Here is a 249,819-nt window from a genome sequence, read left to right as displayed (position 1 = left end):
GGCACAGTAAAGTGATGCGATCATTTCTTGCCACAGAAATGAACAAAGCATGGCGCTGTAACATATGTTCTATGTGGATGCTCCACACCAGTCCTTGACTACTGGCTTAACCACACAAAGAATGACATTGTGCCTCATCATCTGTGTACTATACAAGGAATGAGCTCTTCCAGAAGGGAAATATCCACAAGATTCTTTGAAATCATAGTCAACCAATACTTCGATGAGTTATGATGAATTTGTGAGTGTTGCAGCCTCTGACCACCATCTGCTCATGACTTTCTTCCCTTGCTTACGGAGAGTGATGATCCCAGCCTGATGAAATGTGTTCAGAAAGATTACTGCCTTCTTTTATCTCCACTGACTGTCGACAGCGAGCTACTCATCCTTTGCGTGCTTAAATAGTACCACCTTCCAACTTCAAGCTTGCCGAGTATGATGATTGAGTCAACTGAGTTATACCTTCAAAAGAGACAAGAAATTTCAGAAAAAGAAAGTGGAAAAAGAGAATGAGATTATACTTCACACATAAAACATCTCCCAAGAATCTAACATATATGTCTTGTGTTAAGATATATGTGACCGTGCACCTCAAAACGAACATAAAGTCGCACACACTGATTTTGCGTGAGGACTGAAAATAAGTGAAATTAGTCAACCTAGCCGAACATGACTTTTCCATATTTTCTGAAAGAGCGGGTCTTCTTTTACATTATGTTAAAATTTGGTATCATAAAACGGGCAGGAAAGTGTTTTTTTAGCAGTTTATCTCGAACATTTTTGGTAGAATAGCGTGATTAGGTGTGTCTTTAGAATCCCTTTTTCAGTTCTGAAAAACCTTGTCCACACTCTTCACTTTCAACTCTAATAACTTTTAAAAAGATAGTGCTACTGCCTTGAAAGTTGGCATTAATTATGGACAGAATGTGTTAATGAGGCATGCTTAATTTCAGTGTAATCTGATAATCCCTTCATTGTTGTTACTCTGGTGGTTTACTTCCTGTTTTTGTCCCATTCATCGCACAGCCAGCACGGTTTGGTAAAGATTAAGCGCTTGAATAGACACTGTACTTCAGAGCCTCTTTTCTCAGTTCACAGTTTTCCTGAGTTTGTGCTTTCTTTCCAATATTTAGATAGGTTAGGAGAGTCCATTTGATTTGAGTTATACATCATTTTAAAGCTTAAAGTCTGCTCCTTCAGAATATGGTCTCAACTAAAAATTCAGGTCTATCGACTTTTTGTTTGTTTTGAGGTGCAGGGTCACATATGCACTGAGATGTTAACCTCCCCATATTAAAGAAAACAAACAAACAAATAAACAGGAAGATTTGACATAGCAAATATGAAGACTCTTGTGAAGGCCTATTTCATGCATTACAATAGGCCAAAAGACATCTGAATTAGGTAGACTGCTGTAGTTGATCATTATCAGAAAATGAAGAACATTTTCATCTTTTAAGCAAAGTGAGACTATATATGAGATGATGTCTCACCTCTTTATACACAGAATATGCAATAAATAAAAAAAAAATGTCCTTTCAATAGAGTAAATTATTATTTATAGTCAAACTGCATTGCAAAATTACTGCATATGAACTGCCATGAAGTTTTATTTTCTCATCATTATGTTTTGCGTTATTATTCTTATGTATTGTAAATATGTCTGTGCAGCTCTGCATTCATTTGTAGACACGTGTGCTTTTCTGCCACCATATATCTGAAATTAAAATTTGCTTACCGGTAATTTATACCTATTGTGAGAATACCAATTGGGAAGTAAAAATTGGTATACACATGTTCTTGTGAGTTGGTTTGTGTGTGAATTCATTAAAATTGTGTGATACATTTCCATTAAGCGTTGTACAATCATTCAATCATATTTCAACAGTTTAATGTATATGGCTTTCTCAATATCTTTAGATCAATAACAAATAATTACCAAGTGGCTAAATTCTTGTACGCAAGACAAATCCAATGCTCCAATAACATAATGTTGATATCAGTGCAAGTTCTTTTTTCTTACTTAATTGGTTAAGACACCAATAGCTGCTTTCAAAAAAAATATTAACTTCAAATGCCAAACTGACACTAGCTGGTGTTCTTGCATGACATACGCAAGAACCCAGAATATATAAAGCATTGCTTTTAACCCTCACTATAAATTGTCGAGGAGGGGGCTAGAAGGTCCCCCTCGGCATTCCTAGCAATTTCGTCTTCGCAGAAAAACTATGGCTGTGATGTTTCACAACTTCTTCATTTCAAGTGTCTGCCGCATTCTCCCTTTAGAGACCAAATTTTAGATACCCAAGAGGAAATTGCATATAAAATATGTACATGCATGTCAGACCAAGATATGCTCAAAAACGTGGTACAGTTGGACAGAAATTTGTGCTTTCAGTCAAATTTCAAAACAGCATGATTATTTTTGCTTTTCTTGATTAAAATCAACGAATAACGTCTTTTCATGCTCTGAATACTGTCAACTACAAATTGCAATCACACTGTTGAGATCTGGAGGGGGGGGGGGGGGCTGGGAGGAGCCTAACTAAGATTACCCCCATCCCTCCCTTCCCCCTCTTTTATCTTCCTAAACAGTTGAGGTTAACACAATGATAGTAGTTTGGATGAGTTCACGTACTCAATGAAACACTCACCACATAACTCCTTGTTTTTTCAGCTACAGAAGAGCTAATGCACGTCAAGGAGATTGGCACTGTCTTGTTGAAGCATGGCTTGGCAATGGGTGGACTGATAGTCTCCCTCTTAATGTCGATCAATTCCCCAGCTGATGCATTTCTTGAGCTAATTCATGGTAATAAACACAAGAGTCAACCTTTCATAACTTGATTACACTCAACATCAGCACAGTGGCAGGTGACAGATGCAGGCACAGTGGCAGGTGACAGATCTCTTTTCTCTCTCTCTCTCTCTCTCTCTCTTCTTTCGATCTTTAAAATAACAACAACAACAGGTGACAGATCACACCCCCCAACAACAACAACAAATAAAGTACTAAACCCAGGACAATGATATTCCCTGAAAGTATGAAATAGTCAACATCCCCAAGCATCTATGACTTGAAAGCCTGAAATTCATCAAACAAATCATATTTGTAGGGGTTTTAGTGCCCTCAAGCACTCAATAAAAGAGCCTGAAGATAGAGTAATGTCTCAACCTCATTCACACACTTTGAGTCATTACTGTCAAGAATAGTATTTTCAATGAGGTAATATTCAGTAAACATCACATGACAAAATGTCTGCATATGAAATTTCATAAAGTTCATATGCTAATTCATTAAACACTATACATGTGCATGAGTACATGAGAATGTAATGTGCATTACATTCTCATGTACTGCAACTATCCCTTAAACCCATAAACTGCACACATGAAATTTGTAAACATGTGCGCATTTCTGTCACAAGATTTGGAAATAAATATTTGCTTAATTCATGTCTACTGAAAGATTACCAACTGGAAAGTGAAAACTTAATGTAAGCATGTACTTGTGTATTTCTTATTATTTTTTATATTTCAATTTATTATCATTCATACAACATAAAGTTTTGACTGAATCTTAACACAAGTAATAAACAATACTGAGTGACTAACTCTCCCACACAAGACAAATCTCATGGTGTAACAACCTACAGTTGATATTTCCAGGGAGGTGGGACTCAGTATTGCAGGCTTGACTTTTGACCTATTTCTGTGGTAAAGGCGCCAAAAGGTGGTAAAAACAAAAGAAGAAAAACATGTTATCTCAAATATTAAACTGTTTCTTACTCTGTAGCTGTTTGTTACTGTATAAATTCATTACAAATTGTGACTCATAATACATTATATCAGTTGATGTACTTGATGACATACTCACCACTTAGCTACTTGCTTTTCCAGATTTTAATGAGCAAAACACACATCAGGAAGATTGGCACTGTCTTGGTGAAGCATGGACTGACAGTCTTCCTCTCAAGTTATGTCAATACAGTCCCAGGCACTTTTTGAGCTACATCATGGTGATAAGACACAATAGAAACTTTAAAAATTCGATTGGACACAACTTCAGGACACTGGTAAATTACAGATCACAACCCTTTGCCCAAACAAAAAAATAACAATCACTGTGGAAACTGAAATTCCATGAAAGTATGAAATAGTCAACATCCTCAGACAGCAATAACTTGACGTCCAAAAAATCATCAAGGCAAATGATTTTGAGGAGTTAAGTGATTTAGAATAAGGGTAAAAGATCTATATTAACCTTACAAAGTAGCATTCAAGGTTTATTGGCTTTGACTTGTGCCTACTGACTTAGGGATCACACACTACTCAGTCAACCTGAATGAAAAACAAAAGCTTGTTAAATTGCCCATAACCGCCTATGATCACCGGTCATACTGTCTACTTACTAGCACAACCTTTTTGAGTGAGTGGGAGAGGGTTGTAGGGAGAAGGAATGATCACATATTATTGTTTTGTTACGAGAAATAGGAATGGGAAAGTGAAATGTGATGGCCAAGAGGAGTATGATATTAGTTACTGACAAATAATAAACTTCCAATTGGGACACACATACATAATACCTCTACATTCATATCCACATTAGATATTCTGCAGACACAACATACTGTTAATAGTCTAAGAACTGATTCAGCCAGCAAAGTGAAGAAAAATAAAACATGTTACAAATATGCCACCTGACAGAAATTTGAACACCTCAAGATCCATTTTCATCATCTTGTGAGTAAATGCAGTTCACTGTATATTTTGATTTTCTGATTTTTCCTTTTTAATGGCATACATATTGGTAATACACTAACAACTGTTGTCAGCCCAAGATATCTTTACATTTATCTTATCTTTTCTGACATGACGTACTGCTGCTATGGTCCAGGCTAACATCACAATCTTTCTTTGACTTTATTACAGCAAAGTGGTTCCCAACCCTTTCTACTGTATTGATTTTAACTTCACATTTTTTTTTTTTAATGTGACCATACACAGCCATGTCGCTGTAAATGAAGTTGCGATGCCAGTGCTTATCAGTGCTTATCAATAGATATTCTTTGCCTAAGAATTCAAAACATAAGTGAACTGGGGGGGGGGGGGGGGTAAGTAACGTGCCCCATGTGCATTGTATGTCATTATGTGAAGATTAAAGCAATATGTGAAGAATTTAATAAAGAAGCAAAATATTATGCCTTTGCTAGTAATATGCTGGAGAAATACTCCAAGTCTATTAGTTGATAAGTAAAACTGCTCTGCTGTTCCACGAATCCCCAACGTACTGATCAACATACCTATATCATGTATATTTACATATATGCATGGATTCCATGATCATGGAAACTACCAAAAAAGAAACAAAAATATTACAGAATGACTATCCCAGTGACCTGTCAATTTTCCATGTCCAACCATAGATACGGCCAACATAATCTGTACCGGTGCCTCTGTTCCTTTTCATCATTGTTTGGCCTTGCATTGACTATAATTTTCAAGTCTCACCTTAAATATGCACTTTACAAATTTGATAATTTTCAGAATTATGAGGGTAAATACTAGGTATAGATTCTACTGTACTGTCTAATTACTAAATTAGTCTTTTGCATACTGTAACGTTAAACAGAATAGACTCTACCAATATTTAGGCCTATTCCTACTTGTTCACAATAAGCAGGTCTAGGTCTACTAGTCTATTCATAGGAGCCTACTACTAGTACAAAATAAGGCTCTGATGTACCAGGTAGTTTGGTTCTGTGTAATTATTCAGATTTGGTCATGGATAAGACGGTACATCATCAGCGCCTATAGTATAACCCACAAGGCCACATATCCATTATGGCAATCACGACGGGCGCGCTCCCCCAGAGCTTCGGCGGGCCACACCGTCAGGAAAAGTGAAAGTACAACTACTACAAGGCTGGAAGACGGACAAGTCGAGTAATTTTGGAGTGCATTTTCTAATCGTGTACCTACAGTTTTCGTATTAACTGAAATTCTGTATGACATGAGACACATTAGTGTAGTAGACAAATAGTTTGTATTGCTATTAATCAATATCATGGGCGAAAAAAAAAATCAAATGAACTTACTGTCACAGAGGGGTGCAATGTCGAATAAATTCAGAGTAGGCCTAGGTCCGTTACTTCGCGTGCGGTGCGGTCGCGGTCGGTACAGGGTACGTCTACATGCCTTCAATGGGCATGCAGTCTGCCACAGCCAACGTTAGCTTACTGTACTCGAGTATATCATAATCATATGAAAGGTTATTTATTGTCAATGGTGATAAAAATGATAAAAAGGCACGATTTGTAACAATGATAGATAAAAGATAATGATAATGTACTGTTGTCTGTAGACTGACTACTAAAGTATAGACCTGTATTACAATTTTTATTTTTATTTTTTTAAAAGGATATAAAGCCTTGCGCACGGCTAACTTTCCAGTAGCCTGGCGGGGCGTTAGTGTGCACTTGACTACGTGTATTAACCAGACGTTACGTGTGCCTACACCTCGCGTAACGCGTGGTGGAGTACGTGTAGTGCCAGGTACAACCACACGTTACGCCAGGGTACGCGTCGCGTAACGTGTACCCACACGTCGCGTAACGCGTGGTTCACCACACGTAACGTGTGGTGTGGGTACGCGTAACGTCAGGTCAGGCTTCACTGTGCAAAACCCATAGGCGAGCCCGACCTGGCGTTACGCGTACCCATACCACACGTTACGTTTGGTGAGGCACGCGTTACGCGACTATGGCAAGCCATACGGCTCACTGCGTCAGGTCACTACACGTACCTCGAAACACCTACGCGTGCCTGACCACACGTAACGCGTGGGTACACGTCACGTTACGTGTACCCACACGTCGCGTAACGCGTGCCCACGCCACACGTAACGTGTAGTGTGGGCACGCGTAACGCCAGGTCAGGCTTCACTGTACAAATTCCATAGGCGAGCCCGACCTGGCGTTACGCGTGCCCCCACCACACGTTACGTGTGGTGGGGGCACGCGTTACGCGACGCGTGGGTACACGTAACGTGACGTGTACCCACGCGTTACGTGTGGTCAGGCACGCGTAAGGTTTTGGAAGTACGTGAGGTTTCTCAAACACCTCGTGTGGTCCAAAACAACTACACGTGCCTAACCTGACGTTACGTGTACCCACGCGTCACGTTACGCGTACCCACACGTCACGTAACGCGTGGTCAAGCACGCGTAACGCGACGCGTGGGTACACGTTACGCGACGTGTACCCTGGCGTAACGCGTGGTTGTACCTGGCGCTACGCGTAGTCCACCACGCGTTACGCGTGGGGTAGGCACACGTAACGTCAGGTTGACTACACGTAGTCAAGTGTACACAACGCCACGCCAGGCGCCTGAAAAATTAGCCTTGTTTCAGGATATGTTTTTGTTTTTTAATCTGCTATAGTCGATACGTGTCTAAATATTTTTGATGAGCTGATATAACTTGTGTAGGGGAAAAATACGTGTCTAAATAATTTTGATGAGCTGAGATATCTTGTGTAGGGGATGAATATCTAAGTTATTGAATTATGATTTCATTATTTCATTTGGAATGAGAGTGTTTTGCTTTTTTACTTTGTGTCTTCTAAAATGAAATCGATACTTTTTAGTGTAGTCTGTTGAATTTTAATGAATAGGCCTATGGCGTTGATTTCACAGATTATGATTTTTGTGATTGTTTCTTATTTTTTATGTTATATATCCTATATGTGTAGGCATTTGTTTCATGTTACTTTCATTTGTTTTTACCGCTTCTTCAGTATACTGTTCTTCAGTATTACTTTGCACTGTTCCTTACAGTACCTGTACAGTATTTGGTCTACATAATGGTGATGAACATAGATGCCAGTTACGTTATTGTTTAATTTAGGTCGTTGGCTGAGCAATTAAATTTTTCCGTTTTAACCACAACTGGAAACTGATTGTTTGAGGAGAAAATGAAACAACCGGAGAGGGTCAGTTTAGCCACAGAGAGACTGAGAAAAAAAGAGCAGGAAAAAGAAAGGGAGAGGGAGATCGGAAAGGAGAGGAGAGAAGAGAGCTTGTGGAGCAGAGAAAGGCAGAGAAAATTTGAGCTGCTACACACTGATGGACACAGTCACTCACACCTTACATACACACATAAACACACACACACACACACACACACACACACACACACAAACGATCACATACATACAATTCAGTTTTTTATATTACTTGATTACTACTTTCACTTTAACTTGTGGATCTAAGGAATATGGAATCTATCAGAAAAATTTGCCAGTTTCCAAGATTCCCCCTTTTATCACAATCACATGCATCAGATAACCATCACTGTCTTTCATGCAATCATTTCAACTCACAACAACAAAACAATTGTTCTCCTATCAAATTTTACAATGCTTTTTTTAATCATATTTTTAATGAAATCCCCATTTTAATTATGTAATGCACATATCAATAAAATACAGTAATGCAATTACTGCCATGGTCCATATACTCATGCCACTTCTAGTATGTACCAATGAACATGCTTCTGATTCTTGGTCCAATTTCAGTTATATGTATTACAATGTGTACTTGAAATGTTGGTTTTGTTGCAATAACCTAATACAAGGCTGAACATTATCCTTGGTCTAGGGACAACAGTAATAGATGAACGGCCGGGTCACTGAAAATTTGTGAGTATTTCCATTGTTCTTACATGTCTTCCTTGCCTAGAAAATGGAAGTAGATCTCACGGCTCACTAATTGCGTGTATTTGAGCTATCGTCAAGTGTTGGCAGATCACTATTACTATTCACAGTTATTGAAAGTTATTTCTAAATTGCTTTGTTACAGTCATTGTGTGCATGTCGCAGTCTGTAAACAGTGAAGGATAAACATGTCACTCAAGGAACCTGGCACACCATTGCATTGTTCCCCAAAATCATCCAATTGGAAACAATGAAAACAAACATATATTTGGAGAATGAAACTATTCATTAGCACCACCAAACAAAATCTGGTGAAATTTTGTCACAGCTCTTAACCTTGCGACGAATGTCCATATCTGCGACAACTTTTACTCATTAATCAAACTGCTATACTTCTGCATTGAAAATCTTTTTATTAGTATTTTTGCAGTGGTTGTTTACTTTTCTTTTAAAGATTGAATGTATCCGACATAAGCTATCTATACACACACACACACACACACACATATATATATATATATATATATATATATATATATATATATATATGTGGATGTATAACACATGTACACAAAATATAGATATATGCAGTGGCAGATCCAGGGTGCGCAACTGGCCTACACCACCCCCCCCCCCTTTATTTTTCGTTAAAAACACAAGATGTAAAAAGAAAAAAATGAAATGAAACCTGAAATTGGCACCAGGAATATTAGTTGTGCCCCCTCCCCTTTTACAGAATTCCTGGATCCACCCCTGATATGTATATTGACACATACATATCTAACCCTCCTCCCCCCCCCCCCCCCCCCCCCCACAAACCCCAAATTGTGGCAAGGGGGTGACCAATGTTGTACAGAGGCGGATAAATGTTGGTCTGGTCTGTTAGCTTCTCTCTGTACTGGTCGGGGGTTAGGTAATTACATAGACACCAATCATCATCAACTTTCAATCCCAAAATTTTAAAAGGGGCCTAATATTTCTCCACAGGGGTGAGGACAAAATATAAACAAGGGTTCAATTTTATATAATTAACTCTAATGCTTCAAACAGCATATTTATTCACCGGCCTTCCCGTAGGCCTGAAATAATGAATGGCTCACAAACAATTTCCTTTTTACAACTCATGACACATTTTCTGCAAATGTATACGGAACGACATTTTGTCACCCTAGCAACACTAATCAATAATACATAATATAACTGGACCTCTCTCTCGCACTCATCTCTTTAATACTCATTAACAGGAGACTCTTTACGACCATTTTACTCTACGGAAGGGGAAGGGGTTTGGTTAGTTGGGTAAATGAAATGAGTGGGGGTGTGGCCATTTAGCTCGACGTCTGTTTGGTCGACTCATGAAGACCTCCGCATGTCGATCTCGTCATCGTCGATGAGCTGGGGTGTCCAGTCGGAAATCTGCCCTTATCACAAACTCATCAGCCGGTTCATCACCAGGGGCGTGGGGAGTCCAGCATCAACACAGTCGCTGTTACTTTACTTTGCCCATGGACCTACTACAATAGGTCCATGCTTTGCCTCAGTCGGATGGAACGCTCCAACCATCATGACCATGACGCCAACAAACCAGTTGTCGCTCGAGTTCATTACACTCTGACTTTGGGCGAGCCGAATGAAATCATGTGAACAGTCCGATTAACATCATCGTGATGACGCTCACAGTTCTATGTCAGCGAGGTACACAGTGTCAGTGCAGGTTAATAATTAGTTTGGAGAGGACATGGTGGGTGAAGGAAGGGGGTTTCCAACTCTATCTGAGTGGTCTCCAACCAAAAATCTGCTCCTGTCTCCTCAAGCTTCACACAACTCTCAAAGTTCCAAAATTCTCTGACGCTCTTAATTGCTTCTCTACATAATGTGTAGGAGCTCGGTCAAATTTTGCTTGCCACTTCTCTCCTCTCAGCTCAGTCATTCACTAAGCTTGACACTCACCAAGTTTTGACACTCACCAAGTTTTGACACTCACAACTCTCAAACATGCTCTTTTATACCTAATTAACTATTCACATTTTCTTTTCCTACCACTATTTCATTTGGTTAAATCTGATCTTTGGGAGTGGTCTCCACAAAATAATTAAACCCCCATTGGTGACATGTCCCATTAGCTCCTCCCATTATTTTCTATGCAAAATCTTCTGTAGTGTTTCCTGTCAATTTCCGCTTGAATAATTATAATTAACGATATCAAACAAGGGGCAGGAGACAAAGAGCCAGTGCCCGCATTGCTCACCAATGGTCTCTAATTTGTTTGACTACTTCTTAAGACACCGGAATCAGTGCACATGAAAATTAGGGTGTGAGGCGCCTCCTCACACTAGTTACGTTCAGTTATTTGGAGTGGGGCTCTGGTGCTGAAGATTATGGACCTGTTATGGGGGAGTTGATTGCTAAACTCATAAACTGCTGTTAATCACTCTTTTCTTGGGAAGGGGCATTGACGACGAGAAAACAAAGGTAGTCTGACAGGAAGCAAAACAAAGGATTTCATCAGGGACCTCCCTGATTGCATAAACTCAAAGAAGGGGGCTGTATAGGGCTGTGTACTTTTGCGTCACCGGGCAATTTTGTGCGCTAGTAGCCACTGGGCTACACATACATGCACATATAAACATTCTTATTCACATAATTATGTCATTTGTTATCTGTGGCTTTCGCCATGTACAAAGCACAACCACAGTCTGCATATTTGATGCAGTCACATCATTAGTCATAAAAGCACATGATTTCATTACACTACTAGTATATGAGAAATGCATTATGCCCCACTAAAAAAATCTACTTGTTGCCAAACAATCATCTTGTCCTTTCCATACTGAATGCTTATATACATTTTACACTGTAGACCAAGAACAAAGCTGCGTGCACAATCACCATTTTATACACCGTCCCTTTAGTTAATGCTCTCAAAGTGAAAGAAATCGTCAGTTTTGAGTTATATTAAAGAGTAAATTCCAGAATGAAAGCACATCGTAAATTTGAAAAGGTAGATAATGAGAATGCATGCCTTGCTGAGTTTTGAAGAGACAGTCATATTATGTTACTCCTCAGAGATAATATGAAAGAGTTGTTCAATGTAAAATAGCAGAGCCTGTGAAAAAGTGCTAAAATTGAAATTATTTGCAAGACCTCTAGGACAGTTGGAGTTTCAGAACTGTAGTATACAATTTCACTTGCAGAGACAAACAACAACAACAACAGAAATCGATATTGACCTGCTATTGTGATTAGTTGCATGGTCAGATTATTCAATATAAGGAGCCATTACCGTCACTAAACTCTCAAGAAATGTTGAAACTAAGGCTCCCATTTCTGTGCATCAACATACCCTGGACATAGGGCACAGTTAAGTGATGAGATCATTTCTTGCCACAGAAATGAACAAAGCATGGCGCTGTAACATATATTCTATGTGGATGCTCCACACCATTCCTTGACTACTGGCTTAACCACACAAAGAATGACATTGTGCCTCATCATCTGTGTACTATACAAAGAATGAGCTCTTCCAGAAGGGAAATATCCACAAGATTCTTTGCGTGCTTAAATAGTACCACCTTCCAAGTTCAAGCTTGTCGAGTATGATGATTGAGTCAACTGAGTTATACCTTCAAAAGAGACAAGAAATTTCAAAAAAAAAAGTGGAAAAAGAGAATGAGATTATACTTCACACATAAAACATCTCCCAAGAATCTAACACATGTCTTGTGTTAAGATATATGCACTGAGATGTTAACCTCCCCATATTAAAGAAAAAAAAAAAACAAACAAATAAACAGGAAGATTTGACATAGCAAATATGAAAACTCTTGTGAAGGCCTATTTCATGCATTACAATAGGCCAAAAGATATCTGAATTATGTAGACTGCTGTAGTTGATCATTATCAGAAAATGAAGAACATTTTCATCTTTTAAGCAAAGTGAGACTTAATATGAGATGATGTCTCACCTCTTTATACACAGAATATGAAATAGATTTTTTAAAAAATGTCCTTTCAATGGAGTAAATCATTATTCATAGTCAAACTGCATTGCAAAATTCCTGCATATGAACTGCCATAAAGTGTTATTGTCTCATCATTATGTTATGCATTATTATTCTTATGTATTGTAAATAGTCTGTGCAGCTCTGCATTCATTTGTAGACACGTGTGCATTTCTGCCACCATATATCTGAAATTAAAATTTGCTTACCAGTAATTCATACCTATTGTGAGAATACCAATTGGGAAGTAAAAATTGGTATACACATGTTCTTGTGAGTTGGTTTGTGTGTGAATTCATTAAAATTATGATACATTTCCATAGCGTTGTACACTCATTCAATCATATTTCAACAGTTTAATGTATATGGCTTTCTCAACATCTTTAGATCAATAATAAATAATTACCAAGTGGCTAAATTCTTGTATGCAAGACAAATCCAATGCTCCAATAACCTAATGTTGCTATCAGTGCAAGTTCTTTTTTCTTACCTAATTGGTTAAGACACCAATAGGTCCTTTTAAAAAAAATAATAACTTCAAATGCCAAACTGACACTAGCTCGTGTTCTTGCATGACACAGGTAAGAACCCAGAATATGATATAAAGTATTGGTTTTAACCCTCACTATAAACTGTCAAGGAGGGGGCTAGAAGGTCCCCCTCGGCATTCCTAGCACTGTCGTCTTTGCAGAAAAACTATGGCTGTGATGTTTCACAACTTCTTCATTTCAAGTGTCTGCCGCATTCTCCCTTTAGAGACCAAATTTTAGATACCCAGGAGGAAATTGCATATAAAATATGTACATGCATGTCAGACCAAGATATGCTCAAAAACGTGATACAGTTGGAAAGAAATTTGTGCTTTCAGTCAAATTTCACAACAGCATGATTATTTTTGCTTATCTCGATTAAAATCAATGAATAACATCTTTTCATGCTCCGAATACTGTCAACTACAAATTGCAATCACACTGTTGAGATCTGGAGGGGGGGGGGGGGGGGGGGGGGGGGCCTGGGAGGAGCCTAACTAAGATTACCCCCATCCATCCCTTCCCCCTCTTTTATCTTCCTAAACAGTTGAGGTTAACACAATGATAGTACTTTGGATGAGTTCACGTACTCAATGAAACACTCACCACATAACTCCTTGTTTTTCCAGCTACAGAAGAGCAAATGCACGTCAAGGAGATTGGCACTGTCTTGTTGAAGTATGGCTTGGCAATGGGTGGACTGATAGTCTCCCTCTGAATGTCGATCAATTCCCCAGCTGATGCATTTCTTGAGCTAATTCATAGTAATAAACACAAGAGTCAACCTTTCATAACTTCATTACACTCAACTTCAGCACAGTGGCAGGTGACAGATCACCCCCCCCCCCACAACAACAACAAATAAAATACTAAACCCAGGACAATGATATTCCCTGAAAGTATGAAATAGTCAACATCCCCAAGCATCTATGACTTGAAAGCCTGAAATTCATCAAACAAATCATATTTGTAGGGGTTTTAGTGCCCTCAAGCACTCAATAAAGGAGCCTGAAGATAGAGTAATGTCTCAACCTCATTCACACACTTTGAGTCATTTCTGTCACGAATATTATTTTCAATGAGGTAATATTCAGTAAACATCACATCACAAAATGTCTGCATATGAAATTTCAGAGTTCATATGCTGATTCATTAAACACTATACATGTACATGAGTACATGAGAATGTAATGTGCATTACATTCTCACGTACTGCAACTATGCCTTAAACCCATAAACTGCACACATGAAATTTGTAAACATGTATGCATTTCTGTCACAAGATTTGGAAATTGGTATTTGCTTAATTCATGCCTAATGAGAGATTACCAACTGGAAAGTGAAAACTTAATGTAAGCATGTACTTGTGTATTTCTTATTATTTTTTTATAAATTTTAATTTATTATCATTCATACAACATAAAGTTTTGACTGAATCTTAACACAAGTAATAAACAATACTGAGTGGCTAACTCTTCCACACAAGACAAATCTCATGGTGTAACAACAGTTCATATTTCCAGGGAGATGGGACTCACTATTGCAGGTTTCACTTTTGACCTATTTCTTTGGTAAAGGCGTCAAAAGGTGGTAAAAACAAACGAAGAAAAAAATGTTATCTCAAATGTTAAACTGTTTCTTACACTGTAGCTGTTTGCTCTGAACAGAAATATCCTCCCATATTCCATGTACAAGAACCCTGAACCTCGTGTAAATTTACAGGTTTACTTACTGTATAAATTCATTAGAAATTGTGACTCATAATACATTATATCAGTTGATGTACTTGATGACATACTCACCACTTAGCTACTTGCTTTTCTAGATTTTAATGAGCAAAACACACATGAGGAAGATTGGCAATGTCTGGGTGAAGCATGGACTGACAGTCTTCCTCTCAAGTCATGTCAATACAGTCCCAGGCACTTCTTGAGCTACATCATGGTGATAAGACACAATAGAAACTTTGATAATTCGATTGGACACAACTTCAGGACAGTGGTAAATGACAGATCACAACCCTTTGCCCAAACAAAAAAATAACAATCACTGTGGAAACTGAAATTCCATGAAAGTATGAAATAGTCAACATCCTCAGACAGCAACAACTTGACGTCCAAAAAATCATCAAGGCAAAGGATTTTGAGGAGTTAAGTGATTTAGAATAAGGGTAAAAGATCTAGATTAACCTTACAAAGTAGCATTCAAGGTTTATTGGCTTTGACTTGTGCCTACTGACTTAAGGATCACACACTACTCAGTCAACCTGAATGAAAAAGAAAAGCTTGTTTACTTGCCCATAACCGTCTATGATCACCTGTCATATGACATTTTTGTGTGAGTGGGAGAGGGTTGTGGGGAGAAGGAATGATCACAGATTGTTTTGTTACGAGAAATAGGAATGGGAAAGTGAAATTTGATGACCAAGAGGAGTATGATATTAGTTACTGACCAATGATAAACTTCCAATTGGGACACACATACATAATACGTCTACATTCATATCCACATTAGATATTCTGCAGACACAACATACTGTTTATAGTTTAAGAACTGATTCAGCCAGCAAAGTGAAGAAAAATAAAACATGTTACAAATATGCCACCTGACAGAAATTTGAACACCTCAAGATCCAATTTCATCATCTTGTGAGTAAATGCAGTTCACTGTATATTTTGATTTTCTGATTTTTCCTTTTTAATGGCATACATATTGGTAACACACTAACAACTGTTGTCAGCCCAAGATATCTTTAACATTTATCTTATCTTTTCTGACATGACGTACTGCTGCTATGGTCCAGGCTAACATCACAATCTTCTTTGACTTTATTACAGCAAAGTGGTTCCCAACCCTTTCTAATGTATTGATTTTAACTTCACATTTTTTTAAATGTGATCATACACAGCCATGTCGCTGTAAATGAAGTTGCGATGCCATATAATGCTTTGCACGGCGTCTGTTCAGGCTAGTGATCAGTAAAATAGTCTAGTCTAGGAAGATTACAGTGCTTATCAATAGATATTCTTTGCCTAAGAATTCAAAACATAAGTGAACTGGGGGGGGGGGGAGTAACGTGGCCCATGTGCATTGTATGTCATTAATTATGTGAAAATAAGCAATGTGTGAAGAATTTAAAAAAACAAAATATTATGCCTTTGCTAGTAATACAGTATGCTGGGGAAATACTCCATGTCTATTACATTCGTGTTCCACGAATCTCCAACGTACTGATCAACATACCTATATCATACATATTTACATATATATATATATATATATACATGGATTCTATGATTCCAAAATATTACAGAATGACTATCCCAGTGACCTGTCATTAGCCAATTTTCCATGTCCAACCATAGATACGGCCAACATAATTTGTACTGGTGCCTCTGTTCCTTTTCATCATTGTTTAGCCTTGCATTGACTATAATTTTCAAGTCTCACCTTAAATATGCACTTTACAAATTTGATAATTTTCAGAATTATGAGGGTAAATACTACGTATAGATTCTACTGTACTGTCCAATTAGTCTTTTGCATACTCTTATACTGTATGAGTGTAACGTTAAACAGAATAGACTCTAGCAATATTTAGGCATATTCCTAGTCCTACTTGTTCACAATAAGTAGGTCTAACGCTAGGTCTACTAGTCTATTCATAGGAGCCTACTATTAGTACAAAATAAGGCGCTAATGTAGTTTGGTTCTGTGTAATTATTGAGATTTGGTCATGGATACGACGGTAGATCATCAGCGTCTATAGTATAACCCACAAGGTCACATATTCATTCATGGCAATCACGACGGGCGCGCTCCCCCAGAGCTTCGGCGGGCCACACCGTCAGGAAAAGTGAAAGTACAACTACTACAAGGCTGGAAGACGGACAAGTCGAGTAATTTTGGAGTGTATTTTCTAATCGTGTACCTACAGTTTTCCTATTAACTGCAGTTCTGTATGACATGAGACACATTAGTGTAGTAGACAAATAGTTTGTATTGCTATTAATCAATATCAAAAAATCAAATGAACTTACTGTCACAGAGGGGTGCAATTCAATGTCGAGTACATTCAGAGTAGGCCTAGCTAGGTCGGATACTTCGCGTGCGGTGGTGCGGTACAGGGTACGTCTACATTCTTCAATGGGCATGCAGTCTGCCACAGCCAACGTTAGCTTACTGTATATCATATGAAAGGTAATTTATTGTCAATGGTGATGAAAATTATAAAAAGGCACGATTTGTAACAATGATAGATAAAAGATAATGATAATGTACTGTAGTCTGTAGACTGACTACTAAAGTATAGACCTGTATTACAATTTTTATTTTATTATTTTTTAAAGGATATAAAGCCTTGCGCACGGCTAACTTTCCAGTAGCCTGGCGGCCCCTTAGGGTACACTTGACTACGTGTAGTAACAAGCCGTTACGTGTGCCTACACCTCGCGTAACGCGTGGTGGAGTACGTGTAGTGCCAGGTACAACCACACGTTACGCCAGGGTACGCGTCGCGTAACGTGTACCCACACGTCGCGTAACGCGTGCCTCACCACACGTAACGTGTGGTATGGGTACGCGTAACGCCAGGTCGAGCTCGCCTATGGGCTTTGCACAGTGAAGCCTGACCTGGCGTTACGCGTGCCCCCACCACACGTTACGTGTGGTGAGGCACGCGTTACGCGACGTGTGGGTACACGTTACGCGACGTGTACCCTGGCGTAACGTGTGGTTGTACCTGGCACTACACGTACTCCACCACGCGTTACGCGAGGTGTAGGCACACGTAACGTCTGGTTACTACACGTAGTTAAGTGTACATTAACGCCACGCCAGGTTACTGGAAAGTTAGCCTTGTTTCAGGCTAAAAGTCTCAGTGCATATCTATTTAAAATAATGTTTTCACCAGAGCAGATATTCTGTCGGATAGGGGTGATATGATTGCAGAGACTCCAACTCTCCCGTTTTCGACGGGAGATCTCCCGCCGAAAACACATTTTTGCAAAATCTCCCGTTCTCCCGTTTGAGATTTAATTTCTCCCGCCCTGGCTCTGTGTCTCCCGTTGGAAAGGATTCCTTAGTTATTGCTATTGTATGTTGAAAAAAATAAGCCTTAGATAGCACCAGAGAGCATCTAGAACCCTAGGAACTTCGTGCTTCGCACACATCAACTTTGAGTCTCCCGTTTGCTAGGAGTTTCAGGCGGGAGAATCTCCAGATCAGAAGGTGCTTTGGGTTGGAGTCTCTGTGATTGCTGGAAATCTGTTCATTCCGATTATGGCATGGTAACGGCAGGCCTCAGGGGCATAAAGAAAGGATGGGGGCCGGGGTGTTTTTATGAAAATCTGTTGATCCATGATCTATAAATAATAGGAAAACTTAAAAACAGTTTAACAAAAGCAATACCAGTTTGCCATGGTGACTTGTATATTGTCATTTAATTGTTTTAACAGACTGCAATTCTCCCACAGTAGTAATTACCAAGTAAATGAGAAATAATTCTACCACAAACATTTATTTATAAAAGTATCATACTTTACAAAGCTTCCTGAATTCCCATGCACAATAAATATGACAAGTCGTCTTTGTTATAGGCCCTATATACCTCCTTGCTTTATATGACAAAGTAATGCCTACCACAAGCCCTATGCTATCACAGTGTGATTGTAGTTCCTTTATCGAAGTGAGTAAAAAAAAAAGGAAAATGAACATAAAATGACATAATATTAAATGAAAAGTAAGAATTTAGGCTAAGCTTCTGCCCGCGGTCTATACAATCGGGATCGGAAATTATACAGGATTACTCTCTAAAAAAAAATCGAGTGAAAATATTCACTCTTAAAGGAGTGAATACAAAAAAAGAGTGAATTTAGAGTGAAATTGGAGTGAATTTTGAGTGAAAATGTTCATTTTCACTCATTTTGGAGTGACCACAGGGATCACTCGAAGATTTTGGAGTGATCCCTGAGGTCACTCTAAAACGAGTGAAAATGAACGTTTTCACTCAAAATTCACTCCAATTTCACTCTCAATTCACTCATTTTTGTATTCACTCCTTTAAGAGTGAATATTTTCACTCGATTTTTTTTAGAGAGTAAATGGGGAAACTAGATATAACCAGACATAATATATGCCATGACAATGTAAAGGGCTCGTGCTTATTACACCATGATCAGGGCGTGGACAGAAGGCTTGCACTCAAACATACACTAGGCAGGGATGCCAAGTTAAAAAAAAAAAAAACCAAAAAATTATGAGTGAGATATTCATTAATCGGCATCTCGGCATGCGAATATGCGCGCGAGCAAGGGTGTGGGAGGGGATTTGCCCCGGCCCCTCTGTGGCCAGAGTAGGGAGCTTTTTCAATTTCATCAGCTAGGTGCATACTTATAAGTGACTATCTTTTACTTATTTTGAAAGACAAAAGGGAAATATACCTTCATTTGCAACTATCACTTTAATCTTTTGAGCTATACTCATTATTATAGGCCCAAGTTCCAGACTTGGCCCGATGCGTGAGAAAAATGGGTGCCATGCGTGAGATTGTGAGATTGCCCCTAAATGATTGAGTCTCACGCATGCTTGAGACTTGATGGTAGCTCTGCATATAGGCCTAACATAACCGCATTATTCAAGATGGCACAACCAAAGAGTTTAGTCAGGAGAGATTACACATTACATTCGTATATGGAATCAGAGTGTATACTCTTTGGGCACAATTTAACACACTGATTCCATGTACGAATGCAATGTGTATGCGTTAGGCTGCGTTCACATAGAACTATTCGGTATTCGATATTCGCTATTCGCTATTCGCTATTCGCTATTCGAGCACCGAATATACACCATCACCCGCACCGTCAACTCACCATCCCATGTAGTGAGGATTTCTTCCTCCTACATCGCAGCAAATCTTATTAACAATTTCTAAACTGCATCAGAATGTCAGTCTACATGCTTATTTTTGCTAAAGGGCAAATCCAGACCAAAACTGTCATTATTTTATAAACGAGAGACGGTATACGCTGCAAGAAAATCGAACAAGCTCGATTCCCACTTTGCTATACTTTTCGCAGCTATTCGTACTTTCGAATAGTGCCCTCTTATGTGAACCGGTGTGAGGAAATCCTATCGTTGGATTCAAGCTATTCGCGTGCCCTCGAAAAAAGAGCCCGAATACCGGAATAGTATACTTCTATGTGAACGCAGCCTTAGACCTGACTGCATAGCAGATCACAATACAGTAATACAACGTAACGTCTTGTGAATAGCACCCTCTTGTGGCCACAGACGCATGATTGTACGCATACGGACTGTTATGCCATGAACCAGACACAGGCAGTGCAGTAAGGATATGCATAACCTTTCCAAAACATCACATTCTGGACACATGGACAATCGCACAACATCCGCTATTGACCTGGACATACAAATAAAACTTTACATATGGCTTTATTCCTATATACTTTCACCACCTGTTGTGGGTATATTAAATTACTAATAATTGGGGAATTCATCAGAATAATATGCCTGTATTCGAAATTCTCCCTCTCATCTACCTCACGCTTAGATTATCAGAACTGGGATGTAATAAATCACCATAATCACGTGCATCATAATTATATCAGTAGCTATCTGTCTTTTTTCTTCTTTTTTTTTTGTTGCAATCACATCCGCTCACAGCAAACAACACTAAAACGAAAGATTTTTTTCTCTCAACACTGACAACGTATAGTTTTACTTTGAAGGCGTTTATGTGTGAGAATGTACTTGAGAAATGCAATATGTGGTACACGTCCTAAGAATAGAGTAATACAATAATTACCTGAAAGTTCATAATGCTAAATGACAGTAGTTGCATGCTGGAGCCCATCCTTAAACTGCAGTCTAACTATTGTTGGTCCAACTTTATCTATTTTATTCTTCTAAACTGGTGCAACGCGTCATACAAGGCTGGACATTACGTCGCCTCAATGGAAAAAGGGGTTAACGCATCCGAGCTACGCGGGGCTGCGCGAAAAAAGTTTTCGAGATAATCGACTTTAAAGGTTTTTTGGCTTCAAAATTGGGTTTAATCAAGGTTGATTCCTTCATTTCTTATATATAGTGTAGATTAACGATTAATTACTTTACAAGCGTACTTTCAGCGATAATCCTCATTAAATCTTTGAGTAATTACAATTTTTCCATTAGTAACCTTAATACAGCCATATCTTCGCGTGCTTTTGAATGGCAAAAAGGGGTTAACGCTAAAGCGCGCGTCGATAACCCCTTCTTGCCATTTAACATCGCACGAACTGACGGTGTTGAAAGGGTACTGTCACTCCATAACATGTGTGCATTAAGTTTGTCTGTACCCAATAGTGATTTTAACGTAACTGCTAGGCTTTATCAGTCGTGTCTTTTATATACTGTAGTGGGGCCTTATCCCCATTTTATTACTGGAAAATTCTAAATTATAGGATTCAATATATTGTATTTGTGAGAAATGCATTAACCCCATGCATACCAGACCACATTCCTAAGAGGACATCAATCGCTTTTTAGTATTAAAATTAGCAACATAAATTTCTTCATTTCTAAGTCAATTCTATGAAAATGTATGCTTTGTGTATACAATATGGCATAAAAACATGTGGCAATCCTTTCCAATCGAAAAAGTTGCCAATTTGCACCTACAACAGTGTATAGAATTATGTTGCCAATTTAAGGATTTGCAGCTTATTTTGCCTTTAGATAATTCCTGCAAGCTATTTCAACATATTTTGCCCGTGACAAAAGGGGATAATATTTTGCAGCATTGGTTATTTCATTTGGTACATAATTCATAATTTTTAAAGAAAAAAATAATCAAGAGTTACGCATAGATAATACATGTATATTGTACGAGAAAATTTTGAATGTGGTCTGGTACTAAGCACAGAGATAGTTTTGGGAATGAAAAACAGAAAATAAAATAGAACTTGCTCTTTATATCTTAAGACATTCTCGCAAGTGTTTCTAAATAATTTTCACGCTTTGAACAAATATTAGACTAACGATTTATTCATAGTTACACCTTGTAAACTATAGCTGATAATGTGCATGTATTCATTCGAATGCCCTCGAGACCATTCTTAAATAACTCACATAAATTATTTAGAAATTAATGAAGAAATTTAGAGCAATTACTACTGCTCAATGACTTGGCACAATGATCATGATCAAAATTAATACTACAATTTTTTGAGAAGTATTTTTCAAAGGTTTTCAGATTTATCAAAGCTATCTTTGTGCTTTAATGGTCTAATGTAGCTGACCAATGAAATACCAACAATGAAATCAAATCAAACACCATGTATGTTCAAATGAGTTTATTATATATATATATATATATATATACAGCCAATTAACATTTAAATTGCGGCATCGGTCTACCTGACATGACACTTTTAAGCTATATATTCAAAATTTGAAGTCGATAAGTCACGCGAAATTCAAATAATACACATAAACAATACATGATTGATAGTTCTTGCTCAGACAATTGACATGTTTATTTCTTGAAATAATAGGTTTCTGCGTATAATTTGAAAAAAAAAACAAATGTTGAACATATTATTCATTATTGTAGAAGATATTTTGGAAAATATTGTAATAATATGGTAAAAATAAGGACTTCACACATCATTACATAATTACAAATAGGGACTGTAATACAGACTAATATTTGTTTCGAGGTATGAAAAAAGGTCGTTTGAAATTTAACGGCATAATGTTTTGCGTGTATACATCAAGATTCCAAACGTGAAAGCTTCAGATTGTCTAAAATTACATTTTAATCAACTTACGATGTTGCATAGCTATTCAAGGAACGAACCATCTTTAAGGCAGTTAATACAATTAAATTCATTTTATTTATTTTCTCAAAGTTACCTCATTTTTCCACAAAATGACCTCTGTGACCTTGACCTTTAACCCAATGACCCCAAAATCGAACCAAAGTATTATTCCCCCCCCCCATATACCCTCATACTAAGTTTGATGTCAAACCATCACGGTTCTTGAGATATTGAAAAAAACAAAATGGGACGGACATACGCACGGATGGACGACCCGAAAACATAACGCCTGCGGCCACTTCGTTGGCGGAGGCATAAAATATGAAACAATGCTAAATATCAAAATATTATTCACTTTCTTGTTCATGCTGTGCAGATATAGTTACGAAAGTGAAATCGACAATTAGATTAATACATTTCGAATAATACACAGTGTTGCATCTATGCAGGACTTGTGATGACATTCTGCCAGGTATATACTCGCGTCTCTAACTATGATACTTTTTCAAAACTTGTTGACATTTTTTTACTGTTCTTGCCTTTATTTACATTAATATGAATTCATGCTCTCCTTGCTGTCATTGCATCGCAGAATATCCAAATGCTAATCACAATTATTAGTTATGTTGTGAAAGTAGTCTAAGAAAGTGAAATCGTGGCATTTCAAATTGCAACTTAGAAATCAATTTTCAAACAACACATTTGTAATTTTGCAGGGCATGTCACATTCTTCCAATACTTACATTTCAAAAAATAAAGATAATGGTGTAAATTAAGCATAAATTTTCTTCACTTTGGGCGAAAAACCCCAAATCTCATCAAGTTCATCGGAATATTTTGAAATACAAGAAGACATGTATTCAAATTTCCCAAGGTTTGAGGATTTGCAGATTCGATTCAATTCGTTTTGTAATTTATTATGATACAATTGTCACACAAGCACACATTATACCAGGTATTTCTGTAATTATTGTTAGTGTCCTTATTTGCACTTAATTTTGAATATTTCGAATTACCAATGGAAAAACAGAATTCCTAGAATACATTTTAATTTATCCAAAAATGTGTACATACTTACTGTATTTTCCAAGTACAGGCCTACGTGTTCAATCTAAGTAATGTCCAAGTCCAAGTCATTGCATTCTCCCTTCAATGTGGTGCCCTAGTTGGGCAAAACGAAGTAAGCGACAAAAGTGATACTCCTTGTAATGACCAAAATGTGTCTCAAATTTGCAAGGGCATCAATGGAATATCACAATGTATAACCTATTATATCTCTGAGCAAGGTGAGTGTTTGTGCATTAAATTTGACTTGGAAGAAGAGCACATTAGGTGTAATATAAAAACGTCAATTACTCAAATTTGGATGGTATGTCTCTTGATTCCTTTTACCAAAGTAAGGCAGTATGAAATCTAAAGTTCCATTCCATATGCTAATAGGCTCTAATGCAGACATCAGGTTGGCTCATGTTATATACTGTATGTGTATCTCCGCCTTAAAGTTAGAAAGTCCTTTTGCAGACTTCCCTAAATACACCAAACACTGTATACAACTAATGATACTAGTATTTGGATCATGTCTGTGAAATGTCAAAGTCGCAAGATGTGTAGAATTCAAACGATGCACAAGAGTACTACAGCTGTATATGTATTTGTACTGTCGTCTGTGTTCAAGCCACAACAGTAGGCCTACAATATGATTCACTCAGTGTTCGGATGTTTGATGCATGTGTCCATCATTTTCCTCCTCCTCGGATTCATCACTCTGAGACTGTTGTACCTCTGTCGTGAGGTTTTCATAGTAGCTGTGATACATCGATGGGATAATGTTGTCCTTGCACAAACTAAGCAAATCTTGCTTCTTTTCCCTTGAGAGGGCGAGATGTTGCTTGTACAACAGAGGCAGACGCATGTCATTTCTTCGACTTGAGCCCGAGACGCGAACTTCTACGAAGTCTTCGTTGAAACCATACTTTATTTTGATGACAGAGGGGTCTGTCCTCTGTACGCGGATCTGACGAATTTTCAACCAGTTGACGGGATTGCCAGCCCTGTCCTTCTTCATGTACTTCACACAGGGTGTTGTCAACTGACGCAGATCAAGGAAGTCCTCTTTCGTCATGTGGGTAACTTCATACCGATTCCTGTTCCTTGCTGTTTGAATAACTGGTATCCACTGGTCGGGGTGATGGATTGTCACTCCCCTTTTGTTCCTTTCGATGCAGGAATGCATCGCGTCACATTCCATTTGAGTATGTCCGCTGATCAAGAATTTATGGTCAATGATGGCAACATTAGTGTGCAGAACTGCATATAGCAAAGTGCAAGCTATAATTCTGTTCCGATTTTGGCCTCCACAGCAGTCAGAAAAGAAACTTATGTGTGTGGTATCAGGATCAAGTGACTGCATGAACTTTAAGAGGCATGAGCCAATCTCACATGCTCCCCGCTTCGCTGTAGTCTCATGCCAGACAAAGCAATTTCCACATGCAGTAGCCTGGTTGTATACAGTGAAATTATACGTAGACATTTTCCGCTTGTAATAGAACGAAGATGTCTGGCCATAGGGTGTAGTCAAGACCTGTTGAAGATCAAAAGTAAAGGAGCTAAAGATTGGATCGATCTTTGCTCGTTCCTTGTCTCTTTGTTTCTCTTCTCTTGCACTTTCCTTTTCAGCAATGTGTTTCTTGTAGTTCTGCTCTTTAACTTCCCTTTCTTCCGGAGTTGAATTATTGAATGAAGCACATGTGTTACATTCATCTTTCTTCGGATGATGAAATCCCAAATTATATTGGGAATTGAAAATGTTTCTATACACTGCGAAGGAAACTGGTTTCGATACAGACGATTCGTACATTGCGTACATCTTGGAAACGCTTAAAGAAGGGTCCAGATATTTCCTTTTTGAAGACGCACGACAGTAATGTGATTCAACAACAGGAAATGAATCAATGTGTTCACATACTTTTTTAACATCTTCTTCTGAAGTTTTGTTCACTGACGGTAACTTTCCCCTCCTGTCTTCTCGTGCAAACGGGCCTTCATACTTCTTCAATGTATACTCAATAAGCTTGGAACCAATTCCCAAAGTACTGAGAAAGAAATGTTTGCACACTCGTTCCCTTTGTGATGTGAGCGGGAGATGGTATTTGTACATGTGACGCACTCGCTTCTGACTTTTTCTCTTTTTTCTAGGTATTGCTTTGGACCGAGAAATATGGTGATGAATAAAATCTCGCTGACGGGTGTAGGAGCCCGTTTTCCAGTAATCCTCGAACAATGTTTTCCTGTCTTCATCAGAGAACTTAGAGAAGCACTTATGGGGACATTTTGTGTTACACTTCTTTCCTATCTTTCTGGCAGGGATTGTTTTATTACGTACAACATATTCCTCTCCCCGATTACGTTTTCTTGACTGCTGTCTTTTCTTCCATTCTTCTGGATTCCGTTTTCTCTTCCTCCCACGTTTCTGAAATAGAAAATAACACATGATTAACTCTTTCTTTCTCCTTGCTACAAGTAGCACACAGAATGTAAAAAGGAAATTTGTTTCATAAGTTTATTGTAAAAAAGTGGGAATATACTGAAGGTTCAAAAATAATCCACAGAAACATGTCAATATGCAAGTGAAAAGTCAATATTAGATATGGGCCATGTTTCGTGAATACAAAGGTACTGTCCTACACTGAACCGTTTAGCGTCTAAAAACGTATGCGTTTTTCAGCGAGTTTACAGACGTAAATTAGAGGTCGAAAAAACGGCACGAGGCAGTTCTCATATTAGTTTCCCTAAAATTCTGCAACAGTAAGTAATAATGATAATAATGATTGATGAGATTTGTAATGCGACAAATCCACTCTGTAGAATGCTCCACGCGAAAATAGAAGAGTAAGATAGAAAGTGAATTATTAATACAAGGCATGGGTAATCAAAAGGTAGCATTAAAGAAGTGAGTTTTAAACTACTTTTAAAGGACTCTGATGAAGAGCAAAGTTTATCTAACTAAAAGGAGATTATTCCATACAGTGGAACCAGTCTGATCCTTGTGTGCCCCAAGTTGTAGCGAATTTTGGAATTTAGAATTTAGAAACTAAATTTCTGGCGCGTTTGCAATGGACTTGATTGTAAGCTATTGCAAGTCTGTAATTGAACTACAGTACATAACCCGTGTATGAAGAGCCAATCACACTTTCCGAAATAAGCAGTTACTAAGTGTAGATAATGATTTGACAGAGATTTTTGTTGTTGAAATACTGCTCATATTATCATAATTCATGACACCTTTTATATCATATAATCACCTCAGACTGACTGTCTTGAACCTCGTGCATGTTATCTTCATGTTGGGTATGCTGACCCTCTTGATGCTCGAGGGAGTCACGGTCACCTTGATCTTGCTCCGTCTCATTTATTTCATCCTTCGAGTGATATATGGAGACAAGAAGCCAACGTAAGAGCATTATCTGAATATCTAACTGGACTCAGTAAAACAAAAAGAAACAGAGAATACAAAAAGGGGGTTAAATTTTTAGCAAAGTTTTCATTAGCCTTTCAAAAGCTTTGAAGGTGCCTGTGATGACATGTTAATAGTTTTAACTGAAAGCCCATGCTGTCTTCAGGGAACTATGTTATAAATTCACAAATCTATGAATTAAGAATAAAAAATATCGCTTTTATTCAAAACACGGGAAGAGGCTGCTATCGTTCTGCCTGGCTAAATTTGAAGGAGCTTAGTCAATTGCCGTTATGCCATCAGGAGAAATAAGCAAAATGCTAGCACAAGCACAATTGATATGATTGTTTTAATAAGTTGTGATTTAGAGGACTTATTGATAAGGAGAGCCTTAAAGACATTATGTCCCTTTTGCATTGAATTTGTGTATACAATTGGTGTAAAACAATAAGGTATATAATGAAGAAGACACTGTTACAAAAACCTTTGTGTAGTTTTTAGACCTGTAGGGTCTTCATTTGTGAAGTACAAACTACCGTTATAATTTGAATTTATTTTTTCTAACCTCGAAAAAATATATTAGTCTCTGACACAGTCCTTTTTAATTATTTTACAAAATATTGAATAATGTCTTCTATAATGTACATTATGTTCATAATGTGTTTTGTAATTTAAATTACACACAGATAACTATTATTTCAAGAAACAAAACTTCCAAGTGTCTGAGCAAGACTATCTCTCATGCACTGTTTACGTGCATTATTTGAATTTTACATGATTTAACTATTTCACATTTTGAATATACAACCTGCCCACCATGCTCTAGGGTTTACAGATGTTTGGATGGTTTTCTGCTGATCTGCAAAAAGGACGATATGTCTTTAATTGTGTGATTGCTTGTTGTCACACTGATTTATATTTGAAAGAGAAGAAAAAAATCCGTATTACCTTCTGCTGTTCAGCATCATCAAGGTTAAGTGAGACCTCCGGGTCTGGCTGCTCACGGTCGCTTCGCTCTCGCTCGAAGTCTGCATGGTTAAGTGAGACCTCCGGATCTTGCTGCTCACGGTCGCTTCGCTCTCGCTCGAAGTCTGTAACATCCTACATATATATAATTATATATATATAATATATATATATATCAGAATCAAACAGAAATTTAATTCTCATAAAGAACTAAACGCAATTTCAATTATCTATAATTAGTACGAGTCACACACAATGCATCAAAACATATCTGGTTTCAATTCCGACACTATTTCCGTTTACATGTGAACGAAGTGTTGAAGATTTCTTGTTTAGTTCTTATGCTATCTGCATTAGTTTGTTCGCAAGAAGAAATCAATATTAGAAATATTAGTTCATTTCCATTGACTTAAGTTTTTGTTTGATTTTGATTACAACATAGAAACATTAGAAATAATCATATGTTGTGGTACAGTCTCTGAAGAATTAGAATAAATATTGACTGGCAATGTTTATCACATTCAAGTTCATGTATGCATGTGTATATTGAATAACGAGCTCCAAGCTTACTGTAAGTCACCATGACAACATTTTTTATGAGAAGTTCATGAAAATAACAATAGTATGTCAAGGTCTGTCTACTATGTCAAGTATGTGAAACCTCACGCGGAATTATTGGTGAACTGTTAGTATTTAGTTTCTTTTTGATATTTTTAAATTAAAGCTTAGACTTAACGTGCTAACTCTTACCTCCCAAGCTTTGCCATCGTGACAACTGCAAGGATCCTTTGCGACAAAATGTTCATAGCAGATCAGCTTCCAACATGTCATACATTCCTGGTAAACTTCACGAGTACATCCTCTATTACAACAGAACATAGGTAGGCCCTGTTGCAGTTCATACAACGACTCAGGAAATGCTTGACTTATATCCAAGAAAGTACCTAAAATGGAAAACAAGTTAACACTCGTTGCCGAATTCCAATCACTTTAACTTTTCATTTATATTTCCATTCAATTGATCAAATGCCTCTTTTAGTAAAACAACTAATTACTTTGAATGATTCCAAACACATTATCAAATGTCAGTTGCCTTATTGCTCACTTGTGTTTTAAGGGGGCGTGGCTCATTTCCATTTTGGAGATGGCTTACTTCAAGTCTTCGACAACAGATTCATTTTCATGTTTTCACACTAATGAAATTATAACCTCTTCGCCGATATGTTAGAGAGGACTTGTATGTTGTTTTATCTTACACTTTCAAATCAATATTCCCTTATGACCATGAATTAGGTAATTACGTAGAATGTGACAGCCAACATTGTTTTTAACTAACTGTTACCAACTCATGGCTTAAGTAATACATAAATTATATTTCACACAAATAATACCCCACCGTCGTTACCAAGAAAAATGGGGTAGCACTGGAAAATGACATATGCCACTTATTCATATTAATTCACTTCCAAAATTTTAATAAGATTTTGTTGTTGATATTATAACCATGTGATATTTATTTAACTGTAAGAACGTATACATGAATTCTGTATCGTGTCTGCTTTGCTATCCTGCTCCTTAATTCAGTTTCCGGACTGCATACAATAATAATTTTATTTCACTAGGGTTTGCAGACTTGACATCGAATGGATGGTCATAAATGGAATTTAACAAAATTGTAGATGAATTACCCGAACTTGTGTCGATTTTGTTTTCTTTTAAGACACATACTGTCATACAGTCCCATTTGTAAATGCAATAATATATAATTTCTATTCAAGCAACCTGACCAGTTAAATTCAAGCCATTTACATTTCTCTAATTCCCATAAACTCTGGCACATGCCCATAAAACGGCTGTGCGTTCTGCCAATAATAATTTCTTATCATATATATCCACTATTGATCTTTCATTCAGGCTATTCGCAAAGTATATGTTGGTTGACAATTCTTAATCTTAATTGAGTACCTTTTGGGGTCAATTCTGGTAGAGATGACTCATCTCCACCATCCTCGTCATTAGTATCTGTTCCCACCGCTTCCTCAATAGAGTCTCCAGAAAATTGCATGGGCTCAGTGTCCTGGTAAATGTGGTCCATTCCTTTAAAAAAATGTTACAGAAAACTCTAGCATTTAGTTCATGTTTCCTTTTCAACAAATTATGATAAAGCAATTGGATAGGTTTCACGAAGTGCTAGCAATTTGTTATCATACGCACTGCTGCTAATTAAGGGCTTCACAATCGGTATGTGATCGCTTGCGATTGCTTGCGATCCTGTACAAAGTATACTATCAAGAAATAATGGCAATAGCGATCGCACAACCAATTGTGAAAGCCCCTTTCCCCAGACAAAAGGGGTAGCCATCGAAAAATTACATGTGCCACTTATTTCCTTTCATTGTCTTTCAAAATGTGAACAATATTTTGTTGGTGATATCATAACCATGTGATATTTATTCCAACTGTAAGAACGTATACATGAATTCTTTATCGTGTCTGCTTGGCTATCTTGCTCCTTAATTCAGTTTCCAGACTCCATACAATAATCACATTTATATCACTAGGGTTTGCAGATTTGACATCGAATGGATCATCATAAATGGAATCTAACAAAATTGTAGATGAATTACCCGAACTTGTGTCAATTATATTTTCTTGTCAAGACATATACTGTCATACAGGCCTATTTGTAAATGAAATAGATATATAATTTCTATTCAAGCAGCATGACAAGTTGAATTCAAGCCATTTACATTTATCTAATTCCCGGAACTCTGGCATATGCTTGTGAAACGGTTGTGCTTCTGTCAATAATAATTTCTGAACATCGTATATCCACTCTTAATCTCTCATTCAGGCTATTCGCAAGTTATATGTTGGTTAACATTTCTTAATCTTAATTGAGTACCTTTTGGGGTCAATTCTGGTAGAGGTGACTTATCTCCACCATCCTTGTCATTGGCTGTTCCCACTGATTTCTCAATTGAGTCTTCAGAAAGTTGCATGGGCTCAGTGGCCTGGTTAATGTCATCCATTCCTTAAAAAAAAATGTTACAGAAAACTCTAGCATTTAGTTCATGTTTCCTCTTAAGTATATTATAATACAAGCAATTGGATAGGTTTGACCAAGTGCTAGTCATTTGTTATCTATTATAATTATGTCACAGGAAGACTTTAGAATACGCAGTAGAATACTATAATGAACCTGTCCCTAAAAGTATTTTAAATAATGCAGATAAATTCTCACGCTCATTTAAATTTATGTGTGTGCTAATTTATATTTATATAAACACACTTTGTTCAGTCAATTCTGCCAAGGACAGCTCGTCAGCATTACGGTAGTTGGTTATGTTCATTTTTATCATATTTCATTGACCAGAATGACTCAAATCCAGACCTGCACTTTGTTGTGATCAACATCCATGGACGAATTAAGCTAGGCAATTACAAATTGGTATAGTGCAATGTGTTTTAATTTTTATTTTAAATTTTCCTTTCCATACCTGGCTTAATCAATTCTGCTAGGGGCAAGTCGTCGTCGTCGTCACCACTGTCGTCTTTGTCACTACCATGTTGTCTGGGCTGGGTTATGTGGTTCTTTCCTGAAAGAGTATGCAACAAATCACTCGAAAACAATGGCAATTTTTAGAATGTTTTCTTCCAGCAAATCATAATACAAGCAGTTCGATAGGTTTGACCAAGCTCTAGTCCTTTATCATAATTATGCTCTGGAAGAACTTCAGAATATGCAGTCAAAATAGTATAATGAACTTGTCCCTGATGTTAATGGAATTGAATATCTGTCAATGATTTTTTTCTTTTTTTTTTAAAGAGGGAAATTACAAGCACGTTACTCTCTACCACTTTACCGTAGCTGGTTTTTTTTTCTGTATATACCTGGCTTGATCAATACTGCTAGGGGCAAGTCATCGTTGTCGTCACTGCTGTCGTCTTTGTCACCACGATGAAGCACTGATTCATTCTTGGCATCGGTAGTAGAAAGTTCCTTAAGTGGGCCTTCGAAAAGTTGTCTGGGCTGGGCTGTGTGGTTCATTTCTGAAAGAGTATATCAGAAGAGAAGTGTGTAAATAAATATTGGCAGAGTAGCACAACGTTAACCAAGGTACACAGACCATACGTGTTCTAATTGTTCAGGAAATTATTGCACTCGGTCCTTACACATGTTATTGTTTGAACTATACAATTCTGGTTTTAACAATCAACTTTTTTGGATTCTTATTAAATTTCTTGTTCTACCATTTCAAATCTTATCTTTACTTAACACTGGCCGATGACTTTTGTTTTGAACATATTAATTGTAATACTCACTTTACTCTCCTTATCAAGCTGTGACAACATCTCAGTCTCAGCTAGTTGTATTTCAAATTATTACAATCACATCAACACACCGAAGGTGACTGAGATTAGTTCCATTAATATTGAATCCTTTGTTTTCGTTATCCTATCATTTTAAAGAAATACATTGGTTGATATGGAATGCCCCAATACAATCTCGCACAAATCATTACAAACCTTGTTGGGTTGAATTAGCACGAGGAGACTCCTCTTCTTTTTCGATGTAGGAGCTGGTACTTGGGGCTTCATCATCACTGCAGTCATCATCATAAATTTCCACAGTGTCTATAATTGTCGCCTTCCAGATGTCCTTCCTCCTTTTACCACATTTCATTGCTATTGTATTCCCTGGTAGAGGAAGTCCGATACATTTCACCTCACTCAGTTTGACGACATTGCGGGATTTATCTCTTTTCCATTCCACATACATCAAGAGGTCAGTTTCAGGTCCAGGGTGAACACCACTGTCACCACTGACGTCTTTGTCACTACCATGTTGTCTGGGCTGGGTTATGTGGTTCTTTCCTGAAAGAGTATGCAACAAATCACTAAAAACACACAGGCAATTTTTAGAATGTTTTGTTTCAGCAAATTATAATACAAGCAGTTCGACAGGTTTGACCAAGCTCTAGTCCTTTATTTTAATCATGCTCAGGAAGACTTTAGAATATGCAGTAATAATGGTATAATGAACTTGTCCCTGATAATGTAGATTAAATGAACTTTCAATTTCACGCTCACTTATCTCTACATAAGTGCTAATTTATGTATATTACACACCCTGTTTAGTAAATTCTACCAAAGGGCAACTCATCAGCATTACGGAAGTTGGCTATGTTTATTTATACATTAAATTTTGATTGACGAGATCGACTCCAATCCTGCAATTCGTTGTAATCAACATACCTTGAAGAATTAAGCTAGGTAATTTGAAAATGGAATTGCATATCTGTCAATGATTTTTTTTTTTTTTTTTTAAGAGGGAATTTACAAACACGTTACTCTCTACCACTTTACCGTAGCTGGGGTTTTTTCTGTATATACCTGGCTTAATCAATACTGCTAGGGGCAAGTCATCGTCGTCGTCACTGCTGTCGTCTTTGTCACCACGATGAAGCACTGATTCATTCTTGGCATCGGTAGTACAAGGTTCCCTAAGTGGGCCTTCGAAAAGTTGGCTGGGCTGGGCTGTGTGGTTCATTTCTGAAAGAATATGCAATAAATCACTAAAAACACTGGCAATATTTAGAATGTTTTCTCTCAGCAAGTTATAATACAAGCAGTTTGATAGGTTTCACCAAGCTCTAGTCCTTTATTGTAATTATGCTCAGGCAGACTTGAGAATGTGCAAGTAAAAATAGCGGGATTTATTACTTTTCCATTCAACATACATCAACAAGTCAGTTTCAGGTCCAGGGTGAACTGGATGAGTGAAACATACAAGTATTTGAGTACTTTTAGAGTACGGTAATTGGGTTAATAGTTTCTGCCAAACTTCATTTCAGTTATTTGCTCTAAAATTAATAGATATTAATCTGCATTCATGCCAAGGAATAAACACATAGATATTCCGTTTAACTTTAAATTACATTTAGCCACTTAGCTGCATACTAAAGTACATCACAAATGTTATAAATATTACAAAATTATTACAAATTAAAAGACGGAGCGAATAGCATTCTTATACATCATGACATGGAAATGTCATATAACATTCCCCTCCCCTAACATTTGAAATTGAATATATCCGGCAACAAACGATGGATCAATTTTAAATGGCATTTTCACCCTTACCATCAGACTTGTTCTCCAGAGGCCCTTCCATGCTGACGTCTATATGATTGTACTGTGAGGCTTCCAGTAACAGTTAAATGGTGTCCTAAAATGATTTAAGAGGATACAGATACAGAAGATTTACATATATTTGATATTTTATATGGAATTCACGAGCCCACTGTAAATCTGAAAATGGTATAGATCTAAGGGTTGTCCAAAAGGTCAAGTAAAGGGGGTAGTTTTCAGGGCAGCTGGACATGTCATGTACGCAACGTGAATACTGAAAACGGTATGAAATTCAGTCATAATGGCTGTCCAAAAAATTGTATATTTTTGTGCTGTTACGTACTTACGGTCCACTCCAGTGTCATTTTTTGTTTTGTTAAATGCAAATGGACAAATGGATGGGTTTACGCAATGCAAATGACGTTTTTTTAGAAAAATAGAATGGTGTTCCACGTCTAGATAGAGATCTAGACAAACTCAAACTACAGTAGATCTAAAGACTTAGCATATTATTGAGGTAGTGGCTATTCTTGCGACGAGTCATCGCTCGCACAGCCACTGACTTAGCCACAGTCGGTATTTTGTGTATCGCGAGATAGCTAGCGATAGACGAGTCTACTTGTCTAGTCTCTAGTAGAGGCATAGATCAATCTACTCGTGAAATAGGCCCCATCACTACAAATACATATGATATGGGACCTTACATGCTGATCGATCATAACTCTCTATATCAAATTACTGATCGCGCTCAGAACCAACAGATGTGAATTGTACAGACTACAGCTAGGGCCTACAGGATTTATACGGCAGTGGGGCTGGTGAGCACAGTATCATAGATCTACTCGTGTTTACGACCCCACCAAACGGCGTTTGCGCGCTGTTACCACATTGGTGGGGCTGATATCCACCGTGCATCTTTTATATAACCCTAAACCTAACCTATCAATATGTCGCGATTTCCTTAACCCTCGGCCTTGAATCAGTCTCCTACATGTATATCAGGATTTCCCCAACCCTACCTAGGCCGTGAGTCTGCCTCCTTATCGCGATCTTCCTAACCCTAGGCCGTGAATCTGTCTCTTATATCGCGATGATCGATTCAAGTAATGGGGCCGGAAACACGATTTTGCCTCTCTAACGTTAGAATCTAGAAATATTACCTAACGCTAGATCTAGATTTTACACAAAATAATGAATGGGGCTGTGCGAGTGACGTGACAATGTAGGACTTAAGTTCGAAGCCGATATCGACCCTACCCGTGATCCGATCTCGCTCAAAATTTGGAAGACTGACTTGATGTTTGAGAACATTTCCTGCGAGTGTAACTTATTTAGATCTAGATCTAACCACTAGTGTTAGGTCTACCAACGTATCTAGAGTCGAGCCTCTAAATGTTAGGTCTAGAAATTTCGTGAAATTCTACTCGGGAGAACATATATTATGAGCATGGATACGAAACTAAATTAGCGCCCAAACTAACATCTAGATCTAGGGTCTATACATATCTATACATATCTATATTCTATAATATTAAAATTATAGACCAGATCTAACTTTAGTCTCAGACTAGATTATAGTCTAGGTCTATCTAACTACTTACTAACTTAGATCTAGAGTTTCTAGATCGAGGTCCAGCAAATCTAAATTGTAAGTAATCCTATGAGAATCATGCTGCTAATTCTACAAAAAAAAAACCAACAGCAATTAAAATAGTGTTAACATAAAGTCGTCTAACTTAATTAGATCGGCATTATCGTGAAATAAGTCCCCAGTCCATTCACTGCCGTTTATTTCGTCAGTGCTGTTGCCCGTTACCCTCTCCCATCGACTTTGTATACGGAGCGAGCGCACGAGCGAGGTGAGTGGTGGCTGATTTCACGATTTGGCCCTTAGATCGATCTAGATCTACTAAGGTTTATCCTTACCATTTTTCCGATTCGTCTGAACTCTGACGTTCGTCGTCGATCACGGGTAGATCTACGGAGTATGAGATAGTTGACGTCCTTCAATTCAGCAGTCCAATGCAATTAATGATATCATATTGAAGTCAATTTTAATACCGGTAGACTCTGCGTACTAACCGTACCCATTATGCATACTGTACATGTACATATACATGGCATATTGAGCATGCAGCCGATGCGCTAGCTCATCTCAGGCGGCGCGCGCGCGCGCGTCAGTACAGTTAGAACGACGATAACGCCTTTTCACTTGTCAGGACGCATTGCAAGCGAAATTACGAGAAAGCGTTATGTGGTTGTGCATGAACGATAACCCCTTTATGCTTCTCGTACCATGCTTTAGGCAAGAGAAGCGAAAGAGCGCATTCACGTTAACCCCTTTTTGCTACCACAAAGACGTGCATACGGCACGTTATCGCCTTTTTCTTTTGGGATTTTTTACAAAATTAGATCGAATTTGACATATCTGTTGATATGAAAATGTAGCTCATGCCATCTGCTTTCGAATGACAAATTTTTATTTTCTTGGAAAATTTGAGCCCGAAGGTGCGCTAACCCCTTTTTCCATTGAGCCGACGATTACATTTTCGCCGTGGCCCCGGTACAACAGAGAAAGGTGATCGGGTCACAGGAATCTGTGAGAGTGTATTTGCACATCTTCCTTGCAAAGAAAAAGTGAAGAACAACACATAGGTCACATACTGCATGCATTCCAGCTAGATGCTTCTCGACAAGACCAATGTTACCAGAGCACCATTAGTCTCCCATGGCCAACCTCGGTCTGTTGTGATACAGCCAAACCCGCTATTCCTTTTTTCTCTAATGGCCAAATTGGACAATAAAATTATCTATTAATGACAAAAATGGACGTATGTATACCCCCAACGTTAATAATTTTCATGAACATAATGTGTCATGGGGGAAAAAAACTGTTCATATCTCAGTTCATCATATTGATGTGGTATGACTTTATGAACTTTGTCAAAGTGCATGTTATTCGAATTATGTTAATGACGCCATTTAAGCACTTTTTCATAGTAATATACTTATACCATGGTACCTGCCAAATTTGACATTATTATCATGGTCCATAAATTGCATTATTTCTTCATGAATTTCACTTCGTAGGTATGGCTTTCTTTCTATCTTCAAACTCACAAAACATTTATGAAACCCTTTGCTATACCTGCAGTCTCTTCACCTAATTTTTATGACTTTTGACTGTTATTGACCGATATTTGATGACATTTTGTTTTCTTCCTGTTTAGGGGCATTCAAAATATTAAATTTGATGCAACAAGAAACATTTATGTTCAGCCTTCCCTAATGGACGCACAGTCATTGTGTACTGTGTACTTGTAGAAAATAAAATGATGTGACCGTGCATCACAAAACCAACAAAAGGTCGCAACCCTTAATTTTACATTAGGACTCAATGAAACGCTCATCTGTTTCACCATTCAGTGCTGAAACATGCAGGCAAACCAGATCAATCTTAAGTCTTTCACATACACTATTTCTCATAAGTTTGGGGTCATTATACATGCATGGTAAAGTGTGTTTTCAGCAGTTTTTCTACAACCTCTTTTTTGTTGTAAAGTGAGGGAGATCATTTAGTATGTTTCAGCATGGAAATCCCATAGCATCTTCCAAACCCTTAGACACACTCTTCGCTTTGAACTGTAACAAGGAATGCTACTGCTTGTAAAGTTGGCATCAATATACAATAGCCTGGACAGAATATGTTACTAGAGCATGCTCTATTTCAGCTTAATCTGATAATGCCTTCGTTGTTGTTGATCCTGTGGTTTAGATCCCGTTTTGTCCCATTCCACGGCACAGCTATGTATACTGTTTGGTGAAGATTTAAAAAGCGCATGAATACACCCATTACTTCAGATCTTCTTTCCTCAGTTCACACTTTTCAACAATGTGTGATTTCTTTCCAATAGTTAGATTAGTTAGGAGAGTCCATTTGAATTGAATACATCATTTAAAGCTCAGAGTGTGTTCTTTTAGAATTTGCCCTAAACCTAAGAAATTCATGTCTTGTGACTTTTTGTCGGTTTTGAGATTCAGGGTCTCAAAAAGATAAATGAAAGAGAAACACAAAAGAAAACCGATATCATTATCTATGTCTCGTATTTATCGCATTTGAATTGTGCTTCGATATCGTATATCATTCCTGCTTAATGAAAATAAAGAATATGTCATTGTTTTTCTTCGATGGATAGATTCATGTTTGGTAGACATGCCGATATCAATGTACACAGGAGCGGATCCAAGAATTCCATAAAAAGGGGGGTCCATTGGCTGACGTTGTCTTTTCATTTCTATCGTTTTAACAAAAACAAAATAAAAGAGGCGGGACACGCTCGGTGCGCCCACCTCTGCTGGATCCCTAACAGGTACATTAATGTAGATTGAATTGATGAAAATGTTCGGTTCTTTCCAAGTGCTAGTAGAAAACCTGCAAGGGCTTCAATCTCTTTGGGCCTGTTTTTACAAAGCTAAAGCCCTCACTATGATAATACAACTGCTATACAGATGACATAAGCAGATGCCACTGTCGGCATCTAATGACAAGAATTCGCCATGATAGGATGGAGTGGTATGAAAGAAGCTTTCTGAATAGCCAGCATCAACGCAGACTCTGTTATGGTGCGTGTGTTAAAAACGGAAGACTGAGTGATTTTTCAGCACCATCGTCGAAATTATGGATTGTTTTGTCCACTTTTTTTTTTCGTATATACGGAGCCCAGGGAGAGACATGTGAAAAAATATTTCTATTTCATCAAAGCAAGATATAATTATCTCTTATCAGATGAGATATTGTGTCATTTTGATGAGATATTTTCTTAATTTCATGAGAGTAGCAAGTCAGTTCTTTTTAAATGCGATTATTGACAATACCGGTATTAAGCTACACAGAAATTGAGTAGTTCCATGACATGGGTCCAAAAAGAAAGAATTTCGACCTTCTGCCGGAATTAAACTGACCTGAAAGAAAAACAACAATAACTAGCAATCTGCCAAATAGAGATTCAAATTGGCAAGTGTTTATTATGTTAGTTATGATTAGGACGTATACAGAAAACTTCAGTTGATTGTTGTTCACATGTATACCACATAATACATGTACATGACGGCACAACTCAAATTTATTACCAAAAAATATACACAAAAATGAACGAATGCAAATCATAATCTCTGCAGGCAGCACATGCAGCATACATAATAATATTACAACTTGAATTTCTACAGTGCATTTAGAATAAAACTTTCATGTTATCATTTTCATCAACAAATATTTGTGGAAGAAGAATTTGTAAATGGCTTTATAATTATTATTGTGCGTGAATTACAATCCAAAAATACTGAATGATAGACGTGCCACTCCATGGTACCGTTTCATGAAAGTTGTCAGAGCTGACAAGTTGTTAAGTCTAACTAAATTGATGAAACATCCCCCAGGAACCCATACCATAATTATGTTTTTTTTTTCTTTATCATCCAATTAGAAACAATAATACAAAATTAAATGGTTCAAAGACAGAATCTCCCGCATCACATCACCTACACAGGATATCTCAGCTCATGAAAAATAATTAGACACGTATAGTCTATAGCAAATAAAAAAAAAAGACATGTCCTGAAACAAGGCTAATTTTTCAGGAGCCTGGCGTGGCGAAGTGTACACTTGACTACGTGTAGTCAACTTGACGTTACGTGTGCCTACACCTCGCGTAACGCGTGGTGGACTACGTGTAGTGCCAGGTACAACCACACGTTACGCCAGGGTACACGTCGCGTAACGTGTACCCACACGTCGCGTAACGCGTGCCCACACCACACGTAACGTGTGATGTGGGTACGCGTAACGCCAGGTCGGGCTCGCCTATGGGTTTTGCACAGTGAAGCCTGATCTGGCGTTACGCGTACCCACACCACACGTTACGTGTGGTGTGGGCACGCGTTACGCGACGTGTGGGTACACGTTACGCGACGTGTACCCTGGCGTAACGTGTGGTTGTACCTGGCGCTACACGTAGTCCACCACGCGTTACGCGAGGTGCAGGCACACGTAACGTCAGGTTAACTACACGTAGTCAAGTGTACACGACGCCACGCCAGGCTACTGGAAAGTTAGCCGTGCGTAAGGCTTATAGCCTTTTAAAAAATAATAAAATGAAAATTGTAATACAGGTCTATACTTTAGTAGTCAGTCTACAGACAACAGTACATTATCATAATCTTTTATCTATCATTCTTACAAATCGTGCCTTATTATCATTTTTATCACCATTGACAAATTACCTTTCATATGAAATAAGCTAACGTTGGCTGTGGCGGACTAGACTGCCGATTGAAGACACGTATAACGTAACTACAGACAGACGTATGGCAGGATTGTACCGCACGAATTGCGAAGTAACGGATCTACTCTGGGCAGTGTACTCGACATTGCACCCTTCTGTGACAGTAAGTTCATTTGATTATTTTTCGCCCATGATATTTATTAATAGCAATACAAACTATTGGTCTACCACACTAATGTGTCTCATGTCATACAGAATTGCAGTTAATACGAAAACTGTAGGTACACGATTAGAAAATGCACTCCAAAATTACTCGACTTGTCCGTCTTCCAGCCCTGTACTTTCACTTTTCCTGACTGTGTAGCCCGCCGAAGCTCTGGGGGAGCACGCCCGTCGTGATTGCCATGAATGGATATGTGGCCTTGTGGGTTGTGTATAGGTAGCCTATAGGCGCTGATGATGTACCGTCGTATCCATGACCAAATCTCAATAATTACACAGAACCAAACTACATCAGCGCCTTATTTTGTACTAGTACTGTAGTAGGCTCCTATATAAATAGACCTAGACCTACTTATTGTGAACAAGTAGGAATAGGCCTAAATATTGTTATTCTGTTTTCAGCAAGTGTAATACAATGTAACGTTAGATCTACATGTTTGACGTACGACAGTATGCAAAAGACAAAAATTAGACAGTACAGTAGAATCTATACCTAGTATTTACCCTCATAATTCTCAAAATTATCAAATTTGTAAAGTGCATATTAAGGTGAGACTTGAAAATTATAGTCAATGCAAGGCCAAACAATGATGAAAAGGAACAGAGGCACCGGTACAGATTATGTTGGCCATCTATGGTTGGACATGGAAAATTGACAGGTCATTGGGATAGTCATTCTGTGATTTTTTTTTTCTTTTTTGGTAATTTCCATGATCATGGAATCCATGCATATATATGTATATATGTATGATATAGAGTTCTAGGTAATGTATGTTGATCAGTACGTTGGGGATTCTTGGAACAGCAGAACAATTTACTTATCAACTGATAGACATGGAGTATTTCCCCAGCATACTAGCAAAGGCATAATATTTTGCTTTTTTTTTAAATTCTTCACACATTGCTTATCTTCACATAATGACATACAATGCACATGGGGCATGTTACTTTTTCCCCCCAGTTCACTTATGTTTTGAATTCTTAGGCAAAGAATATCTATTGATAAGTACTGTAATCTTCCTAGACTTATTTTACTGATCACTAGCCTGAACAGACGCCGTGCAAGAATGCAAAGCATATGGCATCGCAACTTCATTTACAGCGGCATGGCTGTGTATGATCACATTAAAAAAATGTGAAGTTAAATTCAATACAGTAGAAAGGGTTGGGAACCACTTTGCTGTAATAAAGTCAAAGAAAGATTGTGATGTCAGCCTGGACCATAGCAGCAGTATATCATTTCAGAAAAGATAAGATAAATATAATGATATCTTGGGCTGACAACAGTTATTAGTGTATTGCCAATATGTATGCCATTAAAAAGGAAAAATCAAAAAATTAAAATATACAGTGAACTGCATTTACTCAAAGATGAGGAAATTTGATCTTGAGGTGTTCAAATTTCTGTCAGGTGGCATATATGTAACATGTTTTATTTTTCTTCACTTTGCTGACTGAATCAGTTCTTAAACTATAAACAGTATGTTGTGTCTGCAGAATATCTAATGTGGATATGAATGTAGAGGTATTATGTATGTGTGTCCCAATTGGAAGTTTATCATTGGTCAGTAACTAATATCATACTCCTCTTGGTCATCACATTTCACTTTCCCATTCCTATTTCTCGTAACAAAAACAATATGTGATCATTCCTTCTCCCCACAACCCTCTCCCATCACTCACACAAAAATGTCATATGACAGGTGATCATAGACGGTTATGGGCAAGTAAACAAGCTTTTCTTTTTAATTCAGGTTGACTGAGTAGTGTGTGATCCTTAAGTCAGTGGGCACAAGTCAAAGCCAATAAACCTTGAATGCTACTTTGTAAGGTTAATCTAGATCTTTTACCCTTATTCTAAATTACTTAACTCCTCAAAATCCTTTGCCTTGATGAATTTTTTGGACGTCAAGTTATTGCTGTCTGAGGATCTTGACTTTTTCATATTTTTCATTGAATTTCAGTTTCCACAGTGATTGTTGTTGTTGTTGTTGTTGTTTTTTTTTTTTTTGGGGGGGGGGGGCAAAGGGTTGTGATCTGCCATTTACCACTGTCCTGAAGTTGTGTACAATCAAATTATCAAAGTTACTGTTGTGTCTTATCACCATGATGTAGCTCAAGAAGTGACTGGGACTGTATTGACATGAATTGAGAGGAAGACTGTCAGTCCATGCTTCACCCAGACAGTGCCAATCTTACCGATGTGTGTTTTGCTCATTAAAATCTGGAAAAGCAAGTGATAGCTTAGTGGTGAGTATATCATCAAGTACATCAAACCGCTATAATGTATTATGAATCACAATTTCTAATGAAGTTATACAGTAGGTAAAACTGTATTTTTACGAGGTTCAGGGTTCTTGTACATGGAATATGGGAGGATGTTTCTGTTCAGAGCAAACAGCTACAGTGTAAGAATCAGTTTAACATTTGAGATAATTTTTTTTTTTATTTCTTTTTTTTAGCACCTTTTGGTGCCTTTACCAAAGAAATGGATCAAAAGCCAAGCCTGCAATACTGAGTCCCACCTCCCTGGAAATGTCAACTGTAGGTTGTTACACCATGAGATTTGTCTTGTGTGGGAGAGTTAGCCACTCAGTATTGTTTGTGACTTGTGTAAGGATTCAGTCAAAACTTTATGTTGTAGGAATAATAATAAATTAAAATATAAGAAATAATAAGGAATACATAAGTATATGCCTACATTAAGTTTTCACTTTCCAGTTGGTAATCTTGCAGTAGGCATGAATTAAGCAAATATCAATTTGCAAATCTGGTGACAGAAATGCACACATATTTACAAATTTCATGTGCGCAGTTTAAATGGGTTTAAGGCATAGTTGCAGTACATGAGAATGAAATGCACATTACATTCTCATGTACTCATGCACATGCATTGTGTGGAATGAATCAGCATATGAACTTTATGAAAGTTCATACGCAGACATTTTGTGATGTGATGTTTACTGAATATCAACTTACCTCGTTTAAAATGATATTCTTGACAGTAATGAATCATAGTGTGTGAATGAGGTTGAGACATTACTACATCTTCAGGCTCCTTTTCATGTTCAGGCTCCTTTATTGAGTGCTTGAGTGCACTAAAACCCCTACAAATATGATTTGTTTGATGAATTTCAGGCCTTCAAGTCATAGATGCTTGGGGATGTTGACTATTTCATACTTTCAGGGAATTTCATTGTCCTGGGTTTAGTATTTTATTTGTTGTTGCTGTGGGGGGGGGGGGGGGAGGGGAAGGGGGTTGATCTGTCACCTGCCACTGTACAATCAAGTTATGAAAGGTTGACTCTTGTGTTTATTACCATGAATTAGCTGAAGAAATGCATCAGCTGGGGAATTGATCGACATTAAGAGGGAGACTATCAGTCCACCCATTGCCAAGCTACGCTGCAACAAGACAGTGCCAATCTCCTTGACATGCATTTTGCTCTTCTGTAGCTGGAAAAACAAGGAGTTATGTGGTGAGTGTTTCACTGAGTACGTGAACTCATCCAAACTACTATCATTGTATTAACCTCAACTGTTTAGGAAGATAAAAGATAGGGAAGGGAGGGATGGAGGTAATCTTAGTTAGGCTCCTCCCAGGCCCCCTCCCCCTTCCAAATCTCAACAGTGCGATTGCAATTTGTAGTTGACAGTATTCGGAGCATGAAAAGATGTTATTCATTGATTTTAATCAAGAAAAGAAAAAATAATCATGCTGTTGTAAAATTTGACTGAAAGCACAAATTTCATTGCAACTGTACCACGTTTTCGAGCATATCTTGGTCTGACATGCATGTACATATATTTTATATGCAATTTCCTCCTGGGTGTCTAAAATTTGGTCTCTATAGGGAGAATGCGGCAGACACTTGAAATGAAGAAGTTGTGAAACATCACAGCCATAGTTTTTTTGCGAAGACGACATTGCTAGGAATGCCGAGGGGGACCTTCCAGCCCCCTCCTCGACAGCTTATAGTGAGGGTTAAAAGCAATGCTTTATATCATATTCTGGGTTCTTGTGTATGTCATGCAAGAACACCAGCTAGTGTCAGTTTGACATTTGAAATTATTATTTTTTTAAAAGCAGCTATTGGTGTCTTAACCAATTAAGAAATAAAAAACTTGCACTGATATCAACATTATGTTATTGGAGCACTGGACATGTCTTGCATACAAGAATTTAACCACTTAGTAATTGTTTATTATTGATCGTAAGATATTGTGAAAGCCATATATACATTAAACTGTTGAAATATGATTGAATGATTGTACAACGCTTAATAGAAATGTATCACACAATTTTAATGAATTCACACACAAACAAACTCACAAGAACATGTGTATGCCGATTTTTACTTCCCAATTGGTATTCTCACAATAGGTATTGGTAAGCAAATATTAATTACAGATATATGGTGGCAGAAATGCACACGTGTCTACAAATGAATGCAGAGCTGCACAGACATATTTACAATACATAAGAATAATAATGCATAACATAATGATGAGAACATAAAACTTTATGGCAGTTCATAGGCAGGAATTTTGCAATGCAGTTTGATTATAGATAATAATTCACTCCAATGAAAGGACATTTTTTTTAAATTTCATATTCTGTGTATAAAGAGGTCAGACATCATCTCATATTAAGTCTCACTTTCCTTAAAAAATGGAAATTTTCTTCATTTTCTGATAATGATCGATTACAGCAGTCTACATAATTCAGATGTCTTTTGGCGTATTGTAATGCATGAAATTGGCCTTCACAAGAGTCTTCATGTTTGCTATGTCAAATCTTCCTGTTTGTTTGTTTGTTTGTTTGTTTGTTTGTTTTCTTTAATATGGGGAGGTTAACATCTCAGTGCATATATCTTAACACAAGACACATGTTAGATTCTTGGGAGATGTTTTATGTGTGAAGTATAATCTCATTTTCTTTGTCCACTTTCTTTTTCTGAAATTTCTTGTCTCTTATGAAGGTATAACTCAGTTGACTCAATCATCATACTCGGCAAGCTTGAAGTTGGAAGATGGTACTATTTAAGCACGCAAAGGATGAGTAGCTCGCTGTCGACAGTCAGTGGAGATAAAAGAAGGCAGTAATCTTTCTGAAGACATTTCATCAGGCTGCCGGGGTCATCACTCTCTGCAAGCAAGGGAAGAAAGTCATGAGCAGACAGTGGTTACAGGCTGCAACACTCACAAATTCATCACAACTCATCGAAGTATTGGTGCTTGACTATGATTTCAATTAGAAACTTGTGGATATTTCCCTTCTGGAAGAGCTCATTCTTTGTACAGTACACAGATGATGAGGCACAATGTCATTCTTTGTGTGGTTAAGCCAGTAGTCAAGCACTGGTGTGGAGCATCCACATAGAATATATGTTACAGAGCCATGCTTTGTTCATTTCTGTGGCAAGAAATGATCTCATCACTTAACCGTGCCCTATGTCCACGGCATCTTGATGCACAGAAATGGGAGCCTTAGTTTCAACATTTCTTGAGAGTTTAGTGACAGTAATGGCTCCTTATATTGAATAATCTGACCATGCAACTCATCACAATAGCAGGTCAATATCGATTTCTGTTGTTGTTGTTGTTGTTGTTGGTCTCTGCAACTGAAATCGTGTACTGCAGTTCTGAAATTCCAACTGTCCTAGAGGTATTGCAAATAATCTCATTTTTAGCACTTATTCACATGCTCTGCTATTTTACATTAAACAACTCTTTCATGTTATCTCTGAGGAGTAAGATAAGATGACTGGCTCTTCAAAACTCAGCAAGGCATGCATTTTCAATATCTGCCTTTTCAAATTTACAATGTGCTTTCATTCTGGAATTTACTCTTTAGCATAACTCAAAACTGACAATTTCTTTCACTTTGAGAGCATTAACTAAAGGGACGGTGTATAAAATGGTGACTGTGCACGGAGCTTTGTTCTTGGTCTACAGTGTAAAATGTATACAAGCATTCAGTATGAAAAGGACAAGATGATTGTTTTGCAACAAGTAGATTTTAGTGGGGCATAATGCATTTCTCATATAGTATATGAAATCATGTGCTTTTATGATTAATGGTGTGACCGCATCAAATATGCAGACCGTGAAAGTGTTTTTTACATGGTGAAAGCCACAGATAACAAATGACATATGTGAATAAGAATGTTTACTAGTATATGTGCGTGTATGTATGTGTCAATATACATATCAGGGGTGGATCCAGAAATTCTGTAAAGGGGGGGGGGGGGCAACTAATATTCCTGGTGCCACTTCCAGGTTTCATTTCATTTTTTTCTTTTTATATCTATTGTTTTTAACCTAAAATAAAGGGGGGGGTGGTGTGGGCCATTTGCGCCCCCCTAGATCCGCCACTGCATATCTATATTTCGTGTACATATATATATATTATATATATATGTATATATATATATATATATATATATATATATATATGTGTGTGTGTGTGTATATAGATAGCTTATGTCGGATACATTCAAACTTTAAAAGAAAGGTAAACAACCACTGCACAAATACTAGTAAAAAGATTTTCAATGCAGAAGTATAGCAGTTTGATTAATGAGTAAAAGTTGTCGCAGATATGGACATTTGTCGCAAGGTTAAGAGCTGTGACAAAATTTCACCAGATTTTGTTTGGTGGTGCTTATGAATACTTTCATTCTCAAAATATGTTTGTTTTCATTGTTTCCAATTGGATGATTTTGGGGAACAATGCAATGGTGTGCCAGGTTCCTTGAGTGATATGTTTATCCTTCACTGTTTACAGACTGCGATATGCACACAATGACTGTAACAAAGCAATTTAGAAATAAATTTCAATAGCTGTGAAGAGTAATGGTGATCTGCCATCACGTGACGATAGCTCAAATACATGCAATTAGTGAGCCGTGAGATCTTCTTCCATTTTCTAGGCAAGGAAGACATGTAAGAACAATGGAAATGCTCACAAATTTTCAGTGACCCGTTCATCTCTTACTGTTGTCCCTAGACCAAGGATAATGTTCAGCCTTGTATTAGGTTATTGTAACAAAACCAACATTTCAAGTACACACTGTAATACATATAACTGAAATTGGACCAAGAATCAGAAGCATTTTCATTGGTACATACTAGAAGTGGCATGAGCATATGGACCATGGCGGCAATTGCATTACTGTATTTTATTGATATGTGCATTACATAATTAAAATTGTGATTTCATTGAAAATATGATTCTCAAAACAAAAGATTGTAAAATTTGATGGGAAAACAATTGTTTTGTTGTTGTGAGCCGAAATGATTGCATGAATGACAGATGATGGTTATCTGATGCTTGTGATTGTGATAAAGAGCAAGGTAGATAAAAAGGGGGAATCTTTAAAAACTGGCAAATTATTCTGATAAATTCCATATTCCATAGATCCACAAGTTAAAAGTGAAAGTAGTAATAAAGTTATAGAAAAAACTGAATTGTATGTATGTGATCGTTTGTGCGTGTGTGTGTGTGTTTATGTGTGTATGTAAGGTGTGAGTGACTGTGTCCATCAGTGTTTAGCAGCTCAAATTTTCTCTGCCTTTTTCTGCTCCACAAGCTCTCTTCTCTCCTCTCCTTTCCGATCTCCCTCTCCCTTTCTTTTTCCTGTTTTTTTTTTTCTCTCTCTCTGTGGCTAAACTGACCCTCTCCGGTTGTTTCATTTTCTCCTCAAATAATCAGTTTCCAGTTGTGGTTGAAAAGGAAGAATTTAATTGCTCAGCCAACGACCTAAATTAAACAATAACGTAACTGGCATCTATGTTCATCACCATTATGTAGACCAAATACTGTACAGGTACTGTAAGGATCAGTGCAAAGTAATACTGAAGAACAGTATACTGAAGAAGCGGTAAAAACAAATGAAAGTAACATGAAACAAATGCCTACACATATAGGATATATAACATAAGAAAAAATAAGAAACAATCACAAAAATCATAATCCGTGAAATCAACGCCGTAGGCCTATTCATTAAAAGTCAACAGACTGTACTAAAAAGTATCGATTTCATTTTAGCAGACACAAAGTAAAAAAACAAAACACTCTCATTCCAAATGAAATAATGAAATCATAATTCCGTAACTTAGATATTCTTCCCCTACATAAGATATCTCAGCTCATCAAAATTATTTAGACACGTATTTTTCCCCTACACAAGATATCTCAGCTCATTAAAAATATTTAGACACGGATCGACTATAGCAGATTAAAAAACAAAAACATATCCTGAAACAAGGCTAATTTTTCAGGAGCCTGGCGTGGCGTCGTGTACACTTGACTACGTGTAGTCAACCTGACGTTACGTGTGCCTACCCCACGCGTAACGCGTGGTGGACTACGTGTAGCGCCAGGTACAACCACGCGTTACGCCAGGGTACACGTCGCGTAACGCGTACCCACACGTCGCGTTACGCGTGCTTAAGTACACGTTACGTGACGTGTGGGTACACGTAACGTGACGTGTACCCACGCGTTACGTGTGGTCAGGCACGCGTAGGTGTTTCGAGGTACGTGTAGTGACCTGACGCATTGACCCGAACGGCTTGCCATAAAGGTGGGTCGCTATCTATCACGCTAGCGATATTTTGCTGCACGTTTATACACTACGCTACGTACATTGTACGGTACCGTAACGATTCCACTGCACTCTCGACGAACAGGCGCACTGCTCAAGTTTGAAATAGAGGCGTGATTACATGTACTCATTCATTGGAATTTACCCTTTATTCAAGCATGGTGAAATGATAGCAATGTAAGAAGTGAGTTCTTGTTAAATGTGATGTTTTTAAACAATCGACCGGCTGGGGGTTTTGCCGCAGTGACCGGCCCCACTTACTCTGTTCTGTGTTAGGTTTCCGCACTTCTCATTGCATTGATTTGTGTGTGTGTTGCATTGGACCTTGTTGTAGTAAAGATGTGTGAGGTGTGATTATGCGAGATGAGAATGCGTAGCCACGGGCTGGCAGTGAAGTGAGGTACGACATATGTCATTGGATTGAGCTTCAAAATTTATAGAGCATACGCCAATTGTTTAGAATGATTTGTATTACAATGGAGCAGTGAGAATTTTTTTTTCAAAGTCACAAAAAAGACAATATTCAAACTGTCGAAGTAAACTGAGAAATAAAACACCCAACCAAGTCGCCACTGTGAGTGTGACGCCAGATTCACATAAATGGTTAGGCCTATGCAGATCTGGAAGTAAATTTAATGTTAGATACAGGTAGACAACTAGATCTGGTGTGGTAGTAGGAGTAATGTTACCAGATACAATACTTACAGAGGCTCAGAGCTCCTGCTTTATGGATTCAGCAATGTTCAGTGAAAAAAAAAAAAAAATACCGTACTGGATCCCTCTTGTCTTGACAACTAGGTAGGAGGTTAACTACTTACCGTACTCTTGAAGGTTTGAATATCACCTATGCCAGTGAGCACAGGATTCATTATCATTCTTTTTAGGGTCCATTTCCCAGCATCAATCCATCCCATTCTCAATCATTGTTCCATGTTTTGTTCTCTTGTGCATATTGATATGATTAAATTTCATATTATATGTACATGTACGTTTGTTATTGTGGAAGTAATGAATGTCTCTCTACACCACCATAAATGGTATTAGTTGCATGCTATTTAATGAGAAAAGGTAATGAAAAAAAAATCATGGTAGCCATAGCCAACAGTCTTTGCTTAAATTGTTTCCTCATTAACTGCTCATTTGTAAACTTAGATGTCGCTGGAATTCACCGGACTTGACACACGTACAGCTCTAGAGAAGCTCAAGTCGGCCATTGCCAAGGAGCTGCAAGCCTACGAGGAGGAGACATGGAAAGAACAGAGCTGCCTTTCCTCACTCGGTCGTCCAGCAAGTTGGCGACTCGACCCAAGGGCATCGTTCCACTGGACGAGTGGTGTCGCTATCGTCATCGCCATCGTCCTGCTGCTCTTCTCTGCTGTAGTTCACTGGGACCCAAGTCTGATCCTAGAGAGCAGCATCCTCCTTGCCTACTTGGTCTTCAACACCTACCTCTCTGGCTGGGACTGCAAACTACAGCACCGTGAAATGGCAGACAGGATCAGAGTACTTCTCAAGGAACTGGATGGTTGGTCCTAATAACTCACTTGGCTTCCTCCTTAAAGTCATCTGTAATGCAATAATAATTGTAGAAGTTGCTGTAATACTGAGGAACTCGGACTAAAAATTTCAACAGTAGCATCACATATTCATACCAGTTTCCATAGCAACTGGACAACGACCAATTAGCAACAAGAGTTGGTCATCTGTGTTAATTGTAATTACAATAATCATCTATCAAAAAGCCATCATGGAAAGCTAGGCATTGCTGTCCTTACTATTTATTTCCACTGGAGATTATTTCTTATTCATGTTTTCTAGTTGATGAATTTGTGTGCAGTGTATCACACGAAATAATCAGTTACGCCTTTTTTTCCTGTTTAACAATAAGAAACTCAGTACCTCTAGACAGGGAGATGTGCCGAATGAAATTGAGAAGTGCATAGTCTTGTATGCTCATTTATATTTTATAATCACGTACATAATCTGCACATCAATTCAAATGACTATCAATCAGTATACTCATGTACACTTGTATGTATTTTCACATGTATCATTATGTCACACTGAAATTTCTTCCCACATGCTGTATTCGAGTACTTATACTCATTCCACCATCATTCATTTTTGTTTTATGTCATTGTGTTCACCAGAGATAACATCAGGAGACATTGGATGGAAAGCCGAAGACTACATTCCGCTGTTTTGCCCACAGACCAACTCAATCATGCTGCAGTGGACGTACAGGGATGGTCAGCTGGTCAACCTGCCCTGGACGTTGCTTGTCACGGATGACATCATCATGATGCGACCAGGAAAAGTCGCACCAACTCACATCAGAATATTTTCAGTGAGTCCATAATACATGCAATGACTGCTCCCGTATCATGTGTTAGTAACTGCCATCTTTCACAAACTTGAATATATTTGTTTAACTCATTCACATCCACAAAACTATTCCATGGGCATTTTTTTTTTTTAGGTCATCAGTCCATTTGTTTTACTGTATACGCCAAATATTTCGCAAGGTTTTTATTTTCACAAATTTTGGGAGTCAGGTGCTATTCGTGAAATTAAAGACACACAAAAATAATGACTTTGATCCTGACATGAATGTGACACACATGTATACATTTCTCCGTTCAGTGCAGTACGTCACGATCGTGAATTTAGCCACTCACGAAATCATAGGGAAGTCCCGATTCGCGAAAATTTTGACTCGCTAAATATATGGCATGCACAGTACTTGTGAGCAATACTGTATACGCTGAATGTTTCGCGAGCTTTTTATTTTTGCGAATTTTGCCAGTCAGGTGCTGTTCGCGAAATTAAAGACATGCGAAAATAGTGATTCTGATCCTGATATGAATGTGATGCACACTTACGTTTGCAGAGACTCCAACCCCAAGCACCTTCTGATCGGGAGATTCTCCTGCCTGAAACCCCTAGCAAACGGGAGACTCCAATTTGATGTGCGCGAAGCGCAAAGTTCCTTGCGACCAGGGTCCAGCTCTAGGGTTCTAGATGCTCTTTCTTGCTATCTAAAGCTTATTTTTTCAACATACAATGATATTAAGTAAGAAATCATTTCAAGCGGGAAACACAGAGCCAGGGTGGGAGAAATTAAATCTCAAGAGGGAGAATGGGAGATTTTGCAAAAATGGGCTTTCGGCGGGAGATCTCCCGCTGAAAACGGGAGAGTTGGAGCCTCTGCGTATGCATGTCTCCGTTCGTACTCCATGATCACAAATTTAACCACTCTCGAAATCGTCGGGAAGTTCTGATTCGCGAAAATTTTGTCTCACTAAATATATGGCGTACACAGTACTTGTGAACAATATCTTCACACATCATCTGGTTGTACATTATATGTATTTATGACTATCCGATTCTGAGGAGAACTGAATAGAGTTTTGGAAGGCCAAACTCCAAAGTGTTTTACTCTGCTGGATTATTCAAACAGCCTGTAATAGAATTCAGTCAAATTTCATCTTTAATATTCATCTTCTTCTCATTCTCCATGTCTGTCTTTGTCATTTTTCCCTGAAAGTCTTGATATCTCTTAGTCTTGATACCTGGCCTGCTTCTGTCTTTTCTGCCTGCTAGGATGACAGCGATCTTGAATTGCATGCTGGGGAGGTGTACCACCCAATCGTACCAGAGCCCAGCTCGGAGCCCACTGCACGGCAGCCACTGCAACCTGCTAAGTTCCACGTCATGGACACACCCTTCATACCCCATATCAGGTCTGTCCTCAGTGTATGACCCTCTTAGCATGGTTAATGAAGATAGAGTGAATGAACACCATTTCCATGTATTGCATTACCATGGAGTAATCACATAATCTTTTGAATCTGAAGGCTCAGTTATCCTGGCTATGAATGATAATTGGTTACCTACATTTATTTGATAGATTAGGTGAGGAAAATTAGAATCATGTTAAGACTGCAGAATATGTTTCTTGTAGGCAATATGTATTCCGGCACTATGTTCTAAACAAAGGATATCATGTAAGATGGCTTTCAGTGAAATTTCACAGAAGTGTAAGCAGCTTGTAGCTCCTTGCCCCTTGGTGAATTGACTCATGAATTTAGTGAGTTGACTCTTTGCTCCGTCAAATTTCACTGTGCATATATTTTTGTTGATTTGTTGCCTATTCTCAGATCATGTCTAGAGGGCGCCAGAAAGAAACCACTGTCGTCGTTTGAGAATAAAAGGATTGACTGCCTGAGTATGATAGAGAGATGGCTGACTCCATCTGCTCTGGTAAGCAGCCATCATTGCTACTATTGTTGTAGAAACCTCTTGCATATGTGACCCTGCACCACGAAACCAACAAAAAGTTGCCAGACATGGATTTTAAGTTAAGGATATTCTCAAAGAGCAGACTTTAAGCTTGAAAATGATATATAATTCAATTCAGATGAACTCTCCTAACCTTATCTAAATATTGAAAAGAAAACACATACTCTGAAAAAGTTTGTACTGAAAAAGAGGCTCTAAAGTATAGGGTTTATTAAAGCGCTTAATGCTAGCTACCGCGCCGTGCCAAAAAGGGGATTCTAAGACACATGTACACCTAATCACACTATTCTACCAAAAAAAAAAAAAAGAAGCATTCTGGAAAAACTACTAAAAATACAATTTCCCATTCATCTTTTAATATGATTCCAAACTTTACCACAATGTAGATGAAGTCTTGCTCTTTCAGAAAATATGAAAAACTTAAGATTGAATAGGTTGATTCATTTCACCTATTTTGAGTCCTGACACAAAATCAGTGTATGCGACTTTTGGTTGGTTTTGTGGTGCACGGTCACATATTTTTTTGGCTGTAATGAAATAGTTTGAGAGTAGAGATGTAAATTCATTTCAAACTGGATTTTTGCTGTTCTTCAGGAGATTACTTCCAATCCTCTATCAGCATTTCACTAGTGAGGACAAAAATAAACTAGGGAGGCTTCAAGAATTTGATATTTCTTCCTTGCCAGGCACTACTACAACAGACTGAGTTTTATTAAAGGTACAGAAATGCCAAGGGAAAGATTGCTGAGTAATATTGCCCTCTAAACATTCTTGTGTTCCCACATGAGATATGTATTTGATTGTTACAAATGTATTGTGATATATGTATGCATTGTTTGTCTGAACTTCAATGGACAGTTGTGACTCTTCATATTAAAAACAGATGTGTAGTTTCCCACTGTTCAAAATTTTGATTAAGGGCATTTCTTTACAATAAGCTGATGCGCCTTCCAGCCATCTGCATATTATACGGTTATGAAACACTGTTCAATGTATCTTCTTATCACAGGTGCTATCATTCACAATCAATGTGATCCGATACTTCATCTTGGAATCTGACATGGGCCACTGGGCAACCCTCTTCTTTGCCATTCCTGTGAGTTTGCTGATTAATCTTTGCTTGTATGTAATATTCACATGTTTCATAATCATTAAAAAAAAAAATCATCATCACTTTATTTAAGTTAATCCAACAACAACCACAACAAAGGAAAACAGTGAATGATGTAACAGCATAATAGAAATTAGAATACCATTGCAACATTTTATTTGCGCATGTTTAGTCTCATATATTTATTGTGTATATTATTTAAAGGGATGGTATAGTTGTGGTTGAGACCCATCTTCAAGTTTCTAACATTTTTTGGTGAGATGATGAGAAACCGCTTTAGTATGAAATATGTACTAGTGAGATTTCACAAGTGCACATGGTAGTGTGTTGTAGTAGTGTGTAGAAGGAAAAGTTAGCATTGCATTGGTTTTAATTTTGTCCTTCCACCCCATAGTTGTTGTAATGCAATCTCAAAAATTAATGATGTCTCTCATCTCTCCATCTCATCCTTCCTCATCAGGTGCACACCGTTCTACCCTTCCTACCAATCAGTTTACCCCTCATGTGGATCGCTCTCAATCACTACGGCTGTGGCAGGATCATCACTCTCTTCCACAAGTCTAAGCGACTCAAGGTGAATTTAAACGGACCTACTACCACACTCTGTAATACTACACTAATGGACATATGTACCCTCCCGCAATTTCAGATCAGCTCAGAATGATCTTTTGCATTGTCTTGTTATTCAGACCAAGTTTTGTGGAGAGTGATCTTATGCTCATGTTACTGTTCACTTTAGAATACTATCCCATCTTATTTGAAGGATTCATAAATACCCAAATTCAAATCTATCCTGAAAACCTGTCTATTCAAAAAAGCATTTTGAATGAGTTATGTTTGTATTTGATAGCATCTTCCTGTCCTTCTATGCAAGACTCAACTTTAGCACTCGTCTGCCTGCCCAGGGCACATATAATTGAATGTCGAGCAAGTTAGAATATACTCATGCTAATGATTTCTTGCCCTGTTGGCAAGTAACATTTTGACTTAGATATGAAAGTTAGAAGCTCCTTTAATTCACTTAATACATTGATGCTAGTTGTGGGCAAGTACTTAATTCTTTCAAACAAGCAAAATTTAAAGGGATGGTACAGTATTGGTGGAGATGAGGATTGGGCTTTTAAGTTTTTGCGAGATACCAAGAAACCACCCATGAAATAGTACAGGGGATACCATTCTAAGAGGAATTCAAAGTTTATTCGATGAAAATCGGTTTTGGAATTACTGAGACATCCAAAAACAATTAAAGTAAAACAAAGCGATCCTAATAAAAGGTGGGTCCCTCCTTTTATTAGGATCACTCTGTTTTGGATATCTCAGGCATTTCAAAACCAATTTTCATCAAAGAAATGCTGAATTCCTCTTAAAATTACATGCTCCTTTACATTTCATAAGAGGTTTTTCATTATCTCACCCAAAAATGTTAGAAACCTGAAATTAGGTCATAACCAAAATCTATACGATCCCTTTAAAAAGTGATGGTTCCACTTAGCCCTTGGGCACGTGAAGGAAAGAGCGAGTGTCGAGCCCTGTGTAATGTCTTTGACCCAAGGAGAACTATGACTATTTGATGTGATTCATACCACACAGATTGATACATCTGAAAGGGAGTTTGAAGACAGCGATGGTGGCACACCAATCCTGGTAAGTGTCTGTCACTGTTATTGAAATGTAAGATGTAGACACCCTACTTTGTATGTAGATGCAGCTTGTCTGATCAACAAACACAGACCATTCACCGTATCTCTGTTTTTGATAATCACTGGTTATGTAAGACCCTTTCTGTTGTAGCAATTGTACAGATTGTACAAATATATGGGGGATACAAGAACTTAGAAGTATGTTCCCAACAGTTTGTCACTGAATGAAGATATGAGCAATAACATAATCAAAATTTTCTTGGTTTTGAGGCTGATATATTTGCATAATATGAAAGCAGTACCTGTGCAAGACCGCTTTGCGTTATTTACATGGGTTCAGTGAGAACAGATTTTATCTAATTAGCCAGAGTACGAAAGTACAATGTTAAAAATCTTCTTAAATTCCAGGGAAGTTTTATTCAAATGCCAAATAATTGCAACACTATTCTGTAGAGGCTCCTGCCATCAAAATATCATCACATCATTACATGTATGTTCATTTCTGTCAAGATTGTTTTGCTTTTGAATGTTCTGTGTAGGATGAACAGTTGCCATGGTTACCAATATGGCAAAGCTTCAAAACCAGCTTCCTGGGATCCTCTCCACACCTGCCAAGAACAGGAAATATACTCCAGGGTCTTGGATCAGTCACTGTGAGTGTCAAAGTGTTAAATAGAAGTCTTTTGTGAAGTTCAATTTCAGTTGGTGTGACAGTAATGAGGTAATTTTGTTGTCATTGTTTTCTCTATTTCAAATTTGGCTTGTCTGTGGATGACATTGTTTAATCAGTTTTTTTTTCCCCACATTGTTTAGATTTACCTCACTTGTGGTTTACTGTCATCCATGTGTCAGCTTGGATGATTCCTTGCAAAACAGATGGCACAAATACAATTTGCAGCTTTGACTTGCCACACAATGTGCTTGTTCTTTAATTTGGTATGGAATATAAGAAATAAATAGACAATTATTTCCATGAAGTGATTGAGGTCAAAGGTTGCTGTGACATTTGCATAAATACATTGTACCAAGTCCAGTCATTCCTTCAACTAAAAATGATCAGCGATGATGTAAAGTTGTTTGGACATTGCAGAAATGAATTAACAATTACAGTGAACTTTAATGAACGGATTGGTAGTGATAGGTCAAAGGTCATGTTCAGAGGTCACTGTACAATGTGTATGATACAATATGTATGAGCATTATTAAAACATGTGTGAATTGCAATGTGCACACAACAGATATAACTGTTATTTCTTGATGGGAACCCAATTGGCTTTGCTCAGCAGTCCAATTGCTCTATGTTTAATTATCTCTGGTTTGATGTACCCTACCCCCTACAGTCCTTGTGCTGTGTAGACAAGAGGGGGATCCTGTCCACCCCAGACCCCACCCCAGAGAAAGTCTTCTTTATGAGCAGCTTGTCTGATGATGACACAGACAGTGTCAGCAGTGGAGGTTCAGTCTTTGGCTCTGATGAGGCTGTGATGGGAGAGAAGGGTCAGCGGGGAGGACTGTCCAAGCAGAGAGGTCACAATCTGGACAAAGAGGGTTGGTCTTCTCTTCTCTTTCTTGACTGAAGATAACTAACCCTTGCTTGCTTTGTTCACCAATTCTCCCTGTCGCATATAGCCCTCCGAATCTGAACACATGTGGCGCTCTAATTTTTTTACCTTTAATTCTTGAGATATAAACTTCCGGTTATGAATGCGTGATGCGTAAATGTATGCTCTTATGCACGTTGAGGGCCGAAGTACTAGTATTCACAGATCATATCAAAATCTGTAAAATAATAGAGTTATTTTCTAATCTGTAACTGTACATTTGATGAATGGGATTCTTTTGCGAAGCGACTCAGTGCTGGGCCGATGATACATGACAACGAAATTATGGAAAATATCCAAAGATGAAGGACATGACGTGGGTATAACGGCAAAACCAGAAGTGTACATCCCAAGAGCAATCGATCAGATATCGGTATCACGAGATGATATCGCTTGATATCGGCTCTATGCGATAGGGAGAATTGGCACAAATGGTGGAGTGCATTGGTCGCTGGTTGGCATACATATCTGGGAGCTACTGGTTGGCATACATATCTGGGAGCTACTTGTTGATGAATATAGAATCCCAATTCCCCCAAACATCATATCACTATCATGTTACCTTGGCCTTCATGTTGGACTGAGGCATATAGCCACGCCAGAGTGATTGGTCTTGCTAACTGTACAACCGAGTTCAGTTTTGCAGAGATTACTGAATGCTTAAAAGATGCCTGGGCACATAAAGGATGAAGGATGACTAAGCTGTTGAAATGTTTAACATGCTGCATGTTTAATGGAACATACAGGTAGGGCATCGTGTCAATTCAAGTTTTAAGTTGTATTGACTAGCATAATCACTAATCCACACTCAGTGTTCCTTTAAAACCTGAGGGATTTCTGTGGAAACACATATCTAATACACAGTGAGAATGAAGCTGTCATTTTTACTCCATGTTTACAATGATCCTTCTTCTTTTTTTTTTCCACAGACTATTATCCAGAGCACCATCCAGAGGTTCTGACTCTTTCTCAAAACTCTGCTGTAAGTTCATGTGCCATGCATGCTTTGTTATTCAGTTGAAAAATCAAGAAAGCTCTTCTTTTTCTCTTTTCTGTTTTTTTTTTTTTTTTTTTTTGGGGGGGGGGAGGGGGATGGGGGTAGGAAAGGAGTGCTAAGAGGGTCTTTGCTTAACTCTCTTAATTTGTACTAAGTTTTTATGTTGATGTCTCTGTGACATATTGTAAACTTTATTGAATGGAATTCAATACCATGTCTTATGAGATTTGTAAGAAAAAAAAAAGCAATTAACTAAAGGAAAAAAGTTTTAATATTGACAGTTTTAATGTTAAACTCCTAATAACATAATGCATGCTTCTACATTGTATACATGTACCAAGATACAAAACTTGTATCTGCATTGAGAAAATATGTCAATTTCAGTGACAAAATCTGATGCTTTCACATGCTTGTCATCCACAGAGTCTCGTTGGAGTGGAGTTTGATGAAACCAACTGGGAGAGACACATTAGTTCACTCAAACCCATGGTAAGCTAGGACATACGATTTATGTCAAAGTTAGCCAGTTTCTTTGGTAGAGTTAATGTGTGCGTGTGTGTGTTTTGAATGTATTCAACATGAACACTGAGGGAGTACTTCTATGCTTACGAGTAAATTACCATGATACCAGGATTTCTCATCATCTTCAGAAACATCTGAAAATTCACTTGTTTCATTAATGTTGATAATCCATTCCCATGGTAAAGCACATTTGAACATATACGTTTATGGAAAATGCGCTATATAAATGTATTTGTATTATTATTATTATTGTTGTTGTTGTTATCATTGTTGTTGTTGTTGTCATCATTGTTGTTATTATTATCATTATTATAATTATTATTGTTATTATTATTATCATTATTATTATTAGTATTATTATTATCATTATTATTATTATTATTATAGTTATTATTATTATTATCATCATCATTATTATTATTGTTATTATTATTAGTATTATTATTATTATTATTATTATTATTATTATTATTATTATTATTATTATTATTATTATTATACTGTTGGCTCTAAATCCCCTAAGGAGGATTGGCTGTGAGGATTAAGTGCCTTACCAATAATCCTAACTGTATCTGCCAGTGGACTTGAACCAGAGACCTTAAGATTGAAATTCCGTGGTCTCTGATCTACTGACCCACAATGGTTTCCTTTCGGTGAAATTTGCTTTGACTTGTACTCATGAAATAAATCCAGTGAGGATATCATTATCATTGAATAAATTTAAGCAGGAATATAAAGAATTCATACCACATGTTTATTGTTATTACCAGTATCTGCAATGTACCTGGTGCAACGTATTTACAAATGTTTTTCTGCCTGTGCCTCTATTTGTCCCTACAGCAAAATGTTGTTTTGTTGAAGGTTATGGTTTGATGCTACTATAAAAAATCAAACAAACCACATTCTGACCTATGTACATGTACATGTACATTGGGCACTTTTAGTGTTTGAAGGAATCCTACACTACACCTAACACCCTGTTTTGTTTTTTCTTTGAACAGGGCCTCACCATCCTGATGAACACGTGTAACCCCAACACTGTAGAGACATTCAGCACCTTTATGGACCACATATACACCAGTGTCAATGGGGAAGATTGCAAGCATTTCACCCATGTGTCCCAGAGGAGGTAAGAGTAACACTGCATTCATCATACACACTATGTATATGTGGTAAAAGTTTACTGTATATGTTAGATATTTTGCGAGATTTTTATTTTCGCGAATATCATGTGTTGGGTGCTATTCACAAAATTAAAAACACACAAAAATATTAATTCTCATCCCTACATGAATGTGACATGCACACATACATTTCTCCATTCAGGACTGTACTCCACAATTGCGAATTCAACCATTCACGAAATTGTCAGGAAGTCTCGATTTGCGAAATATTAGACACACCATTTTAAAATATATGGCATAATATACAATATTTGATGCATGAATCAAGGCAGGTATATGTAAAAGCTCTGACTATACTACTCACTGCCTCCCTAGCAGAGGTTCATCATTGCCTTGTGATAAGCCTCTGCTTATATCTTCTTTTCTTTCAGTGGTCCTTTTCCCATCCTCCTCCTCCTCCTCCTCCTCCTCCTCCTCCTCCTCCTCCTCCTCCTCCTCCTCCTTTTTCTTGTTGTTGTTGTTGTTGTTGCTGCTGTTGTTGTTATAGTTGTTTTTGTTGTTGTTGTTGTTACCTGTTTTTTGTTTTTGCCAGAATGTATGCAGCGTCTACTGCATTTAAATATAAATGATCAAACCTTTGCACTATCAACACCCGTCAAGTGTATCGCGATTCATGCCATTTTGATGACTGGGATGTCAGTCAGATTCACCTGTCTGTCTTGTAATATCTGACAGTTCAGTCTGAATGCCTGGTTGTTCATATTGCTGTAAATCAAACCCGTCTGTATTGATTCTCTATGTTACAGGTGTCTGTGTCAGCTGGCTCAAGTAATGGGCTTCACCAAGCAGGCTACAGAGGCTTATGAGCTCAGACAAAAACTGGCTCTTTACAAACTACCGGTATGTCACTTTAGACTATCTGTATTTCCTCTCTACGCAGAGTTTTGTCAAGCAACCAATGCTAATGTAAAGACTGAGAAGGGCAACTAGATATCTTTTTTTTTTTTTTTTTTTTTTTTTTGTGGAAGTGTTTAATTCTTGGCGAATGCATGTCTCGTTGAGTAAATCTGATGAGATGGTTCTGCATGATGAGTTTAGGCCCAGTGATTTGTTCTGATACATGTTGAAAATTTTATGATTTATTTGTATGAGATTAATGCGACAAGACTCTGCCATCCAGAGGAAAATCAAACAAGGAGTTCCTCTCTTAATGTTGATAACTTTATCAAAGTAAAAAACAAGGGAAAAGTGCTTTATTTAAAGTGAGTTATTGTGTGAAAAGTGGACATGAAGTGGACGCAGTTGGAATCAATTGAAAATGACATATATTGTGTGTTTATTCAGAGTGATGGAGACGATGAGGCTGGAGGGAGACGTCTGGCCCGGTCTCGCTCCTTCATCAAGAAGCGGATCCCAGCTCCCCACTCTCTGTCAGTCTTGGTCAAACAGTCTGCTGCAGGTTTGTAGTCAGAGTAGCACCCATCATCTTTAGGGTGTGGGGAGTAGGATGGGGGTTAGACGTTACCTCTTGGGATTAGCTTTGAGTTGACATTTCTAATAACAGTATCAAATTGCTTTGTATCATAGATACAGTGAAACATTTCTGTAGTGACTCCTCAAAGGGGAGTTAGAAAGAGCAGTCTCTATAAACACAGCACATTTAAGGTAGTCGGTCATCAGATGTTATGGTTCTTCAATTTAATTGATCTTCACATTCATGAAATTCATCCGTCGAGTTGTTTTCATTGCAACTGATTACAAATTGCCCTACATCAATGTAAATAAGCACTGAAGTGATCATTGTTTTAGTAGTAGCCATGATAAAAGAAATCATGGGCGTACATACTCGAGCAGGATTTTAACGTGTTCGGCGATCAGGAGTTCATAGGTTCAAATCCTTCTCGAGTACGTACGCCCATGATTTTTATGCCTCCGCCACGTAGTGGTGCCGGAGGCATTATGTTTTCGGGTTGTCCGTCCGTCCGTCCGTACGTACGTCCGTACGTACGTCCGTCCGCTTTCGTTTACGCGATAACTTGAGTAATATTTAGTGGAATTTTACCAAACTTGGTCCAAGTATGAAGTATGATGGGGCAATGATTTGATTAGATTTTAGGTGAAATCGGCAAAAGGTCAAAGGTCAAAGGTCAAGGTCAAATCATGAAATTTATCCGTTTACGCGATAACTCAAGACTGTATGGAGCAAATTTCACCAAACTTTGTTGGAGGATGATGTATGATGGGACAATTACTTGATTAGTTTTTCAGTGAAATCGGACAGAGGTCAAAGGTCAAAGATCAAGGTCAAATCCTAAAATTTATCTGTTTACGTGATAACTCAAAACTGGATGAAGCAGCTTTCACCAAACTTGGTCCAAGGATGATGTATGATGGGACAATTAGTTGAGTAGATTTTAGTGACATTGACAAGAGGTCAAAGGTCAAAAGGTCAAGGTCAAATGCTAAAAATGTTGCTATTTCCCCCATATCTATGCAATGCCCGCAGTTATTTTCTTGAAACTTAGTGTAGACATGTACTACTGCATAAAGATTCTCCAGAGAGAGTTTCATGTCATAAGGTCAAAAGTCAAAAGGTCAAAGGTTAGGTGAAAATGTTGCAATATCACATTTCTCACAAATGGTTCAATGTATCCTCATGGAACTTGGTACATATGCATGTACTGACTGGCAGGGATTATCTAGGGAATTTAGGGGTCATGGGTCAATAGTCAGGGGTCAAAGGTCAAGGTCAACTCCTCAAAATGTTACTATTTCCCTCATATACTAGTATATGCAATAATTGCATTATTAGTTTTAAAATTTGATATATGTACATGTATTACTTAATGGAGATTCTCTTGGAAGTTTCCAGCCAGAAGGTCAAAGGTCAAAGGTTAAGGGTCAAAGGTTAGGTTTGAATGAAAAAAAAAGATATATTTTGTACTGTAATTACACTCTTTCTTCATACCTTGAAAATTATACTCAATGCATAAACTTATAATAAGGTCGGTCAGAGGTCAAGTAAAAATTTTCAATTCCCCAAATATGTGTACCTGTACTCTTTAATAGACAATTATAGCAAACCCATTTCGTGGAAAGTGAACATTCAAGATATTTCTGATAAACCTGTTATTTTGATATTTTGCCAGTTATGTGAAACTGTCATCACACATTGTGAAGACATTGTACTATACACCTATTGGGAGAATCTTGCATTATGGCGGAGGCATCAGTCGCTGTAGCGACATTTCTAGTTTTATATCTTTTATCATGGCTACTACTAAAACACTGATCAATCCAGCGCTTATTTACCTCGATGTAGGGCAATTTGTCAATCAGTTGCAATTAATTGATCTTGATTCACTGCCCACTGCTGTTTATTAAAAAACACCACAACTAGCACATACCTGCTAGAATAGAATTGCTCGTCAGCGGTTATGTACGCTGAAGAGTATGCTCATCGGTAAAGTCAACCCCAGTCAAGTGAGATTCTTCCTTTACATGTGTGCTGCTTATAAAGCTGTACACAATTTGTTACTAGGATTATGAGCCAAACGCTGGAGATGTACATACAATCCCCTGGATCCAATCATGCAAATTTTACACCATTTTGGGCAATCGAAAACTGCAGTAAATTCTTTGTGGTTCCTCACAAGCTTTGCACAGATACAAAGTCCTGTGTCCTACTAAGCGTGAACAAGGGAATCTTTCGAGATAGGTGATTACTTTTGTAGCAGGTTGGACTGTACACACCTGTTTACATGATAAGTGTTCAAGTAGATCAAAGAGTGGTACTCACAAGGAAGTTAATTACTTCTAGAAACATGTTTTTGTCTCATGGCTGAAAGCAGGAATATGTTTTTTGTATTTGTTCAAATTTCAAGGATTTGTGAGGTTGGCAAATTGTACCTCACTCTCCTCATCATCTCTGATATGTTGTGTTTTGATGAGTAAATGTGTTCTTGTATTAAAGATAAACTTATCGCTATCAAGTTAGTAATTAGGAATGATAAACAGATGGAAATATAGAAGAAAGGAAATGGCCTGAGAATTGCACAGTACATCGTAGATTCATGAATCACAATGTGAAATTTAAAAGAGATACAGCAAAAATTTTCTTTAAATTGATATTTTTTTCCATCGTTACCATTGTCATGTTTTAAGAATCATTTGTTGCTTTTAGATTTATGGGCTACTGTATAAGGCTCTGTTGGGCAGAAGAGTATTTTGTCCAAATCAAACTCCATCCTTATCTTTTTGAATGAGCTAACCATTTAATTAAGGGGGTGATATAAAGGGATTTTTCTCTTTGCATTGAGAGTATTAGGAGTTGCTCTTTTTCAGATACAGTCTTGCCACAATATTGCCAGCCACTAATTATTTTAAATCTTCCCATTTGCCCCCAGGTACAGCTCAACTCCTGACACAAGGCACAGCTGACCTTTTGATTGACCTCTGCACTGAATTCTGGGATGGCATTGACCTCTATTCCCTGACAGATAATGAAAGGTAGGATATTTACCCATTTTTTGTTTTATAAACCCTAAAAAAAAATATATAGATCTGTTCCATATAAAGAAAAACATGCGGCAGACATTGATTTCCATGTACTTTTTTTTCCCTGCTTCATTAATGCCAAAAGTCATTCTGTGACAGTAAGGATGTGTCACTCAGTGTACTCATAGCCTTGCATTTTTATGACACTTTAAACTTCCAACTTCATGAATACAAACTTCATGTTTTTATTGAAAGAATAACAACTGAAACTACTGTAGTTTAAAGCAAGTTTATATCAAATCAAGAAAAGAGAATACATATTATGAAGACTTTTAAACTGTCTCATTGGTATAGAGTGCTTTCATTAAAAACCTATAGTCTGTAAACAGCATTGTAAAAAGGATCTATTGTATGTATAATATGTTTTCATTGAGATTGTCATTGATGTTGGAATGACAGGAAAAAGATCTTGGACTTCTACCAGAGGGCCACTCTCTCCTCCTACTGTACTTCCTTTGCCTACCAACCAATGGCAGAGTCCATAGACAGTCGTCTTGGCGACCAGTACGTGGAGTTACCGGGCAACCAGAAAGATCCTCCATCTCAACCATCGGCCGAGATTCCTGGTTTGGTCAGGTGAGAGTCACAGATAATCCCAATAGAGATTGACTCTGGATTAATATGTCAAGGGAATAGGTGACACAAACCTGACACTCACTAGAGTACCCAAGTGATGATATCACGGTCTTTTGTTGTAGTCTATTACTGGTTCCACACAGAATACCTTTGTAGAAGTCTGGGCAGTGAGTTGAAACAGGCTACGAGCATGGTCAGCATCGGTTGTGTTCACAGATATTTGGGTTACGTGAGGTTTCCATGGCGACGAATGGCTATGATGTCACACTTCTGTTGACACAGATGTAGGACATTATAGTGTTTGTGATCACATGGCTTTGATCAAGGGACAGGAAGGCTTTCTCTCTTGAGGTCATTATGTGGCGATAATGATGACGCAATGAGGATGATGATGATGATAATCTTGAATACTGAATATGATTGTGATGGTGATGGCGGTGGCGATGGCGATGATGATGGTACAAAATGTAGTCTTGATACTGAATATGATGATGACAGCAATGATGATCTATTGATGGTGAGGATGATGTTTGAAACCTACAATGATGATTGTTGTGATGGCATTTGCTGTGGATCTTGAACAGTTGATGGTTATTTACAAGATTACTTTGGCTATCAATAATTGGCTATGAACAAGATGATGATGATAAATCTGATGACAGTGGGAATACTGGTGATGACATTTGAAATCTTATGATTTATGTGACATTTTTACCCTTTCAACCTACAAAACACAATACTATAGCATTGTTTAGAATGACTAAACCTCACAGCATTCATTTGATCCTGATATCTTTTTGCAGTATTAAACTATGTTATATTCTTAATATATATTTTTAAAAAAAATGTAAAGACTTTCAACGATGTTCCCTCCTCACAGATCTTCATGGGATGTAGATACCAGCCGAGAAGGCTCCATCTCTGAAGTGAAGCGGACGAGGAAATATCACAGCTTAGACTCTGCTATGAACAAACTGGGCAGCATTAGAAATGCAGAAGAGTGTTACAGGTACATCTTTATAAGCCAGTTTGTAATTAGTTCATGTGCACCTTTGTACAAAGTACCTTTCATTTTTCTCAGTTGGTTAGGCAATGCATTTTCAAATCAGGATGACGCATATGTTTGTCCGACTTTAAAATTTATGAAATTCATGTTCAAACAGAGATTGAACTTGCATAGACCTGGGGCCTGTTTCATAAAACTTGTCATCAGTGACAACTGCCACATTTCTATGACAAATTTGCTTTCAGCCAATCAGATGCAAGGATTTCAGTAGCTTGTCACATCTATGACAACTTGTCACTGTTGACAAGTTTTATGAAACGGGCCCGTGGTGACCAGAATGGTCTGTCATCTAAAACTCAGGGAAGCATCCATTCCATTGTTTTGCAGTTAATGGGTTAACAAAACTAATCAAGACAGGATTCAGCTTTGCTACCAGATACCCATGGACAAGATAGAGCAGAGAGGACCATCATGCTCAAAATGTTCCCATAAAGATTGATACCTTGTATATGTAGGAATCGGGATGTTTTCCTGAACTGGTAATTCTTTTCTTTGGTTTATGGTGGGAAATTCACTTATCAATTTTTTAAAGTCTGTCAAACTACTTGATCCTTAACCCATTGAGGATGGACTGATTTTGCTATAACACGTATTTCCCATAGACACCTGCCTAAGTTTACTCGGGACTAGTTTTCAATGGGTTGATGGGGCTCATTTATTTGTTTTCCTGTAAACGCGATGTCAGGTCACAGTGTGGTCAGATCTTCATCGGCATGGTGACCAGCAATTACCAGGCCAAGCCGGACATTGTCTCTCTCATCGAGCAGCTGGACAATGCCTGCATTCGTTTTGTACACTTCTCACGGGACCAGGAGCTCCGCAGCAGGGTCAGTGTCATGTGTAAAACTAGAACTTTCACAAATTTATGATGATAGAGGAGTTTTGATAGGGATGTGGTGCCACCTCCAAAAATCTTAGTAAGGTGCAATTCATCTGCACCAGTTCTACGTCAGAGAGTAAATGCTTGTTTGAGAGCTTTACGTGTGATTCCAAGATATCATTTTATGTCAGGGAAATCAGTTAATTGGCTCCGAGTTTGATAAAATGATGTGACTTTTTTTCAGAACTTTTCAGAAGTGCAACCTTAGTGCAGCAAAATTTATACCTTGATTCAGAAGTGTTCAGTTTCAGTGTTGATTAGTCTTAATTCTTAGTTTGTGGTGATTACTTCTATGGTAATTAGTGCAATATAAAATGGAGTTTCTCAATCAGCTATCTAAACTGAATATCAATGTAATGTATATATTGATATCATATAAAGAAGTTGATATAATTTCCCATAACAGGAAATTCATCTTTTTTTACAGCTATGTGTTATACAAAATGTATGTCTTATTCAGTACAACTAACTGAAGAATACAGAAGAGAAATTGTAGGATCAATAAAATAAACCATATACACAAATGATGAAATGCTTTTCCTGGGAAACCCTTACATGAGTAGAATAGATTAGATTTTATTTCAATGAATTCTGTTATCTGCCATCAGGTATTCTCAGAGAAGATGGGTCTGGAGGCGGGATGGAACTGCCACATCTCACTCCTCCAGCAGGACGGCACGGTGCCTCCCTCCTCAACATCCTCCTCCCACACCGCTCACCATGGTAACGCCCCCGTCAGCCGCCAGTACTCCAGCCACAGCAGCAGTTGTCATGACAACACCATCACGGACGGTGAGATGAGCAACAGACAGAGTGACAATGGGGAGATACTTGTGTCGTCCAAGACTGACGGACCAGAACTCTCTCCCCGCTCTTCTGAGGAAATGCAGGTTTGAAAACTTTACTGGCTGAATAAGTGGGAATATAATTCAAATATATATTTAAATTCAGTGAAAGTAGAAATATTAGTAGAATACATCAATGGAGTTTGTGGAAAAATCAGGTAACGTGTTAAAATGTTGTTTTTTTTAAAAGTTTTTGTTATATTTATGAACCATCATCACTGGATGAGAAGGCTACTAAAAATGTGATGCCACGGTAATAGAACAAGTTATAGAAATACAAAGAAACTTCCAAATACTTTCAGTTTTCAAGCATGATGATAGAACACTTACCTATCCTTCACAAGGCTAGGGAAATTAAATAATGGTACCTTTATCATAGTCAAGATCAAGTCGAGGGAATGTACACTTTTTGAAAAAAAAGAAGAAATATTATGTAATCCTTGTTATGTTTTGATAGTTTGATGTGTAGAGACTTCACACTAGTGCATTTATATCACATTTATGTCTTCTCATGCTCATCTGTATCTCTTTTCTGTGCAATCCTCTTCAGGTGACAATTGACGTTGAACCTCAGCGTGTCCACTTTGAGGATCGTGTAGAAGCTATAGAGCTCGAAATGGAAGAACTGACCCCCAAGGACAAAGCATCACCCGAAAGGGATGCGGTTGCCGAGCAACCTGGCAAAGCTGGAAAGATGAGCAGTGAGGGTGATGGAGGTGAGGAAAAAGATGAGGCCATCGTGATGAGAACGTCCTCAGCCCAGCAACTGAACAGACCTTGCAGTAGGGATGCAGACACGGAGGATGCCAATGAGGACGAGGATGAAGATGAAGATGACGATGACGACGAAGCAGTCCACCATCTGCTCCTGAAGCCAAAGGGAGCATCTTCCAGCCACAAGGAGAAGCCTAACCAATCTCAGGAGAGGCAGGTGCAGAACTCAGAGGACGCCATGTCAGCGGATGATGCAGCAAAATCAAGAAAGGCCATTGAATCCCGAAGAGAGAGTGGTGGAAGCCAGAGACTGATGTCAGATGTCTCCAGCTCCTCTCTCCCCGGATCCCAGAGGGTATCCCGTAGCACCTCCCCAACATCCCCCGCTCCCAACGGCAACAACTCGGAGGATGCCAAGGAGAGTGATGCCCTCTTGGGTCGGTCATTGTCCGGCTCGGCCGTTGACCAGGTGGACCTGTCCAATCGCAGGAGGCAGATCTCAGAGACACAGACATTTAACAGTGACGTCTCTGTTGCTGAGACAGACACCCTTAGTCACCTGACTGAGAGTGAAACAGCCGGAGGATTTGATATCTCAAACAGGGTGAGCTGACTCCTCTCATGCATAAAAAATCAATTCATCTTCTTCAATCCTAATGTTTCTTTTTGTTGAAGGAAGTTTCTACACTATTCTATTATACCATTTTCTTTATGCAGCTTTTTATTACAATTTATTTGTTGATTATTGCATGTCTTTGTCGTCATAAGGCAATGAGAGGCATGGCTTCAATATACCAGTGCCTGGATCGGCTACAATCCTGTTTTCTGAATCTTCAAAACTCAGTAGGATACACATTCATCACCAGTTTGTTTATGCAAGATGTTGTGATGGATTGTGAATGGGAGGTACACACTTGTATGTGAGGATGAAAACACACTTGTAGTCTAAAGACATCATGAGATTTTAAATTGTTCCCCCAAGGACCTGTAATAAAACTACTATGGTCTTCCTTCATTCTATCAGGCAAAGCTCCCTCGAGGAATTTCAAACATCCGACCTCACCTGGAGAACATTGACAACGTCCCTCTCCTTGTTCCACTCTTTACAGATGTCACACCTGAAAGTGAGTTTGTCGATTCCTTTATTTCTTTATTCTGTCCTTTGGGAATAGATTTATTTCCTTTCTTTTCTTCAAAGTTAGCAGTGGTTCAGCCTTGAGGCAGTATACAATATTTACATTGCATTTATGATGCATCATTTCCTTTGTTTTGTGATTATCAGTCTACTTCTGAAATACAAAGAATAAAAAAACTACTTCAAAATATTTAAAGGGATGGTACAGTATTGGTGGAGATGAGAATTGGGCTTTTAACTTTTTGCGAGATACCAAGAAAACACTTATGATATAGTACAGAGCATACCATTTTAAGAGGAATTCAAAGTTTATTTGATGAAAATCGGGTTTGGAATGACAGAAACATCCAAAAACAAAGTAAAACGAAGCGATCGTTATAAAGTGTGGGTCCCACACTTCATTAGAATCGCTCTTTTTTGGATATCTCAGCCATTTCAAAACAAATTTTCATCAATTAAACGTTGAACTCCTCATAGAATTACATGCTCTTTCATATTTCATAAGAGGTTTCTCATTATCTCACCAAAAATGTTAGAAACCTGAAATTAGGTGTCAACCAAAACTGTACGGTCCCTTTAACAGCACATGCAATGACATTGCAACCTGAGTGTGTATATATACTTCTGAAAGTACACTGATAGTAGAATTTATGAAACAAGCATATTGATTTACCATTTACCAAATCAAATATGTGTTCAGCAACTCAACTTTAGTCCTCATCCCTTATAAATGTTTGTATTTATTCCTTGAGCACTATTGAAGTAATAGATGATATGTTCACAAATCTATGCCAATTCTCTGTACCTGCCCAAATTTGCCTTCCAGCCACCCGAGAGATGATCCAAATCATGCAGGAATACGGGGAGGTGGTGTGCTGCTTGGGGAGTAGTCTGAACCTTACCAACGCTCCCATCTTTGCTCAGGCTGACATCAGGTGAGTTTCAATGAGCAACTCATCTCCAACTGAAACTCTACTCTATTGGAGTAAAATCAGCACTGAAACAGATCACTGAAAAGTCTCACTAGAATCAGACCAGAGATATGAAAGTCAGTGAATATCTACAATTCTTTCTGGTCTTCGGGTAAAACATTGGAGAGAAATATTTGTCACAATCTCAGATGTGAATAAGATTAAGTGATAGTGTCGTCACCTACTGTAAGTTTGATGTCTGAATTTCTCTCATTGAAGTTTGCTCTCCAAAGGAGACATTGTATCATTTATGGTAAATAGTATGAAAGTTGTAGTAAAGAAGCAGTTATTGTCTCTGTAAACTTAAAGTAGCTGGATTGTAGACTATAGAAGAAAATAGTTTGTATGTACAAACCAATGGATGTTGATTAGGTTGTACAAGGCTTGTTTCTCCCTTAACCCTTTGAGGACGAGTCCCAAGTATACTCTTGCAAGTGTCTATGGGAAATGCGTGTTGTAGCAAAATCAAACCGTCCTCAATGGGTTAAAAATTAGGATGCAATAAACTGAAGTTAGGCTCATACTTTTGTTACGGCATCTTGTTAATACAAATTAGAATTAAAGGTATATTGCGCTGAGCTATGTAAGGCTACCATTGCGCCATCATAGTCCTATTCATTGTTAGTGGACCACATGTATAGTGACCATTACCTCTCTGTCCTTCCACACAGCATTGGTCTGGAGCCCTTCCCACCACACGTCTGCATGAGCAACGAGGAGGCCATGTCCAAGCCCACACCAAACTGGACGGCTTCAGCCCAGGTCCAGTCTCCAATGGAGGTCACCTCACTACTCACCAGTCTGCCCTGTTCTCTCTCCTTCCATCGCTCTGATAACATCAGTCTGGTGGCAATCATAAAAGAGGTCAGTTACCAGTCTTCTTCCAAACCTCATTTGTGTGCTGTCAGTTTTTTTCAGTCTTATTATTCTTTCGTAGTACTGTAAAAGTGGAAATTTTTGCAGTGTTGAAATTTTCGCGCATTTGGCACAACCAGAAACTAGTGCAAAAATAAAAGCATGCAAATGTTTTTGCTTGCCAAATGTTCGAGTAGTTTATGTCTTGATTTCATGGAATTAAAAACATGCGAAACTCATCTTACCCAGCCGAGCATGAAAAATTGGTCGCACGAAAATATTCACTTTTACAGTATTCCATAGTTTTCTGCCCATCTTCCTAATTTCTGTTTGGTAAGGCCAAAAAAAAAAAATTGTTGCATTGGCGTAACCCGCCCGACCCTAAAAATTCCGCCGACCCCATGTTTTTTTATTATTTTTTTTTGGTATCGATATCAAATATCTTGTTGATTGCGATCGCGATCGCACAAACCCGGGAGTGGAAACGGCTCTGGGGATATCGGATGTACGAGGGAGAGATCTAGCGCCTCGCATAAGCCTTCCTTGATCAGTACGTCATCTGTTTCCAACACGGACACGTACTCTAACAAGATTTATTCAGTGTATACGTAGCATTCAGACTGCGATGTATTGTGCACAGTTTTGCCATAGGTTTCTTGTGTGGAGAACTTACACGAATCTGTATATGTGGGACTGTAATAGAGATCGCCGTGTGCGATGAAAAGATCGTACATATGGGTCAATTTGCATCTATCTTATCTAAGTCAAAATAGTAAAATATGAAGTGAAAACATTCAGGATAGGGATTTCAACATCTTTAAATTCTGTGAAGGGGTATAATTCCAGTAATATCGGCCTCATAAATGATTTGTAGAATAGATGAACACAGCACATTCGCTGCAGCAGTTGTAACTGTTTACTGAGCTGAGCACGAGTTTTACACGTAAAATGCAGGTAGCAAAAAAAAAAAAAAAAAAAAAAAAAAAAAAACATCCGCCCGACCGACCCTGTTTGAAAATCTCATGTTACGCCAATGCAACAATTTTTTTTTTTTTGGCCTAATGAAGGAGCCACAGGACAATCAAGAGACAATAGGCGCGGTCAGACTGGCAAAAGATCGAGAAGTTTAAGATCGCGAAGTTTGGGCCATTGGTACGCGCGCAAGCAAGAGTGCGCCGTCCGACGGCTAGGGATTGTGACGTAACAATGCACATCTGTACGTGACAATGGCCTCGCGATTCGGAGGCACCGCCCGCACACAGATCGAGAAGTTTCGCGGGAAATTTCGCGGGAAGTTTTGTGGTCATACTAGCAAAACTTTGAGATCTTAAAGATCGCGATCTTTTGCCAGTCTGACCGCGCCTATTGACTGTGCATTGTAGATAATGGTCCATTTCAGTGAACCAAAAAAGTAGTTTGGATTCCAGAAATACTTTCAATGGAGCATATGTTTTCTCTCTGAGTTTTGATGATGAATCATTAAAAGACTTATTACCATTGCCCTGGCTGCCATGGTCACCTAGAGATCTGATCATTTATGCATCAGTATAGTCAAGGAATGGATCCATGGAATCTATCAGACACTTTCGCGAGAAAGATATAATGCTGGAGGTACATCATCAATGTACACAAAGACCCTTTTGGCAGTACTGCACACTCCAACTGTACCTATGTCTGTGGTAAACATAGTTTTGGGGATTCTACCCACTGATTTTGGGGATGGGTTATAATTACCTTGTGTGAAATGAAAACATGCAGATACAGCAAAAGAATTGAAAACATCTTTAATTCCAGTCAATTCATTTCAGTGAAAACAAGGCATTGATAAAAATATTACCATACAGCATTATCTCTCTCTTGACTGTTTTTGTGACCTGTTTTTAAATTCCTAAAGCACAGTGAGATGTTGCCAAAGATGTCACATGCCATGTAAGAACACTTGTGATGATAGTGACCATAATACACCTCTGTGCATCAAATGGTACAACCAATCCCATAGTCAATCCATAGCAATATGTGCATTCTGGACCATTCCATTCTGCAGGCTAGGGGTATCTGCAACAGCATGGTGAACTGCTTCAACTTCATGCTGCTGGGCCTGCTAGCAGTGAGCGGTGTCCAGCTCCTCTCCACACTTCTCTTCCTGCCTCCCCCACTCAGCGGCCGCCATGTTCTCTGGCTGGCTGCTGTCGTACTTCCACTCCTGGCTAGCTCCCTCATGGGGTCAAACTGCCAGTCAAAGGTCATGACCCAGGCCACCGGCAAGAACCTGAGGGAGAAGAACACAGACGTGAGTACCCTGGACTGTCCAGGGTAGAGATACCTTAGAATAGTGGGCACTGTCCAATCTCTTTATAGAGTGCAGAAGTGATGATGTCATAGTCTTTTGTTTGAGCATGGTTAGCAACTGTTGTGTTCACAGATATTTGGGCTACGTGGGATTGTTTAGCACTAGTTTCCTTGGTAACAAATGGCTGTGACATCACATTTCGGTACTCAATGCAGACATTAGATCATGGGGGGGGGGGGGGGGGGAAGAGAAAAGGTCCCTTAACATTGGCAGGTGCTATCAAGATTTTCAAGATATTGCTTTTTATTGACACATATTATTCATTGTTTTGAGTAATCGCCATTTTGATACTCAAAACACTGAATAATTATTGTTTATTTGCATCGATGAAGGGCAATTTGCCAATCACTTGCAATGAAAACAACTCAACATCAGGAATAACAAATTTGAATAAAATCATCGAAGGAACAGAAAGCATTAACAAAAATATCAAATTGTACCATATTGACATCAAAGGTAACATTCTTGATGATTTACCCTCTCATCCTACTCTCTGTTTTCTCTCCCGCTTGACAGCATGTTCTCATGTTTGGGTTTTCCTTCGTCTTCAAGTTCCTTGGTTCGGTGGTGATCTGTGTCCTGTGCCATGCTCTCACCCTGTATGCCTTCTGTCAGGAGTCGACCTCACTCCCAGGGGGGTGTCATTTCATCCTCTTTAACAGGTTAGCTCCGCCTCTAACCCTGGGGAACTCCCCTCCCTCTCATACTGTAAAACTAGATATTTTCATGTGCATTTTAATTTCACATCTCTTGTGGTAGCCAAGATTTACCAAATAGAGGTACACACAAAAGTTCTTGTCTGCATTATATGAATTGAATGCTAGTGGTAACCCGCCAAAGTTTTATGCCGCTAAAAAGGCCAGCGACTCCCAATTCGCAAAGCAAAAATTTCGTGCTTTACAGTATCTTCTCTCTCCTCGTATAACATCAGTGTTATAACTATTGGACTTACAGACAAAATGTCTATATTCTTTCACTCTTTGCTCACCTAGTAGTATTTTGATATGTAAAAAAGAAGAGGAAAATATAGCGTGTAATAGATCTGTAAATGAGTGGATATGAACAGCTATGTGAGTTTATTAGAAGGCCACTCTGCACAGTATTGAAAGAAGAAGAAGAACATCCAATTTATCTGCATGGCTCTTCATCTTCTTTGTAAGAGATGGGAAATATTCCCTTTGCAGGACTAGCAATACATGTATTTATACGCACTTCTTTGACTATTTCATAGTTTCTTTGTCTTATTCTCTCTCTCTGCTTGTTTACTTGTTTTCTTTTGTTTCTTGGTCAGAAACTCAACATCAGAGTGGAACGGACTTGGTGATGAGTTTTCATCTCATCTGGTTCTAGCACAAAATATCCAAACTTTCATTCTCATCCTCTTCCTTGGTAAGCCAGAAATCTTGCTGTCAAAATGTATCACACTCACAGATATCCCACAAACCTTCTTGGTAAATGACATTAGGCCAGCAAAGAGCATTGACCTTTTCTTCCTATCAGAACACAGTGAGCCTTGTCTATACCTTTTGTTTAACCCACTGAGAGTAAGCTGATTTTGCTGTAACAGGCATTTCTCATAGACTCCTGCCCAAATATACTAGGGGTAATGTGGCAAGGGGACAAGGCGATATAGTACACCAGTTTTTAGTGTTTTTCAGCAACTTTTCACAGGGGTTTTACCTTGCCCCCTACCTAGTGAAGTGGGATCTACCATATATTTTAGATGTGGTTCTCCCACAAAGGGGATTTCTACTGACCTCTATTTGTGGGGTCACTGTGGCATAATTTAGAAGAGTCTGTACTTTCAATGGGAGGTGCTGAGTTTCTGTCCCTTCAATTGCCTTCATTCGTAGACAAGATGTTTTACCCACCATGTCCCTCACAACCTTGATATATAATTGGGTTCCTTTTCAATGCTAGGATAATATAATAGCAACACCCATTGGTAGAACAGTAGCAACACTGAAGAGGCTCCCGTATATAAAGAGCATCACATCATAATTCCTAAAGGAGAGCATACAGTGTATTATCATGTGAGATGCAAGTCTTAGCCTGTTTACGGAGTAGAAGGTGTGCCCTCATTCAGCATAAAGAAAATTGAACCTGTAAATGTTTTGGGTGCCTTGGTGTGAGACACAGCTTTGAGACGATTTAACTGAGAAGTACACGCATCAAGAGTTGGAAAGACAAGTATCTTTATTGGGATATTTTGGATCTGTACAAACAGTTACATAATGCTCCCATTGTAATGGGAGGTAATGAGGGGGTGAGGTGTTGTGGTTTGTTCTACCGGGAAGGTGGTCAATGATGTTTATGTGAGTCCGTTGGCAGTGGTAGCATGCTGGCGTGGGAATCATGAAGAGTGAGAGGGAAGACCGGACATAGGTGGGGTCGTGTTTGTGTTATTTTTCTTTAGCTAACTGTAAAGGTTTATAGGTCTAAATGTTACAATTTCAGCCCTTCTTGGTCAAAAAAAACACTGAACGAATATAAACAGAATCTGTGTGAAATATTTGCACTTACTCACTCAAAATCTACTCAAATTCACAATAAAGTCCTTTCATTTTTTCTTTTACAGTTTCGTCTTCAGCAAGTTTTGTGTACTGCCTCAAGCCAGTGTGGAGGAAACCACCATTCAGAAATCGTTTCTGGTGCTCTGTCATTGTTGCCATGTGAGTTTTACTATGGACTAAAGCTTTTGTCTGCTGAATGATACTCATGCATGCACTTATTGTAGAAATATATCTCCTTCAATTTAGATCGTGTATTAATTCAAAAGTCTGAATAACATCTTTTCTGATTCAACAATTTTGTAGTACGGTAACCTAGATTACAATCCAAGGGAATTGCTTGAAATGTTCCATATGTAAACTAAGTCTTCTGATGTTACTGACAGATACATGTTAATTCCTTAGCATGAACATTATTACTTCTTTTTACCCTTTAGTGATCCCCTCAGCAAGGTCATTTGTGTGTCAAGTGCAGACTTTCAAAGTGTTAATGAACTAAAATGCCTTTTTAGTAACTATGTATTTGCTTGTAATGAGTACTACATTGTATGACATCAAATGCAGCTTTACATGTACCTTATACATGTATGTAATGTTGCCCTTCAAATATAGAATAAACCATAACTACGCAAATGTGATATTATTTTGTCAAATGCGGTATGTTCATTGATGGAGATTTTTCTCTCATTTTTTTCTATCGTTTTCTTCTTCACTTTCACGAATGTATGTTAGATTGATAATGGAAATCATCTACTTTGTAGTGGATGTAAGGATCTGGGGGTCACCAAACTTTGGGGAGATGACCATTGGTCTTGGAGCTATTCCCCTCTCAGTCTGGCTCCTGGCCTTTCTGTGGCCGTTGGCGGCCATCTTCTTCTGTGAGGCCATCAAGCAGTATGAGATTCAGTAAGTTGACTATAAACTTCCCTCATGGTCACATGACCCTGTCTTCTTCCTGTGTGTTTGAAGGAAACATGAATTTTCAATGAGGAGAGTTAGTCCAAATGCCACATTTTTGAGGTTTAATTTTTTTGAATAATAATAATAATAAAGGACATTTATATTGCGCAGCTACTATAATAATATACTCTACTGCGCATTACAAAATGACACGCATACAGGAAATAAAACAGAAAATACATTACTTCAAGAGATGACTTTTTTAGCTTACCGTAGCCAAGTGAGCCACTGCGATCATTCACGATGCAGCATCTGTCGTTCAGAAACTTTTTGCCTTTCAATCTTCTTCACGTCACTACCATGAACTGGCTTCGGCACAGTGGTAGTACTGCTGCCCTGTATGCGGCAGGTGATGTAGGTTCAAATCCCAGGTTAGGTCCTGAATTTAAGGGCAGTACTCGCATGTCATTTCGAATGTGATATATTGAATGATGATCCAGTGTTTAACTAAGCTTCAAATATTTCCAGAAAACAAACCAAGGTTTTCTGGGATATGTTATGTAGCATAGTATTATGATGCACTGAGGTTATCTGCCATTTTATTGTTGTATTTCAGGCGTAAAGTTTGCAAAGCTGCCAAGTGCCCCTATTTTTGCAGGAGATTCCCTGAAAAACCAACTATTTCTTTTTGCTGTGACTGAAGAATATAAAAGCTTCCCTGTTTTGTCAATTACTGCTGATTGAGATGCATGTTACATACAAGTATCTCTCTTAAAGCTCTCTACAATCTCTTATTCTAAAATCTGAATACTGACATCCTTGAGTTTGATGTTATTTACTTAATGATTTTTGCAATTAATTCCTGTGATTTTGTCGTCGTCACAGAGTGTTTGTGAGATGGCAGAAGAGAACTCGGCTGCAGTTTGGCACCAAACTCGGGATGAACTCACCCTTCTGAGATGACTGTAGTCATCACAATCTACTGATCCTTCATCCAGACATCATGCACAACAATCAAATCTTGCAATAACTGCTATCACCATGACTACAGATTCAGAGCATCCAATCAGCTGTGAGTATTGTCACCATGGTAGCCACTACATAAATCCACAATCATTGTCACAACTTACAAGCAGTGAGCTTTAGATTTGCAATATATGAACGATGAACATTGTAACTGACAGCTAAACTATGAGTGTCATTGTTGTTACTATGTGGAAACTACTGCAATCATTTCATCTCAGATACAATGATTTGAAATCTCTTTGTCAAGTTCCAGAGATGCCAACAGTTTCTTCTTTTTTTGTGTGTGTATTTTGTATCTTTTTTTGCCAAAAATTCTGCAAGTTTCATAGAAAATACAATTTCCCCATATTGTAGTACCACACATGCAGGTGTATCTATTGCAGGAAAGGTGAGAATACAGTTTTCCACTAAAAATACACCTCTTTGGCCCTCAGAATACTGCAATACTATTTTCAAGCTTTGCATCTGTTATATTGGTGTGTGGAGAGCTGATCTGCCAATATGTATCAATGATTGTATTAAGCCTGACCAGCACACAGAGACTTCTTTATATAGATGCAGGTAGTCAAGAGATAGCAATATTGTTGGATTATCATCCAGTGCAGTGTGATTAGATAATCTGTGCATTCCACTCTTTGTGCCAGTGTTTGACCAGTCTGTGATGACATAGTGATAGAGGTGTTATCACGATGCTACAGTGCAGATGACCAGTCATGGCATGTGATGTGATGCATGTCTTTGTTTAAGTGACACAAGTGTTTGTATTTAAATAGTGTGTGAAATGAAAAAACCTTGTCTGATAGATAACACTGAAGAGGAGGAAATTGCACACATTTTTTTATCTGACTTGTAGCCTTGAGGGACTGTGTATTGTGTCAGAGTGTAAACAAGATATATGAATATTGCATGATTACTTATAGGCTCTACCAATCTTCACTGTTCTTGTTGTACACTGTACAGAGGAATCTGGTAATAACGAAGACCTAAAAACCATGACAATTTTCTTGCTATGTCGGGTTATTCATGATATCAGGGTACAAAAACAAGGGAATAGAATGAGTTGAGATGTGCAAAAATCAGCCTGTTATAAAGAGGGTTCTGCCATATTTGACTTCTTTATAATGAGGATCCACCATACTCAACTTTACCCAATAGCAACAAAATATAGAATGATGAACTGCAGAAATTACATCAACATCTGTCTTTAGCAATTAACATTTTAGATCGAATAGAGTTTTAACATGATGATAACTAACGTTCATTCAGAAGTATCCTGCTGTTAGAAAATTCAATTTTACCCACGACCAATATGTGAATTATTTGCAGTGAAGCTCTATATGCTTTGTACTGTTGTGTACAATGGCATTTTGACTCAGCAGTTATTTCTATTTTTGTTCACAGGTGTTACCAGCAGTTGAGCATTTGTTGCATGAATTTTGTTTAAGAGTGTGAGCACTGTGACCACAGTTTCAATCAACTGAAACGATCAAGTTGTGTGATTTTTGTAGAAGTTTCGTACAGTTCATGCAAAGCATGACCTTTGACCTCATGTAAGATTAAGATGTTCTTGCAGTCAGTGGAATAGAAGAATGTGCTTCACTGTAGCAATACATGTCTTGACTTGTTTATGGTATGTATGTGTGTGTGTGTGTGTTGAAGACTACCAGTTGTCCCAAGTAGAGTATACTTGGGCAGGTGTCTATGGGAAGCATGTGTCATGGCAAAATCATCTCATCCTTCAAGGATTAATAATAAAACTTATCTTTTTTGTAGGTTGAAAGTCCAGGGTATGTGCAATATAGAATACTGTAGGTGAGGACATATCACTCCCAATGTACTCCCAAGCCCAGGAAATGACACACATTTAAACTCCTCAAAAAAAGTTCTGCAAGCCCAATTTGTTGTATCATATTTCTCTCAAAACTATATCATTTCATTCAAATGTGACATCATAAAGAAAGCCTGATTACTTATCTTTAAAATGACACCTCACTTGCTATGATTGGGTGTTCTTGGAATGTGCAAAACAGCTGAGTATGAGGACAGATCAAAAGTGAAAAGTCGAAACAATTCTTCTATTGATAATGTACAGTTTTGATGAAAAAAGGCCAGTGGAATAAGCAGTGCTGAAATGACAGCACATTCAAAAACTCCCATTTCCTAGACATTTGATGACTGTTTGTTCAACCTTTATGTTTAATTTTAATCCGCAGATACTACTGCATTTTTTAATTCATGGATGAAGCCTAGAATCTAATGATTATCTCACAATGCATTCTTTTCAAACGCATTCCTTCCCTGAAACGACAAAGCCAATGGGAATTACACTGTTTGACATAACATGTTTGCTCTATTTTGCAACATTTCACATTTGGCCTTTCCTTATACTCAGTCATACTGCGCATTCCAGGAATACTCAATCATAGCAAATGAGGTGTCATTGTAAAGATGAGTAATCAGGCTTTGTTATGATGTCACATTTGAATAAAATGATATAGTTTTGAGAGAAATATTATACGTCAAATTGGACTTGCAGAACTTTTTTTGAGAAGTTTATAACCAACCTCTTTGCAAGTCAGGTGATATGGTAAATGAGTCTAATGGTGCTGCATGTTCCGATGCAGTTCCTTCACCCTGCAGCCCCTACACCCTTTAAAGAGTGTGAGTCTATGGGTGCATTTGATTGCTTTACTTAAGCATACCTTACCATACCCGCACTAGAGGAACACACGAATGTGTACCATGTGCCACACTGAGCCAGAAGTGGACCACTTCCCCATGTGCTCCAAAAGCATTCATATTAACCATACCAGAAGTGGGCATGAGAAGAATGTGCATTACATGCAATATATCATAACACAGAGCTGATTCTCTTTGTTTGGGGCAACTGTATGTAGCATAGGTGCACAAGCTAAATGTGTTGATTGCTATAAAAAATGTATGTGTGGCCCCTCTGACAGGAGTCTAAAATTAACTCATGAGGTACGCATTCTCCACAGAGTGCTCAAACGCTCCCAATCTGGCATGGTATGGTACGGTACACATTGGCTTCGTTTGTTTCAGTTTGCTTTGGAGGGCTCAAACATGGCCTGGCTGACAGAAAAGAAGTAGAGTGAAATATACAGAATAACTTTGGAGAGTATGTTGGGAGACACATTCAGCGATAACCTCACTAATTTTTTGTCTTCATTATGGATGTTAAGGAGTGTTGATCCCATCACCGTGTAGAAAGGACACCTTGCCTCTTTGTATGTTGTAATATTCATAAAAAGTTTTCTACCTTCACCTCTGCCTATTTTTCATGCTTCTCATTCAATTTTGTGACTTTGGTCCAACCAAAGAGAGAGATGTATATTTCTTGTCTGCTTGTATTACAGTCTCCCTACAGTTTTAAACCATGTTTCAGATGAATCTAAATGTGACCCTGCATCACAAAACCAACAAAAAGTCACCAAATGTGGATTTTTAGTTAAAGGGACTGTACAGTACTGGTTGAGGTGGGAATTCATGGTTTTAACATTCCCAAGTGAGATAATGAGAAACCTCTTATGAAATATGAAAGAGCATGAAATTTTAAGAAGGATTCAACATTTATTTGATGAAAATTGGTTTTCAAATGGCTGAGATATCCAAAAAAAGTGATAATAATAAAAGACTACATGCCCCAACTTTATTAGGATCTCCTTGTTTCACCTTGTTTTTTGGATATCTCGGCCACTTCAAAACCGATTTTCATCAAATAAACTTTTGATACCCCTTAGAATTGCATGCTCTGTGACATCTCATAGAGTGGTTTCTGAATATCTCGCAAAATGTTAAAAGCTAAATTCTTACCTTGACCAGAACTGTACACACCCTTTAAGGGCAGATTTGGAAAGAGCAGAGTCTAAGCTTTAAAATGATGTATAACTCAATTCAAATGGACTCCCCTAACCTACGTGTATCTAAATACTGGAAAGAAAGCACACACTCTGGAAAAGTGTGAACTTAGAAAGAGGCTCTCAGGTACCGGGTCTATTCAAGCATTTAATCTTTACCAAGCTGGGCTAGCTGTGTGATGACAGGGACAAAACACAGGATGTAAACCACTGGAACAACAATGAAGGGATTATCAGATTAAATTGAAATCGAGCATGCTCTATTAACACATTCTGTCCATGAATAATGCCGACTTTCAGTGCAGTAGCATTATCCTTTCAAAAGTTAGAAGTGACAAGTGTGCAAAGGATTTCAAGAAATGAAAAGGGGCCTCTGAGATGTACCTGATCATTCTACTCTCCCCCCAAAAAGAGTTTTAGAAAAACTGCTGAAAACACACTTTCCTATTTATGTTATGATCGCAAACTGAAAAATAATGTAGAAGAATAGCTCTTTCAGAAAATAAGAAAACTCAAGATTGACTCGTTTGACCCATTTCACCTTTTTTGAGTCCTCACTTAAAATCGAGGGGTGCGACTTTTTGTTGGTTTTGTGATGTTCGGTCACAAATGAAGTTTGGAAAAAGAATTTACTGAAAAAGTGAAGCAAACAACAATGTCAGTTTACAGTGATGACAAGTTAGTGTTTCCTTGTGTCTGTTATCTGTATGTAGACTAACTGAGCATGTACTTACTATGCACAAGTGAATGCAATATGAATAGAGAAGCATATTATTATATATATTTATGATGGGCACTTTTCATTCATTTCAGACTGAATAAAGACCAGAAGTTTGTTCTGTAGTCACAATTGTCAGAAACTGTTTGCAGGTTGGTGACATTTTTCTTCAGTCTCAATGCATCTCTGTCTTTGTTTGTTTTGTGTGTTTAATTTCAGCATTTTTCAAACAGACAAAACTGTACATGACATGATGCTGAATCCTAAAGGGGGGGGGGGGAGGAGGTAGGAGTTACCAGATCATTTCCAAAAAAAGAAAAAATGTGTTGTGGCCTTTCAAGACTTTTAAGCTAAGTCTTGCACACCTTGATACACTGTGTGTGTGTGTGTGTGTGTGTGTGTGTGTCTGTGTAACAGTTGTCTCACGTCAGTGCATTTTGGCAGTGCATGCAGGAAAACTGAATATGCACCCCCCCCCCCTTTCTTGGAAATATCTCTTACAAATGAGGATTAAAAATGTTTGCCATTATAAGTAGTTTCTTGAATTTGATGGTGGTCAGATGAAAACAAATGTATTGGCTTTAAAGGAATATACTGGAAATACAACAAATAATATGGAAGTAAGTGAAACGAAGGATTGTTGCGCCTTAATCAAATTAACATATCTTGCTTTCATACCAGCTTTAGGAGTACTTTAGCTGTGAAACATAACACAACAAATCCTCAGTCATTCATACAGTATGCCCTCCCCCCCCAAAAAAAAAAAAAAAAAAAATTACAATCAGACTTTTGCATTGATAACTTCCCAATACGATTAGACTGTCTGAATGGTATTTCAGGGTCTAAAGATATAACATCTTACCTATATTTTGCAGAAAACCCCATTCAATTTGGTTAAGTGGTCACAGAGAAACTGCATAATAATGTGTGAACACGTATGGACAGAACTTTGAGGAAAGGGATTCCCGACATGCTCTACAAAAATCCTCATTTCTCTTTGACCAATGAAGCAAAGCGGATGGGGTTTTCTGCAAGGCGTGGGTAATAAGTTACAGTTTCATACTCTGAAATTGTATTTGGATTGATTCACTATTTTTAAAGTTATCATTGTGGAGGGTCCCGTTGTAATTTGTTTGTTTGTTGTTGTTGTTGTTTTTTTTACATACAGTACAGACTGGCATTCAGTGGATGTAAAACAGCTGATCCCTGCCTTTATATTATTTTGCGTGGAAATACTTCACCCATAGACCAGTCATTCTACATGTAAATAAACACATCATTACACATTCCTAGTACATTAGACACATTACACAAGAGTCTGTTAGCAGCAGTATGTACAGTTTCACACAGATTTATTGTTTATATAAATTATCAGGTAGATGCTTGAATTAGGAAAAAATAACCAAAAAGAGAATTCCATTTACTTAATCACAATTTCATTCTAAATTACATATGTACAAGCAAATTGGCCTTTTTATGACCACAGTACAGCACAATATTAGCAACAGTTAGGTTCATAAAAGCTTTGCCAATATTTACAATATATAACAATAGATTTCTATTTGTACAGCATATATACAGATGTGCACACACATACACCGTTATTTCACTGTGTTGGGCTGCAACAAACATTGTTCATGCTTCATTATGAATTAAAACAATGTTACTTTTCAAATGCATTGTACATGCATTACTGTAACTTAAATAAGGAGTGTTCACACACATTTTAATTTCACGAATTTCGTGAGAGCCAAGATTCGCGAAATTAAAATGCAAGCAGAAGTTCTTGTCTACACTACATGCACTGGATTCCGGTGGCAAAATGCAAAAATTTCATGCCAAGAAAAAGGGCATCGGATCCAATGCACAAAAATTTCACACCACGAATGTGTCTTGTTTTACAGTATTTGACAATACATGTGTGCCTTAAAGGACAAGTTCACCTTCATATACATGTGGATTGAGTGAAGGCAACTGTTACAATATTAGTAGAATACATCAGTGAAAGTTTGGGGAAAATCCGACAATGCGTTCGAAATTTATGAATTTTTAAAGTATCTGTGCAATTCTATCACTGCTGGAGGAGAAGACTATTTCAGTGTATGATGTCACATGCGTACTACAGTATAAGGAAAATAAAAAGAGAATTTCACAAAACTTGACTTTTTGAATAACGTGCACATTTCTTCGACATGTTACTGACTTATGTTAAGGGTAATATTATTTCCCTTGACTTCTGAAAGAGAGAAGTCGACTGTTCTTTTATTATGTGAGAAAAGTGAGAATATCTTGAATTTTCTTTATACTTTCTTTATATAGTTGTAATCATATGACATCACAAGCTATAGTAGTCTTCTCATCCAGCCGTGACTGAGCAGAAACTTCAAAAATTCATAACTTTTGAACAGATTGTCTGATTTTCCTCAAACTCTCACTGATGTGTTCTACTAATATTGCTGCATTCACTCAACCCACATGTCTATGAAGGTAGACTTGTCCTTTAAGGAATCATGTAAAAACCGGGGAAGTTAATTAAAAAACTAACGTGGACATAATGTTTTGATGTAAATACATGTAGATCAACATTTCAAACTTGACAGCACAGTTGTGATACCATCAATAACGAGTTTCCGTCAATGGATTATTCAATAATTAACTTTTTTTGCAAATTGTATTCTATATCACAAGTTTATAAGCTCAATTCCAGATGTTTTGATGCTGAATTTGTAAAATATGAGAAAAACTTTATGATTCAGGCATGTCTTGTAACACTCAACTACAATGTTTTCAGCCAAGTGAGATAACTTAGCTGCATCTGCACACAATACAATATTGTAGTAGGTCACATTGCCTATTAAAGAAGTTTGAAACTTTTTGTGAGATACTAGGAAACCACTTATGAAATGTTACAGAGCATACAATTCTATGAGGAATTAAAATTTTATTTGATGAAAATTGGTTTTGAAATGGTTGAAGTATCCCTAAGCAAAGTAAAACAAAGTGATCCTAACAAAAGGTGGGTCCCACCTTCTACTAGGATCCCTTTGTTTTGGATATCTCAGTCATTTCAAGACCAATTTTCATCAAACAAACTTTAAATCCCTCTTAGAATTACATGCTCTTTCACATTTCATAAGAGGTTTCTAATTATCTCACGAAACAGATGGAAAGCTAAATCCCCATTTCAACCAAAACTGTACCACCCCTTTAACATTCGCACAACATAATCAAACTTGACGACCCCCGAATATCCAGAAAAGCTACACGTAGTTCTGGTTGTCTCAAACAATCACATCTAGACATGTACTTGACTTACTTCATTTTGCAGCTTTCTTTTACTTCTTATGTGTACAAGGCAAAAATTAAATATGTAAAAACAAGCAACAAGAAAACAAAGCTGTAAGCTCTGTCCTGTTAGTGTGTATTGTTAGTGTGTATCATATTTTCAAACACATTATCAGACAGTAAAGATACAGAAAAGGCAGGTTTGACAAGTTTTCATTCCATATATGAACACTTCTCATTCCACATTGACTTGTATTTGAAACTGCATTTGGTCCAAGTGAAAATCACCTACACTGTATTTTTAGGTGAATAAATGTATTTTCTAAGAAGATATGACATAAGAATGCATGCATTCTAGAAGCGTGTTCGATTCAGAAGTTTGTAATTATTGTTTGGTGCAATAATTGTAGTTACTATGGCAGCAAGAAGGAATAAACTGATAAGCTCTGAGCATTTTAGCTATTACTATGGTAACCATAATCATAGTAACTCAACCGTAACTCCCAACATCTCTACGAACTAACTGCAACATTGTTTGGTAGATTTTTCTTGATGTAAATTAATTGCTTTATATCATCAGTCATTTCTAAATCACTTTGACATTCACACTGGTTTCAGAGACAAAATACAAAGGAAATAAACCAGGAACAAGCAAGGAAGAATCAGAGCAGGAAGAAATAAACATAGGCTTCCAGGAAAGGAAGTGAGAAAAGAACTTTACACAGCATGGAATACTTATCACTTGTGCACAATATGCATATTTTGATGCAAGTTAGTAAGCCCAATTTCAATCTCTGGAGACTTCATTCTTGAAGAAAATTATAGGAAAGAATATTTTTCAGATTTCTTTTCTTTTTTTCATTAAGGATTCAGAAAGGAGTGACCATCACATTGAACATGAACTTTTTTTTTTAAACATCTCAATTTAAAGGCACATAGTCCCGGTGGATGTGGGGGCGCTGTTGGATGATACTGCTGATCACTGTTAGCATTGATACGAAGATTGCCAAAGGTGAGCTGTCATCAAGAGTAAAGCATGTAGGTGTTGCTAGGTAACGTTGCCTTCATTGTCTTCTCTGCGCATCATGCAGCCTGTAGTGATGCCAGGGTGCGTGCTTATGAGCTTCTTAGTATGACATCACAAAGAAGTTTGCTAAAGCTGTCATCATCAGCCGAATCATGAGCCGAACTGTGATCGGACCACTGACTACAGTGGATCGGACTTCTCCGGACTTGTGGAAATGGGTCAAAGCGTATTAAAGCGCTAAAGAGGAGTCGATAGCATAGAGAACTTGCGCCGTGCGCCCATGTACACATTCGACTAAACCACTGGGTCTATGTGCCTTTAAAGCATATCTCATCTTGAAGAAATATTAGATGGAAGTACAGTCATGTAATTGAGAGAGACTGAGGAACACTATTAGGCCCACATATTGTGCCGCATTTACTGTAAAAGTGAAAAGTTTTCCTCGGGATGGAAACATTTTTGCACATTTCGTGCAACCAGAATCTAGGGCAAATATAAAAGCACGCAAATATCTTTGCTTGTTATATGTACCACTAAGTGAGATCATGATTTCACAGAATTAAAAGCATGTGCAACATTGATCTTACCTGGCTGAGCATGACAAATTACTTGCATTAAAATATCCACTTCTTTAACAGTATTACATTATCACCATGGATGTACAAATGTACATGTTGATGCATAATCTGAATGCTAGCTTACTTGATTCACAACCAAGGTTTGACTACTGTCACACTGAGCAAGTTGCCTCATACAAAGATCCATGTTTGGAAAAGGCCTCAAACAAATCCCTCATAATAGACGCAAAATATATGAGATGATTCAGCCTGGTCTAGTTGAATTGCCATACAGCTTTGTGTCAAAAACTTAATACGTGAGTAAAGATGGGGAAGCAAGAATATATGCGGCTTTCAAGTGTTTGCAATATTTCTGAATTTGACTAGGAATATCACAATGAGTTATATCAGTAAGTCATCTGTTTTTTATTCTTGCCCAATTGTGAATATTCAAAGAGAAATGGTACACCATGACTGATTATGAAAACTGAAATTTAGCAGAACTTTCTCTTGCTATTTCATTATTAATATACAAATATAGTGCAACCCTTAACAATAACAACAAAATCTGTCCATGCTCCACACAAAACATTGTATAGAGCTCGACCCAAGTGGTGTTTAATTTCACACTGTAGACTGTACATATATAATTCAGTAGTATAACAAAATAAAGAGGGTTCCATAATGTGTTCATTACTATCACAATCCAACAAAAATTGAAGCATTTTTAACATTTTGTACTGCAAACTGCGTTTGAAAACTTGAAAGGAGATGATTCGTGTTTTGTATCAAATAGAATAACTGAAAGGATAGAGGTTTTAATCAGGATTAAAATGACCTTGCTCAATTTATTTAGAGCTCAAAAAACTTCATTTCTCATTTTACAATTGAAATAATGTCCACGTTTTAATGCTTTAAATTGCCGGCAATCAAGCAAATGGAGGAAATTATATTCAGACATGAAGTCGCACACTCACGAAAACGAAACAACATAGAACAAGAGTATTTTTTTTCTTTAACAAAATAAAGAAAATAAGTTGAACAACGTTTCAGATAATTCAATCATGTAGATGATGCATTTTCTACAAAAACTTTTCCCAGACTTTACATGAAACATATATTACATCTGCGGTTGTCAAGTACTAAAAAGTAATGCATTGCATATTTGTCCATTGACGTACGCACATGACTTGCAGGAGAAAGAAATATTTGATCTGCATCTCGTCACAAAGAATTGCACGCGTATGAATCTTCGTAGAGAGATAGGATATACATGTAGGCACATTTTCATTTTTTTTTTGTCTTAATGTCAGTTCTCTTCATCTCCATCTCCATCATCATCATCATCATCATCACGAGTCATCCTGATTTTGGTGTCAGCTTGTGTCTTCTTCCCACGGTGTGATAAGATTCTTCTTCACTGTCGTCCCCTTGCTGCCGTACCCAAGGAACGATAGCTCCAGCTGTGTCTCTGACATCCGTTTGGCATTGCTGGTGGTACCGTTGTGGCCCATGCCGGCCCGTTCCACGCCTCCCAGTGACCCGTGCCGCTTCAGCTGACTGGAGTTCATTGGTTGCAGTGAGGCAAACCTGGAAAACAGCAATAATAAATATTTCCAATATAAGTCCGTACTTGAGACTTTCTTTTAATGATGAAATATGATTACGTCATTACATTCAGTACAATATGGTGATTTTTTTTGGGGGGGCACAGCCAATGTCATTTCAGTTTCTATGTATTTTATTATTTCTCACGAGAAAATATGCATAAAAAAGGAAGCAATTATACAGAAGTTACAAAATACAAATTAGGTGAAAGATTCACAATCACCTAATATAACATCTTGTGTCAGGAAATGTAGAGCACAGAAATTTATTTAGACCAAACATCTGAATATAAAACAAAGATTGAACGTCACTTGTTTACAATTTCTTGGACAAAGTATTTTGAATTTTCATTACAGTTTTTTTGTTTGTATATATTTGACTATTTGAATTTTCATGGGCTACTTTGGTGCAGCACAAAAGTTTTGAAAATTTGGAATTTCAAAGTATTTCACATTCATCAGAATCTATGAATGGTAAACTTTATTTCACAGAATTTAAAAAAAAAATGTAAATATAAGCCAAGAAAGATATCAATCAAGACCATTGAGCTTATGATTTAACTAAATTAGTGTGCTTCATATTTTAAAAAAATGAAGTCAAGGTGAAGTAAAATTTCTCTCATCCTACACATTTAACCCGCTCCCTAAGGGAACCTGGTGGTCTGCGTATTAAGTCTATGGAAATTTTAGAATTCAGTATGGAATGGGTTAAGAACACATCATCCTGTAATACATTCAAACCTACCTTGATGACTTCACAGGAGGATATGGGTTTCCATCTTTGTGCCCATTTTCACCGTTTTTCAACCTAAAAATGGGTTTTCATAATTAAAGGAAAGAAAATGTCACATTAGATGTGAAAATGCCAATGTTTGTCCTTCTAGCCTTCATAGAGAGAATAAACAACTTAGTACAAAATATCTACACTCTATTAAACTCCATGTCTTATTTCAGCATCTTTCTCTACAAGACAATGCCAAAACCACATTCTAATTTTACTTGAAACAGCCACCTAATCTTGCATTTAAAACTTCCAATAACATTCCTGCTTATTTAAGAACCATCAGCAATTCAACAGTTTCACAAAAGAAATCAAGAAGTATATGTATATCAATCTTATGTTTTCTTTACTTCATGTTTGTAAATATCAGTAACTGTCTTTTGTGATTATTTTTCAATTACGTGTTTTGTAAGTATCCCTTTTTAAACTTCTTCAGTAGATGTTGGCCCTGGTATATCATTGTATATTACACGATATGTTTGCAATGTTGCTGTGTATACAATCCACTACTCAATGTAGAACACAACCTTGCTGAAAAAAGGCTGTCAATCTGAAAGTAGGCTTTTTACCTGTGAATAAATGAAATAGACTCAACTTTACTCATATCTCTTCATTTCCTCCCCACTATTCCTCCCAAAATCTCAAGAACCAAGAATACATGTATTCATATCCCATCCAACCAACGAAGCCTTATAATGTCACCAAAAGACAAAATTGGGTTCATTATAAAGAAGCAGTAGAATATTTCTATTCATCCATTGTACATTCAAAAGGTCAAAAATTTGAATCCATGCATTTGCAGAATAAGTAATTGCATTCATAACACTCCTTTGATACGGATTTCTAAAAATCATGTATGGGACTATGTATCTGATATGTGCCTCTCCTTTTTAATAGGAAAAGACACAAAATGGAGACTAATGTGTAAAACAGTGAAAACTCATGAAAGTAAAAGATAACACTTCACTTCCTCACAAGGAACATGGTGCAAATCCTCTACAATGGTCCCCCTCACACATCAACATCATTTAAGAAGTGCCAAACCCTCATGGTTTGCCCCAGGTGACTATAGCAATAGTATACAAATAGTGAATGGTCTCGAGTGCGATTATCTTATACAAGATTTCGCACGAGGCGAAAGATAGAGGCACTCTATTCAATGAGGCGAAGTCGAGTTGAGTAGAGTGCCTCTATCTTTCGCCGAGTGTGAAATCTAAATTGTTCCTCAGTATGAGTAAAGACCACACACTATTTGTTTTATGCAACACCTCAAACGTCAACAGGGGGGCATTTCATGAAGTATTTTGTCCGACAAAGTTGTCGGACAAATTTGCTCTCAGCCTATCAGATGCAAGGATTTCAGTAGCCTGTAACAGTTTGTCAGAAAAATGTCCGACCAAACTGCTTCATGAAATGCCCCCCTGATGTGGTCCACACAGATTCTTGAAGTTAGAACAGAAATGGCAACCATTTTTCTCAAAAGGTGACTGGGTTGCGCACAGTCACAGTCAGCCGTGTACAAGTACGTATGTATGCTACAATGATCGGTTGAAGTTGTTTTCAAAACTGAGTGACAAAATACATGCTTAGTATGCACACTTGTAACTGCTGAGTGTGGGCGGCATATGTTTGTCTATTGAGACATCAGCCATGCAATGGCACAAAAACTACAAGTCAATTATGAGATTAACACAGGAGTCAATGAAAATTGGTGATTTTAGACATGCAATATTCATTTTTGCTCAAAGAAAATTGCACGGCTTACAGCAACAGCGTGCAATGGAACTTTTAACTGCATGTCACGTGATGAGCAATCAACCAATCAGACAGGTACCGGTATAATATTTTTAGGTGTTGTATAATCAGTAATACAGTCCAGCCTGACCTGCAGTGCCATGAATGTAGAATGAAAAGACTGATGTGATTATATATACTCTACTCACATCATGTTGTTCAGTTCAAAGTCCTGTAAGTTGCTTGCACTGAGAGAATGAGTGATGCCAGGCTTGTCCCCGGTCAAGTCTGAGTTGTCTGTCCCAAAGCTGCCCCGCCGGTGAAAGCCCAGAGGGCTGATGTCCGGTGTGACCTTAGCTGACCTCAAGAACCTCCCACCAAATGTGAAAAATCTTCAAAGACACAGATTCAGAAAAATGGGTATGAATTATCCTGCTCACTTGTTACAAACTACTACACAACTACTAATATATCTAAAATTCCTTATCATTGCAATTTGTTTCATTCTTGTTAACAAGATGAAAGGGACTCCTTGGGATAAACTTAATACTCAAAGGAAACCACACAGAATACCGGGCAACTTAAAGATTATACATGTCTGTTAAGGGTTTGCTTTAAATCCCAGGTCAAAAATCATCATCCTAGCTTTGAAATCTTGCAAAATCTTATTTTAAAAGCTTGAGAAATATTCATCTACAGTGTAACTGCCAAAGAAAAATTGAATGGTTTAATTATCACAGTGATCCAATAATATCCTACACTTTATCTTTTCCTTGAAAACTACAAAATAATTAACATATATTAGGTGGAAAAATATATCTTTTAGTGTCAATATCCAGTTAGATATGGGGTATTTCGGTCTTTCTTTTTTCAAAATTACATGTGATGAAAAGGAACAGACTGATAAATGGTGGATGAGGTATCAGAGATACAGAGATGGATTACAATACTGATAAATGAAGCAATGAGTGATGAATGTCTCTCTCTCTTTCATATATCTTTCCGGCTGTTTAGTATCTGTGTGGCATCTTCTCCATTGGCATTATTGATGATTCTTATTCCTGACAACAATCCACGCAGAGGCTAACCTTCGTTGCATATTGACATGCTCTATTCATCTCTACCTTCTAAATTTCTCTGATTTATTGAATCATCAAAAATGTGTACAAATATTTGCTAGATAGCTTACAGATAGGTTTGATTGGATGGTGGGGGGTTACATGTTCAATGTTTGTATAAGCTTGCGTGCACTGTGTGAATGAGCTAAAAACATAGCGGTAGTATTCTATAAAAGTATTCATGATTTGATTCAAAGAATTATGATGTGCAAAGCCTGGCCTACTCACTTCCTCTTAGTGCCGTTCTGCATGGCCCGGGCCAGCAGGCCTTTGTACGTGTCCGACTTGAGAAAGCGCTGGTACGAGTCTTTCTTCATCAGGAGGAAGATGTGCTGCTGGGCTGCCTCAAAGGCAAAGCGGGTGGGTTTCCGTAGCGACTGCTGAGTCAGCTCCATCGTCCGTCCATCCACGTTGATCTCACAAGGAGCACCGGGGGCAAGGAATGTCCTGAAATAATTCAAGGAGGGATGTAAAGTCTTCCAATATTTCATGACTTATTACTCTTGAATTAATTTCCATATCATATCAAACAATTCTGAAATGTTCAGCAATTTAGATCACAACTGGAAACTTGTCTCATTCATATATTTCCTTCTTGAGTAGGATCCATTGGTATTACAGTTTTTTCAATTCTCTCCAATCATCTTTACATGTTATTGTAGATAATTCTTAGAAATAAAGATACCATAGATAACAATCTAATAACATCAAAAAATATAAATGTAAACTAAAGCTCAGAAACTACATCGAGCCAAACTATCTTCATTTATGATATCATTATTGCAATGTTTTTTACATCTCCAACAATTACCGTAAAACATGATATTTTAGCGGCATGAAATTTTTGCGAATTGGAGCCGACGGCCTTTTCCATGGCATGAAATTTTCGCGAAATGCCTCTGGCATTCAATGCATAAAGTGTAGACAAGAGCCTTCGCGTGCATTTTAATTTCGCGAATCTCAGCTCTCGGGAAATTCGCAAAATTAAAATGCATGAGAACGTTCCTCGTTTCAGTGTAGTCAATATTGCTACCACTGACCTGTAGATTTCATGCACCATCTCCGGCACCATGGACTGGGGGGCAGACTTGAGGGATTCGCAGGCCGACCAGAACCGGATGTTCTCCTGACTATACTCTTTCTGGAGGAACTTTTCAAACTCGTGCCTCCCCGTGGCGTCTGACACCAGCTCCCGGAAACTGATGGCCCACCTACGCACCCTCCTCTCTGTGGGCGTGTCCACTCTGTGGGGATGGAAGGGGTGAGAGAAGGTGGGTGGGGCACAAACCCAAAGCCCTTCTATTGATGTTGTCATATGGGGTTAAATTGGGATCCATGGTGGAGAATATCAGCTTCTATTTCAGTGCTATTTTGTTGGTGTGTGTGTGTGTGTGTGTGTGTAGGTGTGTGTGTATGTGTGTATCTATAACCATCGCAGCAAACCACAATCACTGTGTAACCATGTAATTACAATCCTTCCCATTACCTTGTGGTTGTAGTGTTGATATTCATCTCTCCATTCTTTTAATGACAAAATGAAGAAAGAGACAAACAAAGACCAAAATACAAATGATGACTAACCATCCCAGTTAAGAGCAGCCAAGTATGTGATGCTGCATGCTGATTTTGTGATTAAATGATTTGATTTACACATGAGGGGATTAACTCTTAATGTGCCTGGCCCCAACCCCTAACGTGCCAGAGGTTTTTACCTAACGCCAGAATGTTTCGAAACTGGAGTGACAATGAAATTTAAAACCGCCATATCTCTGAAACTATTGACTGTTTTGAATTGAGTTCTACACAACATATATCAAGAAATGTTTGCTCTTTCGTGTCATGCAGTCAGTTTGCCACAATATCTATCTGAATCTGAAATATTGCAGAAATATTTGATACATCAAAAAAATTATTAGAAATTTTTGTGTAGTTTGGAAAAAAAGAGTCAGTCTTGTTTTTTCTTCAATGGAACGCTCCCTTGACTCTGTGAGAAAGTTCTAGAGCAACATTTCCTCTTTCAAATGATAACAAAATTGCCTTCTAGAATTGTATGATTCCAAAGATACTAGCAGTTTATTTTGTCTTAGCAATTTCTCTTTCTGCCTCAGTAATTCATTCCCAAATCTGAGTCCTTTAGTCCCAGATCCTGTATTTGAAACTAAAGTAATTGTCCCGGGCCCTGGAATAGTGTCTTTTGACCACCTGAGAAGGAAGAACCTGCTAATCCTCCTTTTGTCTACGCGGACCGAGGGTATACTCTATTGAAATCGGCAGGCCTTTGTCCACGCGCAATTCCTATGCTAGCGTGGGGACGATTAGTGACGTTCATCAAAACAAAAGGATGAAAGACTTGACCGACGAACGAAAGCTGACCCTCTTTGAGGGACAAAATCAAAGCAGCTTCCCGCAGGACATCGTCCAAGCGGAACAATGCGAGTGGAACCGCATAGGCAATACACGCAGAGTCAATAGCATACACACGCGTGGTTTACCTATGAGACTTTTGATCCATACACATCTCGCAGAGAGTGAGCCCGCTGCGGATTTTCCCGATGTGAAAAAAATACATCTAGCTGAAAAATTGTGTATTTACTCAAAATTTTCCAATGTAAGCATACTCATATTTTTAGTGGAAACGATGGCTATGCTAATCAGCTACTAGTACATATCATTGGCAGTTGCTTGGTGTAACACATTACGGTACCACAAGAACTTAAATGATCAATGCTTTTCTCGTTGTTCTTTGTCGCCGATCGGCGACCATGGCACGTCAGGACTGAGGTCGCTGTTCGGTGACCATGGCACGTTAAGAGTTAACATTACTCATCTAAAATGATCAAAATTCCACCAAGGCATTGGTAACCTATTTCAAGATGTGTTCATATCTACTAAAGATATCACAATATTTGCATTTATGCTCTGAGATAGTTAATCTCTATCAAGTCGGCAGAGAGAAAATTGAATGCGAATGAGTTTATAGCTTTAGCACCATCTGGGTAACAAGATGGCTGGGATTAAAGGGATAGTACAGTATTGGTGGAGATGAGAATTGGGCTTTTAACTTTTTGCGAGATACCAAGAAAACACTTATGATATAGTACAGAGCATACCATTTTAAGAGGAATTCAAAGTTTATTTGATGAAAATCGGGTTTGGAATGACTGAAACATCCAAAATCAAAGTAAAACAAAGCAATCGTAATTAAAGTGTGGGTCCCACACTTTATTAGAATTGCTCTTTTTTGGATATCTCAGCCATTTGAAAACCAATTTTCATCAAATAAACGTTGAATCCTTCTTTAAATTACATGCTCTTTCATATTTCATAAGAGGTTTCTCATCATCTCACTTAGGAATGTTCAAAACATGAACCCCCTCCTCAACCAGTACTGTACAGTCCCTTTAAGTCAATGATTCTTCAAAACTTTTCCAGATTTATTGTCACTAAGCAGGCACTGACTGACTCCTTGGGATTGTGAAAAAAAGTTTGCCTAGAATCATCTTATAACTATAACTTGGTAACATTACCATTATCCATATTATCATCTAATCTTTGTTACATTATAGACAAGCTGTTGGAAATGGACCTTGGGGCAATATATTTGAAACTACGGATACCAATCAGATATAATCAATTCTAATTCCCAATTCAATTCAATTCAAATAAAGTTTCGTTTCCAATATTACAAATTCTTTTAGATACAAGGATTACAACATTTTCATGTAATACAATATATAAACACATATTTGAAAGTGGAATAGAAAAGAGCATGTGCATAACCTATATGTAACTACTTTTTCAAAAGCATTGTGTTTTTTTTAAGAAAGGCCTATGTATTTCAATAATATAGATCAGGACGCTCATCGAACAAATAACTGAATGATATCAATTAGCACAGCATATTGCTGTATATGTATACATTTGTATGAAAAATTTTGAAATGCTGTCACAATAGAAAGAAAACGTTTATCTACAATGTCATGGACCAACTGAAAGAAGTTAAATTTACTGGGAGTCTAAAATATCATCTATGTATGAAGACGAATTCTAAACTTGGAAGTACCTCCACAACTGAAGATAAAAGTAATGTGCGTAGAGATTTCAAGATACTCTCCAGGAATTCCGTAAGGGGGGGGGGGGGCACAAAGTAAGGGAGCGTAGGGACTGAGCCTGAGCCAGGGCCGACACTGCCATTTTGAAATGGGGGGGGGGGGGGACAGTTTATAGTTTAAAAGAAAAGCTCTAAGCACAATGTTCTGGTGCCATTTCCACTGGCTGACAAGTGGGATGTGTTGGTCATTGTGCGATTTCATGCATACTTTTTTTTTTTTATTAGAAAAACATTCAAGGGGGCATGCATTCAGTATGTCCCCACTTTAATTTTTTTCTTTCTTTTACTTAAAAAACAAACAAAAACAAATTAAAGGCACCCCCATCCCGTGGATCTGCAACTGCTCTCATATCTAATATTCACTTCTAAATGGCAACGCCCATTTTCAAAACCAATGTTGCAGTGTGCAGATCTGTCAGACTCCCATTGTTTTTTTTTTCTCTAATGTCTCCACTTGTGGCCAAAAAAAGGATACTCTCACATAGAGGAGAACATTAATTTCAAACTGCCATGACAACTATCCATTATGAAATTGATTTCCTTACAGCATGATGTTGAGGGTCCACATGGTGGTGTCATCGCTGATCCACGGGTTGCTAGGCTGCGCTCCGGAGATGAATGGGTCGTGCTCAGCGAACCGCTCACACTGTTTCATTAACCTAAATGTTCACCATAGTGGGATCAAGATAGAAGAGAGATGATAGATACCGTAGTTACATCACGTACAAGTAAACACTTGGTGAATATCTTTGCAATGATTATGTGTGTCCTACATAGGCTGCAAAATGAGATGGTGGCTGTAGCTCCCACACTCCTATGCTTGTGTGTGTGTGTGTGTGTGTGTGTGTGTGTATGTTTGTTTGTGTGTGTGTGTGTGTGTTTGTGTGTGTGTGTGTGTGTCTCAAACAGCAGCATTTCTTGGCTATCAGCCTCTTGGGAGAGATGTCACTTTGTCCTCACATATTGTGCAAGGACAGATGATATTATATGATTTTTCAGTATCTCTATGACAAAAAAGAAGAACAGAAAGTCTGTCTTGTTCTTTGCAAAACCAAAACCCCAAAAACAACAAATTTCATCTGTTTTTGTGCTAGTGTGTTTTTGCTACTTTTTGTTGGCCTCCATTACTGTGAAAGTGGAAATTTTTGCGGTGTTGAAATTTTCGCGCATTTCACACAACCAGAAGCTAGCGCGAAAATAAGAGCACGTGGATATATTTGCGTGCCATATGTTCCAGTCGTTCCTAGATGTCATAGTATGCTAATTAACGAGCTCGTGTGCACAGAGCAAATCTTAACCCATTGAGGACGAGTCTCATGAATACTGTGGCAGGTGTTTATGGGAAATGTGTGTTATAGCAAAATCAGCCGTCCTCAACGGGTTAAGTACGTACAGTTTAGGAGCAGTATCAAGTGGAGAAGCCTAGATTAGAGAATAATGAGGATTGACATACACTGTAAGTCTAGCCATGTTAGATTCTACAGAGCAGATAGACAGGTTGATGTAATTACCCAGGTCGAAATTCCCATAGAAACCAGTAGAGCTAAAACCAGTAGAATTCTACTGGTTTGTACGGGTTCAGTGGAGACCGATTTTCTACTGGTTTCAATATGGAAAGTGAAATAAAACCAGTAGAAAACCAGTAGGAAATTTGTACTGGAACCAGTAGCAGACCAGTAAGAATTCTTATTGGAACCAGTAGAAACCAGTAGAAATGCTTGATTTAAACCAGTAGAATCCAGTGAAGACCAATGAAAACTCTCAATGAAACCAGTAGAAATCTCAACAAAACCAGTAGAAATCTTAACAAAACCAGTAGAAAACCAGTAGAAACCAGCAGGATTTTTTTACTGCAACCAGTAGAAATCTCAACAAAACCAGTAGAAATCTCAACAAAACCAGTAGAAATCTCAACAAAACCAGTAGAAATCTTAACAAAACCAGTAGAAAACCAGTAGAAACCAGCAGGATTTTTTTACTGGAACCAGTAGAAATCTCAACAAAACCAGTAGAAATCTCAACAAAACCAGTAGAAACCAGCATGATTTCTTACTGGAACCAGTAGAAATCTCAACAAAACCAGTAGAAATCTTAACAAAACCAGTAGAAAACCAGTAGAAACCAGCAGGATTTCTTACTGGAACCAGTAGAAACCAGCAGGATTTCTTACTGGAACCAGTAGAAACCAGCAGGATTTCTTACTGGAACCAGTAGAAACCAGCAGGATTTCTTTCTGGAACCAGTAGAAACCAGCTGAATTTCTTACTGGAACCAGTAGAAACCAGCATGATTTCCTACTGGAACCAGTAGAAACCAGCAGGATTTCTTACTGGAACCAGTAGAAACCAGCAGGATTTCTTACTGGAACCAGTAGAAACCAGCAGGATTTCTTACTGGAACCAGTAGAAACCAGCAGGATTTCTTACTGGAACCAGTAGAAACCAGTAGGAATTTCTACTGGAACCAGAAGAATGCCAGTAGATTCCTTACTGAAACCAGAAGAAACCAACAGAATACCAGTAGATGTTGTACTGGCCCCAGTAGAAACCAGAAGAAATTCCTACTGAACCAGTAACAGCATGTACCAATGCATTTGGAAGAAGAACTTGCACTTCAAGTGACTCCCATTATAACGACATCTTCAGGACCGACAGTTTTCTTTTTGTTACATTAAAATGTTGTTACAGCTCAACAATGCAAGAAAGAACATTGTAAATGTAGTACAGTTGTAAATACAGGTAATTTAAGGACCTGATTTTTTACTTTTTTGATACATTGCAAAAAAGTTTCCATAGAACCATGTCCAATATAATGGATGTGCACTAGTAGTACAAATTCTTCTTCAAATCAGCAAAAACAAACAAACAAACAAAAAACCTATTTGTAATGGTGCCACCAGACATCAACTAATGTACAGTACTAACCAATTTTCGACTGAATGAGACATACCTGAATGTTCAAAATTAAGAATGCATACATGTACACAACACATGCCACACAAATTCATGCTGCATTTGTATGCATACATTAATCAAAACATGAGACTTCTATCACACACTGTAAGTCTGGAGTAAATACAGTCTTAAGTTGAGGAAATTTTATTACAGGTCAATGGATGATAATCATATTACATGAGTACATTACATTTCAAAGTATTCATTATTCAGATTACTTTTTTTTTCACCATGTTGTTTTGCCAAGCCAAAGAATTTTTATTTCAGTTAACAAATTCGTTCAACTGATTATGTGACAGGAATTTTTGTTTTTGAAAGACAAATAAGGCCTCGACAGGTATTTGAAAAAAAAAAACATGTAAATTTGTATTACATCAAAAATACAAGGTTTACATTCCTGTCATTGAGCACTTTCCATATGCCCCATTTGTTTGTTAAAGCGATAACTTAAAGATGATTACCCTAATCATAGAAAATGTTCATCTGAAAGGATGCAAAACTCATACGTACACAAACAAACTTAATAATAAAGATATTAAACTGATGGCATGACAAACAAAACTTCACTTGACAAAACAAAATACAGCATTGGTGGTTGGCAAAGAATAGATATTCATAATTATTTAATTATGTAAAATAAACCATGCTGTCTTGCTGGCATCATCCAGGTACATACATCTACGGTACATACACAGATAACACTAACAGCATCGATCATAGATAGAGTTAAAAAAAGCGGCACCAAAATGGGATTGGATATTGTAGGTAAGAGGCAATGAGTAAAAAAAAAAAGAAGAGGAAAATAAACAAATAAACAAATTCATAGTCACATCTGAATGTAAGTTTACAGAATAGATTTCAATTACCAAAATGCTCACGCATGCTTGGCAGCTCATTTTATGTTAGTTAACAGCCTTTCAAAAACATAAGAGAACCTCATGTCAAGGACCTAAATACCACGATTCACCTGTAATTACCTGTTTGAGTGCATATCACCTTTCTTACTATATTGTAATTATACACAGCCCTGTCCCTTTGCTGCACACAGCATTTGGTTGGGCTAGTTTCTTTCTATAATAGGTCCTTGTTCTGTCAGCTGGAAAGTGGTATGCACAATCTGTGAGGTTTAATGTCTAATAGTAGTCATAGATTTTTCACAATAAGTCAAGAGTCTTCACCTGGGACCTGATAAAATCATTATCATTTGCAAACTGGCAAGTCTGCAAGTTGCAAGGTTACACTAATTTAATTTAAAAAAAAGAAAGAAAATGCATCAAACTGAACATTACCCATTTGACCATTTAAAATAAAAAAGAAAAAAATACAATGTACACCGTTGCATGATTCAATTACACAACTTTGAGCACAAACAACACAGCATGGACGCGGCAGGTTTTGCACTTCAAGCTCACACCCGTTAGTCTTTTTATCCGATAGCAAGTACAGCTATACTGTGTTATTGTCCAAGTTAGTCCTCACCTAATCCTTTGCCATCAGTACAGCGCAGGAATCTTCCCCTCCTCGACCAGCACAGCAACTCTCTTGTGCAAAATGATAAAATACTGTACATGAACTAAGTATATGCTGACTTTCTTGCAGTTTATACTTGTACCCATCATGAATGTAAAGATACACTGTAGCACAGAAGATCACCCAAGCCCAGTCATCTGGTTTTGACATACATGTACGTACGGTACTAAACTTGTACATTGTACATTACGGTACTGTTCAAGTATTTCCTCATTTAAGCTGTCACCAGTGATGGAATAACACAGGACATAGTGACACTCCTTTTCCTCCAGTCAATCTTTAAAGTACATTGTAGCTAACAAATCTCTGCACTGATGATGATGAGTCTGGCTGAATATGATGGTTCTCTCAGTTTTACATTTCTTTCGCTCACATAATTCTTTCACTAGTGTGAAAATATCTTGAAATTTTCCTGAAATGACAAGCTGACAACATACACTTTTTGTAAGAGCAAATATTTGGCCAGGCCTCCCTGGTTGGGCCCATCTGGTGCTTGTATGACGATTTCAAAATGCTGAAGGCCCAAACTCTCAGTGAGGTCATCATTCTCTGAAGAAGGCAAGGGAAGATGTAGGGCCCACTCGTGGCAGTCAAAATACCAGGTACGTGGCATAGCGGAGCTCCGCAAGTCGATCTTAGCTGGCTTCCTCTAGTCTTCATCGTCTCCTAATACCGGTACTTAAAGATAAAACAAACAGAAAGAGAACTTTGAGTAATCAATCAATTTTCAATGTTTGATGTTAAAGTGATATATTGTACTACACGTTGTACATAAATCTTGCCAAATTGAGAACATTTGTTTAAAAAATCAGCACATTTTTCTTCTTCATTGGAGATCAACATTCAACAATCATATCATTATGGTCAACTAGTGTTTCAGTTTGAACTCTTTATACATACATGTATGATTAATGTACAACATATGTTACGTTTCCACGCCTGACTCTGTCAAGGGCGTGTTATAGTTAACTTCACATATTCTGCTCAATGCACAAACCCGCCCCCACCGATTGATAAATCACTAGCACAGGGTAGACAGTGTTTCTGGCAATTCCATTTCTCTCACTTACAATGTACCGGGTAACCGGTACATACTGTATAGCCTGTATTTTACTTGGTGATTGACTAGCAAGCGGTGTTCCCTACGAACTGTTGTTATAATATACTGGCTTTTTGTACGCTTAAATGGTCACAGATTTGTCATACAATTTACACACACACATGAAAGCAAAGCTTGGCATTTTTTTCTACAACTTTGCTCACTGCATGTCCAAAATACGATTCAACATAAATCTACAAGTCAAATACATAGCTGTACATGTATTCTCAAATCATCACTATTTTGTTGGTGTCTAATGTGGCAAACAATGTTTCCATCATGGCACACAAACTGATATTGAGTGATAAAGAGCTAACTTAAATCCAACTTTGTAGTTAGCGTTAATAATACTTTAAATCTAGGCTAACAAGAGGTCTAAGGCAAAACACTCACTAACTGGCCAACACTGGTGCTCGGTTTGTCTCAGTCGGGTTCCTCATACACTTGCACTGCAGACGAGTACAGCATGGCTATGCATATCAGTGAACCTACTGCGTACTGGTGGCTGTAGCTGTTCCAGTGTCTCACAGTCCATTATCGGGCATTGTCAGTCTCCGACACGTACCACCACCACAACGGTAGTACCAGATACAGTTTGGATTCACAGTGGATTGTTTCGTCAATTTTCACGATGTCACTAGCTTGCACATTTCAAATCGTTTGAACATACATGTAGTATGGTGTACGACATTTCTGAAACATACCGTAGGGCGTACTAGTACACCGAAAAAAACGTAGCGTTCAAACGTACGGCTTCGATTCCGATCGTCACCTAGTATGATCAGCTATGGTTGAATACGGCCTGGAAGCAAACTCGACATCAAAGTCACTCTCAAATGAAATAAAACGTCAATGTTTACCGCTAACTAAACCTTAGATTCCTGAGCTCATTGAAGATTCTCATTCCGAAACACAAATGCAATCGTAAGTGGAGTTTTCTCGGTATAATTGGCTGCTGGATGACAGAGTTGAACAGATTGCGATGGGTGCGTTGATGTGTGTACGACAGCGCAGTACCGACGTACAGCTCAAATATGAATGCGGTGGCGGCCGGCCGGCCAGCCAGCCAGCGCAGGGCTGGGGAGCGGACGGCGGATTGCGCTGCCCGCCAAAAGTAGCTCGTTTGCATAACGGCTAGCTACGCGGTAGTATGACGTCATGTTGCCGTTTGAGACCCAGGGATTTATTGATGAGCATAACGAGTTTAAAGACAATTAGGTTATAACAATTACATAAGTATAATTTTATTTCAAAATATATGACATATTTTTATTTTTTTTGCAATTGTTAATATCCACATGATAACAAAATTAACAAAATTTTCCGTAAAAGTTGTTCATTGTAACGACGTTCTGTTGTTTGACAACTTCCAGTAGAATCCACCGGTTTCTATTGGTTTCTGCAGGCACTCGGTTGGTTTCTACTGGTTTGACTTGTTAGAAGTATTTTGACACACCATTTTAAACCAGTAGAATCTACTGATTTCTGTCGGTTTCTACTAGTATTACTTCACAAGTTTACAACCCTCTTCAAACCGGTAGACTCCACAGGTACTCGTTGGTTTCCGCTGGTTTGACTTGATATTTTTACATCCCATTTCAAGCCAGTGGAATCTACTGGTTTCTGTCGGTTTCTACTGGTATAACTCCACACTTCTACAACCCTCTTCAAACCAGTAGACTATCTACAGGTACCTGTTGGTTTCTACTGGTTTGACTTGTTTGTTTTTACATGTATAGGAGATGACTGGTTTGTACTGGTTACCACTGGTTTGACATGATATTTCGACACCCCATTTTAAGCTAGTGGAATCTACTGGTTTCTGTCACTTTCTACTGGTATAACTTCACACTTCTACTAATCCTCTTCTTACCAGTAGACTATCTACAGTACCTGTTGGTTTCTACTGGTTATTTGATTTTCCATGTATAGGAGATTGACTGGTTTGTACTGGTTACCACTGGTTTGACTTAATATTTTGACACCCCATTTCAAGCCAGTGGAAACTACTGGTTTCTGTCGGTTTCTACTGGTATAACTTCACACTTCTACAACCCTCTTCAAACCAGTAGACTATCTACAGGTACCTGTTGGTTTCTACTGGTTTGACTTATTTGTTTCTACATGTATAGGAGATTGACTGGTTTGTACTGGTTACCACTGGTTTGACTTAATATTTTGACACCCCATTTCAAGCCAGTGGAAACTACTGGTTTCTGTCGGTTCCTACTGGTATAACTTCACACTTCTACAACCCTCTTCAAACCAGTAGACTATCTACAGGTACCTGTTGGTTTCTACTGGTTTGACTTATTTGTTTTTCCATGTATAGGAGATTGACTGGTTTGTACTGGTTACCACTGGTTTGACTTAATATTTTGACACCCCATTTCAAGCCAGTGGAATCTACTGGTTTCTGTCGGTTTCTACTGGTATAACTTCACACTTCTACAACCCTCTTCAAACCAGTAGACTATCTACAGGTACCTGTTGGTTTCTACTGGTTTGACTTATTTGTTTTACATGTATAGGAGATTGACTGGTTTGTACTGGTTTCCGCTGGTTTCACTTGATATTTTGACACCCCACTTTAAAGCCAGTGGATTCTACTGGTTTTTGTCGGTTTCTACTGGTATAACTTCACACTTCTACAACCCTCTTCAAACCAGTAGACTTCTACAGGTACCTGTTGGTTTCTACTGGTTTGACTTATTTGTTTCTACATGTATAGGAGATTGACTGGTTTGTACTGGTTACCACTGGTTTGACTTGATATTTCGACACCCCCATTTTAAGCCAGTAGAATATTCTGGTTTCTATTGGTTTATGCTGGTATTACTTCATCACAATTGTATGACCCTCTTCCAGCCATTACTACTGGTACCTGTTGGTTTCTACTGGTTTGATTTAATTCTTGTTTATACATGCAGAAAAGTGACTGGTCTGTACTGGTTCATACTGGTTTTCCCTTCTTTTAAAGCCATCTTCAAACCAGTAGGCTGCACGGGTACCTGTTGGTTTTTACTGGTTAACAAGTAATGTCTTAACATGCATAAAAAAAATGCTGGTTTGTATTGGTTTCTACTGGTCTGACTTGTCTTTTTTCAACCCAGTTTTGAAACCAGTCGACTCTTCTGGTTTGTACTGTTCTCTACAGGTTTCCCTCTCCACTTGAAACCATTAAACAGTACTGATTTCTTCTGGATTCTACTGGTCTAACTTTGAATTTAACACTCCATTTGAAAACCAGTAGACTCTACTGGTTTTTATTGGTTTGTTCTGGTCTTTTGACCAGTTGAATCTAATGGTCTCTATGGGAATCCTACTGGAACCCTCTGGAAATTCCCATAGAAACCACTCAAATCCGGAAACCATTAGAAACCAGTAGAAGGTCTCTACTGGTTTCTACTGGTTTCTATGGGAATTTCGACCTGGGTAACCCAAGTCAGTGCCATATATAAAGAGAATCTGACCAACTCAGTGATCGGCTCATGAGTTTTGAAGCCTGTGATTGGTCAAGACTGGTCCCATGATCTTCATGGAGCCATGTCATTACCAAAGTGCGCTCATACACAGTGCCCATTGTTAACTAAACTCCTTATTTCACTTGCTTTCATTATGTCTGAGCATACGCGCCATTAACCTTCCAACGCATAATACACACGGTAACAACATGGCATCCAATTTAGCAGTTGGCCAGACTCTCTTTATATTCCGCACTGACCCATGTCAACAGCGACAGCCAACAAAGAAACCGCATTATTGACAGGATATTCTAAGTATTGATAGAGGTGAGGCTCAATATCCACAATTTGCATATTGAAGGCTGCCCTCAGTGTCCATCGCAGAAGATACCAGAGCACTCACAATGCTCTGGGGTAATCAATAATTGAATAAATGAAGCCAAATTCACACAATTCACTCTCACTTGGTATTTTCTGTTCGCTACATGCTCTATCAGATTTTCTATATAATAATAACAGTAAGGTATAGTAGCACAGCTACTATTGTATGATATACTCTACTGCAACGTACGCTACATGAGATTCCTGTCGGCATGACTCTTTATTCTTAAATCATATATACTCAATACATCTAGAAGTATATAAAAACAAAAACACCTTATTAAAGTTGATTCATTACAAAAACGTACTACAGAGATAGAGGATACTGTAAAACATGATATATTCGCGGCATGAAATTTTCGCGAATTGGAGCCGACAGCCCTTTTCGTGGCATGAAATTTTCGCGAATTGCCACTGGTGTTCAATGCACGTAGTGTGACAGAAACTTTCGAGTGCATTTTAATTTCGCGAATTTTGGCGGCTCGCGAAATTCGCGAAATTAAAATGCACGCAAAAATTTCTCGTTTTACAGTACTGGAACCCCCTTATCATGTTGTGGACAGAAAGAATATGTTTGAAAAATTTGTTACATATATATTTGATAAAAGTCTTGACAGAAAGAAATGTAGAAAAGATAACAGTAAGAGAGAGAGAGAGAGAAAGATGGAGAGAAGGATGAGTTCTTAGGTGGATAGATAGGAGAAAATAATGACATTCTATCCAGGGTAGCCTCTTTGGTGGTAGATTTGTTTTTCCATTATTACCCCCACTATAATGCCGGGTAAGCTTCTTCACACCTGTGCTAATAAGTGAGGGACATACATTGTGGTGTGGATGTAGGCACCAGATGCAGGATTGAGAACCGGGATTTCCCTTCCACAATTTACAGTATCATCTATCAGACTACAATGATCCTATAAAGATTTCTACATCTCAAAGAAGAGAAAAGGGTTGTTCAAATCTGAATTTAAAACAAGCTCTACCAATAATACACCTTGGACTTCAAAGAAAAGTAAAAAGGACATCATGATAAGGCTGCAAAAAAGTTGAAGCCTGAAAAAGGAGTAATAAATAAGCAGCTTAAATTCAATTCAATTCAATTCAATTCAATTCATTTTCCCAGTATAAAACAGAACAAAAAGCATCCACAAATGTACACATTACAATCAGACACAAGTGTCAAATATGAACCCATGGATAAAAGCACAATATTATGATTAATAACTGCAATAAAACAGCAGGAAAGGATGCGAGACTATCCCTGTGTGTAGGCTGACCCATCCACATATAGATGTGCATACATACAAACAAAGATGGGAGAGTGACTTCAAGAGCAAGGTAGAAAATATGACTTCCTTTAATAGAAAATAGCAAATACACCACACGCTAAGCACAGATTGAGACAAGGACCAACATATGAGAGATGTACATTTTATCTCCCTATGCTTGGCTTAAAGCCCCTTGCCAACCATTTGCAGTTGGAAAAAAAAAGTTTTAGTGCTTCAAACAGTTCTAAAATGTGAGTTAGGGATAAAAATAACTAACATGAAAATGTTAATCACTATAATTAATGTTAAGTATTGTTAAATATACAAAATGTCGAACAATTTTTTTGACGAAAACCATTTCTAGAATAAACTATCACCATGCCAGTTTATTGAGAAAATTAGCAATATCTTCTTACATTTGTAGCTTTATTGCACAATTTTTGTATGGTATGGTGCTTTGTGATACAAATGAACTGTAAAACCATCAAATGTGATAATTCAAACATCACTTCTCCCATTGTTGAATAGTGGCTTTAAATAGTGGCTTTAAGATCAAATAAATCAAAACACCTCCAACTCGAGTAAGATATCAAAGGTGGCCTCACTGGAAGATTTGAAAGCTCAGACTGAGATAAGAAGATTGCATACCAACAAGGTTTGCCAGATTGCATCATGGCCATTTTATACCAATCATTGGAGAACGAGTTCAGAGAGGCAGAAGTTTTATTTCATTTCAGGGATAGTCAGATCAGTCATCTTAAAGAATATAAAAACAGAGAATGTGCCCAGTTCTTTGACCCTGAAGGACCTGAAAAACATCCAACTCAATTACCATGGTTACTCAATTACTCCTTGCTCAATGAATGACGCGACAAACGCGACAAAACGATGTGATTTACGCATTTTGTATCGTCATTCAAAAATTACCATATGAGTTCGCATTCATTCCTGGAACACAGGAGAGTTCAGACAAAATCTGTCATGTCACATCCTCTAGTAGAGATTTGAACATAATAAATGTCAAAATTGAAACCATACAGGTTATGATGCGATTGTCTGACATCCATCACCCGAGTAAATAGCCATGAGCTGGTGTGTCACCTCCAAAAGCTCAAAATAACATCAACTGAGGTGAAAAGATGTACACCTATAAGGAATCTTAGATCTTCATGGACAAAATGGACTCTTTTCCAACAAATACATGCCTTTGGTCACAAGGAAAGTCTAAGAGTTGCCAAGAAAATTAGGAGCTTACTAATTGTGACATATCCATTATCATTAGGAACACTAGCTTAAAAACGCCTTTGATAACTTCACCTAGTCATCCTACTACATCACCTACTTAAAGGGAATCACCTACTTAAAGGGATGGTATAGTATTAGTGGAGGTTGGGATTAGGCTTTTAAGTTTATGTGAGATACCAAGAAACCACTTGTGAAATAGTATAGAGCATACCATTCTAAGAGGACTTCATGAGTTTATTTGATAAAGATTGGTTTTGGAATGGCTGAGACATCCGAAAACAAAGTAAAGCAAAGCGATCGTAATAAAAAGTACAGTACATGTAGTTCCCATCTTTTCTCAAGATTGCCCTGTTTTGGATATCTCGGCCATTTCAAAACCAATTTTCATCAAATAGATGTTGAATTCCTCTTGGAATTACATTCTCTTTCACATTTCATAAGAGGTCTCACCTTATGTCAACAAAAATGCTGAAGTTAGGTCTCAACCAAAACTATACAATCCCTTTAAATTCTTCTAGAGCATTACCACAGCAGATCAGAGAAGCTGCTATGTGGCAATATATTTTCTTGTCTCTATTTTTCAGTCATGACCTGCTGACAGAAATGCTAATGACTGGATATGATTTATTAAGGATTTGGGATAGGAAGGTTGATGTGACCTCAAAAAGGCCAATACTGGTAATCCATGAATATATTTTGAGATACACAAATTTATAATGAAATTATCATACTGTCCTCTGCTCGTCATCTCTCCAGTAGAAATATTTTTACTTACATGTCTATTGCCTTGGACGTCTTAATGGTCATCTTGGAGAGGCGGTTTTGCAGGAAGGTGACCTTGGGAAGACAAAACAAAATGAAGTCTCTTTGGCATTTGAAAATGTAAAGAGAATATAACATATTCTCATATTTCTTAGTACAGTGGAAAGGCAACTGACTTACCTCTTTCAGAAAGCAGGGGAAACGACATTACCCATAACATATGTCAAGTCAAAAGAATTGGTACTATTCTTGAAAAAAAAAAAAATTATGGAATTCTCTTTCTTTTTTATACCCCTGCTCTGCGGTGATGTCACAAACTGTTACAGTCTTCTCATCCTGCAATATGGCAGCCCCCAAAATTGTACAATTCTTAACTTTTGAAAGGATCATCCAATATATTCCTCAAACTTCAATGACGTGTACTACTAATATCACTTGAAGAGTATGTTTGCAAAAACCGATAAGTCCATATTTGCCAAATGGAGATATTTGCGATTAAAGGTCAAGAAAAATTGAGAGAATAATAAGAAAATATTTGCTTCTTTTGACCATAACTTCAAAAATGTACCTTTATATGTAATGACCAACATATCATTTAAAAGGTATTATTTTGTACTTTATGATAGAGACCGTTCTTCAAAATCTTCAAAAATGGACCTATCGGTTATTGTGAACAAACTCTTCACTTCATTCCCTCAATCCAAATATATAATGGGTTTTGTTCTCCTTTCATTCTCCTATAATTCCATCACTTGCACCATCAATGATCAGCATTGCCATGGTTACACATGCTTTCATCAAATGTCATACTTTTCTCCCTCAATTGTTGCAATCTTAGCCAATCATTAACATTGTGCAGACCCAAGTGAATCCTTCATTACTATTGGGCCCCATTGTTCAAATCAGAATACAGCCGTGTGTACGAGACATGATTACACTGAATTTCATTCTGTTATTTCCTAAGTACTTTTCTATAGAGGGCCTTTTTAAAAAATGATAAATTCATTGATTCTGAGGAAGTTCCTATAATTATGCAAGATCAGATTGACACTCAATCACTGCTTGATTAAAATTCCAGTGAGTATAGAACAGTCTTCCAAGCATACACACATGCCATCATATTCCTTTTATCTTTATCTCCTCCTCCTCTCTCTCTCCCAAGTTATACTCTCTTTTTATCATTCTATTTCTCTCCAAATATATCTCTTCTCTTTCACTTTAACTTTCACTATCACAATCTATCTTTCCTTCCTTCTATCTCTCGTGCTTTTCTTTTGTTTGCTAGCTCTTTACTAATCATCTCCATCCTTTTATTATCTCTTTCATCAATGCATATTATATATTTCTCTCTTCTGTTGTCTATAATCTGTTCACTATACCTCTGTTTCTCTTTCATTCAACCATTCATCTTTTTTATCTCTTCCCTGTTTCTGCATCTCTTTCACTCTTACTCTGTTCTCATACTGACTCTTTTTAACACTGTTCCATTTCTGTTGTATTGACAGGTTTTCAAGACAGCTCACCATGGATAAGTGTGCAATTTTATGTGCTTTTATCAATATGTCTCATTATGCAAGTTATTTACAGCCCTTTGTGAATTGACTAATGGAATTTTGATTTATGTAAAGCATATCACATTGTATGTGTGCCCACATAGGCAGCTTTTCCCGGAAATTCCCCCCCCCCCCCATCCCGTCTATCTTCTGCTTCTTTCCCTCTATCTTTTCTATTTTCCTTCCTGGGCACACATGGACTGTGATTTACATTTACATTATGCAGCATTCATTGCTGCACTCTGCTATTTTATTGGAATGATCACGGAATGTTTTCGCATAAGTGTGCATGCATATTTGCATAACAACACTGTATTACAATGTGTGCCCAAAGAGGCAGCTGTTCTATGGAACCCTCTCCATCCTTTTCCACCTCTATTCTTTTCTTCTTATTCCTGCTCTTCTTGGGCACACATGTGACATGTGATCCCTGGGTTCTGTATAATGTACATTATGTACATCACACATGTTTCATTCCCAACATGTTTTTAGGGTCTGTGCAATTGTGTATTTATGACTTTTGCATTTCTGATATACATTTGCCATAGTCAGACGTCAGCATGTTTAAAAGATTCAATGCATCAATAGTATATTGTAATGTTCTATTTTTATAGTCTCAAACATACCTCTTCATTTCATTAGTATTTCAGTTTAATTAGTTACGATATATAGTTTGATGTATCGAATTGTTAATTAATTATTAGTCTTTTTTTCATATATGTGATCTGTTTGTTATTCTTGTCGTGTAATGCTCTGTTATCTTGCCAGTGGAGGAAGATTTTCTGTATTTTTTTAAATCAGACAATAAATGATTGAATTGAATTGAATTGAAATGAATTATCTTACTGTAAAGCAAGAATATTTGCGGCATAAAATTTTCTCAAATTGGAGCTAATGGCCTTTTTTGCAGCACAGCATTTTTTGCAAAACAAGAACCTTCAAATGCATTTCAATTTCACGACTCTTGGCTGCTGTGAAATTTGCAAAATTAAAATGCACACAAAATTGCTGGTTTTACAGTAATTTAACTCGCCATGCTGCAGTGCTTCACCTTCTCCTCTCTCTCTCTCTCTCTCTCTCTCTCTCTCTCTCTCTCTCTGTGGAATAAACTATACTCTCTTTACAATTCTTACTATGAACACACTATTGCATCTATCCCTCAGTGAGCAGAATAATGCAAAATTAATCATACTGAGTCTGCAGTGAAATCTGTAGGCCAGCAAAAGGCTTTCGTAACAATGTCATCACGCGCAGGGCAAGAGGACATCACGTGGGCAGAGGAGAAAAAAAAAACTCTGAAAGTCACGCAGGGACAGGCCTATAATAATTTAACATAAAATGGTAACATAAAGCTGAGAGAGAGAGAGAGAGAGAGAGCAAGCATGCAGGAGAAAGATAGAAATAGAAAGAGAAAGAAACTGAAAAAGGGAAAGAAAAAGAGAGAGCAAAAAATCAGAATGAGTCAGAAGAAATAACAAAAGGACTGATCAGAAGAATTTCAAGCTGTGGGAGAATTTTTCACTCATTTCATAACTCCATGATTTGGAAAAAGAGCACAATGATCCTATTAAGAATAAGTCCTTTCTTCACCCAATGTGAATACCATGTACCTGGATAAATCAGTGTAGCAACCCTGTATCACACACACACACACACACACACACACACACACACACACATCAAATGTGTCCCACCTGCACACAAATGTACATTATGCGTCTAACGCTGAAATTTGCTAACTTGCCAAGATCGCACAAACTGTGCACTGAGATGAATGAAGTCAGTAGATGTAAGATTGATGAAATCACATGTGTCATAGATAGATTTGAACTCCAGGCCCAGAAGTACCTGGGCAGCAAGGATTTGAGGTAATGGACTGATTAGCATTTTATAGCATAAACAGCAAATGTGCCTGGGCATAGAACACATCTTGGGTATTGGGCAGGGGGGAAAATAATCCCTGAATTTAGCTGGCTGATCCATTTCACAGTAAACTTCTGCCATTAGGTGATCCTTTGTGAAATCATTTGCACATAATAGAGACAATAGTCTGATTTCTCCTAATTTCTTGCATCAGGACACCTTCCCCATAATCTCTTGTAAATTATTAATGGGTCTCCACAGATGCTGATTGATCCAACCATTTTTCTTCCAATGTATTTGCTTAAAGACAATAAGTCACTTTGTCATTTTGGTGATAAGGCTCTACCACTGTATAGCACATACATTGTATTTAGTGAGTCTAATCATTCACAAGTCAGGATTCCCAATCAACAATTTTGCAAGTTGTTGCGATTGGGGAGTAGAGTTCTGAATGGAGAAATGTATGCGTGCACATCACATTCATTTTGGTGTCATCAGAGTTTACATTTTTGCATGTTTTTAAATTTGCAAATAGCACCCAACTCAGGAAATTCACGAAAATAAAAACCTAAGAAAAGAAAATTGTGCATACAGTCAAAAACACATTACATGGAGGTGTTTGAATTACTGTAAAAGTGAATATTTTCACGCGATTAATTTTTCGCACTCGGGTAAGAAGAGTTTTGCATGTTTTTAATTCTGCGAAATCAAGACATTGACTACTGGAACATATGGCAAGGAAAGATATTCACATGCTTTTATTTTTGCACCAGCTTCTGGTTGTGTGAAACGCACAAAAATTTTGACACCGCAAAAATTTCCATTTTTACAGTAGGTTACTCTACATGCATTCCGAAATATTCTCATCTCTTCTACTCAAATTATCTCTTCCACTTACTCTAGCGACATTGTGTTTTCTCCCACTATTAAACCCTTTTCTTTCAACATTTCTCACACCAAATTTACCAGTTCCAGTTCAGAGACTTATATCATCGTTCCAGATGGTTAAAAATCTATGTACACAGACACACACAGACACACAGACACACGTAGTATATATATATATATATATATATATATATATATATATATATATATATATATATATATATATATATAAATATATATATATAAATATATATATATATATATATGTATATATATATATATAGACAAACAGATAGATAGATATATATTGATAGATAGATATATAGATAAATATATAGATATATAGATAGAGATAGATAGATAGGTAGATAGATAGATATATAGATAGATATACAAGTACCTGTAGATAGACATATTAGATAGATAGATAGATAGATAGATAGATAGATAGATAGAATAGATAGACAGATAGACAGACAGATATTGATAGTTAGATATACAAGTACCTGTAGATAGATAGATAGATAGATATATAGATGGATAGATAAATAGCTAGATAGATAGATAGATAGATAGATAGATAGATAGAGATAAATAGATAGATAGATAGACAGACAGATAGACAGATAGGTAGATAGATAGACAGGATATACAAGTACCTGTAGATATATATATATATATATATATATATATAGATAGATAGATAGATAGATAGATAGATAGATAGATAGAACATATTCTACACAGACTCTGTAATTATCTACAATGCCAATTACTTTACTATAGCTGAAGTATATCACAGTTTGGATTTGTTTGGAAATGTAATAGTTTAAGACTAGAAATGTCGCGATGGCAACTGATGCCTCTGCCATAATGCATGATTCTCCCAATAGGCGTATAGTACAATGTCTTCACAATGTGTGATCCATGACATTTTCACATAACTGGCAAAATATTGAAATGACAGGTTTGTCAGAAATGTCTTGAACTGGGTTTGCCATAATTTTCTAAGAGTGCAGGTATACATATTTGGGGAATTTTGGGGAAGTTTATGCAATGAATAATTTCAAAGGTACGAAGAAAGAGTGTGATAACGGTACAATATAATTTTTTTTTGGGGGGGGGGGCATTGAAACCTGGCCTTTGACCCTTAACCTTTGACCTTTGACCTTCTGGCTGGAAATTTCCTGGAGAATCTCCATTAGGTAATGCATGTACTAAGTTTTGAAATAATGCAAGCATTGCATATACTAGTATATGAGGGAAATAGTAAAATTTTGAGGAGTTGAACTTGACCCCTGACCACTGACTATTGACCTATGACCCCTAAATTCTTTAGAGAATCCCTGCCAGACAGTACATGCGTATGTACCAAGTTCCATGAAAATACATTGAACCATTTGCGAGAAAAGTGATGTTGAAACATTTTCACCTAACCTTTGACCTTATGACATGAAACTCTCTTTGGAGAATCTTTACGCAGTAGTACATTTCCACACCAAGTTTCAAGAAAATACCTTCGGGCATTGCATAGAGAAGCGGGAAATTGCAACATTTGTAGAATTTGACCTTGACCTTTTGACCTTTGACCTCTTGCCAATGTCACTAAAATCTACTCAACTAATTGTCCCATCATACATCATCCTTGGACCAAGTTTGGTGAAAGCTGCTTCATCCAGTTTTGAGTTTTCACGTAAACAGATAAATGTTAGGATTTGACCTTGATCTTTGACCTTTGACCTCTGTCCGATTTCACTGAAAAACTAATCAAGTAATTGTCCCATCATACATCATCCTCCAACAAAGTTTGGTGAAATTTGCTCCATCCAGTCTTGAGTTATCGCGTAAATGGATACAATTTGATGATTTGACCTTGACCTTTGACCTTTGACCTTCAGCCGATTTCACCCAAAATCTAATCAACTAATTGCCTCATCATACTTCATACTTGGACCAAGTCTGGTAAAATTCCAGTAAATATTACTCAAGTTATCGCGTAAACGAAAGCGGACGGACGTACGGACGTACGGACAACCCGAAAACATAATGCCTTCGGCACCACTTCATGGCGGAGGCATAAAAAACAAATTCTAAGCAAAAAGTCTTACTTGTTTCCGGGATTCTTCAGCGGACGGCTTCTTTGTTCGGACCGGCTGCGAACTCTTACATGTTCTCCTGATGTCCGTTTCAAGGCAGTTAGTTTGACCGGGCTTTTGGAGAAATAGCACCAGTAGGAAATTTGGTAAATCAAATGTTTGCATTGCATGTGTGGTTCATGTTGAAAGCCAATCAGATCAACAACATGGAAATGAGAGAAAAAATGCATTTAGAAAGATATCTAAATATGTGTTTCATTGTTTGCACCTTTCCTCATAGCATTTCCTCTAATTGTGATGTAATTTGACTGCAGTCTTTTTGCTGATGTATTTCTTTGTTTTGCTTACACTCTATGCTCATCATGAATGATGACAAAAATGCTAGTGATTAGAAACATTATGATTATAACATTTGAAAAAAAAGCAAACTTCAAAGCAATAATAACTACAATAAATTCACTACATCATTCTCGTCACCAAACTTCTACCACTCATTATTGTTATCGTTATTTCGAAAACAAAATTATGTCATGGACCCATCATTATCATAATCCCTTGATAACTTTACAATCATGAAATCATTAATGGTAACCAGTCCAGATTTAACAAAGTCACATCAACTATTCATTCCATGATTATGAGAGCAATATCACAATTACTGCAGTTTGACCCTTTATGTGCCCAGACACATAGCTCGACTTGTCACACTTTCCTCCACCTGACTGTAAGTTACTGTACCAGTTATTTTCACACACAGATATTTTTGCAAATGACACTGAGGCTATCATAAGTGCATTATTATCCTAGCATATGGTGACATTTTTGCATATTGTAAAATTTACTGTCCAACAGTGATTCACGAAAATAATAGCTTTTACAATTTGCCTCAGTCTAACAGAAAGGTCATGGTGGCACAATAGGGTTCAGAGGTGTTAGGTATAGTCTCTGTTAATTCATTGACAATTAGTTTCCAGACATATGTACCGATTCTCCCATCGCATATAAATGTAAACGTTCAGGTCACGTCCGTATGCTTGCAGTACGCTATGTGCATATGTATGAGGTGATCACTATATGCGCTACTGCACAACACATGGAGATTATTGCTAAGTGGGGTCAAGCTTTTGGTGTTGACTTGTGCACTTACGGTAATGTGGAGTTACTGTGCAATATGAACAGGCAGAGCAGATGTGATACTTGATTTAATTTTACCCTTTTTATCATGATTAAAATGTTGTCACTTCACAATAGAGATGCATTTTCGAGCTTAAAGCAGACATTCCTTTTCCATACATGTAACAACTGCTGAGGAAATCTCCAAAATCATTTTGATAATATGGAGATAAGAGATAGTGCTCGAATGTGTGATCGAACAGAGCTCAGGCTCTGTACTGCACAGTGTTGTCAATGCATCGGTACCAAAATTAGACAGCGCCGTCGTTGTTTGAGTTTTTACAGTTACTGTATACGCCAAATATTTTACGAGGTTTTCATTTTCGCAAATTTCGCGAGTCAGGTGCTATTCACGAAATTAATTGACTCTGATCCCGATGTGAATGTGACATACGCGTGTAAACTTCTCCGTTCAGTACAGGACTCCACGATCTTGAATTTAACCACTCACGAAATTGTCGGGAATTCCCAATTCGCAAAAATTTAGACTCACGAAATATATGGCATATACAGTACATGTGCAGTAGGGAGAATATTAAAGACAGCACTCCAGCGGATGTGCCTATTGACACACACAGTAGAGTGAGGGTTGAGTATGGAGCTAATCTAATGTAGTTGAAACTCAAGAAGACTGTGTACTTTCACAGTGACGTATGCACTGCGATGAAATGAGTTTATATTAAAGGGATTGTAGAGTATTAGTTCAGACCCAACTTCAGGTGTCTGACATTTTTCAGTGAGAAAATGAGAATTAAATATGAAAATAATGAAAATGAAATATGAAAGCACATGTAATTCCATGAGGAATTCAACATTTATTTGATAAAGATTGGTTTTGAAATGGCTGAGATATTCAAAACAGAGCAATCCTAATAAAAGGTGTGACCCACTCTTTATTACAACTGTTTTGTTTCACTTTGTTTTGGAATGTCTAAACCATTCCAAAACTGATTTTCATCATTATACACTTTGAACGCCTGTTAGAATGGTATGTATGTATTATTTCATAAGTGGTTTCGTATCTCGCAAAAAGTTAAGAGCCAATTTTCTCATCTCCACCCATACTATACCATCCCTTTAATGTATGATGCAAGAAGCCATTATTTTTTTTCTCTCTCTCTTGATTAGATAGTACAATATGTCATGGCTGCCATTTCAGAAAAAAAAAATATGGTCAGAATAGATAAATAGTGACAAACAAGGGCTATCCATCCCACGAGTGGTAAATGAAACAAGAGACCCGCGGGTCTAGCGCTCACCTGAGTATCGCAAGTTCACCTTTCACGCAGTCACTAATCTAAATTATTCACAGCTCTACCAAAATTTGACGAGGCATTCTCAAGTGGAAGATGAAAATGTACAATAAGGGCCCAATTTTTTCAAGATTCCTTAATTTGGGGGAATTGGGGCCCCCTGGGGCCCTCTGGGTGGGGCATGGTGCCCAGTTTGATAAATTGAGATCCTGACCACCTAGGGATGCTACCTGCCAAGTTTGACAAAAATCCATCATGAGGTTTTCAGGAAGAAGATGAAAATGTACAATTCAGGCCCCCATTTGGACCCTTCCAACCACCCCCCCCCCCCTACCCCCAAGAGGGGCACCCCTGGATCTCCTATGAACAAACTTGAAACTACAGTCATTAATGTACTCACTCATAGTATTATCTCAGCTCTATAACTTCTGATTCTAGAGAAGATTTTTAAAGATTCCTTCATTTGGGGGGTTTGGGCCCCCTGGGGGCCCCCTGGGTGGGGCATGGTGCCCATTTTAACAAATTGAGATCCTAACCCCCTAGGGATGCTACCTGCCAAGTTTGGTGAAAATGGGTCATGGGGTTCTCAAGAAGAAGATAAAAATGTACAATTTAGGCCCCATTAGGACCCCTCCTCACCCCCCCCCCCCCCCCCCCCCGGGTCCCAAGGGGGGCACCCCTGATTCTGCCATGAACAAACTTGAAACTACAGTCATCAATGTGCTAACTCATAGTATTAACCTAGCTCTATCACTTCTGGTTCTAGAGAAGAAGATTTTTGCGGATTCCTTAATTTTGGGGGGTTTGGGCCCCCTGGGGGCCCCCTGGGTGGGTCATGGTGCCCATTTTAACAAATGGAGTTCCTAACCCCCTAGGGATGCTACCTGCCAAGTTTGGTGAAAATGGGTCATGGAGTTCTCAAGAAGAAGATGAAAATGTACAATTTAGGCCCAATTAGAACCCTTCCCCACCCCCCTCCCCTGGGTCCCAAGGGGGGCACCCCTGATTCTGCCATGAACAAACTTGAAACTACAGTCATCAATGTACTAACTCATAGTATTAACTTAGCTCTATCACTTCTGGTTCTAGAGAAGAAGCTTTTTACAGATTCCTTAATTTTGGGGGGTTTGGGCCCCCCTGGGGGCCCCCTGGGTGGGGCATGGTGCCCATTTTAACAAATTGAGTTCCTAACCCCCTAGGGATGCTACCTGCCAAGTTTGATGAAAATCGGTCATGGGGTTTTCAAGAAGAAGATGAAAATGTAAAAAGTTTACGCACGACGGACGACGGACGACGGACGACGGACGACGGACGACGGACGACGGACGACGCACGACGCACGACGCATGACGGACGAAGGGCGATCGCAATAGCTCACTTGAGCCTTTGGCTCAGGTGAGCTAACGCACGACGCACGACGGACGACGGACGACGGACGACGGACGACGGACGACGCACGACGGACGCCGGACGAAGGGCGATCGCAATAGCTCACTTGAGCCTTTGACTCAGGTGAGCTAATAAAATAGTGATCTTGTGTAGCGTATCCCAATGAATAAATGATGGTTGATGGTCATGTAATTACATGAATAGCAGGCATCAGTTGTTGAAAGATCCATTATCTAAAGCAAACATAAGGGGTGGAGGGATGCTGAATTCAAGAGGTAATAGCTGTATGTAGTAGAATTTTGACAGGAGTCACAAGCCTTATACAACATATTTTCAATTCACTCATGAAGAAATGGTGAAATGTGGTGAATTTCAGCACTAACATTAAATTAATTGCTCATTTCATAAGTGAAACTCATTTTGAGATAATGAATCGGATGATGATCAAAGTATATAATGAGGAAATAATTTGCTGACATCCTAATCAAAATAAAACCTCTGAAATTCTGTCCTTGACAAATTTTTGGAAAGCCACCATTTAGGCAGAATAATAGCAGTTGATGTTGTTACATTGTGTCTCCCTTTATTACCTCTGCCAAGGGAGGAGGTTATGTTTTCGTTACCGTTGGTTTGTTTGTTCGTTCGTTCGTTCGTTTGTCTGTGCGCAAAATAACTAAAAAAGTAGATAACGGATTGAAATGAAACTTGCAGGAAAGGTTGAGAATGACACAAGTAACAAACGGTTAACTCTTGGTAGTGATCCGACAATTTTTGGGGAATTTATGAAGGATTTTTTATATTTTGGCAGGTAGGGTCAATGAACTTGGGAGTTCAGGCTGCGCGTATTTGAGGTTTGCATGCGCGCACTAAAGTGCGTGCTCTAGTTTCTGCTAGGGTGAGGCGCGCTGTGCAGCTGAGGGTTTATGACGTAACAAAGGCTTCTACATTGGGAAATGGGGAGACTTTCAGCACACTATTATAAACACTTTCAGCATGCTATAGTGTAAGAACGTATGGCTGGAAATCACTGATATCTCTATGGAAGAACAAGATCAGTGGTGGAAATGAGATGCACGCTTGGCGGAGGTCTGCACTCTCAGAGTGCTTCTCTAGTTTTAGTATTTGATATTATGTAGTAGCTTTCCATCTTTTTATCTTTGTAGCAGAGGAGAGAGAGAGAGAGAGATGATACAGAATTACTTCCACAAGTGTGAAATCATTACAGCAGACATACGATGTATGATGCCACAGTTTGCAGTGTAAAAGTTGTATGGCTACTGAATTTGATAATCTCTTTAGTACAGTAAGCCAATGTAGTCTCATGAACAGAGAAAAATAAAAATAGACTACTTTACCGTTGATATCTGAAATCAATGAGAGGAAAATTAGAGGTAGAAATCTTTGTGTGTTTTAAACCAGTACTTGGGCTGCAACTCATCAAATCTATTGTTACCAGACAAAGATATCACTATTAAGAATTTGATGTAAGAAAGATTTAAGATTTTGAAATATAAAGAAATAGCAAAATAACTATGTAACTATATGAGTACATACACTTTTATATTCCTGTATATGAACATATGAATACATTTTACGTGATGAGGTCTACCATATCAGTGTGTCTCAACCTGTGGGCTGTAATGTTACCAAAAAATGAAAAAAAATATTTGATTTAACTGGACCTCAAAAGATAAAGACTGCAGGAACCAAAGTGTGCCTTGGGTTAGAAATGGTTAAGAGGCAGTGTAATATATGGTGGCAGTTATCTTCAATCAGTAGGAGTCATTTCTTGATGACCGCTAGGTTAGGCAGGCCGTTTGCAAGCCATTGGAATTATATTCCCTTGAAAGGGACAGTAAAATATCCATCTTAATGTCCATACTTCATCACAAAATTGAAATGATTTGCCCTTCGGGAAGGGCAAGTGACTTAATTTCAAATGTCAACATATAACTACATTATTCTGTCATTAAAATGACAATAAAAGCTCCCATAAATGATGTAACTACTGCAGTTATTGTTTTATTTTTTCTATTGCAGATGATGCTGGTGTAGTTGCTTTGTGCATGTGACTTAACATTGCATCTAAGACTGCATACACTCACCGGAGGGTAGTGCACACGCCAAAAGGCTCGTTCCTGCGAGTCTAAGACAAGTCTGTCAGCTTTCTTCCTGTGCTTGGCTAACCTGCAATATTGAGGGAGAAAATGGTTTAGAAGCATTGAAGAAATCAAGAGCAGACTGAGATAAGGTGAGGAGAGAGAGATATGGTCAGAGTTAAGTCAGGATCAAAGGAAGGAGACTGGCAGGGAAAAAGGAGGAAAAATGAGAAATTGCTGGGCAAATATTTGTACGACACCCTTTAATGCAGCGCGGCATCTAGCTGATGGCGGGGTGACAACTGGGGGAGAACACGGTCTGTTTACACTCGGGCTGGGTGTCTGTTTGATCAGTATGAGGCAAAATGGATCCAAAAGAGCAAGAGAGAGAAGGACAAACTGACATAATAGAGCCTCTACCTTCTCCTCCAACTCAACCTGAATATAGTATTAGCATTCTGGACTCTGCTGCCGTCATTTTTGAGAGAATTGAACATCAAAAGTTGCTGGTATTTCGATCCCTACCTTGCAGCTAGTTAAAGCAAATGGAAGGAGAAGCAAGGCACACTATGCACATTGATCTATGCATACACACCAACCTTTTTAACAATCAACTAATGGACTTGAGATTACACTAAAAAAAATCAAGTGAAACTGTTCACTCTTGAAGGAGTGAATAACAGAAAAGAGTGAATTTTTAGTGAAATTGGAGTGAATTTTGAGTGAAAATGACCTTTAGAGTGACCTCAGGGATCACTCCAAAATCTTCGAGTGATCCCTGAAGTCACTCTAAAATGAGTACAAGTGAAAATTTTCCCTCAAAATTCACTCCAATTTCACTCTTTTCTGTCCTTCACTCCTTCAAGAGTGAACATTTTCACTCATTTTTTTTTAGAGAGTACATTGCAACTCCAAAGCTTGTCCTGTAAAAACAATTCCACATACATGTACCATCTCTACATAACGTCTGAAACATAATGGAATTAATGGTTAGAGAAAGAAACAAGAGCGTCAAGAAATAATGCAAACATGTACTTCCTCATCAATTTCTATGTTTAGTTAACTAACTTGTAAGTGCACACACTGTGCTACTTGGTTCTTAATATCCTAAAACTAACTGCAAAGTCCTCTAGCATGTAAAAAATACTAAAATGAAATTCTAGAATAGTGATTTGGTTTTTTAAAATGTGATCAGCTTTGTGTTTGTTTTTGTGTTCATTTCTGTTTGAGAAAGAAGTAAATGATAAGGGAATCAATTTTGCAAATTTGCATGGAAATAAAAAAAAAAATGAACAACTCCAGAACCCAAACATCTCATTATCCCTGGCTGTGAGGTCATAATAGACATTATTGAATAAATCTTGCACCAAATATTTCATGTCCCTTGCCAACTCACAACACAAGTAGTACACACCATACACATGGTATGGGCTTTAATGTGTGTAATTATCCCTCTGCAAAGTTGGAAGAGTTAAAAATATCCATGGTTGTGTTTCCTAATACTTCACATACAGGGTTGCATCAACTGGAGAATTCCTTTTCAATCTTTTTCTGGTCTACATTTCTTCAATACATCTCATACTTTCATGCCCATATAACATATCCTACCAGTGGCAGATCCAGAAGGGGACACAACCGGCGCACACCCCCCCCCCCCCCCCCCCCCCCCCCCATTTTTTTTTTGTTAAAAACAACAGAAATTAAAAAGAATGAATGAAACCGGGAAGTGGCACCAGAAATATTAGTTGTGCCTCCCCCCCCCCTGCCCCCCTTACAGAATTCCTGGATCCGCCCCTGCCTACATTGTGTTTTCCCACCCTGCAATTTGTTGTTTGTTTAACAGCGACCACATTGCAGCGACCTATCTATTCCCTTTTTCAAATCAAATATTCAATTTTCTATCCATTGTTCTCATGTTGTGATGGTTTTTTAATGATTTTTCTTTGTAACAGAGCAGAAAACTATTTATTTCAAACCCTGAACAGAGAAATGATAAATATGCTGACGAGTCTTGAGTGTGCTATAAGTGACAGGGCTCAGTCCCTACAGGTTTCTGAGTAATCTAATGCTGATATGAAATGACCATCAGGGACATGTCCATTAACCTTGACCAGCACGTGTATGGACACTTGTCAGGGCTCTATAGGCACATATGCATCAACCTTGTTGTGGTCATTTGGTCATTTGTTCCCTTTCATCATCTTGATGAATAGACCACTGTGTCCGGCCAATGCAATTTTTTTTTTTTCCAATCGAGTCATCGCTTTTTGCCACCATGGCGACCTTTCTTGTGACCACTCTCCACAGCTGTTCTTTCAGCTTTGCAGCCACTTGATTTACCTTATATTAATGTCATTTCATTTAAACAATGCTTGTTCTCAATTTCAAGTCTACCATTCCTCTTGTACAAGGTTTTCTGTGCAAATCGCAGGACATCATGAATGATCACCTGATAGGTTTCTACAAGCCTGGACACATATTACTGTTGCATAATTACATAACAGATTATGCTTATGTATTCTCTATGTAATTAGCCACCTGATCATTCGATATGCATATCATAGCATAGGCACAGTATTGAAAACAGGAAAACCAATGTAAAGAGTGCTGCTATACACTGCAGACCAAACAAATACGACATGAAGAAAATGATTCATACCAAGAATATATTTCAAAGGCAAACAAGATATTCTGACTCAAATAGAAGAATTGTACATGCAAACACGCTTGACAGAATTTCAGGGAAATTTATATTTTACAATTTTGTTTAAAAATGACATTTTTCTCTTTTGGATGAAAAAATAGATACAAATGAAAGGAAAAATACTAGATGGCAGCTATGTGTACATGTACAGCTCTCTGAAGTACATATCACGCTAGAAATAAACAATGTGTTTGCGATGTGTTTATGTCTTTTCAATATGAATGTTGCCTTTCATAAGAAGTGACACTGACAGCCAAAATCAGGGCAAAATACAGCCTCAAGAATTCAATTTTCAACTTTTCGTGGGAAAGAAATTAGCTTTCAGTTGATTTGATTTTGAAATGCAATATTTAGCAAAAGGCAGTTCAGTGACCTGAATTTTTTGAGTAATACCTGCCTAGGTTAATAATACCTGATTTCTTTGCAAATGGCTTGTTTGCTTGAACAAACAGCGTAACAATGGCAGAAAGGAAACTATACAAGTCAATAAAGTTGTTGTTTTTTTTGCATTTTTGTGCATCAGCTGTAACAGATGCCATATCAATTACAGTTTGACAGAGAGATTCTGTGGGATTTGATTAAAGACCTTGTGTAAGCCACCTGGGCATGATGAGTGACCACCTGTGGTGAATATTTCACCTGATTTATTTTTGTAACTTGGAAAAAAATGGAGTGCTTTCTGCCCTGCCCTACATAAGGCGTGCCAGTGCATGCTATCTAGTGGCACACAGCTTATTTTTGTTTATGTCAAATTTACCAGTAGTTTATGAAATGATGCACTATCTGCAGGACACACATTATTACATCATTTTTATGATATTCTTACACATTGCTTTTAGCACCGATATATATCCAGCGGCGGATCCAGAGGGGGGCGCACCGGGCGCGTGCCCCCTCTTTATTTTTTGGTTAAAATAAAAAAATAGCTAAATAGAAAAAATGGGGGTGCATGGGCCCCCCTTTAATTTTGCAAGTGTAGGCGCCTCCCCTTTATGGAATTCCTTGATCTGCCCCTGATACCGGTATTGCACAACATACTTGCGGTGGTCCCTTTTTCATGATTTTTTATTTTTATTTTTTAGTTGTTGCAAGAGCTGTTTCCCGCATTGACACACACTGGCATAAACTGCATGAAATGGCCTGTTAGCGCATTATGAACGAAGGGTTCACAGGGCTGCCAACACTGGAAACTAGTTGAGAGTGAGACTCCCATAGGCCAATGCTATAATTTAGGAGTCAAAATGAGTGAGATCAATAGAAATGCATACAAATGAAATAAAGTTTTAGAGTGAGAAAGGACCAAAATGCGTGAGTCTCACGCTCAATGCGTGAGAGTTGGCAGCCCTGGGTTCAACGAAGTTGCGCATGCCCATGTGAATTCAGTTGTGTCAAAATTTTGAACATGTTAAACATTTTGTCACACATTTCATGTATTCACCATATTGACCACATCCTCCCACACGTTACCAATGTTTCCCGCGTTGCCATGAAATGATATATGTACCAATGATACATGCCAAGATGTAAACCATGTGTAAACTCAAAGGTATGTAATTGTCGGGATTGCTTATGTGTGTTTAAACCTACCTGAGCTGTTCCTGTGCTTGCATAAGAATAAACTCCCACTTGTGGCCCAGCATTCGCTGCAAATTGTTGTAGGCAGTCTGTACATCAGAGATGGAGGCGGTAGAAAGTGGGAAAAAGAAAAAAAAAAGAAATTGTCAGCTGAGGATACCGTACTTTGAGGTGACATGGTTGACTGATGACGGTCACAGATACAGAAGGATAAATTGGGGTTTTAAAGAACACTTTTTGTTTGGGTGGGTGTTGCAGTTTTAGCTACAGATGTCCTAGAATCATTTCACCTGGTCTTGATTAAGTTGAAAAAGGGGAATTCTCATTCAAGTCAATGACAGCTGATACAGTGTTCTGCATGTTTGCAAACAATCAAATTCTACTGGATATGGCGGTCAAAACAAAACCATTTCAATTAGTAGGTCAGGTTGTCAATCTGCACTAAGGGACATCTTAAAAGGACTCTGGTGCATATGGATTAATGGTCATGGTGCCAAATTTTCTGACCACAATGGTCTTTAATTTCACTAGACATATGTAGACCTGGGAGGCATTTCATGAAGCATTTTGGTCGGATATTTTTCTGACAAACTGTTACAAGCTATTGAAATCCTTGCATCTGATTGGCTGAGAGCCCAATTTGTCCGACAACTTGTCGGACAAAATGTTTCATGAAATGCCCCCCTGGGGGGCGTTTCATGAAGGAACTTGTCGGATAAAATATCTGACAAGTCTCTTTTATCCGACAAGTTTTGAGAAATTCTTTAGTCTAATTGGCTGATTTCTCTGAACTTGTCGGATATAATTGACTTGTCAGACATCTTATCCGACAAGTTACTTCATGAAATGCCCCCCTGAACCACTTTTCCCCCTGCTCTAGAGTTCACATGCATATGAATAAAACAGAGGTAGAAATGTACTTTTCTGAAATGAAGAATAAAATAGAATATGCATTGATACAAACTCCATGCTGTCTTTGAACTAATATACATCTTATTCTTGAACAGCAGACAGTGAGCAATCTCTAAACTTGAACTTGTTCTATCAACAGTCCATACACACAATGAGAGATGATCATTTATCAGCCTTGATACAAAGAAATACAATGTACACAAAAGTAATATGTATGTGTGTATATCTGTGATTATGCATGGTGATGATGCAGGAAAGGATACTGAGAAATACAATTATGAGTTGAACAATTGTATAAAAGTAATATACGTTGATATTTTTTGTCTGGTTAATGATGTATGTGATAATGTATGTTTACTATGAGTTAGTGTCAGTTGCATTCTGTAATATGTCTGTGGTGTACCTGTGATGTATTTGATGTTTATATTGTTGTATAAATGTACAAATGAACAATGTACAAAGAATTTCCACTGTGGACAATAAAGTAGTCAATCAATAAATACATACATACATACATACATACATAATATACAAACATAAAAACTTTGTATGAATGTATGCATAAATGTTGAGGTATATGCACAAACAACTTGTTTTGAGCTAACATCAGAAAATGAGAATTTCATAAATTATAACGTATAATTCATTCTCCAACTAGAGTGGCAGCACCAAATTTAATATAGATGCAAAATTGATTATTTGTATCAAGTACTTTGTTTTTCCTATTTTTGTCCTTTAACACATGTCCGAAATGTGGTGTAATACCTAGAATGTTTTTCCCACAGACCACTTCACTATTAGACTCAGCGGCCAGCGTTACAAGAGTGTCGGAAGGGTAGTCTCAAGTGCACTTGAGCAGAAGCAATTAGTTTGCCAGAACAGTCTGCTCTAAACTATCACTGCAAACTGGGTGATAACATCGGAAATCCCAAAGAGTTTCCATGTGAACAGACTAACTACGAGACTAAATTGAGTGACGTTACCCTACGTGCATACAATACCACTTAATTTGATTCCCTGCCAAACATCTACCAGATCATGGTTTCAATCGTTGAATGGTAATAAAATTGCAGGATGAAATTTTGACGTGCGATTAACCATCTGATCTAGATACTGATCACCACACACCAGACATTGTGATTTCATGAAATATTGTCATTTTTTGTCCTCTGATAGGCATGAAATCTTGTAGTGTCCTATTCAATGTCATCAAGTATATTATATGTCCATATATATGCCTTCGAGAATACTGTAAAACGAGGAATGTTCGTGTGCATTTTAATTTCGCTAATTTCAGGAGAGCCAAGATTCGTAAAATTAAAATGCATGAGAAAGTTTTTGTTTACACTTTATGCATTGAATGTTAGAGGCAACTCGCAAAAATTTCATGACGCGAAAATATTGTGTTTTACAGTAGTCATCGTCGTGTGTCCAGGAGAACAAAGCAAACGCAAATGATGCCTTTGCGTCATTCTCCCAAGGCCCACGACATCATGAAGACATTTGATGGATTATCTGTTTTATAATTTTGCTAGGGACCTCCTCTGGCTATCTTAACCTAAAATGATAGAATAAATCATTCACTCCTTGATTGTGAAATTTACAAAGACTCTGCATAGGACTTAACAGGTTCATGAGGAGCAGAGGGTTAATGAATTGAGTGTGTGGGCAGTTTGTATCATTCTGTGCATAGGATTATATCCCTCTGGACTTTCATTCTTAGTATGGTGTATACTGTATAATAACAATAGTTTCAATTTGTATTGCACCAAATCTATGAAATGAAATGCTCAAGGCACAGTCGAAGATGAAAGAATGAATATGCATGAGAAAGAAATTGGAAAAGTTCAAACATCATGAAACAAATCAGTTTTCAACTCATTCTCATAAATATGTCAATGACTCATTTCTGATGTAAGGTGGCAATGAATTCCACAGTAATGACCCAGCACATGCAAAGCCCCCCCCCCCCCCCCACCCCCAACTTACTACATGCAGGAACCAGAAATACCTCAGGGTCTTCTGACAATAGTGATAGAACAGCATCCTATACATTCACTAATAAAGCATTATATACAGGGGCAGAACACACAATTGAAGACAGACACTAAAATTCTCAATTTAATGCACTGTGTGATTGGTCACTTATGTAAGGACTTCAAAATAGAATTGATGTGGGTGTGTTTTGTAATTTTTGGAGTTGAACCAACTTTATGTTAGGTAAGTTATACAAAAGTGCATTCATAAAATCAAGGTGCTATGATATTTGTATGTGCACTAGTTTAAAAAAAGGGTCGAGTGAAAGTACTTGTGGATAAAGCCAAGGTTTAGCAGATGGTGCCTCACAGATTTGCATACACTCGACATCTGACAAGACATGGGCATTAGATGAATCAAACATAATGCCAAGATTATGACAAGAATCTGAGACTTTTGTGAGAGTATCAGAAATCATGACTGACTTAAAATATCTAAATATGTTTTGCCCAGATGAACGTCTGAACCAAATAATAAATCTCTGATTTTTCATTATTCAATTTAAGAGAATGCAAAGTCAGCCAATCAGCAATACATGTACTAACCTGAAAGAAATTCTTATTTATGCAAGTCTTTAGTTTCACAATATACAATGTGTATAAAAAGACACTTCATATTCTTACACTTCGCAAATTCTATGCATAAAAATCAGTAATATGACTTTTCCATTGTTCATATGTTTTTTTTTTTCAATTTTAGTTGCACAATATGGCAGGAATCATGTCTACATAGAACGTTCAGTATGATGTATAATACAACTACTAGTTATGACAAAGCACACCCCTCCATTAGAATTGGACACACAGTCCACACTCATACAATATTGACATTCTGAAGGTAAAAAGCAAAGTTTCATGTAGCCATGGCAACAGCACTTCAATCAATATTGGTTCCATCTACAGGTTGTTAGAGAAAAAGAGAATAAATGATCAAGCAGAGAATCCAAAGTTGTGATTGTATCCACTTTCAACAACCAAAGGTATTATGCAGTAAGTGACACATCATACAATTTATCCGTGTATAATTATGCATCTCCATAACTTGATTATATTTGTATAAGTTTCCATATGTTTTGTAACCCCTGATGGAGGCACAATGTTGTCTGCTCAGCAGAAGGAATTAAGGCTTGTGTGTTAAAAAAATTGCAAAAGAAAATGATGATGATTGCATCATATAAAGAGCTTTCAAAACAATATCATATTATGTCGAAACCAGAATTCAATCTTAGGATGAGATTTCATGTAACAGCCCTTTTCCAGGAAGGCAATGACATATGCTGTGTATTAGATTCACTCTGACAGAACGTAATAACTGAATTAGTCTCGTAAATGTCATGGTGCTGTATTGAAATCAATTCAAAAGGCAGATCTATGGCGGTCATCACAATGGGTGTGTAGTAGAAAAGTTCAATATTGAGAGTCTTTTTAAATGTAAATTGCACTAGAAGCTACAATTTCATAACAACCTAATGACATTTTTGTTGGATTGAAAAAAAAAAATCACCTTTACAATGAATCAGTGCTCCTAGATGTTTCTGTGATGAAATACAAGTCTGCCAATAAAGACATGCTGACTCGTGAGGATTTTTGAATGCCTTGTTGTTGTTTTTTGTTTTGTTTTGTTGTTGTTGGTGTTTTTTGTTTTTTTTTTGGGGGGGGGGGTCATAGAATGCATTGTAGCTATTCACGGTCCTAGACAAATAAAAAGGAATTGAAGAAAGTGATTGCATTTTTAATATCTTCAGGTCAGACTTTCATAAGCCAAAGAATAGTACAAACACATGCAGTCATATAACCCTTTTGCTCTCAGAAATAATTTATCATCTCAAAATGTCACTGACATACTCATCAGCTTGCTGAATGTAGCATTAAGTCTTTATGTGCCATGGTGGAAACCCCCTGTGTGCCACATTATTCTGAGACACGATGGTAGTCATGCTTTGAGAAAGAATTCTGTTTTTCCAATTTGTATAACTTCTACAAATTTCCGTTAAGTTGGACATAATAGTGAGCAAAATTAAAGAGGAATGCCAAACTCTGCTTTGGTATAGATTGTATGACAAATCTATTTTCAAGTTTTCTTTTGAATGACCAGTTGCTACATTTACTGTAAAGACATGACTTTTGCGCATAAAACCGTGACAGTAACTTAGAATGTGCACGCAAATCTAGTTGGGAAAACCGCTTGTTCGTCAATCACCACAAAGAACGCAAGCCGTATGTGAGACGAACAAAAGCGCGAGAAACGCTTTCATTGTACCGCGGGATTAGCGATTTATCGATCGGTTATGGCGGCTTTGTGTGTTGAGCAGAATATGCGAAGTCGGCACACCGTCGACTGAGTCGGACATGGGAACGTGGCACATAAAGAGTTAAAAGCAACTTGCTGTCTATCTTCCCACACATACGGACGAGAAAAGCAATCCTTTGATGAACATTGCACACTGTATGCCTGATGGCAAGCCTGATATTCTGTGAATCAGGACTTTAAAAAAAAATCAAGGAATGGTTAAATCACCCTGAGTACCATAATAACTATACAAGAAAGATTATGCCTTCCTCAAAAGCAGAGCCAGTGTTTGCCTATTTTGAAGATAATATTTATCATGTTTTATTACATTTATTTCATTTACAACACAAAACATCTACATACACATAAAAACACAGAATCAGTACAATGTTACAACCAAGAAAAGTACTGTCAAATGACAATAAATACTGTGGCTTTTCTGATTTTACCACATTAATACTAAATTTGATGGAAATCAAATGCTTAGTAACATACATTGTAAGTTGTTTTGCTAAACATTTGAAATAGTGAAACCATTAAATTCAATAATTAATTTATTTCCATTAAAAAATTATTCAAAGTGGTACAAGTGTCAATTTGACTTTCATTCAACAGATAAGGATAGTTCATTGAACACGGTATGAATATGTGCACAAATGGTATTATAACAACAACAAAAAAGAAACATTGAACATTTTGTCATGGTAACTAAAAAGAAAAAGTAACTATTGAGAATGTATGGTGCATACAGAACTTGTGAAATGCTGTCAGTACCATCATCCACCTGTTCACATGAGAATGTCAATGGCACATTGGGATGTTGGTCCTGGAAGGGTCAATAAGACTAGATATCATACTGTTGGCAGATTTCACATTAAGGATCTGTACCGTACACCTGTCAATGAGTGCTTACTATTAAGCCTTTCAGCATTGATAACAGTCCTGAGTAATCCAGTGTAAGTATGTGCACCTGTTGCATGTAGCTTTCTACAAATAATCTGCCCGGGGCAAAAATACAACGCAAAAAAAAAAAACAAAAAAAAACTTGACAAATAAGACAATTTCGATTCAACTGATAATCAATTCCCAAGTGGATATTCAGTATATAGAATATGCACTTGTTTATTTTTCTTTTCATTTGTGCGTTAATCAAAGCAAAGAAGTCCTTATTATCACAACTGAATGTCTCTTGTTGATAATCTGGGCCTTACATGTAGTAAATGATAAACGTTCGGTCATGATTAGCTAGTGGCTGGTTTTTTTTTTTCTTCTTCTTCTTCTGTTTTATGCCAAACCTCTCCTCTTACTTGCATTTGAATCTAATTACTGTAAAATGATGAATGTTCACATGCATTTTAATTTCGCAAATTTTGTAAGAGCCTTGATTTGCAAAATCAAAATGCATGTGAAAGTCCTTGTCTACACTTTACACATGCATTGAATGTTAGAGGCAACTCGCAAAAATTTCGTGCCATGAATGAAAAAGGTCGTCAGCTCCAATTCATGAAAATTTCTTGCCGCAAAAGTATCATTTTCTTTACAGCACGATGAGATTGAATGACCAAAAACAAGGAAATATTTGAAGAAAACTTAACCAATTTTTTATCAAAACTAACCTATGATATTTAGATTCATTCTAACCAGTTGAGGATGGACTGATTTTGCTACAACACACATTTCCCATCGACACCTGCCCATATACCCGGGACTCGTCCTCAACGGGTTAAAGTTAACATATTTCATGCATTTCCATATTTAAATGACTTTCCTGATTTCAAGGTCTATTTCATATGGAATAAACCAAGATACACAAATATTTTGTTCATTTTATCTCAGTCAAGGCATATAGGAAGCTCTGTACAATTTACATGGAAAACTTTCAAAGTATGCATGTCCAAATTGAAGAGTGAAGGTGAAAGCAAATGTCAGATAATTTGTGTGTTTACCTCATAGGATCTGGAGATCAGTTCAATGTAAATCTCACGTGAAAATAGAGGGTTTCTATTTTTCTACTGGTTCAAAATTTTCATCAGTCATTCACAGCTAAGTTTATAAGAAGCTGCTCAAATTTATGTCAGCTCTATCACATAAATCTTTATTCTAGGAGTCAATGAGTTAAAAAAGCCATCTTTATCCTTGAGAGGGAGTCCCAGGTAGCACTAATATCTAAACATGTGCAGGTCTGATACACATAGCCTCTCAAATCATTTCCAATGTTAACTCTTGGAGTGCTCCAGGACCATAAATCATTTTTTAATCTTTTTTTATTCATCCTCCCATACTTGATGGCACATTTTACGACACCATCTTCCATCCAGTGATTAATGCCAAAGAAGCCAGAAAGGTAATAGGTAACCTAGATGCAGGTTTGCCTCATCAAAATGGATTTCTTTTTTTTTGTACCGGTACTCATAAAAGATACGGAGTAACAGCTGTACAATCATCGTACAATGGGGGTAGTGATCTTCTGGATTGCACATTGCAGAAGTCCATGGTTCAAGCCCCACCATAATACCTGCAGTGAGTAATAAATATCTCAGTAGTTTTCAATTCTGAATAACTCAAAGTTCATCATTCAAATGTTTAAATGGGTACCTGGTAAGAAACCAAATATTAATTCAGAGAGATTTAGTTCATATAGTGGTATAATGACCCACTTTAAATAAAATAATACAAAGGAGAGAAATTTTAAAACACACTTTTATTGCACATTTGATTCTATTGAATGATGTAAAATGCTTTTTGAGTTCCAACGTGTGATGGAAAGGCAAAGAACAGAAAATGACTGCTACTCTAATATGCTGTCATTTTTAGTTTTCATCTGGTCAAACTCCATGCAGTCAGTGTGACTATTAAATCAATCTACCGAATCTGATTCTCAAATATATCTTAGCAACAATTTTCATCCTTTTTTGGGTAAGAAATGCTGTGGGATTCTCACATCAATTATTGAACTTCCTCATACACATCTATCGGATATAGTTCTTTGTGTTCTAGCCGCGGAAAAGTATGTTTCAAATAAAGGGGAATGAATCCAAAATATACACAAGGATTGAGTGAATGCAGCAACAAGACATCAGCAATTAACGTTTGAGGAAAAGTGGAAAATTTCAAGTTTCAGTGCCATCACGCATTGCTAGATGACTACAACTGTGACAGATCATGATGTCACAATTTGAAAACAATATAAAGAAAAGAAAGAGAATTCCACAAAATATCATTTTTTATTGAAAGTACACATTCCCTTGACTTGGTACTGACAAATGTTACAAATGTAATATTATTCTTCCTGCTTTCTGAAAGCTCAGGTAAGTCTAGTATAGTGCTCTTTCACTATACTAGAAAAGGGAGAAAATGTTGAATTGTACACTGCAAAAAGTCCGGTGTTAAATAGTGAACACCGAGCTGGTGTTAAATTTTCGGTGCTCATTTAGGGTGTTAAATTAACACCTCTGGGTGTCATTTTCAAATTTTAAACTGTTTTTTGAAGAGTTTCTTAGTAACTGCACTTCTTGTTGATTTTTAATTTAAACAAGACGATCAAGAATTCTACATTAAAATACTAGATTTTTGAAAAAATGTGAAAATAAATTTACACCAAAGTAACACCAGCTGGTGTGGTCTCTTATTGAAGCTGGACGGGTGTTAAACCATTGATATTAACACCAACAAATATCAAATCAACACCATGTGGTGTCATTTTTGAATAAACACCAGTACAGTGTCAAAATAACACCAGGTACAGTGTCAAATTAACACCACGAAGTGTTTGGTGAACACTTTTCAACACCATCACAGTGCATTTTTAACACCTGTGGGTGTGGTCCTTTACTGAAGTTTGATCGGTGTTAGATTTAACACCCATGGTGTTAAATCTAACACCGACGTTTTTACAGTGTATTATTCCTTATTGTTTATTATGTTTCATCAAGAGCTGTCTTCTCATCCAGTGGTGGCTTCACCAAAACTTTGCAAATTCATAACTTTTAAATGTTTGTCTGATTTTCCTCAAACTTTTGAACCATGAACCTCATGTTTGAGACATGCATGTGTATAGTCAACTAGGCCAATATTCTTCCATCACAAGCACTAGTGCCGGTTCCTGATGTGCACAAGAACAAAAAACAACAAACAAACCAACAACTACTACTGATTCCCATTGTGCCTTTTCAAAAGATAGTAATGTGTTGTGAAGACAAGTCAAAAAATCGTTGATCAGCATTAACCCTTTATATGTCAAAAAAATTCAGCTTAACTTGCCATTTTGAGCTTAGAAGCATTTAGAAATCCTACCAAACTTGACCTCATGCTAAAGACAGCATGGTTACTCAGATGTAAGAAGGCAGGCTATGGTGATACAATACAGAGTAGGGGCAGTCAGTAATTTCTGTTCATTTATAATCAGTTTTTAAACATCTGTCCCAGTAGATCACCACAGTGATGACTTCACTTACAGTCTCTTGTTATAGCATGGGTTGGAACCAGGTGCGAGCATTGTTAGCAAAAATTAGTGTTCACATGTATTCGGGCCAGGTGAGGTTGTTTACCAGTTTCCATGGCAATGAATGGCTATGACATCACGCTTTGGCAAAATAAGTTGGATAGGTTATTTTAAAGCAAGAAATCAATACTGATTTGACTTTATAATAACCATAGAGAGCATCAATTCAGTTTTCATTTTCAATCAAAAATTAGGGGTATTTGTCAATGCACAAAAGGATATGCCATAGTCCTATACGGCACTTGTTGAGAACCAAAAAGGCATTGTACTTGCATAAAGCCAATTGCAACCCTTGTGTTTCTACACTTATCTCATTTGCTATTATATGATTAATAGTTGAATATTGTTATTATTAGAAATTTCATTTGGCACTACAGAAATTCTCAAGAACTTACATTGATTGGCTGTTAGGAAACTGAATGTACCACCCTCCAAATACATGCCAAACATAATGGGAGTGAATAATTATGATATTTCTGTGAAAGAAAATTTTGGGATGAAACGTAAAAAATCAACCAACATGTTCATTAAGCAGGTTTGTCTCAGCAATTTTATATATTGCAGGATAAAAGAAAGGAAAAAATGCATAAATTGGTTAGTTTCAGCTTGACAGCAAAGTCTAGCAAGGACTGTGAATCTACAAATGTGGTGCCAAATAGACTACTGCCTCAATCCTAGCTCTCTATACCATGACACCATGTTTGATAACAAAACTTGACGGTGCGTGTAGTGATGGGTGCACTTTGGGTATTAAACAAAATGGGACTATAAAAAACAGCCACATCAGGCCTATGATTTCATTTCATTAGCGTGCTGCTAACGAGTAACAAAAGAAGGCTTGTCGGTGGTCAGGGACAACCAAGCTGTTTAATTGAGTATGATGCCCTTCACGGGTTCGTTTCTATGGTTCCTCACAAAAACACCAATGACTCACACTCTTCGTTACGATGTTCATCATCACACTACATCTTCTATCAGACTACATTGAATATTTGAAAAATTTCATCGCAAAGTTAGTTAAAGTGCCATTCTAAACATTTCAAAGTCCATCATCAGATAGAGCGAAATAAAACCTTGCCTGTGATATCTCACTTGTAACATTACAAGGAATGTTCTTGAAGTTATGCTTAAAAATATACATTTTAATATTTCCATTGTTTTTAGCAGCTTCAATCGCAAAGTTGAGATGAAATGAAAACTGATTTACAACCATTAACATTTGTCGAAAGGTAGTATGATATACCCTGACAACTATACCCAATAACAATGTGTTGGTTTGACAAATGAATTTAAATTCTATCTTACTTGTGGTCCCTGTATGCTCTATACAGTGCATAGGTTATAATAAACTTCATTAGGCCTACTTCTTTTTATTTGATATATTTGATTTGATTGCTTTCTTACGTATTTCATTTTGTTTATTGTTTGCCTAGTAAAACAGATACATTTACAGACATCGATCATCGTGACACATCAAGTTGCACATTAGGAATGATGCATTAAAATTGTTAAACTTTCAACATAAATCCACAGACAATCTATCTTGAATGATATCATTAATTATATCTACTTTTGCATGAATTTGTCATTGTTGTAAAGTGTATGCTAAAATTACTTTAAAATTGAGCTCAATTTCCCCATGGAGATTGGAATATTGTGATATACATCAATCAATCTGATTGAAACAACAGGATTAATACAACATGTACCATGACATGAAAACACTCTTGTGTTTACTGGAGTCAGACCTTAGGTGACTGATTAATTTGACATTTTTAAATCTGATAGAAATCTTCTCGAAACAGGCAAAGTACTCCGAATCAATACAATGCAAAGAAAGTGGTAATTTTCTGAATCAGATGTAGAAAGCACATTAGAAATTTTTTCAACAAGCCTCATCTTCAAATACTGCTGGATCATTTAGGCAAAAAATATGATCCAACCACACTCCAAAATGTCTCTGAATATGCCAGGTGAAGCATTTATGCTTTCATTATTCATTGGGCAAGACTAGACAGATGAATATTGTATCACTCTCTCACAATGCAATCAAAATTGTGATGAAAGAATAAGATTTCAAAATGAGCAAACCCAAGACCTTCTAAGCAAAGCTGCCACTTTTTACAATCATGAAACAAATCTCATGTGGGTGTATTTTCCTGAGGAATGCATCTATAAATGTCAAAGATTATTAGCGCAGGAGACAGACCAGTCATACAATGAAAAAAAAAAAACTGCCTTCCTCTTTGCAATTACTGCAAAGCCAATAAGAATTTAAATCCTACCTGCAGTGTGTGTGTGTGTGTGTGTGTGTGTGTGTGCGCCATGCAATAGGAAGAAAGGCAACTTTGTATAAAAGTATCCATTATTTTACTTCTTTCACTTAGTCATACATTTTAGATGTTAGATCAAGCAAAAGATAGAGCACAGTAGTCACAAAATTACCTCATAGAGGACATAGTTCAGAGTCAGTATCAGTATAGATAATGCAGAAATACCACATTATAAGACATTATATACAGCATGGCTCGACACTAACTTTTTTGTTTGGTGGCCCGATGGGGCCACCAAAATCCTAAATTTCAAATTTTTGGTGGCCCGAGAGAAAATTTTGGTGTCCCGGTCCCCCCCCCCAAAAAAAAAAAAACCAACAAAACAATAAAAAACATTAAAAGTCCTTTTTTTTATGAGTCATATATTTGAGTTTATGAGAGTAAGAATTAGAAGTTGGACATATCTACTCATAAATAAACTTCAACAAACTTGCAACACTCACTCTCAGGCACTCATTCAGTCCTTTTCATCCATCCTTTAAACAAATTTAACTGCTAATTTCCGGCGCAAAAAGTTACTAATTTATTGACATACTTTTCAAAAAATTTTGGTGGCCCGAGGCGGGCCACCAAATTTGCCCTTTTTTGAAATTTGGTGGCCCGACTTTCATTTTTGGTGGCCCCGGGCCACCGGGCCACCGTTAGTGTCGAGCCCTGCATACAGTCACAACAAATACTGGTGGGTAATGCATGTTTTGAAATGATGCACCAGCATCTTTCATCTTTCATTTAGTTTACATGGGAAAACTCATCTGCAAAAAACGTGAAAAGGTGTGCTAACCATACACTTCTGTACGGTTAGCATGGGTATGTGGTTGACAAGAAAGAAAGAAAAACAGTTAATGAGAAAAGGTTGAGAAAAGAAACACAAATCAAAGGACAACAAAGCTACAGTAAGAAAGAAAGATAAAAACAACAGTTGATAGGAAGAGTGAGAAAGAAAGAACAGTAAAATGGAAATATATTGAAAGAAAACATTCACTCGTCTTGAAGGAGTGAATACAGACAAGAGTGAATTTAGAGTGAAATTGGAGTGAATTTTGAGTGAAAATGTTTATTTTCACTTATTTTGGAGTGACCTCAGGGATCACTCGAAGATTTTGGAGTGATCCCTGAGGTTACTCTAAAGAGTGAAAATGAACATTTTCACTCAAAATTCAGTCCAATTTCACTGTAAATTCACTTTTTTTGTATTCACTCCTTCAAGAGTGAATATTTTCACTCGATTCTTTTAGAGAGTATGTAACAGAGAATGCAGTTACAGAGAACATCAGAGATGGAATAGAACAGGAGAGAGAAGGATGAGAGAAAAGATGAAATATAAAATAGTAATAGCAGAGAAAGAAAAGAAACAGAGAGAGGAAAGTGGAAGGAAAAAGATGGAAGTAGAGAGAGCAAATTTTATGGTGCGCACTACAGAAAGAAGAGTAAGTTGATCCTATATGTGCTTAGGCTCTTTGCATAATTTGCCAAGCTTTTACACTAGCATTTATTACTCCATCCATCAAACTCAACCAAGTTCTTGATTAATGTAAAAAGCCCACATGGTGTAGCAATCTACCTTGTGGGAAGGCCACAATGATATAGTAGGGATTAGGAGGATTAGATAATCTCTACATTGACAATTAGTTTCAAAATATCAGTGCCATTCAGCAAAACCAGCACAGTAAGGATTAAAGCAGTGAATGAAACGTAAAATTGAAACAAAAGAAAAATGACAAAAGAGAGAGAGATAAAGAGATAACACAGAGAAGGAAGGATCGAAGACACAAACAAACCAGAGAAAAGGAGCTTGACACATAAGCAAAACATTTTGGGTTAAAGAAAATTCAAGCTATCTAAAAGGAAATTGGATGATTTATTGTATCACTGATTACATGCATTTTTTCTTCTTCTTCTTCTTCTTTTGTTACTGTTCTGCTGGTTTTGCTAATGTTACTGTGTTTTCTAGTCTTTTTGTATGAATAGCAGCAGTCCGCTTAGAAACACCAGTATGAAGAGCCATATAAATGCAATTATTATTATTATTATTATCATTATTATCATTATTATCATTATTATCATTATTATTATTATTACTATCATTATTATTATCATCATTATCATGACTTAATGGCATGTTCTAAAATATGAGTTAGGGATTGAAACAACCAATGTACAAATCTGAATCAGTATAATCAATGTTAGTAATCACTTAATATACAAAATGTGAACTATAGTTATAATAGACATGTTTCCTGACTTAACTGTCTACAGTTATGGTTAATTGAGAAAAATAGTGATATCTCCTTATATTTTAGGCTTTTTTGCAAAACTTTTATATGGTAGGATGTTTTGTGATACAAATGACCTGCACATATGCAAAATGTGATATCTTGTACATTTTTTAAAATTACTTCTCCAATAGGTACACAGGACCTTTAAAGATCCCAACACAGAGATACAGACATGAGAAACAGACATAGACAAAGAAGAGAGAGAAGAGAAAGATAATGACATGTAGAGAAGGGAAACAAAGAAAGAAATAGGGATAGAAGGAATTTGGAGAAGGATGGAAAGAAGAACTGTCCAATCATGTCTTTCTTATTAAACCCAACCTCATAAAAAACACACAAATAAACATGACCTTTCTTGCTACTACCTAGGGTCTTTTGTTCTGCGTGTTTGAAGGTTTTCAAAGCCTTCAATAAATGCTTTGGTGTACGCTGGACATGTTACACGGGCCTTACTCATAAATGCCCTTTCCGAATACTGCTGGGACGGCTCTTATTAGATGGTGGACCTTCATAACACAAGCCAATCTGTGGACACTTGATTCTGCCACCTGAAGGACACTACTCACCTTCTCAGGAGAACCACACCAAAATTAAGTGCCACAATGAAATTGCACTTGGGCAAATTATAAATTTGTCATGCATGTGATTAACAGCAGGGCATCAAGATCATGTATCGTATGGTAATGGAGTCATCTATTATCCAAGCAATGCGCCAAAAAATTCAACACTAAGGTCAAGTGTGTGAAACAGAAATTAAATTACTGGATAGAAGAAAACCTTATGGTAATGGCAGGTGGATGGGGTGGTACAATTGTTATAGGATGTAAAGAATGCTGTAAAGTTTACTTTGCTTTCAAATTCAGTTGAGAATAACAAGTAAAGCAAAGAATGGGATATTGGTGGCAACTATATGATTTCAAACTTAGAAGGCACATAGATATGTGCCATTAAGCTCCAGTACATTCATAAGTCTGAGTCAATTTATTATGATGAATAATAAATTTAGCATTCTATAGTAAAAGAAACAAGAGAAATAGAAGAACAGGAACTGTGCTTCATTTTTCTTTAATACATTTTGTTCTATAAAAATCTGTGAAGTGGCAACCTGTCATTTTTGGCATTCATTTAATATATTATTCCTTTCTCTTATCCTGACGTGATTTGCTTAGTTTAACAAAAACTGGGGAAAAATGTAATGGATGAAGCTCTTATAAAAATGTGTTTGAAGGGAACATGCTTGTCCACAAAGTTTTAATTTGTAAATTACATTTCATTTGCAAAGGTTTCCTCTTGTCTCCTTAATTCTTGAAAATTTCATTCCTTTATTATTTCAGATTTTATTTTGTAAGAGACATTAAGTGACATTCAATTTGATAAACTTTATCGTTCTTGATTTCACATCTGTAAGTGAAATTGTTTATGCATGAGCAAACAGGTGGTTAGTGGCATTCACAAGGACATACTATGGTTCCTGGTGTCATTTCCCTCTCCAGCACATGCGTAGAATTCAGCAGTTTGTTATATGCTGTATAGCTTATACCCTCTGAATATGACATTTTTTTCTGAAGCAGCCACTGTCTGCTCTCATTTTTCTTGCGTATGGTGATTATGATACAAACAAAAAAGTACATAAAAAAGCTGAAAAACGTCAATATTATGAAAATCAGAGATAGAACCAGTCTGCCATGACAGATGAAATGACATCAGGTAAATTTTGAAGGAAAGGAGAAAATAATTAATATTAATGTTTCCATGCATTTCATATTTTTTGCAGGGGAGCAGAATTTACATTTCCAAACTTTTCCAGATGTAGAAGTAAAGAAGGCATACAAGAAGAAAAAAAAATTGATTTCATTCGCCCTTCAGCAAGTTAACCTATCATAAAGAATGATATAAATCTTGAGCAGCCTCTCACGGTAAACTGTCTTCCATTTGATTGTGAATGACCATTTCACCTTCCTATTGTGATTGCACAAAATCTAGGGCAGCATTGTGGCTCTTGTGAGGAAAAAAGTAGACTAATTGACAAGCAGAAAATCAGCTAAAAGAAGATGATTTTTTTAGTCAATTCTGCCTCACTTATACTACTCCTCCTCTCCCCCCCCCCAAAAAAAAAAAAAAAAACTGAAGAGAGCTGGACATTATAGAAACATATTCAGATTGATTCATTATTGAATCAATGTTGTTTGGTGAATTTATTTTTTTTACCCTCACTGACTACACACAGCTTGTACAGAATTTATGGCTGCCCCTAATACATGTGGTGCATTGTGAATACTACCAGTTTTAATATCATAATGTGTTCAAATTATAAATGTTCAATCATACTAATGGTCTTGGCAAATTGTTTGCATCTTTTTTTGTGTGTGTGTGCACTAAATGACGTCTGCTCTGATTAAAGCACTTTGACGTTTTCTCCATACATGCACAGCCATTTCAGATTAATATTTTTCTCATAAAGTACACTGATAACGCCTCACCAAGATGAAACTGCTATTCAAATTCAAAAGAAAAGTCCAGCCCAAATAGATTTTGATGATGATAATAAAGAAACAACAACAACAGCACAATGTACTTTATGGAAATCAGACAAACAGTGTGAAACTTTGGAATGTATTTTCTTTTTTAAATAGCAATAATACTCCATCAAATATAACATGCAAGTCAGGTGAGGTGATGATGTTTCATTATTTTTAAAGGCAGAATTAACATCTTTCATTGAGCATTTTTTGGTCCATAAATTTAGAATTGATCTATAAATTGACAACAAAAAATCTTTATCAATTTAGTTCTGACATTAGTGCAAATTTAATGATCTCAGCTAGTTCAATTTATTGTTTTCTAATATGAGATATACATGGATTTTGCTATGCAAATATAGCGCGACTTCAATCATTTTAGCAGCAAAATTTCACCAGCATTTGATGGGTTAAATCCTTTAATAATTTCTCATTCCCCTTCTGCAACAGTTCATCCCCTAATAACATTATCAATTGTTCATATCAAAGCACCGTAGTATGCTGAAAACATCTAAGTTATCACATAAACACAGTCTGGCCTATGACAGTCCACTGCAGCTATCATACAGGAAAACTACAATGGAAAAGTGGCCTTGTCGTTACCATGATAACACCCTAAGGTAAACAACATCAATAACAACTTTAGTGTACAGAATTATCCTTTAGGACTCGATGCATTCGATTGTTTATGATGCAAATTGCAGGTAATATAACATGCAAGGGGGAGGGGAGGGATTGTTTTGTTTTGTTTTGTTTTGTATTGTTTGGTTCTGTTCTGTTCTGTTCTGTTTTGTTTTGTATGGGGTATTTTTGAGGGATGTGTATGTCCCGGCCTGAACTGCATGGTTTTTATGTTCATAACTTATGTAACTTTCTAAGGAACATTACCTAACAATGTCATTGACGAAGCATACAAACATGCTACCAGGGGTATGTGATGAATATAACGCATCCAATACATTTTCTCGTCTGTGCAATAAAGACCACAATCCTGGGGATTTATGTGTATTGATTCAGAAGAACAATGACCTTTAATGGTGCTGGGTGTCAGCTTTGTTTTGTTTCTTTTCCATGAGAACCGAAGCACTCAAGGTTATGTACTCACGTTTTCATATTCCTCCAAACCAAACTGTTGCTTGTTCCTCATTGTACGCTTGGCAAGGTACAGAGCTGCCGAGAGAGAAGAAGAAGATATGGAAAAGGAATGAAATAGAACAGGGTTAATCATCAGAGACTATACTGAGTAAAGATGATGGTTACATAATCACTTTAGTAATAATGATCAAGGTAGATGCAGAGGGGTGAATCAATTTGATCAGGGAATATTCTATCACATACAGTTGAACCTCTCGTATCCGGACAAGTCGGGACCGGGGCTCATCCGGATAAGGGATTTGGCTGGATACGGGAGACTCAATGCTTTATACATGTACATACACATACACATGTACTGATGTAGCCCATTGTAGTACCACATGTAGTAATGTGTATACTGCAACCTTTTTATTGTCACACTCAGTAACAGACCCCAAAATAGAGGTTCGTGTTTGCAAGAATAAAATCATTTTCTTTTATAAATTCTTGGGATGATTTACCTAAATAATTATTAAGAAATGTATCAAGTATATGTAATTCATGTGTGTTTGTGTAGGAGTTCTCAAGGAGTTGGGAATCCCTCTTTCCTCCCGTAATTTAAAAAAAAAAGATCACGGCGAGATTGCGTCCGTATAATAGAGAGATCCGGATAAAGGGAGGCCGGATAAGAGAGGTTCAACTGTACTTGTGTTGGAGATGATGACACAGATGATGGTGATGTTGTTGGAGGCAATGATAGGGGGAATAATTTGGTCAAGGATGGCACTGGTGTTCGTGCTGGTGATTTTATGATGGAGATGTTGGCCTTGATGATGGTGGTGATGATATAAGAGTTTGTAATGGTTGGGGTATTACGATGGATATATGATAGGCATAATGAAAATGCTACAGATGACACTGGTAGTAGGAATAATAATACCAATTATAAGGTTCATTTATAATGCATATCAATGCCATTGATTGCGTGTCTATGTGCTTTAAGGATGACAAATATAAAGACAACTTTATGCTATCAAAGGCATTATGCAATCAAAGTCATTTAAAATGTTTTGAAATAGATACATTTCCAGTACTATCTTAAACTTTGGAGTAAGTTGTTTCTGAGTTCTTAAAGTAAGATTGAATAGAATTTCAAGTAAAGGGGCAACATCAGATAATTAAAGATCGCTCACCATAAAACTTGGTCTGAGTTTAATAAGACATTGAAAATTATCTTTCTAAGCAGATCTGGAAATGCAGGAGGGCACAAACTTCATCACAGATTCACTGAAACATTCTGAAGCCATTGGAGACCTTGGTAAGTCAGTAATAGTGGTATAATAGAAATGCTGATTGTGGGGGAAACCACAGTTATGATACACTGAAAACCATGAAGCAAAAGAGGTGTCTTTATGTATTTGTCACATCATCAGATCGTAACAGTGTAATTATCATAATTAAACAAGTTTCACCTCATCAGAATGTAAATGAAATCATAAAACCTAAGATTAATGTCACTCCTTAGAACTAAATTACGGAATCATGGAATAGCCGACACTTATTATTCTTTCTTTCATCTCTGACATCAATGACATTAAGAATGTGTAACAATTAATGGACTCATAAACAGTTTTTATAGCAATTTTAACAATTACTGAGAAAATACCACCTGTAAATTCCAACATTTTGTGGTTGCCATAACTGGCTTCTTTTCTAACAGCTAGGGACTAGTCAGACTTTGGAGTCTGCTGTGTGATAGAAAATGTGCAGCTGCTGGCATTTTTGTGAATTATCAACCTTTCCTTGGAAATGTGACAGCAATAAAACACATCCATCATGTGTCATTTGCACTGACAGCAATATCAAGAGAGACAGACAGACATACGGACAAACAGACAGACAGACAGATGGAGAGCAAGAGAGAGGGAGAGAGGGAGTGAGAGAGGGAGGGGGAAAGGTGGAAGAGTATGCCTGTGTATTAAAAGGGAAATATCAAGAGAGTGAGATTTTAATTCATTAAAAACAGGGGACCTTTGGACTTTGCCAGGCCTTGCCAGTTGTCAACGGCAACCCTATGCGTGGTATCTATAGAAGGCTCAGTTCCTTTACAGTCACACTGGTCAGCATTCATGACATGGTCTCTTTCACGAGTCTCAAAAACGGTAGTACTCTCGGTAATGAAATTGCCTCCGCTCGTATATAGACGATATATACCACTGCTTGGATGTGCTTTGGTTTCCATGGCAACCACATGCTCAGGGCATGCAGCCCAAACATCATCAGCAAGGCAGAAAATTGGTGGGATTTGCATGCTCTAAAGACATTCTTTAGAAAAATGCAATGCCATGTCCCTGGCGGGTACTACATTATGCATGATTGTGATCATGACTGGTGGTTGAGCTCTTGGCAACTTTAGCATCTGTTTACTATGAAATATTTGTGACCAAATACAGGAAATGATCTGCAAGGGCATTTCAGAGTTAAAGGTATTTTCCCTTTTTAAGTCTACCAGGCAAATATCTGTAGGTAAAGCATAATTTCCATCTGCCCTGCTGAAATTATAAATTTTTGCACTGAAATGGAAGCACATGCAAAGAAATGTGTGAAATAATGCTTTTTTAACATGATATCAATTGGGGAACAAACAAAATGGAAAATATTAGCCAAAAAGGTATGCTAAAAGTATTGCAATCTGAGAACACATCTGATCATGGTTGCTAGGTTATGTTCTATAACTGATTTCAAGTCAGATCAAACAGTATCCATTGATCTGCAGCTTGTTTGGAAATGGTACTGCTTGGGCATGATCAATCATCATGTAACGTTATGCCTTAAAGTTGGGTACTCCACTCTCTATCATATACATACCTTTGATCTCAAAATACTAAAAAACAACTCATTATTCTGGCGAATCATGTCAGAAAGATAATTTTCTTGGTAGACCCTTTGGATATACTGCATGCAAATTCCAAATGGTGGAAGATGAATTTTGAGCCCTTTTGAGAGCTAAATAGTTTTACCTTTAATGATATAACATTATACATTAATGAACTGCACAAGACAGCATGGAGTACACTTCAAGGCATTTATAAGCTTTCTATATGAAGGTACCAACATCAAAATTCATTATTATTTCAACATTTCTCAAGAATTATTTGCAATTTGTTCATTATGATAAATTATATATATGCAATTAACATTTTGATAAACATGTGTTACTATAGCAACACTTATACACAAATGATTTTACAGCTTCACTTTACTATCACCTGGATCAAAACTCAGAGCAGTATGCATTGTTCTTTCTGTGAAATGTGCTTCATCAGGATCAATAGGGATTTTCAATTTTGAGCATCATCGCTAAAAGCATACGATATTCCATGATTTTTCCTGAGAACTTTTTTCCCTTCCATGTTGATTTTTCCTGGAATAGATAGCAGTCCTTCCAAATAGGTTCATACAAAAAAAAAAAATCTAAATCCAATATGTAAACATTTGCATCGACTACATCTTGCAGGACATAGACTAATTATCATTCTTACCATAGTCTGTGTTGTCATGCGGTCGATCCTGCGATGTCCAGAAATACGGACTTTGGAACCGGTATAGCGTGTTATCTTCTTTGATTGAGAAACATTTGGTTGGCTCTACAGGGTAGATGTAACCGTACTGGGCGAGTAAGGTCGCAAGATGTGTGGCTTCAGTAGTGCTATGGACATCAAGGGATTTTGTAATCCAGTCTATTAAATCAATACCTGTAAGTAAAGAATGAAGAAATAAAACAGAATATTGGATGAAATGCAGTTGTCTGTATATACAAGTCCTGATTTTCATTTTTTTTTTCACAACAAAGTTTGAATTGTTCAAAATTATTGTACAACAATCACAACCAAAATTTTGATAAGGCCATTCTAACAACAAAAAATATGGACATATGACAATTCATTGCAAGTAGCTATTCAATTAGGTATCATGTAAGCTCTTGAAAGCTGCAGTTATAGATACACAACTACATATTACTGGCATACAAAATGTCTTATACTGTAAAAGTAGAAATTTTGGCATATTTCACACAACATGAAACTAGCACAAAAACAATCAAACACATATTTCTTTTTTTTTTTTTTTGCTTGCCATCAGATTATTTTATAAGTTGATTCTGCAGAATTAAAAACACGCAAACTTCATTTTACAAGGCTGATCAAAAAAAAAAATTACTTCCACTTTTACAGTCTGTAAAAGTAAAATCACAACTAGCCTCCATTCTTGGCATAATGATATGCTATCTCACTCTCGGGAAACTTTTGGTTGCCTTCATAGGGTACAATCTGTAACTGTGATCATACTGGGCTAATAAGGTTGCAAGATGTGTGGCTTTAATATATGTTGTACATCTCATATATGTTTTATAACTATTTATATGTGAAAGTGAAATGCCTTATTCTGAGATGCAAACTGACCTTGTTTAGCCTTGGGCTGGTCAGTGTTTTTAGAATATACATGTACCAATACATAATAATTCAAAAAGAATACCTGCTCAGAGAAATTAGTCAATTTTCTCTCTGCAAGAAGATCTTGAGTGCATTTTTAAACAGAATCAACAGTTTTCATATGAAGAGTTTGTTCGCAAAACCTGATAAGTCCATATTTGCCAAATGGAGATATTTGTGATTGAAGGTCAAGAAAAATAAAGAGAATAATAAGAAAATTTCTGCTTCTTTTGACCATAACTTCAAAAATGTACCTTTATATGTAGTGACTAATACATAATTTAAAAGGTATCATTTTGTACTTTATGACAGAGACCGTACTTCAAAATCTAAACAAGGAAAAGTAGAAATTACGCGGTGCGTATGTCCCCGCCGAAGTAGCATTTAGTGGCAAAATGTACAATATAGGTAAAAAGATCAAGGTCAAAGGTCAAAGAAGTCAAAGGTCAAAATTCTATGTAGAAGTTTTGAAGCCCTCACCTAGTGCCATCACATAAAGCAAACGGAATCGAAATCGGGTTAGAAATGGCGAAGGAGTAGCATTTTGTAGCCAATGTACAATATAGGTAAAAAATCAAGGTCAAAGGTCAAAGAAGTCAAAGGTCAAAATTCTGTGTAGAAGTTTTGAAGCCCTCACCTAGTGCCATCACATAAAGCAAACAGAATCGAAATCGGGTTAGAAATGGCGAAGGAGTAGCATTTGGTAGCAAAATGTACAATACAGGTCAAAAATCAAGGTCAGAGGTCAAAGAAGTCCAAGGTCAAAATTCTGTGTAGAAGTTTTGAAGCCCTCACCTAGTGCCATCACTTAAAGCAAACGGAATTGAAATCGGGTTACAAATGGCGAAGGAGTAGCATTTTGTAGGCAATGTACAATATAGGTCAAAAATCAAGGTCAAAGGTCAAAGAAGTCAAAGGTCAAAATTCTGTGTAGAAGTTTTGAAGCCCTCACCTAGTGCCATCATATAAAGCAAACGGAATCAAAATCGGGTTAGAAATGGCGAAGGAGTAGCATTTTGAAGCAAAATGTACAATATAGGTCAAAGGTCGAGGTCAAAGGTCACAACTGAAATTTTGTATAGAAGTTTCAAAGCTCACATGTAGTGCTATCATATAAAGCAAACAGAATCAAAATCGGGTTAGAAATGGCGAAGGAGTGGCATTTTGAACATTTTGATCACACACGGACGCACAGACGGACGCACAGACGGACAGACAGACGGACACACGGACACACACACGTACGGAGCCCGTTTCATAGTCCCCTGCTCGAACTCGTTTGGCAGGGACAAAAAATGGACTTATCGGTTTTTGCGAACAAACCCTTCATATGGTGACATAGAAACAGACAAGTACTTACCAGAAAAGGCACATGGCACGGAGGATAAAAAGACCTTTTGTGATCGAGTCGGGATCCCACTCTCAGCATGCTGCATGTTGCGTATCACATTTTCAATCTATTTGTGAAGAACAGGCATGAGAGGAGAGTTTGGAAGTAAATAAACATCTTGAACAGCTTGAACACTCACAAGCACAGTACACCCACATTATAACCAACACGGTTATATTGAAATTCTGGTTTGAACGAAGTAAAAATTCAGGCCACAACAAAATTGGCTCTATGTTTTTTATTGTTTATTTGTTCAGTTATAACAAATTTTTGATATAACGAAATAAAACTTCCAGTCCCGAGAACTTCGTTGTAACGGGAATCCACTGTAGTATGAAATCAAAAGGTTTTTCAGAAGATAGACTAGAAATGTCGCTATGGCGACTGATGCCTCCGCAAAAATGCATGATTCTCCCAATAGGTGTATAGTATAATGTCTTCACAATCTGTGATGACAGTTTCACATAACTGGCAAAATAATGAAATAACAGGTTTGTCAGAAATATCTTGAATGTTCACTTTCCTTGAACTACGTTTGCTATAATTGTATATTAAAGAATGCAGGTTCATGTATTTTGGGGAATCGAGGATTTTTACTTGACTTCTGACTGACCCTTTTATAAGTTTATGCATTTAGTAATTTTCAAGGTATGAAGACAAAGTGTAATTACGTATAGATTTTTTTTTTGCATTTAAACCTGGCCTTGACCCTTAACCTTTGACCTTCTGGCAGGAAATTTCCAAGAGAATCTCCATTAGGTAACACAAAAATATTAAGTTTTAAAATTAATAATGCAAGCATTGCATATACTAGTATATGAGGGAAATAGTTAAATTTTGACGAGTTGACCTTGACCTTTGACCCATGACTATTGACCCATGACCCCTAAATTCCCTAGATAATCCCTGCCAATCAGTACATGCGTATATACCAAGTTCCATGAAGATACATTGAACCATTTGCAAGAAAAGTGAAATTGTAACATTTTCACCTAACCTTTGACCTTTTGAACTTTGACCTTATGACATAAAACTCTCTCTGGAGAATCTTTATGAAGTAGTACATGTCTACACTAAGTTTCAAGAAAATACCTTCAGGCATTGCATGGATATGGGGGAAATAGCAACATTTTTAGCATTTGACCTTGACCTTTTGACCTTTGATCTCTTGCCAATGTCACTAAAATCTACTCAACTAATTGCCCTATCATACATCATCCTTGGACCAAGTTTGGTGAAAGCTGCTTCATCCAGTTTTGAGTTATCACGTAAACAGATAAATTCTAGGATTTGACCTTGATCTTTGACCTTTGACCTCTGTCCGATTTCACTCAAAAATTAAGTAATTGTCCCATCATACATCATCCTTGGACAAAGTTTGGTGAAATTTGTTTCATCCAGTCTTGAGTTATCGCGTAAACAGATACAATTTCATGATTTGACCTTGACCCTTGACCTTTGGCCGATTTCACCCAAAATCTAATCAAGTAATTGCCCTATCATACTTTATACTTGGACCAAATTTGGCAAAATTCCAGTCAATATTACTGAAGTAATCGCGTAAATGAATGTGGACGTACGTACGGACGTACGTACAGACGGGCGGACAACCCGAAAACATAATGCCTCCGGCACCACTTCGTGGCGGAGGCATAAAAACTCTTTACTTAATATCATCTTCATGATTTTGTAATTGTGATTGTGTTTTAAAAGATGGACTTTTCAGATGCTCCACTGTAACAAAGAGAGTTCTTTCAGACAATAGGAAAAAATTCTCTCTTGTAATCATCTTTAATGAATCGTTGGTTGTAATCTTGATTTGAGTTTTGGGGTTATACAAGATTCTATCCTGACCTGTCAATCAAACTTTCAAAGTGAATGCTAGCTAGTGCAGCCAACAAAGAGTGTATTGCATTTTGTGAGGTCTGTGAGTGGATGTAAATGTATGGTTGAGCTAAGCTCTGCATCCTTTTTCTCTCTCTATCTTTCTCTTTACAAGAGAGGTTGCTTGTGTTTGTTTGTCCGTCTGTTTGTTTGTTTGTTTGTTGTTTGTTTATTTGTATAGGATTGTATGTGTTACGCACCGTTTATGTCCAGCTAATTGCCTTTCGATGTTATTTAGTCTTTTTGTCCACGAGGAGACTGCAAAATACAAGCTTAGCTTTTTAGCATGTCTCCTCCATTTCCTGCAACTTTAGTTTTGATTCAATATTCTCTTGCTTTTTTTCATGCGTATTATTGTTAACTTCATGTATTTTTCTTTGTTACGACATTGTATTGATGTTGTGTTATTTTGCGTATGAAAATGTTGTTGGAAATGAAATAAATGAAATGAAATGAAATGAAATCCTAAATCACTTTTTGGAGGTTAAAGGTCCTGTTTACTGGTACCTTTGGAAGCAGTGATTTATAAGTGTTCAAGATATCACTTTTGATGCATATCTGAAGGTCTGTTGCATCACAAAACATCCTACCACATACGATTTTCTCAATGAAGCCTAAAATATAAGGAGATATCACTATTTTTTGCATTAAAGCAAAACTGTAGATGGCTTATTCTGGAAAATTTTTCAAAATAACTATTGTTTACATTTTGTATATTTAACAATACTTAACATCGATTATACTGGTTGAATTTTCTTACATTGGCTGTTTCTATCCTTAATTGACATTTTAGAACTACTTTGAAGCATTAATGCTGTTTTTTGTTTCATCTGCAAATGGTAAATTATGCCTTTAAGCCTTTCAGATAGGGAGTGCACACCATGAATTGAGCAAATCAAGATGTGAAAATACCTCCGGACCTCTACTTGCTAATCAAGATTCTCGAATCAAGATTACAACAGTTTGCTTTCAGATGTAAGAAATGTCTCAATTACAATCTTGATTCTTCTAATAGAGATTATAATCATGATTACAAGAGGGATGTTTCTACTGTCTGAAAGGGGGCAGGAAAATTTTGAAGATTAAATTATTGCCATTGCAGCTATCAAGGTGTTAACATGCTGCCAGATATCATTTGAATTTCAAAGGAAGTTGCTTGCATACATATGCATACTGAAATGTACAGATGTACACACATAAGTATGAATGTTCATACGGATTTATCTGTGAATTTTATGTATGTGTGTGTACATGCACAGTTGTCACACACATACACACACAAATGCAGCTTATACAATTATTCATTAAGTCTATGCCATGTGCACTGTACACATACCTTCTAACTTACATTTTCATTCTAAAAGATTATGGATTATTAAATCTACTGAAGATATAAACTTTTTTCTTGTTATGCATGCCACAAATCATGTAACAAACAATTAAACATGACTAGTTGGATGTAAAAGCATTTGGAGAGCACAGGCGTATGCCAAGCAGGTCATTGCAATCTTTACACACATACACTTAAGGCTAAAAATCATCTCCCAATGATAAAGAATTCCTTCTAGTACTCTACATACCTCATCAGCTTCCTGCATGCTGCACCTCAAATGTGCGCACAGTGTATGTATCTGCACTTCAAATACGCACAGCTTGAATTCTCGTATTCATTGCTATGTTACGTAAATAAATCCTTTAAAAAAGATTAATCCTGGATCCAGCTGGTGATACAGATCAATGCCAAAATTAGATCAGCTGTGTCATTCTTATGTCATTATCAACTTTTCATGTACATAAATTTCATCCAAATCCTTTAACACCTCTCTGAGTTATGTTGGAAACAGAGTGAAAAAACACACAAATGCTGCCAAAAATATATATACTTGGGTGACCCGCACCTCGTCATACTTAATGTTTGCCCATATTTGAATCACATTTCGTCCCTGAAATTTTTTGAAATCCAAGTCACATACAGGAAAAATGCTGAAAATTCCTATGGAATCACAAGTTCACTGATCGATATTGAAAATTTGCAGCTATCGTCGTCAAAGGCGAACGATGCGAAAAAGCTGCGCGCTAAGGAAGGGGCCCGCAACTCGTCACCCCGCTCTCCCATAGACTTAGCACGTAAAAGACGTGTGCGGGTGACCGTGATGTTCCCATAGACATACACGTAAAAGATGCGTGCGGGTGACATATAACACGTATTCCTATAGCCCTATTAAAATGTCAGATTTTCGCGAAAAACTGTTCGGTTTTCACCACAATTTGCTTGGTTGTGGTAGTCCTGCCAAGTTTCAAGCGTACAGAACACAGTCCCCGGCATACATTTTTGTTCAGTGCGCTCAAAACGATTTTAAGCGGGGTGACGGTATTCGGGCCCTTGACGAGTTGCGGGCACCTGGCTATACTCCTTGGGCAAGGTAAATATAGTTCTTTAACTCTCCAGCTTATTGTTGTATGGATTTGTACAATATTCTGCACCAAATCATGAACTGGCAAATGTATGATAAAATCAAAACGACTTTGACAGGGCCGGCGGAGCATTTTCAAAAGTTGGGGGGGGGGGCCCACTTCCGGGTTTCATGAGCTAAGAAGCAAAAAAAAAAAAAAAGGTCCTCGGCTCATCTTTCTCCTTCCACTTCCAGGTTTCTTCAGCCGACAGGTGAAAAAAGGGGGTCTTCAGCGGAAAAACATAACCTTACCACACTCACACTTCAAGATCTCTATCTATTTCTTAGTGCCACTTACGTATTTGCGGGTTAAAAAAGTGGGGGGCCCAAAGTGATGACACCTTATGTTTTCTTTGTATGGTGCACAAAATGAGGGGGTGCGAGCCCCCTGGACTCCCCCCCCCCCCCCCCCCCAGCAATGAATGGCAAGTGGGGGGGGGGGGGGGCCAAAATGATGACACCTTATGTATTCCTTAGTAATGCCTATGTTGCACAAAATCTGAGGGGGGGGGGGGGCCGAGCCCCCCGTCCCGCCGGCTATCTATGTTTGAATCATTGAATGTTGATGATGTAACAGACTTTTGGTATAGCTTGGGTAGGTTCACAAATAGTCAGGCCAGATGCATGGGGTTGTTTAGAATCAGTTTCCATAGCAATGAATGGCAAATACATCACATACATGTGCTTTGGTAGTCCATCAGGTTGGCATAATGTCAACATCAATACATACTTTAAGGAAAGTCTGTGTGGTAGTTTGTCTAAAACACTTCACCTAACACTAACAATCATGCTTTTTCGTTAACACCTACGAACATATAAAAACAGTCACATGGGCTTTGTTATAACACGGTGATACGGAACCTAATCAAATGATAGGGGTAAGAGCTCTCACAAAACCAGTCTTTTTTCTTTTCTTATTTTTCTTTTTTTCTTTTCTATTTTTGCCTAAAGGCACAATGTTGCTTTTCACCTGCTGTGTAGCAACCACTACTAATGATCGCTCATCAGCACTCAGCTGCACTGCCTGTGTATTCCGAAGGCATTGCAATTATTTGCGTGGCAGCTCACTGCTGGCCTGTGAATCTTGCAATAATGAATATCTTCCATTTCTGAATTAAAGTGCCTCAGTACACTTGTTTATACAAATTCTTGATAACTGAGAAAACATGTCATACTTAACCAATCATGTAGTTAATACTACTACTTCATAAAATAAACATTAATTTATATGCATGGGCCTATATTTTAGGATAACAAAGTTTCAAAAGTTATGCAAATTACTTGTTTGTTAGTAGCTTGCTTCCTCAGAAACTAATACAGATGAAAAATAAAGAATTGTATAGAAGTGACAATCTTTCGTAATATGCAAAAGTTGTCTTTAATCACCTGCTCCTCTACCCACAAAGATTAACGCTTCACAGATTGTTTCCTTCGCAAAGAGTACCCTCCGCCAACATGCACTCTGTTGTGAAATGCTTAAAAGACAGATTTCTGCTCTACCGATCTTGTGTTAAATATATCCATCTCGTTCCCTTCTCTCCCACCATTCCTAATTGCCTCAAGTACCTCACTCACTCGTGACTAAGCACCCACACCCTGCTCGGCTGCAATTGTTTTAAGAGATGAGACTCCCCACTGCCAACCCCCCTCTCTCCTTCCCCCTTCCCCTCCCCCCCACCCCCCCCCCCCACACACACACACCTATGCCAACATAACGTCCTTTTCAACAGCAGCACTTTTGTAGAAATGGTGTGAGGCTAAACAGATACACTATCTTTCACAATTCAGGGTTACAAAACCAAATGTCATTCTTCATCTCATAAAATGAACTTCATCAAGGCAAAAGAAGCATATCTGATGCAAGTTAAAATGGCAAAGATCAGTTATCATAACATATTTTTTCTGTAAGTTCTCATATCATCTCTCCTGAATAAAACTAAATCATACAAGTTTTGTCCACCTGAAGGCTGCTTGACATTATGCCTGATCGCTTCCAATCAATAGGGAGTTTTCGCAAGCACAACGCGACCGGGAATGTAATTCTTAAAGGATTTAATAGTTCATTTTATGAAAATTGGTCTTGAAATGACTGAGATATATAAAAAAAAAATCCCACTAATACAACGTAATAGGCCATAACTTTTATTGGGATCTCTTTGTTTTACTTTGCTTTTGGATATAATATATCTCAGTCATTCAAGATCTTCATCAAATGAATTCTTAATTCCCCTTAGAATTGTGTGCTCTTTAACATTTCATAGAGTGGTTTTTAAATATCTCACAAGATGGGGGGAAGCTGAATCTTTACCTCAACCAAAAATATACCATCCCTTTAAAGTAAGTGAAAGACTTACTGTATACGCTATAATTTTCGCAGACATAAATTTTCGCGAATTGCCGCTGTCACACATTTTCGCGAGTGGTTAAATTTGCGATTGGGGGACCAGAGAAAATATGAAGTGGCAAAGAAAGTGTGAATTTCAACTCACTGACAAATAAGAATGATACTAGTTATACACTGCATGAAAAAAAAAACTTACCAAACTCTGCGAACTAGTAAGTTAGAATTCAACATTTTTGAAGTGGTTAAGTCCATCGTGCTAGATTTCTGATGAGTGGTCCCCTTGCGATAATGGATTGGCTCTCTACAGTATTCGTAAGTAGACGTGGACATGCTATTACTGTATGTACGTAAACAAGCTTAGCCAGTATGGTCTGTTCGGTAAGCCGTGACATGGTATACTAGTACTGAAATGTTCGTATCATCAAGGCAAGGGATTCATTTTGGAAGGTGATATTTTCGCGTGTTGTTAATTTCGTGAATAGCTCCTGACTCGCGAAATTCGCTAAAATAAAACCCCTGTGAAATATATAGCGTATACAGTACTCAATTTAGCAAATTTGCATTAGTCAAGATGGAGTACCGAAGCAGCATATTACATCATGACTCTAATAATACCAGTAATGTGTACAATAGTATCAAGATACAGAAATGCTCAACCACACTCACATACAAACTTATATGAACACAATCAGACCAAGAAGTTATCAGACACTGTCTGATAACTCCTTGATCAGACAAACCTATCAAAAAATGACTTCTGACAGAGTGTAAATTTATGCCTCATATTACCCAATGGTTTAGCAGCAAGCTAAATGCAATGAGCAGCCATATGAAAGGTTCCATTTTCTCTCTTTATTTCTTTACACAGACTGAAGATGGTGATTTCTTCTATATTTTGGATATCAACTCTTTGTTTGAAAACTTGTGTTATTGTAAAGAAAACAAATTGAAAGAATTTAACTTTAAGATTTTGTATAATCTACTACCAGTAAAAAAGAATTTGTACAGATGGCAAATTAAAAGAGATGGAATATGTGAACATTGCGGTGTAGATGAAGATAATCTACATGCGTTTATTGAGTGTAAATTGAATAAGTTTTTCTTTTCGTATCTAACAGTTATAATTAAAATTATATATAAAGTTGATTTTAAGATAACAGGAATGCATCTGTTAAAAGCTCATAAAGAGACTGAATTAGATTTGTTTTTGACAATTGCCTTTTGGTGTATTTATAGATATATACTGTTAAGAAATAAAACCGGAAAAGAATGTCGTGAAACTAATTTGCAACATTTGTTTGGAAGAGAAATTTGTAAAAGAATAGAGGATGATCTGAATAGTAAGAAAACATATTATAATTTACCAAAGCAAATGAAGTATATTGTGTAAATAGTTTGTGGTTTCCTTTGATCTCAGGAACCCCTTTTGAAGCTCATTGTATTTTTTTTCCATTTTTTGTATAATGTGATATAAAATGTTGAATTATGGAGGCAATAAATACCCTGTTGGGGTCAAAAAAACAAAAAACAAAAAAACTCTTTGTTTGAAATGCTGCAAATATTCAGAGTGAGGGCATCAGTAGCAGATTTTCCCCCCTCATATTTCCAGTGACATCACAAATTACAGTCTTGGTGTATTTTTGCCCACACATCAGACGAGACATGAGGGAGTTATGTAATACTGTTAGAGAGCAATTCTTGTTTAATTAACCCACTTTGGTTGTACCAGTACACCAAGATGGCTATAAACAGTGGGGGAAATTAATGTTGGCTCCCAGCTCCTCTTTCTGACTCTATTCTCCGTTGTCATAACAACCACAATTATCACAATTAGGAGGGCCAAGCATGTAATAGATGCTAGAGCAATCTCAGGGGAAGAGTGCTCCATGTCAAAAGCATTCTAAATCCAGTCACCTTTATCAGACGTGTCATTGACAGTATCAAGGGAATTACTGCCTTATGCAAGTGTTTACAATTACTGTATACGCCAAATATTCAGCGAGGCTTTTGTTTTTGTGGGCTTCATGAGTCCGGTACTTGTTGTGAATTTAAAACAAGCGAAAATATCAACTCTCATTCCGTCATGAATGCGACGTGCACACATACATTTTTCCGTTCAGTAATTCAATCCCCAATCACGAATTTAACCAGTCGTGAGATTGTCGGGAAGTCCTGATTCATGAAAAATTTGTCTTGCTGAATATATTACGGCATATAAATCTATGCCAAAATGTTCAATTTTACAAACATGAATTATATACCAGATCAAGAACAAGACTAAAACATTTGTATTTCAAATATAAAGACATTAACTATTTTTTTTCATATGCATATATACACGTAGGGTTTATATGTATTCTTTTTGTTTGTGGGGGTGGGGAGAGAGGAAATATTTCTTAAAACCTGCATGGAAATAGCGGCATTTTTGAATATTTTTGTAAACTGAATTCACAGAGACTTTCTAGTTGCATGACATTACAACACGTGGCACACACAAATAAGTTGCTCATTTTCTAAAACATTGGATTTTTTTAAATTCATCTCCTCCCATAACTGAATGTCTTATGCAACTTATCTCCCTGCAAAGATTCAAGTTTATCATTTATCAGGCAAGCATTTTCAGAGTGGTCTGTAGCTTGAAATTTTAGCTTTCTGTAAAGAAAACCAAATGAATTGTGCATAAATGCATTGAGGCAACGTATTCATCACAAGAATGAATAATTCTTCGGGAGTATTTACCTAAAAATTTTCTGAGGCACCATCATGATCCTAAACTTGTCTGAGGCATTTTGGGGTGATTGATAGACACAACCTTGTTTTCAAACACATTTAGAAATACGATTTGGAAAGTGTTTGAGACCAAGATCATCTTTCTGCTAGTAGATAAACGCAATTCCGTTTTGAAATGCATATATATCTCCAAGCTACACAGGTTAACTCTCTAATATTTCTTCTTGTTGAGAAAAGCACATGCCATTTGTGTTTTCTACCCAATTTTTGTGCATAAATTATGAAGGCATGTTTGGCGGTATACAGTAATCTGTTGACCTCTACTTCCCAGGTCAAATGGCGCAAAGCAGCTGGGCAATGACAACACTCAAACTGCAATTATTGATGGTTAGATAAATGCTGCAAGCCAAGAATCACTTTTCAAACCATGTTCATAAATGCCATTCCAACAGCTTTTTGAAACATGATCCTCTCTCTCTCAAGTTAGATAAACACAGCCAATGTTTCATAGCCATAAGTGGCATAATCTAGTGGATAAGAAGTGGCATCTAGAAGATGAGATCCCCTCATCTTCTATTGAGTGATTCACAAAATTTACAAGCTATGCTGAATTCCTCTTTTCCATACAGAGATTCAAAATATTTGCATAAAATAATGCCTGTTTGTTTTCATTTTGTATTGTGTTAGAAAAAAATGTTGGATATTTGAATTAATCATTTATCTGATTTAACTGTCAGATTCAAATTATCTTGACTGTGCTCAATTGGTTTGTTCAATTGACTTTGAATTTCATTTATTTATGAAAAAGAAATTCAGAAAAAAATGAAATCAATCAATCAAAATAAAAGTGTATTGCTTACTTGTCTATCTATCTAAAAACAAAGTTGATATTATTATAATTGTATCCATGTTTTGTTGAAATTTATGTGATTCAAAGTTCCTTGAAATAGTATGTACTCATGTAAGCATTATGTATATTGCTTTGTATTACTTTATGTGGAAATAAAATCACTTGAATTGAAATTGAAATGTCTGTCAATTACAAAACTTTATTGTAACCTCTCATTCAAGGAAGAGGAGTATATTTATAAACGTGGCTTTATCATACTACTGTTAGATATCTCCCAGACATTCAGTAAGATTGTTGCTGGTCTCTTGAACAGTGATTCCACGAGAAGAGAAAGCTACAAGGCTTTATAATTTTGATTTATGATGAAGCAAATTAAGTAATACAAAACAAACAAATATACTTAAGTATTTGCTGCTATTATTTGGGTTTAATAGATCAATACTGTGTCTTTCTATGTATATTGCACAAACACCCATTTATATCCATTTTTAAAACTTATGTTTCTTTAGATATGAAAACATTTCTGCACATTTAGTCGTATAAACATACATAACATAAAGTTGTATTTGTTCATACGCAGACATATTTTTATACATTCATTCATTAAATTCACAAACACACGCACACACATACACACATACATGTATATATGTGCCCATCATGTAAACCGAGTAAAGTCTTTGCTCATTATGCATTGTATAGCCAAGCTTGATGACAGAACAAGGTTGGACACACTTAGGCTCCATATCCATCATCCAATTTGCAAATTGCCATCACGAAACCGCAGCCATGACAACTGCACACTTGGAGAATAAGTCAGAGAGAGCACTCTTGTAATATTCCCTCACACATAGTGTGTACATTGCCTAACACTCCCTCAGCACTGTGTCTTTCTGCTTCTTTTCTTTCTCTCTCCTTCTCACATATTGGGACATTAACCATCTGCGTGCCACATCTATCACTTGCCTACAGGTTTGTGTGTGGGATTTTTGCACAATTGACTCATTGGCAAAGAAAAGGTTAATAACTTTTATGTCACAGCACAACCCTTTTTTTTTTACTCTTCCCTATAATTTTGACTTATTCAACAGCGTTCCTGCTGTATAACCCTTGTTTCTCTTTCACTTTCTCTTTCATTTTATCCAAAAATTATTTTACTATTCAATTCCCCTTCTCTCTCTCTCTCTCTCTCTCTCTCTCTCTTTGGTTTCTCTTTTTGTATTGTTCAATATTGCTTGGATTTATGTAAAAAAAAGTAGAGCACAATAACCCCTTACTGAAATGTTTTTATCTCTCTGTTATATCTTGGTTTTACACACATCAGCAATGCTACCATTTATACCTTTTCTCTATCTCTATACCTCTCTGTTTCTATCATATTGATTTACAGTAATATTGGGTTATATTGCAGTCTTTCCTTCTTCTCCATCATGGATAACTACAGGTAAGCTGCATAGCTTACCTTTCTTTTTCTCTCTGCACACTTTACATCTATGATTTGCTGAGCAGGGTCTACCTAACATTGTGAATGCTACAAGCATGGACAGACACACAGGTATATCTAGATGCAAAATTTCTCTTGCATTTTACGCTCACTTTCTAAGTTATATGAAATGTATGCAAGTGACGGTTTGGATGATTTCATTCTAGGGGCTGCTTATTGTCCAAGTAGAGCATTGGGGACACAAATATCATTTTAAGAACAAGAGTCGGATAATTGGTTTAAGAATCAATAATGTATTGTGCGGCTAAGAGGATGGAGCAAGTCACAGGCAACAACACAATAATCCCTTGGTTAAGTTGAATACTTCCTGAAATTGAAATATTGACAACATCCTGCAGATTAGTTAGATTTAGACTTCATTTCACGCATCCCTTTTCAAAACTCTTGTTATATGATATTATCAAAAGGAAATACAAAGAGAATTTTGCAAAATTTACTTTTTCCAGAATAATTTTCCTTTCATAATGCAGGTGGAATTGTATCCTTGATATATGTCAGTAACAAGTTGAGGTATTTCCTGTGTATTTTACATCTAGACAATGAAATGTGGAACTTCATTATATTCTCATTATTGTCATTGTTCTGCAGTGACCTCACAAACTGTGTAAAATGAAAAAAACAAATAAAGAACTAAAATGAAATGAACTGTACTGTATTGTTGCTGTCTTCTTATCAAGTGATGGCAGCAACACTTGAAAAGTTCTTGAAAACTCTATGGTATGGAATTGTTTATTGATCAAACTTCGCAGCCGAATGGCTGAATTGTGTCTGATTGACATCAATAAAAATACAATCAGACAAAATAACTTACATATACAAAACACGAAAAAAATACAATCATTACAACAACAACAAGACAAATCATCAGAACATCAGTAGTGGAAATACATTCAGTGTATAAATCATATTGCAACAAAAACAGAGTTGAGTCTATAACAGATTGCCCAATTTTCCTTAAACTTCACTGTGTTCTACCAATATTCATTCACTCAATGCACAAGTATATTTATGGAAACTTCTCTTTTACAGTAATTCTATGTTTGCAGCGATGTTACACCCTATGATGAAAGTTGTTGTAGCAGAAAATGAAAAAAGCACTGAGAAATGCCAGCAAATACAAAACAGAAATTCATAGATAAGAATTTGAGTTGTCTGGAAATAATTGATAGGAATGTATTTTATAAGGTCATTTGTTTTCTAGAGCAAAGTTCACATTACATGATATCAATGAGCACTTTGAAGGGGTCATGACTTGTGACTGTAATATATTGTACCCTCAAATTACTACAATGCTGTATTGTTTTGTTAAGGGTTTTCTGTTGTTTGCTTTGTGAACAGATAGACTACAGATACTAGACTCCAGAGCTAATAATGACTGAACAGACTTCTCTCAGTGAGATCTCTTTCAAAGATTATATTCACAAGATTTATCATTTGAGCCCTACTAACAAAACTTGTTGCTTTTGTTTTTATTATGTACATAATGTACTCATTTCTTTTTTGTGAAAAATTGAATTAACTGGTAAAACATTTTGGCAAAAACTATGCTATATTCCACTCTAGCATCAAATGTAAAATAAGAGTAGTTAAGACAGCTACATTATCGCATGACCCAGACTGATGGATAACGACTAACAGATCATGTGCCTTCTAAGCATCTGTACAATGTCAATAAAATCCACTTATCTTTTCCTCTAAATTGAAGACTTTTATTCAAGATTTGTCCACATGCAAAATTGTCGACATATCTAGATGGAACTTAGGAAATATACAGACATTATGTTCTCATATTTACTGATTATGAGAGTAGAATGCATGTGTTCAGAAATGCCAGGGGGGAGCTTGTCCCATATATCATTTCCGTATCCATGGATACGGCATGACATGTCAAATTGTGTGATAATGCAGAGCACAAAGGCAACGCCGGAGACTCCATTCACTATAACTCTATTCTTGTGTAGAGAGATCTTGGATAGTAAATGGCACAAAAGCTTCAAAGAGCCATTGGCCCAGTTATATGTGTGTTGATAAAAGCAGGCTTTGTTCTACAAGGCAACTGATGCACAATAGCTTAGCGATCGCTCCTCCCATCTTCCTCCTTGGATGAAGAAGTGATGCGGTCTCCAGGGAGAGTCACTGACTACTTTGTCATCCATTATCATCATCCCTTTCATCATCCCCTTGATTGAAATTATACAAAAGGTGGCACCGCATGCCACATGTGGACCACTTTCCAAGAAAATGCAGGTCATTTTTTTTATTTCATCTTTGATGATTGATGATAATGGCCAGACATAAATCACAAATAATGTGATTGCATTCTGCTGTTCATACCTGGGAAAATGCAGATAATATAAACACTTCCTGGACAAACTGGGATAGGGGTTTTTGTATGCCAAATCAATAGGAATGTAGTTAATGTGTATCTAAAGGAAATATAGTCAGAGCCCATATCTCTCTTTTTATCTCGATTTTAATGATTGATATACACGTAAATATCAATATGCTGTTATGATGTATCTCCTCATAATGCTGGATCCACTGAACACAAATGTTACTTCATTGGCTTCCCAGCACAAGGGTCTGAGATTTGCAAATTCGAAAAATCAAACAAGGAAAATTAACATTACATGGAAAACCTTTCAAATCTCTATCAAATTATATCATAAACCAAAATTCTGTTAGGTCAAAATTTCATGCTAGCATCCTTCTGCCGGGCAGGAAACAACTTCATTTAACTAAAACTTCCATTTTAACCTGTGGCATCATTTCTGCATGGATGGAAGCAACAGGCTGTAAAAGACTGGTGGCAGAGTAATCAATGGGAGATACCTCCATTCTCCTTGAAACTGGTTACATTATCTATACAGGGCATTTTAGCAGCACATAAAAAAAACATATCTTTGTCTGCTTGATTTTCATGTGCAATATCACAGCATATTCAATGGAACACATACAATCTAGAAGGCCAGTGTACATTAATTCTCCATAGGCTACTGTAGTTAATGGCCATGTAATAATACATTGTGTATTGTCATGTCTGTTGTGCGAACATGCACTGGTATGCTTGTTTCATGTGCAAACTCTTGCTACAAGTGCAAGTCACAGCTTAGTGTACCCTGGTAATCTAACAACTTCAAATTCTAGTAACTGCTTGTCAGTTTAATCATTGAAGACCTGAATATACAAAAAACCCAAGTCCAATTTCTGGCCAAATTCAGTTTGACATGGAAAATTGTAGCTTATGCAAGGACTCATCTTACAAGTCTATAAATGATAAATCCTAATTACCCCCGGAAGTGCCTGAAATAAATGAGTTAAATATTTCATGAATGTAAGAATGAAGGACTTGGGTCATTCTTACATTCATATTATAGCGCCCTCTCTCATCCTTCTCTCATCTCTATAGCAGAATATCATGTATATGAATCAAAGAACGACCCAAGTCCGTATGATTCAAAGAACGACCCAAGTCCATCACATAAAATGGCCTCTCCACAATTAATCTTCAAATGTTAATTGTCATAATAATATGTGTTCTAATTTGTACTATGCAATGTCACCTTCTCATCACAGTTGAATATAACATTATTAGACAAATAAAAAAGATATGAAGTTTTTTAAGTTTACTCGTAATGGTCCTCCATGGACTTGGGTCGTTCTTATATTCAGATACTCCATTTTCTGCATAATCATTAGATAGGGCCTATTGGTAATGACTACATTGGATGGTTTAATCAATGGAATACCAGGGAATATTGCACTCATTTGGGTCAATATTGCACTTATCTTCAATTTATGCAATATTGGCACTAACTCGTGCAATATGCCCTGGTTTCCCATTCATTGCTATTCAATGTATGCCCTGATATGAAAGTTCCATGATTTGACATGATATCAGTTACTACACATGTATTTTACTGAAGAACAAATAAAGACTTGTATACTGTAAATTCTGGACTTCGAGTCATACTAAAATATTGCACCTCAACTGTGACTCTTGTGTCAATAAAACCAGACTAGCCATTCAACATATTGTCTATGAAACACATGTTAATTCACAAGCTGGTATACACATACATCTGGGGTACTAATCTACTCAGAGTTCTAATGCGATGGTAATCACCACTGGTGCAGGGAAATTGACAAAAGATTTCTAGCATGACAACCAAACTATCAACATTCAAACACAGGGATGTAATCCTATCCGCAAACAATATCAGTGGACCATAGTAGACTAGCATGCTTACATCACCCCAAGATGTGTTTTCTCAACAAATGCACATTGCTATTTTTACCACTGATCCATTGCACATATTTTATTTTATGGATAGGAGTTAGTAGGGCTCTCTCTAAATACTCTAAAAGACCACAATTTCAATTGTCATTGCAATCTTATTTGTCTGTAGCTGTCAGTAGAATCGATTTATCAAGTCTACATTTTTGTGAATCTGAACTAAACAACAATTGGTTAAACAACGAGTGGTTAAATTCGCGATTGTGGAGTACGGAAAACATCTTGTGTACCTGTACATCACAGTTATATTTGGATGAGTTAAAATTTTGCGGACTCACGAAATTCATGGTAATAAAAATCTCACAAAATATTTGGCGTATACAGGAGTCCATCTATTGATAGAAACACAAATACAGACAAACAGGTCAAACATGTACTTCATTCTGCCTATGATTGCTGGACCAAATGAACAATTCTGATATGACAGGTGGTACAGTCATGTTATACAATTTCCTGAAATTGGGCACAATTGCAATTCTCTTTGAAAGCAATAATAATGTTAATGGCAATACATCTTTGGAATATGGTTCTTGAATGACATCAAAACCAAATAAATAAGCTACAAATTTGAATCACAGGTATATAACTAGATAATGTGTACACATGTTCAGTCTTTGTGTGATAATGATATTGTTTTGTTTCCAAATGTTTTACTCCCTGATAGTTTGCTTTCATTTTGATGCCTTTCCCCATCACATCTTCACTATGATATCATGGATGTAGCACCTCTAGTGTGTTGACACACAAAACAATGCTCTGGGCCTATTTCACAATACTTAATATACTGCATGTGTGGTATATTTTGTGGTGGTTTATATTTTTGCAAATTAAGCAAGTTGACTGGTATACGAGAAATCAAAAGCTTGTGAAAACTTTATCTCCAAAAACACCGATGTGCTGTACAGTCACTTCTAAGTGGGAATTGTCAATCACTAACATTTTTCCTGAAAAGGGATTGTTCATTGTCTCATTTTATCACTGTGGTCTCAAATTACAAATTCAAACACTCAGGGATTTGTCTTACAAGTAAAAAATTTGTGAAATGTTATACTTTTGAAATATACGGCAATTCTATAGTAGTTCAGCTGGTTCCTTGCAGGTTTATATCATTCATGATTTGAAGTTGAATATCATAAAAGTATTGTTTATAACAACATCAGCATCAGCTAAACCATTGCATCCAATTGGATACAGGGATATTGGTTTTTTACATAAGCTCCCTAATAGTCAGAGTGCTGGGGTGTACACTGGGTGAGAAATGAGTACACAGGAGAGCCATAGTTGGGACTACATGCACAGTCTTACCCGTGATGCATTACTCATAATGCTCACCTTCACTCAGATTGCTAGTTATGTAAACATGGAAATTTTCATGCAAGCAAATTTTGCACTCAGCAGGGTAAGATGATATTGTATGTTTTTTAAATCCATAGAACTAGAATATAAAAGAGTATTATATAAAACAAGCATAAAAAATTGCATGCTTTTATTTCTGCACTAGTTTCATGTCGCATGAAATTCACAAAAAATTTCCCACACGGTATCTGCCAATGCTTGAGTGATAACACTGGCAAGGTTCTCTGGGAGGGCAGTGCTTACACAGAAGAGTCTACCCAAAGAAAAATGATCAAAGTGTTATCCCCACATCCACCTTTAACCTTTAACCTTTTCACATACAATAATCAAATTCATAATTACAATACGCGAACCGCGAGTGATTTTCACCTACCTCTATCTCGTACATCTTTTTATCAACGATCTATTCTTTACAGTGGTCCTATTCTGTGGAATTCTCTCCCCTTTGAAATACGCAATGCTAACTCATTGAATATATTTAAGTCTGGTTATAAGAAAATTCTCTTCAATAATTACAACCAAATTCATTTAAGTTAGAGTATCAGTTTTTACCCTTTACGTTTTGAGACATCAGGTGTTTGTTATTGTCTTTGTGTGTTGATTGTTATGTCTTAGTCTTGTCTTGTTCTTATGTTTTACTTGCTTCGAACACATTGGAAACAGAAATTTAACGTATGTTTTTAGGTCAGCCGAAAATAAGGGACATTTCCTTTCTGGCTGCTGCCTACCACAGCAATTCCTTTTACACTGTTTAACTGATATTTTGTAATTGTATTCTAATGTTGTTGTATGTGTTTGTTTGTTTTTATATCTTCTTTGCTTGGTGAAATAAAGAAACTTCGATCATCTTTATGTATGTATACCCTACAATGGATGTAGGTATATTAATATATTCTTATATTTATATAATACATATGAATAAAATATATTCATCTAAAACAGATACACATGCACAATGATCATATTGCAATCACTGCTCTATGGAACTCTTTGTAGATTTATTCATAAAAATTGTTCTGCACAGGCCCAATAAAGACAAAAAAGCAAATTATACTGAACTGGTCTCCATCTCTCAGCGATCATTATTATCCTCCACCTCTATCTTAAACTACCAATTTACCCAAGCTATGTATTCAGTAATAATCCAGGAATAATCCTGATATTTGTTATAAGATATCTACCAATCTACCCACACATCCACACCTCAAATTGTTAAACAATCCACTCACATTTCTTTCCATTATGCTTTCTTTTTTCTACACTTTTTTATCCATCTATTTTTCATTGATCTCTTTCTTTACATACAACTTTCTTATCATGTGTAACATCTCTCTCTCTCTCTCTCCCTCTCTTTCTCACCCTCTCTCCATTATCTCTACCTGAATGATGTATATATCATATATCAGCATTCTGTGTGCTGATTTAAAACAAACATATTCAAGGGCCTAGATAAAAATTGTAAAATTTAATGACAATTCATTCTTTAAAAAAAAAAATTAAATATTCTAATAAATTTGTCCCATCTACGAGCCAAATCCCATAATCTACAAGGCTCAGAAGCTTAAAAAAGCAACATAGCACCTATTTCATCCTTTCAGTAGTTATAAGCATTTGTGTGTGATTTTTCTTTTCATGTACTCTGCAATTGAGCGATATATGCCTGCACAGCGACTGCGCATGGTTCTTGTGTATATCATATGTCTTAAAATCTGACAGTTTTGTCTTTCATGCAGAAAAAAAAAAAAATGACACAATGAACAAGCAAAAATCATAGCCTACAGCACTGTCCAGGCTCAGTGAGTGTATCTTTATACCGGCAGCTAGATAACAAAGCGATGTCGTTTAGTCCTATTCCTAATCAGTTCAGATCATCAGTAGATAAGATAATGAATGCCCCTCTGCCCTCTCGGGAGAGAGGGAGATACGCGAGGGAAATTTACCGCGACTTCGTGCTTGACCGTGCAATTAAAAGACCACCAGGGCTTCCTTCAAAGTAACGTTAGGTTCTACTCTCCCACAAGATCCCGGCTGATTATGAAGACATGATACTCCCTATGCACACAACGGAGACATAACCGAATCGGTATGGAAATACAAGTTGTTATCTACAAAAACGCTTAAAAGCACCAAGCTTACCTTTGCAAAAACAAGCTGCTTGTTCGTTGTTGACGATTGTTCAATTTCCATGTTTTGGGCACTCGTTCTCTGTTCATGGACATGGTACAAATCCGTAAAGTATCTCGCACGCGATGACCATGACTATTTCAACGTCAGGCAAATGATAATATCCAATGTTGTGTAAATCGGCACTTAAAATAACACACTCAATCGAATCATAACACGCAAGGCAGCAATAAAAGCGTGCAGCAAACGCCGAGCCAATTCTTGCTGTGGAGGTTTTGTCATTAGAATAAATAGGGATATTGTACACGCTACAACGGTACGGTACAGCTGTTCACGTTGCTAGCGAAGCGGCGGTAGGCGGTCGATCCAAATGCATCGCCAAAGCACACACATCGTACGTTGCCATACCAGCCGACAGCAGCGCTCTCACGCACAGACGATCAAAATTGGCTGGCGCGATGCTTCGATGATGATGGCCAAGTGTTTCCAGTATTGGGCGTAACAATCTATTGCGAGCCCGCTTTGAAGGTGATGTACGTTACCGGGGTTACAGAGGTTATCGTATAGAGTGTGAAGAAACGACATTATAAAAGAATCTGTGATTTCAGTTTTGCCATAACTTTCCTTCCATTGACTCTCTGTCTCCTTTTAACCCTTTGTGCGCTACATTGATTACCTGTCCATAGGTTTATTATGAAATTTTTGCACATTTGAGTCTTTGTCACAAGAAGAGTTATAGGGATGGTACAAGAGTTTCAGTTGAGATGTGGTTTCAGGTTTCTGGCGTTTTGCGATGATGATTTTTTTGAGATAATGAAAATGTCTTGTGAAAAATGAAAGAGCACATAATTCTCAGAGGAATTCAAAGTTTATTCAATGAACACTGATTTTGAAATGGCTGAGATATCCAAAACAAAGCAATCGTAATAAAAGGTGGGATCCACGTTTTATTAGGATCCCTTTGTTTTACTTTGTTTTGGGATATCTCAGCCATTTCAAAACCGATTTTCATCAAATAAAGTTTGATTTCGTTTTGTAATTTCATGCTTGTAATTTTTCATAGAGTGGTTTCTAAGTAACTCAAAAAAAAAGAATAAAGCTGAATCCTAACCTCATCCAATACTATACCATCCCTTTAACAGGGGACAGGAAACCTTTACAGAAATAAAACGTTATTAATTACCAGAAGCTACTATAATCATGTAGGTCCCTACCACTGGTAATAATGATAATATTAACTATAGCATTTGTAATGCGCCATTGATTTAGTGGCCTATTCTGAAGCGCAGAGGGAAGAGAATAACATACCTAACTAACATTGTATAGTTGTACATAATGAAAATTGAAGAACAAGATCGAAAGAGATACCCGGTATATAAGCAATTAAAACAAAAAAAAATTAGCCAAACATAAGACTTCAGATGGTTGTGTGTGTGTGTGTGTGTGTGTATGTGTGTGTGTGTGTGTGTGTGTGTGTGTGTGTGTGTGTGTGTGTGTGTGTGTGTGTGTGTGTGTGTGTGTGTGTGTGATGTACTTACAGAGATGCATCCCGCAAAGTGATCTCTGACCTAGAAACCAAAGAGTATAGAAGCGAGCGTTAGCTTCTATACTCTTTGCTAGAAACTGTCAACTTGATTGAATCAAGAGAAAATACTGAAAAGACGTTGTTGTTCTGTCGTTGCTCATTTATGGGCAATATAGGGTTTCATCTGAAGTGACATGGCATGCGATCCCTGTGAGAGAACGGGAACAGATTTCCAAAATAATTTTAGTTTGTCACGACATTTACATCAGGTTTCCTTTTTAGAATGATGTGCTGCTTTGAGAATCAACAGTTGTAGGAAACTTCTTGCTCGTAATGTATTTTTCTGACGATCAGTTTACTTTGCAGAATTATACAGATGTGATTTTTAGCTAACTTCTGAAAATTTTCTGTGAATTGTGATAAGGGGTTGGTAATCACCTTAACTGCACTATGAACATACTATTTGTTTTTCATCTAATCGCTCTTAGTTGGGAATTCAAAGGATTCGATTTACATATTATATACTTATTCATTACATAGGACTTCTCAGGTTTTGCTATAGCGAGGTTTCAACCTTTCTATTAAACAAGCAAGAAAAGAAACGCATACACAACTCCTATATACACAGAACAATAGAACAGGAACATTTTTCTAATGTAGTTTCGAATACAATGAAGTGATGTTTGATCTTGCTTACTTTAGGTACAACGTTTGACATAATCCCTCACGTCTGTAAAAAAAAAAATAAAAATAAATGTCAACTCCATTGATTTATGTTAGCTATTGTTGATTGAATGTAACACCGTTAAAAAATGTCAGATTAAATGCATACCATCGTCAAGGAAAGAGCACTACACCTAATGATCAGATTTCTTTTATTCTAATTTTACGACTGCTTCAGAATACGAAGAAAACACACCAGGTTGATTTAAAAAAAAGAAAAAAGGTAAAGGCCTCTAAAGTCTGGAGTATGATAATAGGTAAAACAGGAGTAGAGCCTCGCCGTCCTAGTGTTGGCGTATAACATAGAGGGCGCCGGATAAGTTTCGATTTGCGCATGTTTGACGGGCATCCGTAAATGGGCTTATTATCCCCTCCCCGACAGCTCCATGTATAGATAGGTGGAATTTATTGTGGTCCTTGAGCAGAGAACCAATACTTTGAAAAATCTTAAACAAATTACACTGAACAGTGTTGATGACATAGAGCCTCACATATTTCAGAAATGTAGCAGTGTAATTCCATTACAATACCACTTGCTTGTAACAAGTTCACCTGTGTAGAATGCATGCATACCATCGTCTTTTGTTCTGCTTCCTTGAGCCCCAACTCATGCATTTTTATGGTGAGGCTGCCATGTCATAATCATCCTTGTTCATTGCAATTTGTTGTACATTTTGAAAACATTCTTATTCCTGAACCCAATCACTATAAATTGTGAAACTCTGTACTCGGTATAACTAATTTATAGTTGTCCAAATGTAAAAGTTTGAAAATCATCCGGAGGTCTCCTTTAACCCATGATCTCTGCAAAGAGTTACGTGCTCCCTTGATACAGAATAGTGTCGTTATTTGGCGTTATATTGTCTGAAAAAGCTAAAAACTCAACAATTTGCAGGTGTTATTTTGTTTCTGTTCTCAATGAGAGATTTTGTCCCACAAATTATGATTTTTCGAGTGTCAAATGAAGTCAAGGTAAGCTATAGAGAGTTCAAAGTCCCCAATATTCTCATGGAAGTCTTCATGTTGCAACGTCCTGCCCAAGATTCGTATAACTATATTGTTGACCAACAAAACACTGCCTTTATAGTATTCAATGTTCGATAAATTAATTCATGTGATTACATGTGACAACATCTCCGCCAACAATGTAGGCCTATGCCCTATCTATGAGTAGGACTGTGATCAATAAGCCGCATATGCTTGAGCACTTTAGCATTTTATCCTAAACCGTTCATCTTCTTGAGAAACCATGAAAGGTCCACAAGAGGCAAAGCACTTAATAAAAACAACAATAACTGCAGTACAAAAGTGATAATACAATGACGATATTAATCACACTAATAAGAATAATTGGTGATAAGAACGATAGATTAGGCCTACCAATATTCATGAGAATGGTGCTAATAATACAGAGAACAATTGTTTGTGAAAATTGATAATAATTGCTATAACCATCTTTCCCTTCTTGTATACAGAGGGCACAATTTTTGCACAGTGAAGAATTACTGATGGAAGACACAAAGAGATGGAAATGTCACGTGACTCGACGCTGTGCATGGATACTATACCTCCCGACCTGATTTATCACCACTATAGTTTCCTACTAGACGTGTATATAGAAATGACACTGTATTCATATCAACGGGATTCCAGGCACGCGCACGGAAACATTATTACAGTGTATTGCCACGACTCCTCCACGAACCTGCCCCTCCGTGACGGTCATGTCCTTTAAAAATGGGTGGCATTACACTGTCTCGACATTGACACAAGATGGCAGTATGGAATTTGATCTCCGACATCTTTCTGCTGACATTGTTATCTATAAAGCATTTTTTACACTAAAACTTATGATCATCAGATACAATTAAAGTGAATCTATCACGATGTGTCTTCCCCTGAAAGCAAAACAACAACATTACTTTCTCTTCAGCAATGGTCAGAAGATTGTTCCTGTTTCTTGACTTTCTTAATCTTAAAGGAAATATTTACCATTTTGCATCAGATGAAACAAAAAACCAGCTAGAGTGCTTCAAATAGTTAAGAAATTTGAGTTATGGATAAAAACAGCTTATGTAAAAGTTTTAATCAATATATCAATGTAATCAATCAGTGTTATGTATTGTTAGATATACAAAATGTGAACATAATGTTATAGCTATAATAAAATTGTTTGTAGAATAAACTGTCTAAAGTCATAATCTATCGAGAAAATGGTGATATCTCCTGATATTTTAGGCTTATTGCGATAACTTTATTGTGATAATTCGAACATTCTTTTAAAATCACTACTCGCAATGGTAAACAATACCTTTAAAGAGTTAATGATTTATTGGAGAAAATTTTTTGTATTTATCTATCTCATCCGAACGAAATTTAGGACCTACAGAACATTAAAAAGAAAAAATGTGCCTAAATTTATGTGACATTGTTTTTACTAACAGCCAATTAATGTGATCTCAATAAAGAGAACTTGCCGTATACATCGTTCCAGACAATTTATATGGTTTTTACATTATGTAGTATACATAAATAAGTGCCATGTATAAATTTGTGGAATTCATTGTTGTCCTTGAGCTGAAAACCTAATACTCTTTAAAAAAATAAACTGACAAAGGATTATAACATCAGAGGCTCACACATTCCAGTAATATAGCAATTAAATTCCATCCATTACAATACCGCTTGCTATAACAACTTCACCTGGGTAGAATTTATGCATGCTTTCTTCTTTTGACCTGTACTTCCATTAGCACCCAATCATGCATTCTTATATGAAGCTGATATCTCATCATCCTTGCTCATTTTTATTTGTTATGAATTTGGAATACATTCTTGTTCCTTGTCCCAATCACTAATAAATGCTATGCTGTCACTCTGTACCCAGTAGGAATATAAACAATTTAAAGTTTATCAAATGCAAAAGTCTAAAAATCATCCGGAAGTGTCCTTTAAGTGTGGCAGTCTATAGGCGTTTGATGGTGTGGTTGGTATTATTCATCGGTGACTGCATGATTATGTACTTTGTCGCCCTAGAGGATTACACTGTGTGAAGATAGTACCCTACACTCTTATTAGCTTCTATAGCCTCCTCTCCAAGGAATTTGACGACTTCAAAGAGAAAATGGGAAGAATTTTGCCAGTTCATCTTCACAGTTCCCTATCGCTGATGGAAGTTACCAACACATCCCAAGGTGTGTGTGTGTCTGTGTGTGTGTGTGTGTGTGTGTTTTAGTACAGAGAAAAGATTTACCGCCAATCTTAGGAGGAGACAGTATATCACATTCAGTTTCAGCAAGTTTTAATTTTAAACTTGTATTACAAAAAAGAAGCAGATTGATAAGATTAAAACATTCACAAGTCATGAAAATAAACTAGCAAGATATCATTACAAATATAATTTCTATGTGAATAATACGTACATGATATACGTATATTTCATGGAATATCTTTCAGTACGTACACTCAGGTGGAGGAGACCGTAATCGATAAAACCATTATCGATAAGACCGTTATCGATAATCCAGACCAGAGTCCCGTGATGAATCATGTCATGATGAGTAACATGATATCACTATAGAGACCATCATGATATCATAAATACGCCATTTGTCATATCTTTCGCTTTTTCATACTTGTGATAGCGACATCATGTTATTTTGATACAAAAATAAATCACTACGCGCTATAAAATATACAAATGATGCACAGGATAGAGTGTGTTAGTGTAGGCGTATAGTGCACTCGAGGGTATTTACAATTGTGAAACATGCACGAGGCGAAGCCGAGTGCATGTTGCACTTCATTGTAAATACCCGAGAGTGAGCTACGCCTCCACTAACGCCACGAAATAATCCTGTGCATCATTTGTTTTATAAAATGGGTCGAAAATTCGAAAACTAACAGCATTTGTCAGCGTTTTTCACGTACCTTTGTGGGTCAAGACGTCCGAGGATGTTCGTCCCAAACATTTACGCACGTCGCACTCGGAAATCCCGCACATGTAAGTACTGTACGTATAAGTGTATACGTACGCCACATGATTGTTGTGCACAAGAAAGGCCGGCTGGCAGCCCGAACGAGAAGTTGTTTACAGGATTGACAGCGCGTATGGTAGCGCGCGACGCACTTGTAACAACTGATTAAGTGCGCACTGCTAGTGTAAACATTGTGACGTCAGTGACTTTACGCTTTTTTGCAAGGCCGTGCATGATAGTAAAAAATTAATGCACGCACACGTGACTCATTTCAGCGCTTCCAATTGGCTACATTCTTGAACCCATTTTATAAATTATAACATACATAATAGCAGTATAATATGCTTTGTATTTCTGTTTGTGTGACGCCATCGAGGGATTGGTGTTGATGTGAAAGAGCTGTTTAGTTTGCAAGTTAAACAGTAAATCTGGAATCGACATCGCTTTGGTGATTTCATACAGATGGCTAGTAATGAGGAGGGGGCAGTAATTACCGCTCATGCGTTACACCAATTAAACATGGATATCTGGACTGTATAATAGCTTCGTTAATGACCATGCAAAGGTGTAGACTTCCAATAAAAACGAATGTTTTTAATATTTTGTCTGGCCTTGTATATCGTTCTGATGAACACACGAGGAAGGAAAACATCATTTCCGACGTAACATATGGTAGCTAGATGCATAGAATTCGTTCTTGAATCTGTAAGAGACCAAGGGACCTACCTACTGCAATCATCGAATTTTGATTTGATTAGAACCGGGAGAGCTGTCCGTACTGGGGATACTAGCTCCCCACCCAAGCACGGTAAAACGGGAAGCCATCAAGTATTCATGGAAATTTCCGCTTGGTCGATCAGAGAATGGGCAATGATGTGCGGGGATGTGATTCCCGAGCTCGTATCTTATACAGCCTCAGAATTCTCCTCCCTTCGAAGCTGTTGAGCTAGTTAGACTATATACAATATGGCGTGAGGTCATCTCGAAATACTTCCGATGACTCCTTTCATCAATCCAGACGATTTTCGTAATTTCACATCATGTAGAACACAAATCAACAGCTCCATGTATAGATTTGTCTAATTTATTGTGGTTTTTGAGCAGAGAAACAATACTTTGAAAAACCGTAAACAAATTAAACTGAGCAAGGATGATGACGTATAGGAGGCTCACATATTTCAGAAATAAAAGCAGTGTAATTCCATTACAATCCGGCTTGCTTGCGAGTTCACCTGTGTATAATCTATGCATGCCTTCTTCTTTTGTTCTGCTTCCTTGAGCCCCAACGCATGCATTCTTATGGTGACCCTGCCATGTCATCATCCTTGTTCATTGCAATTTGTTATAAATTTCAAAAATATTCTTATTCTTCATCCCAATCATCATGAATTCTGAAACCCTGTCCTCAGTATAACTAATTCATAGTTGTTCAAATGCAAAAATCTGAAAATCGTCTGGAGGTCTCCTTTAAGCCGTTTATGTCACATAATTAGACATTGCTAGAAGGATAGCAATGTGCAATTGGGTTGGTTGATATATTTGTACGTTTGACTGTACGCACTCACTGAAGAACTGTAAAAGACAAACAAATACAAATGAATCAATATTTGTAAACAATTCATATGATTTCCCGCTCACAATAACGTTTTTTACTAATTTGGAGACAAATAATTGCCTATTAGTCTATCACATTTATGTTAAGTTCTAGACTAATTAGACACTAGTAGCTCGGATGTGAATATCAGGAGAGTGCTAATATTGTCAGTAATGCGGCTCTGAGATATTCACCCGAGCCGATTACTCGTTGACCAACTGTCGTTGGTACTTGAATGTGAGAGCTGGTATAATTCCTGTCACAATTAATGATTTCCTTATGATTCTGTGTCAAACGTAACACAAGATAATATTCTAAATGTTTACTGCATAATTCAAATAATATCACATTGATATTTTTTTCTGTGATAAATGGGGGTGTTTCCACCCCTGTGTTCTCACAAGAGTCAGGCTATTGGTGTGCTATATTGAGTCGAGGTCTTTCAATCTGCATTCCATGTACCAAAGATCCTGTCTTGAAAAGTCGTATTGATGTCAGGTGTCAAATTAAATATTACATGAGACTCCTGAGTGATGTATCATGAATACTGTGCTATGTGCACTGTACTCTTCTAACTTTACTGCGCACTAATGACATAATCATGAGCAACTGGCTCTATTAAAGGGATCGTATAGTTTTGGTTGAGACCTAATTTCAGGTTTCTAACATTTTTTGGTGAGATAATGAGAAACCTCTTATGAAATATGAAAGAGCATGTAATTCTATGAGGAATTAAACGTTTATTTGATGAAAATTGGTTTTGAAATGGCTGAGATATCCAAAAAAAAAGGAGCAATTCTAATAAAGTGTGGGACCCACACTTCACTACGATCGCTTTGTTTTACTTTATTTTTGGATGTTTCAGTCATTCCAAACCCAATTTTCATCAAATAAACTTTGAATTCCTCTTAAAATGGTATGCTCTGTACTATATCATAAGTGTTTTCTTGGTATCTCGCAAAAATTTAAAGGCCCAATTTTCATCTCCACCAATACTGTACCATCCCTTTAAAGAGATAAAAACGAAGTATATGTGACGATAATCTTTTAACACTTCTTAATGCACTGCCTGCTATGATTCAACTATTGAAATGCACTTAATTCTATAAAATGGCAACGAAAACAAGGCTTATATTCAACATTTCGTGTCATTTTTTAAAGGGAAGAGTGACATCTGTGATAATTGTGTAGCAGGCTGGATTAACTTCAAATATTTCAAGCGTTTTGATCACTACTTGAACACTGATATGAACACTGATATTTTTATCCGGCATAAGATTTTATTATGTACAACATGTATATCCTCCCCCTCTTTCTCCATTCTGTCTCCCTCTTATTATTAAGTTTCTTTGTGTCTCTCAACCCTTTGCCTGTATCTTCCCAGGGAATGCGAGAAGGGAAAAGGAAATGAAGAGAAAAACAAGGTGAAAATGACTTTAAAAAAGACGGAAAACGACCAAGAAGAAGGGAGGAAACAGAAGAAGACAGCAATTAGGAAAGAAACTGACAACGAAAGGATTAGACAGGGAAAGAGGGTAAAATTTGAACACATGTAGATGTCATTAGATAACAAAATAATGCTGAGATACTTCTCGATAGTTGTATAGGCGAGGAACACTTCAGGGTTCATTATCTGTTCTGCCTAAAGCTGATGCAAACACCTATTTGTGTCCCTAAGTCACTTGTTTGAAAGGTCGTATTTTTCTCTAGAGGGTGGAAGGGGCCTTTTTTCTCAGTCTTCTGTGAGATGTTGGTTTGAGTCTCTTTGATATCAATACGTGGCACGTCCGTTCATCATCATGGTACGGTGTTGTTGATGAGCACCATGCATTCTTTCGCAGCACTGCAGCGTCGGAAAGTTCGCCCCATGTGATTGGCCTGATCAACATATTCAGAGACACAGCTTGGCCAAACGACTAATCAACGATCGCGTTGTTTTTGTGGTAAGCTATCACGCAACAGCTAACCACTGTCTTGGAGGAAAGGGTTGTCTGCATAACGCCATCCCGAATCGTACGCCAAGCGCTCGAGTTGGGTCGTGCATCAAGTAGGAGAATAATATATCAAACGTTTCACTTCCTGCTCTTCGCTTGGTGGGAAATGTTTTCGAAAGGAGGGTAATACTAGGATCAGCTGGCGCCAGTCGGGACAGCTAGTGAATTTTGAAAGCGTGGAATGCTGTGAACGAAACATGTCAGTCGCTGACTTCGTTTCTCAAATAGAAATCGTGGAGAATTCTTTGAAAAGTGAATGCTAAGGACACTTATTGACTGCTAATAGGACTGCACCTGTCTTGATTGTGTTTATACCATTTTGTGTCTGCTAGCGATATCAAGATAGAGGCCTATCTGATCACCATCTTGAGTGAAGGGACAATTGCAATCACCACACATGTTGAGGCCCGGGGTTGAGGCCCTATCAGTGACACATCAACAAGGACGCACGATAAAAATACTGGATTACTGAGACAAGCTTCGTACTATCGATGCAGCAGTGGTTTAAAAATTTGCTTCACGAACTGCATCCAAGCACGCCTTTCTTCACAAATGCCTGTGGCGTCCTTTTCCTTTTCATGAACGTGACAAAAATGTTCATCATCGGCTCAAACACACACAGTGGAGAAAACGCATACCGGTCAACAACTGCTGAAAGCTTTTTTGAAATCGTCACGTTGATTCTTTAACAACCTCTTTGTGATTTCTTCTTCTTGTGTGCCCCATTCAGCATAATTGCAATCCAAGGAAAATAGTAATGGATTAAAGGTTTGGCTCGTCCTCAATTTATCAACAGGAAGTGAGTTCACAAATACTGTAAGATCCGATCTTGAGGAGAACAGCGACTTCATAAGAGAAAAGATGAAGGTGAAGAATGTATCACTAATTGCCCTGACAGTCTGGGCGGTGGCTGGGTCCTACCTGGCGCTTCTTCTCATGGGCGTGGCTACCTTCACCAACCGTTGGATCAGAACCACCGAGACCATCGATAAGGATTTTCCGAACGGGACTCTGAGGACAATTATCACGATGCAGTCCGGTCTACTCACCTTTTGTAGGGACAATGGTAGGTATAGCCAGAGAGGGGAGTGTTGGAGGAGATGCGTATAATTATATGGGGTTGTGAGGGTGATGGGTGGGATTGATGTCAAAGCTACGCACCGTTTTCTCCTTCCTTTCTCATATCTCATATATATATATATATATATAATTATATACATATATATATATATATATATATATTTATACATTATGCATGTACATAACTATATCCTGTGGGAATTTGTAAAACATTTTAACTATCTTACATGAATGGTTGTGCGTTATGCTATCGTATATGGAAAAGTGGAGGGGTTGCGTATATAATGTAATTTGATAGTTGGTTTTGTTTTTATTTGATTTGATTTGAATTGATTTCTTCCTTTTTCACAAAGTAATTAATAACGTTACAAAATATCCAGAAATAATTAGACACTGGAAAAAATACTTGGCAATATTCCATATACTGTTTCCGTGAATACACATCACCAACAATTAGAAAATGATTGATTATTTAATCAGATTATCACGAACAAATGCAGGAGACCGCCATCTTAAGCGGAAACTTGACTTTGGTGAAGGCCTCTGAAAAGTCAACTTTTCATTGCAAATCATTTCATACCCCCAAATTTTAGGGGGTGCATATAGCATTGGACAATCCCTTGCCACTGAAATTATTTAGAATAAGAAATTATGAAATATATTGTCGTTTGTATTCTATACAAAGACGCAAAAAATACATGAATGGAAAACTATGAAAATAAATCTGAACCGAAAGTAAATTATACACTTTTACGATCAGAGATAACAATTATAACCGAAGTAGATGCAATTCCACCCAGTGCATTAATGATCTCATAAAACTGATGCGTGGTATACCTTTCATCCCCGTAGTAGGTAGACCAGAATAAGTGGATGGTTTGTCGTATGTTGTCACAATTCTTACCAATGTAACTAAATATATCAGCTGTTCTACAGTTCCTCTCTTTGCTGATGTAACAGATCATTTGTCGTGCCTTAATCTAAAAAGTTAATATCTTCACGCAGATTCGATGATGTCATTACCTCCCAATTCAAAAAAATGACAAAATTCGTGTTTTGTTTTGTTTTGTTTTGTTTGTTTGTTTGTTGTTGTTGTTGTTGGTTTTTTTTTGGGGGGGGGGGGGGTGAGTCAACAGCCACGACCTTGTAACCCCTTTGCAGGGTCATTACTGTTGTACAATAACTTTTTAAGGTGCAAAGGATGTCACTCCTAGTTTTTGATTTTACTTCCACTATAGAAACGGGGAATATAGTGAAGATTTACAAACAGGTCAAGTGGGACTGGCGGAGTAAGGTCGTCTTTCCCTCCTCCAATTTCTTGTCATGTGTTATCATAACTCATATCCCCGTTTCGATTAAAAGGGGAAAATTTCGAAGTTTTCTAACTTTTTCTTTTGGTCCGAATTCTATGAAATGATAACTTATATTGCTTTCATTTTTGTCTGATCTCCCTCTTTCTCTAAAAGTCAAAATGTTGAATTTCTCTTCTTGAGTCCTGCATTTCTTTTCTTTGTTCTTTTTTCTGATACTCAGTATTATAGGCTGCCTATCCTTGCTCAACTCGTTATCATTATTTGGTGCTCTTCTAATTCTAATTCTTCATAAAACTCAGCTAAAATTATCTAATTCAAGCCCGCCCTAGACGGTTATCCTTGGAGTCAGCTATAGATAGATTAATGGATGGGTGGATGGATAGATGAATAAATATGGATGGATGGATAGATGGGTGGATGGATGGATATCCTCTTCTCCTATATATCCCAGGAGAAGGACTGTATAATAGTGTGGTGCAGCTAACCCTCACACGATCGCTCGAATACATATCATATCATCTAATGCTGTAGAGTTGCTCGTAGTGCTGCAGTAGTTAAGGATTTCTTGATTAATAGCTTTGGAGCTCAGGTGACAGGTGAGAAAATGGCTTCGTAGCTGCCCTGTTGTGCAGACTTGGCATACATACATATTATGACGTGACACACTAGCACTAAGATAACGTTCGCTGCTAACATAGTTCAACATTCTCTCCCTTGAATATACGTACACTGCAAAAAGTTCGGTGTTGAATATGAAACACCGAGCTGGTGTTAAATTTCCGGTGCTCATTTGCGGTGTTAGATTAACACCTCCGGGTGTCACTTCAAAATATAAAATTCTTTTTTGAACAGTTTCTGGGTTACTGTTCTTCTTGTTGATTTTGAACTTCAACAAGTCGATCAAGAATTTTCCGATAAAGTAGGCCTTATTGATTTTTGAAAAAAAAAGAAAGAAAGATGTGAACACATTTACACCACAGTAACACCACAGTAGGCGTGGTCTCCTATTGAAGATGGGCAGGTGTTAACGCCAGCAATATCAAATCAACACCATGCGGTGTCATTATTGAATTAACACCAGCGCAGTGTTAAAAATATCACCAGCTACAGTGTCAAATTAACACCACGAAGTGCCAGGTGAACACTTTTCAACACCATCAAAACTTATTAATCTAACACCGGTGTTTTTGCAGTGTAGGAAACCTACTTATTTTGTATTCGGACTATGATGGACAAACATTATAGACGAGAAGTCTGAAAGACGCATATGCTTCACCTATCCCCAAGATAACGTAAGATTTGAGAACTTCTTGCAAAGAATTTGATTGTTTTCAATGTGTATTTAGAGAAAAATTTGAAATAACCAAAGAGCTACTGCTCTTTGAAATAACTGACTTGCTTGTAATCCGAATATCATGTGACCTACATTTTCATGTGTCAATACTAAAATCAACTTTGTCTGTATATCTTTTCATAAAGATTATGTCAACATATTTGACAACTTCGAGCCATATGTTATCATTCACATGCCTGAATCAGCCTCAAGTACTTGATACAACAAAATTACATCATAAACTTTAATACAACTATCTGTTCTGTAGTGTTGATTTGATGAAATCGGTTTTTCCTGTGTTTGTTGTTGCTTTTTGTCTGAATGATATCGGATTATGACTTTTTAATCTTTTTTTTTAAAGCTTTTCCAATTTCTGAGTTTTGCGCGGCAAGATAATCAGAAAGAGACATCAGCGAAAGGTACGTAATCATGCAACCTTGATATAACTATATACTTTTTTGTTTGTTTTTTTCTGACCTCAGTGCGGTATAAGTGGATCAGTCGTATCCCTGACAACGGAGGCAACGCTTCCCAAAGTGCCCTGAAGGAACTGAACCCTGACCCAGGTAATGTACCACCAGTATATTGTCATCGGGTCGCTATGACCGTTGGAGGTTGTGAGGGGTGAGGCATGATGGGAGTGGTGATGCATGGTGGGAGTGGTGCGGCATGATGGGAAGGGTAAGACATGGTGGGAGGGGTAAGGCATGATGGGAAGGGCACGGCATGGATGGAGGGGTGATGAGGCATGATGCGATGGGAGGGGTGAGGCATCATTTTAGGGGTTAGGCATGATGAATGGGAGGGGTGATGAGGCACGATGGGAGGGGTTAGGCATCATGGGAATGGTACGGGATGATGGGATAGGTGAGGCATGATGGGAGGGGTATACATAAGGCATGATGGGAAAGGTACGGTATGGTGGGATAGGTGAGGCATGATAGGAGGGGTAAGGCATGATGGGAAGGGTGTGGGAGGGTGAAGCATGATGGGAAGGGTAAGACATGATGGGAGGGGTAAGGCATGATGGGAGTGGTGATGCATGGTGGGATGGGTGAGGCATAATGGGGAGGGGGTACGTCATGGTGGGATGGATGAGGCATGATGGGAGCGGTGAGGCATGGTGTTGGGAGGAGTAATTAAGGCATGATGGGAGTGGTGATGCCTGGTGGGATGGGTGAGGCATATTGGGGGGGGGGGGGTGGAGTATAAAGTATGGTGGGAGGGGTAAGGATCGGAGGGGTAAGGAATGATTGGAAGGGTACTGCATGGTGGGAGGGGTGAAGCAGGGTAGGCATAATGCGGGATGGTGTGGAGTATAATGGGAGTAAGAATGAAGGCAAAATAAGAAAAAATAATCATGCAAAATACAATTAATATACGGGAACAGACAGGAGAATAATGTGAAAAGACTAGCATTGATATAGAAGGCTCTTATAGTTGCATCGTCCATTTTCTGGTGTGCAACACATGCGCTATGAGCAGAAGAGAAACTGATTCTGTGTGCATCTAATTTATGTTATGTGGCTGAGGCCTGTTAATCATTACTGAATGTAAGTCTTCTTTTTATCTTATATTAAGATAAAGTAAACATATGTATTTGCGTATGTTTGTACTGTACAATATGTTAAAATGTCTCCATGATTGTGGCCTTTTGGTGTTGTTTCTTTCTTTACAGGAAAAGTATGATCATGGATCAGTTGCCCCATGGCACCCCCCCCCCAAAAAAAAAACAAAGAAAAGAGAGAAATTATAAGCAAACAAAGCCAAATGATGGCTTCCTTGCAGACATAATTATAATAGAACTATATTGAATCATACTGGCTGTTTTTTTTATGTGTGGGCTCTATAATTACGACGGGATTGATCTCAAAAGGACGGCTAGATAAATTAGATGAATGAATAATATGTATAACATTATATAATGTGACCTCTGATATCATGTGAAAATGAAAAGAAATATTTATTGATAGAATATTTTCCCTCGAGAAATTTGATTGACATCAAGAAAGAATCAATTTACGATGGACTATTATCATACGTTTTCTTTTTCTTTGAATAAGCCAATTCGGAGTTAGCTTATGTGCACGTGGGTACAAAAATATCAATGATCTTTCTTTTTTCTTAGATGGTTAGGCACTTCACTTCTTTAAAAAGTTTATGGAATTCATCAATCATGTTCAACCAAAGATAATCATGCGTAGACCATGATGATCTGTCGATTACCACTTGGGAAATCATCCATTTCATTAATTTGCATTGAATGTATCAGCCAATAAGGATTACTTGAATATTCATTACATCACAGATGCTCCTCTCAGTGAATATAAGAATCAGCATGCCCTGTTGGTACAAATGACTTTTTTTCTGCTCAAATGCAAATTGGCCTCCGAACTGGCTTATTATGGACTCAGGCGTACTTAATTGTTCAAAAGAAATACCATCAGTTACTTTGACAATGCATTTTCAAACATTGTGATCTTATTTCAAACCATTTTACGATCAATTAATCTACGTCTACGTGGGTATCAGCACACAGACACACACACACACACACACACACACACACACACACACACACTGAGAGTCATACGCACATACTGCGTACACATAATTAGATTCACACAGATTCAATACTGCTTCTAAGAAAGGCTACAATATGAGGAAGAAACATTGAGGTATGTTTAAACCATCAGTTCGGCAACTCGTCTCCAAAAAGCTCCACGTGCTGTCTATGGAAGAGAATACCCAAGTCTGTTCTCCCTGATCAGGCGATAAATACCTCCGTCGCGCGGCATAATTCATCGGCGTCATGGCACGGGCTCGTGAATAATGCATGACCGTCATCGAAACCATCAATTCCCTCGTCGACGATCATCCCGGAGCGTCAACGGACCGAGTGACACAGCAAGTGCTTTCGCATCCGCAATCGACCTCGCGCTTTCGCCCCCATCGCCGACTTATGGACGCCACGCAGCAATAGGCGCCCCAAGACGGGTGGTATAATACGCGATCATTATTATACGGATGACGAACACACGAGTTTGAATATACATAGGAAGAGAATGGCATATTATACCCCGATAACTGTTGATGCGGAATGAACAACTATTATTCAAGAGGACGAAAGAGCGAGTCGAATACGAGAAGAGTGTTACGGCAATGAAAGCTCACAGAGTAGCAAGGAGAACTGCGGCAAAATATTCGAAGACAAATCACTATCATTGTAATTGCCCATTATTTCATCATCTCATTTTAAGTTGTTATCATATAGCCATCATCATTACCAGTATCATTGCTATCATTTTTACCATCACTGCAGGGGCGGATCCAGGAATTCTATAAAGAGGGGGCGCCTTTACAAAATCAAAGGGGGGCGCACGCACCCCTCCCCCATCATTTCTATTTATTTCTTTTATTTTAACAAAAATTAAACGGGGCACCCCCTGGATCCGCCATTGTATCGTTATTGTCATTATCATAAGGTGAAAGACTAATCTATCAAAAGCAAGATTGGTCTTTCTCATCATCTCTCAAATAATTGGTTCATTTTTGCTGTTTTGTTTTCCATAGATGACGTAGAATGTGGTAATATTCGAGACACCCTCCCGGAAGGCGACGAGCCACCAAAGAGTATAACTTCAGCAGTTTTAGGTACTCAATTCAAAAACCTAATTGATCTGATTTTAAAGGGGGTGTACAGTACTGGTTGAGGTGGGAATTCATGTTTTTTACCTTCCTAAGTGAGATAATGAGAAACCTCTTATGAAATACGAAAGAGCATGTGATTTTAAGAAGGATTCAACGTTTATTTGATGAAAATTGGTTTTCAAATGGCTGAGATATCCAAAAAAGTGATAATAATAAAAGGCGACATGCCACAACTTTATTAGGATCTCTTTGTTTCACCTTGTTTTTGGATATCTCAGCCATTTCAAAACCGATTTTCATCAAAATAAATTTTTGATACCCCTTAGAATTGCATGCTCTTTGACATCTCATGGTGGTTTCTGAATATCTCACAAAATGTTAAAAGCTAAATCCTCACCTCGACCAGAACTGTACACACCCTTTAAGTAAATTCCTTCATATTTCTCCATCATTTTACTTAGATTCAACATTTCCATATAAACCATGTTCTATGTGTTAGTTATATCTTATTGTGCATCCAAGCTGCATATCATATATCATTGTATTTTGTTATATCTGATATTCTTTTCATTGAAAAATATGAGAATAAATTGAAATGAAATGGAAATGGAATGAAAAAAAATGAAATAAAAATTTCAGATGTGATTATGAAGAAATGCGTTATCAAATTGATGACTATGAATCGGATTTCTATGCAGACATACATAGCAAAATACTCCATGTATCAATATCGAGATACATCAAAGGGCAGTAATTAGTTACTTAAGAACCTGATGATGACTGTTAATTAAAATGGATTAGATTGGCCTCTATTATTGAAATATTCTAACAGAAGACCTCGCATAATGTCTGTGGCACATTGCATCGTTCAGTGTATCGATACATTATCGATACTCTGCAGCAAGTCATTCCACATTGACGAGCTGCTTTCATGATAAAAAAGGATGACTACTGACAGAAAGCAGTTTCAGTCGATTGAACATTTAGCAGGGGCATTCGATATAGTCGTTCCAGTTATAACAATCTATACACTACATTTATCATTCATTAGTGATGTCCCCCTTCGCTCTGATAGCTTTTGAAGAGAATTAGCAAAAAAGACAAATAGACAAGAGTTATTGTACATTTGATATTACAGTTATCCATTAATAATCTGTGCACGTATCTGTGCTAGTTGTGTGCGACAGTCTTTTCAACATATTAAGAGACATGTGGTTGTGACGCGTATCCTGAATTCAGTTCTTGCTCTGGTCGTTCTTAATGTTCATCTATTATTGTTTCCACAGCTCACGTCTTAAAGGTGTTGCCGCTGTCCATTTGTAGCCTCCTTCTGCTCTTGCTGACGTCACTCTTCAGCTCAATGGGACTTTTCTTCCCACAGCGGCGCTGTTTCATATTTTTCACTGGAGCGGCGCACATACTGGCTGGTATATATATATATATATATATATATATATATACATATATATATATAGTACACCTTTTGACAATTTCATAACTCTGCGTACAAGCGTCAGCATATTAACTGATATATGTCATTTAGTGAAACAATTGCCATACATTATATATATGTATATATATATATATATATATATATTGTTTTTCTTCTTTTTAACGTCATGTAAGTTCTGCGCATTGTAAAAACATTTAAATCAAATATCAAGATCAAGAGTAATTTTACATAGCGTCATAATATCGGTTAGAATACTGTATGTAACAGAATAGTTTTAATGTCACGTGCATATGACGTCACAAGCGGAGAAATCTCTCTTTCGTAGACACACGAAGAGAACAAAGTTCATTGTGCTTTTGTTTCTTTTTCTTTTTCTTGAATCCGTATGAACGGACCACGTTATTCTGTCTGAGAGTATTGTAATTCATGACAGGATTGTAAAAGGTTCAGCGAAATGCTAAAAAAAACTGTTGATGAAGTAAACTACAAAGATGCAACATTAATGGTGATAATAATGATCCCAGCTGTAAGGGATGTAATCAGATCTTTTAGTATGTTACCTTTCAATAAAATATCATTCTAGCTCAAGCCCCATAAGTTTCTCACAATTTCTTATTTGACCCTATAATGACTCTAAAACTTAGCATATAAACTCTGAAAGAAAACTAATGGTTCAATAGCATTGCTTTGTTGTTTGGGGATTCCAGTACGACATGCCTGATATAATGAACAAATTTCCAGGCTCTCAAGCACCTCGTTACATTGAATTTTGACTGAAATTTCAGTAAGTACTGAATTATCATGTCAAGAGTGACGTATAGGGGGCCATATTACACGATTTCTCCTAAAACAACTTTGTTACGGTTTCCATCCTTAGGACTGTGTTCTCTGAGTGGACTGATTCGATACATCATCGCCGTGAACGATGCGGTAATCGAGAAACATCCGGTGTCGTCTGAAGACCTCTTCTCGCACCGGTACGGCTTCTCCTTCGTGGTCGCCGTCCTGGCTTTCTTCCTCATTAACTCGACGGGCGTGGCCAGCCTCTATCTTTATATCCGCCTAGAGAAGATGGCTGTCCACAGCGAACAAGAGAGAATTCAGCACCAGCTGATGACCATGACCACGTGTGTCTCCCACGCACCCGACATCGAGGTCCACGACGACGACAACCGGGAACACAGCCCTCTCAGGCCATCTATGGCGGGGTCCGACTACCGCGTCCATCACCCGAACTCCCATAGTGATATCATACAAGCGACATCCATTGAGCTGTGATACACAGCAGTGTATAAGAAGTTTAACCTTACGAAGAGAAGGCGACTATTTGAAACTCGCCGGGAGGAACCTTGTTCAGGACAGAAAAGCAGGAAACTTTCAAAACAGGAAACCCAAACCCAAAGAAAAATGTGGATTGAGTGAAAGCCGCAACATTAGTAGAGCACATTAGTGAAAGTTTGAGGAAAATCGGACAATCGATGCAAAATTTATTGTTAAAGTTTTGGTGTTGCAACCGCTGGATGAGGAGACTAGTAGAAATTATGACGTCATGTGTGGACAACAATATAAAGAAAACATAAAGAAAATTCAACATGCTTTCACTTTTCTAGCGTAATGAAAGTGCACTTGACGAACCGCTTTAAGAAAGCAGAGGGAATAATAACATATGTCAGTATCAAGTTGATAGAATGTGTAATTTTCATGAAAAATGTGTTTTTTTTTTGTGGAATTCTCTTTCTTTTTTCTTTATAAGTCCGCACGTGGCGTCATGAACTGTAGTAGTCTCCCGATCCAGTGGTTCCAACACCAAAACTTTTTAAAAATTCGTAACTTTTGCATCGATTGTCCGATTTTCCTCTAACTTTCACTGATGTGTTCTACTATTAATGTTGCTGCTTTCACTCAATCCACGTTGCTCTCTGGGTTTTGGTTTCCTTTAAGGCATCTGGTGACTTTAATCCAAATCGTCTTCTTGCCCCTCCTCATCCTAAAGAGGTACCTTGGTGAGTTTCAACACGTCGCCTTCTCGTAGCACGTTTAACCGTTTCTGTGCCAATGACTAAAAGGTACAAAAATTTCACACACAAATCTGTGTGCAAGTAACAACGTGGTACGCAGAGGGTAGGCTTCTGTACATCGTCTATTTTCACTGGGTAATGATAAGCAAACTATACAATCAATGTGTGCCGTGAATTAAAGACTGTAGAGTTTTAGACTTAATCGTATGGCATACTTTATCATAATAGATAGAATGACAATGACATTCAAGCACAAAACATATATATTACAAGAGCTTTGTTTGTCAGACTCGTTTTGTGATTTTTTTTTTCACCCATGAAACAAGGCATGAATTATTCTCTCAATTACTGTAGTCTACCATTCACAAACATTGCGTCTTTGTAGGATGTGCTTAGTCATCAGCTTGTTTAAAATGTGTACGGTATACGGTGGTAATATAGCCAACTATCCAGTCCTAGCGGTTCACGTACAGTGATGATGATGCTGATGATGATGATGGTGATGATGCTTGTAATAATGTCGACGAAACAACAGCTCACTTCTATTTTGAGATAATGTGTGAAGTGATGTGTGGTAATGACGATGATGATATTTCCTCCTCGACATCAACATCATGAAAATTATATTGAACATATTAATCATGAATACGAATATCATCACAAAAATGGCACAGAGACATAACAGTTGCATAATATGATGTTATGTGTTAGTTTGAAGAGATCTGTCATACTTATGGGTGATCTATTGAGTGATGTTCGCTATTCCAGAGGTTCGCAATTCCAATTCCGAAAGTTCCTCACTCCGAAAATGAAATAATGTTCGTTAATCCGAATGTCAAAAAATAAAAAATGGCAGGCACTAACGCACCGTATATATTATTAAGAATTACGAACCTTATTTCGTTTTCGGATAAACGAAAGTTTGGAATAATGAATTTTTTTTTTTCATTTTCGGATTAACGGGCCTCCGGAATAACGAACCTTATTTCATTTTCGGATCAACGAACCTTCGGACCTTCGGAACAACGAAGCTTATTCATTTTCAGAATTAACCTTCGGAATAACGAACCTTCGGTATAACAAACATTCGGAATAATGAACTGTAACCAATTCATTTGCCTATGAATAGTCAGAAAGAAAATAAAGCAATAATCAGTTTTGTCTGCATTAAACTCGGAAATGAATGCATGGAAAGAAAGTGGCAATATGGCGAATATTAAGTTTTCTAATCTTGATACATTGTATGTTTATATGAAATACTTTGGAATAACACTTGCACTTTTCTGACGGAAATTAAGTAATATCAGTGGCTATAACTACCACAGCCCTACACCGATTCGATATCGATGGCGATTTGAAATGACATCAATAATAATGGACAAGGTTCATATAATAAAGAGCTTGCTTCCAAAAGGCGCTAAATCCATTGAAAATTATATATATATATATATATATATATATATATATATATATATTTATGTGTGTGTGTGTATTATACATATAGGCCTACAGTATATCCGTCTCAATACATCACTGTTTGGGTATGAAAATAAAACATGAATGAATGACAATGAAATACAAATGATTAGAATTTGCCGTACAGTGAGGAGTGCTATGAAGAAAAACCCCTGATTAAGGATTATCTCTGCAGGAAGACCATGTTATAACGTAAACGGTAACGCAAAGGAGATTATGGCCAGCAAGATAAGAAAAAATCAACAACAAAAGATTTGACATTGTATTATATATGATAAACCAATCAGTAGTAGACCTATAGTTGTAGTTAGTTGTATAGACGCAGTATAGCGCTGGATACGTCGTGCTGTGTAAAACTGCATGCACGGTGAAAAAAAAAAAATTCAGCGTCACTAGACGCAGTAGGAAATGGTTTAGGTGCAGTATGATAATCATAACAGATGTAGAAATAGTAACAGCAATAGCAATAGCTATAGATAAGTGCATTCTGCAGTGACTATGAGCTTCTCTTAAGATAGTCAGTTTCCACGATATGCACAATCATATTGGTGAGTGTAGCTCTAATCTGGGACTTGAATTTCTATATTGTTAAAATTTGTATAATTAAAAAAAAATGGCAATAGATAATTGTAGTCATCCCCTTCCTTCTCCTTCTCTTCCTGTCCATTAGATTAAAGCAATAACAAAAAATAAATGCGCACTGACCAAAATATATTTCAGTTTGAAAATAATCATGCCACATCCGCGCAACATAATACTCGTAGTATCATTGCAGTGTTTTATACTGTTTGTTATAAGGTAATAATGGTCTTTAGTAAGTGAGCCTTTTTTAATGTTTTTATTTTCATTTGCCTTAGCCCACGTGATCAAAATAATTTAATGGATGTATGTTAAAAATAACGAGAACTACTGACGAACTCTATAGCTAGTTTCCCAGTAAATAAAATCGCCGTTGTTCAAACACATCTGACTTTGAATCTTTGTCGATGTTGCCTGTCTTTGCTCCCCATTGCTTTAGTGTGTGTGTTCGACACGCGCACACACACACGCATACACACACACACACACACACACACACACACACACACATACACACACACACAAATACACACAAGGTTTAAAACATCGTTACTATATAGCTTATAGCTGATGCAGACTTATATGTATACTTTCTTCCCATCCTCATTGCTGTTTAGAGCACATTCTCTCAAAATAATTTGTGTATTATGTATCATGATTGTATATTTTTGAGCTCGACATTAACTTTTTTTTTCTTCGGTGACCCACTCGGGCAGGTATTTTTTTTAGATCTTCAATTTTGGTAGCACGAAACAAAAAATATTGACCAAAAGTAAAAGGAAACAGAAAAGTCCATTTTGAAGCTTGGTGGTTGCCCAATCGGGCCACCAAAAGATAACATTTATAGAAATTCTTGGTGGCCAGACATAAATTTTGAATGACCCCGGCCACCGCTAATGTCGAGCCCTATATGTATATATATATATATATATATATATATATATATATATATATATATATACATTTACCTTGGGCGCACGGAGACCGCTATACCGACGGTTTCACGTCCTTCCGATGGACGATCTTCAAGCGGACTGGCTCCTGAATCCTTCAAAAACTCTACTCACTATATATGTATATATATATATATATATATATATATATATATACGATGCATATTATATAGATACATGTGCGGAAGATTGTTGAGAGAGAGGGAGAGAGAGAGAGAGAGAGAGAGAGGGAGAGAGAAAAGAACTCACACACGCGCCAATATACAATCTGATATAACCACGGCTAAGATGAAAGTTTGTATACCGTTACTTTCTGTTGCATTACTGTTGATTATTAACGTTGATCATATTGCCACTACTAGATCTTTTCATAAATAAAGAGCATCAAAGTCTAATCATCATCAGTTTAACATTATGACTTTACATAGTCATTTGTTCTTTTAAATTTTACCTCTTTCTGAGGCTTTGTCATGCAGATCTGAAGAAAAAAAGATAAAGAAGCAAACATGAAGTACATAATAAGCAATTGATTTCTTTTTTCTTTTTTTAAAAGCAAGTTGATATTGACATACATCTGTTTCTCGCGAATCACTTTAATTTTCATTGTTTGTTTGGCAAATCAATATATACATAAATTACATAATCATGAACATGGGAAACATACAAAGTATATTTGAAACAGAGTCGTTTGACTTGCATAAACAACGATATAAAAGGAAATTAATGATATTACAGAATGCATGTCAATGCAGCTGGGATTACAATAACAATATTATATTTAAGAAGCGATAATGCAGAGGGCCGCCATTGTAAGCATTGCTTGAAAAGATGGCCGGCCCGAGGAAAAGGTAGGTATAGGTAAATTGGTAACAATACAAATTCTGCTGCGAAGATAGCAGGGGAAAATAAACTCTGATGTGTCATGGTGGTGAATGTGCGTGCAAGTGCTTGAAAGTGCGCAGGGGCAGATAGGCTGGAATTTAGAATAATGAAATTTGTTTGCTGCATTGGTAGATTCTAAGTTTCCTGCAAATCTACGATACATTGTATACATCCCAGGCTGGGTCCTTCTTTCCACAGGTTTATATTATGCATACAGATCGAACATCAATTTTGATTTTGTGCTTGTTTTAATATGTTTTATTATCTCTGTGCTCATTTTATATTGTTGGTAACCTTTATCATTTGGTATTTTAATGTTTACATTGCAATTTTATGTATGATCTGTTTTCAAGGGTACGAGGACATTCTTTTTTTAACAAGCCTCTGGCTTTCTCTGAAGTGTACCTGCTACATTTTGTAAACATTTCATATCCAAACGATTTTTATTACTGAATACATCTATGAATTAAATTGAGCATTAAAAAGCGATCTTCCTGACGGAGAATGGCATCCCAGCGAAAAAAAAAAAAAAAAAAAAAAAAAATCCGTGTTTTCCTCATTCATTACCTCCGCCAGATAGGGAAGTTTGTTTTTGCCGGCGTTGGTTTGTTTGTCTGTTTTGTTTGCAAAATAACTTCAAAAGTTACGCCCTTCTGCCCTTGGATTTAGATCAAATTTTCAGAAAGAGTCCATAATGACATAATGAACAGATTATTGAATTTCGGTAGTGATCCGAATCACCGTCAAAATCCAGGATCTTCTCTCCTCCTCCTCCTCCTTCTTCTTCTTCTTCTTCTTCTTCTCCTTCTTCTTCTTCTTCTTCTTCTTCTTCTTCTTCTTCTTCTTCTTCTTCTTCTTCTTCTTCTTCTTCTTCTTCTTCTTCTTTCTTCTTCTTCTTTTTCTCCATCTACTTCTTCTTCTTTAAAATGATTTTTTTTTTTTTTTTTTTTTTTTTTTTTTAATGAGTATGGTCCATCATGAACGCTAGTTGGCGCGCTTGCTTTTATGATCCTCATAGCCATTGCGCTGTTGGACAGAAACGACGGAGGGAAAGACGCGACGGTAGGTCGGCTGCGCAGTGAGGGCCATGTTTTGATGATCAACTTCAAGGAATCTACTAATGCAGATGATATGAGTGGAGGACTGTGATATAGGGTGGAAATCACAATATGGGTGGAACTAAGCCCCGAGTGTTTTTCTAGTTTGTCGAGCAATTGAAAAGTAGTCTAGCCCCGTACTCTACCTTCTCATTATATACTCATATCCGCGTTGAATGAAAATAATATGGTCTTCCAAAAGAGATTTTTCTCACTAACTAGGCCTACTAATTTTCAAGTTCTTCGGGTCTTCCTCCCCTAACATCACATGACGCTAGTTGCAGCCGTTACAAACGGTGATGACAAGTAAAACGTGGTTACAAAGGAAGTAATAATTCTTATATTAATATCACAGTCATAAGTATCATAACTACTGTAATTGTCTTCTGAGGGACATACTAACTTTGTCACCCGAGTAATATTACGGGTTTGGAGATGATTTTTTGTTTTTGTTTTTGTTTTTATTGACCAGTAAGAAACAACTTTATGTGTTTGTTTTAATTCCAATGCAAAGGCTGTTTATTCACACACGTAAACACGCATAAACACACAAATATGAAATATGCCCATATGTCCACTTATTGTACTAGTTATCATTCAGAAACTGCTGTTTTGCATATTAATATCAAATACTATATATATATATATATATATATACATACACACACACACACACACACAAACATATATATATATATATATATATATATATATATATATATATATATATATATATATAATTTGAATTAAAAAAGAGAATAGTGAAAAACTGCTTTTAATGTGTTTCTTTTCCCTTCTTACAGGGAAATAAGTCACTACAATACATGTACATGCATAATTATCATAGTATCATGAAACTTGTGACATAGCATGTGATGTGATTCATAATCATATAATTTTGTTTTTGTACAACGTATTTCTCAAAAAAATGTATGACTTGAATGAACACTCTGACCAGCCAAACAATTGCATATAAATTGAAATGCAAATATATTATCAAAGTCCTTTATCAAAATAATTAAACAGAGATCTGACAAGCCAACATATATAATGCTTAATGGTTATAGTGATCGAAAATGATGACATGACAAAGTGCATGGCAGACTGCATTTAGAACCAGAAAGAAATATGATTGCAGAAACATCTTGCTGAAAAAAAAAAAAATATCTGGGCACAGATATCACATTCTACAAGAAAATGCACTTATCATTATTTGACTTGGGACCACCACGACTGCCTAGTAGTGACACAGCTTGTATTCACAAAACACTGACAGTCACAAACCCAGTTCAAGAATACATGCCTCCTGTGAAAGTAACCAATATTCTTTACTTCACAGACTGATGTACTATGTACTTGCTTCCTTCTTGGTGTTCAACCAAGCAGAGTGACTTGGTAGCATGTCAGGTGAGAGCCAAAAGGGCACAAAACATAATTATACAGAGTCAAACGAGTTTAACTGGTAACAGGTAAGTGCAAGTCATTCAAACAGCCAACACTCTTTTTCATCAATTTCTTTCCTTTCTATCTTTTCTTGAGTCATGGAGCCACTAACCCATTGTGATGTAATCATCATATCACATCTTTCACCTCACTTTAAATAAGGATATATCTGTTGAGAATTATACCCAACAAAGAGATAAAATGCATACAACACTCTACGAGCAGTCTACTGCTGGATGAAATGAAGAGCTGATACAATGTATATCTATTCTAGCAGTATACTTCTCTTTGAAATAAAATGAAATGCATAAAAACAAAAAGTGGCAGGAGCAGGGCAAAGGCTACTACATTTCACTTGGCAGCACACTGAAATAAAGAAAGGCAGACAATTGTACTAGAATAAAATGAAATGAGAAGCAAGAAGGTGAAACATCCACACATATTTGTGTCACACACTGTAAGGTGGAGACCAGAAAACTGACTGTATTGTGCAAAATCTACACAACTGAAGTTTTGGTAACCATGGCGACAAAGTATGAATTGCACACTCTTCACCATATCTGGCTCATGTCAACTGAAAACAGAAAGGTAGTTATGGAAGATTGACAAAAGTCTGTAGTTATGTCACATGTATCTATCATATTTTGCACATGTTTGTGATGAAAAAGATAAATTTTTCTATTCTGGTGTCTGCATCAAAGACATCTCCCTTTGCAGAGTGACTTATAATGACTGCAACTACTCAAATACTTTCTTCTTCTTGCTAATAAGTTGAAAGTACACTTCAGCTAACTTGTCTGTTTTTATATCCCAGCAGAGATGATCCTTGCTAATTCTCATTACACTTCTTAACCATTTGAAGACTAGTCTATACTCAGGCAGGTGTATATTGGAAATAAGTGTTAATAGCAAAATCAGCTTGTCCTCAACAGGTTAAACATCTTCCAAAGTTCACATAAAGGTATGTCTAGCTCTTTAAGATACTGTACTGTATATGCCAAATATTTTGCCAGGTTTTAATTTTCGTGAATTTCGCGAGTCGGGTGCTATTCGCGAAATTAAAGACATGCGAAAATAATGACTCTGATCCCGATATGAATATGACGCACACATATACATTTCTCCGTCCAGTACAGTACTTCATGATCCCAAATTTAACCACTCGTGAAATTGTCGGGAAGTCCCGATTCCTGAAAATTTAGACTCGCTAAAAATATATGGCGTATACAGTACTTACACCAAACTGTGAACAAGAAAAACAGATGGGGAGGGGGACTCTTACAAAAAACAGATCAAATTATGTCAAAATGGGGGGGGGGGGGGGGGTTTATTTGCATCACCAGACTTTGTGCTTGCATGTCACACCAGGGCTTGACACTAACGGTGGCCCAGTGGCCCGGAGCCACCAATAACGCACGCCGGGCCACCAAAATTTCAAAAATAAAGAATTTGGTGGCCCAATCGGGCCACCAAAAAAGGTCGAATGTTTGCCTTTGGGCCACCAAAAATAAAAGTTAGTGTCGAGCCCTGCACACTCTTTCCTACCTGCATATAAGATCACCAGACACAATACATCATGAAGTTATACCTACTTTGATTTGCCATCCCAACTATTTGCATGCAAAACACAGAACTGGACAAAATTTTACTGCACTCATCATGAGGCCAATCTACAGTGGATACAAGTAACAATAAAGAAACATGCACTAGCACTATAATGAAATAAAAGACAAGTCACTAGATGTTAAATTCTAATAAAGGGAGCTGCAGTGATATCATAGACATGCAACATAAACCATTTAATATAAAGTTTATAGATATTTATGTTTTAACTTATACAAAAATACGGAGAATAAATCAAATTTAAGATGAATAAAATATATAGGCATCTGTGTCCTATACGATTTACACACACAGTTCTCACCCAGTTTATTGATGAGTTTCAGAAGAATATTGTTGGTGTTGATCATTCCTATAATATACATCATAACGTTACAATGTACGTCTCAGTAAATCATCCCCCTTAGGTCTAGACAGTCTAGGAGGAGGAAACTGAAAACCTTTATACTCAAACTCTGGTGACAGTTGCTACTTTAGCCACACACTGGCCTCCTTCAAGTCTTCACAATTTGAACATAAACTGATATCCCATAATTTGACAATATTATGATCCATCTGTTTCGGGAGAGAGACAATGTGACAAATCACACTCAACAGCTAAAAATAATCTTGCTATTGTCATACTAGAGTTTGGATGTGCAAGACATTATGAAGTTTGGAAGATTTGTGATACATTTTTGGAAAAGTACCAGATACAATATTCACTGCAGCCAGAACTAAAATTCTGAGCCCACTTTGTTTTTCCACAAAAACTACTATATGTCTTGCTCATAACTTGCTTAGCATCACCAGTATCACAATAATTATACAATCCCACCATCCCTCTACCTCTCAAAAGGCACTATTAGCAAATTACCCCCTTTAAGCGCTTTGTTTGATTCTGTGTTTTTTTTTCTGAAACCCTGTGGTACAGCCTGGGCAAAGTCTTTGCGGGAGGCCACAGTTGAAAAAAGATAAATTCACTTCAGGCAAACACATGTAACAGCTTGTTAAGTGGTGGCGCAGGGTGTATTACAAAACAGAATGTTTGCTTGGCGGGGGCAACTTAGGCTCACTGTTGGGCAAACAAAATGAAAGGACACTTGTCCAAATGCCCAGTTTGACCTGCCCTGAGCTGTATATAGCCAGGGAGGTGATATAGCTGATGAATCACTACAGACTGTGTCAGTGTAAATGCCAAACATGTGATGTAGAAGCACAGTGGCAGATGATTACTACTAAAAATAAAATTACCATATAATAGCCTGCACATTTTCACATACCTGCCAAAATATTGTTGATGTAAGAAAATTATTTATATGCCACAGTAGGAGAGAGAATGCTTATTCACACACAAAAAAATTCAAACTCCAAAGTAGTCAGTATAAAGCTGGAGAATGGACACACAACGCCAAATCAAAATCACTGAATATCTTTATGTGATATTCTCTGAATATGGGCTTACACAAACATGCTTACACAGTTAAACACCTTGATGGACCAATATTGACCACGACACTGTTTTGACCTTAGATGCTCTGTAGTTGAGCTTAGTACACTAGTGCTCAATTTGACATCATACACTGCAACATAATTTACTTAATGAGGTAATCTACCTGTTACATCTCTTGGTAAATTGGAGAAATACCTGGTAAACTACCTCTGGAGTGTACCTCTTCACCAATACGATTGCAAGGATGTGCTTACTTGAAATTGCAGATGAACTGTACAGCATCACCTGTCTCAGTGGCCACCTGTATACAACAGCCACCTGTCTCCAGCAGCCGCTACTTTCTGCAGCAACTACAAACCCCCTTGGAGAGAAATTGTGTGTTACAGGCGTGACATCTATAGCATTTTGAGAAATGTTGCAAATGCAGCATGCTGTTGAAAGATTGGAACCCAAAGCCATTGCACATACTTTGTACCAAGTATAGAGTTCATAATACCTACACATCTGAACTCATGGCTGAGGTTACTTGGACTGAATATGCAGCAAAGGCCAAAGACAACTAAAACCAAATTTTGGGCAACTGTCAAGTGGAATCTTCCTAGCATAGCACGGGATAGATCACTCAAGTGAACAGAAAATTCCACAATAGCACTTGAAAAGGATTGGATAGTTAGGTCCTGTGAAATGCTTGGGACCACATGATACACCAAGAAAGCACAAGTTTACAAAACCTTCTGTGTCAAAGAAAGACACATGTTCATACAGAGTGAAAAAAAAATAACCCTGACGTATAATCACGCTCCCAAATGACAATGAAAGTAAAAGTTGGAAAAACAGAGGACAGAGGTAAAAGTGACATAATGGAACTTTGTGAGCAATACCTATATATACATTGTACCTTCGTCCAACATTTGCATATATCTCTGTATACATACTCATATTTTAGCTAGGGTGGGGCATGGCAAAAATTTTGCAACTTAAAGGCACATGGTCCCGGTGGTGTAGTCAAATGCGTACGCGGGCGCACGGCGCAAGTTTCCTATAGAGACCTACGCTATCGACTCCTCTTTAGCGCTTACGCTGTGACCCATTTCCCCCGAGTACGAAGAAGTCCGATCCACTGTAGCTAGTGGTCCGATCACAGTTTGGCTCATGATTCGGCTGAGGGGATGACAGCTTTAGCAAACTTCTTTTGTGATGTCATACTAAGAAGCACATATGCACGCACCCGGGCATTACTACAGACTGCGTGATGTGCAGAGAAGACAACGAAGGCAACGTTACTTAGCAACACCTCCGCGCTTTACTCTTGATGACAGCTCAACTTCGGCAATCTTCGTATCAATGCTAACGGTGATCGGCAGTATCATCAACAGCGTCCTCAACACTACCGGGACTATGCACCTTTAACTTCATCAAGTACTAAACAGGTACATTTACTCCACTTGGCTTTTGAAGTACATTCCTTGAGTTTCTATGACTTGTGGCATGAATTTTGATTCACTTATACTTTGTTGGATCCTACATTAATAATTATGCATGTTAATTCTATGCATTGCAATAATAGCCTTAATGTTTCTGTCTACAAAGTATGGATAAGAGTTGAAAACTGCACATTACATGCTGCACCAGTGTTAATATGAGGGGAGATAATCATATTACACTACAAATATGACTTCAAAACTATTTCTACAGTATGAGTACGACACATATTCGCACAGCAACTCAAATGGAGAAAATTATATTACTACTGTAGTATATTAAGATAGGGTCATTCCATCTGATACAATATCTTTATCTTTGGTTCATAGAAGAAAACCAAAACTCTTGTTGGTGCTCCTTCAGCAAAAACATCATATCAAAAGAAACAAATATGATGACAGCAATCAAAACATTGACATAGACTGAGTTGCAGACGACTGTCATGATAGACAGACTGTGTGTGGGGTGGATAGTTCTCCCTTCAGTGAAAAGTGTCCCCTTCACTGGCATTCTGGAGGCTGGGATCCCCGATTCGTTTTAACTTCTCAAAATGGGCCGTGCGTAGCAACCTATTGATGCGAGAGTAATACTCCTCAGAAGTTTGGTGTACGACGTCCGGGAGCAGCCCTATCGATGGATCGTGAAGCGACAGGAGGGAGCCTGTCTCTTTCTCTGCCAGTGGAGGGCAGTGTTCGTCGACTGGTGGAAGCCCTGAAGAGTGCGAGTGGCCCGGGTGGTCCAGGTGGGTGTTCTGAAGCGTGGCTGTGATGTCCGCACTGGTCAGTGGAAGACGTTTCTGGGCGGAGCTACCTGCGGGTAAGCTGGCAGAGAATGAGGGAGGGGCATGGTGGCTTTGATGCCCCTGCAGTGGCGAAGTGGAAGTGGATGCCACCTGCTTGAGAAAGGAGGATGCAAAGAGTGGCTTTCCATAATTCAACTTTGTCTCTTCATGCCAACATCTTCATCTCAATTCCTTTTTCCTCGTGAGTATAAGCTTTGAAATGAATTCCATAAGTGGAAAGATCGATAAGAGAACGACAAAAGACATATAATCCTTCCTTTGAATACAAAGTAATCTCAATATCATTTCCAAATATTTGATGCAGTTTTATATTGAATCAATATCTTGTAACTGCATAAAAAGTCTAATTCTGGAAGTGAACCCTGATCTCACCAGTTCTAACCCGGTCAATTATCCTACTACAGTTGAACCTCTCGTATCCGGACAAGTCGGGACCGGGGCTCATCCGGATAAGGGATTTGGCCGGATACGAAAGACTCAATGCTTTATACATGTACATATACATACACATGTACTGATGTAGCCCATTGTAGTACCACATGTACGAATGTGTATACTGCAACCTTTTCATTGTTACACTCAGTAACAGACCCCAAAATAGAGGTTCGTGTTTGCAAGAATGAAATCATTTTTTTTTAAAAGAAATTCTTGGGATGATTTACCTAAGTAATCATTAAGAAATGTATCAAGTAGATCTTGAAAATAAACAGTACGAGTCGACGAAACTACGCTTCAAAATTTGATCATCACGGCTCAGCAAAGTCGACTGTAGGTCGCCATTATCAGATGGTCTCCCTCTCTCTCTTTGTGTGTGTACTGTGTGTGAACAATTTTAGAGTGTTCAATATCATTCTTTGCTCAGCCAATGACTCGAAACGATGCATGTCTATCTAGTCATATCGACGGCTGTGTATGGACCTATATGTGGCAATGCGATATGACAGGACTCGAGCGCATAATCTGTCCATGTTCTTGCGATGATTTGGGGATGTTTGGGGATGTTAAAATGTCTGAAGGTAGCAATTTGGAAGAAAATTTGATGTAATGTATGTTAATCATGTTGGAAGTAATGTGTAATTCATGTGTGTTTGTGTAGGAGTTCTCAAGGAGTTGGGAATCCCCCTTTCCTCCCGTAATTAAAAAAAAAAAAAATCACAGCGAGATTGCGTCCGTATAATAGAGAGATCCGGATAAAGGAAGGCCGGATAAGAGAGGTTCAACTGTACTTGTATAACTTAATGAAGGAAACCAACTTTTATCAAATTTTAGTTAAGTATACACCTTTAAAGTGTAAACGTAAGAGTACTTACATTTTAAATTTATAGTCATGTCTGTTGAACTCCACCATTACCAATATCCTCCTACATTTAACCTGCTTATCAACTTCTCAAGGTTTACCCTTACATCAAGAAGGATGAAAATCTGATCAAACTTATTTAACTTTATGTGATCTATTGGCAGGAAAAAGGGGAATAAATCGATGGACATGTGAAGAGACCACAGGATGGATTGATGTTCTGTACCCCCTCAGCAACCCCCCCCCCCCCCCCCACACACACACACACTGAAGAAAGAGAAATACAATGCAAATATGAAGTATCTGGTAACTTTGTAGCAAATACTTAGAAAGGCAGGAAGAACCCTTTGAATCTGCAGTCAATCAGGGCCCCTTTTCATAGAACTTGTTATCAGTGACAATTGCCGCATTTCTATGACAAATTTGCTCTCAGCCAATCAGATGCAAGGATTTCAGTAGCTTTTAAAAACTATCACAACTTGTCACTGTTAACAACTTTTATGAAACGGGGCCCAAGTCCTCCCTTTTTGTCAAAGAATTTTTTTTTTCTCTCTCTAGACAGGAACCAACAAACCTGAGAAGGGTGTATCTGTCTGCATCCATCAGGTTGGTCTTCACCCGCTGCACTACGGTTCTCATTCCTGTTGGCATTGCAGGGAAAGCGACAAACATTTACTATTTTCATTTATCATTTTATCAATTTATCATTTTCTTTGCTCATTTTTCCACTTCACATCTATTAGCACGAATAAAGTAAGAGTGCCCTCTGGAATAATCCTTTGTTAACTCAGGCAATGCCTTGCACAGCAAGTCAGGAGAGATTGAAAAAACTTACATACAACATACTATTATATAATAAACCAAATTGTCACTTGCATTCACTTTGTAAGTCAAATTTTGCCAGCCCCAAAAATTTACATTTTAGCAGTTCTCATTTGAAAACGAGAGTGTTCAATACATATCTAAGTGTCATTAATACCATTCTAATTTATTCATTGGCAAGCACAGAGATATATTTCCATGATTGTTCTTTCTACTTCCAGGAATTGCCAAATTCCAACTGCCTCACACACAACAGGTGACCTGTTAATAATGCCTATTATTTTCCAAATGTAAATATAAACAAGCATAAAGAATCAAAACTTTGATGATCTTTATTATGCACACAATAGAGTAGAATTTTCAGTGTTGTCCAAAGCAAAAGATGAACTGGCAAATATTCCTTTCCAGGATATGACATGAAATAAAATTTTAATCCTACTTCACATGAAGAAAGAAGCTTGGTGTAATAATGGTACATTTTAAACAATACCTGTAAAACTCTCTCCGCTTGGTTCTTGGGAAAATATCATCCGTCTCTTCCTCCTCGCTCCTAGAGCGCTTCTGGCTGAAAAAATGTAATAATGAAAGAAAAAAAAAAGAGTAAACATCAGAACTACTCTGGCTGGGTAGAATATCTATTCCCATAGGCTGTCATGGTAACAATATTATCATTGAAAGTCTGTCATTCGGGAATGTCAGAAACAACCCCAAACTTTCAAACCACTATGGTTGATCACAAACCTTGGTTACCTACAGCCAAATCTCACTCTACTACTAGTTTAGTCCTCCTTGGGATGACCAGATGTGATCGGTTGGTACTAATTTGCTACAAAATCAGTACGATATGTTTGCATGGACAAACTACTTCATTAATAGGATTGCATCCTGCTTTTTGTATAGAGTGAAGTGGGATACTTTACATACATTATGTGAGTTGAGACTGCTTAACCTATTTAGGACACGCTGATTTTGCAACAACACGCATTTCTCACACTACATAGACCCTAACTGCAACAGCTGCCACACGCAGTGTGGCGGCGCGGTCTCCGGGGCTACATAGACCCCTGCCCAAGTATACTCGAGATTCGTCCTCAAGACAATGGGTTAATATTGTGTGGCAGTGTGGCGGCGCGGTCTCCGGGGCTACATAGACCCCTGCCCAAGTATACTCGAGATTAGTCCTCAAGACAATGGGTTAATATTGATATTGTAAGGTAACATAGTGGATTTGTGATGCCGCTGGTGGTTGTGGACACATGCTATTGCTAACTGTTGTAGGAGTACGTGTACTACTAGGACATTGAGTGGGAAGGGTGAAAAGATGGAGATTGTACTGCACTGATGATTTTTACAAACGAGGTTAAGTTTTTGTCTGCACTGGTTATTTTATTTGTTTGTCAGTCTGTCTGTCTTCTTCTTCTTCTTCTCTATAAGTACAGGCCACCGTCGGGTGTATTTTCGTACTGTTGTGCTGTGCAGGCATATGTACAGGGTCTGGATTAAGAAAAATCTACATGGAACGTACTATGTGTGGCTAAAAAACAGGCATCCGTGTCTTAACGGAGCTGGGTCTTGAGTAGCCCCGGAGACCGCGCCGCCAGGCGCGGTCCTGGCGGCTTCCCCGCAGTTTCGCTCATGTTAGTTCACGTATTCTGTGTGCGCTTGTGCAAGTGATTGTGAATTCTGTGAACATCGGTGAGCTGCTTATAAGACATCATTTTGTGCATCACAAGCAATGAAATGCATCAAACAGTCGCCGATGATAGTCATTTAGGTTTCATCGACCCATGTAAGTATTCCTAGTAGTTTCTGTTGAAAAATTAAGGAAATATAGCGCCGCAAAGGCACCCGTTTGTTCAACATGAAGATCTTTTATGGGAGCACGGTGCAGCCGCCACACTGCGTGTGGCGGCTGTCGCAGTAAGGTCTTGAGTACCTCTCTCTTAAAGCTTGACAGAGAGGTACAGGAGACGGTGGCCTGGGGTAATGAGTTCCAAAGCCTGGTTGCATCTGGGAAGAAGCTTTTTTGTAGGACTTGTGTTCTTGCGAATGGAATGTCTAAATGACACGTACTGTAATTGTATATAGATAGACTGGTCTAGACCTCTAAGGAGCGCCCGGGCCAGGAGTTAAGATAGACCCATCCCATACACCTAGTCTATTTACAGAATCTATAAGTAGAAAAAAACAAACAAACAAATATTGTGACATTGTGTATAGTACTAGGGTACTAGAGGAACAAGTTTAAGTTACTCTTGAACGGTGATTTTTCCTTCCTACTATATGTACGATGTTAAATCGTCACTTGGTATAGACTCTACACGATGTAGCTCAGTGCAAACGAACGGAGCTCGAAACTACAACGCAAACGGGGCATCAACTTTCCTCAACGCAACACGATCGAGGACCTTGAGCCCTGTGACTGTGTACGAGCTAGTTGCGGTGCGGGGCAGCGGCGGCCGAATGCGTGTCGGATTCCTGCCCCAATGACGTGCACACCTAATCGAAAACGTCTACAGAAATACAAAGAAAAAACACGGTTCTGCCAGTTCCCTTCTTCACAAGACAAACAGCATAGTCCGTATCTTTTAAACCTCACCTAGTTTTCGTCATTCCTAACTTTTCTGCAACATACAGCAGGCACAATACACATAGTTTCCTGAGTGAAGAAGCAAAGCAACCGCAGGGGGGTTGGGCAGTTCGTTGCAGCACTGTAGCATGCAATGCAAGCAAGCGCCAGCATATGCGATACACACGTAAACCCACATTACACACCAAAGAGTACACACACACAGTGTCATATACACTGTGCGGCACTACATGTATGTGTACAGTGTGCGCTACTGTACTGGCGCTCGCACAATAATCATGTAGACTTGCTCGTGACGTTTGAGCACCCAGCTCCAGCTGTTGCGATGATTTAATTCGGCCCGTAAGCTACGCGCGCTCCAGCCTTCGCGCATTGGCGCGCAGTACAGTGTATCTGGGACTACGGCCGTCATCATGGCAGAAATGCTCATTGGTTCAATGTCGAGTTTACACCTCCCCCCCCCCCCCCCAATTGCTGCATGGTTTGTTTGTTTGTTTGTTTTTTGTCGAAAATGTCATTTTTAAAACCAACCCTCGATCATAGCGGGGGAGATCCAGGAAGGATCCCTGGGGCCCGTTGCATAAAACTTACCGTTGAATTTCAATGGTAACTACCGTCAAAATAAGGCGTCACAGCCAATCAGCATCAAGGATTATAAAATTTACCGCTAATTTGAAGACTTACCGCTAGAAAGGAGCGGTAAGTCCAGCGGTAAGGGTTTTATGCAACAGGGCCCAGAAGGCGAAAAAAAAAAGAGAGCAGACACACAAACAAAACAGAAAAAACGCGAGCAATTTTCCCGTTTCTCGTGCCACTTCCAGGTTTCAACCCCCCCCCCTCAAAACAAAAAAAAAATGCTTCAGGAGTGAAAGGTTTTTCATTTCTAAAATGGTCTATCTTAAGTCATTTTCATAATTACTGAAGTATTTTGGGGCAATTTTGATGGCAGAAAGGTGTATATTGGTTACACCACTTGAATACAGTTGAATATTTAAAAAGTCGATATTTCATTCGGCAAAATGGTACAACTACAGATACCTCTTTGCCAATGCTGATCAGCGGACTTTATTATAAGGGCCCATTTCCTATATTTCACATCGTGTATTTATAGATCTTTGCATCCATTTGCCAAAGTGACAATTTCGTTGATTTCACACAGCAAAAGAGTGTATTTGAAGAGCTTGCAACCAAAAGGCGCTAAATCCATTGAAAAATGATGGATTTAGCGCCTTTTGGAAGCAAGCTCTTCATTTATAGAAACAGCCCTTATAAAAAGTTGGGTAACGCTAAAGGCCCAATCATACTGTAAAACTGAAATAACTACCGCGAGGTATTTCTTTTGCCTATTCGTAAGGTGAAAATGTGCAGTGCTTTACTTCAGTAGTAAGGTGTAGGCTCCTATATAATTTTCGGATCAAAAAAATAAAAAATAAACAATAATAAGGTGTATTATGAATGAGAGGGAAAGATAAGTGAAATACCGCCGTATATCAATATTTTTCGGTGGTACTTCGCCAATGAGAACGAGGAGAGCCAAGTATAGTGGCATTAAAACGTGTACATCAGGGAGGTACCTCACCTCCCTGGACAGGTGTACATGTAGTGGCGAATATGTCAGTACAGTACAAATAAAACGCGGGGACACTGGTGGCGCCCTCGCACTAAATCACATCCGGCGGAGAGTATGGCATTTTGTATTTTAGGGATATTTTGGGGCGCTGGATAGGGCCTACACGAGGCTATTAAGGCCACCATCTTGAATTCCAATATGGCCACCATGAGCAACATCAAAGATCCCTATCTTGAATTTTAAATGACCTGTGGCACAAAATTGATATAATTAATAATAATATTATTATTATAATTAAAATAACACAAGGGCTTATTCACATGCTAAATACAATGACGGATTGATTTGAAATGCTACGTCTGACAATCATCTTTCTCCTGCTTCTCCTTCCACAGACTATTTTTATACTCTGATTGAAAAGATTCAAGATTTCCCACCAAAAGTGTGCGCCAGATATTGCTTTATTTCAATTCCAAAAATGCAAAAGCCCAGTCGCGGCGGAGGAGGTACCCCCCTCTCACTCCTTCCACCTCACCGCGATTTAGCTATTAACATTTCCCTGAATAATCCTATACAATGTATATTCCTTTTCCTTATATAATATATAATTCACATATATATATATATATATATATATATATATATATATTTGCTGGAAAAACCCAGTACTATAGTATTGCACCGTAAAGTCTGCCCAAGATCGCTGAATTTCGGGTCTGAATATGCAAAATCACTCTCGTGTGGGACGGGGAATTTATACCCCCGCATACCTAGACTACCCCGTATAAGGCCAGCTCGGCCCCAGTCGCTCCGCTCGGCGCACATAAACATGTTATCTTCCAAGTTTTGCCCCTCCCTCCCCCCCCCCCCCCTTCATGAGAACGGGGGGGGGGGGGGGAGGGGGAGGGGGGCACTTCCGGGTTTCATGAGCTCAGCTCCTCTCTCCCCTTCCATTTCCGGGTTTTTTCAGCTGACAACCAAAAAAACAAACAAAAACAAAACAAACAAAGAAAAAGAAAAATAATCCTCAGTGGAAAAACATAACCTTATACCGCATTCACACTTTAAGATCTCTATCTATTTCTATTTAGTGCCACTTGTATACGTACTTCCGGGTTAAAAAAAGTGTGGGAGGCCCAAAGTGATGACACCTTGTGTATTCCTATATAAATAAATCACAACATCGATGTTTTTCCCGAAGGCTTCATATTCCCGTTTAAAGGGGCGGGGCAGGCAGACAGATGGGGGTGACAGGTATACCCTTGACCCTCCGAAACCCCATCCACCCGGATGCATGCTGACCGCGTATAAAAACAGCCTATGCCCTCTACTATAGGCCCTCCATGAATAACCTAGGAAATGGTGGGAAAAAAAATCACATAATTGGAGCTATACTAAAGGGTGTATTCACATTAAAAGTACAACTGAACAGGGGCGTATCCAGGAATTCTGTAGCGAGAGGGTGTGCAAAAATATTTTCTGATGCTGTTCCACTTCCCGGTTTTAAAATCAGCCTGACAAGCAAAAAAAAAAAAAAAAAAAAAAAAAAAAAAAGGCTTCAGCGCATGCAACTACGTTTTTTAGTGCCACTACAATCGATTGGGGAAGCCGGGGTGCACGCGCCCCTTGGCATTATTTTTTTCTTTTTATTTCTTTTATTTTAAGAAAAAATAAAAGGGGCGCCCCTATAGCACCCCCCCCCCCATCCACCACTGACTGAACAAGGAATGGAAACCCACTGGAGAAAGAGCTTATTACAATTGGCCATTTTTTTCCTTCAAAAATTCAGTAAAAAAAAAACAACCAAACAAGCAACAAACAACATAATAACACTGAGAAACACTAAAAGAACATTCGAAGCATGAAAATGTTCTTCTTCTTCTTCTGGTTAAGAAAATGTTGGATACATAAATGAGACTTTCATATCAGTATTGGTTTTAAAAAGTTTCAATCTAATATCAGTAATATTAATACAGTCTAGTTCCTTTTTAACAGTTCCATACATTCTCTTGCGAAGTTTTGCTTTGATCTCTTGAGTAATGGCGACGGGTCATTCAATCTTGGCCCCACTTTTATGTGCGCGCCAGTACTCTAGTTTGTATCAGTAACTCTTTGGTACCAGTATGGGGAGGGTCAGCAAATCCACTGCGTGCAATCAGCACTAACGTAGTGAGATAGGATATAAATGGATGCTTGGAGAGTTGACTTATCACGTGACAATAGTGTGCCTTGTGTGTATAAATGAACAACAATCTCCACCTACTAGTATTTGTTTGCAACTACATCATCTATTGAATAATTCGCTGGTCCTCTGCTTCTGAGCACAGCTGTAACCATCATCTGCAGTTTTAGTCGGTACATTTCTCCACTCCAGTAAAAATTCCCGCAAACCTGCTTGATCTCAACGTTCCAGTCTCTTCCCACCTCCCTGAGTCAACCCACTCATTCGCTTCCGCGGCCCGATCCCGCTGCAGACCAACCAGGCAACGCTAGCTGCTGCAGCAGTACACCGCATGCAGTGGATGTTGCGTACAACGTATTTTGCTAGCGAGCTACATCGCCCTCTGGATCGTAGGTAGTTCCGAAAAGGGCATTTCCCAGACAGAATCTACTGCGTGAAGCCCGTCCGAAGCTGAACTACGAGATCATACTGAGAGAACAGGACAAACGTAAGCTGATTGTTAAAAAAAGAATAAAGGGGAGGGAAGTTTATATAAAAGATCTAGATAGATAAACAACTGAGATGAGAGGTCGTATAGCCATAGCCATAGGTCAAGCTGTAAGTGTTGTACGTAGTGTTGAAGATTGGGAAATTACGTTGTCTCGGAGTCTGAGACCGTATGTGCAGTGCAAGACTGCTGCAGGTTTAGGTTGATGATGTCGAGTCGAATGCAGGTGCTCCAGAAACGGGACACTGACTGGAATATTTCTGTAACGTTACAGGTTGAACGGATAGGAACTGTTGTTTCTGAGCTATTTTAAGCCTGGGGGGTGTTTCACGAAGTCGAACTTAATTTAAGATTGACTAAAAGTTATAGTAAAGTATGGCACTTGTTTCCCTGTTCAATTTCTGTCACCAGCTTAATCATCACGCACTTCAAATTATCATTCGACATTAATGTTAACAGAATAATTTCATTGTTTTTAATGTTATTTATCATATCTTGCATTTTCAATGGCTGCATGACAAATGTCTCAAAAATCTTCATTTTCATTAGAAAGTTGAGCAACATTGAAGACACACACAGCATACCATTTAATATTTAGTCGATCTTAAAATTTTAGTTCGACTTAAATTCCTTGTGGGCTACCACTCTGTAAAAGGGAGCATGAGCGCTAGTCAGGCGGGCATTCACTTACACTCTCCCTTTGGAATGTTTTTTGACTGTGAGCAATCCAATGAACATGATGATGAATAGGTATACACTACAGTCTACATCCTTGTTGCTGTATGTACACAGCTTTGCTCTGTGTCTAGTCGGGCTATAGTACCGGTATGAATAAATTAAAAAAAAAGAATCAGTGTAGTCTATTAACGAATAGACACTCAAGATTTTATGTTAAGAGATTGCCCATTTTAAAATATATAAGTGTCGTATGGGCCTAACCCTGGGTGGTATTCATACTGGTGGTATTCAACGTTAGTGATAATGTTAAAGAGTACAGGTATGTTTATCAGGGGCGGATCCATAAAGAGAGAAGGCGCCTTTACAAAATTAAATCCCAGAAAGGCGTGCATTATTTTTATTTCTTTTGTTTTAACAAAAAATAAAGGGGATGTGTGTGCCTGGTGCGCTTCCCCCAGGATCCGCCACTGCTGTACATGTATGTTTAGATACCAAAGATGATCTGATAAGATAGGGTTATTGACTTTTCTTTCATTTCAAGATTCTGCACATTTTTTTTTTGCTCCTCATGGAATGTCACCAGATCCCCTAATACATAGTTAAATAATTTCCCATGATCATTACAATTTTCAGTCGTACTGCTCCAGATGGTATGAATATGATGCAGGACATTAACATATAGACCTAATGATCTAAACAGAAAAATCCATCTGTCCAGAGGATTCATTATCTTTTATCATTTTTTATTTTTACGGCTAGCTCCTCCATAGAGGGGATTCTGTGAAGCCAGACGTAGTCTTCCGGCTCCCCGGAACATATCCCTAATGACGTCAAGATGCAGACTGATCTTTTGGTCAAATAATGATCTATAACCAGCAGTTGACCAGCATTTGCATAATTTTTTTTTTTGTAGACAGCATTTGTAAAGCAAGTCACCCATAATTCTACCATAACAGCATCAAAAATTTGACTGCCAGCTACATGTAAAAATGCTTTGTGTGTAGTCCAGTTTTGACTTGGGAGGTCGAATCTACAAATGTATGTTGTACGAGGGTTTTTGACACACCATCAATTTCCACACTGAAGTCTACAGAGTGCACAACCCCTTCCTGGTGGGTCTGATGTGTAGTACTGTCATGTCCATGTAGATATCTCAAATCCTACAAAGTCAAATTGCACCCAAATCACAGGAAATATTTCATAGCTAATTCGTATATTTACTCATGAATTTGAACACAATTGATCTTCGGGAAGCTGTGATATCAATGTCAACTTTCATGTCATGTGATTCTAAACCACTAAAATTAGCCATCTAATTTTACTCGAATATGAAGGTATGGTATCTTTCAAGTAGGCCCTAACCAGGAGCTAAAGATCAATGTACAGTCACAATACAGTCATGATTGTGACAAGTTTAAAGAAGTCGATAGAGAAATGCAGTTCGCAGAGCATACACATACTCTTGTGCATGTTTGTGTCTACAACGTGGGTGCTGCAGGTACTAAATAAAATATCTCAACTGAATTCATTCATCTAGAGTCAATGTCTAAGCCTGCAGAGTATTTGCTTGTGCACAAAAGATACAGGCTGCCTCTAGCACGGAGAACAGAGTTCACAAACTCACAAGGTCAGTTGAAAAGGTGAAACTACCTGCACTTACCCGCCCAGGGATGGAATATTACATGAATGTGATACCCAGTAGCACCTGTTGCTTTACATTCTTGTCCCTCTGAAAACCATGTTGGGGCCTTGTCATAGGGCAGGGCTGCACACTAACCATTTTTTCTACTTGTCCAACCTGTCCCTATCAGACCAGTAGACACCCAGCTTTTCCAGAATTTACTTGTCTGAACCTATCAAAAATTTACTGGTCCTGCTCTTCTTTTTTTTAGGTGATACGCTTTTAGCGTATCACCTATTGTGATTGTCAAAATCTGTCTTTTTTCTTATTCTTCTTTCTTTCTGCCACATTTTGTGTCGTCAATATCTCAAGAATGACATTACGGAATAACATGACATTTTCAGTCAACATGTCTCATGACAATATCTAGCCACAATAAGGTTTTCATGACAGTAACGTATCTATGACGTCATCTAGGCGCCATTTTGTGATTTTCGGACCAGACTACATGATCGATCATAACTTCATAACTAAAGGTCATTTCTGTTTCATTTTTTGTGGACATAAAGTTCAGGTCACGTTCTATCTTTCTTACTTTAATGCTAATTACCTAGGACATCATTATGCGCGCGTACGCGCGCGTCAAACTTTTAAAAGGCTCAAAACAACTTTCCAATGGGAAATCTCGAAGTTTCAGACAATTTTAAGCGTTTCAAACAATTTTACGCGTGCTCGTCCGTCTGCGCGTTTTCGCGCGCACAGCGCGTCAGCAACATGAAAATACACTTTTTTGACTGATTTGGATTTCTGATACTTTGAGTAACAATATCCATTGATTTCCTATCGATTCTGACCAATAACAAAGCAATGCACTTGCGTCAAAGTTCAAATTTCGGGTGTGCGTCTATGTGCAAATATAGTGAAAAAATATGTCTTTGTTTATTTCGCCATAGCTCTTTAAAACGTCTGGTGACCCTATGTTTTTATAGCATATTACAAAAGCATATACATTTTCAAGTATCATTATTTCCATAAATACATTATGACGTCATCATATCGTCATCTGAAATCAAAAAAGTGGAATTAATCTTTTTAAGGTACTGTTTCTGACATTCATTTGCTTGTATCTCTGTTGTTTAAGCTCGATATTATCCCAAATTCAGATATGTTGTACTTTGAACATTTGCCTTTCAAGTCCATGTCATGGTTTTGAAATTTGATGACGTCATCATACCTTAAATTGTGATCAAAGGTAAAGACGCAAAATCGGACAAGATTACGTGTTATGTCTATGGGAGGTGATTTTTTTTTAAACCATGCATTGACTTGACAATGTATAAGCACCTTTATCTCAGCTGATTTTGCTTCATTTCCTCTGAAACTTAAGTATGTTGTAGCTCAGACAATAAGCTGCAGTCATCATGCATTTTATATTTTCAAATCTCCTCATCAGGTCGACAATTTTGTAATTAAAAACTGAATATGAGAATGCAATCTGAACGGAACGATTGCCGATTGTTCTTTGCAACTGTATATTGGTCGAATCCACGCGGCCACTTGTGTGAAGTTGAATAGCGCCATCTCAGTCAACATTGTCACGACAGTATTAACATTTAAGTTTCGCGTACGATCTCCAGGACAGGCGTAATCGCTTAGCGCGCTGGGTGTTCATAACGCCATACCGGAGGCGAGAAGTTCGACTCCCGCAGGACTTTTCTCTTTCTTTCTTTTTCTTTTCTTTTTTCGGCAGTTCAGCTTTACTCCGATGTCATTTATCGTATTATTTTATCAAGTATACGTAACCCGTGACCACGGCTGCTCTATTTCCCTTGTTTTGTATTGGAGTAAGTTTGAGATTGGGTTTGCTTCATTAATTTTGTTGCACTTGATGTTGTAAATTGCCCCTTGTTACAGTGTCCCGCTTGCCACCTTTCGTTTGCTCTTTCCTTTTCTCTTCATTGGTTCTTGTTATATTGTAACAGGATAGGTAGGAACGTGTACGTTTAGATAACTGGCAGGAATGGGAGCTGAATTGATTAACTCTAGTCCAGGTGTATGGTGTCTCGCTCATCTCTTTGAAATTCCAGGTTGTTATTGTTTGACCCAATAACGGAGTTGTAGACAGGTTTTATGTTGCTATAGAGGTATCTTGTGCCACATGAATGGACGGCATCACTGTTTAGTAGTAGTAATGAACTTTTTCATGTTGTAAATGATATAAAGATATGAATTTGACATCCAATCTTCGGGACAGCCGTGTGGCTTTATAGTCGCTTAGCGCGCTGCATGGTCATTATGCACTACCTAAGGACGAGATGTTCGAGACCCGCAGGACGCTATTACTTTTTTTCTCTCTCTTTCTTTGTTTTTCTTTTGGCAGTTCAGCTTCATTTCGATGTCATTACCCCACGACACACAGTCACTCAAGTTCCCTTTTTTTTTTGTTGGAGGCTGGAGGTTGGATTTGCTTCATTTATCATACGTAATGTTGTAAATTGCCCTTCGTATACAGTGCCCCGCTTGCCACCTTTCGTTTTCTCTTTCCTTTTCTCTACGTTTATTCCTGTTACACTGCACAAGACAGGTCGGAAAATAATTTACATAACTCAACTGGAGCAGGAATGGCAACTGAATAAATTAACTGTAGGCCAGGTGTATGGCGTCTCGCTCATCTCTTTGAAATTCCAGGTTGTTGTCCCCGCCGAACGAGTTCGAGCAGGGGACTATGAAATGGGCTCCGTACGTGTGTGTGTCCGTGTGTCCGTGTGTCCGTCCGTCCGTCCGTCCGTGTGTCCGTCTGTGTGTCCGTCCGTGTGTGCGTCCGTGTGTGATCAAAATGTTCAAAATGCTACTCCTTCGCCATTTCTAACCCGATTTTGATTCCATTTGCTTTATATGATGGCACTAGGTGAGGGCTTCAAAACTTCTACACAGAATTTTGACCTTTGACTTCTTTGACCTTTGACCTTGATTTTTGACCTACATTGTACATTGCCTACAAAATGCTACTCCTTCGCCATTTCTTACCCGATTTTGATTCCGTTTGCTTTATGTGATGGCACTAGGTGAGGGCTTCAAAACTTCTACACAGAATTTTGACCTTTGACTTCTTTGACCTTTGACCTTGATTTTTGACCTATATTGTACATTTTGCTACAAAATGCTACTTCTTCGCCATTTGTAACCCGATTTCAATTCCGTTTGCTTTAAGTGATGGCACTAGGTGAGGGCTTCAAAACTTCTACACAGAATTTTGACCTTTGACTTCTTTGACCTTTGACCTTGATTTTTGACCTGTATTGTACATTTTGCTACCAAATGCTACTCCTTCGCCATTTTTAACCTGATTTCGATTCCGTTTGCTTTATGTGATGGCACTAGGTGAGGGCTTCAAAACTTCTACACAGAATTTTGACCTTTGACTTCTTTGACCTTTGACCTTGATTTTTTTACCTATATTGTACATTGGCTACAAAATGCTACTCCTTCGCCATTTCTAACCCGATTTCGATTCCATTTGCTTTATGTGATGGCACTAGGTGAGGGCTTCAAAACTTCTGCATAGAATTTTGACCTTCATCTTTTTACCTATATTGTACATTTTGCTACTAAATGCTACTTCCGGCGGGGACATATATTACGCACCGCGTAATTTCTACTTTTCCTTGTTATTGTTTGACCCAATAACGGAATTGTAGACAAGTTTTATGTTGCTATAGAGGTATCTTGTGCCACATGAGTAGAAGGCATCACTGTTTAGTAGTAGTAATGAACTTTTTCATGTCCCTTCATGTCAATTATAGTGTGTTTAAAGGGGTTGTGTGTCTATCTGCCAAAGAAAAGGAAAAACTTATTTTCGTCATGGCTGTTTCTCTATACGTAACCGTAGGTGATGAGTGTTGTTGGTATCTGAGCAGTAAATAACAGAGCATCAGGCTAAAATCCCCCTTAGTTATACGCGCTAAGCGTTCAATTTGATATATCTTTATTTATGTAGTCAATCACTGCTAATGGAGTTACAGAATTATGTTATGACACGTTTCACTGAAAGTTTGTAAAGCAAAGTTTATGGACAAGGCAAGCAATTGTACATGTATGAATAATACCATTGATTTCAGAGGGAAATTATGGTATACCTAAATGTAAGGGTATCATTGCTTTGGAATTGCTGAGACAATATCTTGGCACGAGGGCTTCCACTTCTAATAACTGATCCCTTTGAAGATGTGTTGGTCACGGGTGATCGTCATGATTCATCTTTCACGTAGAAGCTTACGTTCCACACTCTTAGTTCGAGAAGACTTACCATCATACTTCAAATTGTGATTAAAGGTAAAGACTCAAAATCAGACAAGTTGACGTGTTATGTCTATGGGAGGTGATTTTTTTTAAACCATGCATTGACTTGACAACGTTTAAGCACCTTTATCTCAGCTGATTTTGATCCATTTCCTCTGAAACTGAAGTATGTGGTAGCTCTGAGACAATAAGCTGCAGTAATCATGCATTTTATTTTTTCAAATCTCCTCATCAGGTTGATAATTTTGCAGCTAAAAACTGAAAATGAGAATGGAATGTGGACCAAACGATTCCTGAATCATCTTTCACATATAAGCTTACGTTCCTCATATTTTCTCGTCAAGACGTACATGGCCGAGAGGATAAAGGCGATGTCACAAGAGACGTGAGGTTGCACACGTACGGGTTCGAACCCCATAAGAGTACGAAACAAAATACTTATATCTTTTGCTTTTTTTCTTTTATGGAGTATTCACCTTCGTCCATGTAGAAATCACGTTTTCATGTAAACGTACACACACACTGGCACACACACACACACACACACACACAATATCCCTTTGTTTTGTGTTGGAGACCACATTGCTTTGACTGGCAACTTGGACTTGAAATTACAAATGTTAAAGTGAAGATGACTCTTAAAAGACCGCATGGCCATGTTTGATTTTTTTTTTACAATATAAAGACCTATTGGTAAATATTCATTCACATATCCTTTCCAATCAACTTACTTGGACACGCCGACACCACACGAAATTTTGGATTGGTTGCATGACAGAAACAATTTCATCTGAATTATGTAGGACTGTATAAAGAATTGGACTTCACGAATATTTCTCAAGTCGCTACTTAACATTATTTTCGTTGTCGATCACTGAAAATGAGAATGGAATCTGGTCGAAACGATTCCCGATTTATCTTTGCAACTGTATATTGATCGAATCCACGCGGCCACTCGTGGGAAGTTGAATAGCGCTATCAGTCACTTGACGTATATCGCCAAAAAACTGAATATCAACGTAAATTTGTGTTGTGTGTATATAGCATACATAAGATAGATTTAAGTTTCGCACAAGATCTTCGGATCTTCCGTGTGGCAGAATCGCTTAGCACGCTGCGTGTGTATAATGCCCGACCGGAAGGAGAGAAGTTAATCGAGTCCCGCAGGACTTTTTCCTTTTCTTTCTTTTTTCTTTCTCTTTTCTGCAGTTCAGCTTCACTCTGATGTCATGAACACAGCTACTCTATTTCCCTTGTTTTGTATTGGAGTTTGGAGGTTGGGTTTGCTTCATTAATTTTGTCACACGTAATGTTGTAAATTGCCCCTTGAAACAGTGCCCCGCTTGCCAACATTCTTTTTCTCTTTCCTTTTCTCTTCATTTGTTCTTGTTATACTGTAGCAGGATATTTAGGAACGTGTACGTTTACATAACTAACAGGAATGGGAACTGAATTAATTAACTCTAGTCCAGGTGCATGGCGTCTCGCTTATCTCTTTGGAATTCCAGGTTGTTATTGTTTGACCAAATAACGGAGTTATAGACAGGCAGGGAAGGAAGTGACTTGATATTGCTTCATAATGAGGAATTTCGGGCAACACCTTTCCAAGTGTAGTGATTATGACAGGGTTCTCTGTTGTTTATTTTCGTCATGGCTGTTTCACTAGTTTAGCCATAGGTGATATATGTTGTAAGCATCTGGGAGAATAGAACAGATCAGTACCAAACTGGAATAGCCCTATAAACAATGTGGTAAGCGTTCAATTTTTTGCATTATCTTTCTTCTTTAAAGTCAATCACTACTGATCGAAATACACAATATAATATGACACGTTCCACTGGTAGTTTAGGAAAAGGGAGTTAATGCATGATGCAATGATAAATGTGCTACCATTGATTTTAGAGACGTCATTGTGTGGTTCTGGTGATGGTAAGGGAACCATAGATTGCTTTTAAAGTAATGAGACAATCATTGGACCTTTGCATCAAGACCGTATTCCCATCTAGAATATAATGCATGTTCGTGCAGCGTTTTTTTAATCCTGACGTGGACATTTTCTTTTTCTTGTTTTTAATTTAAGAATGTTATATCTAAATTTGTTTCTGTCCCCTAACATTTTTTTTTGGATATAAAGTTGGACGTTCCGTGACCGAGTAGAAGAGCAGCGATTTAGTTACAGTTTCAATGCATCTTGTTTACCATCTTCTCTGACATTAAAATGATGGTTTTTACATTTAACATCGTCTGTCTATTTGCCTGTTTATGCTCATAAAACACTGCTATAACAACTAATACATTTGCTTCACTTGTCACACGCAATGATATGGATTGCAGTTGTGCATGCAGTTTTCCTTTTGCCACCTCTCGTTTTTCTCTCTCCTTTTCCCTCACTTTGGTTTTGTTATACTGCAGATGGGAATGATTACAATAACATAACCCAACTTGAAGTAGGAATGAGAACTGAATAAATTAACTCTAGGCCAGGTGTATATAGCGTCTCGCTCATCTCTTTGAAATTTCAGGTTGTCATTGTTCGACCAACGGAGTTGAAGACAGGCTTTATGTTGCTATAGAGGTATCTCGCGCCACATGAATGGAATGCATACGCTGTTTAGTATTAGTAATGAACTTTTTCCTGTCCATCCCTGCCAATAAAAGTGTGTTTGACGGGGTTCTGTGTCATTCTGCCTATGAGAAAGCAAAGTTTTATTTTTGCCATGGCTGTTTCTTCTCTATGCGTAGCCGTGGGTGATGGGTGTTGTTGGCATCTGGGCAGTAAAGAACCGAGTATCATGCTATAATACCCCCCCCCCCCCCCCCCCCCCCCCCGTTAGGTTCTAAGCGTTCAATACGGTGATATATCTTTCTTCTTTATTATGTCAATCACTCCTGATGGAATTACAGAATTATGTTATATGACACGTTTCACTCAAAGCTTAAAAAACAAAGTTTATGCACGATACAAGCAATGGTGCATGAGTCCTATAGGCCATTGATTTTAGATGAGAAATTATGATATGCCTATAGTAGGGGTGTCATTGATTAGGAATTAATGACACGATTAAGCACTCCTTCCACTTCTGACTGTCCCCTTTGAATGTGTGTTGATCACGTGAGACGTCATAGATTATCATTCACGTATAAGCTTACGTTCAAAGTGTACTCTTAGTTGGAGGAGACCTATAGTTACATGGTTAAAGGCGATGTCTCTTTCGCTGGAGCCGTACGTTTGGCCCGTTTTTCTTTTGCCCTTTTCTCTTTAATTTAGGTATCACTTTCGTCCAGGTATAAATCACATTCTCATATAAAGAGACTCACTTGCTCTATATCCCTTGTTTTGTATCGGAGGCTTCATTGGTTTTACTGCTGGTAAATCTCACAGGCTTGTATATAGCTGTAAGAGCTCTCTGAACTGATCATTATGATAGCAAGATTAGAGGGAGTCATATTGGTTATGTAAATAATGGTTAAAGGTCATGTTTTAAAAGGCCACTGTTAAAGCCAGGATGGTTATAAACACTTAATTGTCATGTTTTATTTGTACGTGCCGAGGATCACTTGGACCCCGTTTACAGTGCGAGGCTCGGCCGCGGCTCGGCCGCGCCGAGCCCACCTTCATTCCGGTGTAAACGCGCAAAAGGCCAAATGCGAGGCCAAAATTGGCCTCGCATTAGGCCACGCTCTGGAGGTGGTCTTTTTCTCAGTGTAAACGCAAACTGGGCTAAATGCGCGGCCAATTTTAGTCTGGCTTCCAAACCCTCGCCTGTACTATTTCGCTATTCAGGATATTAACCACTTCAACGTCGAAAACTAGTATAGTTTAAGGTGGTTTTGTCCTGCAAAGGATTTTCTCCATCGGCAAAGGCCTTTGCTCAAACGGAATTCAGTCGGCAAAGGATCTGAAAACCAGACAATACCAAATTGCGTTTGTTTACAAGTAGAGCGCCACTACGACAAAATATTGAAAGGTTTGAATCAAAAGCGTGGCCAAGCCCGGCAGTGTAAACGGACTAAATTGCGAGGTTGGCCTCGGCCGCGGCTCGGCCCAGCCCCGCACCGTAAACGGGGTCTAAGTTTATGCACTGTACGTACTCAAAAAGTCCATAAATCGACTTAGTCGCACACGCACAGAATTTCCACTTAGTTTGTGTGACAGAAAAACAAATGTGATCTGAATAATGTAGGCCCAAAAAAGTTCAACTAAGTATCTCATTATAACTTCAAGGTGCTATATTACATTATTTTCTTTGTCGATCACGGATGACCGACATCTGTTGACCCCAAGCGTATCACCTAACTCGTCTTCAGTGTGACGAGTTTCATATCTCGTTTTCTTTGTTTTTTTCCGACTGGTTTCGACTATGTTCCTTTCTTTTTTTCTGTCATGTCTGACCAGTAAATTTGGCAATTCCTGAAAAGTTACTGGCCCGACAGTGATTTTTACTGGTCTGGGACTGTAGGATGGATTTCACCAACCATTAAAGGTGGAGGATTTTTTTTTTTAAATTTATTTTTTTTTTTTTGGTGGGGGGGTTCAAACCCTTTATGCAAATGTATCTTACAGAGGCTTATAAACGAATGATTGTAATCACCGATGATGCATGTCATTTCTGCAGAAATTCTTTTGAAACACAAGAGACAACTACTCATCAGCCAGCCATGTCTGATGCACCTCAGTCCGCAACTACGCCAGAGAAGACCTCTCCAGCCAAGAACCATGTCAAAGGTCACTTCCTCATTCCGAGCCCAATCATCACCCGCAGGACCAGAACACAGTCCATGTGAGTTTGGGGGTTCCTGTTGTTCGTAGGTCCTTTTAAACCTGAGACTCAGAATTTACAGCAGCCTGTCAGTTTACATAAACTTTGGGCAACCATCACCAGAGTGTCTTAAAAGTTGTTCCCCTTCCTTAATGCCGTCACCACTTTTTTTCCCCCTTTCTTTCTGTCTGTCTTTCTTCCCCAGTCTCTTGCCAAGATTTCGTTTAGCATAACCTCATTTAATTTGTGATTTTTGCAGTTTTAGAAAAAATTGCCCCAAGAAGAAACTCTCAGGAATCTTGAAGATTATTCCAGCAGTTACTGACTCATGCCATCAGAAGCACTTGAGGTTGGCAAGGGTGCTGCATTTTCATGAGTTTTTAAGGGATGGGGGCCAACAATCACAAAGTCATCAAGATGTTTGTCAGTATGTATGGAGGAAAGAAAAAAGAACAAGAATTTCAAGAAAATGTCTGTATAGAGGCAAATTCTGCTGTGTGTAGGTGGTTACGTGCAAATTCTGTACAGTGAAGTGGCAGTACTTGATAACTCCCAATTGTTATGTGTATTGAATTCCTGAGGTATTTTGTTTCAATTGTACAGGCTGTGTGTTAGAAAGCTTAACTAATACTAAACTCTCATATGAAGTTTCATGTCTAGGAGCCCTTGCAGTTGCATGGACTGTGACTTAGAAAAAATGCTGACAGTGTGCAGCTGCTCAAACAATTTCCTGTATTTCCACCAGGATGTTTAAACTTTTCTTCTGGATCAACAAGCTGTTGTCCAAGGCATTCATAAATTTGCTCTCTTACTCATTGTAGGTCCAAGTTTGCGGCAGATGGGCCAGTGAAGAAGGGTGAAATCATTGAGTTTGAGCGAAGCAAAGGTCATGGATTTATCCAACCCTCAGAGGAAGGGGCAGACAAGATTTTTGTCCACATTTCAGAGTAGGTGGTTCTCTAATTCTCCAACATAATTGTAGACTCTCTTGTGAGAAGAGGACGTTGCTCTCTGTGAAGTTTGACTTTCGTAGTAAAAGAAGAGTAAAATCAAATTAGAAAATGGAAGTTTCATGAAATCAGCACAAAAATAGGGAAGTTGAATGATTCTTTAGTTTAATTGTTATCATGAGACAATATCAGTGGTCATTAACACTACACCAGTTTCATGTGAAGGGGAAGATTTCATCTCTAATTCATGCATCGAAAAACAGAGAAAGGAATTTACTGAAGATTTGTATACAAGCTAATCTCATTGCCTCATTTTAAATGCATACAAATCTGACTGCAACGTATGTTACTAATTCTTTATGAAAACGTATGAAACTTGAATGTTTTGGAGCTTTGTAATTTTTGTTTTAGTTTTATTAAATTTGTATTGTTCTGTTTAGTTATTTGTCTAAGTCAACTGAAATTAGGGAGTAATTACACTTTACACAGCTTGTTCTTGTATTAGATTAAAAGTTTTGGTTTATTATCTTATGATCCATTTTTGACACAACTACCTGGATGATTTTATTATTAGTGCTACCATCTCTAAACTGATGATATCAAAATATACACTTTGTGCCCATCGTTGAACATAGCTTCATCTGATAGGGTTGTATATGAAAGCAATTTTTGGTGAAAGTAGTTTACATATTGAAATATTGAAAGTGGATATAAAATATTCAAAAGTTGGAGTGCCAGAAAAAGTTACTCTTAATGTGATGTTGTTAATGGGATATTCTAATGCTGCCAAAGAAGGGATTGTCTCAATGTACATTGTATCTTAACACCCAGTCTTGTTGATTCCGCTGTGTGTGACATGGTTGTCTATCTGTGCTTGTGTTGCAGCATTGAGGGTGAGTACGTCCCAGTCCACGGTGACCTAGTGACCTACAAGGAGTGCCCTATCCCGCCCAAGAAGGACAAAGTCCAGGCCGTTGATGTCCAGCTCACCCATCTCAACCCGGAGTCCAAACACGTCCGATGGGGCATGGCTGGCAGCTCCTAGGCCCTGGAGGAGCTACAATGTGCACCATCTCCACCCCCCTTTTCCCCCTCCCTCTTCCCATCTCGGCTCGGAGCTGACTTGTGCAACAAGAAGTAGCGGGGCACATAGCTTAGGCAGGCATATGGCTTCTTGTCAAAGTTTGATAGTACTATGCATCAATGGGAAATTTTATTGTACGGTGACCCTTTCTTTAGGGTGAGTTGGCCTTCGCTGCTTGACTGGCTGCTGTGATTTAAGAAAGAAGGTATATTTGTGTATACTGTTGAGTTTGGTAAAATTTTAAGACAATCAAACTTGCCTCCTGTCCATAAAGACCAAAAGATCTCCATTCAGAGCCTGTTACCCTGTAATGAGCCTGTTTTTAAAGACCACCTGTCTATGCAGGCCCCATTTCCCGTCTCATCCCTCCATGGTCTTTGTAGACAGGTTTCAGTGTGGATTGCGTTCCTTTATCAGTCTACACTGTATATTCAAGATGAATCATTACACACATGACACGAGGATAGATTGTGAGGAGTTCATACATGCACTGATAAAGGAACCTTGTACCAAACTGCATGCATTGAACATTCTAATTTGAAATGTGTCTTTTGACTTTATATTTAATTGCTATTTATAATTCAAAATCCTGCAGGTATAACATGCATATAAAATCATTCGAGGAATAATGGATTCTAACCCACACTGTGAACCTAGACAGGAGTTAGCAATGTATTTTTGCCCCAAACGCTGTGCTGCATGTAGGAAAAAAATTGCGAGGAAACATGAATGATCTGCGAATGCCATTTTCCTTTTAGTTTTTTTGTTAGTTTTTTTCAAATTTTTTTTAGTTAAATGACTCTAACCTACTTCCATATTTGCCAGTACTTCCTCTTTGTATGGAATGTTAACTTCTCCTCTGCTTAAATTATCATACTCATTTAGAAAATTCGCGTTGAATTTCAAAGTGATGTGTGATATATTTGCTTTTTCAATGTGAGATGCAATAGGCCAGAGTGGTTCCACATTCTTGCATGTTTTATAGATGATTAATTTATTATTTTGTTATGAATGACTGTTTTAGCCTTTTTACCATTAGACACACAGAAAAAGAGGAAATCATCCCATGTGCCTGTAGAAAAGGTTATGTTAGCTGGATTTGCAGAGTGGCTACAGCCATGGCTCTTGCCAGAAGCAATGAATGTATTCTTCCAAACTTTTTGCAGATCATAACCAATCTTGGAGATCAGTGACTTTTTGCTGCTTAATACCATGATCCGTGGAAATGGGTAATCTTTCATGTGGATTTTTGGCTTTTAAAAACCACTTTACCTATTGCCTACTCGTTTATTCATCATGATAGAAACTTATTAGAGAGATTTCTAGAAAATTTTATGATCGACTTTCATCATGATTAATGATCGTTGACCATCATGAAAGATTTTCCTTGCGTTTACTTTTGTTATTTGTGATATTTTCCAAATATAGTATCTCAATACGATATTCTGTGAACATTTATTCTACAAGTATTGAAAGACTGAAATTCAATTTATCCATGGATTTTCATCATGCCAATTATGATACTTTGAAAGGTATTTGATATTTGGAATTAACAACATGCTTTTCTCATATTTTTAACCCAGTATCTATGTCTTTTTTTTTCTTCTTTTTTTTAAAATCTACAAGCAGTGTTAAATTCTTCATATTAAGGTTATCATACACCCAGAAAAGTTTTATGTACTTTGTTGAGGTGGCCTGGCCCTCTGTATAGGGTTGCTAATAATATGGAACTATCTTTGGGAAAATATGACTATAAGGTCTACATAATGGCATAAGTCAGAGATATTTTGGCACTTTGATTGTTGATGTTGATGCTAATGTTGTGTGTAGGCACTTATTAAGGTACAGCACAGATGGGTTATTGCATTCATGTTAGGAAAAAGAGAATGTTTTTAAAGCTACCCTACATATTTCAGATGTGATCAACAGAGAATGAATGAGTGATAGTTGATGTAGACGCAAAAATTAGAAATGTATGCCCAACCTGCAACATGACGACTCACCTACACTTGCCAGTAGAATTCTTGATAATTTATGACCCAGACAATCACTGAAAATATTTGAGGCTAATTGAGGGGATTAGTTTTATGAAGTCTTATTGCAAGGATGATGATCAAGGTAAATGTGGTTCAGTAGTGATATAGTTTTGTGAAAACAATCAGGGTTTAGACGGGATCATTCAGCAGAAATATCACGCTACCTCATTTTGCTTTGATAAAAACAAACAAAAATTATAATAATCCTTGGCAAAACTGGCAAAAAAAGATGTCAGTGTATTTCAGAGAGTTATACCTTGACCTCTCACTAAACCTGAAAGGGAAGACTAATTCTCAGGAAGCAGTACATGTATAAGCTATAGGGTATCTATACTTAGTTCTAGTAGGTGGACCTTGCCATATGAAATACAAAGTACATACAATTGTATGATTGCGTGTATGATATTTAAAGACAACTCCATAAATGTGAATCGCAAATTAGCTTTGAGCCAGGTTTCACTTTTTAAAACTGGCAATCAAATATGCACTTTTGATACGACGGGGCCTAGATTGTTCATTGATAGTAAGAGAGGTAAGAAAAGTGAGAATCTTCGGAACAGGAAACTAATCCAGGTGTCAGTACATTCAGGAAGTTGGTGTGGAGGTAAGCCTGCAGCGTGGGAAGATGAAAGGTCATAGGTCATGAGTATCAGCTGCAGCTTTAACGTAGCTTCTTGGTACTCAGTAGTGTGTGTGATACACAACACAGAGGTCTTGGAAGGCTTTTGACTGGTCTTGTGACAACACTTGCAAATTGTAGTTGGAAAGTAACCTTTTTCTACAGAATTGTGGACTAAGGAGAATGTTATGGGATTTTTGTTTGTTTGTTTGTTTGTTTTTTGTTTTTGTTTGGGGGAGGGAAGTAATTTTACATAGTGTAGTTTATAAATGACTGTCTCTAACTGCATGTAAATCTTTGTTATAAACAGAACATTTCTCCACAATGTTGGATACAAATTATTGATTGAGTTTGTGCAAATAAGTCATCACAGGAGTTTTTGTTTTTGTTTTGTTTTGTTGTTTTTTTTTTGGTCTTTTTTTTTTTCATTATGACTGTTCAACCAGTAATATAGCATGCTTATCTGCTATTACAGAGGGACTGGCTGTGGTATGAGCTAAATCTATGTGGAATGGCCATATATGGGAGGGGATTGTTTGCAAGAGTTGAGAGCATTTTGTATAGGCGTACCTTCAAGACGAGCCAATTGCGTGATACATCTAACATCTTAATGCGGTTAGGTCAAGGATATAATGAGAATGAATACATTGTCGAGAAAGACCAAATAATAGCATTGGCATACCACCCATTGGCTGTTAACCTTTCTTTTTCATGCAGAGACTATGAAATATTAATGATGAGGTTTTCAGCTGTGAAGATTTTTGTATCCATTTTTTTTCCCGCAACGCTTATTTCCTTCTAGTCAGACGTAGAGAGATTGGGAGTCTTCCTCCAGTGTTGGTTGTTCAGTTAAGAAGAAAAAACTCGTAAGGTCAGGGTACAGTTGCTCAGACTGTTAAGATCTGCATACACTTTTGGGGTTTACAAGAGTGCATGTATACCTGTGGTTTCAGGATATGTATAACCTGTATATATTTAAATGCCATTGGAGTTGATAATTGTTACTATAGGAATACATAATTATTTGAAGTATGTTGTACTTATTTTGCACTCATGTAAGGCAATAGCACTTTCACTTTATTTTCAATTCCTTGACATTGTCAGGTGTATAGAATATTTTACTTAAGTGAACTTTCCAGCAATTTTTGTGTGAAATGTTTTTTTGTGTGCCTCAACCAATTCTGATATGTATGTACTTTATGTCAGAAATTCATTATTTGTGTATTTGTACAATATAGGTATGTTTATTGCAATTCGACAGTTTGTACTCTCAGTTTGTACTGCAATCAAGTTATGTTGCCAGGCTATGTTGCTCGTCACATAATAAAATGACCATGCCCCAATAATTTTAGGTTGTATGTCAAGAAATTTTAACATTAGAGGCATTCATTCCGTATGAGCACTTTGTGATATTTATCTCTAATGTGCAGTTTGCCACGTGTAAAGATGTTGCCAGAAAATAGTGGATTGGGTAGCCCTGTTGAATCGACAATGCAGGAGATGTGTTTGATGGTAGAAACCTGCAGGAAAGGGGCGTGGCCTCTTGACCCTGTTTCCATGGCTACCTCCTGCAGCTTTGTCTCTGATTAATATAGTACTATGGAAATCAAGTCTAATGCACAAAGCTGGTAGTGTCAGCGAGCTAAATACCTTTGATGTAATGAAGGTACATGAGATCAGCACCTTTAAGTCAGACTACAGGAAAGAAGAGAACTACCAGATATACAACTATAGTAAAGTTGTTATACTGCAACAGAAATCTGTGGTTTGTGATCAATCAAGCAGGAACATTGGAGCATTTTCTAACAAGTAGGAAGCAAAACAGCAAGAGAGCTATGTTTAGTAATAAGATATTTATGTGCCATGTGATGCAAAAGAACAAAGATACAAGGGTTGTTTCAGTTCAAAATGGATATATCTTAACTCTGCTCATCTCCTATTTTGAGTCATGTGTTGACACATTTTTGATGATTACATAATTTGGTCCAAAATCTGCATTGGGGGCCTCAATATCCATGTACGGTCATCATAATCATGCAACAGAGCTATGTTTCACTAGATTTCTAGATCTAACAAGATATCAAATGTTTTTAAAGATACACACAAAACCTTCAAACGAAAATTTAAAAATTCAAATGCAAGGACTTTTACTTATAAAGCATGAAGTTGTATTCATAGTAGAGTCCGTACTGTCGTACTAGTCCACACTTGCAGCTAAGCATTTGTTAGATTTTTGTGCCTGATCCACATAAATCCATGAGACTGCAGGGCTTTTATTTTCTGCGGAATCTGCTCTTCAGAACTGGGTTGAATTTCTACCTATCAATGCATATTAATGCAAGAAAATAATTGAACCTGATAAAGACACCAAGTAGTACTCCAAGTGACTGGAAGGTTATGTAAGCAAACTCAACGTGTCATTGTGCCAGTGCATGAGGAGGTGTAACAAATATTAAAGGATGAACAAAATGTATTTTAATCCCTTGTGTAATGATATTGATGACATTATTAATCTTGCCATGACCAATAGAAATATTTGTGTGATTTCATTCATTAATTTTATGATTGTTACTTGCTGATATATCTTTCATGAGTGGTGTTTTTTTTTTTCAATGGAGTACTTGTATAACATTCACTATGCATATTCATGAATGTAGATGTAAATGATTTCACCCAGCTACTGCACTTGCATTATATAAATGGTAGATGTGTGTAAATTATAGTTTGACTTTTTACTGGTGATGGGATGTAATATTTACAGTTTCTATGCTATTAAGAAAATTGTAATGGAACAGAGCAGTGCCATAGAAGATGTAACTAAATTACTTTGCAATTCATCCCTGTTATTTTATGATCCATGAGCAATTGTAAGTCATTGAGTTAAAATGCCTTCCCATGCTGAGGAAATTTTGTTGGATGTGGTAATTCAGACCCTTCTTACCCTATTAAAACATGTTTCATTTGGTTCCAGGTTGTGATAGCTTGGAGCGATTCAGTTATATGCATTGGAACTAAGGAGGGAATACCAAATGAACCAAAATACCACAGGCACCACCACCCCCCCCCCCCCTGATTTGATCAGCTTGCTTAAGCAACACTGCAGTGCATTGCCAAGCATCACCCATGTTGCGTTCTAATTACAGCATTTTATTGTTACGCAGATAATTTGCATACTGAGCAGATAATTTGCATGCCAAGCAGATTACTTGCATACTATGATTTGTGGCTTTGACTGGCTGCTTGTTGTATGCCAGGCAAAACCTGTTATGACAAAGTCACCTTGCCATAGACATTGTGCTTGTTTTAACAAAGTGTCATTTTAGGCCATCATCATCCTTGTAAGTTTGTCCAAGGAGGTACAAGTTGTCTCGTACCTCTTAGGTTTGTCTTTGAGTGAGTGCCTGAAAAGTTTGCTTACTGTAGAAGAGCTTGTTCTGGTCATGAACCTGATGATACAATTTGCCAATAGTCACGTTACCAGCCTTCACATGGTTCCACAATACTTGCCTACATGGGTTTCTATATGATGTATCTACATACATTTCCCCTGTGCCAGGGAAAGTAAAACCAAGAGCCGGCAGTTTGGCATCTGAAGCCTTATAGCTGTCATTCTTCAAAAATATATTCGTATACCCACTGTCTGTATGTACACTGAAGGCCTAAACGTCCTGTTCGTGCAATTGTCGACATTTGAAAGAAGTTGACCAGCTTGTTAACCCATTGAAGACCAGTCCAGATTATTCTTAGGCTTGGCCTTGGGTAAATGGAAAATGTGTAATCAATGTTGTAGAAAAATCAGTTTATCTTCAGTGGGTTAATTGTGTTTGTAGTACGCTCATGTGAACCACTGTTATGATAATGTAGGGTATTTCTCCTCTTGTGATTGGCTCTTTGTAGTTGCCAATTTTCTTTTTCTGATCTATTGGTATTATCACCGTTACGTAACTTCATCTTTATGTTTGAGAGAAATAATGGATGTTGGCTGTCCATTTAAAAAGCAAATGAATTGATGAATTTAACATCATGATAAGGTGCTCATGTAGTTTGTCTTCTGACCGAAAATTTCCAAATGCTATCTCAAATAATTATGGCCATTCCATACTTGTGCAATTTGCTCACTATGTGCCATGTTGCTCTTTCTGTTGATGCTATAAGACAAGTGTATTTCCTAAAAACTACACAAGCTAACAAATCCAACCAGTGCTCTTTTATCTTATCTATCTGTATTTTTTTTTTGAAAGATGATAAAGTCTGCTTGTTTTTGCCTCCATGGCAAAGGATGATGAGGATACTATATTTTCTGATTGTCCATTTATTCCTCCATGTGTCCATCTCATTTCCGTGATTACAGAAAAGATAGATTTTTTTTTTTAGTACAAGACCCAAGTAAAGTACATAAGCTGAAGATTTGTTCATTTTATTTTAGGCAAAATACTTCAAGATCAAAGGTCAGAAGTCACTGAACTTTGATTAAACATGGCATTTTTGGCTGGACTCATCTAGAAATGTCCAGTGGTAATTGGTAGGAAGGGTAGAAATGAAAAGGAAGTTGTTTCTAAGATAGTGGTGAAAGGTTCAGGTCTGCAGGTCCAAAGCTGCTGAACTCCCCCCCCCCCCCAAAAAAAAAAAAAAAAGAAAGAAAGAAAAAAAAAAGTACACACACCAAAACAAACAACCAAACAAACAGTCTTTACTTCAGCTAGAAATGTACAATGGTAATAATATTTTGGTATAAAGGATAAAGAATAAGTATGAAATTACTCAAGTAGTTGCCTGAAATAGACATGGGTGACAGATCACCAAAGTGAAGCTAAAATTTGATTTTGTGTCCTTCAGTTCCACTAAGTATATGTCTGATTATTATGTTGTTTGGTGTTGTGGATCGAAACAAAGCAAAAAAGAGTTTCTTTGTGCAGAGAGGGTTATGTGTAGGTCATTCCACGGTCAATGGTCAAGACCAATGAACTTTATCAAAATATAAAATAAAGAGCCATATACTGTGATGGCAAATGTAAGAGCCATTTACTGATGGCAGATGTAGTGATTACATGGGAAGATGTGACATCTCAGTGCAGACGTGTTTGCAGCAATCGCATTACTTTGTGGTTTCCAATCATTTCTCTCTCTTTTTTTTTCAGCCAGAATGCATGCAATGTTGCATCAATATGACTGCTATCTCTTCATCAACAAAATGAATTTGTATAACTTAGTAAACCATATCATTTGTGTTATACAAAGTGTTAACAAATCAAGATAGAGGGAGTTATTATGATCAAAAAAAAAAAATCTATGATGTTTGCTAGCATTGCACCATTCCAGAACAATAATTCCTGCTTTTCAACCATCTCTCCATTGTGCTATCTGTGCCGATGGTGAAAGCACATAATCTGTATTTATTTTTCTAACATAGAAACCAAAGATAATCTTAAGTGTTGTACATGCACTGTATTGTTGAACTGACATTCCTGTGAGCTCAGAGTCAATATTTTCTGTGAAGATTACCTAAATGTTCCAAATGTTGGTATTGATGTCATGAACTGTGACTGGTGTGACCGTGTTGCATGGTCCAGATTGCATTGTCATTGTTACTGAGAGCTGTCTAATGCATTCCTTAATATTCTGTATATGGCTATATGAAGCAACAGCTCTAACTGCTTAGGAAGCTTATCCAGCGGTAATCTGGTAATCTATGGGAAGCCCATCTCCCCCCCCCCCCCCAAAAAAAAAAGAGAACAAAAAAATGTTGTAGCTTGGACTAGTATTTAGAAGGTGGTTACCACACTCGTAATGAAAGGTGATATCACAATTAGATGTAGACTAGAAATGTGATGTTAAAAGGAGACTAGCAGAAATATGGTAATGAATGGCCATTTTTGCTTTCAAATGAAAGAATTATTCATATGGTTGTTGTTTTACTACAGGGGAGAAGTTCCATTATTGTATGCCATTGTTTCCATTGAATGGCAATGATGAAATCTTCCAAAACTTTTGAACAAATGCAGCAAGTATTCTGTCACATGATGCCACATCAGAAGACCTAGACATTTGCTTTTTTTTTCCACAGTTGATGTCGCTTTCACATCCCAGCTGGAGCTAATATGATACTCCACGTAATATTATCTAAATGTTAATAAACATGCATCATAAAGATATAACATGAGCTCTAGTACAGCCTGGCATAAATTTTATATCACCATGGAGGCAATTTTATCTTTAAGTATGGTGTAATGAATACTAGAGCTTGACTTGGTGGTGTCTTAGTAGAAAGTTTCTTGATAGACTTGGTTCTGGCACATTATACATAATTCTGATGTAATTTACTCACACGTGAGACAAGTTTTCATTGTAGACACTCCCAACATGGTGTTCATCAAACTTTGTATAGTCATGGACCGAAGACTCTGACTCGGTTACAGGGTCAAGTAGTCTGAATTCAAGGCACTATGATGGGACTATTTTTTCACTTTGACTCAGCCAAGTTCTTGACAGGCAAAAGAATAAAATATGTAATGTTGGCTAAAGATGACAAATGACAATCAAGATATATTCTAAATGTCAAGAGACATAAAATTGATTTACAGTACAGATATATTTGATAAGCATGACACACTTTGGTTTCATTTCCTGTTCTTTTGACTTTAGTTCTTTTAGAGTTGTTTTGTATAAGAAAACCACTTACTTCCTGTTTGTGGTCATGGTCAAAAAGCCAATCATGATATATGAGGTACAGTAGAAACATGAAGTACAGATGTATGATATACTACCAGTAACAAAATGTGTGTTCTAACAATTTTTTTTTAAGTGTCAAGAGAACAAGTTCCATTTTTTGTGAATGATACAACAAAATATCTAATATAATGAACTTTTTTTTTTCATTCCCTGACACTTCCTCACATAGAGGAAACTGAATTATACTGGCATATAGCACATATACTCTAACCCGGCCCTGTTCAGCATGGTTTCGAAATTCTGTAACGTCGCAGCAATAGCATCATATACCAAAAAGCACTTAACTGGTATAATAGTCAACATTGTGGAATCACTGTGTAGGCTTTATTTTACCTTGATCACAACTACAAGTGTCATGGGTAAAATATTAATATTCATAAAACAAGTTGTATATTGCACCTCCACATAAAGGGAAGGATTATATGTAGTATATTTTAAGATGTGTATTGCATTATAAAGAAAATAAACTTTATAACTTTGGCATTATGTAAAATATAGTTTTACTGAGGTTTGGTTTGATGTTTTATCGTTTGTGTCAAATGTTGTGTTTATATTAGATAGATATATGAAGGCATGTGTATGTGTTGTGTGTTTGTGTGTGTGTGTGTGTAATGTGTAGTGTAATCGGTTTATGGGTGTGTATAATATCTTTTTTTTGAGAGAGAGAGAGAGAGAGAGAATGAAAACTAATAAAACTAATATTTTTATTTGTAACTACCAAGCAATTATGAATATTTACTGAATTTGTTTGTCAGCTTGTAGTTTGATAGCTCAAAGCCAATGCAAAGAAATGGGGGGGGGGGGGGGAGTCACTTGATTTGTGATTTTTGAATAAGATGGCATACAGGGGGATTTGCACCAAGGTACACAAAATGTGACAAACCTTGCTGCTGTGGTCTGGATTATCTGAAATCTACTTGTCTCATATTGTGGACATGCCATGGAATAAAACATTACAATTGAATATTCCATGAATATAAGAAAGATAAACGCCAGTGGTGGTCTGAACTGAGAAGAAGATCCAAGTCCATAAAGAGAGAACATTTTGTGAAAAGAAAACAACTATTGCATCTTAGAATTACATATTTTTATTTGTTTCAGGTACGGACATATACAAAATATCAACTGTCGATCATTTCAGTGATTTTTAATACATGTATCTACTGCACTACTTAGCAAGCTTGAATTAGGGGCCTCCATAAAGATTATAGTCATTTTCTACTTAAGCAGTTCTTATAATTATTTAGTCAGTCAATAATATCAACATGGGACATGATCTGCATCAATAAAAGAGTTTCTATGTAATGATTTCCTGTCCATTTGATTTTGGCGAATTTGACTTTTTTTTGTTTCCTTTTTTTCCCCCCAGGCTGGAATGTGATGGCAAATTGATATAGGTCTTGCTCTTGGTAATATCAAGCTAACTTTGGGAGATGTTTGTCCATTAATGATGAGAATAACGCTTAGCTCGAGTTTCAAAGTTCACCAACTGATGAGATGTCAACACCATCCGCACTAACAATAGATGTGGAGAAATAAAGGCACATTTAGAAATAAGATGGGGAGATAGCAACTGGATAAAGAAATGTTAATCTGATGAGAGAGAAAGAGAGAGAAATTGAACGTGATACAGCTAGGTTCCTGAAATTTATTGGTTTGAATTTTTCACCCATTATATTTTGTGTGATGATCCCATTGATTAAATACGGGCAAAAATAAGTGAAAATGAAGAATAACCGTCCACCCCCCCCCCCCCCCCACCCCCCACCCCCCTTGCCCTCTCCCTGCGCTCTGTCACTGATCATCAGCTTAGTTGCGCAGCGCAAGAGAACAATCGTCGTTTCTCGGCTGGCGTGTGGTACCGCCACTTACGTCTATTGTTAGCACAGGGAATATTATCTTGGATACGAAAGGCGAGCTCACGCCGATGGAGTGTATGCACAACACCACATAAAAGTAAGTGGGTGGGTCCGGTCTCTGGATACTGTTGCTGTGCTGCTAGGCTGCTGCTGTGTGTGCGATACTGCCGAGTGCAATTTGACGAAGAGCTGATAAAGTCGTGACACTATGTGCTTATTGATTGGCCCCTTAGGGGTCGGGAAAACCATGATCCTGAAGAGACTGCAAGATATCCTTTGAAAATACAATGATTTACGAATCTGCTTTTCTGGCACTGCAAGTGAGTGAGAAAAGTTGCCTCACCAATAATGGGCCCAAGATTCCAACTCTTACTTAGGCCTACTTAGTCCCACGAATGTTATTCTGTTTCTTAATGTTACATTATACGTGCATATTACTGTGCTTGTGGTGTGAGCATGTAAATAATGAACAAGGAAAAGTGCGAGTAAGGTGTCATCTTGAGCAGTGTTGAGTGACTTTTAATAGTATAATACGGGCATACTCGTGATCGTGGTGATGCGTGATATTAAAGGAGTCGATGAATCGGACCTCGGCTAGTGACACTAGTGTAGCTAGCGTGGCTAGAGATCATATCCCGTTTGCGGCAGTTTACTTAAGCATTGTTAAGGGTTTTTCCAACTTGTAAACAAATCAGGCAAATTATTTTCAACCATTTCATATATCATAGACAAGATTATTCATTAACGCAATTGTTTTCATAAAAGAAATTTACCATTGACCAACGCAGTTTTCATGATTTACCAGGGCAAAACCCGGCACAATTTTCGCCGATAAGGGCGATATGCGACGTTGTATTTCTGCTTGTGGCACGATGTACAATCCCTATGCAATACGTGCGTGCTCCGCGATTTTTAGCTGAACGCCTTCACATGTCTCGCGAACATTGCGTAAGCGCCAATTCCCATTGCGAAAGCACGTGAAAATAGCGGGCGAACATGCATTGGCCGCAAACAAGATTGCAATTCTGGCAAAACAAATGGGAAAGTGTATTTTCAGCAGTTTTTCTACAAGTACAACCCCCTTTTTTTGAAGAATACTATAATACTAATAGTGTGATTAGGTACATGTCCTAGATGCCCTTTTTCATTTCTTAAAATCCATTACACTCCACTTTCAACTCTTATGACTTTAGAAGGATAATGCTACTATGTTGATCATGGACAGAATGTGTTAATAATTAAAGCATGTTCAATTTCAGCTTAAATCTGATAATCCTTTCATTGACGTTGCTATGGTGGTTCACATTCTGTTTTTTGTCCCATTCATTGCACAGCTAGCACGGCTTGGCAAAGATTAAATGCTTGAATAGACCCTGTACTTCAGAGCCTCTTTTCTCAGTTCACACTTTTCCAGAGTTCGTGCTTTCTTTCCAATATTTTAGATCTATAGGTTGCCAATAGGAGAGTCCATTTGAATTGAGTTATACATCATTTTAAAGCTTAGAGTCTGCTCTTTCAGGATCTGTCCTTATGTTTTATAACTAAAAAATCCATGTCCGGTGACCTTTTGTTGATTTTAATTCAGGATCACATATATTTAAGAATAAACCCAAACCCTGTCATATTGTTACCATACTATTTAAAGCTGAAAATGTGTTATCTTTCTTTCACGTCAGGAAAGAAAGGGAAGTAATTTGGGGGTCATCCCACTAGACCAACACCCACGAGTCATACAGCCCACAAGTTTGACATTGAAAATAGGTCCACGAGTCATACAGCTCACGAGTCATACAGCCTGTGAGTTCGACACTAGTCAAATCAAGCCCATGAGTTCAACACTAGGTAGAAACAGCCCACGAGTTCGACAGATACAACATGGGGCTAAATGTGTTGGTCTCGTGGGCCTTGTTAGCTTAGTGTCGAACTAATGGGCTGTGTGACTCGTGAGCTGTATAACTCATGGGCTGTATGACTTGTGAGCTGCATGACTCGTGGGCTGTATGACTTGTGTGGGTGTTGGTCTTGTGACGTGCACTCGTTATTCTTCCAAAATGTGTAGCTTGCATACAATGCACATACACTGTACATGTAAATTTTGTCTCACCTTCTCCATTAAATTTAATGTTTATTAAATACATACATTGTAATGCATGCCAATAGTCTCAATGAGCTGATAACAGCAAGTTTCCTCTTCAGATGCTCTGTTCTTTCCCTGATGTTGCTTACATGCTCATGTCGCATAATTTACTCGATGATAGCCTTAACGGTGTTTTTCACGGTATTCAGCTAAAGGATCTTTTGACAATATGGAGGAGGCTCCAGCCACTATCCCTACGGTGAGTCCAGTCTAAATGAGACTAATTACTGATTTAACTTTATTGTGACCAAAGGGCAAAAAAGGAACAAACACTTTGTTTGTTTAGTGCTTTCTTACCTCAACAAAACAGACTCACCTGCGGTATTCATTAGAAATATATTTATGTACTTGCTGTGACAGTTTATTGTTACCATTAGTACAGGTGTAGGGATATCCAGTAAGATTAACTGTGAGTATGATTGATTTAGAGTAATGATGTGGATGATTCATGTTTAGCAAAATTTCTAGTTTATCAGATTTATCCATTTGATGGCTGAGATGCTTTTTGCCTACGGTAATTTGCATCTAGCTAAAATTCATTACATTTGACAAGCCTCTGCAAAATAATGCCAAAAAAAGAATATGACTTGTTAGTGAATTGACTCAGAGTGGAGCAAGTGCTATGATTATTACATTGTACAGGCACACAAGTAAGACAAAGAGTTACATTTATGGAGGTTTTTGATTTGTTTTGTTTTTAGTTTCTGGCAATTAGTAGTGACAGATTACCAAATTATACCTAATGAATATCCAGGTTGGAACAAATCTTACCAACGTCCAGCTGAACAAGAAGACAGAGATTCGAGTTCGTGAGCTTGGTGGAATGATGGCCCCAATTTGGCCAAACTACTTCACAGACTGCTCTACAGTCATGGTAAAGTATTTTCCCATTGCACTCTATGGCCTGAATTCACAAAGGTGGTACAATCTTTGTCCATGGTTTAAACCATGGACAAAGATTGTACCACCTTCTTGAATTCGGGACTATGTGATGCTCCAAACTTTTCAATAGCGGATTGGTATTGATTGCTTATTCTTCATTTATCTGTTTATTTGTTTGTTTTTTAGTATCTATCTAGTTGGACAAAACTGTGTTTATTCTTCATTTTATCTATTTATTTATTTATTTTTTAGTATCTATCTCGTCAGACACTACTGTGTTTATTCTGAGTGTTTATTCCCGGAATTGAAGGATTTCTTGTGAAAGACTATTCTGATGGGGAAACGAAAGTCTTTCCTGAAATTGATGCACTGATCTTCACAACCATCACTGTGTAACTATCCTTTTCACAGGTAGGCACATCAGGATTGATTTTAATCAAAGAATCCGGAAAAAAAAAGAAAGAAATGGAAATGTCATTGTATGTTTTATTTGGCATCTAGGAAGGATTTACTCTGAAAGAATATTCTGATGAGGAAATAAATGTCTTTCCTGAAATTGATGCAATGATAACAGAAAAGCAAGAATTGAAACTCATAGTGTAATTACCAGTAAAGTAGCAGTTTCAACCACAAGTTAGAAATATTGTACTCAGAACAAAGGATACCAAAGCCATGATAGCATGGTTTTGTATGAATTGTCCAGAAGTAAGCCAGCACTTCTGTTGATGACCAAGACACTTTTTAAATAGCGCTTAACATTTGTAACTTTGAATATTTGCAGATTCTGTTGGGTGGTAGAAGGCTTCACGGTGCACCACATATTCTTTCTAGAGTATGTGAGTGGCCCTGAAAAGGGCCTACCCAATCCCGACGTTTCGGCAAGCATGTTCTCGCCGTTCTCAAGGGAATGAGCAAGTGAGAGGAAAATTCGGCTTAAATACCCTCAGGAAGGATCAAAGGTCAATTCCACGGAAAGGTTGCATTTTATGAAAATCAAACTACATAGTATGTATTGAGTACATAGATGATTAACGAAGCTTAATTAGATGATCTGGTATTGTTTATTCAAAGCAGCCTTTCACAACGGATATTTTGATGCCTCATTAGTGAACATCGGTGAACGTGGAGTGGAGTTATGTCTGAAAAACCTTAATTATACCCCCGCCAAACGAAGTTTGAAGGGGGTATATAGGAATCAGCGGACGGTCGGGCGGTCGGTCGGGCGGTCGGTCGGTCGGTTGGTTGGTCGGGCGGTCGGGCGGTCGGGCGGTCGGTCCGTTGCAAATCTTGCGTCGCGAACTACTTCCTCAGTTTTCAACCGATTCCCATAAAACTTGACACAGATGTGTGCCTTGGGTTGTAGATGTGCAAGACGTATTTTTTGACAGTACCCAAAAGTACGTTGCCATGGTAACGGCATATTATGGGCAAAAATGGGTACAAATCTTGCGTCGCGAACTCCTCCCACAGTTTTTGATCAATTTTTATGAAATTAGGTACAGATGTTCGTCTGAATATGTTAATGTGCAAGACACATATTTCCTCAGTGGCAAAAAGTGCGTTGCCATGGTAACGGCATGTTATTGGTAAAATATAGGGCAAAATGCTTCATGGCAAAACTGCTTCATCAGTGTTCTTCCAATTCTCATGGAATTCATATTGAATGTTTGTCTTAGGATATAGGTCAGCATGACACATTTCTTGACAATGACAAAAAGTATGTTGCCATGGTAACAGCTCACATATTATGAGCCAAAATGATGGAAAATTTTGTGTTGCAAACTACTTCCTCAGTTTTTGCCCAATTTCCATGAAACTTGGTACAGATGTGTGCCTTTGGTTGTAGATGTGCAAGACGCATTTTTTGACAGTACCCGAAAGTACGTTGCCATGGTAACGGCATATTAATGGCAGAAGATCAAGGAAAGATCTTGCGGATTTAACTACTTCCTCAGTTTTTTGACCAAAGCTTATGAAATGTGGCACACACCTTGATCTTGGTGGGAAGATGTGGAAGACATATTTTTCGGACGTGTCGGAAGCTGCGTTGCCATGGTAACGGCATATAAATGGCAGAAGATCAAGGAAAGATCTTGCGGATTGAACTACTTCCTCTGTATTCGACTGAAGCTCATGAAATGTGGCACACACATTGGTCTTGGTGGGAAGATATGCAAGACATATTTTTTGGACGTGTCGGAAGCTGCGTTGCCATGGTAACGGCATATTAATGGTGGAAGATCAAGGAAAGATCTTGTGGATTGAACTACTTCCTCAGTTTTTGACAAAAGCTTATGAAATGTGGCACACACAATAGTCTTGGTGGGAAGATGTGCAAGACATATTTTTCGGACGTGTCGGAAGCTGCGTTGCCATGGTAACGGCATTTAAATGGCAGAAGATCAAGGAAAGATCATTCCTTGGGTAAGACTGTCGTCACGGGGCGGGTGTATTAGTCACCTTAAGTGATATTTCTAGTTTTTCATGAAAATTGCCAATTTTTGCAGAATTTATGTATCATTTCTGATACACTATTATGACCATTATACAGCTTGTGTAATTCTCAGATGGCTGATTTTCTGAATGTTCTTTGGTCATAGATTGGTTTTATGATGTTATAGAACTTGTTCCGGCATCAGTAAATATTATTCTCTCAATCTCAAAATGTGGTAGTTGATAGCGTCCCATAAGTCACGTTTTTGTGTCCCATCAGTCACACTGGTTTTCCCTATCCTGCTACTGTACCAATGAGTAGATATTCATACCTCTTGGCTCAGGGTAAGCACCAACCCTTTGCTACATTCAGGAAAGAAAATATCTTTCCAGAGACTCTGTGTGTAAGAATATTTCAGAACTTACTTTCCCATGTGAAATACGGTGGTCCTCAAATGTCCCATAAGTCATGACAGCAATTTTTCGTTGCTGTACGTAATGCAATGATACTTTTCAAACTGAGTATGGTGTTTTCATAAACTGTGATATGATGGATCTAACCATGAACTGAGAAAGTGCATATGATGCAACTATTTTCTCAAAATACTGGTTTGAAATTGCCGAAAATTGTCACTTTGTCCCATAAGTCACAATGGAATTGACCCAAAGGGACTTTGGCTTCCTGGAGGGAAAGTCTTTGATGGGCTGAATGGGTCACAGTAGGTAGGCAGGTCAAGGTTGAGTGCACATAGTCACTTCCTGTGTGTGTGTGTGTGTGTGTGGGGGGGGGGGGGGGTTGTCATGGTTGGCTGCACACATTGTGGTGGTTGTCTAACTGTACGTATCAATTAGGGCCACTATTGTGTGGGGGCTAATGGGTGTTAATTAGCCTGCTTGTCAAGTAGAGTTAGCCAGATATTGCTCAGGTGGAGGCCATTATCCTGTGGGGCAGTATTATGCACCTCGATTTCCAGAGCTTCTCTGACTTGTCGTTGATACCAATTGGGGACTTGCGTGACGAGTCTGCTTTCATCCCATAGGATCCTGTGTTCACAGGTGTGGGCATGGTGGATTACAGCAGACTTGTCCCGTTCGTCCCGTCAGCCATGGGCCTGATGTTCCTTTAACCGGGTGGCAAAGGATCGGCCTGTCTCTCACATACTCTAGAAAGAATACGTGGTGCTCCGTGAAGCCTTCTACCACCCAACTTTCTACCTCCACGGAAGCCTTCAAAGATTTCATCATTGCAGATTCTACTGTAGCAACCAAGCAGTAACTAATTCTATGTGATCATTTCAGATATTTGCAATAAACACTGCACTCATTACAGTTCACACTGAAAATAAAGCTCTTTGTAAGAGGAGCTTGCATTAGGTGTGAGAGTGAAACTTCTATCATTGAAATACTTGAGAATATAAATAACCCCTGCCAAACAAATTGTAGAAGGTAATTCTAAGGCAGTTTCCTAGCTACATGTATGATGCCAGGTGGAGTTTCAACACTGTGAATGATTCACAAATTTTGATTTCACAAAGATTTGAAGAAAACAAAACAAAACGAAACAAGATTCAACCACAGTATCAAAATTTTGGTGACTAATTGTCAATACAATGTAGCATGTTTATTACAGTGAAAATCAAAAAATTCATTTTAAAAAAAGTGTGATGCAATGTTGTACATGTCTACTAATGTTCGAACATCTCAGGATCACAATATAAGGGAATATAGTGGCAGGTCATGAGGGTAGAGTCATATAGAGCATATCTTTCCTTTCTCATAATCTTTCCTTTCTCATAATCTTTTCTAGTATGTCGTGGATACCTCAAATAAATCCCAACTTTCATCAGCATGCATCCAACTCCTCAACATCCTGACAGCAGCCAAACTTCAGAGAGCCTCTGTCCTGATCATCTTGAACAAACGGTCAGTAGTGGTCAGTAGTGGTCAGTCATCACTGTCAGTAGATAGTATTTGTGTATACCCACCCTTTAAAGGGGTCGTATAGTTTTGGTTGAGACCTAATTTCAGGTTTCTAACATTTTTTGGTGAGATAATGAGAAACCTCTTATGAAACATGAAAGAGCATGTAATTCTATTAGGAATTCAACGTTTATTTGATGAAAATTGGTTTTGAAATGCCTGAGATATCCAAAAAAAGAGCGATTCTAATAAAGTGTGGGACCCACACTTTATTACGATTGCTTTGTTTTACTTTGTTTTTGGATGTTTCAGTCATTCCAAACCCGATTTTCATCAAATAAACTTTGAATTCCTCTTAAAATGGTATGCTCTGTACTATATCATAAGTGGTTTCTTGGTATCTCGCAAAAAGTTAAAAGCCCAATTCTCATCTCCACGAATACTGTACCATCCCTTTAAACTTATAATGGTAATATAGTTATAGTAATGACAGTTATGGTAATACTAACAATTATAATGATGATAGTAATAATGTTATCTCTGTTTCATTGTTTAAATTAGTGTTTTCATCATTGAGTTAGGTGTAGCACTTTCCAAATTGCAGGGCAAGTAGTTGCAGAAGATTAGTTTCAATAACTTGAATGAGGTTTAGTGTTACAAAAAGAGGATATACATTAGCACTAGCAGTGAAAATGTGGCAGTGGAGTTCAAAAATAGCTAATTATGAAACATTGTATGTACAGTGTACAAGGTGCATTTCAAATTCTAATTCGAAAGGAACCTGTCAATTGTGTGACATAGGGTGTATCTCTTTAATTTGATCAAATGCAAATTTTGTAGATTAATACATGTATGTACTGTTGTAAGCAGAAATTTTCATGTGCATGAAACTAATGAATCTTGAGAGTCCTGAGCCAAGATTTGTGTAAGTAAAATGCATGCAATAGTCCTTGTCTGTTCAATGCATTGAACGCTGGTGACAGTTCTCTAAAGTTTCATGCTGTAGAAAATGTCATCGGCTCCAATTCGTGAAATTCTGGTTTTACAGTGTGATTTCGTTGCGGGCATCTGATCCATGTTGTGGTTATGGTTTGTCCTCTCAGTGATCTACCACCACCAGTGAGCATCAAGCAGATCCGGCACCTTCTCCATCTCGAGGACATCGCTCTCTCTGCCAGTCAGAGGATAGAGGTCGTGGAGGTCAGCGCCTCCACAGGTCAGGGCTTGGAAGAGGTCGTCAGGTGGCTGGGGTCAAATGTCAAGGGGTGACTTCACACTGCGTTCTGGTTTCAGTGACAAGTCCCAAACCCACTCATTTATGTATCGTGTTGAACTGTGCATCACTTGTTACCTGTGCAATGACGTACCCTAGCTGTGCTTCCCATCCCCTCTTCCGTGGAACGGTTGGATTACATAACCATGAACTGCTCTCTTGGAAGGAAGCAGCCAGCATGTGACATTGTGATTGAATGTCACAATGTTTCTCCTGTTTTTTAAAGAGCAAGTAAAACCCTATTAATTTACTTTTATATGAAAGTAGATGAACTTTCATTCTTCCTTCTCAGTTTGGATTGTGGTCTCTGCAGAACTTTCTTTTTGTTGTTGTTTTTATCAGTGATGTAAAACAAATTCCTTTCTGTATTTTTCTGCCCAATTTGTTGCACTTGCAGTCTACAGATAGGATATGTTACAGGCAGATGTGGTTTGGAAAACTTGCTGCGAAAATAATAGGTGTTCTAAGAAAGTTAGAAGGCTACTCCATGTAGTTGAAAGTGAGAGTAAAAATATGCTTGTATTGAATGAAGGCTACATTATGGAATGCCACAGACATCAACTGTTACTTTTTTCGCAGTATTTTGTACTGTTTTTTTGCCAAATAAACTCCAGGTTTTATTGAAAATATTCCTTTTCCCAAACTGTATTCCTACACAAGGCTATTGCAGGAAATGGTGAAAATACTGTCTTTCCACCAAAAATAGCCTTTCTGCCCCCAGAATATTACAGTGCTGTTTTCAAGGTTGGCAACCCTAGAATGTTTAGATGATTTTGAGCAACTCGGACTCTAAAGCTGAATCCCTATCTTGTGTCTTTAGCAAACAATGTTACACCTTGTGAAAGCAGGCATACTGCTCAACACCCATAGTAAGTCAATGTATACACAGAAGGTATTAAAAGTTTGTATTTCATTACTTATATACTGTATGTAACTTATCTCAGATCAAAGCTTTGTATATTATTGTATAATTGTCATGATAGTTAGCGAAACTTATTGACTTCAATGTATTCAAGAGAATCTTACTTCAGGTCAAAACATTTGCTGACACAGAGTGGAGCTAGATGAGATATCCTGAACTGGAAAATCAAGGAATATTGGCAATACTGTAGATTTTGATTTCAAACAGACCCACAGTTTTATCACCCCTGCATCTCATTTTGAATGTAATCTGTGCAATCAACAAGAACAAAAAAAGAAGAAAAGCTGTCAAGTTACATAAGTGATGTACTGTTTGCCACCCATTTTCCTTAATTGGTACAAAGCATCTCCTAGGCTTTTTGTGGCACGATGAGTGGACTTGTCAAGAAACACTCACACATCTTCACTAAAGCCTCATAGCATGAAACTTTAAATTGTCACTGATTAAGTTTGAATGTATTCTCTTTCATTGTATTCAAATTTCTGCCAGGGAAATTATTCATGACATGAGTGCAATTTAGACACAGTCAGAAAAATGAATGTATGATTAAACAGTTTGGCATTCCTACACCAATATACCTAGTAAGTTTAACCCGTTGAGGATGAGTCACGAGTATACTCGGGCAGGGGTCTATGGGAAATGCATGTTGTTTCAAAATCAGTCTGTCCTCAATGGGCTAACTTACCACTAATCACCAATTTAACCTTTGCACCTGGAGGTGAGGATTCAGCTTGTAATGTTTTGCGAGATATTTAGAAACCACTCTATGAAATGTTAAAGAGCATACAATTCTAAGGGGAATCAAAAGTTTATTTGATGAAAATCGGATTTGAAATGATTGAGGTATTTAAAAACAATGACAAACAAAGAGATCCTAATGAAAGTTGTTGCCTGTCAATTTAATAAGGATCACTTTTTTTTTGGATATCTCAGCCATTTCAGGGCCAATTTTCATCAAATAAACAGTGAATCCTTGAAATTACATGCTCTTTCATATTTCATTAGAGGTTTCTCCTCATCTCACCGAAAAATGTCATAAACCTGAATCCTCGCCCCAACCAATACTGTCATCTGCAGAATGCATAATTTTGAATCACAATTCGAGAGCTGCTTTCACCAGCGGATCTCTACCCCTTTCTGCTGACCTTTCTGAGCATTGTCACAGTCTCTTTAGTCATGGCAATCTCCTCAATCATAGCGCTAATGTGAACAGTTTCCTAGAACTGGGACAGTTGTATCCCTGAGCTTAATGATAAACCTTATCCAAAGGAGGTTTTTGATTTGGGACCAAAGGTGGTGTCTGCCAATCTGAATAAGCAATTGCATGTGAATTGGATGCAGTAGCTAAATAATCGTCTTGATTACAAAACACACATTGACATCTGATACTTGCAGTGCTCTTCACATGGATACTGTAAGCTGAATGAGGCAGAGACACTAGAGTGTCTTGTGGCAAACAAAAACAAAACTATTTAAAAAAAAAAGGTGCTAAGCAGTCACCAGTCTCTGTTATCATCAGATGCAATGTTTATGTAATATGTTCAGATGAGTTTCCATATTTTCATTTTCATTTTACATATATATATCCTTATTTTCAGTAATAATTATCCTTGATGTAACTGTATTCATACTGTATGAGAATTGTTTCCTACTGGAAAATGTTTTCAGTAAGTTTATCTTCCCTTTTTGCTGTATTCATGTCTCTTCCACAGTTTTATCTATGAAATTGTGTGTTTAGGCCAACAGTAGTTTTGAATGATGAATTCAAACTTCCTATACTTACAAGATATTATCTAAGGTTACAGTCAGATATAGGGAAGGGAGATACATGTTGAGCATACACTAGCTGAATTAGATTTTGCTGAGACGGACATACCTAGAGAGAACAGATCAGTTATTGTCAATTTTCCAAACAGTATTCTGTGCTGGGTATGTCTGCCACATTCTTACTGAAAGACCAAATTTCACAGAACTTTTACAGTGGTATATTTTTGTATGTTTTTCTCATGTGTAATAATGTCCATTCATAGAGGAGGAGGAGTCATGTATAAGTAGTGATCATGCTGTCCTTTTTTTTTAAGTTTTATACATGGTTTGTATTTGTTTATTTGTTTGTTTGTGTTTCATTGGCCTATAGAAATTGCCATTGGTTATTGGGAGTGGTGTTGAGGCACACAGGGATTGTTCCATAATAATGACCACCTTTATTTGCAGCATTAGAAGAAAGCCAGTGCTCACCAGTTCAAAGGGTTCTATACTATGTGAACTGTGCATTGGCATTCCTACCGTTCTTGATTGCTTCTTGATTGCAGTGCATTGACACTGCTCTGATACATTTTTTCTTTTTATTTCTTTTGTTTTAACAAAAAATAAAGCGGGGACGCACGCCCGGTGCACCCCCCGGATCTGCCAATGTATGTCTCAATGAATTTCTCCATGTGGGGCCAATAGAAACGCTCCCAGGCTACCTCCACTGTTTGGTCAGCAGTAAGGTTTCCCATGGAAATGTTTTTTTTTTTTCTTTTGCCATTCCTGCGGAGACTGCATCATTGACCAAGTTTCTGGTGTTTTCTTTGCCTGACCAGACGCTGTGTGTACAGCGACAGGGCTGTGTATAGTTTAAATAGTGTTTCCCCTACCTTTCCTTTAGTCTTGGTCATCATTCCCTATACTTTTAGGATAGGAACTCTCTGATCGCTGGGTCCTCCCTCTGAGCTTGCATGATGTCAATCTGGTTGAAGGTCCCTGGGTCTCCTTTCACTCATGTGTCCACCTCTACTAGACCAACATCAACTGCAAGGGACTGGATCAATGCAAAATTGTCTTTCTGCTCTTAATACGTAGACTCCATGAAAGCTATCCTCAAGTACCTGTGCGGAGGATGAATCAGAGAAGATCTGGTTGGCTCTGCTGATGTCTAACAGCATCCACGAGAGGGAATCTGCCTCAACATTCTTCTTTCTCAGGCAGTACTGGATTGTGGAGTGATGTCCATTCAATTTTGCAGTCAAAAGGATGTAAGCCAATGGGTTATTTCTGGCATGGACAGTGAAGTTGTTGGCATACGGAAGGTAATGTCTGAAGCAGATGGTCAGTAGTCACCCATTTCAAGGCTAGAAACTCTAGCTTGCCAGAGTAAGATGGTACATTGATTGTAGTTCTTCCCTGCTGGTGTCAGTGTCCTTGATCCATGTGCGATAACCCCCAGTTTTGAAGAGTTCTTTGAATAGTTCTTCTAGATAATGATCATTGTCGGGTTCAGATCACGAAACTCTGTCGCCAAAATGTTACCCCTGTTCCAGGGTATTTCGTTCAATAATCTACACACAAGATGAGGAGATACAGT

At 37.6% G+C, this 249,819-nt stretch overlaps 6 protein-coding genes and 1 long non-coding RNA gene across 7 annotated transcripts; 4 read left to right on the top strand and 3 right to left on the bottom strand.

Annotated features, from left to right (window-relative positions):
• Window positions 1–25,111: 25,111 nt before the first annotated feature.
• Window positions 25,112–28,582, bottom strand: LOC139722488 (uncharacterized). The gene is made up of 3 exons (XR_011710284.1): window positions 28,472–28,582; window positions 27,372–27,488; window positions 25,112–26,539 (listed from the first exon to the last, which is right to left on the bottom strand). It is a non-coding gene; the product is annotated as an uncharacterized lncRNA (long non-coding RNA).
• A 21,213-nt stretch (window positions 28,583–49,795) lies between these two features.
• On the top strand, window positions 49,796–79,353 carry LOC139722481 (transmembrane protein 94-like). Its single transcript, XM_071633770.1, has 30 exons — window positions 49,796–49,916; window positions 50,892–51,264; window positions 51,890–52,086; window positions 53,343–53,482; window positions 53,900–54,002; window positions 55,051–55,137; window positions 55,613–55,726; window positions 56,743–56,796; window positions 57,332–57,445; window positions 58,133–58,340; window positions 59,323–59,375; window positions 59,814–59,879; window positions 60,914–61,041; window positions 61,843–61,936; window positions 62,381–62,495; window positions 65,443–65,545; window positions 65,993–66,169; window positions 67,050–67,178; window positions 67,921–68,062; window positions 68,724–69,005; window positions 69,511–70,278; window positions 70,699–70,798; window positions 71,636–71,744; window positions 72,452–72,644; window positions 74,680–74,925; window positions 75,502–75,647; window positions 76,277–76,374; window positions 77,564–77,657; window positions 78,228–78,401; window positions 79,281–79,353. The coding sequence occupies exons 2-30, from the start codon at window positions 50,892–50,894 to the stop codon at window positions 79,351–79,353; spliced, it is 4,680 nt and encodes a 1,559-aa protein (XP_071489871.1). The 5' UTR covers window positions 49,796–49,916.
• A 10,893-nt stretch (window positions 79,354–90,246) lies between these two features.
• On the bottom strand, window positions 90,247–154,836 carry LOC139722504 (regulator of G-protein signaling 11-like). The gene is made up of 14 exons (XM_071633793.1): window positions 154,819–154,836; window positions 151,325–151,421; window positions 149,017–149,229; window positions 145,506–145,570; window positions 127,546–127,622; window positions 123,261–123,342; window positions 117,353–117,454; window positions 110,954–111,015; window positions 98,783–98,896; window positions 95,167–95,370; window positions 94,355–94,573; window positions 93,218–93,400; window positions 91,239–91,301; window positions 90,247–90,476 (listed from the first exon to the last, which is right to left on the bottom strand). The coding sequence occupies exons 1-14, from the start codon at window positions 154,834–154,836 to the stop codon at window positions 90,263–90,265; spliced, it is 1,713 nt and encodes a 570-aa protein (XP_071489894.1). The 3' UTR covers window positions 90,247–90,262.
• Window positions 154,837–181,570: 26,734 nt separating this feature from the next.
• Window positions 181,571–190,817, top strand: LOC139722503 (uncharacterized). Its single transcript, XM_071633792.1, has 5 exons — window positions 181,571–181,775; window positions 184,918–185,001; window positions 188,009–188,089; window positions 189,373–189,513; window positions 190,417–190,817. Exons 1-5 carry the CDS (start codon window positions 181,571–181,573, stop codon window positions 190,815–190,817), a joined length of 912 nt encoding a protein of 303 aa, XP_071489893.1.
• Window positions 190,818–203,002: 12,185 nt separating this feature from the next.
• On the bottom strand, window positions 203,003–206,089 carry LOC139722502 (uncharacterized). The gene is made up of 3 exons (XM_071633791.1): window positions 205,933–206,089; window positions 205,195–205,261; window positions 203,003–203,413 (listed from the first exon to the last, which is right to left on the bottom strand). The coding sequence occupies exons 1-3, from the start codon at window positions 206,085–206,087 to the stop codon at window positions 203,003–203,005; spliced, it is 633 nt and encodes a 210-aa protein (XP_071489892.1). The 5' UTR covers window positions 206,088–206,089.
• A 5,781-nt stretch (window positions 206,090–211,870) lies between these two features.
• On the top strand, window positions 211,871–226,038 carry LOC139722480 (calcium-regulated heat-stable protein 1-like). Its single transcript, XM_071633769.1, has 4 exons — window positions 211,871–212,271; window positions 223,486–223,650; window positions 224,451–224,576; window positions 225,465–226,038. Exons 2-4 carry the CDS (start codon window positions 223,529–223,531, stop codon window positions 225,622–225,624), a joined length of 408 nt encoding a protein of 135 aa, XP_071489870.1. The 5' UTR covers window positions 211,871–212,271; window positions 223,486–223,528; the 3' UTR covers window positions 225,625–226,038.
• Window positions 226,039–237,114: 11,076 nt separating this feature from the next.
• On the top strand, window positions 237,115–245,547 carry LOC139722478 (ADP-ribosylation factor-like protein 16). The gene is made up of 5 exons (XM_071633768.1): window positions 237,115–237,175; window positions 239,184–239,242; window positions 239,798–239,917; window positions 244,166–244,281; window positions 245,382–245,547. Exons 1-5 carry the CDS (start codon window positions 237,115–237,117, stop codon window positions 245,545–245,547), a joined length of 522 nt encoding a protein of 173 aa, XP_071489869.1.
• The last annotated feature ends 4,272 nt before the right edge of the window (window positions 245,548–249,819 follow it).

This window comes from Diadema antillarum, unplaced genomic scaffold (assembly GCF_040938485.1).
Source record: "Diadema antillarum isolate AM-2024a unplaced genomic scaffold, OU_Dant_1.0 scf00000166, whole genome shotgun sequence".
Taxonomy (NCBI): domain Eukaryota; kingdom Metazoa; phylum Echinodermata; class Echinoidea; order Diadematoida; family Diadematidae; genus Diadema; species Diadema antillarum.
The sequence above is the reverse complement of the archived record's forward strand: the minus strand, read 5'-3'. Positions and strand labels throughout refer to the sequence as shown.

Coding starts and splice junctions, on each gene's coding strand:
- LOC139722481 (XM_071633770.1), top strand. CDS start 50,892: ATGTCGCTGGAATTCACCGGACTTGACACACGTACAGCTCTAGAGAAG. Junction 52,087..53,342: donor CTCACATCAGAATATTTTCA/GTGAGTCCATAA, acceptor TCTGCCTGCTAG/GATGACAGCGATCTTGAATT. Junction 58,341..59,322: donor TCACAATCTGGACAAAGAGG/GTTGGTCTTCTC, acceptor TTTTTTCCACAG/ACTATTATCCAGAGCACCAT.
- LOC139722504 (XM_071633793.1), bottom strand. Junction 111,016..117,352: donor CTGAAGAATCCCGGAAACAA/GTAAGACTTTTT, acceptor TGTCTTCCCAAG/GTCACCTTCCTGCAAAACCG. Junction 98,897..110,953: donor ACGTCCAAGGCAATAGACAT/GTAAGTAAAAAT, acceptor GTGAACATTTAG/GTTAATGAAACAGTGTGAGC.
- LOC139722503 (XM_071633792.1), top strand. CDS start 181,571: ATGAAGGTGAAGAATGTATCACTAATTGCCCTGACAGTCTGGGCGGTG. Junction 188,090..189,372: donor TATAACTTCAGCAGTTTTAG/GTACTCAATTCA, acceptor TTGTTTCCACAG/CTCACGTCTTAAAGGTGTTG. Junction 189,514..190,416: donor AGCGGCGCACATACTGGCTG/GTATATATATAT, acceptor TTCCATCCTTAG/GACTGTGTTCTCTGAGTGGA.
- LOC139722502 (XM_071633791.1), bottom strand. CDS start 206,087: ATGGGAATAGATATTCTACCCAGCCAGAGTAGTTCTGATGTTTACTCT. Junction 205,262..205,932: donor AAGCGGAGAGAGTTTTACAG/GTATTGTTTAAA, acceptor CAATGCCAACAG/GAATGAGAACCGTAGTGCAG. Junction 203,414..205,194: donor GACAGATACACCCTTCTCAG/GTTTGTTGGTTC, acceptor TTTCTCAAGCAG/GTGGCATCCACTTCCACTTC.
- LOC139722480 (XM_071633769.1), top strand. CDS start 223,529: ATGTCTGATGCACCTCAGTCCGCAACTACGCCAGAGAAGACCTCTCCA. Junction 223,651..224,450: donor AGGACCAGAACACAGTCCAT/GTGAGTTTGGGG, acceptor TACTCATTGTAG/GTCCAAGTTTGCGGCAGATG. Junction 224,577..225,464: donor ATTTTTGTCCACATTTCAGA/GTAGGTGGTTCT, acceptor CTTGTGTTGCAG/CATTGAGGGTGAGTACGTCC.
- LOC139722478 (XM_071633768.1), top strand. CDS start 237,115: ATGTGCTTATTGATTGGCCCCTTAGGGGTCGGGAAAACCATGATCCTG. Junction 237,176..239,183: donor GATCCTGAAGAGACTGCAAG/ATATCCTTTGAA, acceptor GGTGTTTTTCAC/GGTATTCAGCTAAAGGATCT. Junction 244,282..245,381: donor CTGATCATCTTGAACAAACG/GTCAGTAGTGGT, acceptor TTGTCCTCTCAG/TGATCTACCACCACCAGTGA.